This window comes from Schistocerca cancellata, chromosome 3, assembly GCF_023864275.1.
Source record: "Schistocerca cancellata isolate TAMUIC-IGC-003103 chromosome 3, iqSchCanc2.1, whole genome shotgun sequence".
In the NCBI taxonomy this organism is placed as follows: Eukaryota; Metazoa; Arthropoda; class Insecta; order Orthoptera; family Acrididae; genus Schistocerca; species Schistocerca cancellata.
In genome coordinates this window covers 675,980,957-676,269,314 of record NC_064628.1, presented here as the reverse complement: position 1 = coordinate 676,269,314, position 288,358 = coordinate 675,980,957, and the positions used below count along the sequence as shown (strand labels likewise).

The 288,358-nt window shown below is 39.3% G+C and overlaps 1 protein-coding gene across 1 annotated transcript; it reads left to right on the top strand.

Moving 5' to 3' along the window:
- The first annotated feature begins 67,355 nt into the window (after window positions 1-67,355).
- LOC126175650 (phosphatidylinositol 4,5-bisphosphate 3-kinase catalytic subunit delta isoform) lies at window positions 67,356-246,084 on the top strand. Its single transcript, XM_049922542.1, has 18 exons — window positions 67,356-67,434; window positions 68,063-68,285; window positions 77,172-77,400; window positions 78,802-79,031; window positions 81,976-82,222; window positions 110,673-110,851; window positions 113,498-113,725; window positions 133,035-133,234; window positions 171,152-171,449; window positions 180,999-181,129; window positions 182,593-182,736; window positions 186,791-186,890; window positions 194,738-194,907; window positions 219,578-219,766; window positions 223,965-224,107; window positions 227,714-227,865; window positions 227,951-228,241; window positions 242,882-246,084. The coding sequence occupies exons 2-18, from the start codon at window positions 68,139-68,141 to the stop codon at window positions 243,008-243,010; spliced, it is 3,207 nt and encodes a 1,068-aa protein (XP_049778499.1). The 5' UTR covers window positions 67,356-67,434; window positions 68,063-68,138; the 3' UTR covers window positions 243,011-246,084.
- Window positions 246,085-288,358: the final 42,274 nt, after the last annotated feature.

Genomic DNA, 288,358 nt, shown 5'->3' with positions numbered 1-288,358 from the left:
TTTCCCTTCGCGCTCTTAGAAACGTATTAATCTATTGCTGGTTTTCGAGGTGGGGTTTGATGTTAGCGAGCGTTGGTGGACTGTTACCTAAGAGGCAATCTAACAAACCATGGAGCAGCGGGCTAACTGGACACGTTGTCAGACGGACGAAACGAATTTGGCAATGGTGAATGGATATGAGAAGAGAATACACTGTGTTTTGTTTCAATAGAAGTTTGAAGTGTGGAATTCTCGTGTATGCCATTACTCTCTTTGAGTTTAGACTGTTTTCCTGTGTTGTTTACAGAGGAGATGGTAGAAACCGGTTGGTAATGGTACAGAGGCTGACTGCAGTGTTTTGTTGTCCAATCCAGCGGTCGGACTTTCGAGAGTAGTCGGATTGTCGCGAGGTATGGAGTAGTGCTGTAGCAGAAATGACTAATTTAATTATCTCGCCGGTCTAAGCGAGGCTGGCGATTTTTATTTGGCTTTATAGCATAGGTGTAGCAGGGCCTAGAAATTATCCATGCCCACCCACAAGGAAGTTTACGGAGCAATACGTCATGTGATTTGAATCGCGCACCGCTCGGTGTTTTTGACTCTGGTCGCAGCCGCAGGGAACTTTGCCGGACGCTACAGAAGCTCCGACACGACGGACGAGGAGAAACGTTTCACTGGTACCGCCTAGCACCCGATGAAACCGTAGAAATGAGCTTGTATCTCAAAAGAATCAACTCTCTTTGTACTCAGAGACTTTGGCAAGTGTCTCGAACTTCTCTGCGGCTCAGACCTGCTTTATACAGGCTATAAGTTTCGTGCAAATAAGAAAGATCATCGGCAAAAAGCAGTTGCTTGTTATTTTAACTCTACAGAAGGCAAATTGTTTTCAATGAGCTGTGCTCGCATCATTTACGAATGTTGACAAAGGATAAATAAGCACGCATAAATTAAGCATAAATATAAAGTTTAGAAATGTTTACAGCAGAAAATAAAGGTAGACTTGAAGTTAATTCACGTTATTACGCAAGAAGTAAGCAGGAAAGTTCACGAACAAGGGTACGTTAAATATGTCCTCCATCGGACCACAAGGAAGTACAATAGCTGATATTTTCAAAAAACAGATCGGACAGTATTATTAAACGAGTGGAAAAGTAACGCGAAACATGATCAATATTGGTGTAACGAAGGTAATTGCTGTGCTGCATGGTCCATCAGTGTTCCATGGTGGACGTATTGGTTTTGCCATCACTAATATTGCTGTAGATGATGGACAAGCGTTATTGTTTCTGTTGCTATTGTTCGTGTTGATTCAGCTCTTCGTTCTTTGGCAATTAATATAGAGAATTTTCCTCTTCACGATGTTTTTATGGTAACTCAGCCGTATGGGCTACGAGAAGTAATACGTCTGCTAATTTTTGTATTGAATTATCTATGTCTGTAAAGATTGTGCAAGAGACATAACTTATTGATCCTTTAACTGTAGACAAAGCCTTGAACGGAACAAAAAATATATATGTATTATCGCTCGTACAATGAAAACATATCTGCGAAGTTGAAAATCAAGTAATACAGCATTATGCCTGCGCAGCTCTAGTATGCAACAGTCTCACGTTCAATTCCGAATACTGCAACTTTGAAATGCCCATTTCAGTAATGCACAAGACGCATACAAGAAGACAAACTCCGCAGTCGCCGACCACGCGAAGGAAAACGGCATAGGCAAACACGACCGTGCAGAGTCAGAAACAGCGAAACAGGACGAAGTGTGTTTCTCCGCGTCCGCAGGTGAAGCGAAATCGAATGCTAACCGCTTCGTCATGTGACTGTCCGGTAACGTACAGTGCTACTGCAAAAAGCACAGTATGCCGATATGTTACACTATCACTAAACATCCAGAGATGTGAGTCCTCAAGTAGAAGAATACATTGAACAGAAAGTCTTTAAGACATGTTAGTGACTTGCAACTCGCGTTGTGATAAATAAAATGAAAGATATTTTTAACAGACGGCTTTCAAGCCGAACCCGCGGTCTAACGACTATGTCATGGCTAATGAAAATTGGTGTCTACCTGGGACATAAACTGGGAATTCCTACTTTTTAAGTCACGTACAATCCATCGGGGAGAGTAATTCACGGTATTCCACCAAATGTTTTCTCCCACGTGTTGCTATTCCCCCATACCCTATGCGAGAACCTCTTATAGTGATGTTCGGAAATAATTTATGGGAACATCAGTGAAAATGAATACTTAAGTCAGGACTGGAGGAGCTCTCGCATAACTTATGGGTTAAGGAGACTGCTGCTGAGAAGCAGGAAATCTGAATTCGAATCCTGAGCTGTCACAAATTTCTGTTCTTGCGACAGAAGATTTGTAAGGCTTTTCGAGTACCCGTGAAAATTGTATTGGGCAAAAAACGCGTCTGTAGAGAGCTTCAGGAGAGGGCTTTTTGAGGCACTACGTAGTTCGATGTAGCATGAAAAGGCGAGAAATTAATAGATGAGATTCAGGAGGGATTGCAAATAGCACGAAGTTCGATTTACACGAAGAGGCGACGAGCTAACAAGCGACAGGGCCGCGTTTCTGCTTACTGTATCTAACGTATGAAATGGTACAGAAGCACTCAGGCATTGAAGAGTTGTTGGGCCGTTTACACGATTGCCTGAGCAGGCGGTGACTCGGTCTGTTCCCTCTTTCGCTTGTTCGTACGTCGTATAGTTTGGGCTCCTCTCAAGAGCAATCACATCATATCTGTCATCGTGTTTACTGGAATATCGCACCGCGACGTACTGGCGGCTCTCACAAACATGCAAGTCATTAAAGATCTCGCAAAATCGGCAGTTCTTATACGATTATTCTCTCATTTGAGGAAATTAAACACAGAGAATTTGTCTGTTTGCACTAATGAGGATACTACGTACAAGAATAAGCACAAATACAGGGCGTTTCAAAAAAAATTAATCCTATTTCACAGGCATACGAAAGAGTTGTGAAAACCAATACCTCTGATTTTTAAAGCGAAAACTCTTAAAGCTTTTTAAAATAAGATAAGCGTCATTGACATTCTAGATATTTATTCCTCATGTCTACATATCTGCAGCCCTCTCCCACTAGAGGCCTCCGAACTTAGTGTGTATTATGGCGGTGTGGAAGGTAATTACGCTGTCCAGCCACATTAATGCGACCACCTGGCAATAGACTGAATAGCCACCTTTTGCATCGTAGACTGCAGCCGGACATGCGGGAAGAGTCAGTGAGTTTCTGGGAGGTACCGACAGTGATGTGGAGCGATGTCGACTCTAGTACCGTGACCAGCTGTGGATGCATGGTGCGAACAGGCCGATCAAGGTGGTCCCACAAATTCTCAGTTGGGTTTAAAGCTGGGAGAACGGTTAACTCATCGTGGTGCTCTTCGAGCCAAGCACATATACTGCAAGCTGTATGACACGTATATTCACCTACTGGTAGATACCATTGTGCCGAGGAAAAACAAACTGCACGTAGTGGTGGACATGGTCCACAAGGATAGATGCGTACATGTGTTGATACACTGTACCTTCCAGAATGTCGATATCGCCGAGGGAATGCAACGAAAACAGTCCCCATAGCATAATACTCCCTCCTCCGGCCTGGACCCTTCCGACGATTGTTGCAGGGTGTTCGCTTTTCAGTACGATGGCGCATGAAACGTGATTCATCTGAAAATGCCACCTGCCGCCACTTAGTGGAAATTCAGTTGCGGTATTGGCGTGAAAATTCCAGCTTTCGTCGCTAGTGAACAGCAGTGAGAGAGGGTGCATGAACCACGTGCCTCAGGAGACATTATTGGTAGCCCCTAGGTTCATCTGGGCGGTCAGTTGCTCAACAGTTGCGTGTTTATTCCCCCGTACACATCTTCGTAGCAGTTGTTCAGCCCTATCATCAGAGGTCCGTCACGCACCACAGTTACCTTGATATCAGTTTTGGATAGCGCCATTTTGCAATGCACGGTATATTTTAACCACAGTAGCACATGACCAGTTTACAAACTTAGCCAATCTTGACCTGAAAACTAATGATCATACCCTTTCGGACGTCAGATAAATCGCTCCATTTCAGTATTATGACAAGGACTGGCTGTCTCCCTGACACGCTTCATATATTCTCGACTGCTAATCTAAGAGTCCTTCCACACATGGAGCACTCTCTCATGCAGCATGCCGCACCACACACCAGTGTGTGACATCTGCAACAATCCAGCGCCGTGGATTCACTGTCATCGATCATCCTCCATACAGTCCCAACTTGACCCAATCCTATTGTCATCTGTTTCCAAAACTTAAAGAACATTTCTGAGGATTTCATTTTGATAGTGATAAAGCGGTGCAAGCAGAACTGAGTTTGTGGTTCAATCAACAAAGTCAAACATTCTGCAGTCATGGTATCAACAAACTGGTCTCTTGTTGACAGAAATGTGTGCTTCACCAGAGTGACTATGTAGAAAAATGCAGTAAATATGTAGACATAAAGAATAAATGTGTAGAATGTTAATAAAGCTTGCTTTGTTTAAAAAGCTTTAATAGTTTTCAGTTAAAAAATTCGGAGGCATTATTCAGCACGACCTCATACATCTTCTGCGTGAATGGGTACAGAAACTTATGATAACTTTTAATTTAGGCATGGACACTAATTCGTGGTTAATGTGGCTGCCGGTAGGTGTCTCTCTGGTGCCTCTCTGGTGTCGCTCACTCGTTCTTTACCCAGTGTGCATCGTCGCGAGAAGGCGATAACACAGCAACAAAAACTTCATTTTTCTGTAGGACGGAGCACCTTAGCACTAGCACTTGCGTCCATTTCTTTGCAATGTGTTGCCTCAACGATGCCTCCGCCACAAGTGGTGTACATATCCCACATTCCACCATTGGCGCCCAAGGTCGGTTGATTTCATGCTAGCAGAGTTTTCGTTGTGTTGTTATTCCTTGTGAAAGTCTGTGTCTATATGCCTCCCTTTCCAACTGCTTTGGGGGAACTACGGCACCGAATGTGAATGCAGTGATTTCAGATGTTCTCACAAAACTATGAGATGAGTTGGACCATCTTCTGGATATTGATTCTGCGTCTGGTGGAGGACACATTCAACATCTGTTAAATATAAATGGAAACTCTGATCCTAAATGTAATTGTAAAAGGTACCATAACGCTGTATATGCGTGCAAGTAAAATATATACCCTTGTAAATTCGAATGTTCTTTCGGATATAAAAACTGTATGTAAGTTAAAATTTATCCCAAGTTTCTTTCTTCAGTCTTGTACAATATGAGCCAAAACATTATAACCACCCGCTATACATTGTGTTGGCCCACCTTTGGAACGCAAGGCAACAGCGATTCTGTGTGGCATGGATTCGACAGCACCTTAATAGGTTTCCCAGATGTGTGGCACCAGACGTCTACCCACAGGTCAGGAAAAACTCAAATGAATTACAAGCCAGTGGTTTGGCGATGCAGAGCTGGCGCCCCATAGTGGCCCAGAAATATTCCATTGGGTTCAGACGAAGCGAATATGGTGTCTAAGAAATCAAAGTGACGCCACTGTTATGCTCAATTTCGCGTATGTGACACGTGCAGATGTCCAGCTGGAAGATGACATCGCTGTCGGTGAAGACATTAAGCATGCAGGGATGCAGGTGTTCCACAATAAAGTTCTTGTAATCCACAGCCGGCGTGGTGACTTTGATTACTACCGCACGTCCCATGGAAGCCAAGGTGAATGTCTCCCATAGCATAATAATGTCCCCATCAGCCTGCGCCCATGGTACAGCCCTTGTTTCGAGTAGACTTTCACCTGGATGACGGAATATTTCGACACAACAAGAAACAAGAAAAGCAATTCATCTGACCAAGTAACACATTTCCACTGATCCACGGTCCACTCTCAATGGTCACTGCAATCGTAACTGACGATGTCAGTGGTGAAATGGGGCAACTAGCGGGGAGCTGGGAGCGGTAAGGTGTCGGGAAGTAAAACTTGACATTTGCACCCGAAAAGTCATTTATTTGAAAACACCAGTTAAAATTAATTACTACAAAAATTCAGATATTCAACTTTTTTACCACAAAACTCCTGATTACAGCATCAAGATGAATGAATAAAAAAAATGGAAAGTTTGATAATATCAGTTAGAGAGTGACAATAATTTAGCAAATGGATTTCTATATTAAAACAGCATTGAAACCGATGAGAAACAATTTAAAAACATTGAAACATCACTAACATAACTACAGGAGGTTTGTAAAGGTGAAATTTAATTAGTTGTAGTCTTCACTGCCTTTAGTTCAATATATATCAGACAAACGATCCTACACTAAAGCGCCAAAGAAACTGGTACAGGCATGTGTATTCAAATACAGAGATACTTAAACAGGCAGAATACGGCCCTGCGGACGGCAACGCCTCTATACTGGTAAGACAAGTGTCTGGCGCAGTTGTTAGATTGGTTACTGCTGCTATGATGGCAGGTTATCAAGATTTAAGTCAGTTTGAACTTGGTGTTACAGTCGGCGCACGACCGGTGGGACACAGCATCTCCGAGGGAGCGATGAAGTGGGAATTTTCCTGTACGACCGTTTCACGAGTGTACCGTGAATATCAGGAATCCGGTGAAACATCAAACCTCCAATGTCGCTGCGGTCGGGAAAAGATCCTACAAGAACAGGACCAAGGACGACTGAAGAGAATCGTTCAGTGTGACAGAAGTGCAACCATTCCGCAAATTGCTACATTTTTCAGTGCGTGGCCATTAACAAGTGTCAGTGTGCGAATGATTCAACGAAACATCATCGACATGGGCTTTTGGAGCCGGAGGCCCACTCATGTACACTTGATGACTGCACGACACAAAACTTTACGCCTCGCCCACGCCTGTCAACACCAACATTGGACTGTTGATGAGCAGAAACATGTTGCCTGGTCGGACGAGTCTCGTTTCAAATTGTATCGAGCGGATGGATGTGACGGATATGGAGACAACCTCATGAATCCATGGACCCTGCATGTCCACAGAGGACTGTTCAAGTCGGTGGAGCCTCTGTAATAGTGTGGGGTGTGTGCAGTTGTTGTGATATGGGACCCCTGATACATCTAGATACTACTGTGACCGGTGCACATACGTAAGTATCCTGTCTGATCACCTGTCGCCATTCATGTCCATTGTCCATTCCGACGGACTTGGGCAATTCCAGCAGGAGAACGCGACATCTCACATGTTAGAATTGCTACAGAGTGGCTCCAGGAACACTCTTCTGAGTTTAACACTTCCGCTGGCCACCAAACTCCCCAGACATGAATGTTATTGAGCATATCTAGGATGCCTTGCAACGTTCTGTTCAGAAGAGATCTCCACCCCCTCATACTCTTATGGATTTATGGACAGCCCTTCAGGATTCATGATGTCAGTTTCCTCCAGCGCTACTTCAGACATTAGTCGAGACCATGCCACATCGTTTTGCTGCACTTCCGTGTGCTCGCGTGGGCCCTACACGATATTAGGCAGGTGTTCCAGTTTCTTTGGCTCTTCAGTGTAAAACAGAGGAAAAATTCACATTAGCCATATCGATGAGATTTCACATTGATGAGAAGCAGCATTCAAGAAGAGTTAAGAATCGGCCCAGACCAGACAGTGAGCTGTCATAACCAATGACTAATAGGACACGTGTGTGCAATACAACTTAGAAGTATGATTTAGAATGTAGGACCCCTGCTATTGAATGAACGAGTGTGCTCAAGATACTGAACTTCAAACAAAGCTCACGCTACACATTCAAGCATATCTTTTCAATTATCATAAACTTCAAGCAAATACTCACAATACACGAAAAAATTTAAAATGGCAATTATTGGGCAAATAATATTTACACTCAAAAAAGGTTTCTTCATCTTAAACGATATGTCAACAGATTAAAAAAGTAACAGTGACTTAGAGCCTGATAAACATAGCTGGCTCACACATAACAAAACCACTCGATCATTGGCATAAACATTGCCAACACAAACTAGGTCAGTGGGCTAAAAAGAAACATATTAGGAAACTTTTGCTTGCCTGTGCACTGCACACATATGGCAGACACTTGTTAGACATATCCACGTCAAAAGGCAAGTGCTGCAGTTGCATGCCGGCACAAGATCCAAATAACACTGCAACCAGTACACCTTCCTTGGAAGTGGGTGCACTCAACCACTGAGCACAAGCACAATACAGGACCAAGAAATATCCTCTCTAAACAGATCCATATGTGTCCACTGCTCCACTCTATCTGTACAACCATAGACCAAGCACAAAAGAAGAACCAAGATTATATAGGGACTCTAGTTTTGTATTCCTCAGACCAGTGAGCTTAGCAATGCAAGACCTGTTTACAAGACAGCACAATGCTGAGAAATGCTCGTAGGTTTACAGCCCTTCAAAATAGCAACTTGTGGCTGCTAAGGGACTTCCTTCTTCAGTTAGTGGCAAGACGGAACTGACCAAGAGCGAAAGTAGCTCAGTGTTAAGTCATCATGCCTACTCAAGAGAGGCCAGGGAGGAGGTTGCTAAGTGACAGCCAAAGGTGTAGCCTCGCCCTATAGATTTGGAATCGATAGTGCGCACAGCTCAATCAGGTCAATACGGGAATGAAAAGTTGTTCTGCTGAGGCTCCCCATGTTGAACAATGTGTGCTGAATGGTATGCTCCGGAACACCCGTGAGTGCACCAGCATTTTACTGTATACTTATATGGATATATCCATATAAGTATATAGTTTTGGCAATACCGGCCATGACCTTCCTCTTCTGTGCGGATGCACACATATTACCCGAACTCTTACGGGACTTGGTAGGAATGTCTTTCACGAGTAATTAGTATGTTGGGTAGGGACACTACGCACGTCGGCTTTCAGCCGTGATACCGTGCGGACGGTATTTTCTCCCAGAAAATACTGTTCCAGGCGTCACCTTGAGTACTGTTCTATCAACATTTTCCCAAAATTTTTTGATAAACTTGAGAAGCGTAAAGCCATTCCCAGCTTCATACTTTTCATATTTTATATGCAAATCACATCTAACACTGATTAAAGCCATGTGTAGGCCCATCAGCCCATCATTTTTGGTCCTAATGGAAAAGATTACGACAGTTATTGAGTATATCGAGCCATATTTATTAATATTCTTTCCATATGGTAACTGGGAATTGTGGTACGTACGCAGAATATTCATTTGCAAACCGAAACGGTGAACAGAGAGTAAAGGGCAATGACTGACACACCCTGCTCCCAGGGGACCTTTGGTGGTGCTTAAAAGTGAACTCCAGCTGAGGACGGAGGCGCTGCTGGACACTCACAAGACAGTTACGCTGGAAAGCAATCGTTGGCAGTCGACTACCAAGAACTGCATGTGGTCCCAGCGAATACGCTAAAAATTAGCCTGTGGAGACTCGTCTTGCGCATAATGGACAGTTTACAATATGACCCTTCTGGCAGTGCATTTTCCACACAAGGTATTGTGTGTTGACAGGCGAGTTCGTAGAAGGCAGGTTAGGTGACAGAAAACTTTTCATGCCACATATATGAAAGCTGCGACCTGGATGTTCTGAAAAATCAGTCAAGCAATGGAGGTCACTGACAGCTTCCTAAAAATTTTTTTGAGAGAAGACTGCGGATTGGTAGTTAAACATACAAAGCTCTAACGCAGTCCCGATTCCTCGCGATTCTCGGAGCAGTGGAATCGGGAGAATGGACGATTCTCCACAGTGGAGAATTTAACGACTTAAAAAATTATACAATTAGGTGGCGACGAGGGAAAAATGGTTCAAATGGCTCTGAGCACTATGGGACTTAACTTCTGAGGTCATCGGTCCCCTAGAACTTAGAACTACTTAAACCTAACTAACCTAAGGACATCACACACATCCATGCCCGAGGCAGGATTCGAAACTGCAACCGTAGCGGTCGCGCGGTTCTAGACTTTAGTGCCTTGAACCGCTCGGCACCTCGGCCGGCGGCGACGAGGGAACTGTGTGCTCATTTGGGGGGGGGGGGGGGGGGAGACGATGTCTTTTTGTGGGGGTTCTGAGCAAAGCAAGTACAGGAGACATGTGTTCTTAATAATTATATTAGCAGATTTCATTCGAGACGCAGCTTTGCTCTTCGACAGTGGACTTCAAGTCTGGCAGCAGACTGCTCTTGGATGACAGACTTAGAAGTAGAGACACGGAGTTCACTTGCAGAGCAGACTATGGCAAGACATCCATCTGCAACACTCAATCTGCACGTCCATACCCACACAATGGTGAGAATATCTAGCAGCATCAGCTGGTTTCGGCAGACTGAAGTTAAATATTTGCTAACACTTCAGTAAATTCAAGCTGGCTTTTCACGACTAGGTGGACAGGTAAGTTATATGTCATCTCATGTTCTCTTCCTGGCATGACTATGCAATCACTATTCATTTCGTGGCTGTTGTACGGTATTAATATGCCAGGAAGTTCATTTGAATGAATCCAATTTCCATGTCAAATTATCTTTGGAAACCATATTGTATGTGAGTTTCATGTCTCTTTTTTGATGTTTTTGCTGTGTGCTCCATTATAAATCTTGTAGTGGCCTTCATAAATTTGGGGACAATAAGAATTTTAATAAATATTGGAATTTACCTACGTCAAGCTTTCGCGAAGTTCGTTAACAGTAAATTACGGGAATACCAGTGCCTGGAAATCTGATTCTAGGGCCGCTCTATGCCTCTAATTGCGTTAGTCATATCTTTTGCGAAGCTTTTATTGAGCATTGAGTTTCGGGAAGTGACCTGCTGCCCAGCTGGCCCAAACTGATACAGATCAACTCATGGCTCATACTGATATTTCGCAAACTCCTTGTATGAGTGATAGTATCTCCTGCTCTCATTCCCCAAGACAGAGCGCTCCTCCCAGCCCGCTGGTGACGCAACCTGTTTTCCTTCTGTCGTCCCAGTTTTCTGGTAACAATGTGTTTCATCAATATATATAATAAAAGTACGTATGGTGTGTCTGTGCATTCCACCAAAACTTCACAAGCGAATTTGTAGCCTCATGGTGGTTATATGGTCTGGTAACCCTCCATCCCATCTACGAAGAAGGTTTTCCTTTGCAACTGCAAAAGTTAGATACGAAGATGTGGGTGGCCAAAAAGAGCATTTGCTTGCAATGACATAATACACATAAGTGTGGTTTTTCTGTGTACTGCTATAACTCCAACACACATTCCCACAGCCCCGTGGAGGTTTAAAGGTGTGGTAGCCCTCCGTTCTTCATACAAAAAGAGGAAGGTTTGGTTTGGGACTGCAGGGGCTGGCTATGGAGATGTGGGTGTCAAAAGAGGGCATCGAAGCAGTGGACTTCTTATGGGAAGACGGTGAAGCAACATGGAACTTAACGGCAAAGTGGCCAAGATGGATCAGAATGTTTCTTCTAGAAAGTTCGAGAAAGTTGTAGAATGTTCCAAAACGTTATAGAATCTTCCAGAAAATTCTAGAATGTTCTAGATCTGTTGGATAATATGGAATTAATAGGAGGTGCGTTATTTACGCATTTTGCACGTTTTCAACAAACGGTTCGAAATATTTCCATGTTAACTCCAGCAGGTGAAACCAGTGCATGTTTGAAGAAATCTTTTCTTTGGTCTCTAGTAAGGTAAGCTTAATTAAGAACAAATGTGAGAGTTCAACTTTCCAATGATGTAGAAGCGATATATTTTGTCAAAAAACTCTATTAAATTTGTGAAGAAACTCACCCAGTTGATTGTGTAATGGACCAAATCAAACTTATGTAACATTGTCAACAACCCAAACAAATTAATACATAAAGTTTTCTTGAATATTGTCAAAATTACTCGAGTTGGTTATTTGAAAGAGCCTTTTTACCAGAAATGAAGTATTTGGTTGTATTGATTTAAAAATTCAAAACAAGAAATGGTTATGAAGAATTATCAAACAGTATAATTGCAGCAAAAATAATATCAGAATAACACAAAGGAAAAACTGTATTTATACTGAGGACTCAGCTCATATATTCACTTCAAAAGACTATAAATTCCAGCAAGATTACCATTTAGTATCACTATAAATAAGTCATTAAGGTGTTAAGATGTTGTGGTATTAATTTGAAAAAATCAAATTTTGTGCACAATTTTTTGCTCTAGGGATGGGAAACCCAAAGGATTTATCTATTTCATCACTAAATAACAAGATGACAAATGTAGTTCAGAAGCAACTATTGGGATAAATAAGTTACTTGTGAAATATAGTGAAAACAAAGCTAAGTTTTCTTTCACTAGATTAAACACAACTGTACTGAGAATAAGATGATTTAGTTCTTATTTATAATTTATGTATTTACAGGCAGATTCCTTTAATGTATAACCACTTACCATCAATCGCTGGTTTTTGCATCAGGTGCTACCCTTAGTTTTTCTGTTGTGTGCCATAGTGGTTGTTCATTGACAGCTGTTGAATTTCTGGAGGCATGAGTGTTTGAAGCAGTTGCTGGCAATTGTGGTGTCACCAGGTCATCTTCTGTCTCTTTCACATAAATTGTATATTTTAAGGGAAAAAGTTCAAGATTTATTTATGTTGTCGAGCTTTTATGAATATATTTGAATGTTAACGAATGTTTTCGAATGTTCTAAAATATTCCCAAATGATCTGGATTTTAGAACGTTCTAGCAAGTTCCTGAATTTTTTCAGATGTTCTGAAAAGTTTTGGAATGGTGTTCTATAAAGAAGTGATTGTTAAATTACTTTATTTCAAGTCTATTTATAAGAACTAGAGAGTAGTTTTGAACATCTGTGAGTACTTTGTAGTGTGACATACCAACATTTTTACGATTTTTTGACTGCTCATTTTTATTATGTTTTTGAATGTTCTTGAGTGATCTGGAATCTTTGCTGATAACAAATTTAAATAAATGCATGTGGAGTGTGTCCCTACCAACTAGTTGTTTAATAAGAGCGGTAGGGTGTAATATCCTTTTTACAGCAAAGTTGTGGAAAACAGCGGTCCCCATTAACATTTCAACTATTTGTACCTGTTGTTAGCATATGTTTTAATTTTGAATTTAATTCCTTCTCTCCTTTTTCAGCAATGAAATCAGTTCCCCTGTTTGTAAAATCACAGACTTTACACAAAATACGATCTACCTTATCAAACAACTCATTTGTGTTGCTATCAACAAAACTGTGGACAGAGCCTATTTTGACAGATAGCGAAAACTGAATCTGGGTGGTCTTCTTATTTAGTTCAGGAACTGTCTTTTCGCAGTTCTCAGTCTCCTAAACAAAATCAGTTTTCAAGAAATCAATGAACTTCTTGTTCTCATTGATATCTTAGTTGTGTTCAATTAGCAACACATTTTCTGCATCTGATCTACTGGATAATTCATTTGTTACCAATGTTTGTTGATCCATGAAACTATTAATCCTTTAGAGACTTGTATACAAAGTATTAATGTTCAACAATAATATTTATTTAATAGTTTTTTATGAACCAGCTTTTGGCTTCCTAGGTTGTCGTCAGATAATGTAATACTAAACAATAGTCTACGCAACTTGAGCGAGTTCATAACCATACACAGATTGTTGTACTAAGGTATGTATGTCAACACAAAACACAAGCATTGTATAATACACAAAGGGACTCTGAACAAATAAATCTTATTCTATAGTATATTCAAAGATTACAAGTATATGAATATATAAGACAAATATGTTATATACTATTAACATATAAGTCTGTGCCATCACTCACTTGTACGAAATATTAGGCTTATACATTCATATACTTTTAATCTTTGAATATACGGCAATATCATTCAGTCTCTTTGGGAATTGCATTATGCATGTGTTTTGTATCAGTATATTTGTAAAATGTTACATACCTTTGCACAACAATCTTTTTACAGCTATGAACTCTCACTAAAGTTATGTAGACTGTCTAGTATGAAGTTTTCTGATGGTGGTCTAGGGAGCCAAAAGACAGGTCATAACGAACTGTTAAATAAAAATTCTTGTGGAACATTAATGCTGCGTATTCAAAATCTTAATATGCCTATACTCTTCAAGAATCGATGGAATATCCCATAAATAAAATTAATCCTTTCTTTTATTTCTCTAAATTCTTTGTTAGTATCCTTAGCAGATGCCTCAATTTTTTCAATGAGTGCTGCCTTGATTTTGTCAGATTTACTTCTTGTGTCGTTGGTAAAATACTCTGATTTACTGTTAGTATGCCTGCAACTGCTTTTACTTTTTATATCACAGCTGCCTCAGTTTTATTAAATTTAGTGTTAGTCAGCCCCTGATCTACGATATTTCCGAAACAAGGCAAAAACTTGATAATGGCGATCCCCTCACTCACCCTTGAGCGTTTGGCATACGACGTCACAAATTTAAAAAAATCACATTTTCAAAAATAAAAATGTAAGACATATTACTTGGTGTCAAGAGTGCCAATGTGCAGTGCAACCCCCTTCACACAGCATTCTTCTATCGCACGTCACTGTATTCCACTCTATGGAATTCAAACGTGTATTTTTTTATAATGGAAGTCATCAAATGTATACTCTGGACGGTGGAAATTAAAATTTTCTGTGATGCCTCTCCTGCTCCCAGTCGGCCTGTTTGACATGCTACACCCACCCCCTTAAAAAAAAAAAAAAAACAAAAAAAATCTCACAACCAACGCTAGGTGGGATTATTTGTAACTGGGAGAAAAAGAACTCTTCAGAAAATTTGCACTCTTTGTTGCCTATTAATTAATAACTATTTTGTGTGACATAAAATTAATATGAGAAACATAAATGCAGTAAACAAGAGACAACCAAGTCAGTATACATTTCTTCAATCCTTAGGTCCCAGCATTTCTCCTCTCTAATCTTGCTACAGCTTAACACGGCGTGCTTTCCTTTCTGCAAAAGAGTCCATCACCTCGTCAAACTTTGTCAAACGTTTTGCTACAAGAAAAATCAAAATGTCCTTGTGTAATAATGAAACCGTCAAAAATGGAAAAAACTGTTAATACGAATAGTACCCAAGACTGCTGTGGTTCCTCGATTTGATTACGTCTATTTAGTCACTGTCTATTAGATAAAAACGAAACAGGCCTTTCTAATATTGCAGCCATTGTAACACACGCCAAATAAGCGAGACTTGCACGAATAGTCATTCTTGCGTACCTCAATTACATAAATAACATTTCAGAATATAATTCACGAAGTACCAATATCAAATGCCTTTTACGCGAACTACAAGCAAAATGCCTTATGTTAGAAAATAGTTTCACATTTCATTCATACGCTCCAGTTTCTCAAGCATGAGATCGAAAAGTAGTAGTACGAAATTTTTATATAGATTTGGAGTCGTCATACTTTTCCACGTAATTTATGTGATGTCCACATTTGTTCTGCTTCATCACTCTAACTAACAATCTTGCCATCACTAATTCTGTAACTATTCCTGTCACTGTCCAAATGAATTCTCCAGTGAAATTCACTAACCCTGCCTGAATCACCGGTGCAGCTCTCCCTTGTTTTATCTCCGGTTAGGCATTACGTCTTCTTACAACACGTTTTCCGCGCTATTCCGAGGATAGAACTTGAGAAGCTACTAACCGGAGACTGTACAATTGGCCCATAGTACTGTAGCGTTCTGCCAAAAATTTTCTGTCATAATTTAATTTTCTTGGATACACCGAGAAGATAATATGTAATATTTCTTACCTGTTATTCCTATTAGTCGGTTAGTTCCACCCCGGGAACCTGAATCTATGGATTTCGCTAACAATTATAACAACGCTGATCATTCGCACACCCTGCCAACTACATGAACAAACCCTTGAGCGTTTATTGGGCTCAGCTCGTATAGCCCCGTCCTCTTTTGTCTGCGAGAAAGTTTTTTATTCCCCGATGCGACGGGGATTCATCTGGCAGAGACATCACGTACATTATGCAGGCATTCAAAAATCAACTTTTGATTCGTGCAGAAATCAACTTAGAATGTGTCCAAAAACCAACAGGGATGCGTTTCAAAATCATATATCATATGAGTAACTGATAAACTAACGTACGCTTGATGCTAGGCGCTTTGTGTTTTTTACGTCAAGAATATGAATTTGGCGCCCCCAGAAATTGCCGCCCGGGGTAGATAGCCCCCCCCCCCCCCCCCCCGGGCCTGATATCAATATCCTTAGAAGATACTTCTAATTTATAATTACTCTCCCCGGTAGATGCTGATATTTGTTCACTGATATTTGCTTCTAATTTACTCATAAAATCTTGCAATATTTTCTGCATATTACAGTTTCAACTTTTAATTTTGGTGGTTTCATCCACATTAATAACTATCTGAGTATTTGCATCAGTAGTATCATATTCTGAGCGCACAGTTTCTTGAGACATTTCCTGTCCTTCGTTTTTTTCTTAGTAATTCGTTCTATACAGGGTGTTTCAAAACGAATATACAGGTTTTAAGGCTTTGTAGCAATAGACGACTATAAATAATGTATCAAATAAAAGAGCAATTCAAACGGTTTTGTGTGCATACCTGTGCCCAAAGAGAAGAGTATGGAGCGACCAAGAGTGGCTGAAGAACGTGCTGAACGAGTGAGTCTTTCAAGCGTATCCCCAAGAAATCAGTTCGGAAGGCTAGTCATGAATCAGCAGTTCCAGTGACATCTGTGTGGAGGCTGTTAAGGAGATACAACTATTATCGTTTGCAGTTGTTACAAGCTATAAAGCCTGCAGACTATGAAGGCCAACTTTGCAAATGAAATGTTGCTACATGACGAAGATTTTTCTGGATCGTATCGTTTTCAGAGATGAATCGACATTTCACCTAAATGGAAATGTGAACACAGCTAATGTGCGCATCTTGCGGTCAGTGAATCTTAACGAGATGGTACAGTTGCAAAGAGACTCCCTTAAACTGATTTTTTTTGTGCCATACACCGGCCGAAAGTTTACGGGCCTTTCTTTTTCGGCGAAGCAACTGTAACTTGTGTTTCTTATGCTGATGCCCTAGAATTATGACTCTCTCCGCAACTGTTGTACCCGATCGCTGGATTGGCCACAAGGGGCCGGATGACAGAAATTGTTTTGCATTACCTCTAAGTTCACACACGATCTGAGGCCACGCGCTTTTTACCTCTGGGGGTTTATAAAGATTCATGTATATGTTCCTCCACTGCCAGATGATCTACGTGACTTTAGAAACAACATTATTGCAACAATTAATCCAGGCGCAATGGTCAAGCTTTGGGAAGAGCTCTCCCATCGACTCGATGTGTGACAATTGATACTCGCGTTGAACACTTGTAAGAAAACTGTTTTAATTGCTCTTTCATTTGATATACACTGAAGAGCCAAAGAAGCTGATACACGTGCCTAATATCATGTAGGGATTCCACGAGCACGCGGAAATGCTGCATTACGACGTGGCATGGACTCGACTAATATCTGAAGTACTACTGGAGGGAATTGACACCATGAATTCTACAGGGCTGTCCATAAATCCGGAAGAGTACGAGGGGTGAAGATCTCTTCTGAACAGCGCGTTGCAAGGCATCCCAGATATGTTCAATAATGTTCATGCCTGGGGAGTCTGGTGGCCAGCGGAAGTGTTTAAACTTAGAAGAGTGTTCCTGGAGCCGCTTTGTAGCAATTATGGACGTGTTGGGTGTCGCCTTTTCTCGCTGGAATTACCCAAGTCCGTCGGAATGCACAATGGACATGAAGGGAGGCAGGTGATCAGACAGGATGCTTACATACGTGTCAACTGTCAGAGTCGTACCTATACGTATCAGGGGTCCCATATCACTCCAACTGTACACGCCCCACATCATTAAAGAGCCTCCGCCAACTTCAACAGTCCCCTGCTGACATGCAGGGTCCATAGATTCATGAGTTTGCCTCCATACCCGTACACGTCCATCAGCTCGATACAATTTGAAACGGGACTCGTCCGAACAGGCAACATGTTTCCAGTCGTCAACAGTCCAATGTCGGTGTTGACGGGCCGAGGTGAGGCGTAAAGCTTTGTGTCGTGCAGTCATCAAGTGTACGCGAGTGGACCTCCGGCTCCGAAAGCCCATGTCGATGATGTTTCGTTGAATGGTTGGCACGCTGACATTTGTTGATGGTCCAGCATTGAAATCTGCAGCAATTTGAGGAAGGGTTGTATTTCTGTCACGTTGAACGATTCTCTTCAGTCGTCATTGGTCCCGCTCTTGTAGGATTTTTTTCCGGTCGCAGCTACGTAGGAGGTTTGATGTTTTACCGGATTCCTGATATTCACGGTACACTTATGAAATGGTCGTACGGGAAAATCCCCACTTCATCGCTACCTCGGAGATGCTTTGTCCCGTCGCTCCTGCGCCGACTACAACGCCCAGTTCAAACTCACTTAAATCTTGATAATCTCCCATTCTGGCAGCAGCAACCGATGTAACAACTGCGCCAGACACTTGTATTATATAGGCGTTGGCGACCGCAGCGTCTATTCTGGCTATTTACGTATATCTGCCTTTGAATACACATGTGTACACCAGTTCCTTTGGTGCATCAGTGTATTATTTGTAGTTTTAAGGTAAATGTAATAAATGATACAAAGTCTTGAAATCCATGTATTCATTTTGAAACACCCTGTATCCCTCGTTTCTCTTAGGTCTCCTAAGCAATTACTCTGATGGGCCAAAACATTATGACTACTACCCATCGCGTCACTGAACGCCTTTTCGTAGTGTTTCCGTTACATGAAGCGGTAAAGAAAGAATATAAGCGGAACAGAGACGATTGGGTAATCGTTATAGCGAAGAAACTGACTGCAAATGCGGAGATCCAGTGACGTAAGCGACTTTGACAAAGGTCGGTTTGTTATGACCCTGAGCCATTCAGATGCACTGAAACAGCGAAGCTGCTCGGCTGTTCGCGTACTACTGTCGCCAGCATCTGCGGAAAGTGTTGAAGGATGATGAAATAACGAGTACGCCATATTATATTTGAGTCGACGTCTCATCTCAAAGCATGGAGACCGGAGAATTGCCCGCTGTGTAAAGTAGAATAGGTAGCGATCTGTGGCAAAAATGATGGCAGAATACACTACTGGTGCAGGCACATGTGTTTCGGAGTACACCGTTCAAAGGTCACTGTTGAACATGGAGCTGCATGGCACACGACCACTACTTGTTCCTGTGTTGACCCAACGATATCGTCAGTTACGCTTGGAGTATGCACAGCATCACTCAGCTTTCACCGAGGATCAATAGACGGATCGCCTGGTCAAATGAATCGCATTTCTTGTTACACCAGATCAATGGTTTTGTCCTTACACTGCGTCATCCAGGGGAATGGCTGCTTGAAACACGCATTGCGCCACAGATGCAGGCCCGTGAGGGCAGAATTATATGATGGGGTACATTGAATTGGGGTTCCAGGGGTCCTTTGGCAGTAATCGAAGGCACTATGACAACTCTTGACTAGACGGACATTATTGAGGACCATCTGCATCGCTTCATGCTTGATATCTTCTCCTATGGCGATGACGTCTTCCAGCAGGTTAACTCTCGGAGTCACAACATTGGAATCGCGCTGCAGTGGTTTAAGCAGCATTATAGTGATCACGCATTGATACAGCCCTTAATTTACGGGAATTGCCTGAACTGAGCGGTGACATATGGTGTCGCATACTTTCAGAAACATACCGAGGACTTGTGGAATCCATTCCAAGCAGAATCACTGCTGTATTCTGTTTTAAATGTGAACCAAAACACTATTAAACAGTTGGTCATAATGTTTTGGCTCATCAATTTGTATACATCACAATACCTAATTATTAATATTTAATCCCATCTTATACCTAATATGAGCTTCGACTTACTTTCTGTAAGTTCTTGCGTACTCTGGACGACATAGTTGGTTGAAGAATGTTTCGGCACGTCATCCACAAGCAAAACTCGGGACATTTGTGTGGGCGCCTTAAACACACACCTTCGCTGCTCCATTGGTGACTTCATCTGCTCCATGACTACAGCGATTTTTCTTCCGGATACGTGAGTGGCCTAACCATGTCTGCTGCCGCTGCCTCCCCTCTTCTTCCTCGTGGCAAATGTTCATGATATTCCACTCACGAAATGTTCGTAATTCCTGTATGCGAATTTAATTTTTCCCTTTACATCGCTACCCGTAACCCACGTACTACAGTAACTTTTTCCCGTGTGCCAGGGGTGTCCAACCTGCGGCAGTGGGCCGCATGTGACCCAAAGCAAATATTAGTGCAGTTCACGATGCTATTCTCTTACTGGTCCATCACGTTTTATTTCTTTTTTTACCCTCAGTAATTACTGTTAGTAGTGTTCTGTATATTACGTGCAACTCAAAAATGCTCGTCTTCTTCCAGTGTGCCCTAGGTATGCTCAAAGGTTCGGCACTCCTGATCTAGGCCGTTGACCTGATCTAAGTATCCAGCCATCTTTTTCGCGGTCTTCCTACACATCTTGTACCTAAAGGGCTGAAATTTAAGGCATGTTTTGGTAGTCTTGCATCTGGCATTATTTTTAGATATTCTAACCAGCTTTGACGAACAGATTTGATCTTCTTATTTGCAGCATATAATCCCTAGCTCTGCTCTTATGTCTTCATTTGTTACTCTATCTAATCTTGTACAGCCCTTAATTCCTCTTGCAAATTTCAGTTCCACCTCTTGGATTCTACTTTCCTGCTTTTAAGTAATTGTCCTAGTTTCACTTCCACGTAGCAATATAGGGAAAACCATTAATTTTAAAATTTAATTTGCCCCGTGAGCTCGCAGTAGTTCCGCAACACGACGTGGCTTGGACTCGAGTAATGTGTGAAGTAGTGCTGGAGGAAATTGACAATTGACACCGTGAATACTGCAGAGCTGTCCACAAATCCGTAAGAGTACGAGGGGGTGGAGATCTAATTTGAACAGCACGTTGCAAGACATTCCAGTATGCTCAATAACGTTCATGTCTGGCGAGTTTGGTGGCCAGCGGAAGTGTTTAAACTCAGAAGAGTGTTCCTGGAGCCACTCTGTAGCAACTCTGGACGTGTGCGGTGTCGCATTGTTCTGCTGGAATTTCCCGAGCCCGTCGCAATTCACAATGGGCATGAATGGGGAGAGGTGATTAGACAGGATACGTATGTACATGTCACCTGCCACAGTCGTATCCAGAAGTATCAGGGGTCCCATATCACTCCAATTGCACACGACTCACACCATTACAGAGCCTCTACAAGTGTGAACAGTCCCTTTCTGACATGCAGGGTCCTTGGATTCATGAGGCTGCCTCCATACCTGTACAAGTCCATCCGCTCGATACAATTTGAAACGGGACTCATCCGACCAGGCAACAAGTTCCCTTTTTAGTGCATTCCAGGTCCATCAGATGGATTATCTTCATCGTCTGCAAATCCTTCCTCCAGCTTCCTCTTTGTCCTCCTCACTTTTACTATGGTTTGTATTTATGGGCTATTTACACCCGCCGGCCGCGATGGTCTCGCGGTTAAGGCGCTCAGTCCGGAACCGCGCGACTGCTACGGTCGCAGGTTCGAATCCTGCCTCGGGCATGGATGTGTGTGATGTCCTTAGGTTAGTTAGGTTTAAGTAGTTCTAAGTTCTAGGGGACTGATGACCACAGATGTTAAGTCCCATAGTGCTCAGAGCCATTTGAACCATTTGAATTTACACCCGTGTCAGCAGACCGAAGACGTTCCTTGTCTAAAGCAAGCATCGTTCGTACCATGTTGAAACCTATCTTCATTTCCACATTTCGAAATACTTTGCACCTTATAACGTTGGAATCATTGAAAGTAGCAACAGTATCTTACACACCAAAGTGAAGTGTTCCTATTCCAACAAACACAGTCTTGGGGGTTCTTGACCATATAACACTATTTACAGTTTCAATGGGTGTTTGAGTTTTTCCATGAGCAGACTTTTTCAACGGTTCAGGTGCTGCTAAGTCTCTGAAAATAGTTTTTATCACCTCCATTACCGCATCAGATATACTATGTTTATGAATGTACACTTCACCAGTTAGCAATCCCTTGTTGTACTGTTTTCTCCTTTGGGGCACGAGTAATGATGGAGACTTTCCAACGGCTGAAGAACCGAAAAAAAGAGTCCAAACAGCATTCTTCATTTCATCGACACTGTGTGTGTTTTGCCTAACAGCCATTCCATAATGGTTCTGTATCTTGTCAATTACACTATCAGTTACCTTTCACTTCCCATTCAACCCTGGAACCTTCACTGACTTTTTGTTTTTATTGTACGAAGCTTTTATTCGCCGATGTCTTAATCCCATTCGTTTCTATACGTTTTCAGTACACTTAGATTTCTGCACTAAAACATCATCACCATGGAGCTTCAGTTCTTGAATATGTCTGAAACTTTTAGATTCGCCGTCACCAAGGTAATTCACGTGTCGCACTTTATCACGCGCAAAAGAACGCTGAAATATACTAGCGACACCAGCCGCTTCCATTCCTCCACTAATGCCAATGTAGTTACCTGTGCATTTTTTCTTTTTTTTTGTGGACACCTACAATATTTAGATATTACTGCTACATCTAAAACTTCCTCTGTATACATACTGGTAGCAGATAGTACACCACGAACAGACGTGTGTCGCCGTTAATGCCAGGTACCATCGAATGCTGCAGTCAAGTCTCTATTACCACTATTTTCTATTATTGCCTCTTCCTCAACTTTCTTCATAGATTCTATACAGACATCTTCTCTTAGACCTTATAAATCTACTGTAGTTCGTAAACTTGGTTGGGGGATTTGGAAGATTCATCATGCCAAAAAAACTGCATTTGAAATAGCCCCTTTACCAATTGTGCACAAGCCGTAAACAAATCTAATGTTGTGCTCATATATTTTGCTACCAGTTTCTTCATGTGGAGTTACTGCAACACTGTTACATGAGGTGGTCATGTATAACACCACACTTCAGTTGCATTTCAGTGGCAAGTCCTACGTGATTTATTATGTAGAGTTCCATACTGACCTCACTTCACTGAATACATCTTTCACATTTTGCAAAAATTCAGTTGAGAACTGACATACCAAATATTCATCCGCATCCGATTCGCCCATAAAACATTCATACTTTTCACTAACTGAACCAGGCTTCCTCTGCAAAGTACTTTCTTTCTCACTTTCATTGCAATAGACAGCAGGTGTACCAGCAAGGTTAGGTTCACATACTTGGTTATCGTCTTTATTGTTTATGGCAATAACACCTACTATTGGTTTTCCAACGTTTCTCCTTTTCTTAAAAACCTTCAGAGGATTTCTAGTCACTTTAAGTTTACTTGTGATTATCCTTCAATAAAACAGAGACCTCAATGAGCAGAATTCACTATGAATGATTCTAGGATTACAAAAGAGTAAATAAAAGTGAAACACACGACAGTCAAGGGAGGGATAAATATCGAACTATAACAGGTTAGCCACAACACTTATTTTGAAACACTTATTTTCTCTCACATCACTAAAATGTGTATGATGAACACGTAGATACATGGGTGCAACATTTGACAGCAGTTTAACAGCGCCACATTGGGTCACACCCATGCAACATATTTCAAAAATATTTTAAAAATAATTGTAGTCTTCCGTACCGAATAAATTATACATCAATTGAAAGGGAAAAGTCTGAAGATTTTTAAAATGCAAAAAGTAAAAACTGAACATTTCATTATTTTGAATATCTCTGGAGCGCCTTAAAAATCCAATTGCAAGGTCAAAATCCCGACTGATAGCGATCTCCGACATGCAACCATAACAACTACTACTAGAACTACGGATTGGATTGTGGTTTAATTGTCTCGTGTTTAGTGCTTCTCAATAATTCACAGTGGACTCAGTCTTGCAGAGGGGCATTTGTTGTTGTCTGTATCCTATCACGCAGTAGGCTCTTCCTCCGCCTTCTGAATGTATGAGGGAGTACTAAAAAAACCGGAATAACATGGCTGTGGGTGGAGCTTGTATAGTGCGCATTTCTGCTGCTAGGCTTGTATAGCGCAACTCACTGCCAATTCTGTGCTGCCTATGTTGTCGACCTCGCTTGTTCTGTTCATCTGCAGTGATTGTTCTTGCTAACGCTGTTTTCTTCTTGTTTCGTTTTTTATGACGGCAAGTTTACGTGAACAACGTGCAGCTGTGAAATTTTGTTTTCTACTCGGTAAAAGTGCTGCTGAAACTGTTTTAATGTTGAAAACAGCTTACCAAGATGACACTACGAGAAAATTTCAAGTGTACGAGTGGTTTTCTCGATTTAAAAATGATGACATGTCGATCGGTGACAAACCTCGTTCTGGACGTCTATCAACTGCCCATATCGATGAAAATATTGCAAAAATTCGAGAGTTTGTGCTCACAGACCGTCGATAGGCAAATGATCAACATCAGAGATTAGTGGGTTGTCTTGGAGCTCGGTCCAGCGAATTTTAAAGGAAGATTTGGGAACGAAAAGGGCTGCTGTCAAGTTTGTTCCTTGGGTTGTGACTGACAATCAAAAGGAACATCGAGTTGAAAGATTTCGTGCTTAGAAACAACTGATCCAAATTTTCTGTCAAAGATCAGTGCTGGTGATAAGTCATGGTGATTAGGTTACAATCCAGAAACAAAGCAGCATTCAAGCCAGTGGAAGACGTTATCGTCACCTTGTCCAAAAAAATGTCGAGTCAAATCAAACATAAAAGCAATGCTGATTTACTTTTTTGATGCCAAGGGCTTAGTTCATTCAAACTTGTTCCTCCAGGTCGGACTGTCAATCAAACTTTGTATTTGGAAGTTTTAAGAAGATTGCGTATCGTTGTTCGTCAAAAAAGACCCGATTTGTGGCAGACATGTTACTGGTTCTTCCACCACGACAACGAACCTGCACACACAGTCATCTCTGTTAGTTTCTGGCTAAAAATGACATGGTTTCACAACCCCACGCATCTTACTCGCATGACCTGGCTCTGTGCGACTTTCACTTATTTCCAAGCATAGAAAGGGGCATGAAAGGACAATGATTTGACAACATTGAAGAAGTCAAGTAAAAAACGAGGGAGGAGCTATTAGTCATTTCTAAAGGTGACTACAAAAAATGTTTCTAACAGTGGAGGCCCCGGTGGGACAAATGTATTAGTTGTAATGGAGGGTATTTTGAAGGGGGTAAGGTTCTTTTGTAAGCAATTAGAAAATATATAGCTTTAAAAAAATTTTTTTTTTTGGGCACCACCTCATAGCGGAGAGAAGCAGTTTAGGAATTCTGCAGTGCCTTAAAAACCCAATCGCAACATCAAATTCCCAGTTGATCAATTTATTGTTTTCAATAGTGTATTGCGAGCATCCATCTTTCCAGTCCCTCCCACAATTTGTTTAAGGATATAACATGCAACTAAGCTGAAATTTGAAATTTTCAGCTACCTCTAACGTAATGGACTTCCTATCAAATGATCTAACCACGCCACAGGAGGCAAAGGGAAAAAATCTCGTAGTGGTTTGAAAACTGGCGGTAGCAGGATTGAAAACTACCACATATATCAGTTCTAGGATCCACCAATAGGAAGCAAGGAAAAACTTGCTGCACAACAAAGGTGTCGGCGCAATTAATTAGTCAGTCAATTTGATAGAGTGAGGGAATTTTTCCAAGGCAATGAAGGCTGGGGGTTTGCCAGGTATTCCACTACTTAGTTCAGGACAAAGGTGAGTTTTAGTGTTGCACACTGTAGATGCTATCTCCTTCTCCTTGAATGTCTTTGTTTCATCTACTACAAGTATCCATAGCAGTGGAGGTGTCAGAACAAAGGGATGTACCAACGCCAGATCTGCAAGACTGATGAGGTTGGGGGGGGGGGGGGGAGATTGAGGAGAGGAATGGAAGAGAGGAGCGAGGGGGGACATCTTGGTCTGTGCGTGTTTGATGCAAACAGGAAGCATCCATCCGAGAGAAAAAGAGAGGGAGACCATATGTTTCGACAGGAATTTCTCAAGTATCAATAATAAATGGTTGCCGCCACGTGGCACTTTATTCAGGGTTGGTGTGACATCCACTCTGAGCACTGCACAAAACAGACAGCAGTGGTGGGGCCTGAGTGGGCAAAGTGCGAGAATATACACAGCATCTGGCCCTGGTGAATCGGTGGGGGTGTGGGTACACAGTGCAATGCAGTCAGTGTGAAAGATTTTGAACAGTTGAATTACTTGCAGTGAGTTATGTTGACCATATTCCTTTCGTGATCGGGTAAAAAAAGCGATCGATTTAATTACTTCTTTCCCATGTATTTTGTAAGACCTGCATCTCCCCAGACAGCAGAGAATGATGACCAAGAGAGGTCCAACCCTGCAAATTGAATTTTATACATAAACAGTATATCCTTTGCTGCATAATTGAATTTCCTGTCATGAGATCCCTCCTTCCTAGGACAGACCGCCAATTTCAAGGTGGGGAGGGGAAGGGGAGAGCTGGGGGATTTCCCAGAGGGGGATGGGGTAATTAATTTATCAATTTAGTTAGTTAGTCAGTCAAATTGATAGGTTGGGAGGGGGCTATTTGAATAAATCAAGCTTGAAAGTTTACTCGTATCAGCGAGGGGGAGGGGAAGGTTGGAGGTTTCCAGAGGGGTGGGAGGAGGACGAGGGAAAGGGGGAGGGGTTTCTCAGAATGACAGATTATCCACAGGGGGTCATAAAACAGCTCTCATGGGGTCATAAATCAATTAGTAGAACAGTAAGCTAAAGGGAGGGGAGGGGTCAAAAATGAATGGTTTGCCTATGAATGCATGCAACCTGCACTAACAAAATGCGCTAGAACATAGTTTGTCTCCCTACTATTGTTTTGCCATCTGTTATTACCTTCGTCCTTAGTGGTTTTGTCCCTTTGAAAGATATCACTTTTGTTGTTTGAATGAATTTTTTCGTGTGATATTCTTCACAAATCTTGTTCAGTCTATTGAGGGATCTTTGTTGCGATGTCTTGCTATTCTGTGCAATTGCAAGTTCGTCTGCAACAAGAATTGTATTAAAAAATATGTCAGGTGACAATCTCAAGCCCATTTCAATTTGTTGTTTCCGTGTTTCAGTCACATCGTAAATGCATATATTAAAAAGTGTGTGTGATATGTTACACTCTTGTCTTACCCTTGGTTTTACGGCGTCTCCTCTGATGTAGGATGGTTCATCTTTATTCTTATTTCTTGTTCCTCTATATATGATTTTCATCACCTTGATTGTTTTCTCAGGATAGCCATTCTTGCGTAATATGTTTCATAAGATTTTTCCTATCTACATGGCCGAAGGTATTCTCTAAGACTCTAAATGCGACGTGTGTTACCCTATGGATCTCTCTTCGTTTTTCTATAATTTTTTTAAGTGTGAAAATATTAGCAATATGGGATCTTGCTTTTCTGAAATTGCTTTGTACTTCAGATAACAGATTTTCAGCAGTAACTTGTAGATGTTGATTTATTACCTTGGTGTAAATTTTATAGGCTGTGTCCGCTAATGTTATACCACGATGATTATTGCAGTCATTTCTCTTAATTATTTTAAAGACTGATATGATACCTGCACCTGTCCATAGTTTTGGAATTTGGCGTCTTTGTCGATAATAGCTGCTACAGTAAACTTCTAATTCAAAGTTCGCTTCTTGCACAGTTCTAACTTCCCAATATACTATGACACTGTTTTCGTTAGCTTCAGTACATGCATTCCAAAAACTCATCCCAACATTATTTAAAAAAGTAGGTTCCCGCAAGGTGATGTCACATTGCAACAGCCCCTGTAGAACTAAACGTCCATAAACGTTTCTCAATCTAACCCTGAGTCCAAAGAGAGTGATCCATGTGACGTGCAGCACAACTGATCGTTCCTTCCCATTCGAGATTACAAAAGTTAAGGTAGGCTTATAGGACATATTCATACCTGTTTTGTGCAATTGTCTTGCTGGTGTAGCCCCTTGAAGCAGTTCTCACAGCGTACTGGGTTTATTTGGAGATGCAATCCCTCTGCCTGTACTCATATGGCTATGACTGGAAGTGTGGGAAGCTGATCTACTTTAAATAAATTCCAGCATAGCAATATGGTGCCTTTATTAACAAAGGCCTTAAATAGCTCACAATTAAATTGAAAGAGTTTATTTCGAAAAGTTACCGAACATTGGGGGCGTGGTTTGCACAGAGGTCGGACTGGGATTGGATTCCAATGCCTCCTGAAATGCTTGGCACTTAATGGAAATCTCTAGCACACTTCATACAGGGTATCCCAGTAGGAATGGTCAGTACTCAGGGATATGACAGAAATGATCATCTGAAGAAGAAAAAAAAAGTCTAGTAAACACGGGCCCTAAAGGCATAAAGTGCTACGAGCACTTGTTCATCTACGCTACCGCGAAATGCATTTCTTCTATTGAATAAGTGCTCGTAGCTCTTAAGGAATGCATTTTAGAGTCCATTTTTAGTAGAGGTTTGGCTTAGAATGATCGTTGTTTTCATATCCCTGAATATTGACCATTCCTTCTGGGACACCCTGTGTAAAGTAATAATAACTCGTACGTCGTTGACAGAATGATAATCGTCATTTGTATCTTGACGTAAATAGTTCACTATATCGCTGAACTATGGTAGCAAAGTTTTAATGAGACTCACGCTCCTCCTATCATTTAATATGCCAAAAGTGGACTCTAAAAAATAATTTTTGATAAATTAAAGTCTATAGTCTAAATGTTGATGGATCCCCGTCGTGCAGGATCGCCAAGATGAATTCAATCTCAATGCTTATCCACGGTTCCTCAACCAACTGATGTAGTTTCAGCACCATTTGGCGTTGCAGCCTCGCTGCCTGTGTTCCAGTCATGGGAACTGCTTTCCTACTCCTATCGCTGGTTAAGAGAGAAAATTATTCATGTTAACTATAGTGTCCCAATACAATGTTAAAAATAGCAAATAAAATGTTGTCCAAATTAAGAGGAACTTCAAATCTCACTATGCCTCTCAGTTTCTTTGTTTGAAGTTAGACAGTGCTATGTATTATCTTCTTTCCCTTTTCTTCATACTTGCGAATATTTGTGGAAACAGGTACATAGATATCTTTGCGCCTGTTCTACCATATTATCAGTGTGTTTATTATATGTATGTGGCTTAATCTGACTTTATTTGTGAGATGCCAGACCAACCCATATAGTTAAATACTGCATTTAATAAGTGAGGGTTTATTGTGTTCATTATCATGTGTAAAATAATTTTTGAGTTGTGATTTAAATTTTATTTAATATTTTGAAGTTGAAACATTTTTTACTGTCATAGTGTAAATGTTCCGTATGAAAAAATTAATGGTTTTAGAAGTGTGTTTAATCATGGATTCTTATGAATCTTTTAGAAGCAAAAGGACGTTTCAAATTAATATCACTAAACTTCACCCCTTCTCTTCACTGAAGATAATACCTGAATGAAATCCAGCTTCCTATATTACTATTTTTGTTTACCTTTTATTTACACATATCATACAATCATATTGTTTCTAACCAAGACTATCTGCAGTGATACAAGCATCTACATCACATATTTCACAGGTGCCTTATACTATTTCAGTCTAAATTAATTTTTGACGCAATTTTCATTCATTATTCCATTGTGTCGTTGTTCCTCTATAAGAAAATATCCACCTCACTTTAGAGGTCACAGCATGGAAGGTAGGATCTCTTAATTGGATATTTACATTACACAGTTCAAAAAGAGAAATGGATAGGTTTAAGTTAGATATAGTGGAAATTAGTGAAGTGAGAGTGGAAAAGAGAGAGAGAGTGGGGGGGGGGGGGGGGAAGGAAAACAGTAATTATGATTAGGGGAGTGTAGAGCTAACAGGCCTTCTGATTAGATGAGTGCAGAGTTATGATTACAGACTCTGATAGCAGTAACACAGGAATAGGAGTAATAATAAGGAACTAGGATTGAATGTGATATTCTATGAATGGTATAGTCAAAGCATTATTGTAACCAAGGCAGCCACAAAACCAAGAGTGTCTGGAGTGATACAAGCATATATGCCTACCAGCTCCACAAACAATGAAGAACTTGAAATAATGTATGATGAGATGACAGAAATTATTCAGATTGTTAACGGAAACGAAGATTCAACTGTGACTGCGGGCTGGGATTCTATAGTATCCATATTTTAACTATATGGCTAACCAGCCATTGGCCTTCTTGTACGAACGCACACGCTATGCCCCAACTCGTACGGGGCTTGGTAGTTTAATCTGCCACGAGTAATGGATGTGTTGGGCAAACATCTATTAGGCGCACTACAAATGTAGTGGTGTGGACATGCTGGGAATGTGGGTCTCGCGGGGAGCGTGTAAGGGATAAGTCCCTGCAGACGCACTATCGTCTGTGCCCTCAGTGGCTCAGATGGACAGAGTGTGTGCCATGTAAGCAGGAGATCCTGGGTACGAGTCCTGCTGGGGCACACATTGTCAACATGTCCCCAATGACGTATATCAACGCCTGTTTGCAGCTAGGGTGTAGATTTAATTATCATTTCATTCTAGAGAAGCTGGTATCTGTTCTTTCGGCAACCTTCATAAACGATTAACTTCCCATTCTTCCAGATAATGTGTCCTGCCAGTTGTTAGCCTAGCCTGTGTTGTAGTTCCTGTCTGTTAAGTTTCTATAGACCGGCGCCGAAAGACAATAAAATGTGATTGCCTACGCCCTTTTCGTATTTTACTTGACAAGAGCTACGCACTTCTACTACATCAACGCACCTTCTGCCTGGTCGCACAACCGTGGAGTATCTCTGCAGTCCTTTGGCAACAGTTGACCCACAGCGCACCACTGATGTACAAATGGTTCAAATGACTCTGAGTACTATGGGACTTAACTTCTGAGGTCATCAGTCCCCTAGAACTTAGAACTACTTAAACCTAACTAACCTAAGGACATCACACACATCCATGCCCGAGGCAGTATTCGATCCTGCGACCGTAGTGGTCGCGTGGTTCCAGACTGAAGCGCCTAGAACCACTCGGCCCACTGATGTACAGTTTATCCATCCACGCCCTGGTGCGTGCCGCTAATCGCCTCCAAAATGTCTTGCTTGCTATTACCAAGTCCAATCGCAACCTGTTTCCGTTGCCATCTCTCGCCTCGTGCGTCGTTTGTGTTCTCCAGCAGATGTGGATGTTCCTGCTCTCGACTTGCCTCCCCGCCTGCACCCATAACCAGATGGGCCTTTGAGGTTCTGTTCTCTGTAGTCACTTCCATTTACTGTCACTCTTCACTATGATCAGCGCCACACACATCTTAATCCGTTGGCGTCTCATGGTAAACGCTTCACCTTTTCCCTGCATACATACACCCCATGGGCCGCAGAGAAGCAAGGAGCTGCTCTTGGTACCTCCACGAATTCACAAACTGAGTTCGACGTTTTCCTCTCCTGTACCAACCTTTTCATCTCAGAACAATACTACACCCTATGACCTAAGTTATTTCTTGGATATATCCCAATCTCTGTCTTACCTTGCTGTTTTTCGAAGTTATTCTCTGATGCCTCAATACTTGTCCTATCATCCTGCCCATTCTTCTTGTCGGTGTTTCCTATCCTCGCTGATTCTGTGCAGAACCTCCTCATTTCTTATCTTACCCCTCCAGCTAGTTTTCAACATACTTCTGTAGCATCACATCTCAAAGCTTCGATTCTTTTCTTTTCTGGTTCTCCCACAGTCCACGTTACACTTCTATTCAATGCTGTGCTCAAAAAGTATCGGGTGATATAAAAGTCAGTATAAATTTGAAAACTGAATAAATCACGGAATAATGTAGATAGAGAGGTACAAATTGACACACATGCTTGGAATGACATGGGGTTTTATTAGAATCAAAAAAATACAAAAGTTCAAAAAATGTCCGACAGATGGCGCTTCATCTGATCAGAATAGCAATAATTAGCATAACAAAGTAAGACAAAGCAAAGATGATGTTCTTTTCAGGAAATGCTCAATATGGCCACTATCATTCCTCAACAATAGCTGTAGTCGAGGAATAATGCTGTGAACAGCACTGTAAAGCATGTCCGGAATTATGGGTGAGGCATTGGCGTCGGATGTTGTCTTTCAGTATCTCTAGAGATGTCGGTCGATCACGATACAGTTGCGACTTCAGGTAACCCCAAAGCCAATAATCGCACGGACTGAGGTCTGGGGACCTGAGAGGCCAAGCATGACGAAAGTGGCGGCTGAGCACACGATCATCACCAAACGACGCGCGCAAGAGATCATTCGCGCGTCTAGCAATATGGGGTGGTTCTAATAAAACCCCATGTCATTCCAAGCATGTGTGTCAATTTTTACCTCTCTATCTACATTATTCCGTGGTTTACTAAGTTTTCAAATTTATATTGACTTTTTGATCACCCGGTACGTCCCCAGAAACTTCTTCGTATACCTATTTCTCTGAGAATTTCAAATTGTCGAACGGTTTTCCTAGGTGTCTTGATTTTTCTTAAATCTCGATTCCATTTATCAAGCACAACTTTAGAGCTGCCTTTCTGATGCCTTTATTTTTTTTATAAAGCCAAACTGACATCATCTAACAATCCTTAGTTTTATTTTCTATTCTTCTATACATTATTCCTCTCGGCAACTTTCATGAATGAGATGTTAATCTTAATGTACGATAGTTTCCAAACGTGCCGTATTCGGGATTGTGTGGTTGATATTTTTACGAAAGTATGATGCATTTCTCTAGTCTCATTGATTCCAAATTAACTTGAATAGTAATTTGGTTGTCATTTCGTCCAGTGATTTTAGAAACTCTGAGGGAATAATATCTGTGCCTTCTACCTCATTTCATCTCAAGTCTTCAAAATTTCTCTTAAACTCTTACTCTAATACTGCATCCCCTGAACCTTCCATATCAACTTCCATTTCCTCTTCTATCAGGTCATCAGACTGTTTCTCCCTTTCGTAGTGGACTTCAGTGTACTTTTTCCACCTATCTGCTCTTTCCTCTGCATTTAGCAGTTGATTCCTCCTTGGACTGTTAACGTTCATACCTTTGCTTTTAACTTCGCCGCAGGCTGTTTTGCGTTTTCTGTCCGCTGAATCAGCCTTTCCGATAACCATTTCTATTTCGATTCCTTCATATTTTTTCTGCAACCTTTTCCTTTAGCTTCCTTGCACGTCCAATTTATTTCATTCCTAAGTATTTTTCCGAACATTTTTGTACTTCCTTCTTCCGTCGAACGGTTATTGTATTTCTTCTGTTACCCAAGGTTACTTTGTGTTTACCTCCCTTGACCCGATATTTGTCTGTCCAACTTCCATGATTACCGTTTTGGGAGATAGCCATTCCTTTCAACTGCGCAGCTACTGTGGTATTTATTATTGCAATATCTACAGCCATAGAGAGTCTCAAACGCGCACCATCATTCCTCAGCAGTTCAGTATTCTTGCTCTTTCCACACTGATTCCTCCGACCGATTCACTTAACTGAAACCTACTATAATTCATCGTTACTGAATTGTGATCTTAATCTATATCAGCTTCTGGGAGCGCCCTAAAATTCAGTAACTGGTTTCAGAATCTCTGTCTGACCATACTGCAATCCATCTGGAATCTTTTGTCTCCAGGACCTTTCTAAGTAAACCTTCTCTTGTGATTTTTCTACTGTGTATGCAGTATTGCTGGCTGATATTTATGCAGAACTCAGTTACTATTTTTCCTCTCTCATTACTAGTATCGAACACAATTTCTCCCTTAAATTCGTCTTCTATTCTTTTCCCAGCTACAGCGTTCCCATCACCCATTATCATTAGATTTTAATTTCACTTGGTATACTGAATTACATGTTCAACATCCTCATATATTCTCACTCTCTCTCTCTCTCTTCATCTTCTGCTTTTGTTGTTGTTGTTGGCATCGGTTTGCTGTCGATTCTGATGAGAATAATCCTATCACTGAACTGTTCTCAGTAACTCTCTTTCTGCCCCATCTTCTAATTCATGACAAATACTACTCCTGTTATACCATTTTCTGCTGCTCTTGACACTACCCTTTATTTTTCTGAGGGAAATCGTTACCTTCTTTCTATTTCACGTCACTGAGCCCTACTATATCTAGGCTCAGCCTTCGCATTTCCGTTTTCAGATTCTGTAGCTTCTCTACTACATTCAAACTTCTGCAACTCATAGAATGTTACCCTTCCGTTGGTTTTTCAATCTTTTTCTCATGGTTACCTCCCTCTTGATAGCCCCTCCTGAAATTCCAGTGGGAGAATGATCTAGAATCATTTTGCCAATGGAGCAATCATCACTACAATATTTCAACTGCAGGCCACGTGTCTTGTCGGTGCACATTATGTGTCTTCAATGCAGTGGCTTCCATTGCCTTCTATATCTTCATGGCATTGATCAATGGTGATTTTTCCGAGTTTTAGTGCTCACCTCCCCCCCCCCCCAAGAAGGTACCACCAACGTCTGTCTGCCTCTCCGCCGTCTTTGATGAGGTTATTTACAGAACGAAGATGGCTCCTGGAAGTCTTCGGCGGTCATTCTCGCTTTAACGCAGCATGTACTCTTTATAATCAAAACATGATTCTCCACTGTTTTAACACTGACATTGTGTTCATTTTATTTACTTTTTTTTTAATTCCGAGAAACATCTTAAATTATATGCTATGTTCCCATTGATAGAGCGCTACCAAATAAGTCTAGTGCGATATTCGTTTAACGCTAAAACACGAAGAGTAACTATTACTCCAGTAGCGACTGAGTATCGCTGCTGCATGACGGTGGCAGATAGACAGTGCAGCTCAAGTCAGCGCACGAAAAAAAATCTATCGAAAGGAAACATGTGTCAAACTGGCATTACAATGAAACGCCGTAATTATTATATTTTTTTTAAAAAAATCAAAGTTTTAGTATGTTTAGCCCATAAGTAGTGTAATTCAAATATGAGACCTAGTGTAATTTTAAATGTATATTATCATGGAGAAAACCATTTTAATTAACCATTCTAATGAGCAAAGTGAAAACCTTCGGACATTTATTTAGAGAACACATCTCATTATCCTACAAGGCAGGACAGACCAAGGAAAGAAAGGACAAATCTGGTGAGTTCAGTGTCCTGGGTCCTTTTTCTGTAGTCACAGGAAGAAGGGTACAGCTGGGCAGAGGAATTGTGGGCAAAATTAAACGGATTGTAAAACGTGCTGTGGAGAAGTATGTGCCGCATAAGTGGATTACAGACGGAAAAGACCCACAGTGGTTTAATAACAGAATTTGGAAAATGCTGAGGAAGCAGAAACTGTTGCACTCTCGATTCGAAATAAGAACACGCAAATGACGACAGGCCGAAACGTTAGTAGAGGTTCGAATGTGTGTAAAAATATCTCTGTGCGAAGCTTATAACAACTTCCACTCTCGTACCTTAGCAAAATATCGCGCCGAGAAATATTTTGGTTCTTTCTAAAATAAAGATATCGCGAAAGAACTAGCTCCCCTTCTAGCAGTAATTTATTGTAGATCGCTTGAGCACCGAAAGGTACCTAACGACTGGGAAAAAAAGCGCAGGTCGTTCCCGTTCTTAAGAAAGACCGTAAGACAGATCCACACCATTATAGACCTACATCGTTGACGTCAATCTGTTGTAGAATTATGGAACATGTTTTATGCTCAAGAATTATGACGTTCTTGGAAAATGAATATTTCCTCTATAAAAATCAACATGGATTTCGCAAACAGAGATCCCGTGAAACTCAGCTCGCTCCGTTCCTCCATGAGATCCCCAGCGCAGTGGACAACGGCGCCCAGGTTGGTGCCGAGTTCCTTGATTTCAGCAAGGCATTTGGCACCATCCCGCATTTTCTTTAATGAAAAAAAAAAAATACCAGCGTACAGAGTATCGGAGCAGACTTGCGATTGAATTCAAGACTTTCTTGCAGATAGGACTCAATACGTCGCTCTTAACGGATTAAAATCGACAGATGTAAAGGTAATATCCGGAGTACCAAAGGGAAGTGTGAAACAACCGTTACTGTTTACAATATATATAAATGATCTAGTAGAAAGTGTCAGATGCTCTTTAAGGCTATTCGCAGCTGATGCAATTGTTTATACCAAAGTAGCAAAGCCAGAAGATAGTAAAAATTTGCAGAACGACCTGCAGACAATTGATGAATGGTGGCAGTTGACCCTGAACGTAAATAAATGTAACATATTGTGCATACATAGGAAAAGAAATCCAGTATTGTACAGCTACAGTATTGATGACAAACAGCTGAAGACAGCGTCTGCCGTAAAATATCCAGAGCGACCTTAAGTGGAATGACCACATAAAACAGATAGCGGGAAAAGCAGATACCAGACTCAGATTCATCGTAAGAATGTTAAGGAAATGTAAATCATCCAAGAAAGAAGTGGCTTATAAGGCAATTGTTCGCCCGATTCTTGAGTACTGTTCATCTATCTGGGATCCCTATCAGTTAGGACTGATAAAGGAGATAGAGAAGATCCAACGAATAGCGGCGCTTTTCGTCACGGGATGCTAAGCTGGCGAGAGAGCGTTGCGGAGATGCTAAACAAAGTCCACTGGCAGACGTTACAATAGAGGCCATGTGTATCAAGGAGATATTTACTACTGAAATTTCGGGGAGCACTTTTCAGGAGCAATCGGGCAACATATTACTTCCCCCCCCCCCCCCCCCCCCCACACACACACACACACACACATATACATCTCGCGTGTTGACCACGAGGAGAAAATTCGAGAAATTAGAGGCAATACAGCGGCTTACAGACAATCATTCTTCCCACACACTATTCGCGAGTGGCACAGTGTTGGAAGGATCAGATAGTGGTACCGAAAGTACCCTCCGCCATATACCATTAGGTGGCTTGCGGAGTATGAAGCTGAAGTTTTAAATTTCACGTTAAAGAAATCATTCGAGCAGAACGATCGTACAAACATACCATCGTTTGACCGACGCGCAGACAGCCGTATGGACGACACAGCAGTAGGCATCCATGGCGGAGAGGAGCAATTGAAAGAGCTGAAAACAAATAAGTCGCCAAATCTAGATGGAACCTCAATTTGGTTTTACTTCTCGGCACTGGTTCCTTACTTATCTTGCACTTCCGGCGAATCACTCGCGCAGCGCAAGGTCCCAAGCGACTGGGAAAGAGCACAGTTGAATCCTGTGTAAAAGGACGGACCCGCAATATTACAGACCAATATCTATAATATCAATTTGCTGCAGGATTCTTGAACATATTCCCAGATCGAATGTAATAAATTTCCGTGCGACGGAAAAGCTTCGGTCCACATATCAGCACGGATTTTGAGAGCATAACTCATGCGAGACTCAGCTATCCCTTTTCTCTCGCGATATCCTGCGAACCATGGACGGAGGGCAACAGGCAGATTCCATATTCCTAGATTTCCGCAAAGCGTTCTACACGGAACCCGACTGCAGTCTGCTGGCTAAGGGACGGGCATACGGAATAGGTTCACAGATATGTGAGTGCCTTGAAGACTTCTTAAGTAATAGAACCCAGTGTGTTGTCCCCGACGGCGAGTGTTCATCAGAGATAACGTTATCGGAAGGCGTGCCCCACGGAAGTGTGACAGGACGTCACTTATTCTCTGTAAACATAAATGAGCTGACGGACAGGGTGAGCAGCAATCTGTTTGCTGATGACACTGTGATGTACGGGAAAGTGTCGTCGTTGAATGTCTGTAGGTAGGATGACACAAGATGACTCGGACAAAAATTCTATCTGGTGTGATGAATGACAGCTTACTCAAAATGTAGAAAAATGAAGTTAATGCAGATGAGTACTAAAAATAATTACGTGATGTTCGAATACAACATTTGTGGTGTGCTGCTTCACATAGTCACGTCGATTAAATATCTAGGCATAATGTTGCAAACCGCTATGAAATGAAACGAGCATGTAAGGATGGTAGTTGGGAAGGCGAATGGTCATCTTCGGTTTACAGGGAGAATTTTAGGAAAGAGTGGTTCATCTGTAAAGGAGACTACGTATACAGCACTAGTGCGACCCATTCTTGAGTACTGCTGAAGAGTTTTGGATCGCCACCAGGTCGGGTTGAAGGAAGACGTCGAAGCATATCAGAGGAGGGCTGTTAGATTTGTTACAACACGCGAGTATTACGGAGATGCTTTGTGATCTCAAATGAGGAACCCTGGAAGGAAGACGGTGTTCTTTTCACAAAACTCTATTGAGAAAATTTGAAGTTGACTACAGAAAGATTCTACTGCCGCCAACGTGAATTTCGCCTAAGGGCAAGCAAGATAAGAGAAATTAGTGCTCGTGTGGAGGCATGCAGACAGTAGTTTTTGCCCTGCTCTGTTTGCGATTGGAACACAGAAGGAAATGGATAATGGTGGTACATGGTATCCTCTGTCATAACCCACACGGTGGCCTGCGGAGTAAGTATGTGTGAACAGACGTAGATAAATACTGCGTATTTTCCGTACCAGAGAACCCCTGGGAAGATGAGACCACCCTCTGTCTCGAAACAGAGCTATGTGTTTCTCACAATTATAGTATTATCGTCACGCAAAAAGTCATACACAATCTGATCAGAAGTATCCGGACACCCCTGCATAATGGGGAACTGATCACTAGACAACACGGGAGGTGGACTCACCAGTACAAAAGCGATAGCGTTGTATTGTTTTCTCAGTAGAGAAACAGTAACAGCACAGCGGTCTCCTAACCGACTCATTCGAGTCGGCGACCGCTATGACTTCGAACGTGTACTAGTTACTGGATGTCATCTAAGTAACGGACTGATTAAGGACATTTCAACCCATCTAAAACTGATGACGTCTGCTGTTGGTGATGTAATAGTAAAGTGGAGGCATAACGGAAGGACCACAGCGAAACTAGTCCGCGTGGTCTTGCGGTAGCGTTCTCGCTTCCCGCGCACGGGGTCCCATGTTCGATTCCCGGCGGGGTCAGGGATTTTCTCTGCCTCAAGATGACTGGCTGTTGTGTGTCTTTCATTATCATTTCATCCTCATTCACTCGTAAGTCCTGTAGTGGCGTCAAAGAACTTGTGGAGCGGCGGCCTAACCGCCCCGCGAGGGGTCTCCCGGCCACCAATGCCATACGCTCGTTATCATCATTATCATTATAGCTAAACTCAGACCAGACAGTCCTCATGTACTGACGGATAGGGACCGTCGAACATTGCAGAGAATGGCTATAAAAATACGCGTTAAATCACTCGCGAGTTCCAAAATATTACCAGCAGTCCAGCTAGCACGAAGAGTATGCGTAAGGAGTTGAAAAGAATAGGGTAAAATGGCCGTCCAGCTTCTCCTAAGCCGCAGTTTTCTGTAGTAAATACTAAGCGACACTTTAGGTGGTATAAAAAGCAATGCCGCTCGGCAGCGAATAACTAAATCGAGCGATTTGGAAAGATGAATAACGTTATACCGTGTGCCAATCTGATGGAAGGGTTTGGGTTTGGTGATTACCTGGAGAACGTTACCTGCCTTCGTGTGCCACAATAACAGTGAAGTACTGCAGCAAGTGGCGTCACAGTGGTTAAGATGTGGTCCCCTTATGGCTCTTGCGAAAAGTCTAAATGCAGAGGAATATGAAGGCATTTTTCAGCAGTGTGTACTGCCTACAGTAGAGGAACAGTTCGGAAACGGTGATTGTATCAGCATGACAATACACCCTGTCATAAAGCAGTACCTATGATGCAATCGTTTGTGGACAATAACATTCCTAAAATGGATTGGTATGTCCAGAGCCTCGACTTGAACCCAATGGAACACCTCCGGGATGAGCCAGAAGGACGACTTCGCTCTAGATCCCAGAGTCCAACATCACTACCTTCTCCAGTTTCCGCTCTTGAGGAAGAATGGGATGCCATTCCTCCACAGACATTCAGGCACATCACTGAAAGTATCCCCAGCAGAGTTGAAGCTGTCATAAAGCCGAAAAAAGGGTGGACACGCCTAATATTAATGTCCACTAATAGGTGCCCAGGTATTTATGATTACATACTGTACTGCTCGGGCTGTCAAAGATTCCCACCAGTATTGCAAGATTTTAGACACAGTGCGAAATGTTCAAAAACAAAACAGGCACGAATCTGTGCCAAATTACCAGTGCGGATATATACAGGGTGATTATAATTAAACTTTCAAAACGCTGCAGGAATAACACCACTGGTCAGAATGACGTCAAATTGCAACGGAATATTATTGTGGAAGGAGGAAAACGTATGGCAGAAGAAAAAAAAATAGTGTGAAAATTGATCAATACATGGAGCTGTTATGTTTCAGAATACGTAAATTAAACACCTGTCATGCCACGACCAATTGAAGTTGGCATAAACACGCTGGGTACACGGCTTCTCCTCCTTTCACGTCTACAGAATCGCGCTCTGCTTGCAAAGCTGTATTACAAGAATAATGGCAGTGCACACGTCGCTCTGCAGAAGTTCCATACACTGAAGGGTTTGAAAAAAGGTGTTGGTCCGATGACTGCCGTAGGTCTGGAGAAAATATTTCGGAAATTAGAAAAAACGGGTTCTTTTGGTGTGCAACCTGGTAGAGGGAGGAAACGAATTGATTCGACATCAGCGGAAGTAGTGGCCACAGAAATGCAGGAAGAGACCAGTGGTGATGTGCAAACATGTAGTGCACGGAGAATTGCCCAAACATTGGACATACATGTGAACACGGTGCGTAAAATCCTACGAAACATCCTTCTTTGCTATCCATTCAAAATCACCCACGTGCACGAGTTGCTTCCTGTTGACCTGCCAGCAAGAGAAACCTTTGCTTTAGAATTTCTTGCTCGCATGGAAGTGGACAATGATAGGCCGTGGAAGATTTTGTGGACAGACGAAGCCCACTTCCATCTGACAGGATATGTCAATACACAGAATTATCGAATATGGACAACGGAAAATCCACATACAAATCAACCACTACCACTTCATGCTGAAAAGGTCACTGTGTGGTGCGGGTTTATGGCATCATTTATCATAGAGCCATATTTTTTCGAAGAGACAGGTGCTTCGGGTCCTGTTTAGAGATGGGGGATCCGCTCTTGAACTAATTCATAGAGTTCAATCTTTCAAAGGAGTGAACAATCAGTGATTCAGAAAAAAAGAACGGTAGCTCCAAACGTTTCCCACGGCAGAGAGAGAGAGAGAGAGAGAGAGACGGAGCATATCAGCAGCGCCTCTGCTGGTCAGAGCACAGTGCACGCCACACAACACAGCCAGCGCCGGCCTCTGCCCTGCTTCTACCTTGGCTGCCTGCATTGTGCAGTGCCCCATTGGATTTTGTGTTTCACATATGCCGTGCTGTCTCTGTGGGTCGTCTGCCGCTTGCAGTGTCTGGCGCAGCTTAACTTCGCATCGCACTCTGTCGGCGATCGTTTCAGTCGCACGTCCTGCCCTCTGGGCAGTTGATGCGAGCAACAGGACAGAGAGCCACCTAGCGGATAACATAGGAACTACTTGCAACAACCTGCTCGCAAGGGAACGGACGATTTGTCTCGGAGCGGGTGAGTTCACCGCTCCCCCCACCCTCGGAACTCGCCCGCTCAACGCTCACCCCACTGTCTCGACTCTAGCCAGAGCGTTGAGCAAAGCGACTCAGGTGTCACTCTGGTCTCTGCGGTCTCAGCTCACGCAGTAATACAGCTCGCGGCTCGACCTGCTCGATTCAGCGCCTCTGCATCGGAGTTCGTCCCTACTGGATATTGTTCTTCGTAGTAATACCGCTATGTATATTACATTATTATGTTATGTATACATCAATTGTTTTTATTTTATTTTTATTTGTTTAAACTGATTAGATTAGGTTCCTGATGACTCCTCTTACTATAGGATTTTTATTATGAACACTCGAATTTACGCTTTAATTACGAGCGAACCGATAAACGTATCGCAAAATGTGATACACCAATATTTTCCTTGTTTTATTCTGCGTAAGGCTATATGCAGCACTTTCGTTTTACAGTCAAATTTATATTTTTTTTTTCTTATTCTGGTACGGATTTTGCGATTTTAGGCGTCTTCGGAAGGAAACGTTCACTTTAAAAATATATGGCTTGCCATGTATTTGTATGAGGTTAATGAAATTTTAATACATTATAGCCAAATATATTGTTAATGTAAATCTCAAGTTACAACATTTTCCGATCACCCAGAAAACCATGATAGTGCAAAATAAATCAATAATCAAAAACTTTGTCATATCGTGGAAATTTCAATAAACAATACAAAATTCTTACTCATTATCTGTGTTACTTCAAAATAGGATCAAATAAGATCAAAATACAGGTATAGTACTGGAATAAACCAAGTTTAAAGGGCAATGTGCCTTCCATTTATTTTCTATTGTAAATGAGTGGTGAGTCATGAAAAAGAGCTAATTCATTTCAGGGAGTGAACAGTTCTGATCCAATCTCTGAAAAGAACAGTTTTGCCCATCTCTAGTCCTGTTACCTGTACCGTCTCTGGTTAGCGCCTAGAGTGTCTTTTGCGCAAACACGTCATTCCAGCTCACCAACAGCGTGGATGGGATCATTTTTATGCAAGACGGCGCACCTCCGCTCATTGCAAATGCAGTTAAGCAGCTGCTGAAGCGCCATTCCGGAAATGCTAGAATTATGGGCCGTCATTTCCCTACAGCCTGGCCATCCCAATCACTTCATCTAGATCCGTTTCACTTCTTGCTGTGGGGCTATCTGAAAGATGTTGTGTTCAGTGTTCCGACTTCAAACTTAGCTGCATTGATGGCATGCATTGCGCAACACATTCTGAACTTGACCCCAGAAACACTTCGATCAGTTGTGGAATATGCTGTTTCTCGATTTCAACATGTTGCAGAAAACGGTGGACAGAATACTGAACATGTTTTGCACCAGTCACATGCAAATTAATAATCCGATTTTATTTTATTTTATGGAAGGAGTATATAGAGGGTCTATACAAGGGCAATGTACTTGAGGACAATATTATGGAAATGGAATAGGATGTAGATGAAGATGAAATGGGAGGTATGATACTGCGTGAAGAGTGTGACAAAACACTGAAAGACCTAAGTCGAAACAAGGTCCCGAGAGTAGAAAACATTCCATTAGAACTACTGATAGCCTTGGGAGAACCAGTCCTGACAAAACTCTACCATCCGGTGAGCCAGATGTATGAGACAGGCGAAATACCCTCAGACTTCAAGAAGAATGTAATAATTCCAATCCCAAAGAAAGCAGGAGTTGACAGATGTGAAAATTACCGAACTATCAGTTTAATAAGTCGTGGCTGCAAAATACTAACACGAATTCTTTACAGACGAATGGAAAAACTGGTAGAAGCCGACCCTGGGGAAGATCAGTTTGGATTCCGTTGAAATGCTGGAACACGTGAGGCAATACTGACACTACGACTTATCTTAGAAAGATTAAGGAAAGGCAAACCTACGTTTCTAGCATTTGTAGACTTAGAGATAGCTTTTGACAATGTTGACTGGTATACTCTCTTTCAAATTCTTAAGTTGGCAGGCGTGAAATACAGGGAGCGAAAGGCTATTTACAATTTGTACAGAAACCAGATTGCAGTTATAAGAGTCAAGAGGCATGAAAGAGAAGCAGTGGTTGGGAAGGGCGTGAGACAGGTTTGAAGCCTATCTGTGATGCTATTCAATCTGTATATTGAGCAAGCAGTAAAGGAAACAAAAGAAAAGTTCGGAGTAGGTATTAAAATCCATGGAGAAGAAATAAAAAAGGTTGAGGTTCGCCGATGACATTGTAATTCTGTCAGAGACAGCAAAGGACTTGGAAGAGCAGTTGAACGGAATGGATAGTGTCTTGAAGGGAGGATATAAGATGAACATCAACAAAAGCAAAACGAGGATAATGGAATTTAGTCGAATTAAGTCGGGTGATGTTGAGGGTATTAGATTAGGAAATGAGACACTTCAAGTAGTAAAGGAGTTTTGCTATTTGGGGAGCAAAATAACTGATGATGGTCGAAGTAGAGAGGATATAAAATGTGGACTGGCAATGGCAAGGAAGGCGTTTCTGAAGAAGAGAAATTTGTTAACATCGAGTATAGATTTAAGTGTCAGGAAGTCATTTCTGAAAGTATTTGTATGGAGTGTAGCCATGTATGGAAGCGAAACATGGACGGTAAATAGTTTGGACAAGAAGAGAATAGAAGCTTTCGAAATGTGGTGCTACAGAAGAATGCTGAAGATTAGATGGGTAGATCACATAACTAATGAGGACGTATTGAATAGAATTGGGGAGAAGAGAAGTTTGTGGCACAACTTGACTAGAAGAAGGGATCCGTTGGTAGGACATGTCCTGAGGCATCAAGGGATCACCAATTTAGTACTGGAGGGCAGCGTGGAGGGTAAAAATCGTAGAGGGAGACCAAGAGATGAATACACTAAGCAGATTCAGAAGGATGTAGGTTGCAGTAGGTACTGGGAGATGAAGAAGCTTGCACAGGATAGAGTAGCATGGAGAGCTGCATCAAACCAGTCTCTGGACTGAAGACCATAACAATAACAACTTCTTATGCGGTTTTTGACCTCAGGACAGTTAAAAACGGATGTGACTGATGCTTTTTATGCGGTTTTTGGCCCCAGGACAATTAAAAACCGATGTGAGTGATGCTTTTTATGCGGTTTTTGGCCTCACAACAATTTCCCATCCGATGTGATATGACCTTCCATTATGGATGGGCTTACGTAACTGAGTAGTACAGTTTGTTTAACGTCAAACGTACACTTTAGGCATTGTTATATGATTCATTTGTCATTTGTAGTCGACCACTATTAAATTATGATGCCTACAGCGCCAGCTATTGCTACATTTTGTAACTATTTATTTTTCTTCTGCCATACGTTTTCCCCCTTCTCCGATAATATTCCATTGCAATTTGACGTCATTCTGACCAGTGGTGTTATTTCTACAGCGTTTTGAAAGTGTAATTATAATCACCCTGTATATAGGCTTCTAGCCCAAAAGACAGACTGAGAATGGAGCTGAAGGCTGTGGAGTCTCCCATGTCACTTCATCGCTATCGCCTTTCCACGCCGTCCACCCTCAGTGAGCGGGCACTGCTGACCGCTGCAATCTGTCGCAGCTACGGACTTTACTGCAAATATATGAGCAACTGCCTTTGCGATTGTTTTCTGTGACGGTCACGGGTTATATAGTTTCCTAATACTTAACTTTTGGGGAAGATTAAATAAACGAATGATGACAAAGAAGATGAACTTTTCCAGCATTTCTCCGTTCTTTAATAGTTAGTTCTTTGAGCTAATGTTAAGTATTAGGAGACACGATCTCTACTACGATCTTCCGCCGGTGCCAATAAGTCCAGAGGAGTGCGCTGATGGCAGTTCAACATGTAATACAGTTAATACTGCATTTCTTCCAGCAACTGACTGACGCAGCACCACTCTTACAGGTAACTAAGGCTTACCAGAGACCTGTAAGGTGCCAAGGACGTCACAGTGAGGCAGACAAAATGTTTACCAATGGTTGCTGTGTACGATTTTATTGACTGCATTGGAGAGTCATAGCAGCAACATAAAATAGCTGCAGTACTAAACAGTCTAGTACAGTACCGAAACAGGTCTACTGGAATTTGTTATTTGCATTTCTGAAATTTGTACATACTCAGGATGTCTCAAACGAAACGGTAATTCTGAACCGCTTGTTAGACGCATGCAGTCTTTGGTCAGAGTAGCTGTGGCGCTGGAAAATATCCATGTTTTGTCATCGCTGCTTAACAGCGAGGAGCGTGGGAGTTCCATCCATGGAGGTAAAAATAAGAGGAGTTGTCATGACGTCACAAACTTGAAGTCGACCCAAGTGAAGATCCGTCATCTTAGCTACCCCAAAACATTCGCTTCTGGTGGTTTGATTACGTGTAGTCGTGAAGTGTTTGATAAAAAGTGGCGGCTTGCGTCGCTTACGGGTTTTCTAATCGTCCTGATTGTAGTGTAAAGTTTAAACAAATCACATTTCATTCGTAAGTGGACTTATTTAAACGCTATTTTCTTATATATACTTGAAATTCTGATGCACTGTAAAGTTTTACAGTACGGTTTTATTTCTGTGATTTCACTTTAGATTTCCTATCAATCCAACGCGAGGAGCTGTCTGGAGGTGAGCAGTACACTTGGTTTTCATTGTTTGGTTATTCCCAAGTAACTGAAAAGTCCTGGGAAGAAATATCCTGGAAATGGGGACTAATGTTTTAAAATGCAATAATTTAATATATAAGTAATGTAACTACATGTAGTTAATTATATCTTCAGTGAAATGTTTGGAACACCTGTTACAGTGGTTAAATTATAAGTAGTTAAAGGGCAACAATTTGTTAAAGCCAAGTTCCCTATGAAAGTCCAGGTTATTTAGATCATTACATTAATCTCTGTGTTGTCGTGTTACCCTGTACATTGCTGTTATTTGCCACACTGAATGTCACTTGGTAGGTACAATTTAAAAACAAAGCAGTTGTCTAAACTACAATGGGCCTGACAATCTTAAATTCAGTTCTTTTCCTTCGTAATTTAACGAATCTTTCACTTAGTTGACATGACAGCTGACTTGTTTAGATCATCCCTTCATACATCTGTGGAACACCAAAGGAAATAAGGTAAGTTTCTGGCAAACTTGAACATTTAAAATTTGCATTTGACTTGAAAATGCAACGAATACAAATCGTTGCCTCTAAACTATCAATCATTGCTTTTGGAGTTCTGGCTTTATCAATTATCGACACAAACACAATGAAAGTGAATAGAAATGGATTACGAAAGCACCCTTTTCATAGCACATACTTCTCGGTTATTCGAAGTGTATAAACAAATAGGAATTACAGTACTGAGGCCAGAAGGGTCATATTTTCTTGTCATATTACTGTATCGAATGCGGATTTAAGGCCAGAAGAACGTTTCAAGTTTTGTTCCTTATACTGTGTTGTTCACTAAAACAGAGTTACTACATAAAACAAATATCACGTGTACACGACAGAAATAACGAACAAGAAGCAATTGTAAACACTCGTCTGCTAATGTTTTTGGGGATCCAAGATGGCGGCATTCCCCGCGCACTGGCTTCAAAAGAATGTACAGCGTGGTTGTAGCGCCATCTCCCCTTATTCTGCCTCCATGGTTCTATCATTTGAGTGGCAGTGAGAAAGACGCCGAGCAGAGGATTCATGTTAATGTAGACATAAAGTTAAGTGCACCTGTGTCTAAGTAAAACGATATGTGTTTGACTATTGTGAAACAGAGGACAAAGATTTAAATAGCGATTTGGAATAAAAAGAGTATCTCGACTTGACAGGCTTTGGTTAAGCTGCCTATACACAGACGTAAAAATAGCTTATTTTATAGAGTGAATGAGGAGAATAGGCTCCCTAAGCAATGAGCAAGTGAGCGAGCTACCTACACTGGATAAAAACGTGAACCAGCAATTTGCAGATGGCACCAAGGCAAATTGTTAGTTTCGATACGTAAGTTAAATTTAGTCTCAAGTTTCTATCTTTATTTATGTAGGTGGTCTAGCGTCGGCAGAAGGATTTTTGAAACACTTTGCATTGTTGGCATACCTATCTGAAATTGTGGCTTGGTTAAAAAAGATCGCGTCAATCATTTGTTGCACTAATGGCACAGCTCACTTCTGATTTCCCATCGTGCTGTGGCTCTTCCTGTAAATGAAGACTTATTTTCGGTACTCGAATGTCCTGTGTTCTGTGAGCTCACGTATTCCCATAATTGCAATCGTACTTCAACAGAAAAAGAGCATCACAGCATGAACCTCTTGTGTAATACCTGCAGCATTATATATAAAAAATATAATTAACTCGCATTTTTGTGTTCTCTGACAGTGTGCCATTTTAGTAAATTAACTTCACAATTGCTGCATCAATTTATATCATTAAGTGAAGCGTGGATTTTCATTGAATATCGCAGTTGGTCCCTAAACAATAATTTTGAAAAGTCAATACGTAATTCTCTGTGTGGCTAAAATACATTTGTAGAGACTGCCTATCAAGAACTACATCAGACCTTTAAAACATGCATTTGATACAGAAAAACACTTTAAAAATTGTCACTGTTTCTGGAAAAATTTATGTGGCGGAATTTATAGAAATAGTAAGAGTTATATCAATTTAATGAAAATATATCTACCTTTCTTCTGTTCATTTGTTTTACTTTAATATTAATGAGTAGTTAAAGAATGTCACTGATGTCGATCAGAAATAATTAATACTTGTTTAGGTATTGCACCAATGATTTTTGTGGAAGGTGCTTTAATCTCACTGCTCAAAGTGAGGTATCAGTGGCATGCTTACCGGTCTTTCTGGACCATCACCACTGTATTAATAAAAAGGTTATCTTCAATTCTGGTGATGTTCTTCAAAATATTATTCACGAAAAATAAAACTTGGCATTATTTCCATCTTTACCGTTTTTTATTTCTCTTGAGCCCTGTTAGAATAGCGATTTGAAATTGTAGCTGTTGGTCTATAGCTGGAACAATACTAGTAAATCTCGTCAACATAAAGTTGTTATTGTTTAGCCAAATACGAAAATTATTGTTCACACAAGTCACATTTAGTTGGAGAGATAATCACTGAGTTGACAGATCCCACTTATACAGCCAATTCTACTTCACGCCAGTTTCAGATTGCAGTTATTGTAACACTTAGTACTTGATGCGCTGGACAAAAAAAATAAACATTTTTCAAGTCAAGAGCATGTAATTTTTCACTCACAGCATGTCTGGATCAGCCATTTCATAGTACTCGCATTCCGAGTGGCTTCCTATAACACTTTCATTTCAGTACAAAAAGCAGAAATGCTAGTACTGATTTGTATTCCAACTATCCGTTCTTCAGATGAGACAAAAACATACGATTACAGTCCTAATCAAATTTGTAAATTCACCAATATCTGCTCTATATTACACTCCCTTGTCCCTTTGCACACAATTTGAAAACTTTTATACTATTTGTTTCTTGCTTTTTAGAATGTGTCCAGCTCTAATGCAAATCACAAATATCCCATCACTCACGAAGTCCAAAGCCAAACTCACAAAATTACATGTTCCTACTTATGCTCAGGTCCACAATACTCGCCTTACTACAATGGTTTTAATAGTAAAATTAATACGAAAACCGTTGGAATTCGAAACAGCTTCCAGTCGTCTCTGAATGGGTAAGTACAGGTTCTGTCTGGTTTTCAAGGCAAGCTTATACTATTCTTCTAGCAAAATAGTGGCAAGTTCAGGTAACTATGATGATGGAGGCAGATAGCCACCCTGCACCTTCTCTCCAAAGTAGAACATAAAGGCTCAGTACTATTGACATCTAGTGACTGGTTGCCAGGGAACGTGGAAGCACTTCCTACATGTAATGAGCCCCTGACGTGTTCATCTAAATCAAGAAGCCTTCCATCCTATGTCGCAAATCGAGGAATCTGTAGCCTGCACAGTCGTAGAACCATCTGAGCGTCTGATTCAGATCCTTCACTGGGCGGTGTACCAAAGGCTGCAGTTCGCCCTGTTGATGAAGCTACAGATGGTGAGCTCTTCCTTATCTTGTCGCAAGATTGACGATCTTTACCATTTCAGACTGCAATCCGAAAGCAGAGGGAATCCCTTATGATCCAAAGTGAAACACAATGTTAGTACTAACATGAGACACCACATGCAATTGGCTACACTCTGTGCATTTCATGGCATCTAGAAGCACCTGCTCCATGTCTGGGATGACTGTGCATGCACCCAGAGTGCATGCATGTTGGATTGATTTCCCTCCTTCACAGCCATATCCCTAATGGGCCCCATTACACATCTAACATTAGATTTCCCACCTACCACCAATCCCATCCTCTGTGATTGCCGAGATCTTGCAAGCCGAGAGACTTAACCTGAAACAGGGCAAGTGACTGCACCTGGCACAGGATCTTTATCAGACAGAGATAGCTCCTGAAACATGCTCAGCAGATGGAGAGGCCCTTTGATAGACCCTTGAAAAGTCTTTTGCTGCCTGCAACACCTTGGAATGGCGTCCCACTAGACCACTGGTACTGGTAAGGTGTCATCTTCAGTGTGGACAGTAACCGGGGTGGCCATAGTAGTGGACCAATTGGGGGCACAGGGGTCGCGCTTGATGACTGTTGGATCTCCATGTCTGGCTTCCCATAGTATTACGCATTGGTGACAGCCTCAATCTGCATAACTGAACCCAGCATTGCCTGGAACTGTGAGCAAGGGGTCACCTAATTAGCTCACACCTGAAATGAGCGATGACAGTCCCTATCAACACTAATGATGGCAGAAATTTACACCTACACACCTATTAAATCTCAGACTTGTGCTTGATAAATATGCAAACACGAAAGACATTTAAGAATTTAAGATAAAAATCGTACAGGTAAATAAAAATAAACTGTTTCCTATTCCAAGCTGTGTCAACTCACAAACAAAGCAATGTGTCTGCTGTGGCGCTGCAGGTATGGAAGCTGCTGCCTAATTTATTCTCTGCGTGCTAATCTTGTGAGTACTACTCGACAATTGTTGGGTTATGTGAGGTGTGTTAGAAAACTAATGAAACTGATTTTTTGTAACCATGAATTTTATTTTGTTATATATCAAGGCTGTCCCCTCTGGCATTGCAAAGCGATGGAGGTGTTATTTCCAGTCAATGAAATACCTTTCAGCTCGTCAGCTATGCCCTTCTGGATATTATTCCCAGAACCAAAGCGATACCCTTTCAACTGTCTCTTGAGATGGGAGTATAAAGTGAAATCACAGGGATTGATAAAGGCGAATGGACAGTCTGGGGTACCACAAAATAGCTACATTGTGTCAAAAATTCATTAGAGATTATCACATGACAGTATGCATTGTCATGATGCAACCCTCCAAGTGCTTGCAATGCTTGTTGGCTCATGTGTCACCTTTTCTTTTATCTTTCACTTACTTCCCAGTAAAATGTTTGGCACATGATCTTGGAGATACGAATTCATGTGGACAATTCCTTTACTGTAAAATAAGCGTCAGTTTAATTTTGGATTTGCTCATACTCGCTTTCTTGGGACAGTGAAAGTTTGTGATGTACCACTCTCGAATTTGGTGTTGTGTCTTGGGATCACACTTGAAAATCTGCTGTTAGTTATCTGTGATATGATGTCAAAAAATTCTTGCATCCATGGAATTGCTCCACAAGATCATGATACAATTTCTTATGATGGTTCTGCTCAGTTGTGAGGTTCTTTGCAACCATTTTTATGTACATTTTGCTTCTCCAAATTCTGTGTTGAAATTTGATGGACACATAAACCACATCCAAGTATGCCTCACTACTGATTATTCTAATCGAGAAATGAGCTTATGAACTTACAAGAACCTCGTAGTTTCCACACAGCCATCAATTCTTCAAGTTGATGGTCTTCCTACATGACATTTGTCCTCCATTTCTGCTAAAATGGAAGTGCCGTTTGAACATGTGTGTCATGGGTAGGAATGTTTTCCATAAGCTCTTTGTAACTTTGCATTAGACACAGAAGTGGTTTCATCATTCACGCAAGTAATTTGGTGGCACAGCTTTTGTCATACTTTTGTCAGCCCATGTTTCTATTGCACTTGATAAAAAACTTGACTCGGATGCTGTGGACACTTGTATATCAACATATTTGTACTAAGACGACGATTCAACCTAATTGCCGTGAGTAGTTGAGGATTACAGATTTGTCGGTTCACTTGACATTAAATCCTGAGCCTTTTGGGACCATGGCTCATGACGACAGGCCACCAGCTACCTAATACTGCCACTAGATGTCACACTGAACGAGTCGTCGTTTTTCAAACTTATGAAAAATACTTGAATGTATTTGAGCTGTTGTCGGATTAGTTATGCACTGTATAGGTGTTTGCACTCTGGTCAGATATCAGGTTGTACAGATTTTATGCCTGTGAGCGTGTATTTGAGCTTTTACCTGACAAGGGGAACTTATGAACAGGCCCTCTTCGATTTTCTTTACGTATGTATTTATAGGATTTGAAAATTTGTGCCCAGATATCAATTTCCTAAAACAGTGTGACACTGTTTTAAAAAAGAGAAAGTTGAAAAAGTTGTATCTAAAAATGAGATGATATCTGGTCGCTGTTAAGTGGAAAACTTTTCGCAAATGTTATACAAATGCCTGTTGCAGAATGCGTAGCATTGAATCTGTTAATGGAAGGGTCTCTGGTTTTAATCTCCATTACAGCAATTTTTACTTTGATTTAAATTCTATATCTTTATAAAGTGAATATTATGGTAAACAAATATGGAATCATAATTTTCTAATGAAAATAGCATCTTTTTTATTTTCAGTTACAGGTCAATGAAACAAATAAAATTTGATACAGACAGTTGAAATGACTTATATCAATCAATAATAGGCCTACTCCAAAATGAATTTTCACTCTGAAGCAGAATGTGCACTGAAATGAAAGTTCCTTACAGATTTAAACTAGATTAGGGGGGTAGGATGTCAAAAATTTAAAAAAAATTGATTTTTCAAAAAATGCATATTTTGTAGCACACATCTTCCTGAATAGATGAGAACATACATATTTGAGAGATTATAAGGCACGTTAATTGGTCTTAAGTGTACCAAGATGCAGCGGCACACCCATTTGCACAGCATTCTTCTGTCACGTAAGTGTATTTCGCTGTGTAGAATTCGAGTGTATATATTTGCACCAGAGATTGTCATACGTGAGATAAAGGACTATTGATATCGATATTTTCTCTGCTGCTATCGACGTGCATTGTTTTGATCGCTGATTTTCTTTATACTCTGTTTTGAAAGGCTTGCAGTATGGTGATGAGAATTTCGAAACGATTTGCATATGGCTGTGTTGTTCTGTGTTCGTTTGTAGCATATTATCGCACAAGATGCCTAGAGTTCGTTGCTTCAACTGTAAACAATGTCACCAGGGCAACAGGTACACAGTAAAAGGTGCTATAACAAATATTACCCCAGTGGCTCAAGAAATCTGCAAACTCTCAGAGCAGTAAAAAAAAAAAAAAAAAAAAAAAAAAAAAAAAAACCATGAGTGCTTCCAGAAGGATACTTGTTTTTGGTGTTAATGAAAATGGAGACTATGAATCTGAAGGTTTGTGTGTTATTACTGTTGATGTTAACATACTGTCATAGTTAATATTGGACAATGTTATATGCAAGCATTGCTTCGGTGTGCAGTGTGTTTCTGTGGTGAAAGATGAGAGTGCAATGAAAGGCCTTGCTACGAACTTATCTGTGATATGCGGCAAATGCAACGTTGGTACATCTTGCATGACATCTAAAATCGTAAACAAAGGTTATGACATGAATTTGAGGTTAGCACATGGCATGTGCTGTATTGATAGGGGACAGAAGACAGCAAGAAAACTTTGTGCAGTGATGAATCTTCCATCTCCGCCAGCAAAATTTGAGAAATAATATGGCTTACTGGTTGGGGCTGTAAAAGAAGTTGCAGAATTGTCAGTGAAAATTGATGCAGAAGAATCTAGTATCGAAAATGATGGTGACAGGGACATAGTGGCCGATTTTGATGATACCAGGAGCAAATTTTGTGATAGTTGTGCGAAAGGGATCCCAGATCATGAAAGTAATATGAAATATAAAGGCTCAAGTGGAGGTATGGAAGTGCAGGGAGTTGTCAAGCTTGGTTACCAGAACTGTTGCCCCCTGTGGCCTGTGATATGTGAAGTACCTTGGTGATGCTGATAGTAATGCTTTCCTTGAGGTTAAAAAATATGCTCTATTTGGAGCTGAGACTATTACACAGAAGTCAGAATGTGTGGGACATGTAGAGAAAAGACTTGGCACTAGACTTGGAAGGCTGAGACAAGATGTATCAGGAAAAAAATAACCTGCTGGGAAGAGAATAAAAGGGAGAGGGCGACTGATAGCTGTAGAAATTGACAAGCTATAGGCATATTATGGCTTGGCAATAAGAAGGAACACAGGTGACTTGAAAAATATGATGCAAGTAGTTTGGGCATTATACCGCCCACAAAATGTCCACAGAAGATAAGCCTATCCACAACTTGTGCCTGAAAGGAAACGAATCACAGTGTGGCTACCAAAGGTCAATTGCTCATGGTGAAGAATATCATCACAGGAATTTTCTACCAACTGCTGTAATAGAAGCCATCGAACCTATATTCAGGAACTTTGCATATGAAAACTTCAAGGCGGTACCCAAAATTCAAATAGAAGTTTTAACTAATGTGTATGGGAAAGATTGCCAAAAACCATTTTTGTGGGAAGAAATGCACTTGCTATTGGTGTTTGTGATGCAGTTTCATGTTTAAGCAGGAAATATGTTGTAGACAAAATGAGAATTAAGCCTGGAGTGAACTGCATCAAAGCTTTGTGTGCAGTAGACAGAGAGTGTGTAGTGAAAGCAGATAAATCATTTTTGGAGGTGATAAAATCAAGAACGGTGCATCATAGGAATATGAAAAGAAAGAAAACTTTAAGAACCTGCTTATGGTGCCAGGCAGTTTTAAACGAATGCCAAATACAAGCAGAAGCTTTAATGGCCATTTTCTGAAAAACAAATTTCTGTGCTTAGGTATAAGTAACATCCAAAATAAATATCCTATTTTTCAAACTTTGTGTGCTTATTAAACACAAACTCCTTAATGCAAAACTATAGAGTTTTCCAAACCTATTAAAAGCTGTGGTAAAAATTGAGATAATTAACTATAAAATTTGAGTTTTTCTCTGAACATGAAGTTTCAAATGTAACAGATTATTCATTTTTCATAAACTAAATAAATTCTAGAGTTTCATACATCTGTAAGTATGGTTTGCATACTGCACAAAAGTCACTGAAGAGTATCTCTTACTCATGTAGAAAAGTATACCTATAGCAACAAATGCAGACAATAGTAAGTGAAAAAATGATGAAATTTCACATGTACAAAAATTTATTTTGTTATATTTTTGAACTTCCACTGTTATGCGTGTGAATGCTGAATCCTTCCTGGTCATGCTGACAAAGTTTTATGAATTTATTTGTAAAAGTATAGACAATGGAAATTAAAATGTCCTGTGGTGCCTCCCCTGCTCCGAGTCGGCGCGTTTGACGTCCTGCCCCTTAATCTGACAAAATCATCAATAATATTGGTGCATTTGTAAGTGTGTTTCTCCATGGAAGAAATTAGTGGGCGTTGTCAATAAACAGAAAATATGTAGCATTCTGGAGTGTTATTGATGTATGTAAGTCATTTCACATGTCTGTATCAAATTTCGATTTTGTTTCATACAATCCATTACTGAAAATAAAAAGAGTTTATTTTCATTTGAAAGTTATGGGTCAGTTATTGTTTGATATAATTTAAATAAAACTTTAAAAATTGCTGTCATGGCGATTCACACCAGAGATCCTTTCATTGCCAGACTTTGATTCTACACATACAGCTGCAGGAATCTGTATGACATTTGAGAAATATTTTGCATTAAAAAGTGATCAGCAATCATCTAATTTTTAGAGGCAACTCTTCCAATTTTTCCTTTTTTAAAATTGTGTCACACTGCTTTAGGAAACTGATGTCTCTGCACAGACTTTTAAATCCTATAAATATACATAAAGAAAACCGAACAGTACCAGTCCATAAGGTCCACTTCTCAGATAAATGCTGATATATAGACTCAAAGATGTAAAATCTATACAACCTATTGCCTGACCAGAGTGCAAACACACAGGAGAGTGCATAACAAATCCATCAATAACTCAAAAACATTGCAGTTATTTTCACCAGTTTTGAAAACAATGACTCGCTGAGTGTAACATCTAGTGGCAGTGTTAGGCACTTGGTGGCCTGATATCACCCCTGAAAGCCCAGGATTTAGCTTTGAGTCTCAATGTATGCCCAGAGTTGCCACTCTCATTACTTCTTAATACACCTTGTATACATCTTCACATTGGCCAGAATCAGCAGCTTGATCACAAAAGTTTATCACTATACCTTTCGCCACAAAATGACAGAGACTAGGAGTAGCAGTCTCATCCACGACAATAGCATGACCCCGCCATACCATACTGTTTACCTACATGCATATTCCTCAGAGGATTGACAATCAATCCAAACTACATAATTAATTAAGCACTTGCTCAATCTGAAGTACTCAAGCCATATACTGAATTACCAACAAACTAACATCTGAAACACTACCTCTTAAATAAATAATCATGCTACTATTTACAAACAGAGAATCATTTCTCTTTGTTGCAGGCCTATTCAGATTTTATCACTGTGTCAGCACTCAGATAACTAACTGTGTTCATGTCACTTCACACACTGTGTGCAGAAAACATTCATCAAGTAAGTATAAAATTTATTTGCATAGTGTATTTCTGCCTATCTGTTTTCACTAATTTATAACATATTAGGATCAACATATACAACCACTGTAAAGTGATTGTAATTGAGTTATTTATGTTATTATTTCACGTTATGACCAAAAACGGTTGATTTTTCATAAGTAGGTACAAGGACTTTGTCATTGAAAGTATGTGTGACCGTATTACCCCACATTCCCCTACAGAAACCATTGACTGTGCTGCAATAGGTAACTTGTGTGTCTCAACCACACAGATAACCAGGTGCAGCCATATTAGAGTGGCATCAGTATAGAGTACATACTAACAGATAGTTCTTGAAGTGGACCAACAGACTTTCAGTAGTTATGGGATAATTAATTTATTGACTGATCTAGTCTGGTAACATTGGCGAATATTGTTTTCTATACTGGTATGAGAACAGCTGAAAGCAAAGGAAAACTACAGCTACTATATTTAATGAGGACTTGTAACTGTACTATACGGCAACCTCTTGGTTCAGAAAGCAAATCTGTCACTCTGTGGGTTACATTGCAGAATGTTAGATTACTTGTCTGTACACGTAGAAAAGAAAAACTTGAAAAAGGAAAGGGACAGGCTGACATTCAAGAAAGTGAGAATTGTTGAAGAACAGAATTTCTGGTCAAGTAAGTGAAGAGTTATCAGTACGAAATCAAATAGGAATTGATATGTAGCAGCGATCTGCTAACTCACTGGCCACATTCTCTTCCACTACATATACAAGACAGTGGATTAAGATAAGAAATAATTCTGGAAAATAATATTTTTATGTGCTTTATTTTATGTAAAGTTAATTAAGGCAAACCACTTCATAATATTATATTACATTTAAATTTCAATTGAATACTGGCATCAGAAATTATTGAGATACGCACTGGTAGAGTTCGACTATTGTTGCACAGTGGGCAACTGAAGGTCCAGTAACCTACGAGTCACCCAGGTGGGGACTGTGAGCGAGGCATCATAAAGTTTCTGTGGACGTGGCGAAGGGATATGATGGGAAAAAATTAAAAGATAGAAGCAGTTTGTTCCATTTGCAACAATCATATGAACTTAGCTGAAGTCTTGACACGAGGAGAGGAAAGGTAGTACATCTATAAAGATACGTTTTAAGTAGTTAGAGCGGTCAAAAAATTGTTTTAAGGAGTGGTACAAAAGAGATGATACTGGCGGAACCAGTGTAGGAAAATGTATCATCAAAACTGTAACTGTTAGGAATGTGACATGTCTAATATCACAGCCAACAGAAAAGTTATAGATAGGGATGACAGACCATTGTGCAGGCAGAACATGTTGTATGTTACCTGAGGCAGGACCTGTTTCTGATAGCAGTTTAACCTTAGTGCACAATAAGCCTTGTATTTGTTTTGAAAACGAGAAGTCACTTGTGCAGTGTCTAATTGAGAAGCTCATTTACAAATAGTTCCAAACCCAAAAATTTGAAAAATGAGATAACAGATGACAGCACTACTTAGAACCATTACTTGTGTAATAAGAACTTTTATGTATGCCAAAATTCACCTTATCCATTATATATTACGCCTTAAGACTTGCTGTTCATGGTGAAGAGTACCAAATTCAGTCTTATTTCGTTCCCAAGAAGTACTAAATCCTGGCAACTAACCATTGTTCTTCATGGTAATGACGCCAAACACAATGTGGCTGACATTTACTTACATGAGATTGTCTGCTGCAAGCATGTGTCTCGCATTTTTATGTTTATTGCGAGTTTTTAATTAAATTAAGCATCTGATATGTCAGATGAATACTATGAATCATCAACAGAAACTCTAGAACAACATTTAGCAAACTTAACACATTTTTCTGCCAAACAGTAGCAAAACAATTTTTATTTATGCAATAACAATTAAACAAATAAACATTTAACAGAGGTAATATGTCTCAACATCTGTCTGAATGTAACAACAAAGCTACAAAATATATTCTGATACCATTGTGGTTTTTAAATGTTTTATGTCACTCCTATTAAATTAGATTTTATGGATTTGGTACCTTTTGGAAATGAGGTTCCCACTTGGTGTTTTGAAAGTATACTTTTGAATGTAACAATACCTGCAGACTTAGACGTTGGTAGCATAAAGGAACAAAGCTTATAATGGAGATTTATATTATCTCTCACCTTGCTGTTTGTAGGTTGGACAGATCTTATTATCTGATTGACAACTCTCTCACTGTATATTAAATCATCGTGGATGACATTCTGTCAAGACTGTAAAATTAAATTTTTTATCGTCTTGGAAAATATAGTTCAAATGTTGCCAAACAGATTCAGACTTACGCTGACGTTTCGTTTTCTACTCCTTGGTGGCAGCAGGTGTGTTACTGTGATTTTGTATAGGAGTCACTATGCAATTAAAAGTAGAAGTGGTTAATGTCAATTAAAATTTGTGTCTATCGTATAAGCTCCATGAATTCTCATGTGTGCTGATTGTAGCTTCCAGTCAAATCTTTTTTTCCCCTTACTGCATGAGGTAGCACAGTGGTTAGAGAGGTAAGCAGCATATGAAAGTGTAGCCTTATTACTAGCTGCTACCTGTTCGAAAATCATTACTTAGTATCACATATCAACAGTTCCAATAACGTTGACCTGCATTACTTAAATTCATGTGAAAAATATGTGAAACGCTGTCTGATAATTAAAATTCTGTAATATGTTATTGAGAAATTTATTGTAATACATATTTTGATGAGGCTTCGTCTCAGAGCCTTTAATTAATATCGCACTGTCATGAACCCGTGTTATTCATCTGCTTACTGTGCCAGGCAGTTCGTTCTACTGTGCATTGCAGAAGTGATTTTGTGCATATTCCTTCTCCCCATGCAAAATGATGTATGAATTTTCACGACTAAATTTTCTCCAACACCTCCCCCCCCCCCCCCAACCACTCTGGGTACATCCATAGTCATTATGAATGGTTGATCACACAGATACATGTGAAAAGGTAATGAAGTCCCCTGTAGACTGTGTGTATGTCCATAGCTACAGCTTTCTCTGTCTTCATTACTAAATGATCAGCAGAAAAATAATCTGAGATGCCATGTGTGACCTCCTGAGCGTGTTTCATCTTTGTTTCTTTTACTCAATGCACTAAGACCATCTACAAATGTCTTTTGTATATTATCTTTGGAAAACACAGTGCACTAATATATGGTTCTGAGTAGAAAAGAAATGAATGTTCGCACAACTACTTAGATCTGAAGATGATCCAGGGTGATCGAAACATGTAATCTAATTAAATATATGCAACTGAGATGGAACAATAAGTGAGAATATCTTAAATAACAGACGAAGCTTTAATCTCCTCTTGAATGCATAGTTGTTTTGCATAAGATGCAGGTGACAGGGCATTTTGTCCTGCAGTCATGCGGCTGAAATGGACAAGGAGATGGAGATAGATTTAATGGCATACAAAAGTACAGTCAAGACATATCTGACCTGGCATTGCAGTTATGAAATAACGATATAAATTTGACATGTGAACACAGGTATTGAGGAATCAAGTGACTAAAGTCATGTTTCCATGACCCTGAATTACTTACACACATGCCCCCACCACCACTTGCATAAGTCAGCCTATATGTGGAAACACCCTACTTGTACACTGACATGTCAACTTACACATAGGTTAAGAAAGTTTCTTTTATGAATTCCCTTCCCTCACCATTGTACAGGAGCTTCAGCAACTGCTGCTATGTGGATTTGCTCTCATTCTGCCAACATGGATCTTATTACATCGTTTGTTTATGTCACAGAGGTGAAACCAAAAGGTAGTTGTTGTGACATCAAAAACTTGAAGCCTACTTTCGTTATCTTAGTTGGGTGTTTTGATTGTTTTGAGTCATGCAAGTTGTTTGATCGAAAATGTGAGCCATGTTCTGATTGCAGTAAAAAATACTTTGTTGGAAAGTATTTCGTCATATTTATAAAATACAGAATTCCCAGAAGAAAGCAACTGAGCACTGAATGAATAAAATAATAACTGTTTCAGTAATATGTTTCATTGGTTGAAATATTAAGAAGTGGAAGATTCTTTTGATAATCTACAGATTGCTTTCTTAATCACAGATTCTCTGGCCTTCAAATGTTTCGAACTTTCAATCTTGTTAAACTTGTCTGCTTTCCCGTTATGTTCTTCATGTTAAGTAGTTAGATTTTTTAGTTCTGGTTGAAAGTTTGTTTCTTAGTTGCATCTTTCTCGTTGTTTATCTGTAAATCAAAAAACCTCTCCTACATTTGTAACACATTGAACATCTGTCAATTCTGAGGCACCTACAATGTATTTTGTAGTCAGCCACAAAAATCAGTCGAAATTGTTTGTACAGACAGGGTTTGGAGGAATTTCTCTGAATATAACAGGTATAAATTTCGCATATTAAGTACTTTTGGTAAATAAAACTGTTTATTATTACAATTGCTATAATGTGCTTTGTGACCTCTCAGTGACTGTGTTTATTGATCCACTTTTGATATAGTTCCTACTTTAAGTTTGTTTTGTCTAATATTATGTTTTCCTCTGATCTCAACACAAGGTTTACCGGTAATTTTTAGGATTAATGAGAAGTATTTTCGTTATACCATGCAATGCCAAGAACGCTGTATGTGTCAATATATATATATATATATATATATATATATATATATATATATATATATATATATAGGAAAAATCATGACTTGCAGCTTTATCAGGAGTTTTCTGTGGTCTTCTTTGGATGACAGGATTTACACTGATTTGTACAGGTAAGTGAGGTCTGTGTATAATAGGAAACCATTTAGTAACTGAATTACTTCATTATTCTATTCCTTTCTATAAATGGAAAATTCTGAAAACATCTCTATCATAAGCATTTACCGTAATTGTCTGTAACATGACTCATGCCCTATAATCTTTTTACTAACCAGAAATACTGCACTAAACTTTCCTTTTCCTTGTATTTTTATTATGCACATTTCATTCTCCAACATTTATGATACCAAAGTACTGGCAGATGTAAAGCTGTGGGACCGGGCGTGAGTCGTGCTTCGGTAGCTCAGATGGTAGAGCACTTGCCCGCGAAAGGCAAAGGTCTCGAGTTCGAGTCTCGGTCGGGCACACAGTTTTAATCTGCCAGGAAGTTTCATATCAACGCACACTCCGCTGCAGAGTGAAAATCTCATTCTGGATTTATGATACCCTTATTTCAATTAAGAAATAACTTTATACTTGGTAACAGTAGCCCAAAAGTGTTTCTGCTCAAATTACTGAGATAAACTCTTTTCTGTCCTACTGTGTATGCACAATGTGACATTTTTTATATCGACCTTTGTTTTATTTTTTAACGTTGTAAAAGTTCGAACTTTGTTTATAATATTTTTGACATTGGTGACTATTACTGGTAAACAAGTAGCATGAAGCGACTACATTAGAAGATGGAATATAAAAGGAAAAAAATCTCTAAGTAGAAAATGAATCCTGAACATTCTTCCTCAACGCCAAATAGAGTTTGATCGTTTTTTAAGTACATCAAAACTGTAGCACAGACTTTGGACCACCTTGATCGTTTTTACAAAAAACAAACCTTGCTGCATTATAGTCCTTCCAGTTCTCTATAAGGCGGCATTGTGAACTAAATTTTAAACTTTGATGGGCTTTGATCGTTATTACCACGTAACCTTCATCTATACTTAATATTTATTATTATGTGCACTCATGTTCATGATTGTATCTGACAAGTGCATTGTACCAAATTTGATCTCCTATAAGAGTGATGAATGAATAAATGAAAGTAGTAGTGGCAGGGCATCCTATTGTTATTATTAGTTTATCACAAAGCTTGGTGGAGACTTATGTGCTTTGAAAACGTCTAAATGAAATTCAGAAGTAAAATAAAGCAGGTCATTCCTGAATAATGACACAGAGTGTTCCTGGCAAGAAGTATTTTGAAAAGTGAAACAAATAGGCTACTCATAAAAAATTATGATAATTTAGTGTGCAAATTAAGTGGTAAACTACATGCTATTAAGTAAATCTTTATTAAAATATTTGTAAAACACCTGTTTTTAGTGCAGGTGTGTTAAGAGGTATTCTGTCATTAGTAAATAATAATCAGTTACATACTTGTTAGATTAGATTAGATTAGATTTACTTCCATTCCAATTGATCTGTAGTGAGGAGATCCTCCAGGATGTAGAACATGTCAGAAAAACAACAATACATGACAAATATTTGTAACTAAAACAAATAAGCCAATGCACCATTCAACAGGTCCCACATGGAATGATCGTCATTTTTTAATGAACACTGTATGAAAGAGTCATTTTACTTATACTAATGCACTGAATTTAAAATAAAAAAGTTTATTTATTCATTTATAAGGTAATAAACATGTAATACAACTACTATAATACTTATTTACAATGATCACATTACTGCACTGAAATGCCACAGAAGTTTGATTGTACACACACACACACACACACACACAGAGATATATATATAAATATATATATATATATATATATATATATATATATATATATATATATATATATATATATATATATATATATACAATGAACACATTACTGCACTGAAATTGTGCAGAAGTTATATTGTACTTATATATATAAATCAGTTGGTTTTACTCAGAAATTCATCAATGGAATAGAAAGAGTTGGCCACCAATAAATCCTTTAGGCGTCTCTTAAACTGAATTTCATTGGTTCTTAAGCTTTTTATGGCTGCTAGCAAGTTATTGAAAATGTGTATTCCTGAATAATGCACACCTTTTTGTGCAAGACTAAATGACTTTAAATCCTTGTGAAGATTATTCTTATTTCTAATATTCATTCCATAAATTGAGCTGTTGGTTGGAAAAAGTGATATATTTTTAATGACAAATTTCATTAAGGAATAAATAGGAATACATGGGAAGCAGTAGTTTAGTTGAAGTTAAAGATACATTTTACAGGGTCTAGGCTATTTCAGTAGTCTGCATTAATAATGTAGGGGGCATTATTTTAAATGCTCATTTATAGCATCAGAATGGCCTACTGGTGATATTTATCGAATTGCAAACTGCTGGAATATACATTCATAAATGAGTGTATCATTTTTTGCTTCTACTGGGCACACACAGAATGACACTTCAAAGGTAAGATTTCAAACCAAGAAGATATGTAAACTACAATGACATTGACATACTGACAGTTAAATAAAACAAGAACTCAGGTCTGTACAGAGGTATACCTCCAAGCAATAATGTTCCTTCAACATTTCAAGAAACTCTCACTTTTTCGACATCTACAAGTTATGATGGCATGCCTTGCTTATTTCTTTTCTCATTGCACACATGTATGGGCTAGCAAAGTAAATGTAGGAAAGTTTTTTTTTCCAAATATAAACATTAAACATATTGTGCACATGATTTGAAATTTGAAAATGTAACTCGTAAGAATCAGCACCACTAAGCAAACAAGCATTGCTTACTGAGTTGCAGCTTCACAGGTATCGACGCAAATACAGTAAAAGAGGATTTAAAAGGATTGCGAAAGCATCCTGTTTAAATAACATACTTCTGTTCTTGCTTCTCTGATATGATTAAACAAAAAGAAAGTTACATTTACCAGGCCAAATTTGTCATTGAGTCAAATACAAATTTAAGGACAGAAAAAGTTTGAAAATGCTTTCTAGACACTATCTTAATAGTGTAAGCACTGTAATATTTACTGCTTACTGGGGAGAAATTACGAACAAATTTAATGGCGAGCAATCTCCATGTAAACAATAGTTTGCTAATGTTTTGGTGCTTCTAACATGGCTGCACTGGCCTCAAAACAACGTACAGCGTAATCATGCATGGCCATCTCCCCTTTTTTCACCTCTAGGAATTATGTACCTTAAAAGTTAACATAATGACAAACTAATGGTCTTACCCTTCAACTACGAAAATGAATACTTTATGAAGTGACTTTCTTAAACCTTGTGATAAAAATCTCATCATTCGGCAATCCCTTATAATCAGTTATTTGTAATAAAGTAATACAGCATTGTTTGGTGTGATGAAGTGGATTCTGAAAATATTGCAACTGACAGTGTGGACTTGGTGAAGTTCATATTTGCAGAGCTGTCAACATTGTAAAGGTATTTCTTATTTCAGTATAAACAAACTACTTTTTCTGCTTTAGTCGTTGAATGCATTACAGTGAAGTGGAAATGAAAAAAATATTTGTGCAGTTGGAGATTTCAGGCTACTTTTGGCTTTAATTAGAATCCTGCATAAATACAAACTGTTCTTATTAATGAAGTCACGGATTACTGATTGTTCTGCACAGCAGCACGAAGTTAGGATCCAAAGTACTGTACGGGTAAAGGAAACTTTACATTTACACATCTTTGGCCTACAATTCCTGTATCAGCACCTTGACTAAACGTTAAAATGAAAACAAAATTAAACTACTGGGAGAAAAACCTTACTGTCGTATGTGTCTTCAGTCTGTTGTAGATACCAACCAGTAGGCCCACTTCACATAAAAATTTAGAAATAGTGCCATTTGGAATGCGACACATGTGTTGCAGTGATGATAAAGTGTCTTCAGTTGGTAGGTATCACAATGTTAATTGCAAATTAGTGCGAGGTAGCACAGTACCTCACATATGTATATTAGAGTTCTGTGTAGAAATATGACTCAAAAGGAATAAAAAATTGAATTAACTCATTCAAAAATAAGTCTCGAACGAAACAAATCTCTTCAGCTATGTACATGAACTCCCATGTCAATAACAACACTTATCGCCATGTTGAAAGTCGCGTAAACATCGTTCCAACTTCGGCGTGTGGAAATGCTAGCTTCCATGTGACCTCGATGGTACGGGGTGGGAAGGGAATGCACATGTAAGTAATTCGTGCTTGTCAAAACCCCCCTTAAGAAACTGATGAAGTAAGACAATGTGTAAAACTCACACTTTCTGGTCGTTTCCAGCACAAGGAAGGACGTGCTTGATTAAACAAAAGAATATTGTGTACATATTATATAAAGCAAGCGTTCTTAATTGTATTGAGTTGTAGATTTTCATTACTTGAGCCATTTTGAACTGCATCACAGCAGCAAAGATGTGGCAGGACCAAAGACAACTGATTTTTGTTCATTTTGAGGTGGAAACAAGTATGCATGTAGGCAGGAGAGATATTTCCTTCATTCTGCAACAGTTAATTCTTACCAATTTAGATACTCGCCCAAATTCTTTAAATTTTTTATAGGGTAACTGGATACCATTAAGTAGTCTTGGAGAACTGTTTTTGTTAAAGGTCTGCTGATAACCTTTCAGTGTGATACGAGCATAACCTGTGACTTCTTTAAATTTCGTTTAGGACCCAGATTTTATGCCAATCGTGGTACTGAACGAGTGTCGACATTTATATCTGATATGGCAGCAGAAACGATTTTAGAGCTGCCGTTTCGATGCAAATGAATGTTATACGCTGAAAAAGTGGTAGTTACATAATTATGCATGTATCAAACAATTGGGTTTGAGGTATACTTACAAAATGTTTAATATTCATGAGTATGATACAAGGCAAAAGAAAAAGTTTCATGTCCAGTCAATATGGGCATCAGCCTTTAAAACTTCCACTACAAATAGTTCTACACAAATTTACGATCGTCTTCCATATAATGTAGAAATTATCATTCTCACTTTTTGTAAAACTAGGGGATTTTTATTAGATAATTTCTTCCACATAGTAACAGAATTCTTTGAACATGTGAAATACAAGATACCTGAAACTAGGCAAAGCAGCTACTGCAAACAGTACTATCTCTATTATGGATAAAGCAAAAAGATATTTTTTCTGATATACTACTGTTTTTGTACTTTAAATGTGTGTGTGTGTGTGTTGGAAAGTTTTCTTGGATGAATGAATAAATTAATTAATTATCAGGGTAGTTGGCCGAATACTTGTATCTCATTTTCTGTGTAGTTTTATCTATTTAGATATGATTTACACTGGAAGCTTTACGACCATTTGCATATGGTTATTATCACAGTTTAATCTGATACGGTCTACATCCTAGCAATAGATACAATCGCGTGAAGGATCCATAGAAGTCGAAAATAAATAAAATAACTACTGGATTGGAATTTGTTTCGAGTCTGAATTACGGCAAATTGTTCACATGTCACCTATTGTTTGAAAAAATGAACGTATATCGTTTTGTGCACCGACAGACTATATTTATTTTCTCTTAATCATTAATACGCTGTATTGTTGAAGTATGGTCGTGATAATTTGTCAGAAACGCGATCTTGGGCGCGATTTCATAGTTTGTTGAGAGATTGTTTTTGGTCACCTTTCTCAACATCTTTCCTGGTGGATGGGCACTCTTCGACAGACTATATTTTTTCAGCATTTAATCTGTTAGACCGCAATGACTTGCTTTGTCCCAAAAGTCCGCCTAAGATCCAGGCGAATCTTCATCACCTGTTTTCCAGTGTGACAATTGTAGACGTAGACACTGTGCTGTCAGTTGGATCTTCCTATAGCAATCACTAATGAGGATTATGTCCGAATAATAGGAAGAAGATAGTTTGCATTCAGCAAAATGCGACACCCTGATTGTCGCCTATGGAAACAAATCGAAGTGGAAGTTGCGTTAATGTGTCCTTTTTGGACGATAACTGCATCTTTAAGTTAAGCATTTTGTTCTTCAAATAAAAGATATGGCTGTCCTCTGTTTGGGATATACAAAATGCGACAAAACAAAGTAATTAAATATTCTAATAACAAAATCTTAAATACATTATATAAGCTGGACATCTTGCGAAACAAAAGAATAACTAACAGTCGAGTTCAGTGATACTCAATTGGTAAACTCAGTATGAATCAGCTGTGTGTTATGTGTTTTGGTTTGTTTACATAGAAAATTCAGTTAACCTCTTAATTCGGTAATAATTGTGAAACAAATTTCCTTTAAGTGCATGAAGTCTTATTAAAGTGCCGTAAAGAACTTAGGGTCCCTCTATTTCTTTCTTTTTTGCCTTAAAATAATAGTTTGACAAGTCGTTCACTCAACTGCCAGGAGTTTGAAAAATGTTGTTTTGCTGAAGTGTTCAGGTCCACGTATTGTTACCTATTGAAGAAATTGAAAGAGTTCTCTTACGAAATAAATTAATTGTGATGTTCTAATTAATGATGTGTGAATAATCTGATCACATTAATCAAACTACAGCGACTCTGGTTTGACTGCTCAGATTTTTTGTAATGTTTTTTCAGTGCTTACACTGGCTTTAAGAACGTGGGCTCAGTTTATAGTGTGATGTTACTGGCAATATTGTAAACTGAAAGAAGTCAACTTATTTACCAATGTGGGATTGGCTGTTTTGTTTTTGTAAAATCCAAGTACTCAGACTGTAGAATTAAAGAACATGTCAAAGTCATTAATTTCACGTTTGATTTCAAATACCAAGAGCCTTGGTTTGTGGTTTTCGTTCAGGAGTTAAATTTGCTTCTTATCATTTGACTTTTTTGTGCAGTTGAATCTGGAAAGATTAAAAAAAAATTTTAATTTTACAGTAATGGAAATAATGACAATGATAAGGGTAACACATCAAAAGCGCCCTTGATATGGGAATGAATTGATTTGATCGAGATGGTCCATATTCCTAACACATATGCATACGATTTTTGGCTTGAAAACACACCCGATCCAGTTGTTGAGCTGAGTTGTCTTATGCCAAATAGCATATTCATTCCTCTGAAAGTTAACAGAAATGCAACACTACATGAAATCAAGGAGGTATGTAATGTTTTCTTTTCCTGTGATAGTTATACCTGTGATAAAGAAAATTAGTTGTATGTTACGTTTAGTTTGTTTAGTGAAAATAGCTGTGGTGTTGTCTCATGAATCAAATTTTATTTTTAGTTCTACATGGTACACCAGACTGCATTCATAGAGCAGTGTTTTGGTGTACTCTTGAGATAAAGCAATTTTTTTTTACAATCATATTGACCAACGAGGATCACGTTAACAACTTCAGTTCCTATTCTTCCTATGTTGTTGTTTCCCATTTTTCCAGTATTCCCTCATTTTCTTCCCATGAAGTCTCTTCCTTTCTTCTGTCATGTCGTTCCCAATTTTTTATTTCTTCTGCTTTGAAAGCTTTCCAAATTTAGTATTTTATTTTTAAAACTGTTTGTTTCTGCTGTTTCTGATTCTTTGATGTTGTTTCTCTCTAGATCTTTCCTTAATTCTGTAATCCATGCTATTGTTGATTTCTTCTTCCAGAAGTACAGGAGTATTTGTTTTGTTTGTCTATTTCCATTCATTCAGTAGAGGTGTCCGAAAAAGGTTAGTCTTCGTTTGGCCATTACTTCAGATATTTTCTCTATATTTTCGTAGATCTCATCGTTATTTTGTATTTTCCAACTATCTGCAGTTTTTATTGCACCCATTATTTTTCTAATAATCCTTCTATCCAGTACATTTAGTTTGCCCATCTTATAATTCATCATTAGGCATTCAGATCCATATAAACATTTTGGTTACCACTGTGGTATAGTACTTTAGTTTTATTTTTCTAGATATACATTTCTTGTTGTAAATATTTTTGGTCAAACCATATGCTCTTTCTGTTTTGTTAATTCTTAATTTATTGGAGATTTTTCTAGTCCATTCTGTTGTATAGTTTCTCCAAAATATTTAAATTTATTTACTTGATCTATTTTACCTATTCGTGTTTCAATGAGTTTTTGGTGCATTTTTTTATATTTGTCATGAATTTTGTTTTCTCAGCTGAAATTTTGGGACCATTTCTATTTGCTATTTTTTTTCCAGAAGGTTTAGGCCTATTTGAATAACTGCTTCTGTCAGGTTTTCTGGAAGTATTGCAAAATCATCCACAAAAGCCAAGCAGTTTACCTTAATTCCATTTGTTTTCCATTCCTGATTTATTGGTTCAAAAAAATTTTTAGCTCTGATTTCCAGAACCGTACAATTTTTCTAGAAAACAATTAAACAGTAAAGGTGATAAACCATCACCTTGTCTAACTCCAGTTTTTGTTTCAAATGGCTGAGATACTTCTCCCATAAATCTGACTTTAGATATTGTACCTGTTAATGTTTCACGAATTATATTTACTAATTTTGATTTAAGACCAAATTCTCTAAAGAACTTATATATTGTTTTTTGTCTATACAATCAAATGTTTTCTTGAAATCAATAAATGACACTGTTATCGGTTTGCTTTTTAACATTGTATGGCAAATTATTGACTTTAACTTAAAGATTTGTTCTGCACAGGATCTTCCCTTTTGAAAACAACCCTGATAGTCTCCCAGTTGTTTGTTTAAAGTATCTACCATTCTGTTCAGGAGAATTTTTGATAATATTTTGTATGCTACTGGCAAAAGTGACACTCCTCTGTAATTATTGACATTTTGTTTGTCTCTCTTTTTATGTAGCAGGTGGATTAATGCTATTTTCCATTCAACTGGAATCTTTTCAGTTTTCCAAATGTTCTTAAAAAGCAGCTGTAGGCCTAGATCCATTAAGATTTTTGGTTCTGACAATTCAATAATTCTACTGTAATCGAGTCTTCACCACTTGCTTTATCATTTTTGAGTGTTTTGATGCCTTCATGAATTTCTTACTCTGTTGGTGGGAAATCTTCCTCTAGATTGTGAGGTGTCACTGGAAATTCCAATTTATCTGGAACTGGACAGTTTAACAGCTTTTCAAAAAATTTTGCTAAAATTTCACTATTTTCTTTGTTATTTAACCCCATTTTGCCATTTTCATTTTTGAAACAAATACTTGGTGCCTGATATCCTTTAAGTATGTGTTTAAAAGTTTGGTAAAAATTTCTAGTATTATTTCTTGTGAAATTTTCTTCTATTTCAATAACCTTAGAATTTTCAAAGTTTCTTTTGATTTTTCTGGATTATTTTTGATGTTTCTTTTCTTTGTTGTCTGAATTGTTCAAGGTCTTCCTCTGTTTTTGAACATCTCCATTTTTGGGCTCTCTGTATTGGTGCTTCTTCACACTCCTCATTCCACCATGTCTTCTTTTTATTCTTGGCCAAGCCTAAAGTTTTCTCTGCTGCTTGAGTTATTTGCATCTGGAGTTCATGCCAATCACCTTGTTTGCTTGTCTCAATTTCTTCTCTAAATTTTTCTATGTTTTCTTTTGTAATATTAGCTGTAGTGGTGTTGTATCTGATCACTTTCTTGGCTGCCTTTTTTGTTTTAGATGGGAGAAATTTTATTTTAATCTCAGAGAGATAATGATCTGTATCGAGTTCCCCATTTCTGACTATTTTAACATTCATAATTTCAGTGATATACCTTTTAGATGTGGCTCAGTGATCCAGTTGAAGTTCTCTTAGGTTTGGATTGGGATGTCTCCAAGTTTTGGCTTTCTTGGTAGTTTGCGGAAATGTGTGGACGCGAGGTTTAACTGGAACATTTTACACATTTTGATTTCTTGTGTGTGCTGGATATTCACCTACAATAGTCCGAAATTTCTTTTCCCTCACAATCTGCACATTGAAGTCACCGAGTAGTATTTTAACATTCTTTTTAGGTATGATAGAAATTTCATATTCTAAAAGATCCCAGAAATGATTTACTTTCTCCAAATTTCTTCTGTTGTCAGTATTTATAGGTGCATGACAGTTTATGAGGGTGTAACTTTTATTCTTGCACTATTCTTAATATGGATATTCTTTCTGAATTCGATCTAAATTCTGTTACACTGTCTACAATATTTTTGTTTACATAAAATGCTGTTCCAAACATTGGCATGTTTTCCATTATTCTCACTGCTGGTTTCCCTTTATAAATTCTATAATGTTGTGTATCTACTACATTCTCATCTAAGAATAGTGTTTCCTGGACTGCTATAATTTGTATATCATTCTTCCCCAGAAATAATTCTAATTCCTTGTGTTTCCCAATTTTCAGAAGAGAATTTACATTCAATATTCCAAAGTAGTACTTATTCTTGAACTGATACTTGGGAAGGCTTTTCAATATATTCCATCTCTTCTTCACCGCAAATGTTGGGACTCTCCAGAATCATAGGTCCCGTTGCATTACATGATGTAATGGTGAATTCCTCATCAGAGTTACCACCTAGGGTAGAACATCATTTGTGCGAACTTTCCATTTTGCGACTTGAAGCTGTAAATTGTAAAGATTAGGGAATCCATAGTCTTCCCTGAATTCCCAAAGTGAGACCAGGGTGTTAGCCTGGAATATTACTTATTCAGCTGCCACTAACATGTGGAACAGACGCTGTCGGGGTACCGCCACTAACATGTGGAACCATTGTGCCCTCGGTCCATTTTGGCCTTGGACAAGAGGCTGCCTCTTCTTCCAGCTCTGCCGTACTGAGTCCATCTTCTCTGCCCTCGCTGTCGTTGAGGTCTTCACCATATCCCTGGCAAGGGGCCGTCACGAGGTACTATCACCTGGGCCAGGTGAACCAAGGTTTTTTAACGAGGTGTTACTCCTCCCCCTCCTCCTTTCTCAACCGGACTTGGGATCGGCTATGGCGGAGTTACAGCATCATTTTAGATAATCTTTTTTTTATGTGCTTCTCCAATTTTACTGAGCAAGAGGATTTTATATACAGCAAGATTTGCTAATGAATAACTTAATTTTATTGTGGTTACTTAGAGTGTAAATTCTGGTTTGTATTTCCTCTTTCCAACACATCAGCATGTCAGAAAAGCTTTGCGTCTTGGGCTGTCATAGAGTACTGTGCGCCGTTTTGTGATTTTCAAGCTAAACTTTAGTTTATAATTATCAACAGCGTGAAAAATCTGACAGTACTGTGTGTCTACAGTTCATTAAAAAAATTGCTATTTAACTTAAGACTGTTATAATAAAGTAACATCTGTGGTTCTGTAAACAGATAATCTCCATTTACTTACTGTCAACAAACTAAGCTTTTGAAGACTTCTGCTACACATATAATAGAACTACCCACTGACAAACAATAGACTCCAGGCAACTGCAAATGTAGACATGTATGAAAGCTGAGAAAATGTATGTGCCTAAGTATACTCTATTAATTATTATGTATCTTACAGTTTGCCTGAATTACTTCTGTTGAGTGGAATAAAGTCATGGTATTGTCTACATTTTTATGTCTATCCCCCAGAAAATATGTTGATGTTCACTGTCAGATTTATCCTCAAAATAATTCAAACAAAGAGGAACTCACTTGCTTTCCAATAAAAATGTTTCTATTATTGTATTGGTATTTTTTTTTAATTGGTTTACTTTTTTTGTAAAGCTTTTTCCAATAAAGCTGGTCTGTCAGGTGAATTTTTGGGACTTGTTTTCCTATTTCTTTCTTCTCCTGTCATTCTGTGTGACAGAAAAGGTAAAATACATTCTTTTTTGTCAAATTAAAAAACATTGGATGGTTGTTTTTCTTGTCCTATTTTCAGATTTTGTGATGTGCTTGCTGACCAGTATTATTTTGATTGTTTCCGTCGTTTTGTATGTATTAATGTACCTTTCCTCCCATCCTGTCTGATTCCACGCACATTTATTCCCACTTAGACCTCTCGATATGCTCTGCCCAACTCGCTCGACGTCTCGAGTGGTGTGCTCTTTCCGATACTTACTTGAGTGACCACTTCCCTTGTGTGGCTCACCCGTACAATGATACCACGCCACAGCGGCCCGCTCATTGGAAATTCTCTCTTGCTGACTGGAGGCTATATTCCTCCTTGGCAGTCTTTGACGAACGGCCGTTTCCCAGCTGTGATGATCAGGTCGAGCACTTCGTGGATGTTATTCTCTCGGCTGCCAAATCCTCTATCCCTCGTACTACTACTTCTCTCTGTCCGGTCCCAGTCCCTTGGTGGAGTGTGGTAATGCGATTTGTGCCCAACGACGTGCGCTTTGTGTCTTTCACCGACATCCTACGTTAACAAACTGCATCTGCTACACAAGCAACTATGTGCACAGTACCGTCACACTATTAAGGAAAGCTAGAAAGCATGCTGGGTTTCCTTCACCAGCTTGTTCAACAGTTTTACTCCATCCTCTCTCATTTGGGGTGCCTTGCGCTGGCTTTCCGGGACTACCGCCCACTCCCCAATAGCTGGTCTGACTGTGGTGGGAAACGTCATAGTCGACCCTGTCAATGTTTCCAACGCTTTGGGCTGGTACTTTGCGGAGGTTTCAAGCTCCACCCACTACCATCCTGCCTTCCTTCCTCGGAAACGGGGAGGAGGCTCGTGCACTCTCTTTTCTCTCTTACAATACTCCTTTTACTATAAGGGAGCTCGAGCGTGCTTTCTCCTCATCCAGGTCTTCTGCTCCTGGGCCCGATACAATCCACGTCCTGATGCTGCAGAATCTTCCTCCTGCAGGAAAACTCATTCTCCTCAATACCTACAACCGTATTTGGACTGACTGTATTTCCCACGCTTTGGTGTGAAGCTATTATTGTTCCCCTACTTAAGCCTGGTAAAGATGAATCTCTTCCTTTCAGCTATAGTCCAATTTCCCTTACCAGCAGCGTTTGTAAGTTGATGGAATGCGTGATCAATAGTCGATTAGTGTGGTGGCTGGAGTCGTCACACCTTCTTTTCACTAATGCTCAGTGTGGGTTCCGAAAGTGCCGCTCAGCGGTAGATCGTCTCTTCACCCTGTCGACGTTCATCATGAATAATTTTCTGCAGAAGCAACAAACAGTGGCCATATTATTTGATGTGGAGAAAGTCTATGATACCTGTTGGTGGACAGGCATTCTGTGTACTATGCACACAGGGGCCTTCGCGGTCGTCTTCCCACTTTATCCAGGAATTTTTAACGGACTGAGTTTACCGGGTATGTGTGGGTTCCTCCGTATCCCAAACCTTTTCACAGGAGAATGGGTGCCTCAGGGCTCTGTACTGAGTGTTGTCCTCTTTGCTATAGCTGTCAACCCAATTATGGACTGCCTTCCAGCTGGCATTTTCGGCTCTATTTTCGTTGACGACTTTGCTATTTATTGCAGCTCCCAGCGGATGTGTCTCCTGCAATGCTGTCTTCAGCGTTTTCTGGACTGTCTCTATTTGTGGAGTGTCACGAATGGTTTCCGCTTTTCTGCTACCAAATCCGTTTGTGTCAACTTCTGATGGTCCAAGGCATTTCTTCCACCGTCCTTGCAACTGGGCCAAAATGCTCTCCTGTTCGTGGATGCAACGAAGTTCTTAGGGCTTATGTATGATAGGAAACTCAGTTGGTCTCCACCGAGCGAGGTGGCGCAGTGGTTAGCACACTGGACTCGCATTTGGGAGGACGACGGTTCAATCCCGCATCCGGCCATCCTGATTTAGGTTTTCTGTGATTTCCCTAGATCACTTCAGGCAAATGCCGGGGTGGTTCCTTCGAAAGAGCACGGCTGATTTCCTTCCCCATCCTTCCCTAATCCAAGCTTGTGCTCCGTCTCTAATTATCTCGTTGTTGACGGGACGTTAAACACTAATCTCCTCCTCCTCAGTTGGTCTCCCCACGTGTCCTACATGGCTGCACGCTGCACCCGGTCCTCGGTCCCTCACTGTCCTTCGTGTATTGAGTGGTACCTCTTGGGGAGCTGACCGGACTGTCCTCCTCCTGCCTCTATCAATCTCTTGACTGCTCCAAGTTGGATTATGGGTGCATTATCTACTCCTCTGAATGGCCATCTAGCTTACGCCATCTAAATGCAATACACCATTTGGGGATCCGTCTCGCCACTGGTGCCTTCCGTACTAGCCCAGCTGAGAGTCTCTATGCAGAAGCCGGTGAACTACCACTGTCATACCGGCACGACATCCTACTTAGTAGATATGCGTGTTGGCTTTCTTCCATGCCAGGCCACCCAACCTTTGACCTTTTTTAATGACATTCTTGACCGCCAGTACGAGATGTACGTTTCTTCTCTGCGGCCTTCTGGCATCCGCTTTAGGCACCTGCTTCAGCGGCTGCTGTTCACACTCCATGCTACTTTCTGAACGGGTGAGAGCCCTTCACCACCTTGGCTTCAGGCACAGTTTTGTGATCATTTTTACTTCAGCTCCTTCCCGAAGGATTCGACCTTGGAGATGACCTATCGCTGCAGATTTCTCGAACTTTGCTCACAACTTGCCGATAGCAAATTTTTGTACACTGATGGTTTCAAGTCTGCCCACAGTGTTGGCTGTGCTTTTGTCATCAGGGATGATAAGTTTCAATACCGGCTTCTCGACCAGTGCACAATTTTTACCACAGAACTTTTTGCCCTCTATCAGGCTGTTCACTACATCTGGAGGCACCAGCTCACTCGCTGTGTGGTCTGCTCTGACTCCCTCAGCACCCTTCAGAGTCTGGATGATCCATATCCAGTCCACCCCATTGTTCGACGGATCCAGGACTGCCTCCATTTGTTCCTGGGTGGGAGAGCCCAAGTGATGTATGGGTTCCTGGCCATGTTGGTGTGCCTGGGAATGACACCGCTGATGCTGCAGCCAAGGCTGCTGTCCATCTCGGTCGGCCCGTCTCTTACCCTGTTCCCTCGCAAGATATTCGTACTTTTCTCTATCAGCGTATCATGTCACTTTGGCATGACCATTGGTGCTCCCTTCATGGGAGCAAACTTGGAGAAGTCAAACCTGTCCTAACAGCCTGGTCCACTTCCTCCTGGCCATCTCACCGTGAGGAAGTAATGTTAGCTCGGTTGCAAATAGGGCACTGCTGCTTTAGTCACCACCACTTGTTAGTGACCCTGCACCTAGTTGTCCTTTCTATAGTCAGCCATTAACAGCGAGACATTTCCTGATCCTCTGCCCCTATTTTAGCCACTTACATCTCAGGATCGGGCTGCTGCCCGCTTTGCTGGACATTTTAACGGATGACGTGCGACCTGTGGCTCGTGTTTTAAGTTTTTTAAAAAGCAGTAATATGACAAAAGAGATTTGATTTCTACCTGGTGAGTGCGGTGTCTTGTCGACGTCTTTTAGATACTCTTCATTAATGTCTTGACATTTTAGATTTGTTTTTTCTTCCTTCCTGTATTGGGCCTCGAAACGGTTTTTTACCCTCACAGTCCCAGCATTCTATGGTTCTATACTGGGTGCTTATGACCTTAGATGTTTTGCGCCCAAACATAGCCTCCCACATATTATGAAGTTGTTGTTTACTGTCTAATTTGGTAATAGGCAGAAGACAGCTAAATTCACAATAAAAATGTGAGAACCTACAAGTAGCATAAGGTCTTTGCTCTTACAAGGTTTTCTTTGAAGCAGCAATCAACCATGGACAAATTAAAAGAAATTAATACTTTTTGGACATGATTTTTAAGTTTCATTCCATTACTAGAAGCCATATGCAAGTTGTTTAGCATTTTTTGTTCGAAGATGTTGCGACAGTGATCACTGTGAAAACTACTCTTTATTGAGCGGAAATATTAAGTATCTAAAACAAAACAAAAAAAAATCACTATATAGAAAACTTGTCCATTAACAATGTTAGATTCTGTGTGAATGTTACATTATGCAAAAAGAAGTTTACTTTCTTCATTACTTTTGCGATTGATTTATCCATTAAGTCTCCTGGAGATTCTTGATAGCAACTATTTGTATGCATCGTACAGTATTTATATTATGTTTTTTGCTGAATTCATTTTTATAACTACACTTGATGTGTTTTTTTTCCTGCAGGATCTGTGGGAGGAGGCTGCGCGGTATCCCTTGTATGGGATGCTGCACGATGCCTCCTCATACGTATTCGCATGCATCAATTCGATGGCGGAGAACGAAGAACTGGATGACGAGAACAGACGCATATGTGACATACGCCCATTCTGCTCCGTGTTACGAATTATTGAACGTAAAGGAAATAAGGCGGAGAAGTCACTAAATAATCAGATCAGCCATCTTATAGGAAAGGGTAAGTTCTGCATATGTCGTCATAATGATAGTAGATCTAATGTAGCCTGTCAATCAGTCTGCATATGACACAGGTTGATGTGATAACTTCTGAGTTTAAAAGCTAGTTACCTGTCATTGTTTTTTTTATTCTTTATTGTGTTCATTAAAGTTGATACCTAGTTGATTATTTAAGTATGAGAATTTTCCAGAAAGTAATACTTCTTTCTCTCGAAAAACTTAAAAAACAGGTATTTTTGAATAAATAAATTTCCAACTACATATTTTTGTTCTTAGTTACCATCCAAATTCAATAACTTGTTATACTGTGTGATGAATTTCTGTACACTGCTTCAAATAGCGCTGCTCAAGGTTGTTGAGTAAGAGAGTAATTAGTTCTTTAAGGGATTAAAATATGAAAATGTGTACCTCACAATACCTAGTTTAATGTTGTAAAAACATGATACTGCAAAAACTGGCTGTATCCTGGAGAATGCAACTAGCAATTGGAATGCCAGATTATAGATACTTTTTGAGAGTTTCTTGACAGGTTGTAGGTTTTAAGGGGAAGGGGAGAATAAAGCCATCTGAACATTACTGTGATTTGGAACTGAGCTATAACTGAATAAATCGTATATGATTATTACTGATTAAAGTCAGTAAACAATAATACTATACGATTATTGCTGTGGCTCTTCCACCCGTGGTGGATATTAAGTTCTTCCAAAGATGGTGAAAGTTTATAAGAAATTTGTTCATTTATTTTCTATAATTAAGTACTGTAATTATGGGATGTTGTATGGCTGCATGGGAAAATGATGATTGCAGTACAGCAGAAGGCAGGTTGCATAAATTGACATTTAATACTAAGTTATAAAAGGAGATAAACTTCATATTTGAACAAAAAGGCCAAATAAAATAAGAAAAGACTAAAATGCCATACAGGAGAGAGTGAGTTACTCAAGACTTGTTTCTAAAGAAGTGTGAAAGTTAGCAGCATGTAATGTAGTGCAGGCTGTAGAGTAATGTTTTCTGATAAGATATTGATATTTGTAGACCCTACAGGGAATGGAGATCTTATGCTTCTAGACAATTAAGTGAGGTATCACTTAATGCTGGATAGTGTGCGCTGTTCTGTATCTCCTTTGAGATGTAGCATCATATTCTCTAACAGAAAAATATAGCAGCAAAATCTCACTTAAATTTTGAAGATTAATGTTTTTTGTAACATTTCATACTATCTCTGCAGATATACTGAATATTATTCAATTATTAACTAAGAGTTTTGTTTTTAGTGCAGTAATTGTAAAGGTTAAATTTTGCCACTTTTTAATTAGTATACTTTCATTTTATGTATCTACATTGTTGATAAAGTTATTGTATTTTTTAATCTTCCAATAATGTCCATTATGTTTTGTCACAGGACTTCATGAATTTGATTCTTTAAAAAATTCTGAAGTGAATGATTTTCGTTGGAGGATGAAAAATCTTGGAGATGAAATAGCACAAAGTCGACAAAACATGTCATGGTTAGATAAAATGAATTATCAGTACCCTCCAAGGCTTTCAGCATCTCCTGTTCCTCCTCCAAATGTGAGCTGTCGCTTGAGAGAAGGCAACTTTGTGCTTGTAACAAGATTTGAGAATACAGAGGTAAAATTAATGCTAAACACCATAGATGTTGACACAAGTAGTTATATTAATATTTTGCTTCAGGCATAATTATATAAATGCAGTCTGAACAGAACCCGTAGCATTGTGCTTTATATGTAACAGCCAATAAATTGTTCAACTACAATCTGTTTTGATAAAAACCAAGCGGTATTATGACTAATGTTATGAGGAAAATAATATATTTAGAGTTTACAGACAAATTTTAACAAAAAAGTGTATAGATAGCTTCTTGTCTGAAAATGAGTGCTCAAGAAGGGAATACACAAGCTCAATAATATGATGCAAATTGTGGAGAGGCCTGCAGCAACATAAAAATGAAGAAGGAAAATAGGTGTTACGAAGTGGTGAAAAAAAAATGTGCATCATTCAATCCCATTCTTGAAGCAATCTAATGTAGACAGTACAAATTATTATTGATGTTTGTTTTATGGGCAGAAGGCCATGGTCCGAGACATAGTTCTCTGCCCAACCTTTCATCTTCCAATGTAGGTGACATCATCAGAAGATTTAACAACTCAGAAGGCAACTACAGTCTAAACCAGTCTCAGCAAGCCGAATTGTTTATATGTATCAATGCAATAGTTGCTTCGCAATGTCATCAGACCGCCGCCTTAGATCACGGAGGTGCTCTGACATATGCTGTGGAGCTTGTAGTGAGGAAGAGTTGGTGTTGTTTGTTTTATTTAACATGAGCACTAAAGTCCAAAACTCGTCCAATTTCAGTCCTTCTTCTTTTCTGTTAATGTTGTGCCTGTGCTTTCGAATGTCTGTGGCCTCTTAGTAAAGGAATGATTAGATCTTGCTAGAAAAAAAAAAAAAAAAAAATTGGTGGTTCCGTGGCCCCAATGCATGATCTGCTACTTCTGATTTATCTGTCTTGCCCAGGCAACTGTTACTCTTGTGTTCCTTAAGTTGGGTGTTAATGCTTCTTTTTCTAGTTCCCATGTAATTTGACTGCAAGTGCAAGGGATATTATGTACCCCTGCTGTGGCAAGTGGCGGGTATATGTTCTGTGCAGTATTAAAATATTTACTCGCTTTTGTAGTTGGTTGAAACACTGTATACTGTGTTTTCTGAGTATTCTGCTGATGTGATCTTTGACATTTTTTGCAAATGGAAGGAAGCCTGTCTCTTTATATGGTTATTTTTCTTTAGTAGCTATTGACCTGTAGGATTAAAATTATGCAAGTTTTGGGCCTTAGTGGTAAATAAAACAAATATCACCAACTCTTCCCCCCCCTAAAAGCTCCACAACATACGCCAGTGTGACTCCATGATCTTAGGCAGCAGTCTGATGATGTCATGAAGCAGCTGTTGCATGGATACATATAAATAGTGTTGTTTACTGATTTTGTTTGAGACTGTAACTGCTTTCTGAGTGATTTAAGCCTCTTTTGGTGTCCCCAGCATTGGAAGACAAAATGTTGGACAGAGGATTACGTCTTTGACCACGGTTTCAAGCTTAAAACAAATATCATCAATAATGCAAATACTGGCCAGGAAAGCCTGCATTCTATGAGTACAAAGTATGGTGTAAATTTCTGCTAGGTTTCTTGGTGTTCTATTCACACATTCTTTGTTCATCATAATACCAAGTTTGCTGCTACTGCTCCATCTGAAGAAACTTGTGTTCCAGAGTCTTAAGTTTAGGAAATCTCTTATATATATCTAATCATGATTTTTCTTATTGATTTGTGAATAAATTTATTGTCTTAATAACATTCATCTACAGAATGAGTTTTTGTAGTTGATTTGAATTTTTGAAGTTTTTTGGACAGACAGTTTCTCCATCTGCGAATACACAGAAAAATAGATCCTTTATCATTTAGCTACAAAATAGCAGGTCAGCAACTGGAAGCAGTTAATACCATAAATTATCTGGGAGTACGCATTAGGAGTGATTTAAAATGGAATGATCATATAATGTTGATCGTCGGTAAAGCAGATGCCAGACTGAGATTCATTGGAAGAATCCTAAGGAAATGCAAACCGAAAACAAAGGAAGTAGGTTACAGTACGCTTGTTCGCCCACTGCTTGAATACTGCTCAGCAGTGTGGGATCCATACCAGATAGGGTTGATAGAAGATATAGAGAAGATCCAATGGAGAGCAGCGCGCTTCGTTACAGGATCATTTAGTAATCGCGAAAGCGTTACGGAGATGATAGATAAACTCCAGTGGAAGACTCTGCAGGAGAGACACTCAGTAGCTCGGTACGGGCTTTTGTCAAAGTTTCGAGAACATACCTTCACCGAAGAGTCAAGCAGTGTATTGCTCCCTCCTACGTATATCTCGCGAAGAGACCATGAGGATAAAATCAGAGAGATTAGAGCCCACACAGAGGCATACCGACAATCCTTCTTTCCACGAACAATACGAGACTGGAATAGAAGGGAGAACCGATAGAGGTACTCAAGGTACCCTCCGCCACACACCGTCAGGTGGCTTGCGGAGTATGGATGTAGATGTAGATGTAGATCTCAACATAACGTCATACTTTTTGAAGTATTCTGAAAAAATTGGGAAAGATCTTCTTTAATCACCCAGGAATGAAAATTCAATAAATAGGTGGCAGTTTTGTTTAGCTGTTTTCACATAAAATGCTGTATATTGCTTTTATGTAGTTATGGGCTGTTTCTGCTTTATCGGTGAAACCTGCATCACGTAATTTACAAACAATGCTGACCCCAGTTAAGTCACTTCGGTAAGCCAAAGGAAATGAAGGGCCGCAGAGTACAATTGCTTTAGTATCAGAAAGAGAGGAACAGTGAGAGAAATGGGTAGATATCATTGTTTTATAGATTAATTTTGCTTTTCTCACACTGGCTAGTTAGATGTGAACTAGTGCTATGTCCATGTGTTTGATATTTTCATTGTGTGTTATAGGAATATATTTTTTATGTAATGTTGAATAATTTTTCAGACATCTTTTACTTTCAATATTCCATACACTATGACTCCGCACAAGTTGCTGGTGACTGTTCTGAACAAGAAAGCCATCACACTCAATTCACGAGGTGAACACCCATCGGACTTTGTGCTCAAAGTTTGTGGACAGGAGGAGTATTTGGTGGGTGATTATCCAATCATTCAGTTCCTGTATGTTCAAGAGGCATTAGCCGCAGATCTTACACCAACACTTGTTGTGGTTTCAGTCAACAGCGTTCCAGGTAATTGATTCATTTTTAGTAACTATGTTTTACTTACAAGGAGAGGTCCCCAGCAGTGGGATCAATTTTTTGAAACGATCTACACAGTGATGTAGGTTAAGGTCCAAGGAATCATATCCTACACCAAGTGCCCTGGTAGGCACTCGTTAGTGAGTAGTCAGCGGGGTGGGGTGATGGGGGGGAGGTGGGGGGGGGCATTTGTGTTCATGTAGCATAATAATTAAGGTACTGACCTCAAACGCAAAAGATAGTAGGTTTGAATCTTGTGAGGTACTTTTTTTTAAAAATTTTTATCAAAAGTATTTTGATCACTGTTCATTTTAATCAAAGCTTTAACTTCTTCAGTCACTCTTATTTTTTCTTCCTATCATTCTTTCTCCACTTGCAAGCTTTGTGCATGTGAATTTAAGTATTTTTATATATCTGTTAAACATTTGAAAATGCTGATCGGGCGGGTAAAAAACAAAAGGTGACATAATGTATTTATATTGACAGTGGATTGACATTAAGAATGATTTATCATTACAAGATATACGTCATTTTGGGTGGCGATCATCATACAAACATTTGTAACAAATTCTTATTGCACTATGGACAAAATAATGTGGATGAGGATTTAAATGAAATCAAAATTCGAATAAAACAAGGAACAGAAATAATGAATATGAGAACATGGACAAAAATGTAGGCTGATAAAATGGAAGTAATTAAATTGAAGTTACTACATAGCAATAATCAAAGTCATGCAAACAAGGATTCAAAATGGAAAAAGACTGATAGGGAGAAAAATGAAAGCAAGTGATGTATTTCATATAATGACTAATATGATGTGACCAAGGAATAGAAAAAAATTACTCTTAAACCAATTAATTAAATAAGAATAATGATCAAAGTAATTCTGATAAAGATTTAAAAATAAAAAATTTGAAGATTCAAACCCACATCCTTTTGCGTGTGAAGTCAGTACCTTAGCCATTATGCTATGCAACCAGTCTGTGGATTCTTACTATTTTTAAAGCTATAGAGGATGATGTGAATTTTGGTATTTTTTTGTTAATTACTTGCAAATGAGGGCTCACCAGGGTGACTGCTGCAGTGTGCAATTTCTTGGACCTTAATCTACGTTAGGATGCAAATTGTTTCAAAAAGTCACTCCCACCACTGGGAACCTCTCGTTGTTAGATTGTTATGCTGTACGTACTGAGCAATATTAGGTAATATATTTAAAAACACAAGTTATTGTAATGGTTTGGAGAGGCTCAGTGGAGTTACCCATATTGTTGTGGTGTGGAAGCCATCACATATAACTTTAGGTCATATGGTGCCATTTTCCGACAAGACGAAGGATATAATGGCTTTGTGAAACCCTTTTCAGCCTAACCAGTGCAAGCATCCAGTCAAGACGGGAGTTCAGTGTCATAGTGATAAGTGGACTCATTCTGCCAAGTTCTTTGTAAATTTGGATCAGTATTGTAATCGCTGAAATAACATCACAAGAGACCTGAAAATTTTTTATTTGTTCTAAATGCAAATATAGATGCAGCTTCTGTCTCAAAATGTGAAATTACCTATTAATTGCTATTTCATAGAGAATTGTCTCCATCTGAACTGTTTTATCAGAGGTGGTTTAAAATAACTTTATTTTCTCCATGTGGCCTTGAATCTTAGGACAAAGAAAAGCATTCATTTGTCTTCTAACTAAAGTTGAAAAGTTGGACACTTTTTATGTGGCAATTTTAGGTGACAGATGTTTTGAACTACTGGTATGGGTTGAGCCTGAACTACCTCGTTAACAACTTCAGCAAGCACTTGCACAGTAGCCATTACTGAATGCTTTGCATTGTGGATTGCTCATTGCTTTCATTTCTTATTTTTGAGTGAGTGGAGTTACTTTTCTTTTTCATCACGGAGTTCGGTTATGACTCATGCAACAATAGAAGGGGTTGGAAATCCATACGACCATATGTCAGTTCTGCTTTCACAGAATCTCAGTACATGGGTGTAGGCTGGCTGCCCTGTGAGAGAGAGGCGGGGCTTGTTCCCCCCATTTCTCCTCACCCATCTGGTGGTCATAATTCTAGTTTGATTATGCTCATGGCTGACTATCAATGTATAATGTCCACGTTCTGTACTGTAGTGACTGGAAACAAAACCTGTCAACATATTTCGACTGTGCTGAAAGTCTACACCTAACATGTGACTAGAGTTGTTTTTGATTTTATTTCTATGCTGTGTGCCTTATTCGTCTAGCTATAGTGTCGTCAAGTGAAGGTTACATTACTATGAAAGCCCACGAAAAGTTGAAATCAATATTCTGCATGTTTTGTAATTATAAAAGATTGTGGGAAAAGAAAAATAGCATCGAGAAACGCCTTAAGTCAGAGCAGCACTCTTTTAACTGGTGGGAAAATGCTGCTGATTCTCAGCGATATGATTTGTTGAAAGTTTAAATAGATCCAAAAGAAGTAAGTAAACAAAGATCATTTTGGATAGAATTGTTGAAGTTTTTGGAAATGCTAACATTCCTACGTATTTCAAAAGACTCGTAATTCATCTTCAGGCACGTTGAATTACAACTTTTAAATTTATATGTCAAATCATTTACAAATACAAAAATTTTGATTCAAATATTGCCAAAAGTAGGTGCTTCATTTTCAGGTCCCTGAATGTCACATACTCTTCAACACACGAAGTTTCATTTCTTTTCCTCCTTCCCTTCTGTATGCTTCACTGTTTTTGTCAGGCATAGAGCAGATGGCAATAACTAGACCTGACATCTGTGGGGATGTCCATACTGAAACTTTTGTCAGTGACTATGAGGCAGTTGTAGCAACAACGGTTGCTAAAGTACAAAAGGCATCCATTACAAGTACGAAGAGTTATATATTTAGTAAGTTTGATCAAGAGGCAATTGTAAATCTGAAAGAGGAACTGAAAACAAGTACTTTTGGACAGGAGCATGTAGAAGTACTGTGGCTCAAGTTTAAAAGAATGGTTGACCATACACTGGGTAGATATTTCCCTGGCAGAACAGTTCATGATGACAAGGACACTCCATGGTATACAGTCACCGTAAAAAAAGACTTGTAAGGAGTTAGCAATTTCTGCTTTATAGGAATAAAACAAAACATAGGTCACAGGTAGAGGAATGGTGAATGAAACACTTTTGTTCATCAAGAGGGTACTGAGGGATGTCTTCAGTGACTGCTGTAGCAGAAACTTACCAAAAGATTGCTCAGAAAACAAGAAATGTGGTCAAATGTAAAGATGTGGCACCAAAGAATGTGTTCAGACTCTTCTGAATGACACTGGAATTGAAACTGAGGATGACAAAGCAAAAACAGAAATCTGAACTCTGTTTTCTAGTGTTCCTTTACTAAGGGTACTTCATGCACCATTGCAAAAGAGAGTAAGTAATGTGGATATTAATGCTAGTGGTGTTGAGGAACAGCTAAAATCACACAGCTGATGGTATCCCTGTCAGCTCCTATACAGAATTGGCAGCTCAGTTTGCTACTGTTTTACCAAAATCATACTGCAGATCCCTTAAATAAAAAACTGTGGCCAATGATTGGAAAACAAGCACAAGTCACACCTGTCTACAAGAAGCAAAATGGAAGTGATCCACAGAACTACCATCCAATCTCAGCGACATCCACCTATCTTAAAATCCTACAGTATATTCCAAGCTCAGACATAATGAGATATTTCAAACAGAAATACCTCATCTATGCAAACCAGCATTAATCCCAGAAACATCAATCATGTGAAATACAGCTTGTGCTTTTCTCACTTGACATCCTAAAAGTTGTAGAGCAAGAAAATCAAGCAGATGCAATATTTTTTACCTTTTGAAAAGCATTTAACACAGGGCTACAAAGATGTTTATTGACCAAAGTATGATTTGTGACTGGGATGGGGATTTCTTGGTAGCTAGAACACAGAATGTTATCTTGGCTGCAGAGTTTCTGAGAGAAGTGGAAGTAATCTTGGTGTGCCCCAGGGAAATGTGTTGGGACAGGACCCATGCTGTTCACAATATATATGAATGGCTCTTCAGATGTGGTAGTGATGTTATCTGTAGTCAATTATTGCCTGAAGAAAGCTACAGAAATAGTTGGTAAAATCATGATAAGGTTTCAAAGTGGAGCAGAGATTGGCAATTTGCTTCACAAAACAAACAAATGTTGTACCCTGTGACTACAATATCAGTGATTCACAATTGGAATCACTCATCTCGTACAAAAACCTTGGTATACCAGTTTGTAGGGATATAAAAGGGAATGACCACATATACCCAGTTGGGGTAGTTGATATAGTACTGAATCAGCAGCATTTTAGAGATTAGTAATTATTGAGTCCATCTTATTACCATGATCCATAGCTTGCAAGATGTCATGGGAGAAAAGCACAAGCTGGGTTTTGCATAACGGGTGTTTTTGTAATCTGTGCTGGTTGGTGTGGAGGTGGTCATTCTATTTGAGACACCTCATTACCTTTAAACTTAGAACATGTTCCAAGATCCTGCAACAAATGTTGGATAGTAGTTTTGTGGATTATTTCTGCTGCTCTTCTTGTAAAGGGATGTGAACTGTGCTTTCTTCCAATCACAGAGTGGAGTTTTTTGTCCAAGGGAATAACAGTGTATTATGGTTAAGAGAGGTTGATTCAGTTGAAAATTTTGTGTACATTCTGTCAGTGATTCCATATGAAACTTTATTCAATTTTAGCGATTTCAGCTGTTTCTAAATGCCACTTACATTTATATCTATACTGCTCAACTTTGCAGAAGCACCAGAGGTGGTAGTCTGTGGTACTCTGTGATCTTCCTTTGTAAAGAAACATTTGAAAAGAGAGTTCAGCATTTCTGCTTTTGAATTGCTGTCCTCAATTTCAGTTCTACGTCTACATCTGCATCTACATCCATTCTGTGCAAGTCAATGTTAAAGAACAAGGTTAGAGGTACTTTCTACTGTACCAGCTGTTAGGGCTTCTCCCTGTTCTATTCACATATGGAGTGTGGGAAGAATGACAGTTTAGACACTTCCGAGCACACTGTAATTAATCTGACATTGTTCTCATGATCCCTATAGGAGTGACACAGGAGGTTGTGATATATACCTAGAGTTAACATTTAAAAGTTGTTCTTTAATCTCTGTAAGAAGGCTGTGATCATCTTTTAGGATGGGTCACATGAGTGATTTGTGAGCAATCTCCTTTGTGAGACTAAATGCATTTGCCTAGTATTGTATCAATAATCCCAAGTCTGCCATGAGCCTTACCTATGACTGGGTCTATGTGATCCTTCCGTTTCATATACCTACAAATAGTTAAACCAGGCTTTCATGAGTTGACTGGTTCCAGCTGTGACTCATTGACACTGTGGTCATAGGATATTACTTTTTTTTTTTATTGCGGCATGCATAATTTTACATTTTTGAGTATTTAAAGCAAGCTACCAGTTGTTACACCACTTTGCAATCCTACCAAAATCCGACTAATTGTTGTGCAGCTTATTTCAAACAATACTTTGTTATAGATAACTGAATCATCTGTGAAAAGTCAGAGGTTATTGTTAATATTATCTGTGGGTCATTAATATGCAATAGGAAGAGCAAAGATAGCAACACACTTTTGTGGGGTATGCCTGAAGTAACTTCTACTTCTATCGATGAATCTCCAACCAAGATAACATGCTGTGTCTTCCCTACCAAAAAATCCTTAATCCAGTCACAAATTCCACTCGATATGCCATTTGATTGTACTTCTGATAATAAGCGAAGATGTGGTACTGAGTCAAATGCTTTTCGGAAATCGAGAAATACTGCATCTACCTAACTGCCTTTATCCATGAGTTTCAGGATGTCATGTGAGAAAAGTGCGAGTTGGGTTTCACATGATCGATGTTTTTGGAATTCATGCTGGTTGGCATGGAGGAAGTAATTTTTGTTTGAGATACTTCATTACATTTGAACTCAGAATATTTTCTAAGAATCCACAACAAATGGACGTTGAAGATATTGGATGGTGGTTTTGTGGATCGCTCGTGCTACCCTTCTTGTAAAAGGGTGTAATGTGAGGATTTTTTCCAGCTACTGGACTTGGTTTTTTTTGTTTGAGGGATCTATGGTAAGCTGTAGTTAAAAGAGGAGAGTTCTTGCATCATCTACAAGTGTCGGTGCACTGACTTTGGTGCCACTGTCAGCCTCATCTGTTCGATGCACTTCTTTGGGTGGTATACTAATAGGTCACATTCTACGACAGCTATCATTATTCAGAGTGAATGGAGAATCACCAATGCAAGTATGATGATGTCAAGACCAGGCGAGGGACAGCATTCATTCCAGTAATGAGTTAATTCAGGTATTGCAATATTGGATATATATTAGCAATATTGCAATATTGAAATAATGCAGTTTGTTTTGCCTATGATAAGTGGCTCATAAAAATCATTATGATTGCGAGAAAAGCAGCTAATATATAACAAGTTGATGGGAAGACTGAAAGATATAGTCTGCTGTCAGGCTTTAATGTTGCAAAAAAAATTGACAATATTAGTAGTTGCCATCAGAAGCTTTTGAGTCTTTTGATTGATCAAGATGTTCTGAAATACTTACGTTTGAGTATTGAAAGTGGTGGTGAGATTTTGCAACTGGAACTAAGGGAAGTAAAATTCTTCAGAGTAGGTAACAAGTGGTTGCATGCTCATTGGTCTGTGCTCCCCTCCCCCTGCCTCCCTCCCTGCGCCCCTAATCCCCCAAACATACCCCCCCCCCCCCCCCCACACACACACACAAACACACATTTAGCTTGTCAGAGCATTGTTAGTGCATCATGTGTAGTCACAATGAACCAATAAATTGCTGGATTACCTGAATTGTGCGTGTGCACGGCAAGCATCAGGTTGACCTAACCTTTAAACTACTAAAGGCTCTCCTGTATCTAATTACACATTTGTTGTCAGCTCTCATCAATTAGCTCTGAAGGAGGACATTGTTTGGGAGCTTGCTATGAGTTCAAGTCAGTGTATGTGCCTATTTACTCTTCAACATACCAACTATACTGTGAGATGTAAAAGCGAGATTATTAGCCTAAAAGTGAATCAGAGACTAATACGAAGATCGAAGCTGGTGAGATCTGATCTTCTTCCAGCTCGTGTACTGGCTCAGCCAACTTGTTTCGGGAAATTTGCTATTTTAATGTGAATTTTGAACTGTGATCCAATTTTGCATTTTTTATTCCAACATAGCTGTGCCAAAGGTAAATATTACACTCAGAAATGTGCAAAGATTTAAGCAAAACAAAAAAAAGGAAGTTTGTCTGTCATATCTAGTATCTGTCAGTAATGTCTGGTTTCAAGCTTATAATTTCAAAATCTTTCTGTACAGCCACTAAAATAGGCTGTTCCAGCTGAAATAAGCACCCACAGGCAGGTGGCAGTAGGGGTGACACTCACATGAGTGTAGTCAGGGAACCATGCAGTATGGTGCAAAGTCTTACTGCCACTGCTGGGGACTCTTGGTCATGAGTGGCCAAGTGGTTTGCTCTTGCATCACCTGGAAAGTAACCTACACTACCTGTGTGTGCCTATGAGTGAGCTGTCAGGTGTTTGTGGATGTCCATGGCCATGAGACAACATTGGAGCAGCCTGATTTAAAAGTTATTTGAACATGACGTTAATATTCATGAAAAATATTGCATTTTTCTTCATAGACCATTACGTGAACCGACTCTGGTTAGACTCTTTGATCCCAGGATAAAAAGTTAAATCATAAATACAACTTTAACTCAACTCATGTGTACAATAGCAAGTTAATCCTTGTCTCACCAGCAGTGCCAATGGCCTTGCCATGGTGATAACAATGGTTCCCGTCAGATCACTGATGTACACACTGGCCTTGGCTAGCAATTTGGTGAGGATGACATGACACTTGTTGGGCGTTCAAGGCCTGTTTGGATGGAGTTTGAGTTTCGACAGCAATAGTGGCGGAATATTTGAAGATAAATTTGGAGAATATTTTGTGTAAATTTCCTGGTCATATTGTAGTTTTAAATGGAGATTTCAACTTATGAGTCACAGACTGGGAGACTCGGTGATTAGGGTGATAGTAGGAACAGGAAATTGTGTGCAATTGTTCTACATGCCTTATCCAAAAATTACTTTGAGCGTTCAATCATAGAACAGACTCATAAAGGTGACATCTTAGATTTGCCAGAGACAAACCAATGTGAATTGACTCAGTTAACATAGAAAAAGGAATAAGGCCATTACATCATCATTAAATACAATTGTGATTTGGAATAGAAAGCAAGATAACAAGATCTTTCTGTTTAGCAAGAGTGACCAGAAACAGTTTCAGATTACCTGAGCAGTCACTATAAAAATTTCATTTCCAGTGCTAGCAATGTTGAGTACTGAGGGACAAAGTTTAAGAGTGTTGTATAATATGTTTTAGAGTGGTATGTGCTGAGCAAAGTTGTGGTTTGACAACCATGTTAAAAAGCTGCTATGAAAGCAAAAAGTGCTTTTCTGCAAATTTGTACAAACAAAAACTAAATGAACCCAAAATTAATGTAAGGAGAGCCCTGCATGTAGCATTCAGTGGATTCAAAAGTAAAATTCTAGCTACTGACTTGACAGAAAATCCAGGCACTGAAGTGGAGGATGACTTAGAAAAGACCAAGGTTCTAAACATCTTTTTCCAAAACTGTTTCACGGAGGGAGATCATATTGTAGTTCTTCCATTAAATTGTCACACAAATGACAAAAGACAGATTTTGAGACAAGTAACCACGGTATGGAAAAACAACAGTCTAATTGGATGCCAACAAGATTTTACACAAAATATGTCCCTCTTCTAGCAGCAGTGTTCTGTAAGTCTCTGGAGAAGTGGAGTGTTCCTGATGATTGTGAAAAATCACAGGTCTGTATTGAACAGACACAAAAAACTACAGGCCTATATCTCTGATGGTTTGTTATTAAATTTTGGAACATGTTTTATGCTCATGTATTATAACATTTGTGGAAACCAAAAATCACTCTTCAGGAATCAACAACAGCTCCAAAAATGATGACAGTGTGAAATCCAGCTCGCTCCGTTCATCCACGGTTCTCAGAAAGCAGTCAATACGGGCACCCAGGTAGATGCTGTATCACTTGACTTCTGGAAGGCATTCAATACAGTTCTGAATTGGTACCTAATATTAGGTCAACTGGATTAGATCAATTGTGTGATTGGATCAAAGAGTGTGTAGCAGACAAAACACAGCATGTCATTCACAGTGGAGAGAAGTCTTCAGATATAAAAGCAACTACAGTCGTAGCCCAATGGAGTGTTATAGGACCATTACTTTTCAGAATATATATAAGTGACTTAGGAGATAATGTCGGAATTTCCATCAGGCATTTTGCAAATGATGGTGTTATGCACAGAAGTGTTGCAGTGCTAGAAAATGTGGTGAAATGCTGGAGTACCTGCAGGGGATCGATGTTTGGTGAAGCGAGTGGCAATTGACCCTCATTGTAAACAAATGTAATGTATTATCTACACATAGAAAGAGCCATTATTGTGTGATTGCAGAACAATTGCTGGAGTCAATTACTTCCATAAAATATCTAGGTGTATGGGTACAGAGTGATTTAAAGTGGTACAAACACACAAAATTAAATCAGGAAAGAAAGTAACTTACAAAACCCAAGTTTGACCAATAATTGAATATTACACACAAGTCTTTAATCCATACAAGATAGGATTGATACTGGAAATGCAAAGAAGACCAACTTGTTTTGATACAGGCAGTGCCACCTCCTCTCTCCCCCCCCCCCCCCCCCCCTCCGCCCTCTCTCCCTCTTCCCAGGGGGCTCACAACTCTTTTGTGAATATGTGTTTGGCTACCATGGGGTCCTCGCCTTTGCAGCATTTCTTCCTTTCCATGCTGCATGCTTATACTTCCTCTCTCTCTCTCTCTCTCTCTCTCTCTCTCTCTCTCTCTCTCTCTCCCCCCCCCCCCCCCCCCCCTCCATTGGATGGTTTACTTGATACCGACTCTGCTTGGACGTGGTTTATGATTGGGTCTTGAGTTTCCAGTCCAGCATATTCTACAACTTTTCATCAAATAAACACTTGGTCCCCATTGTTGCGTTTGACCTGCTACCAATTTTCATAGTTCCTCAGAAGTGTGGATCATGCAGAGGAGGTCGCCCAATGTGGTGTGTGCTCCACCATTTTCCCTTTCCATCTGTTTACTCATCCCTTTCATACAGCAATACACCGAAAACCCAACATGGTAGCCATCCTGTTGTGGGGGAGATGATGTCAGGTACCTGCACAATGGTAGCCCCCTGACCATGCGGAGATTTCTGTGTTGATGCCCGAGCTGAAAACTCCCCATGCATATCAAGGAGTATATGCTCATAGTGATTCGGGCACAGGGACTCTGAGTAAGGGATTACTGGCCAGGTAGCCATTGCTGAGGCTGGGTGGTGCCTATGGGGAGAGCCCCTGTTCAGAGTGGGTGACAAGTTTGGGGAAATGGCAGCTATCTCTAAAATGAAAAGTGGGTCAGTTCTGATTGAAATAGCATCCCTTGCCTAGTCACGGGCACTGCTCACTCATAATGAGCTGGGTGACGTACTGGTGACTGTCATTCCCCATAACAGTCTGAATTTAGTTCAGTGCATCATTTTCTACAGAGACCTGCTCTTACAGTGTGATGATGAGTGCACCAACTTGGAGCGATGTGGTGTACACTTTGTCTGTTGTGTACATAGGGGGCCAAAGGACAATAGAGTTGCTACTCGTGCCTTCATCTTGGCATTTGAGGGTGATTCATTACCTGAAAAGATCAAGGTGATAGTATACTGATGCAATGTCAAACTGTATGTCCCCACCCCTGTGTGGTGCTGAAAATGCTTGAAATTTGGGCACATGTATTTGTGTTGCGATGCTAGCCCTATCTCTAGAGATTGGGGATGAGCGCTGCATGCGAAAGCTCCCTGTCCACCTCCTCCCATCGGTGTCAGCTGTGAAAGCACCACTCTCTTTGCTTACAAGATTGCGCTGTTTATCAGAGAGAAAAGAAAATTCAAGAATACAAGACTCTAGACAAACTCAGTTACCAAGAGTCCAAGAAGAAGTCGAGAAGTTGCATCCAGCAGGCCAAATAATGTCATATGCTACAGCTATAATGATGCCGCCCCTTTGGCAATGGTACTCCTGCCCATTACACCTCCTACAGTATGCCCTCAGAGCCGCTCAACCATGCATGCCCCCCTGATACTTGGGGGCTCTCCTCTTGCTGCGTCCCCCACACTTACTTTGGGATCAGTAGCTTCTCACCCACCAGGGACACTGGTCCCCCACCTCTTAACCAGAGATAAATCCCCCTCTTCCAGCTTCTCTCTCCGGGAAGGGGTCCATTGGGACACATCATTTGATGTTTCCACCAGTCTATAACCGAACACCAGCCATTAGCTGAAGAAGCCACAGGTTTCAGGTTTTACCTGAAACTAATTCAGAGAAGCCCTCACATTCATCAGAATCCTCCAATGAGAGGAAAGACAAGAAAAAGTCCTCCAAGAAGAAGGATATTCTGGTGGACCCCACGCCACCATATCCAGCCGGTTGCCCTCCTATCTCTGAGGCAGAGAGTCCAGCGGGCCCTGAGACCCAACCTAAGGCATAACCTGCCTCCATTGGTCCCTTCATGGCTTCGCTGTACATCAATGACGTTATTCTCCACTGGAATTTGTTGCAGTTTTTTCCACCACCTGGCTGGGTTATGACATCTTTAAAGCATATTACCTGCCTTCTGCATTGCCCTTCATAGATACCAGCAATACAAACCTGAGCCCTTCATGGATTATTATAAGAATTGTGTTACCTATGACAGAGTGTCCGGCGGAGTTTGCACTTATGTGCTAGACACTCCATAGCAAACTCATGCCTCTTCCTATCCCTTAGGAGTCTGTGGCTGTTTGGGTAAGGGCATTTCAGGATATTACAATCTGCAATGTTTACCTCCCTCCCAATGATGAGGTGTCTCAGAACACACTTTGCATTTGTTTGTTTGCTGTCCCCACCTTTCCTAATCGTGGGTGATTTCAAAGTCCATAACCCTTTGTGGGATTGAAAGATGACCGCTGGCTGTGGCAAAGGCCTCAAAAATTTACTGGCACAACTTGACCGCTGCCTCTCGAATAGTTGTACCCCAGTACACTTCAGTGTAGCATACAGAATCTTCTCGGCCATAGACCTTTCCATTTGTACCCCTTGTCTTCTCCCATCCATCCACTGGAGAGTCCGTGATGGCCAGTGTGGTAGTGACTGCTTCCCGATCTTCCTGTCCCTCCCTTAGTGTTACTGCCTTAGATGGCTGCCCAGATGGGCTCTCAACAGTGCTGAGTGGAATGCTTTCACCTCTGTTGTTGGCCTCGGCCCCCTGCCCACACAGAGATATCGATGACGCAGTCCACCGTACAAATACAGCCATTCTTTCAGGAGCTGATGTAGTAACCCCCTTTCCCTCAGGTCTGCCCTAAAGGAAGACAGTACCTTGGTGGTCCTTGGAAATCACAGAGGCCACTCGAGATCATTAGCGGGCACTCCAGCACCATAAGCGGCACCCACCATTGGAGCACCTCATTGCCTTTAAGCGGGTATGTGCCCGGGTCTGCCACTTAATAGAAAGCCAGAAGGGAGAAGGGAGAATGCTGGGAACGGTACATGTCTACCATCGGACCATGTATCTCTCCTTCGCAGGTTTAGGCAAAGATCACAGGTGTCTATGGATACCAGACAGCTACATGTGTACCTGGTATTACCTTGAATGGCACCGTCTACACAGGCCCAGGCACTGTCGCCAAACATTTTGCTCTGCACTATGCGCAAGTGTCAGTGTGTGAGAATTATCAACATGCATTTCATTTCCTAGAAAAGCAGTTGTAGCGAAAGCAGTTTACTACATGCCACCTGGAGCTATATAATGCTCCATTCAGTGAGTGGGAATTCATCAATGTCCTCGTCAACTGCCCTGATACAGTCCCAGGGCCAGACCACATCCACAACCAAATGATCAAGCACATGCCAGTGGATTGTCAATGTCATGTGCTTGCCATCTTTAACTGCATCTGGAGGGAGAGCCAATTCTCATCGGAATGATGAGAAAGCATCATTGTCCCACTACTGAAACAGGGTAAGCACCCTCTAGAGACCCGGGTTCGATTCCCGGCGGGGTCAGGGATTTTCACCTGCCTCGAGATGACTGGGTGTTTGTGTTGTCCTCATCATTTCATCATCATCCAGGAAAGTGGCGAAATTGGACTGAGCAAAGATTGGGTAATTGTACGGGCGCTGATAACCACGCAGTTGAGCGCCCCACAAACCAAACATCATCATCATCATCACCCTCTAGAGACAGACAGTTATCACCAAATAAGTCTCACCTGTGTCCTCTGTAAGTTGCTTAAATGCATGATGAGCTGGCAGCTGTGTTAGCTCCTTGAGTCTCAGGGTCTTCTGGCTCCTTCCCAGGGTGGTTTTTATCAAGACCGTATCACTACTGATAATCAGGTTTACCTGGAGCCTGCCATCTGAACAGCTTTTAACCTACATCAGCTCCATATAGCTGTCTTCTTCAGCCTGCAAAAGGCTTATGGCACTACATCCTTGCTGATGTATGTGAGTGGGGTCTCTGTGGTTTATACAGATGTATAGAAGTATCTGATACATAACATACTACAGAAAACATAAGAAAAATATCTACTATACAAGTCATAGTTTATACATATATCAGGACATGGCATTCAGATTTTCAGATCTGTGGAACATTGTGTCACAAGACAATTGATACAAAGTCAAAACCACAGCATTACACCACTAAACTATAGAAATAAGTGCAGAGACAATGTAAATTACTAGAATTACAAATTGCAAATATAATCTATAAAGTAACACCTTTAAATTCTTCAAAAGAGAAGAGAAAAAATTCAGAACCTAAGTGTACGACGAGTGAGCTGACTTGAAAAACTCCAGATGACAGGTACAGACCAGAAGAATATACTCAGTCATGAGTAGAAATATAACACAAAATCAATCAGCCACATAAACCAGAGTATTTAAGGATATGTTGACTCCTGAGAGGACAAAATAATGAAACAATATTAGGGCCTAAGCATACAATGTGGGGACCGACCCATGAGTCCAAACCGCACCAGGTACACACCAGCAAAAAATGTTTCAACACAACAAAATGAATAAAGTTTATAAACATAGTTAAGCATGAGTTTGCCCACAACTCATGTTCCAGTGAGATACAATATTGTTCACGTGACTGTTGTCTCTAAACAAGTGCCGCGTCAGTGCTCCAGGAAGAGAGCTGCGGCAGTGACATGGCTCCGTTATTGTTCCCACATAGTGATTTGCAAAGGTGGAAAAAAATCGAGATTTGAGCAGTGATTAAGTACTTTGTGAAGAAAGGTATGAAAGCAAAGGACATTCATTCTGATTTCCAGAATACACTGGGGGCTCTGCTCCTTAATATTCAACTGTTGTAAGTGGACAAATGAACCTAAATTTGGTTGGGAGAGCTTAGCTGATGATCCACGCAGTGGTCGGCCAAGATGTGTCACTACTCCAGAAATCATTGCAAAAGTGCCAAAATGGTCTTGGAGGATCACCGATTGAAAGTGTGTGAAATTGCTCACGCTTGCCAGATGTCGTCTGAAAGGGTATATCACATTTTAACTGAAGAATTTGAAATGGAAAAATTATCTTCAAGATGGGTGCCCTGACTCTTGATGTTGGATCAACAACACATGCCGTAGCAAAATTACACAAACTAAGGTATGAACTGTTGCCACACCCACCTTATTCACCTGATATGGCTCCGTCAGACTTCCATCTCTTCCCAAAACTTGGGCGAAGATTTACTTCAAACGAAGAATTGATAGCCAGAATTGGCAACTATTTTGCGGGCCTGGGGGAAACTCATTTTCAAGATGGGGTCAAGGCACTGTAACATCGTTGGACCAAGTGCATTAATCTACAAGGAGACTAAATTGAAAAATAAAAAAAGTTTCAGCGATATAAGTACCTTTTTCTATTCTATTCCAAGAACTTTTCAAACCACCCTCATAGTAAATGCCTTCCACACTATTTGATAATTGTTCATATAAACTATTTACGTACATAGAGGTCTTGAAGATCAGTAGGGTACAGCCATACAGCAGTGTGGAAGTGGATCCACCCACATCTTTCAGTTTCCTCCTTAGATTTCTCATCACATGCTTCAACAGACAGCTTAATTCTGTTCTAGCATTCACATCAAATCCTGCAGCATTATTTTGTGTACTAAATATGCTGTTCAGTACCTTCCTCACACTACACGGCATATGCTCTGCCTATTTATATTGCAAAAGTAAGTATATAGGGCTTACGTCATAATGGATTAAAAAGTGTTCGCATTTGAATCTTTAATAAAAAGAGCTAAATGCAATGAAAAAATGAACTAGTAAGGTGATAAAGCAGAAATCTATTACAAAACATAATTATATAGTTGTATGGACCTGCAAATATAGTGTATCATAAATTTAAACTTGTTGTTGTTGTGGTCTTCAGTCCTGAGACTGGTTTGATGCAGCTCTCCATGCTACTCTATTCAGTGCAGGCTTCTTCATCTCCCAGTACCTACTGCAACCTACATCCTTCTGAATCTGCTTAGTGTATTCATCTCTTGGTCTCCCTCTACGATTTTTACTCTCCACGCTGCCCTCCAATACTAAATTGGTGATCCCTTGATGCCTCAAAACATGTCCTACCAAACGATCCCTTCTTCTGGTCAAGTTGTGCCACAAACTCCTCTTCTCCCCAATTCTATTCAATAGCTCCTCATTAGTTATTTAATCTACCAATCTAATCTTCAGCATTCTTCTGTAGCACCACATTTCGAAAGCTTCTATTCTCTTCTTGTCCAAACTATTTATCGTCCATGTTTCACTTCCATACATGGCTACACTCCATACAAATACTTTCAGAAATGACTTCCTGACACTTAAATCTATACTCGATGTTGACAAATTTCTCTTCTTCAGAAACGCTTTCCTTGCCATTGCCAGCCTACATTTTATATACTCTCTACTTCGACCATCATCAGTTATTTTGCTCTCTAAATAGCAAAACTCCTTTACTACTTTAAGTGTCTCATTTCCTAATCTAATTCCCTCAGCATCACCCGACTTAATTCGACTACATTCCATTATCCTCGTTTTGTTTTTGTTGATGTTCATCTTATATCCTCCTTTCAAGACGCTATCCATTCCATTCAACTGCTCTTCCAAGTCCTTTGCTGTCTCTGACAGAATTACAATGCCATCGGCGAACCTCAAAAGTTTTTATTTCTTCTCCATGGATTTTAATACCTACTCCATATTTTTCTTTTGTTTCCTTTACTGCTTGCTCAATATACAGATTGAATAACATTGGGGAGAGACTACAACCCTGTCTCACTCCCTTCCCAACCACTGCTTCCCTTTCATGTCCCTCGACTCTTATAACTGCCATCTGGTTTCTGTACAAATTATAAATAGCCTTTCGCTCCCTGTATTTTACCCCTACCACCTTTAGAATTTGAAAGAGAGTATTCCAGTCAACATTGTCAAAAGCTTTCTCTAAGTCTACAAATGCTAGAAACGTAGGTTTACCTTTCCTTAATCTTTCTTCTAAGATAAGTCGTAAGGTCAGTATTGCCTAACGTGTTCCAGTATTTCTACGGAATCCAAACTGATCTTCCCCGAGGTCGGCTTTTACTAGTTTTTCCATTCGTCTGTAAAGAATTCGTGTTAGTATTTTGCAGCTGTGGCTTATTAAACTGATTGTTCGGTAATTTTCACATCTGTCAACACCTGCTTTCTTTGGGATTGGAATTATTATATTCTTCTTGAAGTCTGAGGGTATTTCGCCTGTTTCATACATCTTGCTCACCAGATGGTAGAGTTTTGTCAAGACTGGCTCTCCCAAGGCCGTCAGTAGTTCCAATGGAATGTTGTCTACTCCGGGGGCCTTGTTTCGACTCAGGTCTTTCAGTGCTCTGTCAAACTCTTCACGCAGTATCGTATCTCCCATTTCATCTTCATCTACATCCTCTTCCATTCCATAATATTGTCCTCAAGTACATCGCCCTTGTATAGACCCTCTATATACTCCTTCCACCTTTCTGCTTTCCCTTCTTTGCTTAGAACTGGGTTTCCATCTGTGCTCTTGATGTTCATACAAGTGGTTCTCTTATCTCCGAAGGTCTCTTTAATTTTCCTGTAGGAAGTATCTATCTTAGCCCTAGAGAGATAAGCCTCTACATCCTCACATTTGTCCTCTAGCCATCCCTGCTTAGCCATTTTGCGCTTCCTGTCGATCTCATTTTTGAGACGTTTGTATTCCTTTTTGCCTGCTTCATTTACTGCATTTTTATATTTTCTCCTTTCATCAATTAAATTCAATATTTCTTCTGTTACCCAAGGATTTCTACTAGCCCTTGTCTTTTTACCTACTTGGTCCTCTGCTGCCTTCACTACTTCATCCCTCAGAGCTACCCACTCGTCTTCTACTGTATTTCTTTCCTCCTTTCCTGTCAATTGTTCCCTTATGCTCACCCTCAAACTCTGTACAACCCCTGGTTCTTTCAGTTTATCCAGGTCTTAAACTTAGTCAATAGATAAGACAGAATTTTAGAAATCATATTGTACATACTACATTCCTGACAAGCAAAACACAACTATATAGTCATATGAATCTGCAAACATAGTGTATATCTTCTTCTAGACTATGGGTCAATATGCATTCATGTTCAAAGGTCTTGTCCTCTATACTAAAAGTTAATAGTACCTGAGATTTTACTAGTTTTCTTTTCTTACTCTTACTCCTCTTTACACTTCAATGGACATTTCCACAAAATTCTTACTATACTTGACCTTGACTCTAGATTGTTCAGATATACCACAAAGTGGGCTATCTGTATCAATCAGAATCATCTTCTATATTGTCAGACACGTCATGTAAAAGATCGATTTCAATTTCATCAAGTGCTACATCCATCCTGTCTTCACAGGGTTTTATCTGCTTTACTGTTATCGTAGCATTACTTTGCTTACTTGTGTTGTCAGGTCAAGATTGAAGACAATGAATGGATTCCATGGCATAACTAACATCACATATTACAGAAGAACACAAAATATATTACTGTCAAAATTGCACCTCCTTCTTAGGTCTTCTTTCACTTCGTACCACCAATTTGGATACAAATTTTGACTAACCACAGCTAGCTTATTCTAGAGTGCCCATTTATCTATCGTATCATCAATCTGGTTCCAAACAAACTTCAGAAAGTTTTCACCTTTATTCTCTAGGCTCACAAATAACTTATCTTTACTGTTTGATCATTAATCTCCATGACATTAATGAAAAACTGATTTGACTGGACTGGTATTCCATGACTCTCACTTACGTACATCACTTACCTGACCTCTATTGTCAGCATCATTCACAGGCAACTCTGACACTTCATTATTCTTAAACTCCACAAATACCCGATAATCATCATCATCATCATCATCATCTTTCTCCAAAATTACCTCATCAGCATAATTAATAACACAAGTCTCATCTCCATCAAAGTCACTTCCCTTACCGACATTCATTTGACATAAGCTACCAGTTTCATACTTACCGACCTCAGTTATTTCATAGCTCTCATTCACATCTACATCGAAAATACCACCTATTTCAGATCCAATACAGTCATCACCTGATTTACGTACATAACGCTGTTTTTTGACCAAGAGTTCATTATACATACTATATATAAATTCTCACTACTCTCACATTCTGGTTTGTGATTGGCACCTACATCACCATAGTTAAACATAATATCCCAAAACTTTTGATCAAAACATAAATGAGAAATCTGATATTACTTCTGTTCAACTTCAGGTACCTGTGTCGTACCATTAACATTGTTATTGCTGTCTAATTGCAAGTGCAACTTAGGGTTCCCGTGCTTGTTGTGTTTCCTCACCTTCATTGAGGCGAACTGCCATTTCCCGAGTAGTTACTTCTATGATTGTTTCTTCTATTAAAATGCTCATGGTTATGCCCATTATTCCTCTCTTGCGGATGTTCAAAATTTCTCTTATTGACACTTTGATCCTGATAGAAGTTACCATTATCCCTGTTTCTGCAATTATTCCCATTGCAATTTCTATCATTCCAATTATTAATGGGTGGTTTATGGTCGACACTTCCTTATATTCTCACAAACATTTAAAATGTTTCGAACAGCCAACAAACTAAAACGTCCCACTACATTAATTAAAAAAAGCGCTTCAGATTTCAGGTAATTGATGGGGAAACAGAACTTTCAGGCACTTTTGAGGCATTCAGAAAATTTGTAATATCTTTGTGGCTGTTTGGCGTATACATTAAAGTCATACATTCTTTCTACTGCCCTATCCAGCCTGTCAACATATCGTAAAAATTGTTAAAGACAGTCGTTGGGTCCATGTACTAAATCCCACTGCAACATTTCTGGTAATGTCCTTTGCATGAAATAATGAGTAGGCCACATGGTATAGGACGTTCTTTATAAAAAGAAATTATGTTCACGTCTCATCACAAAGCGTGGAGACCAGAGGATCGTCCACTGTGACAATAGTATACAAAGTACACTCTGCCACACTCCATAAACTGGCTTGCGGAGTTTTTCAGAAATGTGCAGACATGAAGACTTGTGGCATTTTTTGGAGAGGCCTATAGAAAATTGACCAGACTTTGGTGGAATTTCATTGATAACTTTAAGAAAGTTACACATACACAAATTAGTGAATTAGTAAGTCATTTAGTACAGATGTAGTGCGCACATATAGTGTCCTATAATGTAGCACGAATTATTAAGATGACTATTACTGCATTCAGTAAGCTTTCTGGTTTTAATTGTGAACTTCCATGTTATGTTTTCACTAAAAAAAAAACCGCCACCCACACTCTTGTCAAAAATAATGAAGCTGGAATGGAAAGCTTAAAAATTCCTTTTAACAGATACTTAGCTGTGGTACTCAACATTAAGAAGATAAAGAGAATCATCTGTTCATTATTAAATAAAGGTAAAAATACTGACTTAGATTAAATGGTAACAGCTTTTGAATAAACATTTCTTTTCTGACTTCAAGGCAATTTCAGAATTTTACATCACATTTACTGTCTGTGACAAAACTACTGTGTATATTCTTTGTTACAGAATTGCCATAGTAATAAGGAAAGAGAAACAACATTAAGTGAAATTTATATTAGTGTGGGTGGTTGAATGAGGAACTTATGAAAAATTGAAGTGTCATTCTGTGACTTCAGGAAGACAATAATTGATTCTCCCATCCCTTGTAAAGATGAAGGAAACCTGTGTTGCGTAAATTGTATCCTTTGTTCCTTACACAGATTTCTGAGTATGAAATGAGACAACAGTCAGATTGACACATTGTTTTTTCTTTTGAAACAATTAATATAGAGAAATCATCCCAGTACTGTTTACAAAAAATGGGACCAAAGTTGTTGTTTGGTCTTCAGTCCAAAGGCTGGTTTGATACAGCTCTCCATGCTACTCTATCCTGTGTAAGTCTTTTCATCTCCGAGTAACTACTGCAACCTACATCCTTCTGATCTGCTTACTATATTCATCTCTTGGTTTCCCTCTACGATTTTTGCCCTCCACGCTTCCCTCCAATACTAAATTTGTGATCCGTTGTTGCCTCGGAATGTGTCCTTCCAACTGTCTTATAGTCAAGTTATGCCACAAACTCCTTTTCTCCCCAATTCTATTCAGTACCTCCTCATTACTTACATATCTACCCATCTAATCTTCAACATTCTATTGCAGCACCACATTTCAAAAGATTCTGTTGTCTTCTTGTCTAAACTGTTTATAATCCATGTTTCACTCCCAAACATAGCTACACTCCATACAAATACTTTCAGAAAAGACCTCCAGACACTTAAATCTATACTCTATGTTAACAAATTTCTTCAGAAGCTCTTTCCTTACCATTGCCAGTCCATGTTTTATATCCTTCCTACTACGACCATCATCAGCGATTTTGCTGCCCAAAAAGCAAAACTCATCTACTACTTTAAGTGTCTGATTTGATAATCTAATTCCCTCAGTATCACCTGGTTTAATTCAACTAGATTCCATTATCCTTGTTTCGCTTTTATTGATGTTAATCTTACAACCTCCTATCAAGACACTGTCTATTCCATTCAACTGTTCTTCCAAATCCATTGCTATCTGACAGAATTACAGTGTCATCAGCAAACCTCAAAGTTTTTATTTCTTCTCCCTGGATTTTAATTCCTACTCCAAGTTTTTCTTTAGTTTCCTTTACTGCTTGCTCAGTATACAGATTGAATAACATTGCGGATAGGCTACAACGTGTCTCATTCCCTTCTCAACCACTGCTTCCCTCTGGTGCCCCTCGACTTTTATAACTGACATGTGGTTTTTGTACGAACTGTAAATAGCCTTTCACTCCCTGTATTTTACCCCTGCCATCTTCAGAATTTGAAAGAGAGTATTCCAGTCAACATTGTCAAAAGGTTTCTCTAAGTCTACAAATGCTATAACATAAAGTTTCCCATTCCTTGACATATCTCTGTAAATGTAACTACATTTCTATAGAATCCAAACTGATCTTCCCCAAGGTCGGCTTCTACCACTTTTTCCATCCATCTGCAAAGAATTTGTATTTATATTTTGCAGCTGTGATTTATTAAACTGACAGTTCAGTAATTTTTACACCTGTCAGCACCTGCTTTCTTTGGAATTGGATTTATTGTATTCTTCTTGAAGTCTGAGGGTACTTTGCCTGTTTCCCCACAACTTGCTCATTAGGCAGAAGAATTTTGTCATGGCTGGCTCTCCCAAGGCTATCAGCAGTTCTAATGGAATGTTGTCTACTCCTGAGGCCTTGTTTCAACTTAGGTCTTTCAGTGCTCTGTCAAATTCGTCACACAGTATTATATTCCCCATCTCATCTTCATCTATGTCCTCTTCCATTTCCATAATACTGCCCTCAAGTACATCGCCCTTGTATAGACCCTCTACAAATTCCGGCCTATTTGCTTTCCCTTCTTTGCTCAGGACTGGTTTTCCATCTGAGCTCTTGACATTCATACAGGTGGTTCTCTTTTCTCCAAAGGTCTCTTTACTTTTCCGTAGGCGGCATCTGTCTTATCCCTAGCGATATATGTTTCTACATTCTTATATTAGTTCTCTAGCCAGTCTCACTTAGCCATTTTGCACTTCATGTTGATTTTATTTTTGAGACATTTTTATTACTTTATGGCTGTTTCATTTACTACAATTGTATGTTTTATCCTTTCATCAATTAAATTCAATATCTCTTGTGTTATCCAAGAATTTCTGCTAGCCCTTGTCTCTTTACCTACTTGATCCTCTGCTGGCTTTGCTATTTCATCTGTCAAAGCTACCCATTCTTCTTCTACTGTAATACTTTCCCCTGTTCTTGACAATCATTCCTTAATGCTACCAGTAAAACTCTCTAAAACTTCTGATTCTTTCAGTTTATCCAGGTCCCATCTCCTTTAATTTGTACCTTTATTGCAGATTCTTCAGTTTTAAGCTAAAGTTCATAACCAGTAAATTGTGGGCAGAGCCAACATCTAAATCTGTCTAACCATTATATAATCAATCTGAAACCTTCCGATGTCTCCAGGTCTCTTCCATATATACAGCTTTCTTTCGTGATTCTTAAACCAATTGTTAATGATGATTAAGTTATGCTCTGTGCATAATTCTATCAGGCTGCTTCCTCTTTCATTCCTTAGCCCCAGTCCATATCACCTACTACTTTTCCTTCTCTTCCTTTTCCTACTATCAAATTCCAGTCCCCTATGACTTTTAAATTTTCATCTCCCTTAACTATCTGAATAATTTCTTTTATCTCATCATCTATGGTGCTAGTTGGCATATAAGCTTGTACTACTGTGGTAGGCATGGGCTTTATGCCTATCTTGCCTTCTATAGTGTGTTCACAATGTTGTTCATAGTAGCTTTTTATTCAATATTAAACCTACTCCTCCATTACCCCTATTTGATTTAGTATTTTTAACACTCTATTCACCTGACCAGAAGTCCTGTTCCTCCTGCCACCAAAATTTATTAATTCCCACTATATGTAACTTTAACATATCCTTTTCCCTTTGTAAATTTTCTAACCTATGTGCTTGATTAAGGGAGCTGTCATTCCAGGCTCTGATCCGTAGAATGCTAGTTTTGTTTCTCCTGATAACGATGTCATCCAGAGAAGTCCCCACCAGGAGATCTGAATAGAGGACTATCTTACCTCCAGAATATGTTACCCAAGAGGGCACCATCATCATTTAACAATCCAGTAAAGCTGCATGACCTTAGGAAAAATTACAGCTATAGTTTCCCCTTGCTTTCATCCGTTCACAGTACAGACACAGCAATGCCGTTTTGGTTGACGTTACAAGGCTACTTCACTCAATAACCCAGACTGTTGCCCCTTCAGCTACTGAAAAGGCTGGTGCCTCTCTTCAGGAACCACTCATTTGCCTGGCCTCTCAACAGAATTAAGAGGAACAAGGAAAAAACCTTCTGAAAACCCATGTTGGATGAAATACTGCAAAAGCAAATTGAAGAAATTTGTAATGTGGAAGCCATACCCAAAGAGTGGTGAATAGCGTAGATCTGTCCATTGTGCAAGTGAGGCAGCATGAAAAGTGACAGCAATTACATATGATTTACACAATTTTATCATTTGCCACTCTGGAGTGATCAAAAGGTAATCAGTAAAGAACTTCAGGAAAAAATGCTCAGTAGCCAAATACATCCACAACCTCAAAACATTCAAAAGTATTGTCTGCTTAGCTCTAAACAGTGTGTGTCAGCCTTTGACATTAACAGTTTGACTCTTTATATTATGAGGCCAATGTAAATTTGGGGTTGACCTGAAACAGCATACCATAATTACAGCCACCCTGGTAGACACAAAATACAAGATGAGTTTCTAAGGGTGTCGCTTTTATTCCTTTGAGGTCAGAATAGTAGTGCAGCAAGAGGATGACTTGTCTGTGCTGCTTTTCATCCAAACCTGATAAATAAAAATAGCATAAGACAGCTGCATCCCCTTAAAATGGAAATGAAATATACCATTTTGTGTCTTATCCTCTCAAATAATGTAGAAATTGCTAGAATCCAAATCAACCTGCTAAAGGAATTTGTGGAATGAACTGGCACACACACATTCTTAAAAAGACAATCATCAAAGATCCCCTTTAAAATTCCATGCATAATGCAGGTACATCAATATATAACGCCCCTTATAATAGTAAGTTTGTTAGAGGTACCCTTTCACGGGATTTATGACTATGATTGTGTAATTAATTGAGTATAAGCAATCAGACTATTACTTTTATCTTCAAAACACAACATGCAGGGTGACAATTATTGAACTATATGAAATAAAATTGTAATAACTTCTGAACGGTTTGTGTTGGGTTGTTCAAATTCCGCAGTTGGCCACGGTGCATGATGGGAAATAGTATGCGCATGTGCCTTGTGGCTGTCGGCCATTTGCACATGAAAATGTCACAGTACAACTTGCCTGAGTTTATAGTGCCGGTGAAGGCTTACTAAGTGAGCAGTAACAGCCCAACTGTGGCTCAAAGAAAGTTTGTAACTGAGTTCAAGATGAAGACAGCAGGTCCAAGTGTGCTAACTATCAAGAATTTGATTTGGAAGTTTGAGAGAATGGATAGTGCTCGTGATGACGGTGTTGGCAATGTCGGTCATTCAAAAAGGGTGAAAAGTCTGAAAACATCAAGAAGACATGTGCTGTGTGTCAAACCTGCCCCAGGAAATCTATCAGACAAGTGGGAAATAACTGGGAGACACTGCAACAAATTATTGTTAAAGATCTGCATCTCCTCACACACAAAATTCAAACCCATCAGCCATTAAGCCCCAGGACCATGAACAGTGGTTGTGTTCTGTCAACACTATTGTCCAGAGAACTGCCGAACAGGACTTTGATGTGAATATGTTTTGGTTTAGTGACGAAGCCCACTTTCATTTGGAGGGATTCATCAGTAATCAAAATTGGTGCATTTGGGGGACCGAGAATCTGCATTTCACGATCAAGAAGTCTCTTCACCCTCAACGGGTGACTGTGTGGTATGCAATATCCAGTCACGGAATAATCGGTGTGATATTCCTTGATGGCACGGTGACTACCAAACAGTACGTGAAGGTTTTGGAAGATGATTTCGTCTTCATTATCCAAAGTGACCCTGATCTCAACAAGATGTGGTTCATGCAAGATTGAGCTCAATCCCATAAAAGCAGGAGAGTGTTTGATGTCCTGGAGCAGCACTTTGGGGGTCACATTTAGGCTTTGGGGTACCCAGAGGCTACTGACATGGGCGTCAATTGGCCACCATATTCTCGGAATCTGCAAATATGAAACTACTTTTTATGGGCTATATTAAAGAGAAGATGTACAGCAATAAGACCAGAACCTTGCTGAACTGAAAACAGCTATTCAGGAGGTCATCGACAGTATCGATGTTTGGACACTTCAGCGAGTCAAGGAGAACTTCGTTATTCATCTGTACCTGATGATGGCAGGCATATCGAACATGTCTCAACCTAAATCCTGTAGTGATGTTTACATGTTGAGTAAAGTGTGTGCAAGCCTTAGTTTGTAACTAATTTATATTTTTCATATAGTTCAATAATTGTCACCTGATGTTTTCTAAATGAGAGTAGAGATTAGAGTACAGTATGTGAACATTCGTTTAGCTGGTGTTATTATTTGTAAAGAGGTGAAAAAAATGACTGCCAGTCTAAGTTGGACATATAATTTTGAAATAAGTGTTAATAATTTTAAGCTTCAGAGATTCATTAGATAAAATGAAACCTTCTAACATTTATCTCTTGGAAAGAGTTTTGCAAAATCAGTCATTAACAAGAGCTTCTATATAGCACTCTACTATGAGGTATTAACAGACTAGCAAAACTCTCCCTCACAATAAGGTTTACCAACTGAACAGTCTAACTTTGAAAGAATGTTTCTCTTACAGTATCTATTCAGGCAATGATCAAATGTGTTTCTAGAATAAGGAGGCCCTCTCAGTAGGTACACTTACTTGAAATGCTCTTAAAGCAAAATTACTTTACTCAAAATTCAGCTTTTTATCAATTCTTTGTTTAAGACTGGTTTCATAACAGAGTGGAATAATATGTTAGTTATTTTTTCAACAAGTAAATTTTCAGTTCAGATTGTGAAATCTAAGAAAGCAATCTTTCTTAAATTTGACTAGTGATTTTATTCCTGTTTTAAGCACTTCAGCTATTACATCATCTTAATCATCATCATCATTATTAACAAAACCAAAATGCCCTTTAAAACTAAATTCAGTATTGTGGACACTCAGCATAACATTAGGAATTGGGAATAGGATCTGAGCACAGGTTAAATGCCTAAGGTCAATGACTGTTTGGTAACACATGAAATTTGAATTTCACAAATATATTAGTTCACAATAAAGGAGATAATGATTCATGTATGGCATGTATTAGTATTGCGCAAGTGTGATTCATCACGTAAGTTGCTCTAATGTAATTCTTCTTTCTGGAGCTTGCACAAACATTCCATGTTGTAGTAAGCTGGTAATGCATTCATTTGAGGCTCATTTTCAGTAGATTTGCAGATAATTACCCCTGCTTCTGCACCAAGATGTTGACAGTCTAAAGGCTAGTGACTGGCTGGTGGCTATTCTGCTCTTGGTGCACTGTCCACTTCCTACATGCCTAGGGTCTTCCCTCCAGCTTTTCCTTCCTTAACAATACATTACTACCTATCAATCCCTGTGTACGAATCATTAATAACACCAAAATTTTTTCATACATAAATTAAACAAAAAATATTCATTGCTACAAATAGTGAAAAATATATACATTTATGAACACACAATAATGATGCAGCAGTTACATTAATGGCATAAAGTATTGGTGCTACAGACATAGTAGAAAAAATTAAGTATATTGGTAATATAGTTATAAAAACAGCTTGACCATGAATATGCGAAGTTGCGATGACCTCTGTCACCAGAATATGTAATTATACAACAGTTCTGAAACCATTAGTTTTGTAAGTAGGTGAAACCTTGTTCTTGGGTGGCAGTAAAGGACAAGAAAGTGTACAGTATCATTAGAAGAAAACTGGGATCCAATAACAAGAATGGCATTCATGAAAAAAATTGACAAAGGAATTTACAATAAAGTATATAAACTCATAGGGATGATACGCAAAAGATAAGCATGATGTTCTGGTCAGCTGAAATGAGTGGACAGAATTAGGAAGACTATAAAGATGTTTAGACTGTTTCAGTATAAAACCCTAAACCACAATGACCCAGTTTACAAGCACCGAAGGAGGCATCCTATAAATCTAGCATGAAGATGCTTTTGACAGATATGTCTTCCACAAAAAGATAGTGAGAAACAGGCTGAATTGAAACTAATGACCAAAAACAAGATGTGAAGTGTGAACAAACCATCTCATGAACATTGCAGGAATTGTGTGTTAAGAAGGAAGCAAAGCTCACTGCTTGTGAAAACATTATGTAATCTCATGAACTCAGTTCTGCCAAACCAGAAAAATTACCCTGTTGGTATTTTCAGTGATATTTCCATAACCTATGATTGTTGATTTATTTTGCAGAAGTACCAGCAGCAGATGCTTTTTCCCTGTTAATGTGCATCTTTACTCATCCTACATCATTGAAGGCTCTCCTTGATGATGGAATTTACAAAATATGATGTGTGAATGAATGAGTGCTGTATGCAGAAAGGATAGTGTGGTCCAAGAGGCCCTCAACAAATAAATAATAAATTTGAATATGTCTGTAACAGATAAATAAAGTATTAATGTAACAACATCATAAGAGGCAAAACACAGATAATACTGTTCCTACCATGTCATGAAATGGTTGTACATGATGGAATGACATCAGAGACACTGCTAGAATGTAATGGTACCTGCTAGCCCAGAACCAAGTGAAACCAAAGAGGCCACTTTTCACCATTGGAAGGACGATGGTTGAAATTGCTGACCTATTTACTTGTTTCTCTTTTTTCTGCACTTTTTTGTGTAGATATCTACAAAGAGGTCTACTTTTAAGTCTAAGCTCTTTTTCATTCTAACCAACAAGTCTTGGTCACTAAAAATTAAATCTTTTTAAACTAATTCTGCACCTGGCATTTCTAGTCTTGTGTGAAGGAAGTTCATGTTTTGTGATAAATTGTACAAGATACTATAGCGTTTCTATTTGTAAAACTATGTTATGGACAAACCCATTATTTTCAGTTGATATTGACAATGTGTATGAGGATGCTGAAGATGTAGAAAGGAAACCAAGGTCATCGTCGTCAACTTTAACTTGGAAAAAGAAGGGGAAGCATTTGTCATCGTGGTCCATAGATGTGAAATTTGCATTCCGCATAAGTGCCATATGCCGCCTGAACTGCGATGTAACACGAACAGAGGTAATGTATGTGCATTAGTATTTTGCATTATTGAAATTCCTTTTTATTGGTAAGGATTTGCACTATTGACACACCATCTCTATTAAGAATGGTTGACTGTTGCACGTTTGAAGTTTTATTTACTGTTTTAAGTTTGGATGAATGAATGAACAAACTTTTGAACTTCTTGAAATATACTGTTCGTTAGCACAAGCTATAACTTGTCAAAATTCAATAGAAAAGCAGTGCCCACCATTTTAAAATCTTTGTGTGATAAGTGTAATCTAGCAGTACATACTCTTATGTAATAGCACAGCAATGGAAATTACAGAATGAAAACAAACTAACAAAAATTACAAAAGGCAACTGCTGACCTGTAGATGAATGAAACATGACACATATCTATGCTCTTTATCAGAAAATTGCAACAGTTACGTGGTTCATTCCTTTTCTAATGGTCTCCCTCCTACACCTCTCCTCCCCCACCCCTGCCCCCCTTCCTCATCTCCCTCCTTTTCCTGTATTGTAGTGTTGGACACAAGATTCTCATCTCATCAGTTTAATATTCTTGCCTTTGAAATGATTCCCCAATCTCTTTTTTGAGTTAGATGTTAATGATGACTGCATGTCTGTGGCTTTGCAATATGAGAGAGAAAAATATTGTAGCAGCAGTACAAGGGTGACAGCAGTAATTGACTTCTTCCTCAATGTTGCCATTAATTAACTTAAAACTCAGCCTCTGATCAGCACAAAATGTATTGAAATGTCTTCTGAAAAGTCTCAATCATATTAAAATCTTCCTCTAAAATAAAAAAAAAATATGTCATGATACTCCAGCAAAAGTCACCTGTAGTTGAAGAATTCCACAGGCCTCATCTAGCTTAGAAGTCAGCAAAAATAAATGAGAAAACCATTGCTAATTATTACAAGGTAAGCTTTAAAAAAGTGCTCTGAAATGAGAACCACTTACTTGTGATCAGTATGGATGTTTATTGTCTACATCATGACTCTGATAACATTAAAAATGTCACACCAATGAATTAATAGCAAAATTATACAACACTAGTTTATTTTAACAATTCTAAGAATGTCCCAGGACAGTGAGTGTATGCTTCTCATTGAGTGATGGAAATTAGTGGGGCATGCAGTTAGTGACCAATTGATTGTTGTGGCTCAGTCAGTGGAGGCATCACATATTCTCCCAGTACTCAGGAGTAACTGAAATACAGGACACAATCTTTTTTTTGTAGTAACAGAAAAGTACAATACTCCTACTTTAAAATACATTAAATAATGATGAAACCTTTGGCATGTACATTCGGTTGGCAGCTCCTGAAAAACAGGTGCCACAAATGAATTTGCTACACTACACTTTGCATTGACGTACCCTAAAAATATATTGCCTGTTCTCCATTAGAGAACATGGTTTTCTTTCTCCAGTTTATATCCATCCAGCTGATGTGCTTTTCAGCAGTTGAAGACAGTATATAGGTACCAGAATATCCAATTGCAGCAAAAAATCTAGCCTTTGTGAAAGTGTCTCATTTGATAACTGACTACATAAGGCAATGCTTACACTATCTGCTTGTGCATTTTTGTGGGGTCAAAATGATCCAAATTTCATACTGAAAAGCTTTTGTAAAATGATTGAACCTCCAATGGAAAAATTTGGTCAACTTAGTCAACTCTACTTTCTTTTGTTATATGCATTCGTAGTACTTTCAAGATGTATTCATACATATCATGATGTAATTCCTCATGTTCAGACAGTTATGTAGCAGCCCTTCTTTCCTACCAGTTGTTAATGATTACTGGTGCTAGACAACTGCAGGTATACCAGCAAGTCAAGAGTTAGGAAAATATTACGTGAGGTCAAATAACTGATTTGGAGCCACACACATTAAAACAAGAAATGGCATTTTAATTCTTTAGTTTCAATTAAATGAAGATGTAAGTTAATTGCCCTGTACAGCTCAGAGTGCCTGGTGTGGTTGAAATGTTAGTTGTGAAGATAATAGCTGATAGTGATTCTTTGATTTCAGGTGACAACTGCCTCTGATTCTGGTGTGCGCTTCTCGCCATTGAATAAATTGTTAAATGCATTAGACACACAAGATTATGATAAGCACCTGCCTTTCTGAAAAAATGAAATATGTTTATAATGTATATAAATTTAAGTGCTAGAAAAAAATGGCTGGAGTGTAGTCTTATAAGAAGGTGATATCTGAACAATAAACAGTGTAGATGAGAATTGATTCAAAGGTTTTGAAATGTCGTGTACAGAAGAGTGTTGAAGACTTGATGGGTAGATTGCATAACTAATGTAGAAATAACTGAATTTGGAAGGAAAGAATTTTTGGCGTATCTTGACTAAAAGAAAGATGTAGGTTGATGAGACATATCCTATACAGTAAATAAGTTTAAATGGGTGTGGATTGCAGAAGTTATTTAGAGATGACGAGACTTGCACAGGATAGTTTAGTGTGGAGCACTTTGCAAAACAAATCGTGCTACTGAGAACCACAGCAAAACAACAACAACTCACTTAACAACAGATTCACAGATTGTTGTAACACTTGACACTCACAGTTGCTTCTGTTATGAATTTTTATGAATCCTGCTACTTATTCTCTCTCTCGTAAATTGAACACGTTCATACTATTTCAGGTGGGAGTGCAAGCAGGCCTCTTTCATGGAGGTAAGTCACTTGCTGAGCCGCAGAAGACAAGTGAGAAGCAAGTGTCGAAGGATGGGGAGTGTGAGTGGGAGGAGGATTTGCAGTTTGACATACAAGTCTGTAACATCCCACGAATGGCACGTCTCTGCCTTGTTGTTTATGAGATCTCAAAGACTGCCAAAGGTTCCAAATTTCGCAGACTAAAGGATTCAAAGCAGGTAGGTCTCAAGTATTTTTTATTTGATAACAGGTATTACAGTTTGTTGAACTTTTTTAATAATCTATGAAGTACATGTGTCATAATGAGTTACACAGCTTATCTTCCTAATGGAAATAAAAATCATACATTACACTGGTTGCATGTAAACTTGTATTGCTCCTTCCTTTGTTATGCTTTAATTTCATTTTTGACAAAAATGTTACTTACTGAAAACCCTGGATTTACTATTTTTTTAAAAAAGTTTACCACACAAAAATGAATTCTAATTACAGTAAAACGAAGACAGAAGAAAGCTTTCATTATGAACATCAGCGAATTATTCTATACTTACAGATTGTAAGAATGAGTGTTGAGTAAGAGTATAATAGATCAAAGTCCCTGCTAATTGAAAGAGGGCTATATAAAGGATGAGGAGACCAGTGTAACAAATATTAGAAAAAGAGTAAATAAAAATGTAGTTAAAACATCAATCTTCGTTCTAATGTTCCATATATTTATACCTTCAGAGCTCGCAACAGCAAGATTCATATGCCTAAAGTCAGGCTGTACGCAGAAAACTCAACATACCATTTTAACGGTTTGACCACACCATACTGGTCTCTATACTTCAGTTAAAATAACTTTATGACCTATATTTCAATGAGTAAATTGGTAGGGGCTGGTATCAGACAATCACAGACGTTTCTCAGCTCCACATGCTCATTGTGATACTTGTTTTGCAGTTACAAGCAGTACAGCCACACCAGGTGATAGCAGCTGCATAAGTTATTGAGAGTGTGAGCATATGGTATGTTGTGTCTGAGCCAGAAACTTCACTCCCCACTATTAATGAGTGTCAGTGCCAAAAATGGTTTTAGTTGAAGTATAGAAGGCAAGTTATTCAAGTTTGTTCTTTATGATATTTTAAAGGAAGTGAAAAAAAGCAGAAAAACCAAAATAATGAGGGGATAATCTATATGAAAGCAAAATAATCCTATAAGGCCAGGAAAAGGATAACATCTTATTTATTATCTTTCAAACAGTGAAATAGTGTCTGATATTTGCTATGTAAGTATTTTGGCCCTTTCATGTTTTATATTAATGATAGAGACCGGATTATAATCATTTGCATGTTGTATGTGTATTTTGCATATTTACATCCTTCTCACCAGTCATTGTTGGCTAAAAATTGGTCATGATGCATATTTTTGCTCTATGTTTACGATATTTTAAAAATCTAGATGGGCAAGCTCTAGCTCAGTCATGTTTCTATGTCTCACAGAGTGACCGCAACCTATAACTGCAGGTGATTGCTAACCAAGAGACTACTGGCTAGTGGGCTGATTACTGAACAGAAACACACAGGCAGAGTTCTTTCTTAATGCCCTCCTCTGTCATACTGCACATGTCATGCATGTGCATTGTTTCAGTTTAGTTTTCTTTTTATTTGTTCAGATTTTAATGTGCCTACATGTACCGTGTAATGTCTTGTGCATCATGCCACCTGGAAAAAGAAATCTTGATTTGTGGATAGCTGACCATTCTGTAACATTTACACATGACAGAAATGTTTTATATTGTTGAGTTCGTGAGAAAAACGTTTTGTGCAAAAAAAAAAAAAAAAAAAAAAGGTTTCAAATAAACCAGCATGTCAAGACAAGTCTTCATCACTGGATGCAAAAGACAGTGGCAAGTAGCAGTAGCAGGGATTTAACCTCCAAAGGTAAACAAAAAAATCGCTTAAAAATGGATTTATGTGAAGTACTCATTGCAAGTAATATTCATCTTTGCACAAACTTACAAACCCTATTGTGAAATATTTCCTGCACAAATATTGCTTAAATCAAAATATACCAAATGAATCAATGTTACATAAACATTATATAGTGACATTTTACCAACATGTTCTGGAAGAAATATGCAAAGAACTTGAGGACAACTTTATTTGGCTTTCAGTTGACTAAACTACTGACACTTGTGAAACTTCCTGGCAGATTAAAACTGTGTGCCCGACGGAGACTTGAACTACTGACACTACTGACACTTGTGGTCGTTACATTGGAAATTTAACTGTTGGTGCACACCAGATTTGTGAATGAGAATATTAGAATATTATTTCCAGAATCTTCTGCAGGTGAAAGGGTGTTTCTCTTAGATGCTGCTTCCTATATGATCAAAGCAGCAAAAACACTCTAAGCATTTTATCCCAATTTCATTCATGTGATGTACTTCGAGCACAGAGTAAATCGCCTTGCTGAAGAACTACGATCCATGTTTGTGAATGTAAATAAACTGATTTCATCCACAAATAAAGTGTTTCTTAAGGCACCTGCTTGCATAAAGACCTAGGAAGGAAAACTACCAAATGTGCCTTTACATGCAGAACCAGTGGTAACTGATTGGAGTATGTGGGTCAAAGCTGTGTTGTTCTACAATGAATGTTTTGAGGCCATCAGAGGTGTAGTATATGACTTTGATAGAGCAGAGGCTTTGGCAGTTTGCCAGTGCAAGGAAGCATTTAATTATTGCTTCCAGTACTAAAAAAAAAAGTGTTGAATGAATCCTTTCATTTAACCAATAAAATTAGCCTAGTGAACTCCTCATTGCTGGAGGTATTCCTGAGAAAACTTAAAGAATAGTTTGAAAACATTTTGAACAATAACTCAAGCTTTGAATCCTTGTCTCATATTGATAGTTTTATTAATGGAATGGGTAAACTTGTGCCAGAAACAAGTGCCGTAGAATGGTCTTTTTCTGCTTATAAAAATGTTTTAAGTGTTTTACAACACAATCTTACTGCTGAACATTTTGAACAGTACCCAACTGTTTATGGGTACGGTAGTAACAAAATGTAAAATTTGTGAACAGTACTTCAGTGGGTAATATTAAACATTAATGTTGTTCAAAAAAATTCCTGATTGTATGTTGTTTTTGAAATAAAATGTTACTGAGTTATTGTATGTGCCCCTCAGGGTGTGACATATCTCGAAGTTGGACCTGTGCATACCGATTGTTTTGCAACAACTGAATGTATGCAGCATGGCCACAGGTCTGTTTGACCCATGGAAGAGTGTCACAGAGATGGCAAAGAAACTGAACTGGTAGACTCCTGCACATAGACATAAACTGTTCTGAGAATGTCTGCTGTTGAAGTCAAGAACCGGCTTTAAAAGATGACTTTAGGAATATACCACAATACACTACATATCACTCACATAGTGATCGTGAGGACAAGATCAGAATAATTGCAGCATGCACAGAGGCATTCAATCAACCATTCTTCCTGCACTCCATAAGTGAATGGAATCATGGGAAACTCTGTTAACTGGCACAATGAGACGTACCCTCTGCCATACATTTCACAGTGGTTTACGGAGTATAGATGTAGATATTAGAAAACTCAAGTTTTAGCTGTCTCTAACTTTTACTTGTTCTCACATCTGAGACCCATCCATCACCACTTATAAAAGAATGAATTATAAAATATTTTGTATCCAGTGAAGATCTCATGGTAGTCATAGATGGTTATTTTGTATGGAATATTCTCAGTGGAATGATGTTGGACAGAATACATTGACCTAAAAAAGAATATGTAAAAAAAGTACTTTTTTACTTAACTGACATTGGTTCACTGCCAGGCTGAGAAATTTTCTCCTTGCCTTCAGAATAGGCCATGGTGCTCTGTTACCATTTTCTACAGAGCTTAAGCTCTTATGGTGGCCACTTATTGTCAGAATAAATATATATTCTCAGTGTGAAGTAGCATACATACATCACAACTGCTGTAAGGCCATTCCCAACCATTAAACTTGTAACATGCTCAGGGGAAGACATTTGATGACTTGCGCTCTACTGAGTGCACCAAACTGAACAGACCCTGAAATGAAACTGACAAAACAGTTGCTCAGCATGCTGAACTACACATGACATTACCTGATCAAAATTATCAAGACACCTATTACTGAACATTAATAGGGCAGCATCTACCTTTTGCCTTTGTGACAGATTGAACGCTGCTATACTTTAAATGCAGTGCCTGAATATCTATGGGGAAATGGCAGCTTATCCTCCTCAAAAGCCCAAACCAGAGAAGGTAGTGATGTTGGACACTGGGCAAAATTGATTTACTAACTTATCCCAAAGGTGTTCATTGGGTTCAGTTCAGGATGCTGGGCAGACCATCCCATTTCAGGAATATTATTATCCACAAGCCATTGCTCCACAGATGATGCTGAATGACAGGATACAACATGAAACTTCCTGGCAGATTAAAAGTGTGTGCTGGACTGTTACTCTGGTCTTGAGTTCGAGTCTTGGTCCGGCACATAGTTTTAATCTGCAGGAGGTTTCATATCAGCACACAGTCAACTGCAGAGTGAAGATTCATTCAGGACACAACATGTTGATACAAGTAATCACCTTCAAATTGTTCATCTAATGTATGCAGTACACAATACTGTACAATGTGTTCATATCCGTCCACATTTATTGTTTTCTTAAGTGCGATAAGAGGACCACATCATAACCGTGAAGCTCACTCTCATGCCATAACACTACCTCCTCTGTACATCACTTTTAGCATTACACCTGATGGTGGGTAACTTCCTCCACGCATTCACAAAATCCCTTCCATCAGATTTCCACAGGGTATAGTGTGATATATTGCACCAAACCACTCATTTTCGATCATCCACTGTCTAGTGGCATTTTTCTGTACATGAACTCAAGCATCGCTTAGCATTGGCCACAGAAATGTTTGGCCTATGAGGAGCTACACAATCATTGTACTCCACTTTTTTTTAAAATCAATAAATGCAATCATGTTGCTAATTGGAGTGCTGGTAGCACTCTGGAACTCATGAATGACTACTTTTGGTGTTTTTTTGTAACCACTCTTTGCAACTGTGAACAACAATTAAAAAAGCACTCCACTCAATAACCATTTACATTTTCATAAAAATTACAATAATTAAAAAAGGCAAGAATGATGAGCCATTTCTAAAAGCCGCATAGCTGTATGAAGGGTCTTTATTTGCAACTGCCAGTTTCATGGCAGTATAGACACATCTTCAGGTTTATAATGGTTGTATTTTCATAATGCAGATGGACATTACAGCATCCTACCATTCAGGAAGTTACCGATGTTAAGAATCAAACCACAGAGGTGGGTTGTCATAGTAAAATTAAGTACACCCAAAAGATGTTTGTTGAAAGTGTGCAAAGCATGGCTGCTGAATGAGCCAGGCGAGATAACACCTCATAGGATATATTACAGGATTGGTAGACACCAGCTGTATAAAACGGATAGCAACATGGCATATATATGCATATCATACCCACCATTGTGGTGTGATTCTTGACATGGGTAACTTGCTGAATGCCGGGACTCCGTAATTGTCCATCTACATTATGAAAATATAACCCTTATAAACTTGTAGATGTATCTATACCGATGTTAATCTGCTAGTTGCAAATAAAGCAGGTTTGTGCAGCTATGCGGGTTTTGGAGACACCTGAGCATTCTTCACTTTTTTAATTGTTATAATTTTTATGATAATTTGAATGGTTATTGAGTTGAGCATTTTTTAATTGTCGTCCCCCGTGTCTCCGAGCTGTGCTTCCCCTCTCTTGAAAGTTATTTTTAAAAGTGGTTTACTCTTTGCAATGCCCAGTGGTCCCTGTATGGTCCCTATCCATTAGTGCATGAGGTCTACCTGTTCTTGGTTCAGCTTTTATTCTTCCTAGGCATTTTCCACTTCACAGTCACATCACCATCAGTCATCTTGGGTAGATTTGAAAGGTTTGAAATGAAATGTCCCTGGTAGATTTGTTACAAAGATGCTCCTAAAGCTTCCATCACACCATTGTCAGAATGACTTAGGGACAACCTGTCCATTAAGATGCAATGGTGAGTGTCTGCTTTGTGAGAGTTAGGCATGGATGACTCTGGAAAGATGCATATGCAGTCATATTATTGAGAACATTACAACATGTTGGCTAGTTAGGACAAACACAATCATATGATAAAACAGATAAAGGAGTAGTTGTGGCAGGACCACCCTCACCACTAAATGATCACTGATGAGCAATGATACTTTACCAAGTCATGACCAAAGCCATTTAGTGTGTAGCTTCACCATGCAGTAAATGCTAAGGAAGGTTTCATCATGTTATGTAAGTAAATGAAGGTGACCTGAAAATGTCCCAGGTTGTGGCTAGAAGCTGTTTCAATTTCCATATTAAACAAGGGAAGAACTGTACCCACCCAGTGTAATGCTAACACCAAGGGATTTTCAGGAAAGCCTTTGGAACATACGGTTAACTACTTCTGCGGTAGGTTCCTAGAATTCATCAGGTCCTCACTTGCCACTATTATGGGTTTGGTAATGTCATTCTACCATTGTTAACCTGGCTCTGCTGTTGGGAGCAGTATAACAAGTGTTTTTGTGCAGGCATCACCTAATACCTAATATCTTGTTTCTTCAGTCTAAAGGGGACGTGAATTAACAATACTAAGTGAAGACAGATCCATGCATGAATTTTTATGAGAAAGTTTGCTGTCCTTGTATCGACTTCTCTATTCCACACTGAGTGGGTAAAGTGCAAGTTCATTTTCAACAGAAGAATGGTAGCCCTCGAAGATGTACAACAGTTTCTCATTCACTGACAATAATAGATCATCCACAGTAATAATTCCATGCAGTGCTTCTTATTTGTGGATGACATTTGATTTTCTGCCGTTCATGTAAGAATTACAAGGTAGCTGCATCTAGCAGTTATGGGGCTAAAGTCATCAGAAAAACCCAGTTTTAAGTTTTTGACTGAAAAAAAGTAATGAATTCTTTACAGAAGAATGGAAAATGTGATAGCTCACATTGGGGAAGATCGGTGTGGATACTGAAGAAATGTAGGAACATGCGAGGCAATATTGACCCTGTGACTTATCTTAGAAGACAATTTAAGGAAAGGCAAATCTACTTTTATAGCATTTGTAGATGTAGAGAAAACTTTTGACAGTATTGACTGGAATACTCTCTTTGTAATTGTGATGCTAGCAGATGTAAAATATGGGGAGCAAAAAGCCATTTACAACTTGTACAGAAACCAGATGACAGGTATAACGAGTCGATGGCTGTGAAAAGGAAGCAGTGGTTGAGAAGGGAGTGAGACAGTGTTGTACCCGACCCACAATGATATTTAATCTGTACATTGAGCAAGCAGTAAAGGAAACCAAAGAAAAATTTGGAGTAGCAATTTCAGGGAGAAGAAATAAAAAACTTTGAGGTTTGCTGATGACATTGTAATTCTATCAGAGACAGCAAAGGACTTGGAAGACCAGGGAAGGAGTATGGACAGTGTCTTGAAAGGAGGATATAAGATGAACACCAACAAAAGTAAAACAAAGATAATGGAATGTAGTGTAATTAAATCAGGTGATGCTGAGGGGATTAGATTAGGAAACAAGACAGTGAAAGAAGTAGACGAGTTTTGTTGTTTGGGCAGTAAAATAACTGATGATGACTGTGACATGTTATTTACTGATATTAAGGAAAATGTGGAAGGGAGGACCCACCAGTGTAACTTCCTTTTAACACAACCAGTTTTTTTAACGTTATATAATAGTAAATTTGTTTTCTTTACAAATTAACAAATGTGTGAAATGAATAAGCTTTTACAAGAGAAATCCAAACAAGAACAACATGGCAGTAATTACAAGGCCCCGGTCCTGAAGACAGCCCAGTATGGGGTGAAACAGTGGTGTTTACTATCGTGCTGTACACAGCTTCTCTTATTAAATGCCCTTTTGCAACACATGGAAACATATAAGTAATATTGATAACATATTATTTGGAAACAGTATGTGCAAAGGTTCGGGGTTAAGATGTGCACCTATGCTTAAAGGTTAAACAAATAAGGAAACAGTTATGAAAATGATAAGGCTTGCTTCAAAGCGAGCAACCTTTTCATTTCAATCAGGAACAAGGTGCGACTGGATCCCAAGCCCTCCCTTTTGACATCCTTATTCTGACTAAAGTCCTGGTGACAATTGGCCATTAATATGTCAATAGTTAGACTGCTTTTCAGTTACGAAGGCCGCTCTGAAGGAACATTTTAAAACGTTACGTATGAGCACTTTTTACAAGAGACTCACTTGGTGGAACCACAAGATCCAGTTAAAAATACAGCAATAATGACCTGGTTTTTCAAAGGCAGGAATGCACAGCTTAGTACAACAGGTAGTTCAGATTATCTCAAATACAGTTACAATCAAGGAATTGAACTGGTTAGCATCTAAATCTAACGGCAAGACCCTGTTTGTTTAATGGCAACCTGTGCCTTGGTACAATTGTTCAGAGTGTGTTTCCAACCAGGAGCTGATTCATTAAAACATTAATGATTGGGTATGAACTAGAAAGGAAGGGGAATATAATATCAGAACAAATTTTCAAACTACAACTAGTGTCTAGTACAATACTCCGGTCTATATTTACGACCAAAGAGATGCCTGAGTAAAACTCTGAGGGCAGGTACAAACCAGAAAATAATTAGGAGGTCAGGTAGACAATGACACCAATCACCACAAGGATTACAGAAAGTTACTCCCCTTTATCAGCAAGCAGCTCCATGGATCCACAGTGCGTCGTGGCGTTTACTGATTGGTGCTGTTGACAGCCAGGTAGAAGGGGGCAGCCAGGCCACGAGCAGTCATCCGACACAAATGTTGCCAGTCAACTGATGGGACGTCGGCCTGCTGCTTGTTGTCGACACAGAATCCGGTGAAGTACTCCAGGATCCTTCCCCTGTGCAGGCCCTCCTTGTGTAGCTCATGGCTTCAGCCGCTCAGACCTCATGACCGCCTCTTGTCGCGATGCTGCCACCAAACTTGGTGCCTCCCTTCTCGGGTCAGCAAACCTGTGTGTGTGTGTGTGTGTGTGTGTGTGTGTGTGTGTGTGTGTGTGTGTATCTAAAAACAAAGATTATGTGACTTACCAAACGAAAGCGCTGGCACGTCGATAGACACACAAACAAACACAAACATACACACAAAATTCTAGCTTTCGCAACCAACGGTTGCCTCGTCAGGAAAGGGGGAAGGAGAGGGAAAGACGAAAGGATTTGGGTTTTAAGGGGGAGGGTAAGGAGTCATTCCAATCCCGGGAGCGGAAAGACTTACCTTAGGGGGGAAAAAAGGACGGGTATACACACACACACACACACACACACACACACACACACACACACACACATGTACAGACACAAGCAGACATATACAGAGGCAAAGAGTTTTGACAGGTGAGGTATGAGTGGCGGCAACTTGAAATTAGCAGATATTGAGGCCTGGAGGATAACGGGAAGAGAGGATATATTGAAGAGCAAGTTCCCATCTCTGGAGTTCGGATAGGTTGGTGTTTGTGGGAAGTATCCAGATAACCCGGACGGTGTAACACTGTGCCAAGATGTGCTGGCCGTGCACCAAGGCATGTTTAGCCACAGGGTGATCCTCATTACCAACAAACACTGTCTGCCTGTGTCCATTCATGCGAATGGACAGTTTGTTGCTGGTCATTCCCACATAGAATGCGTCACAGTGCAGGCAGGTCAGTTGGTAGATCACGTGGGTGCTTTCACACGTGGCTCTGCCTTTGATCGTGTACACCCTCCGGGTTACAGGACTGGAGTTGGTGGTGGTGGGAGGGTGCATGGGACAGGTTTTACACCGGGGGCGGTTACAAGGGTAGGAGCCAGAGGGTAGGGAAGGTGGTTTGGGGATTTCTTAGGGATGAACTAAGAGGTTACGTAGGTTAGGTGGACGGCGGAAAGACGCTCTTGGTGGAGTGGGGAGGATTTCATGAAGGATGGATCTCATTTCAGGGCAGGATTTGAGGAAGTCGTATCCCTGCTGGAGAGCCACATTCAGAGTCTGATCCAGTCCCGGAAAGTATCCTGTCACAAGTGGGGCACTTTTGTGGTTCTTCTGTGGGAGGTTCTGGGTTTGAGAGGATGAGGAAGTGGCTCTGGTTATTTGCTTCTGTACCAGGTCGGGAGGGTAGTTGTGGGATGCGAAAGCTGTTGTCAGGTTGTTGGTGTAATGGTTCAGGGATTCCGAACTGGAGCAGATTCGTTTGCCACGAAGACATAGGCTGTAGGGAAGGGACCGTTTGATGTGGAATGGGTGGCAGCTGTCATAATGGAGGTACTGTTGCTTGTTGGTGGGTTTGATGTGGACGGACGTGTGAAGCTGGCCATTGGACAGGTGGAGGTCAACATCAAGGAAAGTGGCATGGGATTTGGAGTAGGACCAGGTGAATCTGATGGAACCAAAGGAGTTGAGGTTGGAGAGGAAATTCTGGAGTTCTTCTTCACTGTGAGTCCAGATCATGAAGATGTCATCAATAAATCTGTACCAAACTTTGGGTTGGCAGGCCTGGGTAACCAAGAAGGCTTCCTCTAAGTGACCCATGAATAGGTTGGCGTACGAGGGGGCCATCCTGGTACCCATGGCTGTTCCCTTTAATTGTTGGTATGTCTGGTCTTCAAAAGTGAAGAAGTTATGGGTCAGGATGAAGCTGGCTAAGGTAATGAGGAAAGAGGTTTTAGGTAGGGTGGCAGGTGATCGGCGTGAAAGGAAGTGCTCCATCGCAGCGAGGCCCTGGATGTGCGGGGTATTTGTGTATAAGGAAGTGGCATCAATGGTTACAAGGATGGTTTCCGGGGGTAACGGATTGGGTAAGGATTCTTCCAGGTGTTCGAGAAAGTGGTTGGTGTCTTTGATGAAGGATGGGAGACTGCATGTAATGGGTTGAAGGTGTTGATCTACGTAGGCAGAGATATGTTCTGTGGGGGCTTGGTAACCAGCTACAATGGGGCGGCCGGGATGATTGGGTTTGTGAATTTTAGGAAGAAGGTAGAAGGTAGGGGTGCGGGGTGTTGGTGGGTTCAGGAGGTTGATGGAGTCAGGTGAAAGGTTTTGTAGGGGGCCTAAGGTTCTGAGGATTCCTTGAAGCTCCACCTGGACATCAGGAATGGGATTACCTTGGCAAACTTTGTATGTGGTGTTGTCTGAAAGCTGACGCAGTCCCTCAGTCACATACTCCCGACGATCAAGTACCATGGTCGTGGAACCCTTGTCCGCCGGAAGAATGACGATGGACCGGTCAGCCTTCAGATCACGGATGGCCTGGGCTTCAGCAGTGGTGATGTTGGGAGTAGGATTAAGGTTTTTTAAGAAGGATTGAGAGGCAAGGCTGGAAGTCAGAAATTCCTGGAAGGTTTGGAGAGGGTGACTTTGAGGAAGAGGAGGTGGGTCCCGCTGTGACGGAGGACAGAACTGTTCCAGGCAGGGTTCAATTTGGATAGTGTCTTGGGGAGTTGGATCATTAGGGGTAAGATTAGGATCATTTTTCTTCGTGGCAAAGTGATACTTCCAGCAGAGAGTACGAGTGTAGGACAGTAAATCTTTGACGAGGGCTGTTTGGTTGAATCTGGGAATGGGGCTGAAGGTGAGGCCTTTGGATAGGACAGAGGTTTCGGATTGGAAGAGAGGTTTGGAGGAAAGGTTAACTACTGAATTAGGGTGTTGTGGTACCGGATTGTGTTGATTGGAATTTTGAGGTTTTGGAGGGAGTGGAGCTGTAAGTGGGAGATTGAGTAGATGGGAGAGACTGGGTTTGTGTGCAATGAGAGGAGGTTGAGGTTTGCTGGAAAGGTTGTGAAGGGTGAGTGAGTTGCCTTTCCGGAGGTGGGAAACCAGGAGATTGGATAGTTTTTTGAGGTGAAGGGTGGCATGCTGTTCTAATTTGCGGTTGGCCTGTAAGGAGGATGCTCTGAACAGCCGGTGTGGATGTGGGAGAGGAAAGATTGAGGACTTTTATTAAGGATAGGAGTTGACGGGTGTGTTCATTGGCTGAGTTGATGTGTAGGTGAAGGATTAGGTGGGTGAGGGCAATGGATTGTTCAGTTTGGAACTGGTATAGGGACTGATTGAAAGAAGGGTTGCAGCCAGAGATGGGAACTTTAAGTGTGGGGCCTTTAGGGGTGATGCCAAATGTTAGACAAGCCTGAGAAAATAAAATATGCGAGCGTAATCTGGCTAGGGTGAAGGCATGTTTGCGGAGGGAATGTAAATAAAACTTAATGGGGTCGTTGTGGGGGTGTTGTGAGGGTGACATGGTATTAGAAGGTGGAAAGTGTAACATGAGGTTGAAATGAAAATGAAAATAACTGGAGAAAGTAACTGGAGATCTGTTGTGAAAAAAGGCGAAAAAGTGTTGGTTAAAGCTGGGCTATGTTGATCCTGTGGTGAACTTGGGTTGGTAGACAACGATGTGCACAAAGGTTAGGTGGTTGTGTTGCCGCCAAAACACGTTAAAGGATGGAGAAATTCGGGAAAGACTTACCTTAGGGGGAAAAAAGGACAGGTATACACTCGCACGCACACCCATATCCAACCGCACATACACAGACATCGTGTCTGTGTATGTGCGGTTGAATATGGGTGTGTGTGCGAGTATACCTGTCCTTTTTTTCCCTAAGGTAAGTCTTTCCGCTCCCGGGATTGGAATGACTCCTTACCCTCTCCCTTAAAACCCACATCCTTTCATCTTTCCCTCTCCTTCCCTCTTTCCTGACGAAGCAACCGTGGGTTGCGAAAGCTTGAATTTTGTGCGTATGTTTGTGTTTGTTTGTGTGTCTATCGACCTGCCAGCACTTTCGTTTGGTAAGTCACATCATCTTTGTTTTTAGATATACTTTTCCCACGTGGAAAGCAAAGAACTTCTGAGGACACAACCTACAGATACCAACTCATCCTCATAGATATTGGGAATGGGACCGCAAGCTGGTGCTGCTACACAGTACAGTCTACTAATTTAGTGGCGCCACTTGATGACCAAAGTAGAGAGGATATAAAGTGTAGGCTAGCAATGGCAAGAAAAGCATTTCTGAAGAAGAGAAATTTGTATTGAATCAAGTGTTAGGAAGTCTTTTTTAAAGATATGTGTGTGGAGTGAAGCCATGTGTGGAAGTGAAACATTGACAATAAATAGTTTGGACAAAAAATTGAACAGAAGCTTTTGAAATGTGGTGCTCCAGAAGAATGTTGAACATTAGATTGGTAGATCATGTACCTAATGAGAAGGTACTGAATGGTATTGGGCAGACAAGAAATTTGTGGCACAACCATACCAAAAGAAAGGATTGGTCGATAGGACACATTCTGAGACATCAAGGAATCACCAATTTAGTATTGTAGGGAAGAGTGAGTGAGTGAGTGAGTGAGTGTGTGTGTGTGTGTGTGTGTGTGTGTGTGTGTGTGTTTTGGGGAGGGGGGGGGGTGAAAATTGTAGAGAGAGACCAACAGATACAGTAAGCAGATTCAGAAGGATGTAGGTTGCCGTAGTTATTTGGAGATGAAGAAGCTCGCACAGGATACAGTAGCATGGAGAGCTGCATCAAACTAGTTTTTGGACTGAAGACCACAACTACTAATGACACTGAAACCTTGTTTTTTTTAAAGTTAACTGATTAAGAGTAAATGAAACTCTTCTAAATTGTAAAGAAATAGTGATGTTTTGAGGCCTCGAATTTGTTGATGTTGTTACTAAACCTAAGGAATACATTGTCAAAATCCCTTTAGGTGTTAAAACACATTAGCCACAAAACAAGAGTAATAGACAAACCTCACTGAGAGCCTTTGTACAATTGTGACTTGATTATAGACCTACCAAACTATTATATCCAAAAGTATTAGACCAAGCGAGGTGGCGCAGTGGTTAGCACACTGGACTCGCATTCGGGAGGACGACGGTTCAATCCCGTCTCCAGCCATCCTGATTTAGGTTTTCCGTGATTTCCCTAAATCGTTTCAGGCAAATGCCGGGATGGTTCCTTTGAAAGTGCACGGCCGATTTCCTTCCCCATCCTTCCCTAACCCGAGCTTGCGCTCCGTCCCTAATGACCTCTTTGTCAACGTGTCGTTAAAAAAAAAAGGAAAAAACGAAAACCAAAAGTATTAGATACAGTCCACAATGAGGGTATTAGGCTACCCACTGTACTAGGACAAAGCCTGTGTCCAACCTGTAACACCCAAACCTCCTGATGTCAGTCACTCAAATTGGTACCAAACATTGTATGTCTATAGAATATCAACCAAAACACTGATTTAGTTCATGCTGCGCGCTGTCATGTAGTAGAACATGCGTAAATGATGATTAAAAGTAACAGCAGAACTACGCAGCATAGTAAAAGCACGTCTGTGAGCAAATGACACAAAGATCTTGTGTAGGTGAGTCGTTTGAACGTTGGATCATTGATCGAAAGGCCCTGTGTTCAAGCCCCACTGACTACGATTGTTTTTAACTGTTTATGCATGAAACTGTTATAAATGGAGAACATTTTCCTGACATGTAAAAAGACTTCTGGGAGTTTGCAGCAATGTTCTTTTGGCAGTCTGCTTTTGCTTCGTTAGTTGAAAGTAGCAAACCTAGCTATACAAATGTAATCGATAAGCTTGCTACTTTCAACTAATGAAACGAAAGCAGACTGCCAAAAGAACATTGCTACAAACTCCGAGAAGTCTTTTTACATATCAGGGAAATATCTTCCCTTATAACAGTTTCATGCATAAACAACTTTTAAAAAAGTTTTTAACTGGTGGGATTTGAGCACAGAACGTTTGGCTTGACAATCTGACGTTCTACAGACTCAGCTATGCAAGATCTTTGTGTCATTTGCTCAAGACACACTCTTACTGGGCTCTATAGTTCTGTTACTTTTAATTACTGTTTATGCATGTTCTAGAGGATGACAGCATACACCATGAACTAAATTGGTGTTTTGGTTGATACTCTATCGACATACAGTGTTTAGTACCGTTCCGAGTGTCTGACATCTGGAGGTTTGGGTGTAAGTGAAGGCTGGTGAGCTGTGACAATTTGTTATAGTGTATAAAACATCCATGGACTTCTTGCCACTTCAGTTCAGTGTAAAACCATGAGAGTTCGACGATTACCTCCATCGTCTTCATCAGGAGAAACTGACTGTCAAAGTTGCCACTGTGTTTACTGACCAATCAGAAACCATCTTTGGCCTTATAAGGCCACCACAGCAGCAATTTTGACAGTGTGTTGTTCCTGATGAAGATGATGGAGGTAATCATCAAAAGCTCGAAGTTTTACCCTGAACTGATGCAGTAAGAAGTCCGAGAATGTTTTATACAACAGTGTTATTGTGAAATACTTCGTTTTCAAAAAACTTCTTATAGTGTTTAAAGTTGCCAAAATATACACCACACCACCTGCTTATCATACTGTGGAATGAGTTTTGAGTAATTGTTCTAGACACTGTAGTGACCTGGTGTGCTAAGACCAGGAGGGGTGGAAGAGTCATCCTTCAGGTTTTCAGGGTGTCATCCAGCTCTTCCACTGGGCATTGTCGACTGATGTCACAGGGATCCTTTGGAGGATTAAGGTAGTTGCAGCTTGACAGGCAATGTTCATGGAAACTCCACAGGCATGGACATTGGCAGTGAAGCATTGCTGTGAATATGTCAGTAGCTGCCACACTCAGTTTGGCTTTTACACAGTGCAACCTCAGGTCGTAAACTTTCCTGGCAGTGCTATGTCAAATCTCGGCATGGTGGTATTGAATTGACATTCTGTTAGAGGGGTGGCCAGGGCCTGCCTACCAGTGGTGAGGGACAGAGCTCGGATGTCTGACGAGTGAACTCTGGTATGGCAACTGGCTGGCGGCACCTGTGTCTGGCAAGCATCCCTGTGGCTTGGTGACTAGGAGGGCCTCAGTTCAACTCTCAGGCTATCTGGCAGTGGCTGGTCCCCCTGGCAGGTAGTCCTGTCAGGATGATGGTGGAGAAGTAGTGACCTCACGGTGGAGGCCGCCACTCTGACTGCTGCTGATGTGCTAATTTGATGACCTGCCTGGCCAGGTGGCCAGCATTTACATGTGCCAAAGCAGGTTTGTTGTGGTGCTGCTGCCACAGATGTCACATAAGCTGAGTGCCAAAGTCTTCCTAATTTCAGTAATTAGCCTGACACTGACCAGCAGGTAGATGGCAGCATCCAGCAGGTGTTGTAGCATAATGCTGCATCAGCATATTGCTGCAAATGTCATTTTTACGGCTTTGACCTCTCGTGTGAACAAACACCAGGCTCATGCTTTGAATTTTGTCCGCACCAAGTATGCATAAGGTAACTTGTATGTAATTCACTTATGCTTCCTGTAGCACTCTTCCTGAGGAGTACATAACATACTTACAGTCTGTGTCTCTGAGTTTTCAGTTTGGTAGCAGTGCCAAACAAACTCATAGGGATAGGGTTTTAGGATTCTGGAAGGTGTGCAACAACATTACTCCCACTTGATTTGTCTAACCTTACTGAACTACATACTCACTCATTTCCAGAAATCGTCCTCTCCAACTGTGTTCCTAGCTTCATCAACATAGTCATCTTATGTCCCACTTTACTTATTATCTTAATAGCCTATTACATCTTCCTCTACACCGTGAATTCCAACAAGAAGAACTTAACATTACTTTAAAAAATCTTAAAACTTCATCCCTCGTTCCTGAGAGACCTGTTCAACGTATTGTGCTTTGTGAGCTCTGTGGTACCACTGACATATTTATTTAACCACAAGCCTCTCTACCAGCTGTGACTGGTGCCCCTTAACTCAACTCCTATTACTTGGTAACCTGTTTTTCTCGTTATATTTCCCTGAAAGCCAATACACACTTCCATTACTCCCTATTCCTCACACTGATTCCAACAGTTATCCTGCGTAGATTCTCTGCTATCATATCAACTGACCTTTGAGGGACCAGGAGCGGTATAACAGTTGCATCATGGCCAATGACCGATTCGCATTAATGTGGATTCTTAGTGCCTTGCTACGCTGCTTTGAGTCAGCATTGCATTATGAGAAGACAAAGAATCCAATCAAAGACATTATTGTGACACTGATCTATTTTTATTCCATGAGCACTAGACTATGGCTTACAACTATTTCACTAAAAAAAATTGGATCACAGGAGCAGAAGCATTATGATATAGAAGCAGAAAGAAAGAGAGAAGTTCCACGCACTTCTCAGACACTTGGCAGTCATCAAAGCACATATCAGCTGGTATAGTCCTCTGGAGAATTCTTAAATTTATGCTTACATAACAACCATAAATTATGCTGCACTGTCTCCTACTTACGCTTGTCTATCCCTCCTCCACATCCATTCATCCCTAACATATTCTGTGCAGAAAAGGTAAAAGGGGATGGACACGAACAGAGGAACAATAAATCGAAGGAACCACAGGGGGGTTACAGAAAACACATGCTGCTACTTACGACAGCATTAATGACGGCGGTATCACCTCCAATGATCCCACTTCTGACGCCAAACTGTAGTGGCCTGATGTGTTATGACTGCTGCAGAGGGCTGGAAGAACAGTTCTTCAGATTGTCTAGTGTTAGACTCTCCTACCTTGGTATCGTAGGTTTGATGGGTTGGTGAGGATGATTGGAGTCTGTTGGATGAGTAATGTGGCTGCAGCAAGACAGCTGGCATTCATGAAAAATATTTATTCTTCTAACAAGCTTAGAGCAGCTAGAGTTGTGTGCTCTCAGCATGTGGCACAGGCTAGCATTGATGCAGTGAGTCCATGTACTGCTGGTGTGGTCAGGTGTCTTGCAACACTCAGTTTGGCCCAAGTGCGGAGTGACCTTGCATGGTAAATATTTCTGGTAGCACTGCTTCAGTTGCTGGAGTGGTGGTCTTGAGCTGCTAAGCCATTATCGAGGGTGCTGGGACCTGCCCAGGTGTGTTGATGTCCAGGGAATAAACCCTAGTCCAGCATCTTGCTGGCAGCGAATGGTGGGGCTATGAAAGCTTCAGTTTGACACTCAGCCCATCCAACTGTTATTTGACACCTGGCTGGTGGTCCTGTCAGGATGACGATCGAGCGGTAGCAACCTCACGACAGAGGCCAACACTATGACTGTTGCTATCTCGATGACTTGCAGTTCAGTGACCTGCGTGGACAGGTGGCCATTATTTATTTGCATCAAAGTGTGTATGTTACGGTGTTGCTGCTGCAGAAACCATGTGCTGATGTGTCCTTGGTTTCGGTAACTAACCAGGCACTGACTAGCATGTGTGCTGTGGTATCCAGCAGGTCCTGTGGCATTGGTGTGCCAGTGTATTGTTGCAGATGTCCTTTTTATGGCATTGAACCCTCTTGCCTAGGCTTGTGCCATTACTGTACCAAAGTGATTCATCATTCCTTTGCTTTTTCGAATGTCCATTATTTATTTAGATTTGATCTGAAAAATATGCACACACGGTGTAGTTTTTACATCTTCCTTTCACAACAATGTAAATGAGCATCAAAGTTTATTAATGCATACATGATGCATCAAAGTGAAGCACTTCTTTGTGTGTTCAACTGTTCATTTCTCAAGTCTTCAAGATTCACAATCCAGATAATTTGTCTGTATGGAATGTAGAGACATTAGCAGTCATGAGGGTAATGGTAAAATTGTGTGACTTTAGGAAGAAGTTTCTCATCTGCTCTAAGTCCCATAAGAACAGCAGAAGAAAGCAGAGGAGTAAAAACTAGAAGCAATTGTAATGTTAAGTAGCAGAAGTGTCTTACAAATTAGATGGTCCCATCAAGGGTGAGATGATGAGCCAATGGAAAGACTAGGAGAGGAAATAAGTATGGAGGGAGACACTTTTTGCGAAAAAAGGTATAGTTTGGTTGGACTGTTGCTAAGCCATTCACTAACAATTATCTTGGTATTGGAAGGAACAGAATTTTGTAACAATATTATTTTGTGTAATTGTTATAGGCCATTTGGCTTTTATCTTTCAGTTATAATATTGCGTATGTAACTACGTTATTTTTTGAAATAGAGTCCAGATCACATTTCATGTAACTTATTATTGGTTTTGGCCAAATCAGTCTGTCTTCAAATTTAAAACTAAGCTATTTTTTAAAAATCTGTTACAAAACTACTTTTAAATTTCTAGATTATTTAAGTAGGCTGAAGAGTCACATAAAATACACTGTAGATATTTTGCCTTAAACTAATAAAATAAGAATACTGACATCTCTTATGACACAGTGTAGCTTTACTATAATTATGTAATTGTTCATTTATTAAGTATTGTAGAACATTTTTATCACAAATGAGGGCAACATCTTATAGTTGCCAAGAAAGTGAATACCAAGAAATGTCTTCTGATAGATCCTTATCACATTTTAATAGAGTACCTTATATTTACTTCATGTTCTAATGTCATATGACTTTATTATCTACAGGAGATGTTCATCAATCCTTTGGCTTGGGTAAATACAACTGTATACGATTTTAAAAATCAATTGAAGATTGGAGCAATGACACTGTACATGTGGACATATGCAGAAGACACACAGACTGATGACATCCTACATCCATTAGGAACAGTTGTATCAAATCCTAACGTTGAACATGCTACTGCCTTAACCATCACTTTCCATAGGTAAGTATGTGACACACATTGCATGTTACTGGGCTGACAATATTTTCAAGTAGTATTTATCTAAATGCAATTTGTGTGTTGTTTGTAATTATGGCTGTGATATTGTTTTAAGTTTAGTTTTTTTTTCTTTCTCCGTATTTAGTGATGCAGACTTCAGATCAGAATCCTAAACATCCCATATTAATTTCCTTAATATTTTTAATGCTGGCAGGCTATATAACAATATTCTGCATAATAACAATGTGAAACTTAAACAAAAGTGTCAGTGAGCACTGTGGGGTGTATTTTATTGAGAACATTATACACCTTATCATCTTTGCGTTTTGGACAGGTCCATGGCATTAGTTGGAGGTTTTGATAATATGAAAAGTTAATTCCACAGCTTATGTTAGACCCTGGACAGGCAGCGAGGTCAGATCTGAGACATTTGAGTCTCCTTTTTTCCTACACCTGAGAAAGCAGTAAGTATCTGTGTAGATTAGTATTGTTGTTTACCATCTGCATATTAGATGTCTTTTAGTCATGTCCAGTTATACCTGTCAGGATACAAATAAAAGTTTGGCTAGATATGCCCAGAGGTAAAAACTTCCTCCAGTGGTGTAAATCCTTACTTAATGTGTTTGTCTGCCTGGACTGCACTCCAGTATTATGATATAAGAACAACAGATATGTATTTGACAGCTTTGAAATACTCTAAAGTAAGATGCTGAGTGAAGGAAAGAAGTTAGATGGGTCATTAGAGATGGGGCACAAGCTTGCAACAGACAAAATAATGTTCCTGGCATAAGCTTTAAATGATTTAGAGAAACACAGGTAACCAAAATTTGAATGGCCAGCCAGAGATTAGAGCACTGTTCATTTTGAGTGTGGGTCCAGTTACTTAATCACTGTATCTCATGGTTAGTATAGAGCCTAAAGTCAAGGAGAAACTATTTAGTTCTACAGTCATAGCAATAAAGCAAAGCACAATTGGGAAAACAACAATTTCCCTCAATTTTCACAATTTTGTACAAACTACAGAACAGATGTTGTTCATCTATTCCTTACATATGTGTGATCTAGTTGAGCAAGAGCATTGCAAAAACTACATAGTTTACTCTGTTAGCCCTCTCCACATCCACTAATTTCATGACATTATTGCAAACCCATATATCCTAATGCTAAACTCAGACTTCCAATCTATCCAATCCACAATGGATATTTTGTAGCATTTGCTGGTTGTAAACTAACCTTTTATTACATACATACAGCATTTATTATGAAGAAGGAGAAGAACAAGGAGGAGGAGGAGAAGAAGAAGAAGATACATACTATTTAATGCTGTAAATGCCTTTTTCATCAGGTAGTCTTTGGGAAATTAATTACATTTTTAGATGAACTTTTTCGTAATTTGGTACCCAATTACTTAGGTGCTTTTTCAAGGATTGTCAGTCAGTGAGTATGCTTCATATCTCATTCTTCTTCTGTGTGTTGTGGGTGGGTTGTTGTAGTCTTCAGTCTGGTTTGATGCAGCTCTCCATGCTACTCTGTCATGTGCCAGCCTCTTCATCTCTGAATAACTACTGCAACCTACACCCTTCTTAATTCACATGATGTATTCATCTCTTAGTCTTCGTTTATGACTTTTACCCCTTGCACTTCCCTTCAGTACTAAATTGGTGATCCATTGATGTCTCAGACTGTGTCCTATCAATTGATCCCTTTAGTCAAGTTGTGCCACAGATTTCTTGTCTCCCCAGTTTGTTCAGTACCTCCTCATTAGTTACCCAGTCCACCCATCTAATCTTTAGCATTCTTCTGCAATACCACAGTTCAAAAGCCTCTACCCTCTTCTTGCGTAAACTGTTGATCATCCATGTTTCACTTCCATACATGGCTACACTCCAGACAAATACCTTGAGAAAAGACTTTGCAACACTTAAATCTACAGCACGATTATAATTAAATGTAAACTTTCAAAATGCTGTAGAAATAACACCACTGCTCAGAATGTCATCAAATTGCAACGGAATATTATTGGAGAAGAGGGAAAACGTATGACAGAAGGAAAAAAAAATAGTATGAAAATTGATCAATAGATAGTGCTGTATTTGTCAGAACATGTAAATGAAAACACCTGTCATGCACATGACCCATTGAAGTTGGTATAAACATGCCGGGTACACGGCTTTTCCTCCTTCCATGTCTGCGATGTTCGCCATGACTGTCTCAATGCAGGATCACACTCTGCTTGTAAAGCTGTATTACAAGAATGATGACTGTGTGCAGGTAGCTCTGCAGAAGTTCCGGACACAGAAGAGTTTGAAAAAATGCGTTGGTCTGATGATTGCCGTGGGTCTGGAGAAAATGATTTGGAAATCCGAAAGATGGGTTCTTTTGGTGTGCAACCTGGTAAAGAGAGGAAACGAATTGATTCGATGTCAGTGGAAGCAGTGGCTACAGAAATGCAGGAAGAGACTAGTAATGGTTTGCAAACGTGTAGTGCACAGAGAATTGCCTGAACATTGGACATACCCGTGAGCACGATGTGTAAAATCCTACGAAACATCCTTCTTTGCTATCCATTCAGAATTATACATGTGCACGAGTTGCTTCCTGTTGACGTGCCAGCAAAAGAGACCTTTGCTTTAGAATTTCTTGCTTGCAGGGAAGTGGGCGATGGTTGGTCATGGAAGATTTTGTGAACAGATGAGGCCCACTTCCATCCGACATGATCTGTCAATACACATAATTGTTGAATATGGACAACGGAAAGCCCACATACAAATCAGCCAGTACCACTTCATCCTGAAAAGGTCACTGTTTGGTGCAGGTTTACAGCATCATTTATAATAGGGCCATATTTTTTCGAAGAGACAGGTGCTTCCAGTCCTGCTACCTGTACCGTCACTTGTAAGCGCTATCAACAGAATGGATGCGTGGATGGGATCATTTTTATGCAAGATGGCGTAACTGCGCACGTACAAATTCAGTTAAGCAGTTGCTGAAGCACCATTTCGGAAATGCTAGAATTATCAGCCACCATTTCCCATCAGCAGGGCCGTCCTGATCACCTGATCTTAATCCATGTGACTTATGGCTGTGGGGTATCTGAAAGATGTTGTGTTCCAGTTGCAAACTTAGCTGCAATGAAGGCACACATTGTGCAACACATTCTGAACATGACCCCAGAAACACTTCAATTAGTTGTGGGGACATGCTGTTTCTCGATTTCAACTTGTTGCAGAAAATGGTTGACAACATATTGAACATGTTTTGCGCCAGTCACACGGAAATTAATAATTCGATTTGAGTTTGATTGAAGCTTTTCATGCTGTTTTAGGCCTCAGGACAGTTAAAAACTGATTTGTTTGATGCTTTTTATGCAGTTTTTGGCCTCGGGACAATTAAAAACCAATATTTCCCAGCCGATGTGATATGACCTTGCCGTGATGGATGTGCTTACAGTATCAAACCTGTACAACCCATGCACACTGAGTTGTGAAGTTTGTTTAACGTCAAACATACACCTTAGGCATTGTTGTATGATTCATTTGTCATTTGTAGTCGACCACTATTAAATTATGTTGCATACAGTGCCATCTATTGATACATTTTGTAACTATTTATTTTTCTTCTGCCATATGTTTTTCCCCTTCTCTGATAATATTCTGTGCCAATTTGACATCAATCTGACCCGTTGTGTTATTTCTACAGCAGTTTGAAAGTTTAATTATAGTCACCCTGTACATTTGATGTCAACACATTTCTCTTTTTCAGAAATACTTTTCTTGCCATTGCCAGTGCACATTTTATACCTTCTCTACTTCGGCCATCATGAGTTATTTTGCTGCTCAAATAGCAAAACTCAGCAACTACTGTAAGTGTCTATTTTCTTAATCTGATTCCCTCATCACCACCTGATTTAATATGACTACATACCATTTTTCTTGTTTTGCTTTTTGATGTTCATTTTATATTCTCACTTCATGACACTGTCCACTTCGCTCAGCTGGTCTTCCAAGTTAGTTACTTTCTTTGACTGAAATACATTGTCATCAGCAAAACTAAAAGTTTTTATTTTTTCTCCCTGAACTTTTAATTCCTACTCCAAATTTTCCTTTGGTTTTCTTTATTACTTGAACAATGTGCAGATTGAATGAATAACATCATGGATAATGTACAACCCTGTTCAGGCCCTTCTCAACTGCTCATGCCTCTCGCCTCTTATAACTGCTGTCTGGTTTCTGTACAAGTTGTAAATAGCCTTTTAGTCACTGTATTTTACATCTGCTCTCTTCAGAATTTCAAAGTGTGTGTTCTAGTGGATATTGTCAAAAGCTGTCTCTAAGTTTACAAATGCAGTTTGAAAGTAGATTTAATTATCCAACCTAGTGTACACTAGCATTTGTAATAATTTATCCCAAACTATCTTTTGTGATGTACAAGGGTGAGTCAAATGAAAACCTTAAACATTTTTTAAAAATATTATTTATTGTCCAGAAGTGGTACAAAGTTGTATCACTTTTCAACATAATCTCCCCCACGCTCAATGCAAGTCCTCCAGTGCTTACAAAGTACACAAATTCCTTTAGAAAAAATTCTTTTGGTAGTTCACGCAACCACTCATGCACTGCGTGGCGTACCTCTTCATCAGAACGGAACTTCTTTCTTCCCATTGCGTCTTTGAGTGGTCCAACATATGGAAATCACTTGGGGCAAGGTCTGGTGAGTATGGTGGAGTGGGTGAGGAATACACTCAAAATGCAGGTCTGCGATTGTTGCAACTGTTGTACAGGCAGTGTGGGGCCTTGCATTGTCATGTTACCTGCTGACAGCAATCCACTTCCCTTTGATTTGATTGTAGGCTGCAGATGATTTTTTAGGAGATCTGTGTATGATGCACTGGTGACAGTGGTCCCTCTAGGCATGTAATTCTCCAAAATGACACCTTTTTCGCCCCAAAAGAGTGTCAGCATAACCTTCCCTGCTGATGGTTCACTTCGAAGCTTCTTTGGTTTTTGTGATGAGGAATGGCGCCATTCCTTGCTCACTCTCTTCATTTCTGGTTGGTGGAAGTGAACCCAGGTTTCATCCCCAGTAACGATTCTTGCAAGGAAGCCATCACTTTCTTGTTCAAAGTGCCGAAGAAGTTCTTCGCAACCATCAACATGTCGTTCTCTCATTTCAGGAGTCAGCTACCGTGGCACCCATCTTGCAGACACTTTGTGAAACTGGAGCACATCATGCACAATGTGGTGTGCTGACCCATGACTAATCTGTACACGTGCTGCAATGTCATTCAGTGTCACTTGGCAGTTTTCCTTCACTATGGCTTCAACTGCTGCAATGACCTGGACCACTAGCATCTTCCACTGAAGTCACACCATTTGCGAATTTCCTACTCCATTCGCAGACTTGCTGCTGTGACAAACATGCATCAGTGTACTGAACCTTCATTCGTCGATGAATTTCAGTAGGTTTCACACCTTCACTACGCAAAAACCGAATAACGGAACTCTGTTCTTCCCTGATGCAAGTCACAAGTGGTGCGGCCATCTTTAACTGATACTGCGATGGTATGTGTGCATCTGCACTATGCTGCCACCTACAGGCCATTCTGCATGCTGTTTGTAGCACGCTTACCAACTTGCAGGATAATGGCTCGAAATTTCGATTTGTTATTACAAATTTAAGGTTTTCATTTGACTCACCCTCATATTTCATCATTCTATATGTATGTAAAAAGATGTGAAAGTTAAGAGGTATAGATTTTTAAGCAGTTTCTGCGTGTTTTAGAAGTCATCGTAAAATTTGATTGCCCCCCTCGTTTTTATGTGGATTTTTTTTTTTTTTTTTTTTCTAAATGTTTGAATTTTTTCACATTGTCACTCCGTACATAGGCTGAGAGGGTTCTTGGAGACAAAATTGGGAAAAATTATTCATGAAATATATTCTGTTGCAACAAGTTAGCTAGTTTCTTTTTTCTTCTAACTGCTTCCAGTGAATTTTCACTGAACTGTATAACAGTTTCCATTTATTGCATCAAAATGTAAATGTGCACGCTCAATGTGGATATTTGTGTAAGACTAAAACAAAACAGGCAGCTTCTCGTTTTTATTGGTGTATTTTTTAATATGCAATCCCCCATGGTGGTTCTCACTGTTGTCTTCTCTGAGGGGCCTCTTCAGCATCTGTGTGTTATTGGAAACCCCATGATGTACTTGCTATGACATAAAAGCTTCTGCTGGTGAACTCCAACTGCCGCACACCACCCAGTGAATACCTCAAACAAATAACTACACTAAACATGGCATATCCTATGCAAAAAATGTGGAACTGTTTGTTATTTGAAATCTATTTTTTAGTGTGACATTAGCAAATGATACAATTACTTGTTTATATATGACAGTGAAGATACATCTCGAACTTATGAGGGAAGTGTCTTAACTTTAACTGTGCAGAAATTCTGTAACCTCATATATGCAGCCCCATATAAATGAGTAAGTATGTTACTATTCCTTAAATAATTCTAACTCAAACAATAGAAACTCCAGGCTGGAATATCAACTTATTGTGAAGATGATACATTAAATTGCAGACAGGCACAGTTAAGACACTTACACATTAGCTTTCAACCAGCTTTCATCAGTAATAGAAAACACACACACACACACACACACACACACACACACACACACACACACACAAAACGGCCATCTCTTGCAGTTTGGACCAGAAAACTAACTCAAACGTTCATATATGTTAGTAAACCCCTCCCCCCCCCCTCACACAGACACACACTGTGGCATGAAAAAACACATATAAAAGATATGGAAATGCACAAATTTTTGGAGCCAGTGGCTCTTCTTCCTGGCAGAAAGGTTGAAGGGAAATGGAGAGGAGTGAATAAAAAGGATTGGTGAGGCTTAGAAGTTGCAGAAAAGTCACTCAGAACCGCAGGTCAGGGAAGACTCGTAGAATGGAATGGGAAGGAGAGACTGATTGTTGGTGCCTATACCAGAATAGATTTTAAAACCTGAGAACTGGCAGAGATTACTGCAGAAATGTTATGCAAGAGTTACTAAGAGCAGAAAGCTAAGTGCATCACACATGATGTGCTGTTGAGGGGGTGGAAAAAATAGACAGGTTGGAAAATAAAAGGTATAAAAAAATAAAATGGCTTGACGAAAGGGATAGTTACTGAAAATAAATAATCAGACCACACAAACAAATGTAAATTAGGCCAGGTTGGTGACAAGAACCCAGTACATGTTGTAACGTCTATGGAGTCCTGAGAAACTGGTGTCAGGAGAGAGAATCCAGATGGCACTTTTGGTCAGACAGATGCAAAAGTCATGACTGTTATGTTGTAGAATATGCTCTGCAACCAGATATTGATTGTTACCAGTATAGTCTTCTGTCTATGCCTATTCATCTTAACTGATAACTTAATAGTAGTAATTCCAAAGTAGAAAGCCAAACAGTGTTCACATAACAGTGGTGTGTCGTTTTACTGGTGGCTCCCTCTTTAGTAGTATATGTTTTATCAGTTAAAGGGTTGGTATGTGTTGTGGTAGAAGGGTGCATTGGGCAAGTCTTACAGCAGGGATGGTCATAGGGCTAGGAGCCACAGGTAGGGAAATGGATGCAGAAGGAATATGGGGTCTGACCAGGATATTGTGGAGATTGAAGTGGCAGGAGGGGGTCGTGAAAAGCAACTCTAGGCGTGGTGGCCACAGTATGGACATCATTTCAGGTCATAAGTTTAGGAAGTCATAGCCTTGTTGAAATTTAAAGTATTGAAGATTAATGTATTGAAGGCTAGGATAATACTGAGTGATAAGAGGTGTATTCCTAAGTTTTTTTTTTTGGAGAGATCAGCAGTATCAGGTTTGGATGCAATGGCCTGGGAAATCTGACATTGCACAAGGCTTGTGCATAATTACAAAGAGGGATAAAAAATAAAAACAAAAAGATAACTAATTACTTAGAGGGTAGGTTTAGGTGAGGATGGTGGTTTGTTGCTGTAAAGTACCTGCATCTGAAGAAATACATTTGCATCAAATTTTGAGGTTGTATGGGAGGGAATTTTTGACATGAAAAGGATGATGACTGTCAGAATGTAAGTATTGTAGTTTGTTTGTAGTTTTAATGTGAACAGAAGTGTGTAGCTGACCTTCAGTGACAATGAGGTGGTCAACATCAAAGAAAAAGGCATGAGTTTCAGAATAGAACCACATGAAATTTAAGTGGGAGAATGTATTCAGAGATTACAAATATTTCAACAGGACAGCCTCACCGTAAGTCAATATGCCGACAAGTGTTATCAATGTAGCTAAACCAGATCACGGGCTGAAGGCTTATGGATTGTAGGAAAGTCCCCTCCAAGCAAACCATGAAAATGGTAGCGTAGAAAGGAGCCATGTTGGGTCCCTGGCTGTTCTGTTGCTCTGTTTCTATGTCTGCCACTCAGAGATAATGTAGCCATTCGTAAGTTTAAGTCAGTTAAAGTGAGCAGGAAGTATGTCACAGCTTTGGAATCGGGTAGGTACGTGGTGAGCTAATGTTCAGCAGCAGACCGGCCACATACATGAGGAATGTAGGTATAGAGGAAGTTTGGTATCAGTGGTGACGAGCAAGATGTGTGATGGCAGTGGGATGGCACAGATTTCTGATGACCAAGGAACTGGTTAGTGTCTTTAATGCAGTAGGGGAATCTTTGTACTATAGATTGCAGGCACTGATCAACCAAGGCAGACATACATTCAGTGTGTGCTTTGAAGCCGGCAACTATAGGACAGCAAGGGGTGATTGGGATTGTGGATCATAGTAAGAGGGTAAAAGGTGGTGAGAGTGAATGATTTGAGTGGAGCGGGAAATTTATGGATTGAATTGTTAGTCCTAGTGGGGGACTGATGTTTTAAGGAGGAATCTAGGTCATTTTGTACCACAGAGGTGGGATCTTGATGGCAGATTCTGTATGTAGAAGTGTCAGAAAGCTGGCATAGACCCTCACTTACATACTCCAATCTTTCATGTACCACAGTGATAAATCCCTTGTCCACTGGGAGGTTAATGATGGAGTCATTAGTTTTTATGGAATGAATTGCCTGGAATTCTGCAGAGGGCAGCTTAGGATCATGTTGTTGGGAGCTGAGAATGGGTAGTGAAGCAACAATGGATGTTAGGAATTCTTGTTAAGTTTGTAAAAGGTGATTTTTGAGTCAGTGGTGGTGGTTCAATCTGAGATCTTGGTGGAGCTGTTAAAGGCAGGTTTCAGTGTCAGGTTTTCTGTTGGAAAGGTTTTGAGGTTCAGTTGCAAAGTTCTATTTCCTGTTGAAAAGACGCATGAGGGAAACAGATCAAGAGTACTGCCATTGAACTGTGATGGAACCTTTATATGCTAAACTTTTCATGGGTCGCTTGGAGGGGCTTTGCTAGGATTTGTAAGCCTTCAGCCCCTTGCTTGTTTTAAATAAGACCTGCCGAGACAGTTCTCCATGAACACTCCAGCTGCGCTCCTGTCTACCACTGTAAGAACAGCAGCGAGTGGCACTGAGGGACTGAGGGTTAAAGAGGAACAGGAAGAGAAAGGCTGAGCCAGACACCGCTAGAGCAAAGCTATTGCCATGTCAGACACGAAGCAGTTTGCTGACAATACTGCTTGTGTTATATTTATATACTGCATTAGGAGTACTATGGTGTCTATGCACATGTCCGAAAAAGAAAAAGTGGAGAAACCACATTGGTCAGTGCTGAAAAGGAATTTCCTTTGTGTATCATGCAAAGGCCCTGTAAAGTGCTTAATATGCTAATGCATTTTTATGTTCTGTAAACACACTTATTGAAACATCATTACAACACTAGCCACAAAGGTGATATGCCGCACTTTTTTCTGCTGAGTGACAGAGTGTGCTGTCTGAGCTGAAGATGGCCATTAGGGACAAAACTAAGTTAAGGGTAAGTAGAGCAGTGACAAAATCTAATCTTTTATGGTTGACATCACCAATTATTTGAATTCATTAAGTGTCTTAATGCATGGGGAAGACTCATTTGATAACAGGTATAGCAGACAAGATTGGTGCTATCAAGCAAAAAGTAATCCTGTGGGAAAATCAGCTTCGAGATTATGAGATTATGGTACAGAACATTTTCTGTAGCTCAAGACAATCATTTGTGGGCAAGATATGACTAATTATATTTGGCTAACTGAAACATTTCATCATGAGTTCTCAAAGATATTCCAAAACATTGCATGACTGAAGACAAATTTCAGTTTATTTGTTAGACCATTCTTGCTTTTGACTGCTAATGTGCCTCATTACTTCCAACTTGACCTGATAGACATACAGTGTAGCACCCAGCTCAACAACCTGTTTGTCTAATCCAGTAATTTACAGGATTTTTATAAAATGTTACCCCAAGAGCACAGAAAAGCCACTAAAGCTATTGGCTGTGAACATGTAATAGACACTAAAATCCCTGACACAGCAATATTGCTCTCCTTTGATGTAGAAAGTATGTACATTTTCATCCCTGTTAATGAAACCATAAAAATAATTGAAGAAAACCTGAAAACTCACAACCAGCTACCTCATGAACACACAGATGAAACCACAAAATCATTACAGTTAATAACACAACAAAATTACTTAGAATTCAATCAAGAATACTACATACAAGAAGAAGGTTTACCCATAGGTTCACCTATCTCAGGAACATTAGCCAACATGTTCATGAATCACATACAAAAATTAAATATTTGAAGACATAATAACAAAGAAAAGCTACAACGTCATCTACTGGTACAGATACATGGATGACATAATATACATGGTAGATGAACCTAAAAACAGAATACAGCAACTACACAAAGACATAAATACTGTACACAAAAACATAAAATTCACAGTAGAAGATGAACAAGAAAACACACTCAACTTTTTAGACATATCCATAAGAAAAGACAATAATAAACACACATCTGACATATACAGAAAACCCACAGCAAATGACATTATCTTAAATGAAACTTCAAACCACCGACAGAACCACAAACAAGCAGCAATCAGATACATGTTAAACAGGATGAACAGGATCCCTCTAAACGCTTCTAATTACCAGAAAGGTTAGCCATTATAGAAAAATAACATTAAAAAATGGACACAAAGAAACAATGGTAGACAAACTAAACAAAAAATACAGAGACAAATAATGAAAAAAACTAACCGAACCACACTAACTAGTACAACTTGCACTGCAACAAAAAAATGGCATACAATGACCTACCACAACAAATTCACTCATAGAATAGAAAACATATTCAAAAAACAAGGCATAAACATTGCTTACAAAACCAACAATTCCATACAAAGCACATCCCAAAACTAAAATCAAAACCAGACAGATACCAACAATACGGTATCTATCAGCTCAGTTGCAGAGATTGTGGGAATATATACACTGGAATGACTGGCATGAGATTTGACACAATATATAAAGAACACATCAGAGCATTCAAATATGATACAACTCATTCAACATTTGCGGGTCATCTAAAAGAAGAACACTGTAGACCAAGCAATATTGAAAATGATATGAACATCATAAAAATCAGTGAAGACAGACACCACCTCCCTTTACAAGAAAATTTCCACATACATAAAGCATTAACACAAAATAAACAGTTGCTCAATGACCAGATAAATATTAGAAACCAGACTCGATGAAATTATATGAAAAAGAAAAGAGTCTTTCCCATCCTTCACCCCCTCCCACTCTCCCACAACCCCCCCTCCCCCTCTCTCAGTTTCAGTTCACTTCTCACTCCTCCCCTTCTCCTCTAACTCATACTCCATCACACTTCCATATACTTATGTCCACTCATCATAGTTTTCTCCTCCCCTAAAAAAATATAGATAAATAAATAAAAAATAAAATTTAAAAAAAAGTCTCTACTTTGCTATTGTTTCACTACTCTTACACAGTACATAAATATACAGATACATAATTAAATAGAATTACACACATACAACATTCTAATTTAAATAAAAAAATGTTGTAGGTCAAAGACAAAGTAGTGGAAAGGTTATGTTGGCGACAATACAAAACACAAACAACAACACATACTTGAAGTACAAACAGAAACTGAATACAGTGGTGTGCATAAAAGTGGTGTGAGAATTGCGTAGTGGTGCAGAACATTTGAAAATTAGATGAAAATTATCAGTGTCAAAAACAGAAAAACGTCAATGTGCTAGCAGACCGCATTTCGCGATGTAAGCAAGAAATCAGCTGAAAAATCACCGTAAGTAAAATTAACCTATTCTTAACGAACTGTTTTTCGATCTAAAAAGCGAATCAAAATGTAAATAACTTTATTACAGACCACTGATGATGCTTTACCTCAATAAAGTGAAACATACCTGCAAAAAAAATCACACATTTTTATAGTTGCAATAACGGATCAAAAATATTCTTATGAATTATAAAGCAACTATGGACGCTATGGCCACACAAATGAAGAATGTATCTTAACAGACTCCATGTGTTGTGGTAGAAGCTCTTCCGTAATTGTCCACGTTAGCCTCACTGCTGGTGAAGTACAAGTCCCACTATGCGGCGAATGACAGATGCCAAAAGGAGGTGTGAGATGATGCTTCAGCAACTGCGCTAGTGCCTGAGACTGAGCTAGTGACCGAGACTCCTGGCAACCTGAATACTTCTGGTTGACAGGGCATTGGCAGTATGTTGCTTTCGAGTCTGTCTATGGGTCTATGGCTCTCTCCTGAGAGGTGCATTTGATCCTGTACCTACTGTCGATCTTCTTGCTTTATCTATGCCGACTGGTGTGCTGGTGACAGTTCATGTACCAGACATTTCCCCCCCCCCCCCCCCCCACCCCACCCCCCCACCCCTGCTGCACTATGTTTTGTAGAGAGGATGTGAACAAGAACGGGGAGGGAAGCAGGATGCTGGATGTAGAGATGAGTGAGGAGCTGTGCCTGTGAAGGACATGTACTCCCAACCATACTGCGTCATCTGGCTTGTGAGGTGACAGAAACATCCTCCGGAAAACTGCTGCCAGGGCACATATCCAGGCCTGAGGGCAAGTGCTGAAGTGATGAGTGCGATAGCGACAAAGATGGTGGCTCCAGGTCTATCAGGTTGGGGAGTGGTGTGGCGGGGGCTAGGGTGCATCGTCCATCCGCTCCTCCTGAGGTGCTCTGGTGGCACTAGTGGGCGGCTGCAAAGGCCACATGGTCCTGCGAGGCCTTGAATCTGGGGAAAGAAAAAAAGCAGAGTCACAGGAAAAATGACACGCCTGAATTTGGTTCTGGTGGCAGCGCTGCAAACCATCGGGACCTGCAATCAAATACATAAAAGAGCCAATGCATTCCTGGATCATGCCTCTTTCCCAGCGCCCACAGTTGCCATAAGCCCTGAAAATAAAAAGATTGCATGGTGCAAAGCAATACTTACAGACCACTGGCAACACCGGATGTCGCAATGGGTGTTACATGTGTAGCAGAGTCCGATGGTGGCGGCCATGCAGAGGTTCCGCCAGTGATAGTCCATTTCATGGATGGGAGCGATATGAGGTGAGAAAGAGTTGCAGTTCCTGTTCCGGTGTGTGGGTTGTGCGAAGCTTGGCCATCTATTGTTTGAAAGTGCGTAGGAAGTGTTCTGCTTCTCCGTTGGACGGGGTCAAAGGGAACATTTGTTAGATGATGAATGCCATTGCATTCACAAAACTGTTCAAAATCACATGAAGTGAATTGTGGTCCATTGTCCGACACAAGTACTTCTGGCATACTTTCTATGTAAAATATGGAGGACAATGCTTGAATGGTGCTACGTGATGTGGTAGAAGCCATGGGCACCGCAAATGCGAACTTGCTAAAAGAGTCTACAACTATGAGCCAACAAGTGTTGGAAAATGCTCCTTTAAAGCCAGTGTGCACTTGTTGCCATGGTGATTGGGTCTTAGACTAAGCTGAGAATGTCTTTGGCGGAGCGGATTGGTTTGCCGCGCATGCGTGACACTGTGATGTCATCTGTTCAATGTGGGCATCCATGCCCTGACCATTACAGTGCTGTCACGCTAACTGTTTGGTGCGAACAATTCCCAAATGTCCTTGGTGGAGCAATCACAACACATTCCTTTGCCATACTTTGGGAATAAGCACACGCAATTGTTCACTGTCATTTTGAACTAGAATCACAATCTGTTGAACTGAAATGTTATGCATACGTGCAAAATATCAGTGCACAACTGAGTTCTGAATACTGTCCAATTAATGAGGCCAAGATGTGTGAATGTAATGCAACAAAATCTGAAGATGTGGGTATGCTTCCATGGTTTGTGCAATTTTTCTGTAGTGCAAGGGAAAAGATTCCAGCAATTCAGAGTCCTGCGTATGAATTTAGCAACAAGATGCGGCAGATGCATCAAAATTATAGTCTAGGCCAATAGGAAAGCAAGTTAAGGTGTCTGCTTTGCCATGCTTTGCTGCAGGTCTGCACACAATTTCATACTGATACTGCAAAAGCAACAAAGCCCATCATTGCAATTTTTGAGCAGTGCGCGTAGGAACAGGCTTAGACTGATGAAACAGAGACTGTAAAGGCTTGTGATCTGCCACTAATTAAAACTTGCGACCATACAAGTAGTGATGGAATTTGGTCACAGCATGCCTAATAGCGAGAGCCTATTTTTCTATTTGATAATAATTGCACTGAGTGTGAGTTGACAGCTTTGGAGCAAAAGCAATAGGTCAGTGTTGTGCACCAATTCTGTGTGAAGCACAGCACCTATTCTGTAGGAAGAAGTGAGTTCATGCAAAACAACTGGCTTTTCTGTAGTGCAAGGGAAAAGATTCCAGTAATTGAGAGTCCTGGGTTGACTGTAGACTTGAAGTCACTACACACACAAATAGCACATTTTTGCGACGCAGGTGATGCAATGAAGCCGCAATCTGAGTAGCATTTGGTATGAACCAAATGTAGTATGTCTTCTTGCCTAGTACTGTCTGCAGTTCAGAGACATTGTGAGGAACAGGCAGGTCACAGATTGCAAGCAAATGAGATTAGAGGGGGTGCACACCCTGACTTTATCAGATCACATAAGTACTGTAGTTCAGTTTGAAAAAAATGTTACAGTTTATTAGATGACACTGGGCTCCTGCTTCTGACAACACTTGAAAAAGAGTACGCAAATTGCCATTGTGTTACTCTGGTGTACGACCTGAGACGACAATATCATCAAGGTAGCTTGAAAGAAAATGGCACTTTTGCAGTCAGCTGTTCCAAGTAATGTTGAAAAATGGCAGGTATGGAAGCACTGCCAAAGGGCAAATGCAAATACTTGAACAGTCCTAAGTGGTATTTACAACAAACACTTTATGGTGTTCATCATCCAATGAATTCTGCAAGTAGGCAACATGCAAAAAAAATTAGGAAGGTTACGTCCTGCACCAAGCCTATCCATGAGTTCCTCAGGATGAGGTAATGGATAAGTGTCAACTACTGTCTGTGGGTTGACTGTAGGCTTGAAGTCACTACAAATGCGAATGTGACCAGAAGGCTTAGGCAACAAAACAAGAGGATTTGCCCCTTGACTATCTTGAGTGTGAGCAATTGCACCATTATCTTGCAATTCTTTCAATTCACTGGCTACTTTGTTCGTAAAGCAATTGAAACCAGGTGGGCCCGATAAAACTTAGGCTGTGCATTGTCTTTCAATGTAATGTGCACTACAAAGTTCTTAGCTTTTGCCATTGTTGTTGTTGTTGTTGTTGTGGTCTTCAGTCGTGAGACTGGTTTGATGCAGCTCTCCATGCTACTCTATCCTGTGCAAGCTCCTTCATCTCCCAATACCTACTGCAGCCTACATCCTTCTGAATCTGCTTAGTGTATTCATCTCTTGGTCTCCCTCTACGATTTTTACTCTCCACACTGCCCTCCAATACTAAATTTGTGATCCCTCGATGTCTCAGAACATGTCCTACCAACCGATCCCTTCTTCTAGTCAAGTTGTGCCACATTCTTCTATTCTCCCCAATTTTATTCAATACCTCCTCATTAGTTATGTGATGTACCCATCTAATCTTCAGCATTCTTCTGTAGCACCACATTTCGAAAGCTTCTATTCTCTTCTTGTCTAAACTATTTATCGTCCACATTTCACTTCCATACATGGCTACACTCCATACAAATACTTTCAGAAACGACTTCCTGACATTTAAATCTATACTCGATGTTAACAAATTTTTCTTCTTCACAAACGCTTTTCTTGCCATTACTTCTGAAAATAGTTCAGAAAATTCTTTAAGCAAGGTAGCAACACTGTCTTTTTGGTGCAAAAGCCAATACTGAAAGTGTGTTGTCTTGGATGCTAAGTTCAAATAAATTAAAGGCATCTAAACCAAATATGTCCTCACTGTCTCTTGATTTCAACACAGTAAAATTCACTGTCCTAATGTGAGATTGTAAGTGACAGGCAAACTACACTGTCCAAGCACTGGAATTTTCTGTTCATTTTAAGCAGTTTAGGTGCTTGCTACATTTAGAAAGGTGTGGTGAGCCTAACTGTTCATATGTGGCATGATTAAGCAAAGTTACTGAGGTACCTGTGTTTAACTGTAAGTTCACACTATGGCCAGCAGTTAGTAATGAGACAAATAGTTTGTTAGAACATCATTGCACAGCACAAGGCAAGAAGGAGGCACAACCTTAATCTTACTTTCATCAGAATTTGTTGTAGGTTTTGAAAACACAGCACTCACTGCATGTGAATGAGCCTGTTTTTTCTGGGAACGGGCAAAATTCCCGTTTTTGTGCCATTACAAACAAACTGCTTGGACGTGGCCTTTTTTTCCACAAGTGTAACATGTTGTGCAACATGATGGGCAGTACTGTTCTTTATAATGCGCAAAACATCTATGGCAAGACTTCACTAAATTCACAGGCCTGTTTACATGTCTAAGTGGCTGTCCATGCAGCTGTGTATGCACTCGTTGTTGTGGCTGCTTGGGGTAGTCACGAATGGGGGGTGACTCGAGCCTACAGGTTGGGGCCAGGTCAAACTTGTCGGCCACTATGGCACTGGAATAATATTGCTCTAAGATTTGCAATACTTAGGGAAGTGATGGATAAGAGTACTTTAGAATCTGTTCCCGTGGTCTACTATCTGGGACATTTAATTTTATTGCATCCCTTATCATTAAATCACTGTAAAAGTTGCCACACCTACACTTAAATTTTTCGAGCCATTCCTCTTCTATGTCATTAAATTGCCGGATCAGTGGTATGCTGGTTGGCGGCACTTGTTGGGCTGGTTGGTTGGTCTGTTGTGCAGCTGACACAACGTGTGCAGCCAGCAGTTGTTGTTCCGTCATCAGTAATGTTGCAATTTGTTGGTTCGGAAATTGAAAAACTTGTGTTAGATCCATCACATTGACCATCTGCGGCTGAGCTGCGGGGTCAGGGAATGGAGGTGGTGGGGTAGCCGTGCTTTGCACCAATACGTTATAGCAAAAAAGCAAGCAAAGCCTCCGAAAAGAGAAATTTGTTTAGTTCTGTGGTTCCCTCCTGGAATAAATGCAGGAACACGACAATTGAGCAAATAAAAATGAGCACCTCTGCAAGCTAAAACACAAGAGAAACAAGCAACATCTTCGGCCATGTTGATTATCTTTGATCTGCAGTGAATTATCCCCATCGCCACTGTTGTATCCTTATTGCCACTGTAGTGTCATCATCGCCACTGTTGAATCTTGTACCTTAGGAATCAATGGAGAGGATGTCGTTTGGTGGCTGGTAAAGTCTTCCGACAACACAACTGCACATATGTATTGACAGGGTTCTTTAGGTACAAGAACAGGAAGCTACTTATCTTAACAGAGTCTATGTGTTGGTATACAAGCTCTTGTGTAGTCCATGTTAGTCTCACTGCTTGTGAAGTACAAGTCTTGCTATGTGATGAATGACAGATGCCAAATGGGAGTGTGAATTGGTGCATCAGTGACTGAACTAGTGCCTGAGCGACTGTGCTAGTGACTGAGACTGGAACTGACTGACTGACTGACTGAGACTCCTGGTCCGTGGTGGCAATCTAAATACTTGTGGTCGAGAGGGTGTTGGTGGTGTGTTGCTTGCGAGTATATCTTTGGCCTCTCTCCTGATAGGTGCACTTGATCCAGCACCTGCTATCGATCTTCTTGCTACATCTCTGCCGACCGGTGCACTGGTGGCAGCTTACATCAGCACAATTCCTTTCCTCATTCCCTTTTATGTTTCTGTATCTCATATTTTCTGACTGTCTATTTATTCCCCATCTCTCCCTCACCATTGTCATGTATAATACACTTAGCTTTCTGCTCCTATTGATTCTTGCATGAGACTTTTGCAGTAATCTCTGACAATTCTTAGATTTTCCAATCTCTTCCAATCAGTCTTTCCTTCTCATCCTGTCTGGTAAGTTTCCACAGGTCCAAAGTTCTGTGTGACTTTTCTGTAACTCTCCCCATTTCATAAACATCACCAGTCCATTCATCTTTGTTTTCCTTCAACCCTTCTGCTAGAAGAAAAAACCCCTGGCTCCAAAAGCTTGCACATTTCTGTGTCTTTTTATTTGTCTGTTCTCATACCACCACTTTGTGAGTAGATTTTTTTTTATCTATTCAAATTATGTTTTCAAATGTGATTATTCAGAAAATTGTTAATTGCTATTTTAGAATGGTGCTTTATACAAAAGTTACTTAGGTTCTCTATGTACTCATTTGTATGATCACTTCTCAGATTCTTTGATTATGGCAAAACATAAAATATTTTTAACTGTAAGACTATTTGCACATTGTTTGAATTCATCCACACATGTGAACTGTACTAAAAAGAGTACCTTTAGCTTAATCTTAAGTCCTTTCAGTGAGTTAGGGTAAGCAAGTCTTTTTATTGTCTATAGTAATTTAAGCTAACCTCCCATTACAAAAAATTTATAAACCAAACCATAGTGTTAGTAAATTCAAAACAGTATAAAATTCCTTTGTGCAAACCCATAGCAGTTAATAATACCATTACTCAGTATAAAATAACGTAAAATCTACACAGAATTTTTTCATATAGTTAATTAAATCCACAGAATCCATTATAATAATAAGCTATCTAATGTTCCATAAGATCATCAGATTGCCTTGGTTTGGCAATCGTTAATTTAGGTAATAATCATAATTCAAACTTGTTAGGGAATTGAAATCATTAGTTATAGCATTTCTCATAGTGGCAAACTTAGAGGATGTTTTGTTTCCTCAAACATTTAAACAATTGTACGAAGACCGTGATAATCAATACATAAAAATGTCACATGTATCTGTGATTTCACTTTGTAGCCAAAACTATTCATTGCAGACCGATGGCATTTATGCATGGGAGTAGCCTTAATAAAGTCTTGCATTGTGCACTATGGTGTTTTGGTTGCAGTGGATGGTTGTGGGAGGCAAAAATTTAATAATTTACTCATAATGTAATTAAGACTTAATGCTGCCAACACGAATTGGGTGATGTAATCTCTGCCTAGTGTGTCTCAGTATTATTTTTAATAATCACAGGAAAAAAATAACAAAGGTAAAACTGTGCACAAAAACTTGAACAATGTCAATGCAGTTGCTTCAACTATCACGTACACACCAATATGCAGAACAGTTGTGTCTGTATATTTCACATTGTAGCAAAAACTGTTCATTGCAGACCAGTGGAGTTTATGCGTGGGAGTAGCCTTAAGGCCACGTTTTCATTCAAATGATCAAAAAATAAGCAAAATTTGGAAATTTTTGAGACAATGAAAAGACATACAAATAATCTGTTTGGGGATTATGATTGATCATATTTTCAATTTTACTCTAGATTTAAAAAAAAAGGGGGTGCTCATATTTATGGTTTCATCGGGGGCCTAAGAGTTTTGAAGTATGCAGACTGCATGCAGTGTAGCCTCTCAGGAGTAGTCTTAAATCAAAAATGGGTAACACAAGTTGATACTACATTAAATTTGTGGGAGAGTATAGCTAACCAAAATGCAATAACCAAAAATTTAATGATATGCTGCTAACTCAAACTTTGATTTCAGTTTTTTTTCCTCCACTCTTTGTGGCTTAACACAAAACATTAATAGTAACAAATTTCAACTGTTATAGTTATAAGCTCCCAAGAAAAATGTTTACTTTTTGGGGGTCAAAGGTAGAAGTTAATAGCATTAACCATTTTATTTTATGCTGCAAGCAGTTTTCAAACATCATTTCTTGAAAAAGACCTATTTAAAGTTTAGGGAAAACTTCTATATATATTATCAGTTCAATTTGCATGAAAACTACAAAGGGCATTCAAAAAGTTTTGCACAGTCATCTCTAAATTTTTTATTTTTTGCAGGAGGAGAATGAAATTTTAAGTGAACATACTTGGAACATTTAACTATATGTTGAGCCTATTCAATGTAGCCTCCATCAGCTGTGACACATCTGGCCCAAGTTTTTTCCATTATGTAAATGCACTTTGGTAAAATTCTGGGGATTGACTTTTTCACCACCGCTTGACACAGGAAATAAGGTCTTTCTCACTATCAAATGTTTTACTGCGCAGGTGGGCCTTCAGACGACCAAAGAGGTAAAAATCAGATGGAGCAAAGTCCGGACTGTAGGGAGCATGAGGAACAATTTTCCAACCCATTGTCCTGATTTCCTCCTGCGTCATAAGGACTGTTGAGGTTTGGCTTTGTCATGGTGTGGTCTGATGAACTGACCCTGAAGCTGTGATCTGTGGGTTTTGATGGCATGTCGCAGATTGTCCAATGACAAACAGGAGCGATCCCAGTTAATTGTGGAGGCAGGTTCCAAAAAGTCAGTGAAAATGACACCACACTGATCCCAGAAGAAGGAGGCCATCACCTTTCAGTGTGCCGTTCATGAAAGTCTTGGTTTCTTCTTCTGAGGGGAACCTGAGTGTTGCCACACTATGGATTGGGTTTTGCTCTCAGGTTCGGACAAAAACAACCATGTTTCATCCTGGATAATGACGCCATCAAAACACAGTTTCCAGTCTTCAGTAAAGGTCTTCATGAGACCCTCGCACATATTCTTTCTCATCATTTTCATTTCTCTTGTCAATAATCTAGGCACCCAACATGCACAGATTTTTCTGTACCCTAGTGACTGTGCCAGTGATACCACACTACCCAATGACAAATGAGTCATTTGAGCAAGCTGTTCTGTCTTCAAACATCTGTCATGTTGGATGATTTGATCATTGGTCTCCTTTTTCACATCACTCACTACCGCTGATGGTCTACCGCATCATGGATTGTCGAGCAGAGAGAAATGACTGTCTTTAAACCTCTGCAACCACTGCTGGATACTGCTGCGATCCACTGTGTCCTCCCCATAAACAGGGAACACTTCCTGCGAATCGATGTGGCAGAGTCATAGCTGGTCTTGAAGAGGAAATCCGTCACTGATAGTTGTCGCAACTTGACGTCTACTTCACAGTCCATTATGGTTCACCTGTAAATAAAAGAAAATACTTTTATATACCAACTTATAGCTAAATGTATGTTCACAAAAATTTCATTTTCCTTCTGCAAAAAATAAAAAAATAAATAAATTTAGAGACGACTGTGCAAAACTTTTTAAACCCCCTTTGTACATGTTGTTATATACCCTTGATGTCATTGAACACAAATCAGAAGTTAGATTTCCAAAATTCAAAATAGCTAATCGAATATGGTTTACCAAAAATTATGTCTTAAAAAAATTTGACCAAAATTAGACTGAATAAAAGTTTTGCCATTACTTACATTTAGCCTGCAATTCCAGGACTGTATATCAAACCTTCCTCTAACTGGTGTTGTTCCTGTATAACAGTTTCCTCGTTGTTCTTGGCGAGAAAATCTGAACTGGATATGATGTGTTTGGCAGTCTGCACACATTGTTTGTCAGCCGTTTTGGCGAATATGTTGGCATGCATAACACAATAAAAATAATTTTGTGAACTGTGTTGACGAGTTGTCCACCTGAGCGGGGCATCTCCAACTGAGAGTGTCACACAGCTGCCATGACACTGCTTCGAACAATGGGCTGCAGAAACTTTGTAATGTATGGATTAAAACAATTTTTCTCCTCAACATTCTAGACACTTACACATTTCAAAAAGTGCTATAAAAATTGAATTTTCCAACATTTTGAATGAGAACCTGCCCTTAAGTCTCACAATGTGCACTATGGTGTTTTGGTCATTGTGGGTGGAAGTTGGTGGTTGTGGGTAGCAAAAATTGTAATGCTCATGTAATTAGGACTTGGCGCTGCCAACACAAATGGTGTGATGTAATCTCTGCCTAGCGTGTCTCAGTATTATAATAATTGGAGGAAAAAAATAACAAAGGAAAAACTGCTCACAAAATCTGTGATTTAGTTCCAATTCAACATTTAAAGGAGGAGTAATTAATATTTATGTGTAATAATAAAGAACATGAAAATACATAGGAGAAAAATCCCCAAACATAAAAGCAACTTTTTGCAGTCCCGTATAGTGTCGAAAACACAAAAGATGGTGCGGAACAATAAAACCAATCAAGAAAGAGAAGCGTGTCTAGCAGTGTTACAACAAAATTCTCAACGGAAAAAAAAATCTAACAGAAGAGCAATATGAAAATATTAGGGAGACAGATTGGAGAAGAAAGCAGTCCTACAGAAAAACAGGAAAAAGATAGGATAGCAACAAAAATAATGAAGAGAATACAGAAGTAATAAATAATCTTCAGTTAGGAAAACAGGGTGTGGTACAATCATTGAAGACATCTTCAAATGCTGGATGCACAAGGAGGCAAGGATGTCACTGTCTTAAAAATGAGGTATTTCATTACAATCCAACTATAAAATGCAATGAACGTCCAAGTATAGCAATTGGGAGAATGGATAAACTATGTGAATAATGTAAGGTGAAAAAATTTGAAGGAGAAACACCAAGTATATGCTGCTTGAATGGTAAAATTACATTGGCACCAATAAAATTACTTCCACCTGAATTCTTTGAACATATGATAGGTGAAACAGTGATATTGAAGGACTTTTTGGGGGAAAAAAAAGAAAATGTTATAATGCATTCTTCCAAATGACATCATTTGGAGCAACAGCAATAACTGAGGAGTAAGGATTTACTCTTGTATAGAATCCAAGGACAAGTGTATCATAAAATTGAGTCATTTTTACCATTTCCAAATGAAAAATGCTGAAGTTTTTACAGGTTTACTTTGTAGGAAACGGAGATGATGAAGCTGGTCAATGCTCTTTGAACATTATTACTATATTGCATTGAGATATAATTCTGGATCTATAATGTTTCCCAGATAAAAATAATGAATTGGTATGAATGTTTAAAAATCAAATAAAAATGGTCACAGATAATTACAAAATATTAATTTGAGCTGATAAGAGACCTACAGGCGAGTATGAAAGACAGCTCAATGCATCTCAGTCAAATGAAGTGGTCGTAGTAATTGTGGACAGTGAAATTAGTTCTCATGATATTGTGATACAGGGAAAAAAACTGTAGTTTTTTTGTCCATTATTACATTTGTAAAATTGCTGACAGAAAACTAAAACTCCAATTAAGTGGGTTGTTATTAGGTAGTTGCCAATAGACTGGTATTTCCCTGTACCAAGGAAAGAAAGGGTTCTTCCTTGCCCAGAGAACAAATGATCCTAAGGTCCTAAGACTGATATACTCTCCATGAGTCCCCACTCCTGCATTAATAGTCATCACATAGGAGCTCACCCGTTAAAGGGTAAAAGAAAATTGGTCCTTGGACCACACATCAGTTAATGCTACGATTTATCATGAATCGTCACATTATTTAATCTATCACAATATACCCTATTAGGTGCTGCCCCCTAGCCATGGCACAAAACATCATCAGATCACCACACAATAAGTTTCATTCAAATGTATCATTTCATGTACACATAAAAATACTTCCACTTCTCACCATGATTATTTAATTAGCTTTTCCTGTTCCGTATCAATCCCCCAAAGATAAATAAAACTTATTATTATTTGTAACCCTCTAAAAATATTTTCTTAAATAGTTGCCATGCCATTTTTTTTTCTCCCCAGATGTCCAACCAGAGTATGAAGATCTTAGAAATACTTAAGTATCCTAGATTTTTAAAAGCAGCACATTAGTTGCTTGGTAGGGTTTTCTTAGTTATTAATTTATAATTTACAGGCATTAATAGTTAATTAATTGCATAATCTGTAATATTTTTGTAAGTATTTTTTTCATATTCATTAATATCTGCTGTCGATATCGGTGTGTCATATACTGCAATAATTTGCATCACTGTGTGTGTACTACACAAATGCATGACGTTAGTGGGAATGCATGCCATTCTCCTCAGCAGTGAGGCAATGGCCCCTGTTGGTCCACAACTCTCTTGGTTTTTTTAAAATCTCAAATTTCTCCTGGTGTCACTTGATACAAAATGTTTATGCACCTGTAATAAATATACTAACACTCATCTGCATTTTCATTGCGATGCTAAACATAATCTTAAAGTAATATTACTTCATCATGTGGAGCACACATTTCTTGCACCCAAAATATAAATCATGTTTGCTTACCTTGCATATAATGTATTCAAAGTTGTGTAAGTATTAACATCTTTATCCTGGTTAGTAACATTCAGGCTTCTATAATTAAGTAATGAGTCACCAACCTCAAATACTCCCGGAGTATCAGTAACACATCATTCATAGTATCAGGTAATTTTCATTAGTAATCTCTTAGCAGTAAAAGAGCATAACTAAATTAATTTAACCAGTAAATTATTAGAACAACTGACAATGATAAACTGTCGGTAATACTTGCAGACAGTATATTATTAGTAGTAGCTAATGGTTGTAAAATCTCTGTACATCCAGCATTTGGTAAAAGTCTTAGTAGTAACAATAGCTAGCAAGTGTCTCAGAATTAACTGATGACATAAAGCCCTCATGGGTTTAGCATTCGTTCACTGGGTACGAGCTTGGTGATGCCAGGTTTTGTGAGCTGAGGACTGGTAAAATCTGTCTGTCCTCTTTCACCGTAAGCCCTGGTCATGCTTCAGTGACCACTGTATGGCGCAGTGATGGAAAGTTGTGTGCTACAGGGAATGGGGATCTTGGCTTGACTGCTCAAAAACACCTCTATCTTAAGGTGTGCTGCGTGCTGACGAGATGCCTGGCTGTTGAGGTGGAGTAACTGTTAGTGGGCAACCTGTGGGAAACTGGTCACACCTCAGTTGTGGAAGGCTTACCTAGGCATATGGCGCTCTGCCGAGATGGACCTCTATTTCCCTAGCTGCTCTTGGGACTGAGATAAGTGTCATCGAAATTCTGCTCTTCTCCTCCCAGCAGAGGGGGTGGGCCACTGGTAGGTACCAACATCCAGTCAAACAATAGGGCTCATGTGGCCAGTCCTCCTGACTCAGAGATATTTCAAAGAACTTGTGGAAATAGTAACAGAATGCATGCTGGTAAGCAGAATGTGTTTATAATAGTTGAGAGGAAAGAAGGCAACTTTGAAGAAGCTTCCCCATTTATTTCAAAAGGGTTAGGAGGGGATTACTGGACATTTAAAATGTCAAGCAATTGCCCAATAGGATGCTGTTGGTAGAAATGTCTAGTTCCCAATGAGTAAAGAACCTGCATAAAGCTCATTCCTTTGGGAAGTATGCAATAGAAACTGAACTGCACAACACCTTGAACTAAAACAATGGTGTCATGACTTTCTGGGCTCTGGTTGACATTCGCAGAGAAGAACTGAAATCTGAGGGGATCCAGGAAGACATTGTTGATGTGCAAAACATAATGAAAAGAACGGATGGTGATCTAGTGAAATAAAAGTTGTTGGTACTGATTTTTTCAATAATGTGAAACTCCCAGAGCACATCAAGGCAGGTTTTCTTCACCTAAGGTTAAAGCCTTATGTCCTCAATCCAGTGTGCCATTTTAAATGCCAATGCTTTTGCCACCCTATTCTTGGTTGCAAGTGGGGAGCTACCTGTGGCAAAAGTGGTCAGGCCGCCCACTATGGAGTCGGCTGTTCGTCTCCTCCAAAGTGTGTAAATTCCCCTGGGAATCACCCTGTCTGGAGTAGGGATTGCAGTGTATTGATTGAAGAAAGGAAGACAATGGAGATTAATGAACTTCCTCAATCCGAACAGGCCTCTGAAGACCCACCTGTACAAACTGACCACGTCATTGGGTAAGGATATGGAGGGGCATGTGGTCAACACACCAGACTCCTGGCCGTTGTCAATTTTTCTGATCAGAACTGCAATTTCTCAGTCAAGCAGCTCCTCAATTGGTCTCATAGGGGCTGAGAGCACCCCGCTTGCCAACAGTGCTTGGCAGATATGGACAGCCACTGATCCAACTGCTAGCCAAGCCAGGCACGATATGACTGGAACCAGTGTTGCCACTGCGACGAGGCTGTTGGCATGCGTCCGCTATGATGTGGCAGAAAATTCTGTTATGCCATGTAGCACCCACATTTGCTACCTCCTTCGCTTCTATTCATAAACAGTCAGTTCAGAAGAATGATGCTACTACCCAAATAGAGGTTGCTAGTGTCAGCACTATTGCTTGTGGTTTTCAATGCACTTGTGCTGCTGCAGGTACTTCAAAGCCCATACCTCCTCCCAGAACATCAGAAAATGCCGGGGTGGCTGCTGATCTGGAGCTCTATGTTCCTCCAAATGTTCAGTCTGGTACACTGTCCAGCACAGCCACTACCCCCCTTGCCTGGGGGGGGGGGGGGGGGGGTTAAAAAAAAATTGAGGTCCAAAGTCAAGAACCAGCAGCCGATCGAGATAAGAAGTAACCAGCCTGACGAATGTCGATGTCGCTCACTCTGACATCTCTCAATATTCGTCTTCAGAGCCAGTTGATCTTGTTTCTGTCTAGGGCACACATCTCAACCCAAATCTGAGCCTCCACACACTATGGGCTCCCCACCCCAGTGGAATGACAGAGTGAAAGTGCAACCCTTGTGATACATGGCTAATGTACTACAATGGAACATTAATGGGTTCAGGACTCATGTAGAGGGACTGAAACTCCTACCACAGGAGTGCACCCTGTGCTTGTGTTTGCGGGAAACACATTTTAAGCACCTGATGCTCATGTACTATCTGCTCACTGTACTTACCTCTGCAGGATGCTGTAGACACTGCAGCTCTCACGGACCTTATAGAACACCTCCCCCATTCATTTCTCCTACTGGGCAATTTCAGTGCCCATAATGTATTATGGGTCTCAAACTATACCTGCCCTAGGAGTCGAATCTTGGAGAACATCATGATGTCTCAGGATGCGTGCATCCACAACACAGGTGGTCCCACCCATTTCTCACCTGCTATTGGATCATTCTCTGCCATGAACCTCTCTTTCTACTCTCCAGCCCTTGCAGATTCTACTCAGTGGGAAGCAATTGTTGATGTTCATTCTGGTGACCATTTCCCAATGTGGGTTGTGGGTCTACCTACTGGATAGAGCCCTAAGTGAACAGAAGCCACCAAAATTGATGGTCAGCAGGGCTAACTGGACATTGTTTGAACACCATGACATTGTCCAGGTATGAGTGGACCACGTCTCATGAGTCATCCATGGTGCTGTTGACTTATGCATCCCAAAGTCCTCAGGTTAGCTTAGGAGGCAATCTGTACCTCAGTGGACGATTGAGTGCTGCTGATCAGTGAGAGACAGATGTGCTGCTCTTCAATGGTTTAAATACTGCCAAACAGCAGACAACCTCACAGACTTTAGAGTTGCAAGAACCAGGCCTCAACATGTAATTAAAGAGAGTAAGAAAAGGTCATGGCAAGCATCCCTGAACTCTATCAATTATTCCATTTGTTCTACAAAAGTATCGGAAACCATCAGGAAGATTTATAGTAAATATAGTCATTTATCAATAGCAGCAGTGCTGAAACAGGGATGTTTCCAAACAACACCTGGAGACATTGCTTATACGATGGCAGCTGTCAGTGCCAGTGAGGATCTGGCATTTTGCTTCTTCCGTGCAACTGTAGAAAGGGGCAAGTTGGACTTCAGATCCACCAGTTCTGAATCCTACAACTCTCCTTTCTTCATGTGGGAGCTGGAATTGGCACTGTCAGAGACTCGTGATACTGCAGCCATTCATGGCCAAATCCAATACTGCATGCTTTGACATTTGTCAACAGCCAAAGGAAATCCTTCCCAAATGTTTTACTTTGATAAGACAGGCAGGTTAGTTTCCCAGCTCATGGCGAGCCGCAATTTTGATGCCTCTTCTCAAACTAGGAAAGGAGTGCACATGTCTCACCAGTTACGGGAGTGCCGCCTCAATGAGCTGTGTAGGAAATACCCTGGAGCAAATGATTAACTGTCATCTGGCCTGGTTATTAGAGACCAGCCAACTTCTTAGCCTCTATCAGTGTTGATTGTGGAGTTTCGATCCACTGTCAACAGCCTGACCCTACTAGAGGTGGCCGTTCAGCAGGCTCTTCAATGTAAGCTTCACTGTCTCAGTATTTTCTTTGGCATCAGTAAGGTATACAACACTACTTGGAGACACAGTATTCTAGAACTACTCCAGCAGGGGGCGTTTTTGGCCACATCCACATCTTTATACAATCCTTTCTGTCTAAGCAGTTTTTTAGGTCCTGAGTTTGTTGTGGGCTGCTTGAGCAGGAGAATGATGTTCCTCAGGGCAATGTTTTAAGTTTTACCTTCTTTGCCATAGCCATAAACTGTATCACATCCATGGTAAGTAGTCCTTTACAGTGCTCCTTATTTGTGGGCAATTTTTCCAGTTTTGTCCTCCAGTGTTGCAACAGCAACTCGTCAGTTGCAGCTTACAGTAAAGAGGCTGGATGAGTGAAGTGCAAAGACTGATTTTATATTTTCTGCAGGGAAGTGTATGTGTACACTTTAATCATTCTTGTTCTATTTTTAATTTGCCTGAATTGCAGTTGTGGAACACCGTTCTCCCTTTTAAAGACCTGAAGGCAACAGCCCAGAAGGCACTGAACATTTTGAAGTATATTAGCCACAGGTCCTGGGGAGCAGACAGTTCTATAGGGCTTTCGTGCCCTCACGGCTGGACTATGAGTGCACAGCGTACAGGTCAGCGAAACCATCTTTCTTGAAGATCATTGATGCTGTAGCCCGTGAGGGAATCGAGATGGAGACAGGCACTTGTAGGACGAGTCTTGTACCTATTCTCTGTTTCTAGGCTGGTGGACTGCCACTTACTATCCAATGGAAACTCCTCATGGTGCATCAGGCGTGTATATCCCTCATTACTCCCAGTTCACCAGCATACCACGCCACTGCTCATCCAGCTGTGAAACACCTCTTTACCAATCACCTGTAGATAAAGACGCCATTTGTGATCTGGCTGAAGTGTGTGCCGAAGTCTCTTCTTGTGGAGCACGTACAGGCTCAAATCCAGGGTTTTAACCACTACCACTCTAGTTATTGCAGAGGCCCCGACTAATTTTAGATTTGATTGCACTCTTGCTTCTAATACAACATTTACTGACATTTTAAATTAACACCACAACTATGTAGCTGTATTCATGGATTGGTCTAAATAAGGGGATTCAGTCGGCCGATCTGTTCTTTTCCTGGATCATGTCCTCAAGATTCAGTTGCCTCCAGAGTTCACTATATTTGATGCTGAATCATTTGTGATCTTGAGGGCTCCAGAACAGATGAGATGTGCCATGCCTGCTAAATTTCTCATTTGGTGTGACTCCTTAAGTGCCCTCGAGGCTCTTCTATGTATGTATCGAGCTGAAAAAATAGTTCAGAATTTCCAGGACACCGTTCTCCACTTACAAAGGCTGGGGATGAAGGGGTCCTTCTGCTGGGTGCCAGGACACATGGGTATTGTGGGAAACAAAAATGGGGGTGTAGCAGCCAAGGAGACGTGTCGTGATCCTCAGTCAGTTCAGTGTGCCCTTCTCCTGAATGCTATCGTCTCACTGTCATGGTATGGTCATGCATCTATGGCTATATGAGTGGCTGGAAGTGACAGACCATAAGCTCCATTTAGTAAATCCCACACTGCGGCCATGGTGTACCTCCTCCTAGCCGTGCAGAAGGGACGAGGTTCTCTGTACTCATTTTCTCATAGGCCACAGCCGTATGACGCATGGCTTCTTGCTCTGGTGAGAGGACCCTCCGGTGAGTGGTGCTTGTGCTGTACAGACCACTGTGCATCACATTTTATTGGACTCTGTTTTGTTTTCAGACCAGGGGGCAGCAACAGATTTGCTGACAGATCTGCCCTCTATTTTAAGTAATGTTCGAGGGAATGTGGTGAGATTTTTAAGGTTTTGTGATTTGTCCTACTTGTTTCCTAAAATTTTAGTGAGGTATTCTTAATGTTTTAACAGGGTTTTATGTTTTCATCCCTGGTGTAGCATCTTTCACTCTTTCTCCATTGTCTTAAGACGTGTGATCTGGTGATTGTATGGGCAATGAGTGAGGTGGTAGTGTGAAAAAAGTGTCATTTTGCAGGTTTCCTCATCACTGTGTGACAACAATTTTAGTCATTTTATCCACTTTTTTTAAGTAAGTGTAAAGACACTGAGAACCCCCCCCCCCTCTCTCTCTCTCTCTCTCTCTCTCTCTCTCTCTCACACACACACACACACACACACACACACACACACACACACACACACACACACACGTGACCATAAAAATCTCAATGGTGAGAGGAGGGACACTCTCTTAATAATTAATTACAGTAAGTTCTGTGAAACAGTAGAAGTTAACAATTTGTCAATAGTAACTGATGATTGCAACTTATTGGCGTTAATAGAAAAAGTGGTTTATCTATTAAATGTTCATTATCTAGTTCCTCTAATTGAGGTTCCCTTTTATTTGGTATCACTATAATAATTTCTACATTCTTAGCTGTACTATATTTTAAAGTACTTTCCTTGTCTATTGTTTGTGCGTCTTTTATTGTTTCCTATACTCAGCTAACTGTATGTGAATGCTCAATGTCATTGTCCATCTTATTTGCCACTAAAATAAACCTTCATCAAAATCTTGTATATTATTTTTTCATCAGTGTACAGTCTATCTATCCTTTCCTTTAATTGAGAACTTATCTCGACTAGTGTTTTTATGTTAGTTAAATTTTAATTTTGAAGTCTTAATCATGTTTCAGTGCTTTATAAATGAACTAGCTGACAAACCTGACATTGCCTGGGTATTCATTTTGCCTATTTTGTATTAGAAATGAAACTTCATATGCTGTCAGAACAAAAATTAGTGCACTTGGAAATACATCAATTTTGGTTTGGTAAGGCATATGGCATGTGGAGGATAGAAGACAGTGATAATGGTTTCAACATTGTCTGCCAACAGATAGCATTAGTGGAATAGCTACCAGTGTCTCACCTGTTCCTAACCTTTAATAGGGAATGTTTACAGCCAGAAGGCCCAGTGTGGTGCAAATGTGTGAACCAAACAGGCACCCATGCCACACAAATGCACTCATGCTTCCTACAGCCAACTTAGTCTGAAAGGGGTCAAATTGTGGCTTTCTGAGTAGTGAGATGGTCTTTTCAAAGAATAGACATGCTTTCAGTTGTGCAACAATGCTGATATCAGTGGTCACGGGAACATCACCAAACCTGTAGACAAGGTTCTGGATATCCGCACAACACAGATTCACATGGGGCTGATTGTATTGTAAGGGCAGCAGTGGCAGATCGTAAAGCTACCACAGCACTGATAAGAGGGCTTGAGAGCCAAGACATGTCAACATGAACTGTTACAAACCAGTTATTAGCAATGGGATTATGAGCACACACACCTGTAGCCCGTCTTCCACTCACTCTAAAACATTTATATGCACAGCTCGACTTGTGCGATCAGAAGATCACTTGGAAGGGGGAATGACACATCATGATTTTCAACAACGTTGTTTGCACGCATGATATAGACCTGGTATCCACGTCTCCGAGTACATTCATCCAAGACACACTGTCCCCACCCCCAGGCCTTTGGGTCTTATGATCGGGGGGGGGGGGGGGGGGGGGGGGCGTGAAAAGCTACAACTCTTGTTCACTCTTGGTGTTTATGGAGGGGATGCGAACCAGCACTTGGCACGTGCAGATTGTTGTCAGACATATTCTTTTGCTGTTCTTTGAATAGGAATGTGATGTGTTGTTCAAACAGGGTAATGCTACACCACACACTGCCCGTGAAACTAGCATGCTGTATAAGACGTGGAGCAACTTCCTTGACCAACACAATCTTCGAACTTGTCTCCAGTCGAACATGGAGTGGGACGAGAAGTGACTCATGTGAGTCATTAAGCAACAACTCTTACAGAACTATGTGAACAGATTGAGTAGGCATGGCATAAAATATCCCATGACAGAGTATTCGACACGTGTATGATTGACTGGATGCCAGAGTCAGCGCCTGCATTGCCACCTGTGGTGGCTATACTGTGTACTAATTTGAAAGTTTCAGCATGGCTCGATACCTGGTACCTCAGAACCCCTTGTGCAACTGATCTGTAAACGTAAATATTTCATGTACTCAATATGCACTATTGCAACAATAAATTTTGAGTGAATTGGAAACCTATAAAAGGGTGTACTATTTTTTTTTTCTGGCAATGTATGCACTCGTGCAGTAGATTCAGTCTGAGAAGATCCTAGACAGTTTCTGTGCACTGGTTACAGCTGCTTCTTGTGTCTGCAATATGATTTTGTTACTCTTCTCTGTGGCAACATCTCTTCATAGCTCTACAGACACCTATTGTTTTCGCCTTTTGCTTTGCAGTTGAAAGCTGTCAAAAGTGACTCCAGGTGTCAGGGCTTTCTTTAAGTTGACTCAACTTTAGGAGTGTCTTAGTAGTAAAGAATAAATGTATTAAAACTTCATACATGATGAGGCATTTTTTCATGCATCTCATTGTTTATGACATATTTCTTGAACTGTGTGTCATACAACAATAAATTTGTGTGTAGGTACATTCAGTGCCATATTTGAAATATGTTGGCAGTATAGGTAGTAGCAAATAATTAATAAATTTAGTCATCAGGCACAATGTGGCAGTTTTTCATGTATCTCAGTGTTTATGAAGTCATATCTCTTGAACTTGTGTGGCATCATGATACACTGTTCAAAAGAATTAGGGGAACAGATGACTCAGTGTCTGGTATGTTAAATCTCTGTTTATACAGGTAGTACGTGTTGCCTTATTGCATGGCTTGAGATCTTTGCTTTCAGTGTATGCAACAATTAAAATCAGTCAGCATCTAATGACCATGTCATGCATTACAGTGTTGGGTGATCCCTCAGAAGGAAGTGAGTACCCATGTCCCATTGTTTTCTAGTGAGATACACAAATGCCAGTTGTCATTTGTGGATGTTGTATTCAACTAACCACATGCAATGCGACATCGTAATGCAATGCAAGTTTCAAGGCCACCAAAAAGGAGAGACTTCCAGTCGTGTTGTCAATGTCTTTCTGTGTGTCATCCCTGGTTATGGACACAGTGCAGGGAGACAGGTCAGTACACAAGGCGAGTTGGACAAGGTTGCCGACACATTAAAGCCCAATGTGGAGACCGATACGTGGCTATCTCTACATTACGACATCACACTGATGCCATCAGAGCACTGCAATATGATTTCACAAGGGCCACTGTGCCCAGTCATACTTCATGAGCAGGTTGCACAAGAAAGGACCATATGATCCAGATATCCTGGTTGAGTACTACACTTGACACGTCATCATGTTGCAGCTTGCCTTCAGTTCTGCTGTTCTCATCACTACTGGCAAGCTCATCACTGGCAAAATGTGTTGTTGTACTGGGTTTGACCATATGTTGCTCCAGAAGTGTTCCATATCTGTTATGTTTGGTGGATTGTCTATTTTAATGTGTGTGTTATCTATTGTCTGGTAAAATTCCTTTTGGTTTGTGTTGAATGTTTGGTTTTGTTTCCTTCTATTATCACTTTTTTTTGTATCTTCTAAGTCATTTGGCCAATGCTTGTAATTTCTGCTTCTTTTCATCTAATTGCTCTATTGCTTCTTGTTGTGAGATTTTACCTAACCTTTTTCGTTTTTTGTCTGATATTTCATTTCTTATAAATTGTGTTAGCTGCCCAATGTCTCTTCTCAGTTTTTCTATTCTGATCTGTAGCCTGTGTTGCCATGCTGGTTTTGTGGATTTCTTCTGTGTGTTGTTTGGTTCTGATCTCTGCCTAGTGTGTATATTTAGTGTAGTGAGTGCTCCTATATAAATCAGTAGTTGTAACTCTTCCATAGTTGTATTTTCATTTATTTTGTTGTGTATGATTGTGTTGATAGTTGTTATTGTTGTTTCGACTTGTGGGTTATTTGGTGGTCTATGCAAGAATGGTCTAATGTCTGTATTTGTGTCTTTGTATTCTATATATGTCAGCTGAAATTTTTCTTCTATATCTAACATGTGTGTCAATTCGTGTTCTATTTGTGCTTCTTCTGGTGGCTGTCTTAAGATTTCGTTTTCCTCTGATTGTTTAATTGATGCATATTGTTCTTTGTTTGTTTGCTCTGGGATGTTTGAGTCCATTACTGTATTTTCTTCTTCTTCTTCTTCTGATTGCACATTATTTTGTTCCAGTATTGTTGTACTTGTTGTTTGATGTTTTCTAATTCTGACTGGGGTATCCTGTTATTTTTTTTTTATTACATGGATCTGATCAGCTAGTCGTTGTTCTGTTGAAAATTTTAATTCTGGGTATCTGGTAATAAATGTTGTGTATACTTGTGATCTGTATCCAGTTGTGTTGGTTCCTAAGTTTGTTGCTTGGTAATAACAGAACATGAGGTGTAAGTTAACTTCATCTGATCATCTCATCCTCTGTCTTTGTTTTCCTTCTAGAGTGGTTACAGGAAGCATATCCTGCAAAACACCTCTATTTGGATTTAAATCATTTTCCGTGTGGCTAGCAGTGTCGTTGCCATTGTGGACGGGCATAGGGTTCAAAGGTTGTCCCTGAGCATGACAGCGCTTGTCCAAGGCTTCATTAGTTCTGTCCTGAACCAACTAATCACACCAAAAGGGGGGTTAGCCCTATTAGTGGTTTATTCTTTTCGTCGCCTTCTACGACTGGCAGAATATACCGGAGGCCTATTCTTTTCCCGGGCCTCCACGGGTTTTATTATTATTATTACTACTATTATTATTATTGAAGAAAAATCATTGCAAAGAACAAAATTAAGAAAAAAATAAATGTTTGGGTAATGAAATGGATCAGATTAAAAACATTTTGAGAATGTCACCAGCTAGTTTTGAGCGTCTCTTGTCTGTAGTAAAATCAGATATACAGAAACAGTAGACAAAAATGCAGCAAGCTATACCTCCAAGAGATGACCTTTTAATTACTCATTGATGTTTGCAAACAGTTCTGATATTTATTAATTTTATTACAGATGTAATTCATTTATGTTTATGATACATTTAAAGAATCTACTAAAATTGAAAGGCATATGTGCTGCTGTTCTAGTTCCCCTTCTGGTGAAACAAAATAATCTGTAAATTAATTTTAAACGTCCTTGGCTGTGGTGGTCAATTTTGTGGGTTTAGGAGTTCCAGTGGTATACAACCTCTGACAATAAAGTTTGGTGGAATAGACCTGTAACATTAATGTAGATGAACTATAAACTACAGTTACCTTACTGTCCTTCGAAAGAGTCACCTCTCCTTACTATGCACTGCTGAGCTCTGCGATACGTGTCCTGGAAACTTTGCACGAAGTCGTCTTTTGGGATGGTGTTCAAAAGCTGCATCACGTTTCGTTGGATGTCAGGAATATCGTCAAATTTCTTTCCTTTCAAAGCGAGTTTTAGTCGAGGGAATAGGAAGAAGTCGGGAGGATTTAGATCTGGCGAGTATGGTGGATGTTCAAGTTGCACCACTCCCTTTTTTGTCGGGAACTGTTTGATGATATTGGCTGTGTGTGGGTGAGCAGTTTCATGAACAAAAAACCAGGAACCTTGTTGTGTGTACTGGGTTTGTACCCTCCATAGACATTGCATGAAAAGGGTCAAATTTTCAACATACCGTGCAACATTCAACATCTTTCCCTCAGTTAGAAATACCTTGTGGATAATGCCTTGACTATCAAAAAAGGTGATGAGCATCATTTTGATGCTTGGTGTTTCGGCTTTGACCTTTTTCCGACAAGGTGATGTCAGAGAATTCCATTCGATGCTTTGCCGTTTCATTTCAGTGCCATACTGGAGACACCAGGTTTCATCCTCAGTGACAATACGGTTCAAGAAATCGGATATTGCATCCACCATTTTGATAAAATCCTGTGAAGCCTCTAAACGTGTCTGGGTTCTGATCATCAGTCAAATGATGTGACACAAGACAACAACATTATTTTGCTCTTCCCTAACTCCTGAGTAAGGATTCGTTGCACAGTTTCACGTTTCATCTGCAGTTCATGCACACAGTTCATTGATGATTGTGTGTCCTCACTTTCTCAATGTTTTCATCACTGATGGCGGATGCCGGTTGTCTGGTACAGGGATTGAACCACTTGTACACATACTTCATGGACAGTGCTTGATCTCCATAAACATGTACCAGCATTGCATGTGTTTCTTTCGGTGTCTTGCCAAGCTTAAAACAAAACTTTAAATTGATCCTTTGCTCATTCATTGTCCTGTTCTCAGTTCAGAACCAATGCACTAATCAAGCAGTTCGTCCAACAGGTCTGACACGAAACACACATGATGCTCAACTGAACTATGGTGAGGGCAGGTTATTAACTCAGGCTGTTACGCAGGGCCCACTTGCCTTTGTGCCTCTCCTTTCCAATACTGATATTTTGGTACCAATATTGCAAACACAGATTTTTTGCAAATTTGAGAAAAACTTTCAGCAACTGGCAAGTTCTCCAAGTACTTGCATTGAGATGCCAGGAACTGTTTCCACTAACTTGTGGATGCTACTTCTGCAAATTGATGAAACTTGTGAAAGTTGACTTGCTGGGAGTGTTTCCACATCAAATAACTTGCAGAATTAGCTTCTGCAAGCAACTTTTGGAAGCTTCCTTGCTTGTGGACAAGCACTTTAAACTTCCTTCCATCTTAAAGTGCCACAGTTTTCCAGTTTTTGTATCAGTATTTCATGGGAAGTGGTGTCGCATCCTTAAGAGCGAACCAGAAACATTGCAGATACAACCTTTATTCTTTATTTTATTTATTTATTTAATCTGTTGACTATATAATATATTCTGTCATAGTGGCAGTTGCTGATTCTGTAGATTTACCCTTTCTGAAACAGTGCCCGTGATGTTACAAGAATGTTATATTTGTCTAGATAAACAACTAATCTGTTATACATGTAGAGTTGCCAGTTATCTTCCAGTGACATGGTGGAATAATTTGTGACAGTTGCTCAGTTTTGGTCGTCCTGTGCCACAACAGCATTTACTATTGCTATATCACCCTTGTCTCATTTTTATCTTTTCATGCTTGAACAGTTAGTAGCTTCTCTGGCATGTCTTATATAGTATGTCACATTTCTATTCTTTTGTGATAATGCCATTTTCTTCCACACCCCAAATCACAATACTATTCTGATATCAATGAAAAGATTGTATATCGTTGCCATTAGTGTTCATAGTTGCTGTTGTCAAAAATGTTGGCCAGTTTGTAAGCTGAAATCAGATGTGCAAGCACACTTCCATGACATTAATTATGTGAATAATCCTCAGTTGTAAATCACACAACTATAAATTATTCTCACATCAGTTCATAATTTTTTATTATTTCTCTCTTAATTTTAAAATCCGTATAACAGTCTTACCCATTTTTGATATCAGGTATGATGCAGAACGAACTGTCATGTACCCATCACCTGAAAAAGTATTGGAGTTTGCTAGTAGCCAGGAGACCCCAAGCGGCACAGAAGGGGAGAACATGGCTAGTGCCGAAATACCAGGCATGCAACCAATGGTGTTCCTGGAACAACTAAGACAGGCTGCTGAGAGAGATCCATTGCATGAATTGCATGAACAGGAGCGCAAAATAATTTGGAGTCTTCGATACGACTGTCTTGCACATTTTCCACAGCTGCTCCCAAAATTACTTGACTGCGTCGAATGGAATGATCACAGAGAGGTGAGTAATTCCTTTACTTAGGTAATTCTTTATTCTAATAAGTTAGCCACATTGGTAGCTGCTCCAAATGGAAGACTTGCTTTGTTGTTGTCCTACAATTTTTGCTGTTTTGAGTGTGGTAAACTGACACTACTATTTGATACACGAATACAGATTATGTTACTAATTCATCTTACCTATGAACAGAATCCCTGCATTTTACATATTTATTTACATATATAAGACGATTTGCAGCTTTTCCTTTGTGAGAAATTATGTCTCAGATATTTACCTATTTATTCATTCTAGTCCACACTCTTGATAACTGCAATGGACAGTTACATATCACATTACATTTATGTGACTCATTATGACAGTCTTCTTCTTCTTCTCTCTCTCTCTCTCTCTCTCTCTCTCTCTCTCTCTCTCTCTCTCTCTCTCTCTCTGTCTCCTGCATGTTGAATCGAATTTGTAATGTCTATCATATTACCTTTCCTTGTTTCTTTTTGTTTCTGCTACTATTCCTCTTCTAACATTTAGATAGCTACCAATATGCTGCTCCGAATGCACTTATCCAATGGCATCTTTTTCCACTCTCTGTCAGATGTTCCTATAGTGTCGCAGAAAAAGACCGTAAGTTTTTAGTATACAATTTGTTTCATCTTCTGGTATAACTGTTATTACAGTGACTAACACAAGAAGTCTGTAAACAACAGCAACAATAACAACAACAGCTATTATGAATTTTAGTAGGCCCTACTGCCACCTCCACAACCACCACCTCAGTTTTATAACAGCAACTGATAGCTGTAGAAGACCCCAAATTATTAGCGTAAGACCCAAAAATATGCAACCAGTTAAAATTTTAGGATTAGCTGGTGAAAAATTTGCAATAAAGTCCTAGAGTTGCACACATTCCTAAAAACAGTGTAACTGATGGTCAAAAATGTTGGAGTTGGTGGTTGTGAGGTGATGTCTGCCTGCTTGCTTGCTCTTTTTTTTTCTTTTCTTTTTTTTTCTTTTCTTTTCTTTTTTTTTTTTTTTTTTCTTTGAGTGTGTGCGCGTGCGTGTGCGCGTGCGCGTGTAGTAAGTAGCAATCTGTCTTTTTCCTACATTGTTGATATTCCTACCTGGAGTTTCCATTGTTTGAATAATACTAAATGTAGAAAGCTGGCTAAAACCTGAGATTGAGAGCAGTGAGACTTGTTGGGCAAAAGTAAATATATATTGAAAAGATAGGCTAATTGGAAATGGAGGTGTTGTATTAATCACAATGGACAAGAAACTCAAATCCAGAGAGATAAAAATTGAAGCTGAATGCCAGATTGTTTCAGCAAAGTACACTTTAGCATGTTACCACTATCACAGTCATACTATCAGTATTATGAGAAGGAAAGTTGCTACTCACCATATAGCGGAGATGCTGATTCACAGATAGGCACAACAAAAAGACTTTCACACTTAAAGCTTTTGGCCAGTGGCCTTCGAAGTGTGGTTTCAGTTGCCTGAGACTACAGTCATGTGTGCGAGTTGCTTTTGTGTGTGTGTGTGTGTGTGTGTGTGTGTGTGTGTGTGTGTGTGTGTGCGTGCGTGTGTGTGCGTGTGCGCGCGCGTGCGCGCGCGTGTGCGTGCGCGCGTGCGCATGCGCATATTTGTCTAATGTAGACGAAGGCCACTGGCCGAAAGCTCTAAGTGTGAGAGTCTTTTTGTTGTGCCTATCTGTGACTCAGCATCTCCACTACATGGTGAGTAGCAACTTTCATTGTCATAATATTGTTACATTCCAGCCTGGATTTTTCCATTGGTTGACAGTCATACTATCATCATTGGAGAAGAGTTTAATCATCCAGCAACCAATTGGGGTGATAACAGTTTTGTGAGTAGTGGTTGTGACAAGACATCCTGTGAAGCAATACTGAAAGCTTTCTCTGGAAACTACTTAGAACAGATAGTTAGGAAGCCCACTGATGACAAAGAGAACAAATAGACATGATTTCTTTGAGAAAGTTCACATAGAAACTGGTATCAGTGACCAGGAGTCATTTATAGCTACAATGATTACTATAATACACTGGCCAACTATAAGAATTTGAAAGATAAAAGGGGGCAGTCATAAAGTTGTAACTTTTTCCCAGTGATGGACGATGTGGAGACCTTGGTTGTAGAAGTGTGCATTTTTAGCTGCTCAGGAAATTCCTGTCATTCTGGAAATGCCTGCCAGGCAATTGTTTCTTTGTGTGAGGAAAGAAGTGGTAGTCACTGGTTGCCATGACAGTAGAGTATGGGTAGTGAGATAAAATTTCATAGCCCAAAGAAGCAGCATGTGACTGTCTTGGCTAAATGAACTTGGGTGTTCTCTAGGAGCTATAACACCTGAATTTAAATACAATGACATATCTTTAACAGAATAACCTTCTCCATGCCAGCCACCATTTTTTCTGAAAACATTAGTCATGCTAAACTCAACTAATGCGTTTCTCACATCATACCCTAAAAATCATGAATGAAGGAAATCAGATTTATGCTGATTTTCTAGATTTCCAGAAACCACTTGACTCAATTGTAAACCATTGCTTATTATCAAAAGAACAACAATATGACATGCCAAATAAATTTTGCTTGTTAAGGATGTTAACATATATCTTATTAGTACTAAGCAGACATTCTAAGTAGTAGTAATAGTAGTAGTAGTAGTAGTAGTAGTAGTAGTAGTAGTAATAATAATAATACTTACCAAATATCATTAGCTGCCACAGTAATCTGGTTTGCATAATTATTCCTCAGTGTCTTCAGAAGTAAATATAAGAGATAATATTGGAACAATTCATTGCTACTCGTATTTTCAAGTTAATGTCGAAAGAAATGAATTTTCTTTTACTTTGTTATTTCAATTTGTTTCATCTGCTGTTGTCCATTTATTATTCAATTTCATTGTTGTTGGTACAGGATCTCCAATGGTATGACCCTGTTTCTATAACAGATGTAGAGGTTTTCAGTTTCATAATATGCATTATTGAATGATAGATTGCTACTCAACATATAGCGGAGGTGGTGAGTCACAGACAGTAAGTGTTTTGCCAGAAGAGCTTCTTCCAAAATAGACAACATACACACACACGTTCACGCAAATGCAGCTCACACACATGACTACTGTTTCTGGCTGCCGCAGCCAGGTCCAAAGTCTTTTTGTTGTGCCTGTCTATGACAGCGATTCCACTATGTGGTGAGTAGCAATCTATCCTTTTCATAACATTCTCATTATTCCATTGTGGATTTACCGTTGTTTGAATTATTAAATGAAATATTACAAGCTGTTCACTGCATTTTTCGACATTTTATTAGAAAACTTTTCACACATTCCAAAACACAACACCATACACCATCATGATCTACACACTAAAACTTCAGAAACATGTGTCTATCACCGTTCACTTTCTCTCTCCAGGAGCACAACTTCAGAGGTAACACAGTTCATAGATATCAATCACATCGCAAACAAAAGCAACTTATACATCTTTCACTTACATCTTATTTTTTTAGTACTTCAGATTGTTTCAATACTGATAATAATAATCACAATAATAATACCTAATGTACCAAGTTACATAAATATGCAAAATATGTATGACAATTTTGAAATTATGTTATTTGAGCAAAATATCTTACATACTAGGGCTATTCACAAAGTACATTACGTTTTCGTTTGTGTCCATTAGGGGCGGGGCTAGTGCGGCCATCTTAGTGTCATGGCATTCCGCCGCTCAGTCGGCATCCTGCCTTGCTAGTGAGAGGTTCGTGCTGTACTCCGTTGAGTTACTGTGACAGTTTGAAATGTCAGTGTTAATTGAAAATGCAGCGAAGTGTGAAGTGCGTGCTGTAATAAGGTTTCTGACTGCAAAAAACTGTACACCGATAGAAATCTATCGGCAGCTTTGTGAAGTGTATGGGGACAACATAATCACTGAAGGTGGACTGCGTCAATGGGTCATAAAATTTAAAAATGGCCGAACTAACATTCACGGTGAAGAGCGAAGTGGAAGACCCAGCATAGTGACTACCGAACTTGTTGAAAAAGTCGATGCCACGGTCCATGAAAACCGTAATTTCACAATAACGGAACTCTCTATGAGTTTTCCACAAATTTCACAAAGTTTGTTGCACAAAATCATTACCGAAAAGCTTGGATACCACAAGTTTTGTGCAAGATGGATACCAGAAATCTTGACAGAGATTCACAAAAATCATCGAATGGCTGCAGCGTTAACATTTTTGGACGCTTACAAGAAAGATGGCGACTCATTATTCGATCGCATTGTTACTGGTGACGAAACATGGGTTAAGCATGTGAACTGCGAGACAAAATTGCAGTCAATGCAGTGGGGGCACATAAATTCCCCCCAAAAACCCAAGAAATGCATGCAGACAATGTCGGCAAGGAAGGTGATGGCGACTGTCTTTTGGGACAGAAAAGGTGTGATTTTTGTGGATTTGCTCGAAAAAGGCACTACAATAAACTCTCAAAGGTATTGCCAAACTCTGCACAACTTCAGAAGAGCAATACAAAACAAGCGCAGGGGAAAGTTGGGCTCAAAGATCTTGCTGATTCACGACAACGCCCAGGCCCAAATGGCAAATGCCACTCGTGAAGTTCTCAAATCTTTTAAGTGGGAATTGTTTCCTCATCCGTCGTACAGTCCCGACATGGCACCGAGCGACTTCCACTTACTCCCAGCAATGAAGAAGTGGTTGGCTATGTAGCGTTTTGATGACGACGCACAACTTCAAGAAGAGGTAACAACGTGGTTGAAGGCACAGGCGGCCGAATTTTACGATGAAGGAATTTCCAAGCTTGTCCATCGCTACGATAAGTGCCTTAATTTAAATGGCAATTATGTAGAAAAGTAGTATTTAAGTGTGGCTTTCATCTGTATATAATTAAAAAAAAATTTTCAATACTTTACTTATTTTTAATTCCAAAACGTAATGTACTTTGTGGATAGCCCTCGTACATATATATATTTGTATTGATACATATGCAAATGTTATGATGATAATATTTGCGTTACAAAATTAATAGAAATGTAAAAATGTTATTGTATGAAAAGTTTTATTGAATTGTGATGTGAGTTAAGTAAGTGTATCATGTTCCTTAGAAAATAATGATAGTGTCCCAATGATGAGTTTTGTTACAAGATGGACACAGCATATTTCCCTGCTCACCACCACCACCACCACCACCACCACCACCACCACTACCACCACCACAGTCAGACATACGCACACGGCAACGTGGCTTGCTTGCTTTGTGTCTTAAGCAGTATCTCTGTTAAGACATCATTTGCGGCAAAACTTCTCAAGCAAAGACTGAACAGAGAGAAAGATGTAAGGGTTGCGTTAGACATTTTTCTTCATTTATTGATTGACTGATTTGTTTGTTGTTCAGCACTCTCTTAAGTCTAACCAGGTATTCTACATTTTTCACATTACATTCATTACAATACGCATGTTATAAGTTATATCGTATTTACAGTATCGTACAGCATTTAGAAATTACAATCGTCCAGAAAGAAATGAAAGCCCAGTTTACATTAGTAGAAGTGCAACAATAAAGGCAAATTACATTATGGTGTATGTTGCTTTTTCGAAATTGTGCCTGTCATTGGTGGTACACTAAGTGGCTATTCCCTCAGTTTTTCTTGCACCTTATAATACATTTATAGAAAGAAAATCATGCAATGAATAATGGTGCTGCAGTAAAACTAAGCTATCACACAGCTCTTAAAATAGCAGTAGCAGTGCATCCTTTCACCAATGGAGAATTTGTTAAAAATACTTTGTAAATATGAGAACAATTTTGAAACAGTTCCTCTTTCAAAGTTTGCAAATGTAGTGAAGAAATGGTGAACAATGAAGGAGCGCATTCGAAATACGGGGAAAAGGTTTAGTGTTTTCGTCTTTGGCTTGGACAGAACCATAGATGTAACTGGTGTTGCTCAACTTGATGCATTTGTGAGAGGTATTGATGCCGAGTTTGCAGGTGACCACTCCAACTGGAACAGCGTACTCTACTGTGTTGCACTGAGTGATGTGGCTCAATGGTAAGGCACTGGACTCACTTTTGGGACGAAGGCAATTCAAATCCCTGTTCAGCCACTGAGATTTGAGTGTTCTGTTGTTTTGCTAAATCACATAAGGCAAATGCTGGGATGATTTCTTTCAAAAGGATGCCGACAGTTTTCTTCCCGAACCCAAGGTTGTGCTGCACCTCTAACACTTGTCACTGACAGGACAATAAATTATAATCTTTTTTTTCTGTAATAATGAATAATTTCCAGTGCCATTAATTTTAAATGTTGTTTTGATGCAAAGGGAAAGGACGTGTGTGTTTGTGGATAATCCTCATCTTTAGAAAAAGGGCTCTTGTAATGGTGCAGTGTTACACGACATCTCAAAAATGCTATGTTAATTCTTACCCAGAAATAGATAAGTTGCCATATTTCATTACTTGTCTAAAAGAAGCTTGCATTCCATGATGTCTTAGATTGGGCACATTTCTTTGTGAATGTCTATCGTCGCACTGGCGCATTTATTTGTGAAATTCTATCATCTCACTGAAACTTTGTAACACACTGTAAATTCCAGTGTGGAATACAAATAATGGAAAAATTAATTGTAATCACTCCTTTTATAGTTGAGCACTTGAGAGGCACCTAAATAAGATTTAAAGCTGAATTTTTGAATAATTTACTGTTTTAAAGATAAGTAACTAAAGTGTGTGCGCGCGCGCGCGCGCGCGCACACACACACACACACACACACACACACACACACTCTCTCTCTCTCTCTCTCTCTCTCTCTTCTACTACTACTACTACTACTTTGCCCCAACCCTCTACATTTTACCAGTGCTACAGGATGACTGCAGTGAGTGGTGTAGGTGAAAGGAGCAAGGAAGTGAGAAGAGGAAGTAGAGGTTGAGGGGAGGAGGTGGGAGCCTGATGGCTGGAAGGCAGCGAGACATCAAGGAATGTGACACAATTGAGCCTACTGTGGCGCACATAGGGGAAGATTCATGTGGTACAAATGAAGAGAAATAATTGATTGTCAGTAGTTGTGCAGAAAAGTGAAGGGGTGTAAAACAGAGGAAGAAAACATGTAAGTGTAGGTTATTGGCACATGTAAGTGTAGGTTAGGGGGGTGAAGTGGGAGGTGTGCGGATAGGTTTGGCAGTGGATGTCATTTAATGATGGCCTAAGATATGAGGAATATTGGGAAGACTGTGGAGTTCCATTTTGGGAGAGGTGGGAGTTATTTTGGGAAAGATGTTCATTATTTCAGGGCATAACGAAAGGTAGTTGAAGCCTTGGCAGAGGGTGTTGTAAAATTGTTCCAGTCTCAGGTGATACTGGCTAATGAATGGGATGCTTCCTTGCAGCTGGTTTGCACGTGTAATGAAACTGTACTTTTTACTGGTGGGGTGAGAGACTGAGGTGGTTGCAAAAATTGCAACATTAAAAGAGATTATTTGATTTAGACAAGAAATCTCAAAAGTTTGTCTTTACAATTGTCTTCCATAGACATCAAGACTGCGTGATCATAGGAGAATCTTTTGATCACTTTGGCCTCCACCACTTGAAGATAACTTCGAGACAAATGCTAATGTTTACTGCTATAACAGTTTCCAAACATTACACATTAGTAATTTGTTATGCAGTGGCACAAACATGGTTCACTTCATTGTTCACACGTATCTTAGTTCGGTGTAACTCGGAGTAATCTGGTTCCTGCTGCTGCTGCTGCTGGACCTGTCGTCATCCAGGTCCATTTCATCTGCTAACTGAATCAAGTTATGTGAATTCCATGAGACAATCCAGGTACCAAGTCATTTTATAGTGGTTCATTTATGACAAAATGCACCACTTCTTAGTGGGAGCCCACTTCAATAACAGGCTACATAGCCACAATACTGTATTACAACAATTAGATTATTGCACAGACGTGCGATACAGTGGTTTTGGCTCAAAACTGTCTCCAACTGACCTCCTCTGAGCCTTGTGCTCCTATGAAGACAACAAAACTACAGTCCAAGTTTATAAATTTAACAATTAAAAGTTTAACATTAATATGAGTTCCTATCCACAGAACCTTGCTTAATTTTATGCTGAAACTGGTGCGTGCAGTAAAGATTTTTACGTAGGATATACATCATGTTTTATAAAATAATGAAAAACAACAATGCCAACCTAATTTTTCTTAATTATGGCTTCATTACTGAAAGCAAAATACTGCTAACATATATTTGACAAACATTACACCCAAGTAAACAAATGAAATAATAAATTTTATGAGAGATTATGTATTAGGTGAAATCACTTATTAGATACAATTGTAATTACAGAACTTTCAGTGAATTGTTTCTTCGGAGAGTATATCGTTAGGGCATTGAAACAGGAATGTAAACATGGGGTTGTTTTATTTCACAGGGACAGTTGAAGAATTAGAGATCTGTTTGTGGTCTAGGTTTGGAATGAATTGTCAGTCTGTGATGGCCTTAGTAAGATCTACAGTGTACTAGACAAAGAATTACTTATGACTGCAGATGCATTGTCCACATGTGGCCAGACTGTATGGGGGAGATGAAAATGTAATGAAAAGTAATAAGTTTGATAATATCAGATGAGCAATAGTAAACAAGAAGTAGTAACCCCCTTGCCACATAGGTCGTATTCCTGTGGAAGACCTAGTTGCAAGACCTGTCCAATACACCCTTTGCATCCTACTCCACTTCAATCACAGGCTTATATTGTCAGATGCCGGGCCATGTATGAAAGCAGTTATGTTACATACCAGCTCTGCTGCAATGTATGCTCCGGATTTTATGTGGATATGATCATCAATGAGTTGTACATCCATATGAATGGCCACCATGAACAGTTGCCAATAGCAGATAGAAGTGGTAGAAGACATTCCTGAACGTAAAACGCTCAATTTCAATGGATGATTCATTACCTGAGCCAACTGCATCTCTTCACCAACACCAGCTTGTTGTAATTATGTAAATGAGAAATGTCTTTGCAAGAAATCCTTTAATATTATAATTCTCGTGGCCTTAATCTCTCCCTGCCCCACACCCATCTCCAACACTGCTCCATGACATTAACTTTACTCTTCTTATACTCACAACATCTTCCCTGCAGTCTCTCTTTCCTCTTCTTTGTCTCCCCCTGCCAATCCTGTCCTTCAGGTCATGTCTGAAGTCACCAGTGTAATCTTCCCACCTCTCCCCTCCTCTTCCCCTCCCTCTTTCTCTTTCACTCTCCTGCTCTCTTTCCCTCTCCTTCTCTCCCTCTCTCCCTTTCTGTTTACCTCTTCCTCCCACCCTACCGCCCCTTCTCCACTCTCACCCCCACCCCCATCCCCACATGATCACCCCTTTCTGTTATAAACGTGACGTGGGTGTATAGGTAATATGAATGGTTATGAGTATTCTCATAATTATATCCCAGTGAAATATTCAAGAGTTTTTGTCGTGTAAAAACCCGTATAAATAATTTGTTCACTTATTTTCAGGTTTCAGAAGTGACTGCACTTTTGAGAAGGTGGCCGAAACTACCAGTGGAAAAAGCACTTGAGCTGCTTGACTATGCATATGCGGATCAAGCAGTTCGTAGTTTTGCTGTACAGTGTCTTAAAAGTGTTAGGTAATGTATAACTTCATTTACATTGGCTTTATGTCTCTTACTGCATGAGGAAGGCTATTGCATGTGTAGAAACAAAGGAAAAAAAGAGAACCAAAAGTAAAGGAAATAAATAACACACACCTTAGATAGAAAACATTGAATGGATACAAAGTTTCCATTATTGTTCAAATTCCTTCTAGTATACTTGAAATTGGATTTCACCTCCAGAATTCCACAATGTGGTTGAGAGGTTCTGGTATCTCTTGTCAACACAGTATATGGTATCTTGTGGAGTTCTTTCGACTTTTGCTCCAAGAGGCTTCCTTGACTTTTTACGCAGATCTTTATTAGTCTTGTACCAGTGTTGGGCCATATGGCACTTAATTATTGCCTGTAATGGGTTATCTGGCATGGTAAGGTCTGGGTTTTTTTAGCGGCCATTCCAAAATGGGCTGGTGATGCTGAATCACACCCAATTCAGTGGCCTTGAAATTATTTATCAAGGAACTGACAAACATAAATAGAAAAACTGTGCTGGAGTTTTGTCCATGACTTCCTTGTCTTTGAGCCGACACATGATCCATGATTTCCTTTTCTTTGAACCGAGGTTTAACCACATTTGCAACATGGCCAAATAAGAATTTCTGTTCACGTACCCTTCAAAAAAATGTGGTTCCAAAAGATACTGTGATGTCATCCTGGTCTGTATTATTACATGGGAAGGGTTCCTTTCCAATTCTACCATGTAATAGGGATGTTCCTTAAACAAGAAAACCACATTCCACCTGTGTGAACTGCGATATATTGCACATTCATCAGAAAATACTCTAGAGCAAGAAGCACAGCAATCTTGCAATGCTGAAACAAAACAATAAAAAGCACCACATTATTCAACAAACCTTTGCTGTGAAGACAGCTTTGTTAGCCTGACACAGCACTGTTCTGACCTGTTGATCATAAACTGCAAATATATTGACATGCATTCTGATCATGTTCTGATGTTGACAAGGTGGTTTTCTTTATAATGTTGATCCACAAGCTCTCTGGTTTGAAACTGTCAGTAGGATAATTTTATGACCACTATTTCACATCAACCCAGGCTGAAGTATTACTTAATACCTGAAGTGTTGAGAGAATGCTCTTCTGTTGCAGTTATAGGTTTATTGCTCATAAAAAACATGTTGATAATGAAATTATAGGTCTTACCTTACCAGTTCATGGCATTAATTGAAACTGGTAGTGATGGCCAACAAGTCTTTTTCCATCACTATGATCCCTACACTGCCTGAGCAGTGTTCCCTCAGAATGAGAAGTTACCTCTGCTACTGACTGTAGTTAACTTTCAGGGTCTTTAAAGTTTTGTGATTTGCCCTAGTGATTTTTTAAAGTTATTCCGTGCCCTTTTTGTTCCATAAATATAAAGTTAGTATAGTTTTCATAATTATTATACATAAAAATTTATCGTAATTTTTTATTTGTTTCAGTGATGAAGACCTCTCATTGTACCTGCTTCAACTTGTCCAGGCACTGAAACATGAAGCTTATTTGTACTGTGATCTTGTAGAGTTCCTGTTACGCCGTGCTCTGATGAACCAGAAAATAGGTCACTATCTTTTCTGGCATCTCAGGTAACGATGAGACTATTTTTAGTGTGACACTGAAGTTACACTTATTTGTGATAAACTAGTTGCTAGATGTTTCATTTTGGCAGACATATCATTTATAATTTGTGCAAGTTTGCAGCGTTGCTTTTTGTATCTTGTGTGTGTGTTAGGATCGCTAATTGTTTGAGTTTGTGGAGGTAATATTGTGTCTGAAAAGAAAAAAATGTGATGAGTGTGTTACCAGTTTTGATTTATGCCATTAAATGTGAAAGATTTCCAAAACTGTAGATTCATTAGTGAACAATGAAGATAGCATGTTGAGAATTGTTAGGATAGACCACAAAACAAACAAATGGATCATGTGCAAACTGGCATGAATTACATAATTATTACAGTAGTGAAAATGAAATGGAGGTAGTCAGGACATGGAAGTTGGGTGGATAGATGGCAGTTCATTGCTGGATTCCAGTAGGTAAGAAAATATTGAGATGAAAACCTAATGAAAGATGGGTAGATGCCCTTAGCAAACATGCAGGAACAACATGAAGGTATGTAGCTGGAGGTCATAATCCATGGAGAAGTCTGGAGGAGACCTTCATCCAGCAATATATCTCAAATGGCTGATGATACATATTTGCTCATTTGTTTGCAGCTTGTGTTGAAGAAAACTTGATCTATAAAACTACTCCATCTAGTCCGATTTTTGTGATAAAGCTTTTTGTATATTACTGCAATTACACCATCTCATTTCAGATAGTGAACATCTAGAACCTTAGTCATTAGCATTATTATTTTTTAGTGTACTTTTCCTCTGACATTCAACTGTGAACAAATTTTGTACTCTCATACTGATTTAAAGACCTTACCACCACCAGTGCACTTCGTATTTTGCTATGAAACAAATATTATAATACCATATGTAGTAATTACATGCTCCTTAATGGGGAATTTGATACTACCGTCCATATGTCATTCATTGAGTGAGTTATGAATGTATTTGTATATAATTGAACTGATAGACATTTGCTAAAATGTATTTGAAAGATGAGGGGAGAATATTCAGTTCAGATCTGATGAACAGGGCAATTGTGGTTAAAGTACAAATACACCATGAATTTGAGTCTAGACAAATACACATGAAATAAGACAGTGAAGATGCACCTGTGTTTAATGGTACCATTTGAAGAATGTTGCAGAAAAAGATATTATTACATTCTTTCTACAAACGTGTGCTGGGAAACTGGTAGAGAAAACTTAATGGCAGTTCAGTCATGCATGAAGCCTGCAATGACTGCAAGTGACACTGGTGGAAAGTCTATCAGAAAATTCTAGGAAAGGCAATGTATGGATCCAAACCCTCCATCAGTCTGCTGTGAATTACTCTGGTTTTGAAGATGAAAAGAGTAAACAGGAAGCTGGAACGTTAAATTCTGCATTTAAAAATCATTTCGTGCTTGAGAGTATGATCATATCAATGTTGGGTCACCACACAAGCTCACATATGAGAGAGGGACCGATATAAGAACCCACAGGAATGAAAAACAATTGTGACTGCTCAAAGCTGACAAGACATCAGGCCATGGCAGAATTCTGTATACATTTTACACTGAATACGCTGAAAAATTAGCCTCTTTCCTACTTCATACATATTGGAAATCTCTTGAAGAGTTGAAAGTTCTATGCAATTGGAAATGAGCCCGTGTCATTCCTATTTGCAAATAATAATAATAATAATAATAATAATAATAATAATAATAATTTGAATGCATAGAATTACAGACTAATATGTTAACATTCATCTTTTGCTGAATCCTTGAGTGTATTCATACATTATGATGTTGCTGGGGGACAAGAAGCTTCTCTGAAAAAGTCAGAACAAAATCAAGAAAAATCACTGCTTGGAACATAGCCTGCTTTATTCACATAAATCTTGCGCACAATTTCAGAAGAAAAGCTAACAACTCACCAGATATTACGGGAATAGGATCGTGAAAAGTCACACAGACTAGACTGACAACTGTGTTGCCTTTCAGACAAATCTGTTTCTGAGTTGTAGTAGACACATGCAACATACATATGTGCGCATGCACACACACACACACACACACACACACACACACAAATATACATGTATGACTACATTGTGCTGGATGAGTTACATAATGCAGGTTGTCTGGGGTGAGAGGTCACGTTGCGTGTAGTGGACGAGGGGAGAAAGGAGGTGGGGAACAAGAGGGAAGGTTGGGGGAGGTGGTTGACAGCTGAGAGCAATTGGCAGCAGGTGCACAGAATAGGACTGTAGCACTAGTGAGCTTATTCTGGTTGCAGGTGTGGGATGTTGTGTACATTGCACAATGGCCTGGAAGAATTGATTGGGAGGAGCAGGTAGCACAGATGGGTTGGAAGGGTGTGTCACATAGGTGATGTGTCAGCTGTCTTTAAATGTGCATAAATGTAATATAATGCCTGTAACATAGAAAGTTTACAAGTTTAGCAGTGGACATGTTGAACATGTCACATTGATATAATATTTAGTGGTGAACTCATAAGTTATGTACTCTTAATAGGAAAGGTGAATGGAAGACTTAAATATGTTGGAGGAATTTTGGGAAAGTACAGTGTATCTGTCTGTATAGGTAATTGCATACAAGGTGTTAGTGCAACCAGTTGTAGATTATTGTTTTTCTTTTGGAGTCTTTATGAAGTAAGAATGAGAGCAGTCATCAAACAAATTTTGAAGTATGCTGCTAGGATTGTAGCAGGTTGATTTAGCCCATTTGAAAGTGTAACAAACATTCTCTGACAACTTCAAATGGGAATCTTTGGAAGAAAACTACTGATGTTCTGATTAAATCTTGTTGAACAAATTCAGAGAACTGGTGTCAGAAGAATACTGTCCAACAATCTGCTGCCATCATTATATTATCGCATAAGGATCATGAAAATCGAATATATTGCTTCCCCCTACTTATACCTCCTGAGGAGATCATGAATGTAAAATTAGAGGAATTCTAGCGGGCACGGAGGCTTTTCGGCAGTCGTTCTTCCCATGAACCATATGCGAGTGCAACAGGAAAGGGAGGCAATGACAGTGGCACGTAACGTGCCCTCTGCCACACACCGTTGGGTGGCTTGCGGAGTATAAATGTAGATGTAGATGTAGAAAATAAGAGAGAGTATGGCATTTACAGATGCATGTAGGCAGTTCTTTTGATTCTTTGTTCAATATTTGAATGAAATAGGACAAAACTTTTCTTATATTGATACATGTGTACAGTGACTTGCACAGTATATATGTAGATTTGGCCAAACGCAAAAATTATTTTTCTCCTAATTTAACTCTCTCTCTCTCTGTCTCTGTCTCCTCTCTCCTCTCCTCTCCTCTCTCTACTCCCGCTCTGCCATTGTACTGTCGCTCCTCCCTCTTTGCCTATCATCTTTCTCTCCCCTTCCATTCTCTCTACCTTCACTTCTTCCACCTGTGTTTTCTCCCTGTTTCACTCTCATTCCTTCCTTCATACACCATCATGTGAATCTCTCACCAGCTTCTTTTGCTATGATCTACCCTTCTCCTCTTCTTTACTTTACCATTCTCATTCTCCCCCTCCTCCTCCTCCTCCTCCTCTGGAGGATTTCTTGCGTTTTGAAATATATTTGTACACACTATCATGATAGATTATTAAAAAAGCACTATGATATTTTTCACTGGAAACACTTGATTCCAGAAGGACAGCTGACGACTGTGGAGGGGAATCATATTTTGAAACTAAATTGATACAAGAATGTGTTGTGCCAACACTTCATGCTGTGTCTCAGCGTTCTGTTAAATTGAAACTCGCATGCAGCATATGAAAACCTGAAAGGATTTTATAAATTCTCTTAGGATGCTGTGTTGATGCACCATAAAGTCTTTGCTTTTGTTTGTACATGTTGCACACCATTTTATTTTCTAATTATTATTCCTAATGTCATGGAAAAGCTGACTATGTAAAAACTCAGTATGTAGTATTCGTAAATTAAAATTTAATCAGTTTTGCAGTGCTGCTACAAAAATGTAATTCAGAACCTTCTGACGCAGGTCTGAGATGCAGGTGCCCTCAGTTTCAGTGAGATTTGGGCTGATACTGGAAGCATACTGCCGGGGAAGCAAAGAACACATGAGGGTCCTGGCACGACAGGTATTGTGTGACTTCTCATACTTTAATGCTGAGCATGAGAATTTTTATTTATAAGATAACAGTAAATCTGAAATGCTGTAGAAGTTTTTCCCCATTATCATTATTAACTGGGGTATAAATTCCAGTGGAAGATGTGTACTTGTCTATAAGAATGCAAATGTGTTGGCTGGCAGTTTGTGTAATTAAAATTTTTGTTAAAGCTTCATTTCTTATCTGTGATACTTGAGCACTGTAATTAATAGTAACTGGCAATGTCCAAAAAGAACTACATTTAGATTTAAAAGCAAGTGGTATTTTCAGTCATTGGTAAATAAAAGAGAATAAACCTGGCACATTACATGAAACATTTGCAACTATTTGAATTTCAGGTAAAATGAAACACTGGAAAATCTGGGACGGAATATCACCAATATGAAAAGGATAGTTTGCTATTCACCACATAGAGGAGGCATTGATTGGCATACTGGCACATTGAAAAAAAGACTGCTAGATATTACTAGCTATTGAACTAAGTTGTTTGTGAGATGCAGAAAAAAACAACACACACACACACACACACACACACACACACACACACACACACACAGACAGACAGACAGACAGACAGACAGAGAGAGAGAGAGAGCGAGAGATAGAGAGAGCCATCCACTGTCATCTCCAGGCACAGACCAACTGTGATTGCATCTGATGTGAACAGTGATCTTTGTCTGCAGTGGGTAGTCAAGGGTACAGAAGAAGCATGGGGTGGGAGGTATAGCAGGCTAGTGTGGGGCTAGATACTAGAGTTGCCTTTGGGATAGTGCATCGATGACATGTAGACAGGGCAGTGGGCTGCTAGGTGCAATATTGGGAAATTGTACTTCTTCAAAGTGGGGAGGGGAATGGTGGGGTGGGGGAACAAAATTAGAGGAGTGGAACGGACTATGCAGGTGTGCTGACTGGAGAATAGATGCCATGTGTAGGACTAGGAGTGGGGAAGAGGATAGGTAGGTGAAGGACAGAAACTAGCAAAGGTTGAGGTCAGGGGGATTACAAGAATGAAGGATATGTTGCAGGGAGAATTCTCACTTGCACAGTTCAGGAAAGCTGATGTTAATGGGAAGAAACCATATGGCACATGACATGAAGCAGTCATTGAAGTCAAGCAAATTATGTTATGGGGGCATGCTATGCAATTTGGTGATCCAGCTGTCTCTAGGGCACAGTTTGGCAGTGGCCAGTCATGCAGACAGATAGTCTGTCAGTGGTCATTCTCTTGTGGCATGGGATACAGTAGTATTCCGCCACCTATGCAACATGCTCCACAGCCTCTGCCATCTGGATTCTTCCTACCAACTTCAGCATTGTTGAATTGTATAGATGGAACTCTCCTTGCAGAATATCTTTCATTTCTGTAACCCCGCTGGCCTCAGCTTTCACTATTCCCTGTCCTCAACCTGCCTGTCCTCTTCCCTGCTCCCACTTCAGCCCTACACAAACCTTCTATCCCACCCATGCACTTGAATAGTCCTTTCAGCTTCTCTACTTATCTCCTCTCCTCTTTGCCCTCTCCCCACCTCTTAGAAGAGCCTCCCGATGCTGTGTCTAGTAGCTCGCTACCCTGTTCCCACATCCCTGCCTGCTCCCACAGCCAGCAGTAAATCTTCCCACACCCTACTCTGCTGTCCCTCCTCCCTTCCCACCCCCCACCTCTTCTATATCTCCCACTACCCATGCCATAAAAAATAATAGCTGCTCGCATCAGATGCAGTTACAGTTGAGCCACACGCATGTTTAAAGTTTAAATGTGTGTGTGTGTGTGTGTGTGTGTGTGTGTGTGTGTGTGTGTGTGTGTGTGTGTGTGTTTGTTTGTTATTTGTATGTGTGATGGAGGGCTTAGTTCCAATAGCTTATATATCTAAAAGTCTTCTTTCAATGTGCCTGTCTGGATTTCAGGTAAATTACATACAGAGAGAACTTCAGGTTTCTTAATTGCCACACATTGTCAAGACGTGGCAAGTAAAGGCTAGTAGTGTGTATAGTGTCCAGATTTTTCCTTGTCCATTTTAGATTGACCACATCTTTACACAGAAAGAAGACAATGAGATAAAATCTTCTTGCACCCAAAATGTGCCAAGTGATTCCTTGAGACATGTCAGTGCAAATTGCTTGGCTGCAGGTGGCTAAATAGTAAGAACTCTCTTATCTGTGAAGTACTGGTGGTAATGGTACATTCAGTATGACAGAACTATCAGTGGAGGAGTTTCAATGTCATAGAAAATGGCTGTCATCAGAAGGCAACCAAATGACACAGACAGGAGGAAAGGCATTAAATCCAGAAGGAGTGAGGAACATAGGTTTTACTCGTGTATTCACATCACAGTTTGTCAGTGAATCTTAATCATCCCTGCGGATGAGCACCTCCAACTTAATGCCGAGGTGTAGCCTTCCGTATTAAGGTAACCAGCCATTTCTTTCATGTTTCCACAGTTGTCCCATTACCACAAGGCATGCTCTTTGTCTGTGTGGGTTCCAGCTCCTTATGAACCAACATCTTCCATGATCATCCATTTCTGACCTTCATGTGTCATGAAACTCCTCTTTGCCTGTTTTGTTGCTGTCTTTAAACACTTCTGCACCCAATTCCATGGGGACTCCAAATCTACCACATCATGCCATATAAACAAACTCCTCTCACACGATTAGTTTTCTTTCAAAGTCAAGATCTATAAACAAATAAATAGTGTAGTCTATGCTAAGATGTTTCTGAATCATTCAGAAGAATTTCTTTGGAACAGTAAAAAATTTTAAATTTTTCAGTTGGTTTACATCCAATAGCAACATCTTTATGGATGGGCATGTGACTGAACTACCTTATTCTAATTCCTCCAAAAACTCAATGTACAAAAAAAATGGCTCTGAGCACTATGGGACTCAACTGCTGTGGTCATAAGTCCCCTAGAACTTAGAACTACTTAAACCTAACTAACCTAAGGACATCACACACATCCATGCCCGAGGCAGGATTCGAACCTGCGACCGTAGCGGTCGTGCGGTTCCAGACTGTAGCGCCTTTAACCGCTCGGCCAAACTTAATGTACACACTCTAGTTTGTCACACTATGTTTACTTATTTGTTTGTGAGATCCATGGTCTAATGCAAGCCTATCTAGTTATAATTTTGGCAGCTTGTAAGCCAGATGTAACTTTTGACTTTTTGGTGATGTAACTTTTGACTTTTTGGTGTAGACGACTGTAAGAAGTATGAATTTGTGTAGTTTAGCATTTCTGTTGTTGTTGACAATTACAGCTACTTTCCTGGATGTTGACTTGCATCCTTCTGATGGCTTTATAAAAAGTTCTGTCTAATTTCAATCCACCTATTCTCAGCTTGCCAACATTTACGGCTGCCAACCCTTACATATGAAACACCTGTTTCATACTCTGTAGCAATACACGAATGTTGAATCTGCAGTGATAAACAGTCCTTCTCCTAATTTGCCTCTCCATCTATTAACAGAATCTTCCGTCGGTTCTTGGTAGAACAACATTATAATAATAAATGAAAAGCACCAGTTTGCTTTTGTTCTACAATATTACTTTTATTGCTAACCTGTTTTCTGCTTACAAGGTCATCTTCAGACATTTACTGAGTCATTCTAGTTTACAAACAGATCTCCTGTGCTAAATATTCCATGATCATTATGCCTTGCCCCTATTCTCTGAGCAGGCTGGTGCAGTGGTGAGATTCTAAATGTGTATTCAAGAGGATGTTGGCTCAAATCCCTGTTTGCCCGTCCAAATTTTAGTGTTCTATAATTTGCCTAAATCTCTAGGAAAATGCCAGGCTTGTTTTATTCAAAAGAGCATGGATGACTTCCTACCCCATCCTTCCCCAAACTCTCTGTATTGAGCCTGTCATCGACTCCTCAAAGTGGTTCGCAGCTTGTGATTCAACCCACATAGATTTTTAGTCTGTCCTCATACCATTCCAGTAAATGCCTCCCTTACTTCGGTCCCCCACAATGTGTTCCAGTCCTGTCTCTGAAATGTGCTGTAATATTAGAGACAGGCTTCTCAAGAAAGTATCTGTGCTGTGTATCATTATAGCTGCATCTGCTTCCCTGTTACATATGGTGTAGGCTAATGCTCTAGCATAACAGTGAAGCACTGTGTTTCAAAAGGCATAGGCATCAGTATTTAGCAAGAAATGATTTTTTGGAGATTGATTTCATTACTGCTGTGCTCATGATCTACATTTCTGGTTTTTTTTTTTTTAAATTTGCTTTGGAGAAATTTAACATATTTTTGCTGTTTAGCTTCTGGGTTGGAAGCACTAATAGTGTATGTGCCCAGTGCCTCAGTAGCAGTGCTTGGAGCTTAGCTATGTTGTGTGCCAGCCTGCGACTTGAACCAGACTCTCGCCTTTTCATGGACAGTGCTCCTATTAGAGACTGAAATATTCAGGCATATCTCGTGGTCCAGCTCAGTTATTTAGTATGCCCATATCTTTTTTTCCTGCTGTAAAATCTGGTAGTTGCCACGAGGCACCCATAAATAGTTCAGGCAACAAAAGCATTGTATTCAAAAGCAAGTGCCTGGGGGTAGCATACAAGGGTAATCCCAAAAAGTAAGGTCTCCTACTTTTTTATAAGTACATAGACCTGTTTATTTCTACAATGGTTTACATCAGTTTACAGCTTGAACATTTAGCTATTTTTCGACATAATCACCATTTCTGTCGATGCATTTTTGTAGATGCTGTGGCAGTTTTTGTATGCCCATGTCATACCAGCTTGCCGTCATGCTGTTCAAAAAGTTATGAACCTCTTCTTTCACCTCATTGTCGGAGCTGAATCGCTTTCCGGCCAAATGTTCTTTTAACTTAGGGAATAGGTGATAGTCACTGGGTGCTAAGTCAGGACTATAGGGTGGGTGGGTGATTGTGTTTCACTGAAACTGTTGCAGGAGAGCAACGGTTTGCCGAGCGATGTGTGGGCGAGCATTGTCATGGAGAATGTGTACGCCCTTGCTCAACATTTCAGTGGTGGCTGGTTATCCTGCACTAATGTTCTACAGCATGCGTCAAGATCACACTGAATTGCCCGTTTCAGTTTTTTTTCAGAGTCTCACAGTACCTGTCAGCATTAATTGTGGTCCTAGTGGGCATAAAGTTGACCAACAATACTCCTTTCTCAAAAAACAGTTGTCATGACTTTACTAGCAGACTGTGTTTGTTTGAATTTCCATGGCTTTGGCGAAGAAGGATGCCGTCACTGGCGTGATTGTTGCTTGGTCTCGGGTGTAAACTGGTATACCCAGGTTTTGTTACCCGTGACAATTTAGTCCAGAAAGTTGTCTTGTTCGGCTGCAAGGCAGTGAAGAAATGCGCGGGAAGATTCAACTCGTTGCCGCATGTGGTCCTCAGTCAGCATGAATGGTACCCATCTTGTGCACACCTTCCAGTAATTCAATGTTTCAGTTAAAATTTTGTGAGCGGTGCTTCGGGAAACATCAGGGACCAACATGCAGAGATCATCCAGGGTGATCCGCTGATCTTCACGCATGCTTTGCTCAACCTTCAACACTGTCTCCTCAGAAATTGACAGTCTCCTGCTCCTTTGTTCGTTGTGAATTTCGGTCCAACCAGCTGCAAACTCTCTACACCACTTACGAACATTTTTGACATCCATGCACGACTCACCATACACTTCCGTCAGTTGGTTATGGATTTCAAAGTTTCAGTGGTGGCTGGTTATCCTGCACTAATGTTCTACAGCATGCGTTAAGATCACACTAAAACTGATACCATTTCACTTTGAATAGGAGCCAGAAATTGCACTAAAATTACACCATTTCTCTTTGAATGCAAGCCAGAAATTGCACTAAAATTACACTGTTTCTCTTCAAATGTGTGCTGGTATGCAGATGAAATGGATGAAAACATGTTTTGTAGCACTCTGTCTGTGATAATTAGAAACAAGTGTCAAGTGCTAAAATGGTATTCAGCTGCCCTATGATCAACGCAGAGAAGAGGTGCAGCTGTCTGTTTTCAACTGCTTATGCTGTGATGTGACGTTCTCTCTTCCAGCACTGTGGGTGTGATGTTGCTCACAGCAACATGTGCAAGTGGAGATTAGGAGGGACTTTTGAGGAGCTATTGTTATAGCAACATAGTGGTTGAGTTGTCTAAGGAATGGAGTGGCAATTCATGGACCCGGGTTCAATTCCCACTGGTACCACCTTCTTCTTCTTTTCTGTCTGTCTTCCTTTCTTTCATTTTCTTTTGTTTTAAATTCCTCAGAATGTTAAACTGTTAACTGTGAAACGTAAATATATTTAAAAAGTTCAGTTTATATGCATAAAATTAATATACGCAATTCAGTTATGATTACAACCCCTCTAAGCCAAAAAGATTATTGGTCAGCACGTTGGCATAATTTTGCACAAGCCATCACTGGTAAGCTTTGAGCACGTAAATTTTTTTCATTGAAACTCTTTAGTTAAATCAGTGAGAACTCATTTGATTAAAAAAAATTAGTATGGAATTGGCATTCCTGATTGTTTATTGTAATCCTTTCATGAAATCCCATTGTCCTGTACCAAAGTTGAAACCCTTGATATCCAACAGTTGAAACAATATTTCAGACACCATCTCAAAGAGCTGTCTGATCTACCATCTTCCTACTCACATCACAGAATACAACTACATAAAAAGACCTGACCTATTATACCCTCAAACTCCCCCAAGTTTGTAGCCCCTCATGACATCACAACTCTGACCTGCCGATCTCTTCCATCTGCCACACCTTCCAAAACTTTCTTCCATCATGCCATAAAACACAGAAAAACTCTGAACACTGTTTGTAACCTGGCCACTAAGAACCTCAATCCATAGAAATTTAATACTGTCCAGAGTTCCGACCTTAAGTCCCGCACTCAGTCTCAGTCATGTACAACATGTCCGAGACCTAGTTTCTTCATTCCAGTCCCCACAGTGGAAACACTTTTTTTGTCACCAGCCTCTCTAACCAAACCTGAATGAACCCCCACTTCATCTCTCTATTCAACCATGGCCGTCTCTGATTCCCAACCTCCCACCTCCTGGCTACCTTCAGGAATTACATACCTCAAACCTATCCTCACCTTTCTTTCTTAGGTCTCTTCCCAAGAACACAGACCACAGAGGAGAGAAAAGAGTAGCTAATCACAATATTAAAATGGACCCCAGTTTACTTACCCTCATTGCAGTCAAACTGTTGCAGACAGTATCATTTGGCGACTGTAATTCATCAGCAGTTTCCTTTATGGGGCAATGTAATGGAGCTGTTGTAACTGCAGCAAGTGTGTATATTTTCATACCATAAAGAGTTTCACATACTTGTCTTAATGCTTGCCAATGTTTTTATATTGTTAGTAAAGTCTCATAACACTTCCCTTTAAGAAATTTTTTCATATTTGGGACAGAAAGTAATTTCTAGGGACAGAGGTAGATCTGTAGTCTAATTGAAAAGATTTTATTGGAATTAATGCTAGAATACTACAGAGATTTCTTGTGATGTTGACTTGATGGACACTGCAGAACTTGAACATTTTTCAGAATTTGAAAATGATCAGATGATGAAAATGCTAATGTCAGCAAAAAGCTTTAATCAAGATTAGGATGATTCTAGCTTCCAGCTATTGTGAGTAACTATGTCATTGTTTAAGATGATATCGAAAATGCGTGTTAATTGAAGACTGCTAATGGGAGTGTATTGTTCTGAAGATTTAAACACACAATGACCAGAAGGAGAAAGAGAACTAAATTTTAATTGTAATAAAATGGAATTTCCTGTACTGTAAGTGAAATTTTTGTTTTGGTTGCAGGTAGAGTTTCTGGAGCGAATGAGGGAAGTCAGTGAACTTGTGCGACAGCGACGTGACAAAGATAAGGCACGAGCTTGTCTTCAAGAAAATTTGGAACAGCCACACATTGGTGATGCAGTTTCACGTGTTTTGTCTCCTCTTGACCCAAGTTACCGGTGTAAACATGTCAAGTGAGTTTTTTTTATTTTAATGTAAAATGTTTAGTTTCACTCCGACAAGCTTTTACTCAGTCTGTTCAATATCTCTTCCTGTTTAAGCCCTCTGATTTCAGAATTTTTAGAAATGGTGCTAGGCAGTTGTAAATGATCTGTAAGGAACCACAGATGTGCTCTGACAAATGTCTTTAATACCACACACTGAATTAAAATGAAAGGTGGGCAGCAAGAAATCTCCATAGAAATTTCTGTGTCAATATTGTGCCATTTCATTGAATTTTTACGAGTTGTGGTTTTCTTGAATGTCACAAGAAACTGCTTGTGTCTTCTGGGAAATATGTGTAGTTTTCTTTCTTGCCTCTATATCCAATATTTATTTTGTCTGTGTCTCCTTCACATTTTTTTAATGTAATGGTAAAAATTTTAATTTACTTTACTAATAGTTAATAGGGTTGCCCCTCATTCAGAATCTGATGGAGGTAGAGGAAATTCAGTATAAAAAACCACAGCAGTATGTGATCATGTGCTATTTTTATTCACCTGGCACATTGCAGCTGAATGTGTGTGTGTGTGTGTGTGTGTGTGTGTGTGTGTGTGTGTGTGTGTGTGTGTTTTTCACTGCATGCAGTGAGTTGTTTCCTTTATTCCTAAAGTATTTAAAATTTACTATTTTTTAAATTGGCATTTGGGTACAAAGTGCAAAATTGCAACTTTTCAAGGAAATGTATTCGATTGGCCAGTATTATTTACAAAATTGTAGAGTGAGTATTTTTTTAATTTCAAACCTTTATTAAAGAAATTTTGTGCATTATTCAGATGCAAGGTCACTGTCATTGTCAAAAGTTTACAATGAATTTCTAAAGAAAGAACAGAATTTGCAACTGTAAAAACTATGTTTAACAATTGAGGCTAACAAATAATATACACATGATTAATGGAAAATCTCATATAAAGATGTGAAACAAAGAGACTGGCCAGTACTTACCTCAGCTCAGTACAGCCGATAGATACACAAAAAAACAGAATCGAAAATTTATGTTCCTAGCTTTCAGAATAAATGTTCCTTCATCAGGGAGGAGAGAGGGGAAAGAAAGGGAAGAAGGGAAAGTGGATTCAGTTACTCACAACCCAGGTTATGAAGCAACAGGGAAAGGAAAACAGGGAGGGTAGCAAGGATGGAGGCATGGTTGTCAGAGGGAAGCCAAAGATATTCCGAAAGCTAGGAACGTAAATTTTCGGTTCTGTTTTTTGTGTATCTATCGGCTGTACTGAGCTGAGGTAAGTACTGGCCAGCCCCTCTCTCTCTTTATTAGTATAAATAATATAAACAACAACACATTAATGACTAGGAGAAACAAAAAATTCATCCAAATATATGTATGTACAGCATATTCAGCAGTATAACAATGTTATGAAAAAGGAAGTTGTTACCATATAGCAGAGATGTTGAGTCACAGATAGACACAACAAAAAGACTATCAGAAATAACTTTTTATTGTGCCTATCTGCGACTCAGCATCCCCGCTATATGGTGAGTAGCAACTTTCGTCCCGGCGGAGGTTCGAGTCCTCCCTCGGACATGGGTGTGTGTGTTTGTCCTTAGGATAATTTTGGTTAAGTTGTGTGTAAGCTTAGGGACTGATGACCTTAGCAGTTAAGTCCCATAAGATTTCACACACACACACACACACACACACACACACACACACACACACACACACAAGCAACTTTCGTTTTCATAATATTGTTTCATTCCATCCTGGATTTTCCTCCATTGTTTTATATTCAGAAGTGTGGTTTGTTTGCATGTTAATTTCCTTGAAAATTCAGCTGTCAAGAAAAGGTCAACAGAACCCTCATCATCAAATACACACACACAAGTTTAGAGGAGTAGTTGGCAATGCAGTGCATATGTACCCAGTGGAACAGTTCCTAATGGGAGGGACCATTCATGGTGTACAGTCTCTGTAAAGAAAGTTCTAAAGAAATAGACATTACTGCATAGTAGATGTGAAACAAAGCAGAAGACTATAGATAGAGAGATGCTGAATGAAATGTGTGTGGCTGTCAAGAGAGCAGCGCTTGAAGTCTTCAGTGACTACTGTAGCAGAATATTGTCAATTGATCTTTCACAAAATCCAAAGAAATTCTGGTTGTATGTAAAGGCTGTTAGTGGCACCAAAGTTAAGTGTCCAGTCACTCATGGATGAGACAGGAACTGAAATTGAGGAAAGCCAAACAAAAGCTGAAATACTTAACTTAATAATTGACCCAATGTAATCCTCGTACCACTCAAAAGATGAGCGGAATAAGTGTTAGTATCACTGGTGTTGAGAAAAAGCTGAAATTGTTAAAATTGAACAAAGCTCCAGGGCCCAAGGGAATCCCTGTCAGATTCTATATTTGATTTGTGCCTGAGTTAGCCCCCCCTTTTAACTATAATCTGTCATAGACCCTGCAAAGAAAACACCATGCCCAGTAGTTGGTAGAAAGCACAGGTCACACCCATTTAAAGAAGGGTAGTGGAAGTGATCCACAAAACTGCTGCCCAATATTCTTGACACTGATATGTTGTACAATCTTAGAACATGTTTTGAGCTGCAACATAATGAGGTGTCTTGAACAGAATGACCTCAATGCCAACCAGCATGGATTCTGAAAACATCGAGCATGTGAAACCCAGCTTACTCTTTTCTTACATAATATAATAAAAACTTTGCATCAAGGCAGTCAGGTAGATGCAGTATTTTTTGATTTCTGAAAAACATTTGACTCATGACCACATCTACACTTATTGTCAAAAGTACAATCATATGGGATATCAAGTGAAATTTATGACAGGATTGAGGATCTCTTGGTAAGGAGGACACAGCTTGTTATCTTGGATGGAGAGTCGTCGTCAGATGCAGAAGTAACCTGGGGTGTGCTCCAGGAAAGTATGTTGGGACCTTTGCTATTCATATTGTATATTAATGAGGGTACAGACAATATTAATAGTAAAATCAGGCTTTCTGCAGATGATGCAATCATCTATAATGAAGTACTGTCCAAAAGATGCTGGATAAATATTCAGTCGGATCTTGATAAGATTTCAAAGTGGTGCAAAGATTAGCATCTTGCTTCAAATGTAATGTAAAAGAAATGTAAAAGTGTGCACTTCATAAAACAAAAAAACTTAGTACCTTACGACTACAATATCAATGAATCAAAGTTGAGATCAGCCAACTAATACGAATATCTGGGTATAACACTTTGTAGGGATGTGAAATGGAATGAACACTTAGGCTGTAGATGTTGATTGACTCATAAGGGGGTGGTCCATTGCAACATGTCGAAACCTACTCTGAAATTTTTCACACAGGAAGAGTATACTGAAAGAAATGGACTGCCAAAACTTTAGCTGATAAGGCACATTGCAAGTATTTTTAAAAAATTGTAAAGTTACTTGTATTTGCTGCACAAAGAACTGCTTATAGCAGTGGTTTGTACAGCTCTTCCAGCCGAGCTTGCAAATCGGCAAATAAACAGATGCAGCTGTGGCAAGAGAATGTAGCACCTTGTATTGGAAGTCCAAAGTGCTCACACGTGAATTGTAAGCATTCAAATGACACCTAAAATCATTAATTTTTTGAATAACTCACAGTTCATATTGACAGCTGAACTGTTGCAGATGTAATTGTTAGACAAGAAAAGAAAATCAAGCCAATTTTTGGTGTTACATTACAGATGACTTCCATCAACCGGAATTTTAATTTTTAGCCATGAAATATTTTATAACAATTCCTGTAGCACTGTTCTTATGATACTTTTGAAATAATGTGTATTTTACTAACAATGAAACAGTTCCTTGTTTATTTCCTGTAGTTGTCACAAAAATGTGAAGTGTCTATTGGATGACAAAAGTAAACATTTTCCTTAAACCAGACGCAAGTAAAAGAAAAGTTAATGCATTCAGACATTTCACTGTAATTATTTGTTTCATTTAATGCATAAATGTCTGAAGTTTAACAGTACAGATCTACTGGTAAACATGAAATGACAAAGAGGTATTGGAAATTATATTGGCTGACATTTTTCTGAAAAATGCTGTACACTGTAGAAAAAGTTTTTTTATTGAGAAGACGAATCACAGTATTAGTTCGGGTGGAATCTGGATTATATGAACAATCCTCTCATTGCCCTCCTAAAACAGATGTTTTGTTACATCCAGGCCAAGAGTCCAACAAAAGCAATTAATTATTTTCTGCAGTTGATAAGGAGAGGTATTGGATTTAATACTGAAACGTATTCCCTCCCATTGTTGCAGATTTTGCTACATTGATTACAAGATTTTTGCAACTAAACAGTCATTCTTTTAAATTTTTGGTCCTGGTTTGCCTTGAGGTTCCTGGAGAAAGATAATAGCTTCAGAAACTGATACTTACGACTGACATAGTCGTATATGATTGTGTCATAGTATTCATCAGCTGCAAAGGAATTCTGTCTTTTTTCACTCAAAATGATAAAGTGTGGTTTGCACACAGTTCTTTCATGGAACCTGAGTGACTGGCTGTATACCCAGTATTTTAGGAGGTTTCATCTTACGTCAGCTACAAATTCCTCTGTATGCCTATTATGACATCTCCTCTACATGTTTGTTTGAAGTAAATTTCGTAATTTTACAACTTCCTTGTCTGCATTATTTTATGAATCTGTTTAACAAGATCAAAGAAGCCTGGAAATCAGTAATACTCATCTCACTTGCAATTGAGAAGGCCCAGTCTTGTACATCTCGGTGCATTGACTCACATGAGCAGTTCTAAATCTGTTAGTTTTTCTTTCACACTTTTGTGAGTTTCATTTTGCCACATAGTTAATATAAATCTTTCTTCCATTTACACAATTCACATTGATTTTACAAAATAAAATATGCTCTGCACACTGCTTGACTATAAGCATTTTCTCCCATATTTGTTTAGCCAAAAATTATACAGCCTTTTTTTTCTCCACTGAAAACTATTACTGTAATGTTTTCTTTGGGCTAGGGAAGTACTGTAGTTTTGTTCAGGATTTTTACTAGCACTCATTGTTCAAACCACAATTCATGGAATTGTCAGTTATTTCCCATTTCTTCTATTGTTTCCACAATTTCTAACAAAATATCGACATCATTCAAATTAATGTCCCAGAAATTAAGTACTAAATAATACATATGTAGGTCTTCAGGAGAATTAGGTGATTTCAATAGTTTACTACATTCTTTTCTCCATATTTCACCTGAGCAGGTTGAAATTGTTAATTGGATTCCACATTACTGTAAAGCAATGGAACGTACATGAAGACAGATACTTTTAGTAAGCATATATGTAGAAAACACAAAGAAAATTAATTCAGTTTTATCTCCATTGTTAACAGTTAGTGATAACACAGAGGCAGCTGCTAATTATTATTGATATAAAATGAGTTGGGAATTCGGGCAAATATTAACTGTGAACAATTGTATCAGAGAAACTATCAACAGTAACTGAAATTTGCTTACAAATTATGATCATGTAGTGCTGTGTTATCTGTTTATTGATGCACTCTCAACCAAGGCTATGCACCAGCCATGTTGTGCGTGCACTGTCTGCTACAGCTAAAGTAGGGGTGTACATTTCTCCAGTCCAGCGAACTACAAATTCGGCAATTTTCAACTTCTTTAAAAAAAATACTTGGAGTGTGTCTTAGCAGCTAAAATTTTGATATAATGTTTCTTTCGGTGATTCTTTATACATAAAATAAATTCGGAGGAGGTTTTGACTAGTTGGATTGGACTGTTCCTTTGTCAGTCATTGGTAAAGCAAGTGTATTGGTAAAATACTGGGGGAAATGTAGTCACCTACAAAGGAGATTACTTGTAAATCACTTGTGTGACCTATTATAGAATATTGCTCAAGTGTGTGGGACCCATACCAAATTGTACTAATAAGGGATATTGAATGTATACAGAGAATGGCAACATGGCCATAGGTTTGTTTGACCCATGGGAGACTGTCACAGAGATTCTTGAAGGTAGGTGTAAACTATCCTGAGAAAGCTTACTTGCAAAGTTTCAAGAACCAGCTTTAATTGATAACTCTACAAATATACTATAACCTCTATACATTGCTCACATAGGGATTGCGAAGACAAGATTGATTTAATAATAGCATGCATAGAGGCATTTAAACAATCATTCTTCCTGCACTCCAATGTGAATGGAACGGGACGAAACTCTAATAACTGGTAGAATGGGACATACTCTCTGCCATGTACTTCAAAGTTGTTTACAGAGTATAGATGTAGATGTAGACAACTATTGTAGAATATTCTGGGATGTTGGAAAATGGAGTTAATTTATTAACTACCACTGACTCAGATCAGTTACATTTGGACTGCTAGGGTGCAGCTTTGTTACTGACACATTTCTTTTCCTCAAGTATAGTACCACAGCATTGTCCCCCCCCCCCCTTTTATGGTAGAAATACTGATACTGTACATCCAAGTTCTTATTTGGTTATAATAGAAGGAAACAATCCATGAAGGAAAAATATACCTAAAAACAAAGATGATGTGACTTACCAAATGAAAGTGCTGGCAGGTCGACAGACACACAAACGAACACAAACATACACACAAAATTCAAGCTTTCGCAACAAACTGTTGCCTCATCAGGAAAGAGGGAAGGAGAGGGAAAGACGAAAGGATGTGGGTTTTAAGGGAGAGGGTAAGGAGTCATTCCAGTCTCGGGAGCGGAAAGACTTACCTTATGGGGAAAAAAGGACGGGTTACACTCGCACACACACACATATCCAGCCACACATATACAGACACAAGCAGACATATTTAAAGACAAAGAGTTTGGGCAGAGATGTCAGTTGAGGCAGAAGTGCAGAGGCAAAGATGTTGTTGAATGACAGGTGAGGTATGAGTGGCGGCAACTTGAAATTAGTGGAGATTGAGGCCTGGTGGATAACGGGAAGAGAGGATATATTGAAGAGCAAGTTCCCATCTCCGGAGTTAGGATAGGTTGGTGTTAGTAGGAAGTATCCAGATAACCCGGACGGTGTAACACTGCGCCAAGATGTGCTGGTCGTGCACCAAGGCATGTTTAGCCACAGGGTGATCCTCATTACCAACAAACACTGTCTGCCTGTGTCCATAAGTTCTTATTTGTTACTATTTGGTTTCCTTAGCTTTGTGTAGTTTTGGAAATTACTGGGATTTGTTCTCTGTGTTGTTAATACCCTGGATATTACTTTGTAATACTGTACTCTTGCTTCTCTGTGAGGATGTGGACAATGTGTCTCAGCTTTCATTATTTTGAAAGAGTCCCATATAAACAAATTTGCTATTACCATTGGATCATTGTTGCACACTTGTATGTTGCTTGGTTAATCACTCTAGAATATTGATTAGCTAAAGTATTGAACAGATGAAACTTGTGATAAGGCTTGTCTAAAACTTACATTTTGGACATGTATAATGTTACTTGGGACAGTTCTACTGTTATGATAATGTGGCTCATGTTGTGGGCTTTATGGTTTCTTCAAATTATCCATGGTGAGTAGTGAGATATCCTTCAGTAATGACATGTCAGCTCTTGATTAAGTTCACTTTGCTGTACTCATATTCTTGACTCAAGCTCTTTCTTGCCACTTACAGTACCTGCAGACACACATGAAGACACCAGCAAATCCATTTGCAGCTTCTTCTCAGATAAACTCAATTATTATACTATTAACTCTCCAGTTTGCACACAGCTATCATTATGAGGTCCAAACCTGCATTCTAACTGTGTGGCAAGCTTACTACAAAAATTGAAAGCACTACTGCTGTCTGTAAATTATACCAGTAGTAGTTAAAGTACTCCAAAATGAATAGTTATGTAAAGTGCCTGGCATTTATAAGATGGGACAAATGCCTAGGCATTCATAAATGTTGGCACATTTACACATTTTAAAGATTAATTGATAAGAGGTGCTAGTAAAAAACTTTAAGGCTGATGTTTTGTATTGGAAAACATGTTTTGCAAAACTGCTTCTTTAGTGGTTGGGTAACCAAGTTGAAAAAGGTGCTGAAGAGTTAGGGGAGAGTTATTAGGGTAAATAAATCATTCTGTAAACATAATTATTTACATTTTTAGTTAGTTCAATTCTTGGGGCAGTACATAAAAAAAAACACCTTTCCAGTTTAAAACTAATTTTTGAAATAAAGTATAGTTTATATTAAGTAGCTAGCCTGTAGCTAGCATTTTCACTTACATTATACTACTGCAAAAAAGGTAAAAAATTGTACTCATTCAGTTTCTTGATGTTCATAAGCTGAAGAACAGTCATGTTCCAACTCTGCCTCAGATTCTCTGAATCTGATTCCTCACTGACTGCTGGGTTCCTTTCCATTTTGTCATTTCATGGACTGTTCAGTATGGGGTTTTCCTTGGAATCAACAGGCTTAGGTCATGTTCCATTCATTGACTTCCAGTTATTGGAAAGAGAGGTTAGTTTTACGACTCTGTCTGATGTGAGTCTCTTTCTTTCTCACTGTGCTGAAGGAATGCTTCATAGCAGCGGATGTAACTGGTGCGCCCAGAATTTTTGGCATCTTTTGCCAGTTCACAAGTTTCTCTTAAACCTTGGCACCACAGTAAAGGATCTACACAATGATTTTTGTCATCCTGAGGGTGTGGGCCCACTCCTTCCCACACAAATTGTCTGGAACAAATTCCTTGTTTGTCCCTATAATCAGCCAGGTTCTCTCAAACCTGAATAACATTTAGTCCATTGTCCTTTTCTGTGCCAAAGCAAAGCTTATTGCATCAAGAATCTCGATAGGCTTCAGGTAACTACCTTGTACTTCTGAATCAAGATGATTAGCTGCAAGGTGGACAGAAGACTCACTGAATTCCTCCCTAGCTTGACATTCAGATAAGATTGACTTTTCTTCTGCAGATAGCAGTGGAGAGGATGGTAGTTTCTCGATAAGAACTTCGTCCAACTTAATGAACTTTGTTAATATCTTGTGAACTTGAGGCTCATTTAACTCTAAAGTTGCGATCAAATGATTGATTGTGTTTGTGAGTTCTATCATTTTCTCAGCTCTCACCCAGAAAACATCATCATCCAGCACACTCTTCTGTATTTCAGACTACAGATATGACTGCACCTTTTTGTTTACAGCTAAGGTTTGTAATACAATTTTGTTTGACTGCAAACTTTCAAGACAAAAAAGTGGCTCCTCCATCTTGTCTTTCCTGGAAACGTCACTGAAATCCTATCTTTGAAATTTTTTTCAGCTGATATTTCATCGGACACTGCTTGTTAAATGTGGCTGTATTTCACTGTTTTTACAGCCTTTGCTGCATTTGCCATGAAAAGTTTTGATTGTTTGACAGCCTAAAATATCTGAGCACAACAAGTTTAACAGGTGAGCTAGGCACCCAATATACGATGTGAAGGAATTTATCCTGTAACAGATTCAATGTAGCTTTCATGTTTGCAGCATTGTTATCTGTCACCACTAGAAACTTCTCCGATCCATGCTTCTCCAAAACATTTGCAATAAGCTAGACAAAGTACTCAGCATTGCGGCTGTTGCTTTTACTCGTTACAAACTCAACAGAAAGTGGTTCAGGCTTTGAAACTGTGATGTTAATAATGGACTCATTTTTGAAATTGCTCCAGCCATCACTCTACAGATGATATCTGTAGAACTTCAAATAAGACAAAGATGAGCTTAATTTGCTTCTCACTCAACCTCATAGACTTGAATGGCTGTCAGTCCGTCAGACCAGTGTTGCCCATTCCAGTTAAGTAAATAACTAACAGAGTTGCAAGAATTACCTGAAATCACCAGCCACTCACTCAAAATTCAGGTACTGTTTGCAATAATAGCAATAGCACTAATATTTACTTAGAATAACTGGAATTATGGTAAAAATAATTTATCCATAATTATTTTAATTAGGGATGTGTCATGTACTGACTCCAGTTCCACAATACCAAGAATTGACAATTCCCTAGGAATCAACTAGTATAGCAATTATCTAGAGCATTGATTCTTTGTTATTAACCCTTTGTTTCCTGACATAAGAAAAAATTTACTTTTTAACATTTTCTTTGCAGAATTTATGCTATTGTGGCCTCAAATGACGGTAGGATTTTTTGTAAAATTTTATTTTATTTTTCACAACTTTTTTCTCTCCTGGTACTTAGAAGTACCGTCAGACTCCATGTACAGAATCACAACATGCGCAGAAAAATGCTCCAATTTTTATAACTTGTACTTTATTCCACATAAATATTAAATATTTTTACATTAGAAAATTAATTAACCGAAATATGATATTTCTGAATTTTTTTTTTAAATTTCGCATAAATTTATTCTAGAGCAGCTTCACAATACATAGTAACTTAGCTATACATTGTTGACAGTATATACATATCACATATTTAGTGTTAGTAATACCTCATGAAATTGTAGGAAACAGTTCTTTTTCTCATTGTAGCACAAATACACTTTACATGTACTACATTGTGAATGTGGTCGCGACTGAATTTTATTTTTCGCACACATTTCGCATCGTCCTCTTTTACAAATGAACACTACAAAATGGTTTCCTCGGTTGCCAAGACGTACATCCTTCGGAACAGAAAAGTTATCCTTCCTTCTCTTTGGGAGAGTTATTTCTTCTTTACCACCGAGCGAGGTGGCGCAGTGGTTAGCACACTGGACTCGCATTCGGGAGGACGACGGTTCAATCCCGTCTCCGGCCATCCTGATTTAGGTTTTCCGTGATTTCCCTAAATCGCTTCAGGCAAATGCCGGGATGGTTCCTTTGAAAGGGCACGGCCGATTTCCTTCCCCATCCTTCCCTCACCCGAGCTTGCGCTCCGTCTCTAATGACCTCGTTGTCGACGGGACGTTAAACACTAATTTCCTCCTCCTCCTCTTCTTTACGAGAGTTTCTCTTTTTGAGATTTGGCACTTGCTGTTCATTCATTAGCCCTAGTGCCACAGCACACCTGAATTCCAGCAGTGGCAGTGCCACATGAAGATAACTGAAAATGACGTAAGGATTGACAAAAGCAATATCTATTGCTCCCCAGAAGAGACGGTGCCACCATTTCTTTGATCGCTTGTCAAGACCATAAGTTGAATGTAATCTGTCTGCATGATCCACACCACCCACGTTTTTATTGTAATCACATACAATAACTGGACATGGTATAGTCCTACTAGTTCCATCTTTCTGTTTTCTTGTCACTACGCTCTGTTCAATGCCATGGAAGTTTGACGCAAAATATACTACTTTATTTTCCTTCCATTGAAATACTGTTAGGTCTAAAGATGACTCTCTGTGATTTGATTTAGACATTTTTCTTTAGGTAAATTCCCTGGCAAACCTTTCCTGTTTGTTCTAATTGTTCCACAGGCAAATGTATTTACCGATTTCTGTGTGAGAAAAAGTGGACAGAACAACTAGTGAGAGGTAACGCATTGTTGCTACAATAGTGTTCGCACAACCTGACGGTACTAATAAGTCCGCTTTATATTTTCCACTTTATCTCATTCACTTGTAACGTAATGCTTCAAACTATTATAAAAAACAAAGAAGGTAAGTACATACAATGGAAAACTCAACGGAAGTTTCAATAAATTGCGCACAAATTCAGGCAACACCATGGAAACAAGCACATACAATCTTCTGTTTTCACAGCAGCGCGCGAAAAACAAGTTCAAGCTCTGACCACCAGAGAGGTCTATGTATTGCACAATAACATCTATGAAACAGTAGAGCAGAGTTACTGTTACGTACCGACAGGCTCTCAGATCACGAAACTTCACCACGAGAAAATAATTAGAGTCAAAACTTACTGGTACTTTTAAGTACCGTCAGGCAACAAAGGGTTAAATCTTTTTTACATTACTCTTCTCATTTTATCTTCACAGCAGTGTAGCCATACAAAAGTAGGCAAAGAAAGGAGCAGAATAGAAAAGTGTAGTCTGTCTGAAGTGTTGTTACATCTAACAATAAAGCATTTTTTCCCCCACTGAAAACATTTTAACATTTAAGAATACATTTATCATCAATAAACACATGTCACTTGTTTAATACATTCAGTAATAATTATGTTTTCAAAAAAAACTTTAAAAAGCATTTTCTTTCTATAAATTTTCAAAGTTTGGGCACGTAAAACTGCTTTGGGCAATTCTCAAGCAAACACCCATTTATTAGTTCCTGCCCGCTGGGAATTTTCCCAGTCCTCATCACTAAAAATGACACATGTGATAATGTCATTTGCCTCCGAGAGCTTCTAGTAATTATTCGTTAGAATGGAACCCTTTTCTTATCTGCTTACACTCTAAAATTACATCTCCTTTTTATTGTTTAGTTATTCTATTGTCTTTTGTGAAATTTTCATCACAGGTTACAAGAAAAAGTAGCTTCTGATAATGAAAATATAATACGTAGTTCTTCCAATGGATGCAAGTAGTTTGAGGAAGTTGTGGGTAACCATTTTATTTATTTATATGTTTAACCTGATGTGAATAGGGCCATCAGGCCACCTCTTGCTTTGGACCAGGGTTTCACTCATACAGTACCATTTTTACATCATAATTATCTAAGAAATAACAATTTTAATAAGACAAATATTATTAAAATGATTTGAATGTCTATAGAGACACAATGTGGTTAAAAAATACTAACTAAAAACTAATAAAGTTAATAATAGCAGTACTTCTGCTACTGCTGCTGCTGTCACTAATAATGACAACAGTGATGATGAAGATGATGATGGTGATAGTAATAGATACAAAGTGAATTTAAGTGTTTCTGATTAGCAAATTCTGGGGAAATGAAATTTACGGAGATTGCACCAGCTAAGAATATTGGGAAATGAAGAAGACATGGTTGGAAAGAAGGATTTTTAGGGGTAATGAGTGCGTGCAGGGACAATTTTATTCATTATTGTTGGTTAGGTTGGTATGTAATTAACTGTCTTCTGAAGTTGGGAGATGGTATTCAGCTCTGTAATATAATGTGAGAGGTTATTCTGGAGTCTGTTTCATGCTGCTGAAAAGGACTTTGAGAAAGCCTATAGATGCATACAAGAAGGCATGTTGTTGTTGTTGTTGTGGTCGTCTTCAATCCAGAGACTGCTTTGATGCAGCTCTCCATGCTGCTCTATCCTGTAGAAGCTTCTTTATCTCCAGGTAACTATTGCACCCTACATCCTTCTGAATCCGCTTAGTGTATTCATCTGTTGGTATCCCTCTACGATTTTTACCCTCCACACTGCCCTCCAATACTAAATTGGTGATCCCTTGATGCCTCAGAACGTGTCTTGCCAACCAATCCCTTCTTCTAGTCAAGTTGTGCCACAAATTCCTCTTCTGTTCAGTACCTCCTCATTAGTTACGTGATCTACCCATCTAATCTTCAGCACTCTTCTGTAGCACCACATTTCGAAAGCTTCTATCTTCTCCTTATCTAAACTATTTATCATCCATGTTTCACTTCCAAATATGGCTACACTCCATACAAATACTTTCAGAAAAGACTTCCTGACACTTAAATCTATATTCGTTGTTAACAAATTTCTCTTCTTCAGAAACACTTTTCTTGTCATTGCCAGACTACATTTATACCCTCTCTACTCCGACCATTATCAGTTATTGTGCTCCCCAAATAGCAAAACTAATTTACTACTTTAAGTGTCTCATTTCCTAATCTAATTCCCCTCAACATCACTTTATTTAATTAGACTACGTTCCATTATCCTTATTTTGCTTTTGTTGATGTTCATGTTATAGCCCTGCAGCCAGGTGACTAGCGCGAGTTTTGGTGTTCTCGTAAAGATAAGTTATTTTAGATTATAAAACATATAGATTAGTACTGATTACGTGGTAAATAAGTGTATTAATGTGCCGTTTAAGTGTACCATTAAAGGTTTCATTTTTATTTACGTAATATAGCAGAAAACGCGGAAAGACCGTACAGTCGTATTTTCTGTTTACGTTCTGCTGCAGCAAATCTATAGAATTTCGTTTAGTTGTTCCTTGGTCTCTCCAGCAATTTAACTTAGCGTACCTCTTCATTATTTAACTAGCATTTCCGGAAAGTAGCGTAAAGTTTAACTTGTTGTTTCAGAAACTTTGCACTTTTGTTTTTGTTTACACGCAGTTGCGTGTAGTCCAAATTTGTGTAACCATATTTTCGTGTTTATCTGTAATTTAACTGACTTATTCTTAATAAACTATTACGTTTATCATGAGTGAAAAGTGCTTGACTTGCCGTAGAATTGTTAGGTCGGGGCTTTGGTGTGATGGGTGCTGTAGTTTTTTCCATGTGGGTGACTGTAGTGGCGTGGGAATAGGGGAAGTAAATGAGACTCATCAGTGGTTTTGTAGGATTTGTAGTAGAGATAGGAAGATACTAGAACAGGAGGGGAAAATTGCCGCCCTTCAGGCTGAGTTACACAAGGCCAGGGGAGATCTTGACAGGTTAAGGAGGGAGAAGGGCAAAGAGAGGTGGGAAGTGGCAACAGGCAACAGGAGGAACAGGCGTAGAACTTTGTCTGACAGCTTTATGGTGAATGTGGAAAATAGATTTGATCTGTTGCTTCAGTCAGAAGCTGGTGAGCCTCAAGCAGTTGCAGGTGTAGACAGGGCACAACAAACTTTCAGCAGCAAATTGAAAAGTAAGAATGTAGGGAAATCAGTAAAGAGAAAGAAAGTGTTGTTGTTAGGTAGTTCCCATGGAAGAGGTGTCGGCCAACTTTTGCAGGATGAACTAGGATCAGAATACCAGGCCACCAATTTTTTTAAACCTAGTGCTGGTCTGGAGCAGGTGACAGAGGATTTAGGATCACTTTGCAAAGATTTCACTAAGGAAGACACCGTGGTTATAGTGGGTGGGGCAGGTAACAGTATTGACAGAGATCCTGGGTACAGTATAGAGTGTGACCTGGCAAAGATTGCATCAGCATCGAAGCATACTAGTGTTGAGTTTGTATCTGTTCTTGGGCGCCATGACCGACCTCATTTGAACTCTTCTGTCAAGAGAGTTAATTTGGAGCTGGAACGGCTGCTCATGTTGGGTGCGGGGTCACACATTGGTGTGGTTCATGTTGATTCTCTCAGTAGGTGGGATTATACTAGGCATGGCCTTCACCTCAACAGGAAGGGGAAGGGTAAATTGGCTGGGGAAATAGCAGGAAAGTTAAAGGGGGGAGGCACTGTCATGAGTGGTAAAATACCAGTGGTTATAGGATTCAGAAAAGACCCTTTTTTAGGGTGGGGAGGACAGAAAGAAAGCAAATTTTAAGAGAGGTTAGAACTGAGACAAACCTTCAGTTTGAGAAAGAAATCAAAAAACATAATTCCAGCTTATTACATCAGCATAAACAGCCATTGGTTAAGAATTTTCAACTGTCAGCAGATATTTTAACTCCACCCAATTTTAACTCAGTCAATGTGAAATGTCAGCTATCTTTATTGCATCAAAATATTCAAGGACTGAGAAATAAAATTAATGAATTAACTATCTGCATAGATAAATTAGAGTCTTCAAACCCAGCTGACATAATCTGCCTCTCTGAACATCATGTGACCACTGGTATAGAACTTTTAAGTGTTACAGGGTTTAGGTTAGCATCTCACTTTTGTAGATCAGAAATGGAGAAAGGAGGAGTTGCCACATTTATCAGGAACTGTCATAAATTTAAGAACATAGACATTCATAAATTTTGCTTAGAACAGCATATGGAAGCATGTGCAACAGAATTAGATTTTCACAAAAAATCTTTCATAATATTAAGTGTATATCGAGCACCTGCAGGTAACTTTAATCTGTTTGTAAACCACCTTGAAGCTGTACTGGCCCATTTAACAACCAAAAACAAAGAAATAGTGGTTGCTGGTGATTTCAATGTGGATTTCCTTAAAGACTCTCCCAATAAGAACTTATTTGAGTTAGTAACACTATCATTCAACCTAATTCCCACAGTAAAGTTCCCCACTAGGATAACCACTTGCTCACAAACAGCCATTGATAATATCTTTATAGAAAAGTCAAATGAACAAAATTATATTACAAAAGCAATAGTCAGTGGCCTCTCAGACCATGACATGCAGTTCCTTCTGTTAAATGTTAATACTGAACAGGATATAAAATCTGTTAAATCTGAGCTCAAGAGGGTAATCAGTAAGCCAAAAATTGATTATTTTAGGACACTCCTCAGAGACATTCACTGGACTGATGTTTACAGTGCTCATGGCATGAATGAAAAATATAACATTTTTGCTAATAAAGTGCTTACCTTATTCGAACACTGCTTTCCCCCAAAACTTACCAAGGTTAGAGCAAAGTCTACAAAGAAGCCATGGATTACTCGAGGAATAGGGGTATCTTGTAAAACAAAAAGAAAACTGTATCTGTCAATCCGAAACATTTCCAATGTTGATGCTATAGCACATTATAAGAAATACTGCAAAATATTAAAGACTGTAATATGGATGTCAAAGCAAATATATTAAAAGGAAAAGATAGTCATATCAGATAACAAAATAAAGACAATATGGGATATAGTGAAGGAGGAGACTGGTAGAACCAGACATGAAGAGGAACAAATAGCATTAAGAGTAAATGATACATTGGGGACAGATGTGTGTAGTGTTGCAGAACTTTTTAACAAACATTTTATAACTGTTACTGAAAAGATGGGGTTGTCAGGTTCGGTAGATGCTGCTATGGATTACCTTAGACCAGACATTTCAAGTAACTTCCATAATATGAATTTGACCCTCACTACCCCAACAGAAATAATGTCCATCATAAAATCTTTAAAATCAAAAACATCTAGTGGGTATGATGAAATATCAACAAAGTTAATTAAAGAATGTGATTCTGAGCTAAGTAACATATTAAGCTGTCTGTGTAACCAGTCGTTATCAGTGGAATATTTCCTGAATGGCTGAAATATGCTGAAGTTAAGCCACTGTGTAAGAAGGGAGATAAAGAAATAGCATCAAATTTCCGTCCAATTTCACTGTTGCCAGCATTCTCAAAAATTTTCGAAAAAGTAATGTACAATCAGCTTTATAACCGTCTTATCTAAAATAACACACTGTCAAAGTCACAGTTCAGATTTCTAAAGGGTTCTGGTATTGAGAAGGCTATCTACACTTACAGTGAAAATGTGCTTAATTCATCAGATAAAAAATTGCAGACAACTGGTATATTTTGTGATCTGTTAAAGGCATTTGACTGTGTAAATCACAATATCCTTTTAAGTAAACTAGAATATTTAGTGTAACAGGAAATGCTGCAAAATGGTTCAAATCTTATATCTCTGTCAGGAAACGAAGGGTGTTATTAGGAAAGAGACATGTATCAAGCTATCAGGCATCATCCAACTGGGAACTAATTACATGTGGGGTCCCACAAAGTTCCATTTTAGGGCCCTTACTTTTTCTTGTGTATATCAATGACCTTTCATCAGTAACATTACCAAATGCCAAGTTTGTTTTGTTTGCTGATGATACAAACATTGCAATAAATAGCAAATCAAGTGTAGTCTTAGAAAGATCAGCCAATAAAATATTTGTGGACATTAATCACTGGTTCCTAGCCAATTCTTTGTCACTAAACTTTGAAAAAACACACTACATGCAGTTCAGAACTTGTAAGGGGTGTCCCAAGAGTATATGTCTAACATACGATGACAAGAAGATAGAAGAAGTGGACAGTGTTAAATTCTTGGGATTACAGCTTGATAATAAATTCAACTGGGAGGAGCACACCACAGAACTGCTGAAGCGTCTTAACAAATCTCTGTTTGCAATGCGAATTTTGTCAGACATAGGGGATATAAAAATGAAAAAGCTGGCATACTATGCTTACTTTCATTCCATAATGTCATATGGGATTATTTTTTGGGGTAATTCATCAAGCCAAGCTAAAGTTTTCTGGGCACAAAAACGTGCAGTAAGAATTATATGTGGTGTGAACTCAAGAACATCCTGCAGAAGCCTGTTTAGGGAACTAGGGATACTAACTACAGCTTCCCAATATATTTATTCCTTAATTAAATTTGTCATTAAAAATATATCACTTTTTCAAACCAACAGCTCAATTCATGGAATCAATACTAGAAATAAGAATAATCTTCACAAGGATTTAAAGTCATTTAGTCTTGTACAAAAAGGTGTGCATTATTCAGGAACACACATTTTCAATAACTTGCCAGCAGCCATAAAAAGCTTAACAACCAATGAAATTCAGTTTAAGAGAAGCCTAAAGGATTTATTGGTGGCCAACTCCTTCTACTCCATTGATGAATTTCTCAGTAAAACCAACTGATTTGTATATAAGTACAACATAACTTCTGCACAATTTCAGTGCAGTAATGTGTTCATTGGAAATAAGTATTACAGTAGTTGTATTACATGTTTATTACCTTATAAATAAATAAAAAACTTTTTTATTTTAAATTCAGTGCATTAGTATTTGTAAAATGACTCTTAGTGTTCATTAAAAAATGACGATCATTCCACTTGGGACCTGTGGAATGGTACATTAGCTTATTTGTTTTAGTTGTAAATATTTGTCATGTATTGTTGTTTTTCTGACATGTTCCACATCCTGGAGGACCTCCTCACTACGGATCAATTGGAATGAAAGTAAATCTAATCTAATCTAATCTAATCTTCAAGACATTGTCCATTCCATTCAACTGCTCTTCCAGATCCTTTTCTGTCTCTGACAGAATTAAAATGTCGTCGGCATACCTCAAAGTTTTTATGTCTTCTCTATGGATTTTAGTTCCTACTCAAATTTTTCTTTTGTTTCATTTACTGATTGCTCAATATACAGATTGAATAACATCGGGGATAGGCTGCAACCATGTCTCACTCCCTTCTCAACCACTGCTTCCCTTGCATACCCCTCGACTCTTATAACTGATATCTGGTTGCTGTTCAAATTGTAAATAGCCTTTCGCTTCCTGTTTTTGACCCCTGCCGCCTTCAAAATGTGAAAGGTAGCATTCCGGTCAAGATTGTCAAAAGCTTTCTCTAAATCTACAAATGCTAGAAATGAAGGTTTGCCTTTCCTTAATATATCTTCTAAGATAAGTCAAAGGGTCAGTATTGGCTCACATGTTCTAACATTTCTATGGAACCCGAACTGATCTTCCCCAAGGTCAGCTTCTACCAGTTTTTCCATTCGTCTGTAAAGAATTCGTGCCAGTATTTTGTAGCCGTGACTTATTAAGCTGATAGTTCGGTAGTTTTCACATCTGTCAACACCTGCTTTGTTTGGGACTGGAATTATTATATTCTTCTTGAAGTCCGAGGGTATTTCAATTGTCTCGTACATCTTGCTCACCAGATGGTAGAGTTTTGTCAGGGCTGGCTCTCCCAAGGCTATCAGTAGTACTAATGGAATGTTGTCTATTCCTGGGGCCTATCTTTGACTTTTCAGTGCTCTGTCAAACTCTTCACGCAGTATCGTATCTCCCATTTCATCTTCATCTACATATGCATCCTCTTCCATTTCCATATTATTGTCCTCAAGTACATCACCCTTGTATAGACCCTCTATATACTCCTTCCACCTTTCTGCTTTCCTTTCTTTGCTTAGAACTGGTTTTCCATCTGAGCTCTTGATAGTCATACAAATGGTTCTCTTTTCTCCAAAGGTCTCTTTAATTTTCCTGTAGGCAGTATCTATCTTACCCCTAGTGAGATGAGCCTCTATATCCTTACATTTGTCCTTTAGCCCTACCTGCTTAGCCATTTTGCACCTCCTGTCAATCTCATTTTGGAGACATTCCTTTTTGCCTGCTTCATTTACTACATTTTTATATTTTCTCCTTTCATCAATTAAATTCAATATCTCTTCTGTTACAATTTCAAATATGGTTCCTAAATCTCTGTCTTACCATTATATAATGTATCTGAAACCTTCCAGTGTCTCCAGGCCTCTTCCACATATACAGCCGTCTTTTATGATTCTTAAACCAAGTGTTAGCTATGATTAAGTTATGCTCTGTGCAAAATTCTACGAGGCAGCTTTCTCTTTCATTCCTTACCCCCATTCCATATTCACCTACTACTTTTCCTTCTCTTCCTTTTCCTACTGCCGAATTCCAGTCTACCATCACAATTAAATTTTCATCTCCCTTCACTATCTGAATAATTTGTTTTATCTCATCATACATTTCTTCAGTCTCTTCGTAATCTGCAGAGCCAGTTGGCATATAAACTTGGATTACTGTGTTAGGGTAGGCTCCACGTCTATCTTGGCTACAATAATGCATTCACTATGCATACAGTGTGTCATATATACTAATTATAATAGGCATGTTATTGGCTATGTTTGAGGTCTGAATTATATAAAACATTGTCTCTCTAGTAGATTGGTTGGTTTAAAAGAGGAGAGAAGGGACCAAACTGCTAAATCATCAGTCCCTCTCTCTAGTATTTGAAAGGCATAGTGACTAAGGCATTGAACATGTATTTGGCGGAACCAGTGTTTAACTGTCTATGTGAGAATTATTATTTCAGTTTCTTGGAATTTTTCTGAAGCACTTCAGGCATGTATTTAAATCATACAATGAAGGATTTCACTGCCAGTGTTTGCATACTAGGTGATTTTTGTTTTTGTTTATGAGGCCATATTTCATGCCATGTTTCTGTGGCTAATGTGTCATCTCATAATGCTGGGGATGTCATCATAGGCCATGAAGACTGAGAGAGAAGCGAAACTGAATATATAAATCCATGCAACAATGGGTCATGATATATATAAAATGTTGGTACGGCTTTTGAATTTCTGTTTGAATACTGCAAAGGACCTTCTCGCACCACTTACCACAGCAGAGGTGTAAAATATCCTTTGCACATGCAGGCACTTGTTCAGAGGAACTACAAAACGAAGTGTTAACACCTGGCTTATAGAACGCAAGAGCAACTGTCATCAAGGCAACACGGGTAGGGTAAATTGGCAGTAGTAGATTGTGACCCGGGACCAGGGAACACCAAATTAGTTTCTGTGATACTGTGGTTTTTTAAAGGTCCAGACATTACTATGCTATTGCTGTACATAGAGGCCATAGAAATTCTCTTCCTCAACTACAAGCTGCATAACACAAGCCAGTGCAACTCCACAATTTTAGGCAGCAGTCTTATGATGTCATGACACAGGTGTTGGGTAGATACATGTAAACAGTTTGACTTGCTGAGCTAGTTTAAGTTTGAAACTACTATTTGAGTCTTTATAGCTTCTGTTGATGTTTCCAGCATTAGAAGACAAAACAATGAGCAGAGAAACATGCTGTGCACTACAGTCTAATACCCGTGAAATGAAATTGCCAAAAATGTTTGTATATTTTCCATGAAAAGGCTGTAGCTCCATTTTTTGCTGCTTGGTTTTGGTGATCTCGGGATTAACAAAACATTAAAACTGACTATGCTACCTAAGTTTTTATTCCTAAAATACAGAAAAAAGTAAGAGTTTTGGGTGCTAAAATAGCAATTCTGTGCAGAGGAATCTACTTTATTTGTGTATATTACATGTTATGAGACAGAAATCCAGAAACTCTGTAGAAACACACAGGTGTTCTAGTTGCAGAACATATAAGAATTTGTAAAATGTAATGAGGCTTTATTGCTACACTACCAGTAGTCTTAAGAAACAAGTATATACCTGAACAGTTGTTGCATAGCATCTACAGTGTACTCCCAATTATTTGAGAGAGAGAGAGAGAGAGAGAGAGAGAGAGAGAGAGAGAGAGAGAGAGAGAGGAGGAGGGAGGGAGGGAGGGGGAATGTAATTTTTTTAGTGATAAAGAGCAATAAACAACCAGTTGCTTGACAATAAGTGACATTTCCATTGTTTAAATGACAGCTGTGTGACAATGGAGTATCATTTCCATTGTTATTGGCCAGCATGTTCCTTGTAAATCAAAAACAAACTCAGTTTTCTGACGTTAATTGGTGTTTAAGTGTCAAAAAAACAATTTTTAAAAAGATTATAGAAGAGATATCGGATAAATTAAAGAAGTTTGGGTTGACTTTAAAACAAAAGTTAGAATTTATTGAAAGATTTCAGACGGAGGAAGCTGCTGCAAAACTAAATGCTGATTGTGGTACTGGAATGCAGACTATTTGAGATATAAAAAGGAGTAAGCAAGAAATACAGGATTTTGTCAAGAATTGTGGTTCCAGTTCTGGGCTATCTGCACCAAAAAACATGAAGACACTTTATTATTTAATAAAATTGCAGCCAAATAGACATATACAGTTACTTTGCTTAAAAATGTTAAGGCAAAACATGAAGAAATCTACATTTTATAAATCTGGCTTTGGGTTTAAATTGTTTTGAAGATGTCGAAGAAGAAAATTTGAATAAGTGGTTGAAGATCGATGCATCTGAACTCAATTTCCAGTACATGAGTGTCGCCAAAATTATGACTGCTGCTTCACAACAAAACAAAGAAGAGGGCAGTGAATGTGAAAGTGGGGATGAAGATAATGACATTATCGCTGCAAGAAAAATTCACAATCCTGCGCAAAAAAATGTCATCACAGAATATTTTAAGTAATAAACAGACCTACAGTACCTATGCACAGAATTTGGACAAAATATCAAACAAATAATACATGTTTGAAAATATCTCAATTGTCTGTGGTTTTTATTATTTGTGCATCTTCTCCCCCACATTATCCCAACTAACTGGGATTATACTACACTTGTGGAGCACTACACCCAGAGTGTTTTTGATAATTAATCTCTTCTCCTCTCCTCTTATTTTAATTCTACTCACAAATAAGGAATAGTTGATTGCAGACGCAAATAGTATCAGGTATAAAAAATTATTTTTGCTGTTCCAGGTTTTACTTACACTCGGTACAAGAACAGGTCCTTCAATGTCCCTGCTAAATGAATCATGGCACTGTGCTTCCCTCATCATCAAACGTGCATTTTGACTAGTTGAGGTATACAGTAAATCTTTTCAAACTTCTTTTCACTGTGTGAAATAAGTGTAATTACTGGTAATCTCGAAAAGGGATATGTGAAAGATTTATACTGGGTGAGCGAAATAAAACTGGCCTGACTGTGTGCGCTTTTGCTCCATCTGTACATGTTTTCCACAGCCATTCAACTTCTGTGAATATGGCCTAATAATCTTCACGAGCTACATAGCATTAATAGTTTGGTGCAATAATCATTGTGATTCAGACATGATACATTGCATATGAAACACCAGTCATGAGATTATGCAGCATAATTTCAGAGTTTGATGGGGATGTTCTGATCAATAACGTTGCTTGTTTGGTGACTTGACATACACTGGCAAGCTGAACCAGACGTCATCTGAAGGATCCATCTGAGGATCCAAAAGTCATGATTCCACTTCAGTCAGAAACCATCGACAGAACTCAGTATGGAAAATGAAATTACAATGAAATCCAGATCGTTAGCTGCTGATGGGTGTTGATAAATATCAACAGCGACAGTTGAAAATGCGTGCCCCGACTGTGGCAGACGCTCCATCTGACTGAGCCACTGAGGACACAGAGTATAGTGCAACTACAGGGACTTATCCCTGGCATGCTCCCCATGAGACCCACACTTTCCAATTTTCTGTCCAAACACTACATTTGTAGTGCCCCTGCCCACCATACTCATTACTCGCGTCAATCACTCTATCCATTTCCGTAAGAGTTTGGGCAATGTGAGTGCATCCGCACTGAAGATGATACCATCTTCATACGATATGGAAAAGTTCATTTGGTCCCTTTAAGTCATGCATGTTGCACATAGATTAGCACAGTGTACACATATGTTTTGTAAGAAATATATACCACTTTTGCTACAAATGGATTTAAATTTGTACATAGATAGTAGTCAAACTGGTATTTATTACTGATAAGTATAACATATGGTTGGCTGTTTGGTCATGAAACCAAAGGCCAATAAAAATAAATAAATCTCATGCACAACTGCAAGTTTGTAAGAATACAGACGCAGGTCTTCTTTGTCACTCAAGCAATGTTGTGTGGTGTTCAAAATCTTTTCCAGTAGTTACGGATTTTATTAGCTACAAAGCCTGTATTGCGCCATTTTGCCACTAAGTTTTGCATTCCAGACTTTGCGAGAGGTTTCATCAGGACACTTGCTGTCTTAAACTCTTCCGTAAACTTTTCTGCACACATTTTTCATGAATTGTGGGTTGCATAAAACTCGAAAATGAAGATACATTGTTCTATCATGAGCACTTTCTTGTGTCACACTCAGTTGCTCATTAAGCATGCCTGCTCCTCTAATGTAATGACACAGCAGAGTACTCGGAACAGAGCATGTGGGGGATGCACATGCACAAACATGTGACAGCGATCGATTGGTGCATCGAAATCAGTTTCCGACATTTTCTGTGATGGTTAGTTCCCCTGTTCATCAACAAGGATCAATTCAGTTCCTATCATCTGTTTCGTCTTCTTCTTTGTTTTTTAAGTAGTTTTTCATTTTGCCTCATCTTGATTACTGTAAAAGAAATTTTTTCCTGCAGTGATTTCCATATTCCATACTTTAATGTGAACTTCCGTTGCAGCTAGTCTTGGTACTTTTTTTTTCCCCTCTGATGACAGAAATTCTTCATTTTAACAATAATTTCAGGATTGAAAAATGCAGAGTCATGGATAGCAAAATGAGGCCTTTGTGGATTGTGTTTGAAAACGATGATCCATATGGTGATGACATATTTATCATTTTTAAAAATGGTGATGACTTGAGACAAGATATGTTAACACTGCAAATGCTGAGAATAATGGACAAATTGTGGAAAAACGAGGGTCTGGACTTGAGGTAAGTGATTTCAACAGCAGCAGTTAAGTTTGATATAGTCCTTTATGAATGTTTTGGGACATTCATTGCCTCTTTTTCAGCTCTATGTTTCGTACTGAATCATAAAACATACAGTATTAATAACATGTACATTATTTGTAATTTATGGTACCAGGATTTTGAAATATCATTCATTTTAAATCTCTCTCCCCTGCATGGCAACAGGTCAAACTTGCTGCATGCCTATATATAAGAAAAATCTTAACTGACTTAACACAGAAAACAATGGACCTAGATAATCTAGGAAATTAATAGAAGTGAGAGTATAATTTGTCAGATGTCATCAGGAGAATGATTTGAAGAATTGTAAGAAATTTAATGAAAAGGGAGGAGGACTGTTCTGCAGTATTAAAAAAATTTATGAAATATGGGAGCTGCCTTAAAGTAATGATAATCATTTGTCTCCAGTCCGGCTAGCACTAATTTGAGCAGCCAGTGCAATCAGTGCTATTTTTTAATGATATTTTGGGATATTTTCTGCTTAGTGGAATGTGACAAGGCAACGTGATGATTTCAAGCTCTATTTCCAACCAGGGAATAGAGCAGCAGAAATTGACACGAGTCTCTTATTTTCCTGTCATGATGATGATCAAAATCTAACACCACAAATAAGCTTGTGAGTGGAACATAAGTTAGAGCAGCAAGCAGTAGTCTTTGGAGGCATAATTTTACTTCTGCCCACATTTATATTTCACCCACCAACAATCGCCATTGTATGGATGTAGTCAAAGGATACACAGGAAACAATTTTTGTATAACTTGTACAAAATGCATGGTCCTTCTGATACAGCTGCTCATCAGCATGAATAGTTTATGACTATCTGCACATACACCTCTTTCAATATTATTGACAAAATGCTAACAACCCGGATGTTGGCACTGAATTGTGTTTGTTCAGAGAGTGGCATATGACTAAACCTAAAGAAATGTGTAATTGTACACTTCATCTGATGTGTTACACTTTCTCTTCTTACAGAGACTGAAAGTATAACTTCCTCAAACTATTTTATCAAGAACAGACTTTCCAGTATACTTCTTCATACATGATTTCATGAGATTATTAAGGTTTGAAAGAGGAATAATATAGGTGAAACATGCCATCATTGTGTCGTGAAAAAATTTCTACTTTTTTTTAAGTTGAAGAAACCAGTGGCTGACCAAATAAACTGCTGTCGCATGGTCACATGGTGGCAGTTTATTGGTCAGCCACTGGTCTCTGGTGTGCTGTGCTCTTCTATATGCTGCCAATCACTGAACTTTTAGGGCTGTAACACACAAGGCAGTCAGGCCGTAGCAGCAGCCAAGAAAACAATGACAGTGAATTTTAGACCGTACACTGGGCAACTAGGATTTCCTTGCTGCAGAAGCCATTAGAACACATCAGACTGCATGACAGCCAGATGGCTCCACACATTTATATTCATATCTTTCAGGCAAATAATTTTGTAAAACACAGAATGGTTTTATGATGGCAATTGCAAATTCTTCTCAGACATCATTTGGACATTGAAAAATTCTCCATTTATTTGCCAGAATGCCAAATGTGCAGTCTGTAAACCACCTAGTCTGAGACAGTCAGTAGTTAAAGATTCTTTTGTTGTGTGTTAAATTTCTTCCTCCAAAGGAGGCATTAAATTTTTAGATTTTTCCAAATGCCTTGTCGTCTACAATTATGACCATAATCTGTACTCCATCGTTTGATATGGGGCTTTTCTCTGATATTCATAAATTTTTATTAATGAGTTTTTCATGTGAAATTGATAGCTTGAAAATAGATGGCTCACTACATTTTCCATGTACTCCAATATATATATATATATATATATATATATATATATATATATATATATATATATATATATATATATGTAAGAGAACGCTGTGTAAAGCAAGTAAAATGATGGAAAATAATTTTTATACTTATATTAAAGCGAGCCTGGATAACGTGACACTGTTCTGAAGCACAATTTCATACATTTCATACGTAAAGCTGAGAGACAATATACAAAAAGAAGCTCTCACATAAAATTTGCAACTGAATTAGCCCCCTTTCTTAACATTATAATCTATTGTAAAACCCTCAAGAAGAGAGAGAGAGAGAGAGAGAGAGAGAGAGAGAGAGAGAAACATGCCCATTAGTGAGAAGAAAGAAAATTCAGACCCGTTTATAACGGGGTACTAGAAGTGATTCACAAAGCTACCCTCCAATAACCATGACATCGATATGTTGTTGAATCTTGGAACATATTCTGAGCTTGAACATAGTGAGGTATCTCGAACAGAATGGCCTCCTCCATGCCAAGTAGCATGGATTCCGAAAACGTGGATCATTTGAAACCCAATTTGCACTTTTTTCACATGACATAATGAAAGCTTTGGATAAAGACAGTTAAGTGATGCCCTGTTTCTTGATTTCCGAAAAGCATATGATCCAGTACCACATTTACGCTTGTTATCAAAAGTAGAACTGTATTGGGTATCAATAGAAATTTGTGCCTGGATTAAAGATTTTTTGGTAGGGAGGGTGCAGTAAGTTATCTTGGATGCACAGTCATTACCAGATGTTGAAGTAACTTTGGGTGTGCCCCAGGGAAGTATTGGGGCTCTTGCTGTACATGTTGTTTATTAATGACCTTGCAGACAATATTAATAGTAACCTCAGATGTTGTGGTTATCTTTAATGGCATACTGTCTGAAAGAAGCTACATAAATATTCAGTCATATCTTGATAAGATTTCAAAGTGATGCAAAGATTGGCAACTTGTTTTAAATGTTCACAAATGTTAAATTGTGCAGTTCACCAAACAAAATAACTTTTTATCCTATGACTATAATATCAATGAATCATAGTTGGAAATCTGTGACCACATAGGATCAGTTGTGATTACAGCAGGTTGTAGACTTCATTTTGGTGGTAGAATATTGGGGAAATGCAATTGGACTACAAAGGACATTGCTTACAAATAACTCATGCAAACCCATCCTAGAATATTGCTCAAGTGTATTGTACCCTTACCAGAGAGGAGTTACACGGGATATTGAATGTATACAGAGAAGGGCAGCAGAATAGTCACAGGTTTATTTGATCCATGGGAGATAGTTATAGAGATGGTGAAGAAATTAACTGACAGACTCTTGAAGATAGAACTACCCTGAGAAAGTCCACTTACAACATTTCAAGGACAGCCTCTAAATGACGACTCTAGGAATATGCTACAACTTCCAACATATCACTCCCATTGGCATCTTGATGAAAAGATTAGATCAATTACAGCACACACACAGAGGCATTTAAACAATCATTCTTCCCAAGCTTCATATGTGAATGGGATGGGGAAAAGTCCTAATAACTGGGACAATGGGACAAACTGTCCACCATGCACTTCACAATGGTTTGTGCAGTGTAGATGTAGATGTAGAAATTAAATTAAATTTAGGAACAAAACCTGTTAAAAATCAAATGATAACAGTCTCGTTCACATTTTCAGTTTTTTATTCATTAGCAGCCAGTTTCAACCCTTTCCTCAGACCGTCTTCAGGCTTTTCCCTCCCATTATGACTGCTGGTGGTGGCAGATGGAGCGAGATCCATAGAAGTAAGGATGTGACAGATCTTGCTCCATACGCCACAACTTGCAGCCATAATGGCAAGGAAAAACCTGAAGATGGTCTGAGGAAAGGACTAAAAGCAGTTGCTTACAAATAAAAATCTGAAAATGCAAATGAGACTGTTTTTATTTCATTTTTAGCATTTTATACTAATCACTGCTTTGCTCCAATTACAAATGCTTTCTAAAATTTTAGATAGAATCTGCATTAAATATAACTCAATTATTTATTATAATGTTGTCATTATTGGAAACTAGAAGTGGATTCCATTATGTTCCCAATGTAGTTTTTTAATATCTTTATCATTATTGGGTGATGCCCTTTTTTAATCTGTGATTTTATGAAATTGTTTCTCTTGCAACTGGAGAAAAAAGGAAGCAGTTAGAAAGAAGGAAAAGGGGAGAAAAGCTTTATTTGAACATCAGAGCTACAATACTATCCCATTTTTCATGCATGAGAGCATCTTTTTCATTTAATCATTTGTTATTTCTTTATGTGTACTTTATTTGATTTGGAATCATTAACTCTATGTCACCATTGAATATCAATAGGATGAATCCCTATGGATGCATATCAACTGACAATCGTGTTGGTCTCATTGAAGTAGTTTTAAATGCTGAAACAATAGCAAATATTCAGAAGGAGAAAGGAATGTTTTCTGCTACATCAGCATTTAAGAAGGGTTCACTTTTAGGTAAGTACAGTTTTTTGTGAAGAGATGTAAAGTAGTTGTTCATCATTTGATGAAGTGGAAAATGCTGCTAGTGCCTGTAAATAATTAATCAAACGTTACATTGATGTGTGTTCGTATTTGGTGCATAGTGTGTCCATGCAGGAATCCAGTCTTATGCCAAATTATAAAAGTCAACGGTTTTCATCAGTTTTTGTCTTATAAGCAGTCATTGTGTAAAAGAATGACTCTGGAGACTTGAGATTTCCTGGATTGCTGTTAATTATTTCATTTCCAAGTAAGATGGCCAGTAATGGAACCCACTGTTGGATCAAACCACAGTAGAAGACATAATATGACTGTAACAAAAATTGAATATAGGTAGAGTGTACATGTAGCCAAGCAAATTGATGGTAAATAAAGCAATGAAGTTCTTTGCTGGATTCCAAAAGATGAGGTGATGACCTAATGGCAGATGGATAGATTACATAAGGAAATATGCAGGGGAAACGTGGGCGTGTTTAGCTGAAGGCTGGAAAAGTCTAGCCGAGGACTTCATCCAGGAGTGGATGTCAGTTGGATGGATGGATGGATGGTGGTGGTGGTGGTGGTGGAGGAGGAGGAGGAGGAGGAGGAGGATCTTCTAAACATTACTGTCTTTGTGTTTAAACACCAACTTAGTATTCGACATTTTCAAGAAAACCTATTCACTTTGCAGGTAATTTAATTTGGAATATTAAACCAATACATATCATCAGGTGTCAGTATTTGATCAGATAATAAAATAAAATAATGTTAATACTTAACTTTGATGTTCAGTAAGGAGGTTGTAGGTTACTTGGAAATTAATAGCCTGATAACTTTTCTGTATATGACTCTTCCATTTATTTTCTTCAAGTGCAGTGGATGCATTCACAGAATTTTAACAGACTTTAATTCAGACTATACCAGTTTCTCGGGTCTTGATTTTACAAGTAGACTGGTACAATTATTGTAAAAATCCAGTTTCAACAACCAATCACTGACTGTATGGAACCTGAACTGAACAGAACAGAACAATTTGTGTGGACACAACCACTGTTGACTATATACGGGCGTAACAGTAGCAGATTACACGTGTGTTATAACAGTTACTTTAGTTATCTTACAATGAAAAAGTACATATTCACAAATATTCATGTGCGGCGTTATGCTTTGCCAAAAGGAAGAAAATGTCCAACACAAACTGTATTTAAGCAAGATTTGATTTTTTATGTAAAATTTTGTAAAATAAATCTCTTTAACAGTTCCTATACAAAAATGCGAATTATAATTAAAATTCTTAATTATTTAATTACTACCATTTATTTTATGAACAATGTTAAATTTCATAATTTACCGCATAATTTACATCTTCAGTAGTCAGGCTCGATGTTACTAACTGTTTTTCCACAACTTTCTGTTCATTAAATTTATGTAAAAATAGCTGCACCATAAATAAATCCTATTTGTACTCCTCTAATGTTGACACTTCTCTCCAATCAGGAACCTGGAAATATATTAAATTGTTAAAATTTTATGATATTAGCAACAATATATTGCACATATTATCATCAGTGAACACACAATTCTTGTTTATTTCATACAGTATTAAATAATGAAAAATAAGTTTGAAATGTTGTCACATAATAATAATAATAATAATAATAATAATAATAATAATCACTGTATCATGTTCATCATTAATTGGATGTATCAGTAGTACAATAACAGTGTATCCGTTTATGACGTTATGATCTACTTTCTGACTTCTTGCCTGATCAGTCTTTTATTTCTTTGGCCTCTTCAAATACTAAAGTGGTTTCGAACCTCATGCCATTCAATTTCTGTATCTTTACATAAAATGTTTTTACCTAGTATTTATGTTTCATTTTTTCTGTTTACAAAGAATTTGTTAAGGATAAAAATGTTTGTCTAAAGGCAAATTTCGTTAATATATGATCCCTGTCATAAAGTTTTCCACTGAAGGTTATTTCTGTTCTATTTTCGCATTAATCTCTGCACATACCACCCCCCCACCCCCCCCCCCACCCACCCACCCTCCATCCATCCTATTCTGCATAAGATTTATTCAACATCTGCAAATGACTTTTTATTTTTTAACTTTATGATAAAGGCTACTTTTAAAAATCAAATCCTCAAATAAGGACCAATCTTCATCACACAAACCCCTCAGCAGACCAAGAGGTAGTAATTGCGCTCAAAGAACTGCATAATTACAAGACATGTGTAGAAGACCAAATTTTCAGAGAAATGTGAAAATATACCAGTAACAGGTTTCCACCCATGGTTTTGTCAAAAAATTTTATTAAAAAAAATTCCCTGAATGTTGGACTGTGGCTATAGTCCACTCACTCTACAATGAAAGAAGTAAGAATAATCCAGGTAATTACAAATACTTATTTTGGATTGTGCATACAAGATTTTCTCCAGAATTTCAAATGGGATTATTAAACAGCAACAGGAGGAAGACATAGGTGAATGCCAGGGAAGCTTACATGCTGGAGAAGCTGCGCAGGACAAATCACAATTGTACAAATAATTCTTGGCATGTTACAGGAAACAAAACAAATCTCTTGCAGTGATAATCATTGTAGATTTTAAGATGGCATATCATTGCTTCCAAGACCATCAATATTGAAAAGCTTGAGAAATGTCAGACTCCATTCAAAATTAGTCAGATTGATAGAACACGTTTTAACTAAAAGGAAATGTGATGTCAGGTTGAGTGGAGAATTTTCCAAGCCATTTTAAGACATGGAGACAGCTTGTCAACACTGCTGCTCCAACTTTATGTTGGAATACATAATTAGAGAATCAATATTGTAAGGCGCAAACATAATATAAATTTAAACTGCCTGGGATTCACTAATGACCTTTCTCTCCTGCCCAACAATTTTTAGGAAACTTGACAAGAAGTCAATCACTACAGGATATAGTGCAGAAAATTGACTTCAGAATATCCCTTGAAAAGAAAGAAAGGAAAAAAAATAAATAATGTTAATCATTGACAACAGAAAACAAAATCATAGAGAAATTTAAATATAGAAACCCTGTATGGCATAATATAACAAATAAACCGACAAAAGACAATATACCACTGAGAATACATAAAACAAAAAAGACCTCTTAGTAGCCACCAAATTAGAACATTACGAAACAGTGTACAGCCAACAATAACATACGGAAGTGAAACCATTTTCAAAACAGCCAAGGCTTTAGAAATAGATGTAATGCTCAAGATAGAAAGAAGCATAAACAGAACCTGCATAAACAAACAAACAAAAAAACAAGAAAACTGTCACTTGAGAACAGCTTATAATGAAACAGTATACAAGTAAATGGAACCTGGAAATGAGCTTGATCCAGAAGTCATCCAGTAACTTGTAATTTCTATCTAGGTAGTACGAGAAACAAATTCGGAAGCTTGTTTTGTGTGTGTGTGTGTGTGTGTGTGTGTGTGTGTGTGTGTGTGTGTGTCTGACTAGAATGCATGCTGTACCTGCATATGGTTGCTTTGGAGTATTGTATGGGAAAATTAAAAAGCTTATATTTTTTACCTCATTTTATGGTATTTATTGTATTTTTAAGCTTGGCTGAAAGACAACAACCCAACTGATGTTCAACTAAATAAAGCAATAGAGGAATTCACATTATCCTGTGCTGGCTACTGTGTAGCTACCTATGTGTTGGGTGTCGGAGACAGACACTCTGATAATATTATGGTGAAGAAATCAGGACAGGTAGGTGATATTAGGTGTAATTAAATTCATTAAAAATATTGTCAATGACATTTATTTTATGTTATTTGTGTTTGTATGTTTGCAGCTGTTCCATATTGATTTTGGCCATATATTAGGTCATTTTAAAGAGAAGTTTGGTTTCCGGCGTGAACGAGTCCCCTTTGTGTTGACACATGATTTTGTTCATGTAATCAATAAGGGACAAACAAAAAAAGAAGCGTTGGAGTTTCAGATTTTTCAGAGGCATTGTGAACAGGCATTCCGAATTTTGAGACGACACGGAAGTCTCATCCTTTCATTGTTTGCAATGATGATCTCCACAGGACTACCTGAGCTTAGCTCAGAAAAGGATCTCAATTACCTAAGGGACACTCTTGTAAGTAATTTATTTTGAAAATAGTGATTGATTTTTTTTTAGAAGCATTAAGATTATTTATAGTACAATTTTTGTAATGATAGGACAGTCATCTTTGCTTGGAATGACTGATAACTGAGGGGAAAAAATGGGCTTTTTAATTTGTGAATTATACTGTTCTAAAAATTTAATGGGGTTCACATTGCAGCGTGTATTATTTGCATAATGGATTTTAATAGTTAAATATCACTCATCCGTAGTCTGGGTACCCCAGAACAAAATCTTCATCTATTAATGTTACAAAACATTAAAAATTGTGGTATCAAATGACTGCCCACACCACTTCACGCATGAAAATACTACAAATAATTTCCTTGTAAAGTTTGCCTCCCTATCTATGATTTAGACTGCGGTTCTGTAATCTTGGTCAAAGCTCTTCAGTAAGTTCCCATCCGACACACATCAGGAAATTGTGAAGATTTATGCATCTGAAAGAAAGGTAAAAACATATCAGCCACTTCTCGTACAAAGTGTCTGATCATCTCTATACAGTGACTGAAAATTCATACTGACAGCACTGAGATTTTCTTGTACCTGTCTTCATAGGAGAAAAATCCACTGCTGCCATCCACATACTCCAGGCAATGTGGGAATTCATATGAGTCTGTTATGAAAGATAATTACAGCACCACCAGTGGATGAAACAATAATTTGCATACCCACATCAACTTCCTATTCTCATCAAATTGCTTTCAGAAGTATTACCAAAATCACTTTTATCTACGACGCAAAACTCATATTTCACTGATGTGAATCGTGCAGCACTCAGATTACTACTCAGAAAACTTCATATTTCTGACTACTGGACTGTAAGATAAAATGCTGCTTGTCACGTCTCAACTGCCTGTTGGTGTCCCATACAAAAGGGATCTCTCCACAGAATAGTCGTTGTATAATGCAGAGTGATCTGATTGAGATGTCAGAAAAGCATAACATATTTATTAAGTTAATGAATATATCTCTGAGCATTTTTCTGTAATACGTGTGAAAATGATGCGAGTTGACAATGATCCATGAGGAAAGTCAAAGCGTGTAGTTCACAGTGCAAACACCATATACCGAGTGAGATGGCACAGTTGTTAGCAAACTGGACTCGAAATTCAGGAGGACGATGGTTCAAACCTGAGTCTGGCCGTCTTGATTTAGGTTTCCCATGATTTCCCTGAATTGTTTCAGCCAAGTACTGGTATTGTTCCTTTCAAAGAGCACGGCTGATTTCCTCGCCTATCCCTCCCTAATCCTATGGGAACAATGACCTCGCTGTTTGATCCCCTCCCCCAAACCAACCAATTAACCAACTGAACAGCCAGCAAGCTTTCAGACATCGGTACGGTGTTAGGTATGTCCAGTCACATCAAGACATTGTTAAATGGCACAATGTGTTCTTGGAAAATGGATTGCAGGTGCCTCACACAGGCAGAAGGAAGTGTCATAAAAACAAGGTGGAAGATGCTCGACAAGCCATGACACAGAGCCCACGAGAGTTACCCCCCTGCTGAACACGCCATACGCAACATGTTAGAGCATTATTAAGTAGTATCTTAACATGTATCCATACCATACTCAGCATAAGCAAGCACTGACACAGTTGAATTATGGACCTCAACTTACATTTAATGTGAGTGGCCAAGTCAATACGCATAACTGTATCACATATCTCATATAGACAATCACCTTAAAGTGAATGTGTGGTGTGGATTGACTCATGAGAAAGTCTTTGGCCCATTCTTCTTGCAGAGGAGACTGTTCATGTCATCATTTACCTTGAAATGATTGAGCAGTGTGTGGTCCCTCACTTACTAAACCAGATATTCAAAGACTGCTGGTGCATCCATGGAGGGACCTATCCCATAGCCTCCTAAGAGCCCTGATCTAATGCTTACAAGGTTTCCCCAGGTGAGGGGCTAGGGGCTATGTCAAGTAAACAGTGCGAGCGCAAAGACCACAGCATCTAACCAACCCACAGAAGCAGATTACAGTGAAATTTCAGCACATCATCCCAGGAAACCTGCGCATCACATGGCGCAACGTGGATGTGAGGTATGATATGAGCCGCATTCAAAGTGGCAAATATCTTGAGCACTAAAGTGCTGTGACGCAGACTTCACACACAAACTCCAGACTCTCTACACATGTGTGTACTTTTAAAAAGCAATAAAGTTGCATTGTTTCTTGTATATGCTACTTTATGTTTCTGACATCTCAAACAGATCACCCTGTAGGTACAAGATATTGTTGTTTGGACTACTGTAGGAGTCAGGACGTTCACGAGACACAGAAGGAGAGAAGTTGTGATGGTCGGTGGCAGGAATCCAAAATCTTCTGTACAAAACACTTTCAAATTAATGGGAAACTTTATTTTTTTAAGGGAAGAGACAATACATAACTTCCTATGCTTTCTGGGCCTCCAACATGCAATTACATTGACACTCTATTACTACTTGCAGAACAAAGGTTAAGCAACGTCTTCCTATTACTCAGCACTGGTGCTCTTGAAGTCTGCGACCAAACTGGAATGACCAGTGATGGTTGACTGGTTAAATCAGCATTGAAAGGGAGTGCTGTACTCTGTCTTCCTGGAGATGTGGCGCCACCTGCTCTTTCCACTGGTGTGCGGGTTAGCGCCTTCTTGATGCCAGTTTCCAGTGCTGTAGTGCCCCTAAAGCAGTCAATGCTTTCGGACTGCACATTACTCCCCACAACCCCGCCACACCATTGGGGGGAGGGGGCGCGACAGGAAGCTGGGTGGCGTGAAGGGCCAGGAGCTGCAACTGGGACTAACGCTGGTCCCCGACCGTACCCCGACATCCATCCTGTGTTTGGAGGGGAATATTAGTCAGAAGACCCTTGAAAGGGTGCCCACCTTCTTCCTGAGCTGGTCCCACAGAAAATGGAGAGAGTGGCGATGTCAATGTCTGGGAAATTGAGTTTCTGCGGCGGTGAAGGCGATGGGTCCAGCTCCATCGATTCTGCATGTGGTGCCGAACAGGCACTCGGGGTGGCTGCTCTGGCCGCAAGATCCCTGTAGAATGCTAATCTGGGGACAGAAAATCTGCGGAATAATCTTACAATTGACAAGCAGCAATCGGGTTCTGATGGCGGTGCAGCAACCCAACAGGAACTTGAGTTAAATACGTGCAAGCACCCAAATTTTGAAGAATCGTTCCTCTCTCTCCCGTCACCTGGTGTGACCAAAAACTCTGAAAAAACAAAATCATTAGATGCAAAGTGATACTTGCAGAGTGCAGGAGGTGCCGTGCTCTGTGGTGGGTGCATCAACTGGAGCAGCATGCCCTGGTGCCAGCCATGTAGACGCTCCACTGGCGGTGGACTGTCATGGAGCTGGGAGTGTTACGTTGCGAGGAAGAGCAGCAGTATTTGTTCCCGTGAGTGGGAGGCACATGATTTGTTCATGTGTTGGAAGATCAGACGTACAAATCACTTAGCTTCTCCATTCGACTGAGAATGAAATGGAGCACTGGTAAGGTGACAGTGTGTGAATGGTACTATGCAATGTATTCGAGTTTATGTGCACTGCAAATGGATATTTGCTAAAAGAGTCTACAGCGATAAGCCAACAAGTGTTCCAGAAGGGACCAACAAAAACAACATGCACTCATTGCCAGGGCGATTGAGACTTTGGCCAAGCTGAAAACATTTGTGGTAGGACTGACAGATTCACAGCACAAGTGTAACACTGTGACATCGTCTGTTCGGTGTGGGCGTCCATGCCTGGCCGAGCATAATGCTGACGTGCTGACTGTTTTGTACATACAATTCCCCCATGTCCTTGGCGGAGCAATTGCAACACATCTTCTTGCAACATGTTTGGAATAAGCACATGCGATTGTCCAGGGGCATTTTGCAATGAAATGACATCATGTTGGATGGGAAATCTATGCCAACAAGCAAAACACCGGTGCTCAGAAGAATTATTAACGTTTTTCACTGAATGAGGCCAGGCAGTATGGATGCAGTGCAACGAAAGGTTCAAATCAGGGTCTGCTTCTGTGTCTCGTTCAGTGCAAAAGTCTGCAGAAGTTTGGTGTCCTGCTCATAAAACTGGCAACATAATGTGGCAGTTGCATCAGATTTAGAATTGGGACCACCAGGAAGGTGAGAAAAGGCATCAGCACTTGTATGCTTCAACGTGAGCCGGTACTGTGACAAAGTCCAACATTGCAACTTCTGAGCTGTGCCTGGTGGAACAGGTTTGGTCATATGATACAAAGATTGAAGTGGCTTATGGTTTGTCACTAGCTAAAACTTCCAACCAGACAGATAACTGTGTAACTTTTTCGTGTCATAGATAATTTTAAGCACATCCTTTTTGATTTGGAAATAGTTACATTGAGTTTTGGTCAATAACTTTGAAGTGAAAGCAATGAGACTACCCTACGAACCAAATCTGTGCAAGAGCATAGTTCTGATTTCACGTGAAGAAGCATCCACTGTCACAACCATAAGCTTAGCGGGATGAAAATGGATGAGGCATCTGTCACTCAACAAGGCATTTTTTAGCTTCTGGAATGCCTCCTGACACTCTTTGGTCCAAACAAAAGGCACATTCTTCCAGTGCAAATGATGCAATGGAGCCATGATCTGGATATAAAATATGTCAACACCCCCAGAACTGGCAGCAATTCTGTTACATTTTGCAGAGCGGGCAGGTTCTGGATGGCCAGCAAATGAGATTGGAGGCAATGAATACCCTGGTTATTAAGAACATGGCCTAAGTACTGAATTTAACTGAAAAAAGGCACATTTGTCCAGGCAACACTTAAATCCTGCAAATGAAAGTACTTGAAAAAGCATACGAAGGTTACTGATATGTTCCTCCTCAGTACGTCCTGACACCACAAAGCATTGCACTTTCTGAGACTCCTCATCTACCGGAATTTGCAAATATGCATTGCATAAGTCAATTTTTGAAAAACAGTGGCCTGCACCAACCCTGTCCATTAATTCCTCAGGGTGAGGCAATGGATAAGTATCAGTTATTGTTTGTGGATTCACAATGGATTTAAAGTCAACACAAAGAGGAAGTCATCCAGAAGGCTTTGGTAAGATTATTAAGGGAGAAGCCCGTTGACTAACCTGGATAGGAGCAATAACATGATTGTCTCCATTCTTTAAATCCAATTGCAACTCTGTCTCTAACTGCATGAGGGATGGGACAGACCCAAAAAAAACTTAGGTTGCACATTTTCCTTCATTGTTATGTATGCCGCAATATTATTTGCTCTGTCTTTTCGGTTGAAAGCATAAACAGAAAATGCATTGCCTTGAATAAGAAGATGAAACAAATCAAATGAATCTAACCCAAAAATATTTTCACAGTCTTGCGAATGCAAAATTATAAATGTCACAATTCTGGTGTGAGACTGGAATGTTGCAGGTAAACTATGTACCAATCACTGGAATGTCCTGACACTTTATACGTAGTAAGTTACATGCAAGATTTTGACAACTGTGGCAAGACCAACTGTTCGTAAGTGGCATGATTAGGCAATGTAATGGAAACACCAATGTCAAACTTAGTTAACACACAGTGTCCGGCAACGACTAAGTTCATAATAAGTTCACAAACAGTTTGACTGTCGTTGCACAACACTTGGGTGGGATGAAGGCACATCCTGAATTCAGTCATTGCTAGTACCCGTAGTCAGTTTAGGGAAAACTACTTTCACTGAGTGAGAAGGTGCTCCACACTTACGAAAACAGAAGTGGGTGGAGTTCCTTTTCTTTTGCTAGCACACAGACTGTACATGACCTGGCTTCCCACAAGCAAACCAATTCGCAATCCACAAAGGGCAGTTTTGTCGGTTATATGTGGAAAAGCAACAGGGAGATGATTTCACAGCAGACGCACATGTTGACACTTCTTTACTGTGACCATGGCGCAGTGGCCTTTTTGTGTGTGGCAATCAGTCGCAAGGCCTCACTTTGTGTTCCAATGCAAATGGGAGCTACTACGAAATTTTCCACAGTAATAATAATCATGATGTTCAATAATTTGCAACACTTTTTTTGAAGTAGGATCAGACTGTTTGAGAATTTGTTCACAAATCCTACTGTCTGATACATTGTACGTAATTGGATCCTGAACCCTCACGTCACAATAGTACTGTCCACAGCAACATTGAAAGCAACAATGTTGTGTCAAACCCAGAAGGTCAGTGACCCTACTGACTGTTTGGCTTTTCTACATCTACAACTACATCCATACTCCGTAAGCCACCTGACAGTGTATGACAGAGGGTACTTTGAGTACCTCTATCAGTTCTCCCTTCTATCCCAGTCTTGTATTGTTCATGGAAAGAAAGATTGTCAGTATGCCTCTGTGTGGGCTCTAATCTCTCTGATTTTATCCTCATGGTCTCTTCGCGAGATATTCGTAGGAGGGAGCAATATACTGCTTGACTCCTCGGTGAAGGTATGTTCTCGAAACTTTAACACAAGCCCGTACCGAGCTACTGAGCGTCTCTCCTGCAGAGTTTTCCACTGGAGTTTATCTATCATCTCCGTAACACTTTCGCGATTACTAAGTGATCCTGTAACGAAGCACACTGCTCTCCGTTGGATCTTCTCTATCTCTTCTATCAACCATATCTCGTACGGATCACACACTGGTGAGCAATATTCAAGCAGTGGGTGAACAAGTGTACTGTAACCTACTTCCTTTGTTTTCGGATTGCATTTCCTTAGGATTCTTCCAATGAATCTCAGTCTGGCATCCGCTTTACTGACGATCAATTTTATATGATCATTCCATTTTAAATCACTCCTAATACCTACTCCCAGATAATTCACAGAATTAACTGCTTCCAGTTGCTGACCTGCTATATTGTAGCTAAATGATAAAGAATCTTTCTTTCTGTGTATTGGGAGCACATTAGACTTGTCTACATTGAGATTCAGTTGCCATTCCCTGCACCATGCGTCAATTCGTTGCAGATCCCCCTGCATTTCCGTACAATTTTCCATTGTTACAACCTCTCGATATACCACAGCATCATCTGCATAAAGCCTCAGTGAACTTCCGGTGTTATCCACAAGGTCATTTAAGTATAATGTGAATAGCAACGGTCCTATGACACTCCCCTGCGGTACACCTGAAATCACTCTTACTTCAGAAGACTTCTCTCCATGGAGAATGGCATTTCCACAATTGAAAGAATTTGTAATGAGCTGCAACAAATTGTACCTGATCCTTATAATCTTTAGTGAGGGCGGAAACTAAATCCTAAAAAACTAGCAACTCCAGCCTGCTAGTGAGACAGTAAACTGCTGTGCCAGCCATTGACAAGAAATGAGAAGGTTTCACAGTACCTTGCTCCTGATGTGTAATGCAATGAGTGCCAAACTGAAGTACTCATTCCTCTCCTTGTACTCGTCATTGAAAGCTCAGAACGGTGGAATACACAACGGCGGTGCCCTAGATGTGGCTAGCTGTTGTGGCAGAGTTGATGTAGCAATAGCTTCTGCATTAATGACTGCTGAACTGCTGTCATCAACTGCGGTATTTGGTCTTTCTGAAACTGAATAAACTACATTAGATCAAAGCCAGCAGCAACCGGAGGCATAGGCGCAGGTGGTGTAGGAGGCAGGTAGAGGCCATTTTATGAGAGGAGTTCCACAGCAAAGTAATTATACACAAATAGTGAAAGCATTGCAGCTTGTCTGCAATAAAGAACACCATTAGTAGTAATGCGCCTCTGAACGAAAAAAGAGAAATTAGTGACAGAGCGGCATAGAGCGAAGACAGTGCTGGTTCTGGAATCCTCATAACCAGATGTTGTGTCAGCTACTGTGGGATTCAGCATGGACACAAATAAGGAAGGAGAGAAATTGTGATGGTTGATAGCAGGAATCCAAAATCTTCTGTACAAAACATTTTCAAATTAATTAAAAACTTTATTTCTATTTAAGGAAGAAATAACACTTAACTTACTAACAGGAATCCAAAATCTTCTGTACAAAACATTTTCAAATTAATTAAAAACTTCATTTCTATTTAAGGAAGAAGTAATACTTCCTGTGTTTCATGGGCCTTCTACATGCAATTACATTGACAATCTAGTACACAGGCTAAGTAATGGCTTACTCAGTATTGACACTCTCAAAGTCTGCGACTGAACTGTGGTCACCAGTGATGGGCCGCTAGTTACATCAGTGTTGACAGGTGGGACTGTACTCTGTCTTCTGGAGGTGTGGTGCTGCCCGATCTTTCCATTGGCATATGGGTCAGCACCTTCTTGATGCTGTTCCACGGTGCACGCTGGTCAGTGTGCAGTTGATGCTTTAGGACTGCACAGATATGATAGTCAAACTGCCATATCTAATAAAATATTTTGGATTCCATAGGAATACCCACAGTCAGTGCTGCGTAGTTTATTTTTGTGCGCTCATAGAATTTTTTGTAGATGTTTTTGCAGATGTTACTTTTATTTTTAGTTGGTTTCCAGCACATCTTCCTAGTGTTATGGATGAGGCAACGTGCGTACAATACAGGCATCTCATCCAATGGTCTTCCACCAAAATGTCCTCTGCATTGTCCTTGATGTAAGAACAACTCCATCTCCAAACTAAAATTAGTAATATCTCTTACAGTAAATAGCTGTCTGTATTTTCACAAATGTAAATGACTATTTTTGTCTGATAAATTTCATTGTAGTCATGTAGAAATTAAAGCAGGCAATAAACGTAAGCAATTTGAGATAATTAAGGGAAAAAAAAGAGCTTACTATATTAAATGTAGCTTGAGTAAGCACAAATAGTTCGTAGCAGTTTAGTGGCAGTTATTTATTCTTTCACTTTCTAACTGTTGCTAATTTTTGTCAGTGTATGTATTGATGTGTTTTACATTCATGAAGCATCTGCTTTATGGAGCCTAGTGAATGAATGAATGGATGAATGAACAACAGATAGAATGAGCTCATCCATTTGTGTTTTGCTGTATTTATTTCATACTATCTTAAAAAAGAGATCGTGACAATGTTGTACATTAATGAGTCAAAGGAGGATAGCTATCTTTGCAAAAATATCACTCTTATTCTGCTTTCTATTTACCAACATAAAATGTGATACTTGTTTAAGATCTTCTGCCATCTCCTGAGACTGGTTTACTAATTTACAAATTTTCGATGACCACTTGTGTGTGTGTGTGTGTGTGTGTGTGTGTGTGTGTGTGTGTGAGAGAGAGAGAGAGAGAGAGAGAGAGATTTGCTGTGCTGTCATTTTTTCTGTCTTTTAAAAATATTTTATTTCATTTTATACGTTTGAACGAATTCACATTATTGTATGCATAGATGCTGGTAAGTAGATTTTTAGTCCCAAAGTGCCAACATAGATAGGTGATGCAGCAGATGAAGATTGTCATTTCTTTGCATGGGTCTTTCCAATCATTGATGTAACTTTTCACTCCAATGAAACCTTGTGTGTATAAAGAATAATACACACAGTATGCTTTGCTATCTTTCTGAAACTACCTTATGCAAAATTTGGAGAGGAAACTGAAAAAGTTAGATGAAGGTAACAGCATACCATATTTTAATTGCATCAATTCCCAGCAGTGAGGTGTTTAAAATGAAACAGTTGCCCTAGGCAGCAAGTTATTTGAAACAAACAGATGTCACCAAAGGCATGAATACATACATCAGCATGTAAAATACAATTACAAAGCCAAAAATGGCAGTCTGTAAACCAGTTCATAACAAATCATAGCGTGGTCACAGTCAGTCCGATTAACATACATAAAAATGTCCAGGTTGTGCAGGGATCATTGTCCACAGGGCAATCTGGTGGATAGCTTGAGTAAGCATTGGGATGAGCAGTGGACACCATGTGACATGCTCAGGCTCTGACTGCAGCTCTTAACTGTTGCATGATGAGTGTACTGCAGGGCATACTTCTCTGCTGCTAATGTCCTGGTGTATAAGTGGAACATAATGTCCTAATCTTAGTTTTCTGTAAATGATTCAAATGCTTTTCTCACATCTCTCACCGTACAAATGCAACTCCATTGTGGTGTACCAAGTGTAAGGGATGTATTATGTAGGCAGTTTTTGGAATAAATTTGTCTTCATAATTTATTTTACCCAAAAAAGCCATTAGCTCTGTTACGGCCTCCCAACACAGCAGTATATTGCTTTCAGCTATGTGCTTTTCTGTGGGTTTCATGTCCATTCCTCTAAAAGTGTAACCCAAGTACTCTTCTTCTTCTTCTTCTTCTTCTTCTTCTTTAAAAGACTTGTGATGTTGCAGGTTCCATTTCACTATGTCACACTTCAGTCAGCTGAATACTGCATGCAAGTCCTTTCAGTGTTCTGCTTTTGATGTTCCTGTGAAAATGTAATTGAATAAGTAATTCATATGGCAAGGAATGTTCACTGTGAGCTGCTCCAATTGTTTTTGGAAAATAGCTGGCACACTCACTAGTCCAGACGGAAGTTGTAAATATCAGTGAGGCTAAAAGACATGCTTGTCATCAAGATGTTTTGTGATTCAATGTTCAGTGGTTATTGCAAATAGAGATCTGCTAAATATTAGAAAAGTGGGTTCTCACTAGCTATTTTTTCATGTAATTCCTCTGACTAAGGAATAGAATAACACACTACTAGGAACTGTGAATTGGCTGTAACTTTAAAGTGTTTACAGTCACAGTGCTGTATTTGGTTTTTTGATGCATTCTATAGTTGTTTATATTTATAAGTGAAATATCACTAAGATTCTGGTGTCACTCTAATTCCTCCTCGATTACCACTTTAACCAAAATTGCTACTGGACATCCCCTGCAAAGCTTAGGTGTTGCTGCTGGTTTCAAGGTAGTATTGGCTTTGAAAGTTTTCATATACACGATATTGTGTTCAAATAACTCTTTAAATTCTTCTCATATGTTTTCTAACTCAATGGAAGGAAAATTTTGTTCCACCATCTCAGTTGCATCTTGTGCAGTGAACCAGAGAATACTGAATGCATTGAGACCATGCCTTCGTGCGATCACTAGAATGAGATTGTTTGGGACCACTTTGTTGTAACTTACTTGTATTCTGAACATACCAGTAATTGGTTTCTTCATATGCTGTTTAATGTCAACTTATGACCATCATATCGTGGACCTATTATATACAATATTTCCATGTTGACTGAAATTACTGATGCACTGGTATTTGTTCGGAAAGAAACCAAGTGATTAGTCATACAAAAGTCTCCTGACATCTGATGATGTATATTGTCTCTGTGGTGAAATCAGGCTTCTACTGTGTTTACTTCCAATGTAGCAGCTTGAGTACAGCCATGCTGTCTTTTGGTTACAAACATGTATTAAGTGATGCAATATTCTGCAGTACTGGCAGGCTTTGTTAGGAAAATGGCACTGCTTACATTTGTACCCAGTAAAGCACTGTGGCCAGGAAGGAATCTGCTGTACAGAGCAGTTTATTGGCTGCAGTGCTCACTGTTTGGATGTGGAATTACTGTTCAATTCTGAAGTGGTCCTACCATGTAACGGAAATGTTCCTGTTGCGAGTCAGCTGCTGTCTAATGTGCTGGATGACTGTGACATGCTATGCACTCAGTGCACCAGTGTTATTTCCAGTTTATATTACATCTGAACATTGGCTCCCTGGGTGAGTTCAATTGTTTAGTCAATTTGGAATTTGTGATCTAGTGAAGGGTGGTGTAACTTTAAGTTCTCACATTGAACCTTCTTATGTCCTGCACATTCTACAATTATCTTATGAATAAGAGAGTCTGTGTACAGTGTCTAACATTGTCGATTTGTAAAGACACATTTATGCCCAGATTCCCTGCAAGTCTGTTACTCAAACCTCATAAGAGTGATTATCGCTTTTGCACAGTCAGTGAAAACATAGCCTTACTACCATAGTCTGTGTTTGCTGACGAAAGTACATTGCTAGTAAATCACATATTTCCACAAATGACAAAATGTCTGATTCTTTTGTGGGAACCAGCTTACATTGTTCTGGTTCAGACCATGACAAGAAAAAGAAACAAGGCTGTTGGATAGAGCTTGTTCCCCCCTCCCCCGTCTTCCAACTGATTTGATGCAGCCCACCACAAATGCCTCTCCTGGGCCAACCACTTCATCTCAGAGTAGCACTTGCAACCTGTGTCCTCAGCTATATACTGATTGTATTCCAATCTCTGTCTTCCTCTACAGTTTTTACCCTCTACAGCTCCCTTTAGTACCGTGGAAGTTATTCTGTGGTGTCTTGACAGATTCCCTGTCTTCCAGTCCCTTCTTCTTGTCAGTGTTTTCCATATATTCCCTTCCTCACTGATTCACCGGAAAACCACCTCATTCCTTACCTTATTAGGCCACCTAATTTCCAACATTCTTCTGTGTCACCACATCTCAAATGCTTCAATTCTCTTCTTTTCTAGTTTTCACACAGTCTGTGTTTCTCTACCATACAGTGCTGTGCTTCAGTCATACATTCTCAGATATTTCTTCCTCAAATTAAGACCTTTGTTTGATATTAGTAGACTTATCTTGGCTTGAAATGCTCTTTTCGCCAGTGCTAGTCTGCCTTATATGTCATCCTTACTTCATTCGTCCGTCATAGGTTATTTTGCTGCCTAGGTAGCAGAATTCCTTCACTTCATCTACTTCTTGATCACCAATCCTGGTGTTAAGTTTCTCGCTTTTCTCATTTCAGCTATTTCTCATTACTTTTGTCTTTCTTCAGTTTACTCTCGATCCATATTCTGTACTCACTGAGCTCTTCATTCCATTCAGCAATCCTGTAATTTTTCTTCACTTTCACAGAGGATAGCAATATCATCAGTGAATTTTTTCATTGATGTCCTTTCACTTTGAGTTTTAAATACACTCCTGAACCTTTCTTTTATTTCCATCATTGCTTCTTCAATGTATAGATTGAACAGTAGGAACGAAAGATTGCATTGCTGTCTTACGCCCATTTTAATCCAAGCATTTTGTGCTTGGTCTTCCACTCTTATTGTTACCTCTTGGCTCTTGCACATATTGTATATTTCCCAGCTTTTTGTAAAACATACCCCCAATTTTCTCAGAATTTCGAACACTTTGCACCATTTTACATTGTCAAATGCTCTTTTCAGGTCAAGAAATCCTATAAACCTGTCTTTATTTTTCTTTAATCTTGCTTCCATTATTAACCACAATGACAGAATTGCTTCTCTGGTGCCTTTACCATTCATATTTATTTCATTCCTAAGTGACTTATGTTTCTGAATTTCCCTGGACATTTTTGTATTTCCTTCTTTCCTTGATCAACTGAAGAATTTCTTCTGTTGCCCATGATTTCATCGCAGTTACCTTCTTTGTACCGATTTTCTTCTTTCCAACTTCTGTAATTGCCCTTTTTAGAGATGTCCATTCCTTTTCAACTGAACTGCCTACTGAGCTATTGCTTATTGCAGTATCTATAGCCTCAGTGAACTTCAAGCGTATCTCCTCATTCCATAGTACTTCTTTGATCTTTGATTCTTCCTAACTATTCTCTTAAACTTCAGTGTATTCTTCATCATTACTAAATTGTGATCTGAGTTTATATCACTCCTGGGTACACCTAACAATCCAGTATCTGATTTCGGAATCTCTGCCTTACCATGATGTAACCTAACTGAAATCTTCCTGTATCTTCTGGCCTTTTCCAAGTATACCTCATCTTGCTATGGTTCTTGAACAGGATATTCTCTATTAATTCTCCATTAATAGCTGAAATTCATTGCAGAACTCAATTAGTCTTTCTTCTCTCTCATTCCTGCAACCAAGCCCATAATTCCCATAACCCTCTCTTCTACTCTTTCCCCCACAAGCACATTCCAGTCCTCCTTGACTACTATATTTTCATCTCCCTTTATGTACTGAATTACCCGTTCAATGTCCTCATATACTTTCCCTGTCTGTCTATCTTTGGCTTGTGATGGCATGCATATCCGAACTATCGTTGTCGGTGTTGGTTTGCTGTCGGTGAAAATACCCCTGTCACTGAACTGTTCACGGTAACTCACTCTCCATTCTACCTTCCTATTGATAACAAATCCTACTCGTAGAACATTATCCTTCCATTGGTTAGTCAGTCTTTTTCTCTTAGTCACCTCCCCCTTGGCAGTGCCCTCCTGGAGATCCGAATGCAATACTAGTGTGGAATCTTTTCGATTACAGCCCTCATGTCCTGTGGATACACATTGTGTGTGTTCAGTAGTGCTTTCCATTGACGTCTGCATCCTCATGTCGTTGATTGTAGCTGATTCTTCTGCCTCTAGGGCCTGTTTTCCACCCCAAGGGCAAAAGAGTGTTCTGAACCTCTGCCCTCTTTGACAAGGCCATTGGCAGACTGAAGATGACTTATGCTGGAAGTCTTGAGCCACCATTGCTGAAGACTCTTATTCAAAGAGACCTTCCCCAGCAGCATGCCAATCTCTGGCATGATATCAGTATCACTATAAATTCACCATAAAAAAGCTTCAGTGATGTGTAAATTAACATTTGATGTTTTATTTATTACCTTATATTTTTCGTATCGCATTTCGCTTAGGACTTGAAAAAAAAAGAAAGAAAGAAAAGAAAAAAAAACTCTGTTTTTACAGGTATTAGAGATGTCCGAGTCTGATGCTCTCACACACTTCCGTTCCAAGTTTGATGAGGCACTGTGTAATTCGTGGAAGACATCACTGAACTGGGCAACACATAATATGTCAAAAAACAATACCCAGTGAGCTGCTGAACTGAAAGTTGCTGAGTCTCCATAATGTCTCTTCACAGATGGTTCTTTGTGATATTCTTCCAGGGCTCAAGCAGTTAACAGAACTTAAGAATTTTATTTCTGCAATAACTAGAAAAATGTGTGTGTGTGTGTGTGTGTGTGTGTGTGTGTGTGTGTGAAGGGATGGAAGGAGACTGGGAATGGAGACAGAAATACTCAATGATTTTTAGAGGGTTTCAAGTTCACTATTTAGTCTAAGTGTGGAGTGGCTTCCAGTACACCAAATAGGAATCATCATGTATTGTTTGTTTGTTTTTAAAAATTGCTTGAAATATGTGTGTCATCTGTTATCAGTGCACAGACCCAGACTAGTGTTTTCAGTATGCTTCTACTCAGTATTTATTAAACAGCACTCATATCTTGAGCATGTTATATTTTAGTTCTTAATTATGCGCTGTGCCTGATAATTTTCTAGTTCACCACATTTTGGTATTTGTTCTGCAATACAAATGTGAGTACAATGTTGTAAATATTTGGATGTGTATATTGAAAGTTGTATGTATATAGAGTACTCATGAATGTCTGAGTAGGCTTGTTAAAAGTAAGTTTTATGTATGTATACGAAGCAGAGTAATATTTTGTTACACCTGAAACCTATCTATTTTATTAAGTTGTTGATGTTGCTCCATAAGTTTTAGTCAGGAAATTGAATAGGCCCTTGAACATTATGAAATTATTTCTTACATTTTTGCATTTGTTTTATTTGCATCAGGAGATCATGCGCCTGAGCTGTTTTCATCTTGTTCATTGATTATTGAAGAAGTTTGTTGACGAGTGTTTTAAAAGTCACAAACCATTGTTCACGAAAGTGAGAGTGACATAATGCAGTATGTATGAATCATTATGATGAAGCAAAGTCCTACGCAATGAACTACATTCTGTTACTTTTCCCTTATTCAAAAGAAGTGATAAAAAAAGAGACCTGACACAGTTCTCGTGCTAAAGAACTCAGTACCAAGAAAAATGGTTTATGGTCTGTAACTACCACCACCACCACCACCACCATCACTACTACTCCTACTCCTACTCCTACTCCTACTCCTACTTCTTCTTCTTCTTCTTCTTTATGTTTCATATTCTGTATTTATTTGTTTTCATTAATTTGTTTTGGTTGATTTGTTGTTTCGTTAAAACTTTTTACATCCTGTGAAACATGAAAAGACATAGCAATGCCTCTTACATATGTTGCGAAAAAGATGTAGGGCATTATTTGTGATATCTTTGTAGCCTGTCACATTGGTGTTGCTCAATAATTCCCATAAAGAAACAATTAATTCCTGTTTTATCTAACAAACAATGTAAAATCTAGAATGGAATGTAACAATATTATGGAAAGGAAAGTTGTTACGCACCATATAGTGGCGATGCTGAGTCGCAGGTAGGCACAACAAGAAGACTGTCACAATATAAGCTTTCTGCCAACAAGGCCTTTGTCGAAAATAGATGACACAAACACACAAACAATGTGTGTGTGTGTGTGTGTGTGTGTGTGTGTGTGTTTGTGTGTGTGTAGTCTATTTTCGACAAAGGTCTTGTTGGCCGAAAGCTTATATTGTGACAGAGTTTTTGTTGTGCCTTTTTGCGACTCAGCATCTATGCTATATGGTGAGTAGCAGCTTTCTTTTCCATAATACTGTTTTTATCTATTCTATTTAAGGGTTATGTAACTTATGCAGCATCACAGAAAAAAAAAAAACAGTTTCTTCATTGATAGCAAGTATTGTGTAATTGGGTTGCAAGTGGACAGATGACTTTTATGCCAGCACACAGTGTTGCTAACAGGCGCTGCAAGTTGATTCTACTAACTATCCTGATGTACTTATCTTACTGTGCCCTGAACTGCAATTGCGTGCTGTATCCATCTATATTAACTCTAATTCATGTTACCCTGCGAGCATTGGATTTAATAATGCCGTCAGTTGCCTGGAAATCATATCTATTTTTTTCCCTTTCATGTTATAATAGTTGTTATTTAAAGATACATAACTTTTTCAAAAATGTCACTGCAGTGGTCATTATGATGAAGCATTGTTTAATGTGGGTATAGCAGTGTACCTTATTAATCAATGCCAATTTATGTAATTAAAAAAATAATTCTGCTGTTTATCCCATGCATGTAAGTTGATTATTTATGAAGTAAATCACTGAATGATGTTCATCTGAACACACATTTCATTCAGAATATATTCCACAGAAGAGGAAAAGGATTCTTTTAGGATTCTTTTCTTGACTGCAGATGAGCTAATCTCAAAACACCTTGCACCCTGTGTTACAACAGTTATTAAATGTACCTGTCTTTACACTTTGTCATAATAATACCTAGTGAACTTGTTCAGAATTAGAAAATAAGCCATAAAATGCATGTCAATGCATAATTGAAGCATGACAACTGTGTAAACAAATCAGTTTTAAACTGTTAAGCAGTGTTTGCCAGTTTTTGTCTTTAAAAATTTTAATTTAAGAAGCTAAATCTGAAAGTAGCTTCTTTTTTTATTTATGTTTTTTGTAGAACTGTGATATATCATTGATTATCTTGTTTTATGTGTGTTTTTCATAGCTCATCATTCAAAAATTTTATATATTACTAAAATTTTTATTTTGTGTTTAAGGGTTTTACCATCTCATTTACATGTGGCAAAATTTATAAATCATATCTGTGATTTTGAGTTCTGTTTCATAGTTTTATAATTATTACTGCCATTAAAAAATATGTAAGGAAAGGTATATTCATAAGAAGAAGATCAGATTTTGGCTATTTCATAATTTGCCAGGAAATGATTTCTTTTAAAGATAGAGACTTTTCCTTAGTGCACAAAAGTGAAATACGCAGTATGGTTCTGAAATAGAGTTCTGATGGAAGAGTTTTTTTTTTTTTTTAAGTCATGTTTACTAGTTTATAGTTGGACAGGAGGACATTTGTAGAAAGTTTGTGCTCACTTTTGCTCCCTTGACACTTAATTACCTTTTTTTAAAGTATGGAGGTGGAAATGTCTTATTGTACAAAGAGAGAGAGAGAGAGAGAGAGAGAGAGAGAGAGAGAGGGAGGGAGGGAGGGAGGGAGGGAGGGAGGGAGGGAGGGAGAGATGGAGAGAGGGGATGATGATGATGATGATGATGATCTTTGATGTAAATAAATCTTGTTAATGCAATTTCATTTTGAAGAACTGTTGGTATGTTTAATGCATTGTAGTACGTACAGACGTAATAAAAGTCTACTCTTATGGTTGCAATTTCATGATGCATTCAACAGTTATAACTTGCTCAGATCATTCACTGTTACACATTATTATATCAGTAACAAAGTACCTGCCCACCATGTGGGTTCAGAAAAGTGTCTTGGTAGCCTAGGCAGTCTCAATTTTTAAACTAGAAGTAATGTATTGTTTAAAAGCAAATTCTCCCATTACGGAGCGACAGTTAGTGCAACTTCACATCAAATTCAGATTGTATACCAATAAAAAAAATATTTTGTATACTATGTATATGAATGACATGACCCATATTTTACATGAGACCTAGAAAGTAAACTTTCAAGCTATGGTCTATCACAACCTGAATGAGAGGAAATAACAATACAAACTTCTTAAGTCATCTGTTGTGTGCTTTGGCCCAATTATCGCCCACAGTGTGTATGATAATTTGGGAATATGTCTTTTATTTCTTGGTTATCTGAAGCTACATATTTGCTGTATGACAAATGGAATACTGTAATTTTTTAAAATATACTTTGTATGATGACTGTAATTGGTTTAGTTTTCAGATCTCATGTTTCACAGTTCATCTTCTTGTTGAAACTGTACAGGAGGTTATCGTGATCTTATAGTAATGTCTTTTCAGTTTCTCATACTCTTACCCCCCCCCCCCCCCCCCCCCACACACACACACACAACTTTTAAACATTTCTCCCACTGTAGGTGTGGTGGTGTGGCAGTCAGCTACTAACTTTGCTCTCTTGCTTTCTGGACATCTCAACTCATTTAACATTTCCTATAGCATGGCATTGTTCACCCAGATTAATTTCAGCATTCTTTTCCTGACCAGGTAAATTGCCACTCTCTTAAGACTTTAAATTATTTTAATGGATAAACTTGTTATGGCTGTGACTGTTCCCACCTCTGCATCCTATGTGGCTGTGCCCTCAACCCATCCCCCACTTCCTTTAATTATCCTATTTGCTTTTTGTGTTTTATACTACTATTTTTAATTAATGCTTGTGGAAAAAATCTGCTATAATTTTTTGTCCTGGAAAGGCACTTTCTGGAAATAATTACTCAATAAATTGCACAGAATTAAGAGAGATCCACCATGTATGAAAATGATGAAATGAAATGCTTTATGGCAAGGGCTGAAATGAAATGCTTTATGGCAAGGGCCTCCCATCAAGTAGAACGGTCACCTGGTGGAATTCTGTTCAGTTGATACCACTTTGGCGACTTGTGTATCAATAAGGATGGCATAATGTTGAAGACAACACAACAATCGGTCCCCGAGCGGAGAAAAGTTCTGACCCAACTGGGAATCAAACTTGGGCATCTCATATGGCATTATGCCGTGCTGACCACTCAGCTATGGAGATGGACCTTGTTAATGATGAAACACTCAGATTTCAAGCCAGATTGTTAAGATACTGCAACCTGTTGAGAGTATCATTCTCATCATCTTGTGGCAAAGACAATGAGTATGACATTCGTCAGAATGTCAAAGTATCCTAACACTGCTACCGGCCTGGAAACCCAAGAACTTTTCATCAGGAGTATAAACAATGAAAGTGTACATTCTTGCTAATGTTCTACCTGCACTGAATGTTTCCTCACACACTCATTTCAGATTTCTATATTATAAAATTATTTATCTCATATTTCGTTTTTGTTGCAGCTGTTCATTTCCTTTGCTTTTGGCTCTTCATAAATTGTTATCTGCTAAGTGGATCTCAGTTTGTCTAGCTGCAGACCTTTTTTATCTTTTTCATTCTGCAAGCCAATATTGATAATTGGCCTCTAATTCCTTAACAATTCACCCCTTTCAAATCCTTTCAAATCATGCTGTTATCAGCCATTGTTCCACATTGATAAGGCTGTCTTTCAGGTATTCGTATTAATTTCTGTGAGTTGAATTGATGCTTCCCTTCATCACATATTGGTTGTCTTAAAGACAAAAGTAATACTGTGTTATACGCTGATGAATTAGAATGATCACTTGCTTTAAAGAGAATTGTTGTTCGAGGCAAATTCTTATTCTGTTGTGGTATGTTCGTGGACTATGAATTAGTAGTAAGTTATTACCTACATGAAAACAATCATTCATTAAGAATTTGCAGGGTAATTTTTATTTAGTTTTGGACACGTACATCAGAAAGTCCACCTGTCTATATGAAATTACTGAAAACACATCATCATAAAAAACAGCAAAAAAAAGAAGGCTTCAAGCCAGAGTGATTAAAAATAACAGAACTTCAGAAAAAATCAGGGTATAGTGATTCACTGTTGCTCATTGCACGCCTAAATTGGTTGGTTTTTTATCTGACATTAAACAAAAGTTAATTGTATGATACATTCAATAGCTCAGAAATAGTGTTCGCACTGTACTGCTTATGAGTGACTTACAGCATATTTCATAATGCTGCGAGGGACTGATTTTCGTCTCTGTTGTTGTCTATGAAAGTCTGGGTGATTTACATCCTTATTGAAATATCTGGAGGGAATTAAGGACGACACCCTTGTTTTGTCTTCATTTTTGACCAGTACCTGTGATATAAGATGAAAAGTGTTTGGTGATCACACCATCACGCATTTGATAGATGATCAGGAAGTTGAACCAGATGGTTGTAACAGACACCAATCTTTTGAACAGCTTTTAAGTTTTCTCCCCTGTTACCAATTCTCAATCCTTTAGTTTTGTGCTGTTTCACATTTCGTGTTTTTATATTTCTCGATATAGAAAAATATTTTTTTACTACTTTGTGAAGAGCTCATTCTTTCTGTTTACAGTTTTCATTAGTAAATTTCACATCATCACTCTGAACTTTCACACAGTAGTCTTGTGAAGGCATGCGAACAATGTTTGTGACTTGCTTCAGAGATAATTGAGTTAATCATTTTTAGATCTCTTCTGGCTTTCAGAGGGACCTTGCTGTGAAGGAGTACTGTGTTTTTTCTTTTAGATAATATATTGCACTTGAGTGCATATTTGATACTTCATTTTAAATATGTAAGCTTGCTGGTGTGCTGTGATACATTGTGCAGAACTTGTCTAAAATGTATTTAATTTGTTGTTTAAAAATACTAGTGTAAAATGTGTTATCAGTCATTGTCTTTGTGCTATACTGAATTAAGAGGAAATAGTCCAATTATATCATGTAACTTTAATAATACTGCTAGTTATTCTGTATATTCATTTATTGAACAAATCATTGTTATAATTTGAGTGCTTTGTCAACAGTGTTACATTCATATGTGAATTACATGGTGCTATTGTATTGAAGTATTTTAGAATGTAATGAGCATGAATGAATTCATAGTGAATATAAAAATGCCACACTTTTCTCGTGAAGTGTGAAATATTTTTGCAAATAACAATTTCTAAGAAAGGACACTGCATCTCACATAGTAGTGTTGTATGCTGTTATGGGAGGTAATAGTTAAATGTTAACAGCTCCCATAATGATGATTATACCTTTAAATATTTTTTTATTTGTCACAGAGATTATTATATTAAAGTGCATATAAAACCATATGTCAGTGTGAAGAATGTTACATAGATGACTTTCATTTTGTTTACAGTATGAGGCATAGTGTAAACTGTTAACATGATCTCTTAGGCTCTTTAATGTTTGTATATTGCTGAGTGTGTTTTGTACAGACTAATCATCATGTCATAGGTATTTCGTGATATACTTTGAGTAATGTGGGCATAAGCATCTTGTCAAAATATGGATCATCACTGAGTTCAATATGACAATCTTTATATTTACAGTAAAATTTGTAATATACATACATTATTACCATTGTTGTTTATACTACTACTGATTTGTGTGCCAATTTGAAGTGTGTTGTTTTGTATTTTAAAAGAAACTGTTGGAGTCTTGAGTGTCTTAAAAATTTGTAAAATATCTCTTTGGATATATGCTGCGTAATAAGTGTATTTGTCATGGCTGTAAGGTATAAGAACAAACAAAGGCTTTGAATCTGTCTTATGCTTAAGTTTGATTGAAACTCTTTATAATGGGTCCACTTCTTTCATGACTCACCAGTGCCATTTTGTCACTCTGTTGCTGTTTAGCTTTGTTGCCACATTTTTAACTACCTGTTGTTTTAAATGGTATATTTTGTAGTGTGCCTGTGTAAAGATTATTTATTTATAGCCGCATTCCAGAAGATTAATTAAAGTGCTAGTAAACATTACAGAACAAAATTGAGAACATAGTACCCAATGTATGGCATCCATGCATGTACTGTTCAGATATGTTAAAAATTATGTTTCAGTGAATGTTTTAAATAGTGTGTTTTCATGTTTTTAATTTTTCTCTGGCAAATAAAGAAGCTGACACATTGCCAGAGTTCTTGCACAAACAGTATTAACTTGCAGATGTGCAGAGAAGACTGGAAACTAATAATTTTATGTTTAGGAAGGAGACAGCCCTGAACTCTGATAAAAAAGAAAAAATGTTGATGAATTTCTCCAGCCAGCAGTTACTAAATTAACACATTTGTCACTTTTTGTGACTACATTATTTCTGTATTATGATGAACAAATATCAGGGCTCTGTTTTATATGAAATAAAGTTATCAGTTTCACAATGGACTGCTGGAGTCATTTTCTGATATCATTTTTTGGTGTCCCTTTTTAAAACAGTTACAGTTATTTGGAAAGAAATAATTGCTTGTAGAACCTTCACAAAAAATCAGAACAAATACAGCGAACCATAGTAGCATAAACTGTGTATGTCTGTTGTAAAACAACCCTCTTCTCATCGCTCATGGGTCTGTTCCTGGTTTTAGTGAAATATTAGTTATAGATATTGGGCAGTTTATTATTATTGAAATTACTGACCCCAAATTGTATGTATGGGTTAGCATAGTTATGAGAACACACATTTGTTGCATAAAAGTATGCAGGGATAAGACGTGTAGTATATTCCAATTTTGATCATTATGAATTGTCAATTTCATTTACATTGCTTACAAAGACATTACAGGAAAGCAAATTCTGAGTGTCATTGTGTAATCTGGTTTTGTTTACAGTCCATGGGATGAAGTGTATCCTCATATGTTACTAACAAAATTGTAATCTGTGAAAAGGTTCTCGAACATCATAGCATTTTATTAATTTAATATTCCAACTCGAGGATGCACTCGCCTATCCTGATCTGGAGGACCTATAATTTAATGTGAAACCTGAACCACATTTAAACTTGATAGTAGCTTTGTGAAACCAAAATCAGTCTCAAGTGTAAATAATGGAAGCTGTATTGTTTTATCAGTATTGGTGTAAAGTCGTTGAATAATTTGTCCATGTCTCTTATTGTGCTGAATGGAAATCTGTCATTTTAGTTTGAAAGTATGCATATAATGAGTATTTGGAGGCTGATGGTTTACTTCCCTGTTCACCACATAGTTGACAAGTACATGAGAAGAATGAAGTTGTTGTTGAAGCATGAAAAACCAACAAGCAAAATAGTCTACAAAAAGTGATCTCTGTCTTACCTAGTTTCTTGAAACTTCAGTCTAAGCGTATTGAGTTTGAAGATGTGGTTAAATGCAGCTATAGCAAAAATCGTATAAAAAATTTAACATTCTGGGAAACCAGAATGAGATTTTCACTCTGCAGCGGAGTGTGCGCTGATATGAAACTTCCTGGCAGATTAAAACTGTGTGCCCGACCGAGACTCGAACTCGGGACCTTTGCCTTTCGCTGGCAAGTGCTCTACCATCTGAGCTACCGAAGCATGACTCACACCCAGCCCTCACAGCTTTACTTCTGCCAGTATCTCGTCTCGTACCTTCCAAACTTTACAGAAGCTCTCCTGCAAAGTTTCATATCAGCGCACACTCCGCTGCAGAGTGAAAATCTCATTCTGGAATCATCCCTCAGGCTGTGGCTAAGCCATGTCTCCGCAGTATCCTTTCTTTCAGGAGTGCTAGTTCTGCAAGGTTCGCAGGAGAGCTTCTGTAAAGTTTGGAAGGTAGGAGACGAGATACTGGCAGAAGTAAAGCTGTGAGGGCCGGGCATGAGTCGTGCTTCGGTAGCTCAGATGGTAGAGCACTTGCCAGCGAAAGGCAAAGGTCCCGAGTTCGAGTCTCGGTCGGGCACACAGTTTTAATCTGCCAGGAAGTTTCATTCTGGGAAACACTTCAAGTTATCCAAGAAAGTATCAGTTGGTCAGTTAATACATACTGTGTACAGAACATCAACACCACATTGCATATCAAGATATGGACAAAGCAGTTGCTGAATGGCACCTCACAGTCAAGCATGCACTTGTGTTTTACAAGACAAAAACCCACTGTCTGTGCATTGTCCTATTAGGATTCTATATCAAGATCATAGTATGCCCCAAAAACTTCAATTGCTTCATCAGTCATGCCTTCATGGACTCTGAAAGTGGGTGCTTGAGCGGAGAGACTTTCCAGTTTGATCAGGGTCACTACCAGCATTCTTCTAGCATCGTAATCTCTAGAAGCGTGTCTAAATTCCTTGGCCTTTGTTTGATGTCACCATGACTTAATTTGGTGGACTCTCACATACAAAATACCAGCACAGCATAAGTTATAACAGTTGACTCCTAATGGTGACAGTGGAACAAATTCATCGAAGAATGCCACAATGAAAAATTTTTCCCTGTATTGTGCAACTGTGGGATTCTGTGGCCATTGTCATCTTCAGTAAAACATTTCTGGGAATGTGAGCCTGTTGTCAAGTTTTATAAACCATTCTTTTGGCCACAGTTGCAAACGACATTCATCAAGGTGAAATATTTACTATGAAGCTAGCACTGCATTTATATCTTACATAGGGTAGTTTCATCATGCTCATAGAATCAGTTTGTCGAGATCATAATTAACTGTTTTTGATACAGTGGCAGAAATGTGAAAATGGGGACTCCCAACGTTTATTGACGCAGTCACATACCCAGAATCTCTCTTTGAAGTTTCTTCCCAAATTATTTTCCTTGATGAACCTGAGACACTGCCTTTGAAATTCTCACGTCTGATGATTGCTTTGGAATTACTGTCATATTATGAAGGCTTTTTGTATGTATTTTCTGTAGTCAGACAAAATGTAAGAAGTTCTGGAGTAAACATGATTTTATATAATACTAGCCTAAGTTTGCAATTGCTACTCTGAAGTGAAAAGGTTTATAGGAAAGGAATTTGTGGTGGACAACATCAAACCAGTCAGAAGACCGTTGAAAAAAGCTTATGTTTATTGAAAGAAGGATACTGCATATTCTGTACAAACTTAACTTTGAAGCCCACATTCTATATACGGTACTTGCCATCTCTCTTAATCTGCAGCTCCCTGACCCTATCAGCTGTTAATGAGTTGATATGACCAAGACATCCCATTACAGAGTAATGATGATGAAGGAATCATTTCTGCTTCTGCACCAAACAGATGTTTCAGTTCCACTTCTACATCACTTCCACATCTATCATGGATATCATCATTGGACTGGAACAGGCTATGTGGCATCTCTCACAGGACATCACTGATGGCATCAGCCTTGATACAAGTCACATAGTAACAACGGACAAATGTCCCAACTTGGAAATCAATACGACAATGAGAGTAAGGCTCCTTGTCTTGCATAAAGATGAAGGTATAGTTGTGCTACAGGAGCTGACAAGGGAAAGACCCCATTGTTACAGAGTATTGTAGTTTCATTTCAACCTATCATCAGCACTGTTGGTTCTCCCACCTATGAGCCAGCCAAATATCTACCCAATCATTGCCACCCACAGTAAATCACTGTGAAGATTAAAAATTATCAAATATTGAGACATTAAATTAATTGTCTCTAAGCAACAAAACCATATAATGGAAAATACCGAATAGAATAAAAAGAATATGGAAAGGATAGATCGCTAATCATCCAAAGAGGAGGCACTGAGCAGCAAGCAGGCAGAATGATAAGGACTGCTAAATATTATTTAGCTATCAGAATAAATCCATCAGACATAGAAGAAAACAAAACTCGCACACAAATGAAACATACATGGCCTCTATCACCTCCAGGTGCTGAGGCCCAACTATGGCTGCATGCGAGGTGAGTAGCAATCTTTGCTGAGGTGAGTAACAGGGGCACAGAAGAAGCAGGGAGGGGGTGGGATTGTGGGGTATGGAGAGGTGAATATGCTAGAGCTGCCTGGGAGTGTGAAGAGACATATTGGAAACTGGATAGTGAGCTGCTAGATACAACATTGAATGGCTGTGCTCAAGGCAAGTGGACCCAAAAAGGGAGAGGAAAGAAAGTTCGAGTTTTGAAAGTCTGGAAAGTTAACAGAGGATGATTGGGGGGGGGGGGGGGGGGCAATAGGGTTGAATCACAGTTAAATAAAGGAGTAAATTGCAACAGGCATGGCTCAGTATTCGTGTGGGTTGAGTTTGATTGTTAGGGTTAGCTTAGAAAAAATGTTTCCACTGTAGGTACCAGGAGAAGAAGAGAGAATTTTTAACAAGCCCAGTGTGATTGAATTTGGGAGACAGGCAAAAAGCAAAGCTTTAGGATAGAAGTAATACTTCTGTGGAACTGAGGCTTCTGGAGGGATGGTTCATGACTGTGTTGCAGATCTGTTTAGGCTCTGGGTTCAGTAGGGTGGCAGGCACGTGTTTCTGAGGGTGTGGTAAATGTATGTCTCCAAGGTAGGGTTTAGTCATTATAAGGGGCTGAGGGCCTGGTTGTTTGGTAGCTTTTGCAGTATGGTGGATAGTGGTAGTCCAAGATGAGAATATGAAGTGAACAGATTAGACAATTTTTTGAGATGGCATTGTGCATGTTGCTCTAGTTCACGAAGGCAAGGGTTTCAGCCTGAGAGATAGGATATAGAAATTTGGGATAACGGAGCAGAAGGATTTTACAGATGGAGTCAGTACCACCCCGGACTGGAGCAACTGAATCGAGTTCACCAGGATTTTGACTACCACTAACCTGAAATGAGAAATATCCTTCTATCGTCCTCCCCATACCTCCCACAGTGACATTCTGTTGCCCACCCAACCTGTGCAATATCCTTGTCTGTCTCTGTTCCACACTTGCACCCAACCTCTTGCCCCATAGGTCACATCAATGCAGTAGACCTAAATACAAGCCCTGTCTCATATATCCTCCCACTACCAACCATTCTGGTCCTGTCACAGGCATCTCTTAATCTGTCAAAGGCAAGGTCACATGTGAAAGCAACCATGTGATCTATCAACTTATCTGCAACCATCATGCTGCATTCTATGTGGGAGTGACAACTAACAAGTTATCTGGCCATGTGAATGACCACCACCAAACTGTGGCCAAGGGGTAACTGGACTACCCAGTTGCTGAACATGCCACCCAACACAGTATGCTTGACTTCAATGACTGCTTCACAGCCTCTTCCATCTGGATTCATCTCAACAACACCAGGCGTTCTGAACTGCACAGGTGGGAACTTTCCCTGCAATATATCCTCTGTTCCCATACCATATTTGCTCGAATCTAAGCCGCACTCGAATCTAAGCCGCACCTGAAATTTGAGACTCGAAATTCAAGGGGAGAGAAAAGTTTTAGGCCGCACCTCCAAATCGAAACAAAGTTGGTCCATTGTAATATGAGACACAATTTAGGTCGAATGAATGACGATACAGCTACAGTAGTTTGGTTCGAGTCGAAAGCTTAGCAGTTAAGCTTTACCAGGTAGCCATTGCTATGCGTCAGGCGCTCCGTCCGTATTTATACGGATACCCTTCCTTTTTCACGTGCTTCCTCTGGTTTGAATCGATTGCTTATTTTGCTTTGATCTGATAAGTGCCGTTTTCTATGTTATAGGTGTTTACGTCAGTCACTCGAAGCTGAAAATGCATTACTATACTGTGTCATGCATTGTTTGTCGCATTCTGATAGTGCGTGTTTACGGCCTGTCGCTGCTCACGGCATGGCTCGCTTTTGTCCGCGCTACCGCCGCCTACAATTTAAAAAAGAGAGGAATCGTCTCATTAGCGAAACAATGGCAAGAGACTGCTATTTGTCGTTACTTACACTGCTGCTTTCTTTGATAATGTTCAACAAGAACCAAATAATAGACTGTGTATGATAGAACACGTTCTGAACGAGAGTTTGGCGAAAATTTTTCTCCGTTTGAAAATCTTTGCGGCCGCTTCTTTAGTACATCAAATTCTGCACAGAAATTAGTCATCTTAGATTTAAAAATCTAGTCAGTTGCCGTGCTTCATTTCTGACTGTATCACTATTAGGCATAAGAGTAATACGAATATAAACATGACACGATACGTATATTCTTCCGCGTTTGCTGTTGTCTCACTCTAGTTTCGTAGTTTATTTGGCAGACAGGATTTAAATGAGATAGAAGCAAACGTGAAAGAATACATGGCAAAATGTTTATATTCGTATTATTCTTATGGTGAAGAGAATACTGCATGTGATTCACATTTCATCAGGTTCCTATTAGCAACCATCTCTTCTCACAGATAGGAAAAAATTCAGAACGTAGAGTTGGCCATATTGACAAAAATCCCAGTATTACCAGTCGGATTTTCGTAGTACATTGAAATTCTGCTACATTCGAAGATGAACAATACGGAATTTGTACTTACTTCGTTGGATAATGTACGAAAATGCAGTGGTCGAAACTCGGGGCGGAGGAAAAAAGCTCGTCTTCCACCTTTTTTTAAAAAAAAAAAAATTTATTTACTGACACGCAGAGGTTTTGGCGCCAGTATTTATCTTTGTGCTTACATAGCTTGCCTGTGTAGCGCTACATATATTTGACGGCAGAAGTTAGTTGTGGCGGCACCTATCAACATTTTTCAGAACTTCCGCTTGATTTGCACTCGATTCTAAGCCGCAGGCGGTTTTTTGGATTACAAAAACTGGAAAAAAAGTGCGGCTTAGATTCGAGTAAATACGGTAACCCTCCTAGCGTCAACTTTTGCTAGTCCGTGTCCTCCATCATCTGCCTCTCCCCTTCCCTGTTCCCACTCCAGCTCTACACATGCCTTGTATCCCACCAGTGCATCTGCATAGTCCTTTCCCTTCTCTTCTTCTATCCTCTGCTGTTTGCTCCACCCCCCTCCCATCATCACCTTCAGCACAGCCTCCCAATGCAACACCTAGCAGCCCACTATCTTGTCTCCACCATGTTCCTTCATGCTCCGAGACAGTGCTGGCATATTCCCCTACCCCCCACCCAGCTATCCTTTCTGTACCCACTCCTCCCCCCCCCCCCCTTCTGTCATTTCTGTACCCCTTCTATCCACACCAGCAAAGATTACTGCTCACCTCAGTTGTAGTCATAGCAGGCCTCAACGTACAGAAACAACAGTGGCAGCGTGCGTGTGAGCTGTGCTAGTGTGAACTTACGTGTGTGTTTTGTTTTTGTTAATGTCTGATAAGGTACTTAGCCAAGTAGCTGAATAAAATCTAGCAGTTTTTAGCATTGTGCCTACTTGCCAGCGAGTGCCCCCTGTGTGCGATAAGTAGCATTCTGTCCTCTTCATGTTGTTAGTGAAACCACACATGCATGTTCAAATGGCTCTGAGCACTATGGGACTTAACTGATGTGGTCATCAGTGCCCTAGAACTTAGAACTACTTAAACCTAACTAACCTAAGGACATCACACACATCCATGCCCGAGGCAGGATTCGAACCTGCGACTGTAGCAGTCCGGACTGAGCGCCTAGAACTGCGAGACCACCACGGCCGGCACACATGCATGTTCTTCCATCACAACTGACCTTCCTACTGCCCTCCTTCCATTCTGCAAGGCTATATCCAATCAAATAAGCAGTGTTTTGATGATACAATGTAGTAAACATCTGTCCAATCACCCAATAATATAAACTGTGCTATTCCCAACAGAGGTGTTGTAGAAATGTATTAAATTCCTTGTGAGTTCAACAGAGTCAGTGAATTTAATTTCAGTATGTTTTGCAGTTACATATTCCAAATTAAATATAAGAAGTTAACCATTATCAACAGTGGTTACGTGTAGCACTGAGCCCCTTATAAGATGATATAAAACCAAGGAATGTCCAGTATGGAAAACAATAATATGACACCCTTCTGTTTCAGGAGAAGGCCTTTTCGACGAAATCTGTCTTTGTTGTGCCTGCCTGCCTGTGACTCACTGTCTCCTCTATATGGTTAGCAGCAGTCTATCCTGTTTATAATACTATTGCTTGATGCTAATTACGAAAAGTATCTAGTCCGACAAGGCAATATCCATCCTATTCTTTGAAAGTGCTCTTTAGGCCTTCAGGGCAAATTCATCTCCAAAGACTAAAGTGCGATAAAATATGTTTACAGTTGAAACAACAAGAATTTTGGCTAAAGCCATAAATGTTCACAAAAATTTATTTACGGTATTCTATCACAGCAACAGGAATCGTTTTAAACAGGGTGAGCTACTAGTAGCCTATCCACATTGGGATGTCAGCAATTTGTTGTGGACTTAAGACCAGCAAATGAAAATTTAAACAACAGATTAATCTTAATTAGACTTGCAACGAATCTGCTGCTATTACTCGGTATTCGGCTACTTTTAGCCTATTCGGCCTAATACCGAATATTTAAAGTAAGATGTTTTGTTGTAGTCAGGCAATTGGTAAAATGAAACATTGATTTATTTTATAAAACTAATGTGTTTCTTGTAATCGTTAAAGTAGTAATGGGTACATAATCAACTTCCGTATTATAAAATTAACAAAAAGTTAGGTATCATAAAATAACATATATACCAAATTAAACTTTAGGAGTGGAAGATTATGGTGCGAAAAGACTATTTGTTTCTGCATTTTTAGGCAGTGCCTTACTCCTTTTCTTCACGTAGGCATGCTCAGCTGCACACAAAAGCCGTGAAGCTCTTTTCTCAACAATCCCCGCAAAAGTGACGTCACGCACAATATCGACGACGGCATTATCGGCTGCCGACTTTATGATAAGGAAGAATTTGAATATTATTGCTCCTCGATTCACTCGCAGCAGTTTAAGCTGTCCTCTTAGGTTCACGCCTAACCACAACATCGGAAAACGCCACTCATTCGAAAAATAGCGAAATATTTGTAACAAGGATGAATATGAATGTTAATGCTCCTCGTTTCACTTGCAGCAATTAAACCGGTCTCTTACGTTCCTTCCTAACCACAAACATGAAAGGGTAGTAAATTCAAATTAAAGTAACATATTGTTAACAACGCTAATATGAAAAAATTGCATGTCACGGGATGAGAAACAACAACTTTCCACTCCAGAAACCACGACGTTATTCATTACGCATTTTTTTTACAACATATCCATTATTTATAACAAATTTCCAGTTTTAAGTCACAAAAAAGTACAATTTCGTAATTTTTCAAAGTTGTAAAAGTATACAGCATTATTGTCATTTCTCTCTAAATATGATTTTGTTTGTGGACTATTCCTAGATTATATTAGATTAATACTAGTTCCATGGATCATGAATACGATATTTCGTAATGATGTGGAACGAGTCAAATTTTCCAATACATGACATAATTAAGTTAATTTAACAACATACTTAAGTTAATATAACAACTTTTTCATTTTTTTGTTTTTTATTTAATTTTTTTAAATTTTTTTTGTTTTTTTAATTTATATCTAAAAATTCCTCTATGGAGTAGAAGGAGTTGTCATTCAGAAATTCTTTTAATTTCTTCTTAAATACTTGTTGGTTATCTGTCAGACTTTTGATACTATTTGGTAAGTGACCAAAGACTTTAGTGCCAGTATAATTCACCCCTTTCTGTGCCAAAGTTAGATTTAATCTTGAATAGTGAAGTTCATCCTTTCTCCTAGTATTGTAGTCATGCACACTGCTATTACTTTTGAATTGGGTTTGGTTGTTAATAACAAATTTCATAAGAGAGTATATATACTGAGAAGCTACTGTGAATATCCCTAGATCCTTAAATAAACGTCTGCAGGATGATCTTGGGTGGACTCCAGCTATTATTCTGATTACACGCTTTTGTGCAATAAATACTTTATTCCTCAGTGATGAATTACCCCAAAATATGATGCCATATGAAATCAACGAGTGAAAATAGGCGTAGTAAGCTAATTTACTAAGATGTTTATCACCAAAATTTGCAATGACCCTTATTGCATAAGTAGCTGAACTCAAACGTTTCAGCAGATCATCAATGTGTTTCTTCCAATTTAATCTCTCATCAATGGACACACCTAAAAATTTGGAATAATCTACCTTAGCTATATGCTTCTGATTAAGGTCTACATTTATTAATGGCGTCATACCATTCACTGTACGAAACTGTATGTACTGTGTCTTATCAAAATTCAGTGAGAGTCCGTTTACAAGGAACCACTTAGTAATTTTCTGAAAGACAGTATTGACAATTTCATCAGTTAATTCTTGTTTGTTTCCTCTCAAAACCAGAACCACCACCTCCTAGGGTCAAGTTATTAAGTAATTCGTGGCATTTTAGAAGAAGGCTTGTAGCCTATCGTTGATGCCTTATTGACATTTAATGATGATGTGTTTGTGATAAATTTTCAATACCCCGTTCCATTGAAATGGCATACTGCAAACTACAAAAAGAGGGGGTTTCATTCTTAATCAGTAAATTATTGACGATAATAACTCCTAAGAGAGCACTCTTACACAAGGACATTAACCGTCGCTAAATCATTACGTGGGATTTTACTGTATCCATAATTATAATAAATCATTCAAAGAATTACATGTATTTTCTAAATCTCCACAATGGGCACACGAAATCTCGTGTGAGGCCCATTTCGAGTGCTAACAAAAGTCGATAGCCGATCACGCAGTCGTCGATAGTGTGTGTGAAGTCAAAAAGGAGGTCACGTTTGCTGGAATTATTGTGAAACGATCGACCCCAGAGGAAAGACGCTCTGAATAAACTTTATTTCCTGGCGCCGACAAATATTTTGCAACAAGATTTACGAAACACGTAATTTTATCTTTTCTTGCTTGCATCATGTGTACTGATTGTCATGCCGTGAAGTGTCCTTAATATTTAAATAAAGGTCTACTTCAGTAGCAACAGCATTTTTTTTTCTTTCGATTTTCCGGTATGAGCTGTGTTTTTTTTGCGACGACCTCTTCGAAGCTATTCAAAAGATGAGTGAATAGTCTTTCTTAGAATCTAGCCTTTGGTTCTCATCCTCTTGGCCCAAATATTGCTATGGTCGTTGCTCTTTTCACAGTTCATCTTTGGACTAGCGATCAAAATCATGTAGATCAAAATATTCTGCCTTACTTTTACTCTTTGCAGTTGACTAGCGAAAAATTGTAAAGCGTGGGTCTAAAGCGGTAGCCACCATGTAATTTTTACTTGCTGTGATCTCTTTTACATAGTTCTTACAACCCTTGCTTTATGACAAGCCTGACCTGGCTTCATTTGGACTTGAGCCCTGATGTGCAGATTTGACATAATATCGCGTTAATATAGCAACATAAGGAATAATTTCAGAAATTGTAATTTCTGTTGCTTTCTTAAATGCTTGTAATAATTTCAAAAGTTGCTCTAAACGCTCCCATTGTGCAGCAGTCAGATTGGCAATGTCACAGTCCTTGAGGAACAGTGAAATGGCCCATTTGTGTTATATTAGCCTTGCAAACATATAATCGATGGAATTCAATCGTGTACTGGTATCTTGTACCAATTCATGCTGAGGAAGATCCAAATGTTTTAGGATACGCCAACTCTGCATTACATACAGTTTTTTGCATTATCATGAATAACTGCAAGAATTTTTGACTGCTGGATGACCCATAAACTTGCATTTTCCTGTAAACTAATCTCTGTGGTTTCTGCTGAGTGCTTTCCCTCAAAATTCTTCATGCTCAATGCTACATATTTGGCATTGAACACACGGTCAATAAAATGCGCAGTAAAACCAAAAAAACTGTTTTCATTATGCAAGCACGTCCATATGTGGCATGTCACAGAGATATAATCAGTCACTCAAATTAATCTTTTAATTGCCTGAAGCACCTTATGGTATACACTCCTGGAAATTGAAATAAGAACACCGTGAATTCATTGTCCCAGGAAGGGGAAACTTTATTGACACATTCCTGGGGTCAGATACATCACATGATCACACTGACAGAACCACAGGCACATAGACACAGGCAACAGAGCATGCACAATGTCGGCACTAGTACAGTGTATATCCACATTTTGCAGCAATGCAGGCTGCTATTCTCCCATGGAGACGATCGTAGAGATGCTGGATGTAGTCCTGTGGAACGGCTTGCCATGCCATTTCCACCTGGCGCCTCAGTTGGACCAGCGTTCGTGCTGGACGTGCAGACCGCGTGAGACGACGCTTCATCCAATCCCAAACATGCTCAATGGGGGACAGATCCGGAGATCTTGCTGGCCAGGGTAGTTGACTTACACCTTCTAGAGCACGTTGGGTGGCACGGGATACATCTACATCTACATCTACATTTATACTCCGCAAGCCACCCAACGGTGTGTGGCGGAGGGCACTTTACGTGCCACTGTCATTATCTCCCTTTCCTGTTCCAGTCGCGTATGGTTCGCGGGAAGAACGACTGTCTGAAAGCCTCTGTGCGCGCTCGAATCTCTCTAATTTTACATTCGTGATCTCCTCGGGAGGTATAAGTAGGGGGAAGCAATATATTCGATACCTCATCCAGAAACGCACCCTCTCGAAACCTGGCGAGCAAGCTACACCGCGATGCAGAGCGCCTCTCTTGCAGGGTCTGCCACTTGAGTTTGTTAAACATCTCCGTAACGCTATCACGGTTACCAAATAACCCTGTGACGAAACGCGCCGCTCTTCTTTGGATCTTCTCTATCTCCTCCGTCAACCCGATCTGGTACGGATCCCACACTGATGAGCAATACTCAAGTATAGGTCGAACGAGTGTTTTGTAAGCCACATCCTTTGTTGATGGACTACATTTTCTAAGGACTCTCCCAATGAATCTCAACCTGGTACCCGCCTTACCAACAATTAATTTTATATGATCATTCCACTTCAAATCGTTCCGCACGCATACTCCCAGATATTTTACAGAAGTAACTGCTACCAGTGTTTGTTCCGCTATCATATAATCATACAATAAAGGATCCTTCTTTCTATGTATTCGCAATACATTACATTTGTCTATGTTAAGGGTCAGTTGCCACTCCCTGCACCAAGTGCCTATCCGCTGCAGATCTTCCTGCATTTCGCTACAATTTTCTAATGCTGCAACTTCTCTGTATACTACAGCATCATCCGCGAAAAGCCGCATGGAACTTCCGACACTATCTACTAGGTCATTTATATATATTGTGAAAAGCAATGGTCCCATAACACTCCCCTGTGGCACGCCAGAGGTTACTTTAACGTCTGTAGATGTCTCTCCATTGAGAACAACATGCTGTGTTCTGTTTGCTAAAAACTCTTCAATCCAGCCACACAGCTGGTCTGATATTCCGTAGGCTCTTACTTTGTTTATCAGGCGACAGTGCGGAACTGTATCGAACGCCTTCCGGAAGTCAAGGAAAATGGCATCTACCTGGGAGCCTGTATCTAATATTTTCTGGGTCTCATGAACAAATAAAGCGAGTTGGGTTTCACACGATCGCTGTTTCCGGAATCCATGTTGATTCCTACATAGTAGATTCTGAGATTCCAAAAACGACATGATACTCGAGCAAAAGACATGTTCTAAAATTCTACAACAGATCGACGTCAGAGAGATAGGTCTATAGTTTTGCGCATCTGCTCGACGACCCTTCTTGAAGACTGGGACTACCTGTGCTCTTTTCCAATCATTTGGAACCTTCTGTTCCTCTAGAGACTTGCGGTACACGGCTGTTAGAAGGGGGGCAAGTTCTTTCGCGTACTCTGTGTAGAATCGAATTGGTATCCCGTCAGGTCCAGTGGACTTTCCTCTGTTGAGTGATTCCAGTTGCTTTTCTATTCCTTGGACACTTATTTCAATGCGGACGTGCATTGTCCTGTTGGAACAGCAAGTTCCCTTGCCGGTCTAGGAATGGTAGAATGATGGGTTCGATGACGGTTTGGATGTACCGTGCACTATTCAGTATCCCCTCGGCGATCACCAGTGGTGTACGGCCAGTGTAGGAGATCGCTCCCCACACCATGATGCCGGGTGTTGGCCCTGTGTGCCTCGGTCGTATGCAGTCCTGATTGTGGCGCTCACCTGCACGGCGCCAAACACGCATACGACCATCATTGGCACCAAGGCAGAAGCGACTCTCATCGCTGAAGACGACACATCTCCATTCGTCCCTCCATTCACGCCTGTCGCGTCACCACTGGAGGCGGGCTGCACGATGTTGGGGCGTGAGCGGAAGACGGCCTAACGGTGTGCGGGACCGTAGCCCAGCTTCATGGAGACGGTTGCGAATGGTCCTCGCCAATACCCCAGGAGCAACAGTGTCCCTAATTTGCTGGGAAGTGGCGGTGCGGTCCCCTACGGCACTGCGTAGGATCCTACGGTCTTGGCGTGCATCTGTGCGTCGCTGCGGTCCGGTCCCAGGTCGACGGGCACGTGCACCTTCCGCCGACCACTGGCGACAACATCGATGTACTGTGGAGACCTCACGCCCCACGTGTTGAGCAATTCGGCGGTACGTCCACCCGGCCTCCCGCATGCCCACTATACGCCCTCGCTCAAAGTCCGTCAACTGCACATACGGTTCACGTCCACGTCCAGTGTTAAAGACTGCGATGGAGCTCCGTATGCCACGGCAAACTGGCTGACACTGACGGCGGCGGTGCACAAATGCTGCGCAGCTAGCGCCATTCGACGGCCAACACCGCGGTTCCTGGTGTGTCCGCTGTGCCGTGCGTGTGATCATTGCTTGTACAGCCCTCTCGTAGTGTCCGGAGCAAGTATGGTGGGTCTGACACACCGGTGTCAATGTGTTCTTTTTTCCATTTCCAGGAGTGTATTTCTGGAATTATCTTGTCTGAAAAGTAAGGGCGGCTTAGCATTTTATATTGCCCCAAAGTGCTATTACTCAGTCTTCTAAAACTAACCCTTTCTGCTATATTAACTGCCTCATTGTCAAGTATGGTATTTCTTTATCCCCAATATCCCACGGTTTACATATTTCAGCACATTCTTCAAGGCCCAGTTGCTTTTTTAATGTCGAAGGTTTACTTATCTGTATCTTGACCTGTAATTTCTTGCCCCTTAGTGACGATGTTCGTCGCTGTTTATAGTTTACTAATGATTTATCATTCCTGATGTAGTCGCCTTTTTCCCAACGCCACCAAAAGAAACTCATATTTCGCACAGATTACACTCAACATTTTTCGGATTATTCTCATTGCTCTCGAGGTACCGTACGTCCATTAAGGTGATTTTTTGTGAAAGCTTAATTAAGAAGAATGGGTAGCTTTGAGAGATGAAGTAGTGAAGGCAGCAGAGGATCAAGTAGGTAAAAAGACGAGGGCTAGAAGAAATCCTTGGGTAACATAAGAAATATTGAATTTAATTGATGAAAGGAGAAAATATAAAAATGCAGTAAATGAAGCAGGCAAAAAGGAATACAAACGTCTCAAAAATGAGATCGACAGGAAGTGCAAAATGGCCAAGCAGGCATGGCTAGAGGACAAATGTAAGGATGTAGAGGCTTATCTCACTAGGGGCAAAATAGATACTGCCTACAGGAAAATTAAAGAGACCTTTGGAGAAAAGAGAGCTATTTGTATGAATATCACGAGCTCAGATGGAAACCCAGTTCTAAGCAAAGAAGGGAAAGCAGAAAGGTGGAAGGAGTATATAGAGGGTCTATGCAAGGGCAATGTACTTGAGGACAATATTATAGACATGGAAGAGGATGTAGATGAAGATGAAATGGGAGATATGATACTGCATGAAGAGTTTGACAGAGCACTGAAAGACCTGAGTCGAAACAAGGACCCGGGATTAGACACCATTCCATTAGAACTACTGACGGTCTTGGGAGAGCCAGTTCTGACAAAACTCTACCATCTGGTGAGCAAGATGTATGAGACAGGCGAAATACCCTCAGACTTCAAAAAGAATATAATAATTCCAATCCCAAAGAAAGCAGGTGTAGACAGATGCGAAAATTATCGAACTATCAGTTTAATAAGCCACAGCTGCAAAATACTAACGCGAATTCTTTACAGACGAATGGAAAAACTGGTAGAAGTCGACCTCGGGGAAGATCAGTTTGGATTCCGTAGAAATATTGGAACACGTGAGGCAATACTGACCTTCCGACGTATCTTAGAAGAAAGATTAAGGAAAGGCAAACATACGTTTCTAGCATTTGTAGACTTAGAGAAAGCTTTTGACAATGTTGACTGGGATACTCTCTTTCAAATTCTAAAGGTGGCAGGGGTAAAATACAGGGAGCAAAAGGCTATTTACAAAAAAATGGTTCAAATGGCTCTTAGCACTATGGGACTCAACATCTTAGGTCATAAGTCCCCTAGAACTTACAACTACTTAAACCTAACTAACCTAAGGACATCACACACACCCATGCCCGAGGCAGGATTCGAACCTGCGACCGGAGCAGTCCCGCAGTTCCGGACTGCAGCGCCAGAACCGCTAGACCACCGCGGCCGGCGGCTATTTACAATTTGTACAGAAACCAGATGGCAGTTATAAGAGTCGAGGGGCATGAAAGGGAAGCAATGGTTGGGAAGGGAGTGAGGCAGGGTTGTAGCCTCTCCTCGATGTTATTCAACCTGTATATTGAGCAAGCAGTAAAGGAAACAAAAGAAAAGTTCGGAGTAGGCTTTAAAATCCATGGAGAAGAAATAAAGAGGTTTGCCAATGACATTGTAATTCTGTCAGAGACAGCAAAGGACTTGGAAGAGCAGTTGAATGGAATGGACAGTGTCTTGAAAGGAGGGTATAAGATGAACATCAACAAAATCAAAACGAGGATAATGGAATGTAGTCGAATTAAGTCGGGTGGTGCTGAGGGAATTAGATTAGGATATGAGACACTTAAAGTAGTAAAAGAGTTTTGCTATTTGGGGAGCAAAATAACTGATGATGGTCGAAGTAGAGAGTATATAAAATGTAGGCTGGCAATGGCAAGGAAAGCGTTTCTGAAGAAGAGAAATTTGTTAACATCGAGTATAGATTTAAGTGTCAGGAAGTCGTTTCTGAAAGTATTTGTGTGGTGTGTGGACATGTATGGAAGTGAAACATGGACGATAACTAGTTTGGACAAGAAGAGAATAGAAGCTTTCGAAATGTGGTGGTACAGAGGAATGCTGAAGATTAGATGGGTAGATCATATAACTAATGAGGAGGTATTGAATAGGACTGGGGAGAAGACAAGATTGTGGCACAACTTGATTAGAAGAAGGGATCGGTTTGTAGGACATGTTCTGAGGCATCAAGGGATCACCAATTTAGTATTGGAGGGCAGCATGGAGGGTAAAAATCGTAGAGGGAGACCAAGAGATGAATACACTAAGCAGATTCAGAAGGATGTAGGCTGCAGTAGGTACTGCGAGATGAAGGAGCTTGCACAGGATAGAGTAGCATGGAGAGCTGCATAAAACCAGTCTCAGGACTGAAGACCACAACAACAACAACAATCAATTATTATTAGTTAGAATTTACACAATTTCACTTTCAAACAAATCGAAACGTAGAGATTACGATAAATTGTGCTCATTTATTTATTTATTTGAAATACCATGAATCCATGTAATGATGAATCATAAGGTCGTGGAAGGAGTCAGGTTTATATCATTGTAGATTTATAACAATCACTAGTAAAACGACAAGAACGTAGCAATCTGGTGATATAAGTTAAAAGGTGAACTAAAATCAAATAAATTCAGTTCAAACAAACATGATGTAAACTACTGTAAATAGCTTTTGGTACAGAAAAAAGAAAATTCGTACACTGATCATCCTAGGCAGCAAAGACGAATTACAGCTGACATAATACAAACAGAGACTGGGATACAAATAGGAAATACAATAAAAAGTTACAAAGTCACTGATTAGCCTTACTCTGCAGGTACTCACCCAGAGAGTAGAAGGATTTGTCCCTAAGGTATTTTCTTAATTTAAATTTAAATGTAGGTGGGGAATTGATGTGGGCTTTGATATCTGATGGAAGAGAATTGGAGAGTTTTGTGACAGAATAATGAACGACTTTTTGTATGATACTTAGCTGTTTTAGATCTCTGTGTAAATCATTTTTGACGCATTGTGATCATGGTATGCAGTAATGGATGTAAAGATAGAATTGTTATTCAAGATAAAAATCAACAAAGAAAATAATTACTGACATGCAATGGTTAATATTTGAAGCTTACAGAACAGGTTTCTGCAAGAATATCTTGACTGAACACCACTCATGATTCTGATTTCTCTCTCATGTCCAGTAAAGATCTTTCTGGCTACAAGTTGATTACCCCAAAAAATTATACCACATTACATGATGGAGTGAAAATAGGCAAAGTAGGCTACTTTGATAGCATTCATGTCACCAACATGGGCAATTACATGCAGGGCACAAGTTGCTACACTTAATTTTTTTATCAAGATCTAGAATATGACCAGACCAATTTAACTTGTCATCAACTATAATGCCCAAATGACAGTCAAATATATTACACTGTGACACCTATAAGTTGATTGCTTCATTTTCGTGTGATGATGTATGAAATTCAATATGTTGTGTTTTTTCAATATTCAGTGTTAATCCATTAGACGTAAACCAATGTAGGATATCTACAAGTACAGCATGACATTTATTTACTACTTCATTGGTTGATTGACTTTCAAGCAGAATAGTAGTGTCATCAGCAAAAAGAGTGAATTTGTTCTCAGTGTTTGTACAGAGTGGGATATCATTGGCGAAGATAAGAAACAGTAAAGGCCCCAAAATGAATCCTTGTGGCTCTCCACACTTTAATGTTCCCCAGTCAGATGGGACAGGAAGTCATCAATACCATTTGGTATCACCTTCTGCTTCCTATTGTGTTGATATGATTCAATCCATCTACCAGTATTGCCATTCAAACCATAAAAATTGGCCTTCTTTAAGAGAATGTTGTGGTCAATGCAGTCAAAGACCATTGTCACAGAAAATTCCAATAGTTGACATTTAATGACTCAAGAATTTCATTTGTGAGAGAGAAAATGGCCTGCTCTGTTGACCTGTTCTTTAGGAAGCCAAACTGATTTTTGTTGAGGTTGCTGTGGATGGTGAGGTACTCTACAATTCTTTTGTACGTTACTTTCTGTAGCATTTTTGAGAAGCAATTTAACAAAGATACTGGATGGTAATTGGTTAAATTAGTTTTGTCACCCTTCTTAAAAACTGATTCCACAATAACAATTTTTAATCTCTCTGCAACAATACCATGCTCAAAAATTCATTAAAAATATTGCACAGGACTTGACATATATAAACAATACCGTGTGTTACAACTTTTGATGAAATGTTGTCAATAGCTGCGGAATTTTTGTTTTTTAAGGATTTGATTATATTTTTGACTTCACTAGTGCTGACTGGAGCTATACAAATTGGGTCATATATTTTGTGGTAAGCTCTTTGTAATAAATTCATGGCTATATTTAATGAACCCTTACAACCAACATGATCTGGTGCAGTTAAGAAATGATTGTTAAATATCTTAGAAATTCCTGCAGGTTTATGTGCTACCTTGTCATTATGGTTTATCTCTAAGGTGTTATCTTTCTTTTTTTTTCAGACTCTCGCTTTCTGACATTCCAAATGGTTTTAATTTTGTTTTTATGAGTTTCAGATTCAATATATAAGCTTTTGGATATGTTTATCACCCTTTTTAAAACTTAACAGTACATTTTATAATAAGATCTTTCAAGGGGATCATTTGACAGTCTTAATGAGGCATGTAATTCCCTCTTACTCATACAAGAAATTTTAATTCCTTCTGTAATCCATGGTTTACTAGAAGAAGCTCCAGCATTCTTCATGACAGCTCTTTTCAGAAAAGATATTTCAAACTAGGAAATAAATTCATTTAATAAAATGTTAAATTAATCATCTACAACATTTATCCTATAAACTGGATCCCAATGTATTTGTGATAGATGGTAATTTAAGCTGGAAAGGGTTTCAGTGTTTATACATCTAAAGGACTGGTAGGTGTAGGAGACTTAGCTGCACAAACTGACATTAATAACCTTAAGCAGTTGTTCATTGTGATCAGAAAGGCCGTTTATGACTTGGCTCATGCTTGCATTATTGATTCCATTCTTGTCAATGAAAATTTTGTCTACCAGACTTTTGCAATTTTCTGTAACTCTAGTGGGGAAGTAAACTACAGCATGAAGTGTTAAATGTACCAGGTGAGTCCTATTGTTACTATGAGTTGAGAAGTTGACATTAAAGTCTCCAGCAACTATTAAATTTCTGGATTTGGAATTCAGAAAAATACAAAATTTCCCTCCTGAAACTCTGTAAATTGTAAGCACTGTAACTGACAGGTTCTTTGCACTTATTACAGTCCCACAGACTTCAAAATGTTGATCTGCAGAATATTTGTTCAAATCTAAAGGTTTATAAATAATTTTACTGTCAATATAAATTACAGCACCACCTGTCTCTCTACTTGTTCTACAAGTACAAGTAGCTAAATTATACTCCTCAAATTGCAGCCCTTCAGTTCAATTTATCATATGGAACTCAGTAAGACATAAAACATGTGCATGATTAACAAAATATGCAAATAGAAAGTCTGATTTTTTTTTAGACCTCTGGTATTTTGATGAAAAATAATACAATTGTTAGAGCTACCTTCACTGTCCTGTTGTGAGTCCCTTTGTTTGTTCACACCATACTTCAGTTTTTCTCTTAGAATTGAATTTTCCCTGTTATGACCTATGTCGCAGTGAGCAGTTTGTCCATTCATTGATATCTCTGTGGTTGTGAGAGTTCCAGCCATAAAAAATCAGCGCTTCTCTTCGGCACTCTTCTAACTCTTGTTGAGACTTGTGGTGCAGTTTTTTCACTGCTGTATAAAGCAGCAGAAAAATGCTTCCAAGCTCTTTAGGCCCTTTGGATGAAGCATCAGATGACATTTATTTTTCCGTGGATGAAGTATGTGAGGAACTATTGTTGATGTTTGCCCATGAAGAAGGCTTTACCATGTGTAGAGGAAGCAAGCTATTATCTCTAAATTTAGCAATGTTAGGCTGAGATGCATGTTTTTGTGTGTTCCCTGCACTCTTATTTACTTCCTTGATAGACCGGTATGGAGTATCCTCTGCAGAAGAGAAGGTTGAAAGAGTTTTTAGTACTGCAGTCCCATTCCGTGGTTTTGTTATTATTGATGCGATGTTTTTGCATAGTTTGAACTTCCCAGTGCTGTTTAGGTGTAGCCCATGGTTAGTGTGTAGTCACTTATTTGCAAAAACGGATTACTTATTGACGATGTGTATCAAACTGAACTTGCGAACAAAACATGCATGGCTGTAACAACTGAGCGCACGGAACGGCGGGAGATAAGAACGTTGAACAAACGAGCGAGAAACCAACACGTCGATACGAGTATTCCCGCCCACTCACCGAATACCTTTGCCTAATATGCGGCAGGGAAGCCCGCAAAATATTCAGTATTCGACGTGTGGCCAAATGTACTATTCGTTGCAAGTCTGCTCTATTTGGATTCAAGGTAACATCATACTACAGTAGAAGCAAGTAAAAAAGAAATGGTGCGACCGAACGAGGTGGCGCAGTGGCTAGCACATTGGACTCGAATTCGGGAGGACGACGATTTAAACCCGCATCCGGCCATTCTGATTTAGGTTTCCCGTGATTTCCCTAAATCGCTTTTGGCAAATTCCAGAATTTGTACATTGAAAGAGCACGGCCAACTTCCTTCCCCAAGTGATGGAACTGATGACCTCACTGGTTGGTCCTCTCGCCCAAACCAACCAACCGACCAAAAAAGGAGGGGGTGGCCTTATTTGTGAATTTCTGGTTGACAGTACATAGAGTAGGCCTACGATGCGTCCAGGATTAGTCTGGACAGCCCTGGTTCTTTATTGCTGTACAGGGTAATGTCCAAGTAACAAAAATATCTGGGGTTTAAGAATTTTATGATTGCTGGGGAATTTTTTTAAATTTTAGACATATACGTTCAACATTGCGTTTGAAAACATTCTCTTATGACTGTACCTCCCTCAGTTGACGTTGGAGAAAGCGCCAACTAATAATGCCACACGATCATTTCATTTTGTCTACACGTTTTTAATCATTTTATACCTATTCGTTTTTTGCCTCATTGTTTAGCAATGGGCAAAAGAAAGTGTGTGTTTAATGTTAATCTCCAATAGGAACACAAATTTCTGAAATTGTATAATGACAGCGACAAGGAACGTGTTTATTTCATGCTATGGACAGGAGAGTTTTCTGTTGCACACTAAGACCATATTTTTTTAAAACAGCTAAACATAGTAGTGCTATGAACGCTAGTGTTTCACCAAACATAAGAGATTTTTTAAAGCCAAAGATGGAAATAACAGTGATATGTAGCAAGCTGCTTAATAGGCTACACTTTCAAACCACACTGGTCAACATGAACTCAGTTTCAAAGCCTCAGACTGTTTATCTTAACTGGTTAAAATTTACGTCGGCTAGAGCCAATACAGAGGCAGTTGTTGTTAAAGCATTATTTCGCCATTTATATTTCCTGACATGTTGAATCATTTGGTAAACATTAATTATGTAACAGTAATGGTGCACAATTTAGAAACAAGTGAGTAAAACTTGTTCTGATTGTTATGGCATATAACAGTATGGAGGAGAGAATTGATGTTAAATGGAACTTTTAAATTTAGATTAAGACAGTTTAACTTATCTTTTCAAACATAATTAAAACTGACCATAAGAAAGGAAAAGCAAAGGAAGACTTTTAGGGATTATAGTATATCATGATAGGAAGAGACAGCTCTACTTAATTCAGAGCCAAGAGTTCAGACTTCATTACCAACAATGTTGCAAAATCCTCCATTCCGTTCTTAAAACAGCGAAAAACAAATATTATGTTAAAAAAAAGAAAATAATTTTGAATGTTATTGAACAAGAGACAAACAAAACTAGTGAGTCAAATAGAATTGAACCTCCAGCAAATCTGCCAGAACTTCCAAATAACTGAACACCAAATTGAATGATTATTTTCTCACAATGATAGCAAAATGCATTAGAGTTACTTGTACAAACATGGTGTACACTCTTTGGCATAAAACTCGACCGGCGGCCGGCCGCTTCAGAGGCTAAGTCCGCGCCGATCGCGACATGGGACTAAAAAACTGGCCAACTCGCTAATTCTCTAAGTCCGGTTATCTGCACAATCTGGCAACACTGTAGACTGCGGCACTTCCTGGAGGAAAACTTGTCCCAAGATAGAGAGACTGTAGGCTGATTACGCCTGTGGTCTAGCGGTAGCGTGCGTTGTTTCTGTTCATAATGGCAGTGGATCGAGAGCAGCTGGCATAAAATATTTTTATAGCCTCTTCTGTCTGAATGCTGAAGACGTGAATGTAATGGTAGCGCAGATTCAATCTATTTCGCTTTGTGACACACCGATATCAAAATTTTATCTAGTAACGATTTTGCGGCAGATTTCCTGCAGACTGTCCTCCTCTGGACGCCGTATGCGGCAAAGCTCCGGGATCCATTTGCTGGCTACTGGCAGCGGCCGTGGCGACAGCAGCGGCGCTGCACTCCCCCGTTCTTTATCGAAAGCGCCTGCTACCGCTCATCGCTTTTGATGATTTAAAACGCTTTATTATTAAATGTTGCTCCACAGAAAATTTCTACAATTTCCATTCACGCTCAAAAGCAACGGAGACAGACGCCCTGATTAGTAGGCGGGTAATCGGCAAGAGCTGAGTATGGCCCGAAATTAATTTTATAGACTGGGACGAAATTAAACCACCTCACTACATTCGATGAATTTATAAATGCTTCATACCTCGTTTCTTTTCCTTTCAAACTAAATTATTTGTGCAACTTTTGGTCAATGTTTGGATGTTTTCGTCAAGCCAGAGTGAGCGTCTGTGGTGTAAAGTGTATTACAGTTCTTGTTTCATTCCTTATGGTAAGTCTATGCGATAAACTGTGTGAATACCTTGCAATGCATGCTCTGTAGCAGTGCAGGCACACTGCACATTTGGAGTTCCATGTATGGGTTCATGAAGTATTTATTGTTGCTCGGAAGTGATAGTTAAGGTCATCAGATTTAAACCAGAAAAATTTGTCGTTTTGAAGGTTTCAGAGAACGGAAAGGAATTGCTAACGCCGGTGTTAGAAAACGTCTACAGTTAAATGCTATTGCAAAAATTTTGAAGATGGGAACTATATTAATGAACATGTGCACTTCATAAACAACCTTCTGACATGTTAGACCTATATGACGAACAAAGCTCGAATTTATATCGTTGACAGTCGGTTTGAATCTTTTCAGGACCTATTTTACAGTGAAGCACCTTGGAATTTGCAAAGCAGAAATCCATGATATTAACTTAATTTACTAAGTCGAAATCGGACGAAGATTGATGTTTAAAGGCATTCTTCAGATTTCGCATAAGAAATTTTTACTAGCAGTTTGCAACTCCATTAATTAAAATGGAAAATAAAAGGTTGTAGTCAGCGGCTTCTACCGTGATTCGAACTTATAGTACAAGCACTGCAACGTACAAGGGAACCTCTGAGCTAACGACACACTGGCGGCCAGAGGCGGACTATAGTCACTGCGATGTTGCCTGAGCCTCAAAACGCTACCTTAAACACACAAACAGAGGAGGTGGAGATTACTATTTTAACGTCCCGTCGACAACGATGTCATTAGAGACGGAGCACAAGCTCGGATTAGGGAAGGATGGGGAAGGAAATCGGCCGTGCCCTTCCTAAGGAACCATCCCGGCATTTGCCTGTGAAGTGTGAAGTTGCCGGATAATTCGATTATTACTGTTATTATTAATATCATTTTATTCATACTGCTTCTGTAACACAAGTGCTTGAACATCATTTAGTGCCTTTTGGTCACTATAGAAGTAGTTTCCCAAGAACAGGTTCTTTCCCTGTCTACGGAATCCTTTTCATGTTAATATCAAACACCAGCAATTACTCGTAGATTACATTAAAACTAAAGTAATTGACGAAGACGTTACTTGGTAACAAGAACGCACTGCCTTTCTTCATTTACTTTCGCCTAGAAATGGCTATCGAGTACTGACAAACCAAAAGGCAAGAGATCTTACTGCCTTCCGATATACGTTGCTGTTAGTTCTTCCACATGATTTGGTCGACATGACCTGTTTCAAGTAGTGTATGACAGACAGTGTTTTAGAAAATCTATTGTTTCCCTTTGCAATAAACAGAAGTATTTTCATTCTAAGCTGTCCAAGTACAAAATTTCCGCAATATTAGTGCAAATTTAATATTCGCTTCTATAATGTATAAAAGTATTTCACAGTCTCAAAACTCGCATCCGAAACGCTGACCTTACACTTAGTCGCTGACCATAAATTCTAGCTCAGAGCGACACCAGTTTAAATAACCTAATGTAGCGAAGACTGTTTGCCAGTGCTCTTTCTCACCGGAAAATACGCAATTGACTCATTTGGCTCCATAAGTATACTGTAACAGTAATTTCTGTGTGAAATTTGTCAGTAAGCTTTCGCCTTCCAACCGGCAAAATATGGAAGAGTACGGCCGGTAAACAATTCACAAACCACGATTTAGTGCCGATAAGACGATTTCTTTAAACATTGTCGAAGCTGAGGGAATTTAGTTTCTGCTTAAATCGTCTTAAGCAGCAACGTTCACAGATATCTCAAATAGGAAAAAGCTGAATATCCAGGTACGAAGGTTGTAAAACAAACTTCCCACAGTTTGTGTCAGGTTGATCTTTTCGTCTGATAACACTGCTTAAGTATTTTGTCTAAGAGGTATCACAAGTAGTATCCCTGTAGCTGTGGGAATCATTGGTTGAACACGAGTTTAACACCAATGGGTACAGTGCTGCTATATTTTCAAAATTATTATCAACCTAAGTCTGAGTTCATCCACAAACTGAGGCGTATTTATAATATTGAAGCTAGACTGTGTATCCTTGTCTTTATTGAGTGGTCATTGGAAGGCGTTTACATACACGTATACAATACTATGAATACTTTGAACGCTATGGTTAAGGTTGCTCTCATAAACTACTTTTTTTTTAAAATTCTTCTGGGTCTTACGCGTGCAATATGTGTTGTAGATACAGTCTCAGACCAAAAAATTGACCGCCGAGTCGTTCACGTAAGGTGGACAATACAGTCATGCTCCTCTCAGAATTCTATGTCTGGCAATATGCTCGATCTAGCAACATGTAGACTGCGGCACTTCCCAGAGGAAGTCTTGACTCCAGTCTTAGTACATTACTCTTGACTACGACTGTAGTCTTGAGGTTAAACGCGAGACCAGCTAATATGATATTGTAGATTCGCTTGAATTACCGTACTGTCATAGCTTCAGCACCGAGAGGAAAGGGGCGATAAAAATGTTGTCGATATGTGCTTTCGTTCGCCAGACGTCATATTAGCTGGTCTCGCGTTTTACCTCAAGACTACGGTCGTGTTCCATCAGCGGCATGAATAAAATGATATTAATAATAACAGTAATAATCGAATTATCCGGAAACTTCACACTTCACAGTGGATTTTCTCGAACTAAGGAATTTGCTGAATTTGTGAAAAATCAAAATGGCTTCACATCCAGCCTATGATGCCTAGAAGAGTCTTTACATCCTGCTGACATGAGAATAGCATAATCTCTGCGTCAGAAGCTTGCTTCTACTTGACCATTTAATAGACTCGCATTTTTTCCACCGTGACTAATTTTGTAAGCTAAGCACATCATCCGTTACAGCACACTCCTGGGGCTGGGTAATGTGGCCACAATGGTCTGGTGGAACGAGCTATCACAGGTGCAATGCGTGGGTTCAGGCATTTACTTTTAAGAGGCACAAACAGATTTATTTTACCTCTGGTAACCTCAAGAGAAAGACGTTATAATCCAGAATCCGCATTAAACATCACGTTCCTTCATTACCAACTGGGCAGAGCCGGTTTACGTTGGGAAATGACACAGCGGAAGTCATGGTAAAAAGAAATACAGTCGCCAGTAAGCTTACTTACATTAGAAAATTTTATTTTATTTGATGAACCGATAGCCATTTAAAGGGACAAGGCTCTTGTTTTATTTGTACTTGATTGAGCTAGAGACGTTTAAAAATTTGGTGCTGGACTGTGATTCGAATTCGTATCTCCTCTTTCGAGGATCTGAATCTCTCGGAACAGTATAGTTCAGTCATTTCGTTCCTTTTCCCAAGACTGCAATCTTCTCTAGGTCTCCTTCAAAGGTAAATATGTGGGTCTGAAACCTGATCCAGTACAAAAATATTCATAATTTCATTTCTAGCTTTATCAAGTGCACACCCACCTGCTAGTGAAAATTAACGCGCAATTTCAATGTCTGTTCATGTGTTGCCAACAATCGCAACAGGTGTCGTTATTTCTGGTCAAACACGCACACATCTTACTGTTCATGAGTAAGCAACTGATACTTAAGCTATATTCGTGGATGCACGGTAGGTGTGCAGTTCGATTGTCGCTTAGGCACAAAAGTTTGTATCCTTATTTTAGATTCAGACACCTAGCGGCTTGTAAGAAAAACCGATACGTAACATTTGATTTTTCTTAGTTAACAATCGGATTACGTGTTGGGTTCGTATCTCCGTCACAGAACTTCACATCATGCACTTCATCTTTAAATGCATGCACACTTTGTTACTTCAGTATGGAGGTATATCAGACATCTTTCGTGGTTAGATAACAGGGATGAAAGGGTCTTGATAGGAGTCACGGTTTATTACAAAAATTGTCGTCTTTTATTTTCAAGTTTAGATTTGGTTACTGGTATTGGCAAAACTTTCGGTAATTCATGACTCTTCATGGCTAATCATCAATATGATGTGATTAGATTAGATTAGATTACATTAGATTAACTCTTGTTCCATAGATCATGAATACGACATTTCGTAATGATGTGGAATGTGTCATTTTAATGAAGGAATCTTTAAATACCATGATTCAATTTCTTTACAACAATTTTTTACACTCTCTCTCATTGCCTTTTATTTCTCTCTCTCTCTCTCTCTCTCTCTCTCTCTCTCTCTCTCTCTCTCTCTCTCACACACACACACACACACACACACATTCTTTTTTATTTTTATTTGTATGTTGTGCTCGACTATCGGCGAGGCACGAAAACGCCTGTGATTGACTTTCTTAGTTTTGAATGCACTTACGAAAGAAATATAAAAACAACAATGAGAGTTACTGATTTATGATGCTCAGTTTGCAGTCAGTTCTGAGTATTATTAGTAACTACGCTCCAGTCCCTAAACCTAGTTACAGAAAGCGAATCAGACGCATTACGTATTCCAGGCCGTAGCAGCCGCGACTTGGAGATACCAGCTATGGTCACTTCCCAGACCGCTGTAGGGTCACATCGGTTCGTCTTCTTCCTGCTGGTACTGTAACTGAGATTTGGCAACAAGGCAACGTATGTTTGGCAACTCTGTGGTCGACGAGTTACTTCCTGGTGTGCACGGAATTAAGCCTCAAAGTTCACTTGATTTTACCTGTCATTTCCATTGAATAATCTGAGTTATTATAGCTTGAAGGGTAACAAAAGATTGAAAATTTACGGTTTTCAGCCCAGGAAAGTCGTTGCAGGTGGAAATCGCAACTAATCTCGACCTTTAAATAGCGGTTTACGAGTTCTAGTTACTATTGCCGTCGTAATAGGAAGCCAGCTCTGTGGTAACGTGCTGACCTGTGAAACAGCGTCTGTTACGGTTCGCAGTTCCGGTCTCACTGACTGAAACGTTTTTATCCCTTCTGTGAAAGAGCTACAAGCAGTCAGATCAAACATCAATAAGGAAATCGCAAGAAAATGCTTTCAGCTCATAGTGCAATGTTGAAAAACTTACAATGCTGCACAACAGGTAACGCCTCTTTCCGCTGCTGACAAGCGAATTTTGGGTTTCTAGGAATACGTAACTATATGTATGAAATGCCACATTTGCATACCTCTTGAGTATGACAGAGCATACCAATTAAACACAGACCCAATCAAAATCTAAGTGAGTAGTATTTTACTAATTCGTGTCGATAGAGGCATGCTTGTGTACAGATACTTTCGTCGTAAGGTTATCATGGTTAGTTTTATTTCATTTCTTATAATACAGTGCACAATTTTCGTAAGGTTTCCTTTAGTGTTGTTAAAACAATAGTAAACATGAGAGAGAAATTAATCATCAACGATATATGCGAATTCTCTGATGTTACCTATGACAGTCTGACAATGCACATGCAGTTTATTGATTACATGCATGTAGAAAATTTGTTCTGAGTTAAAGCTGTCAATCAAAGTTTGAAGAAGAATAAAATATCACTACCACACGACGGCTAATGTAGAAAATACTTTTCTGACATATTATGGCACGATGCGCTCTCCCTGCACATCTTCGAGACGCATCTGCTGCCTGCTGTCAATTAAACCTGAATAGAACAAAATGTCACAGTAGTTAGTCCTTTTTCCACATGCGACTACTTTGGGTTGAGAAGTGAAGGGAATTATGTTCAAAGTTCCATTAGATTGATAACTTCAGCAGAGAGCAGAATTGCGTTTTAAAAAATGTAGCACTGAATGTATTCGAACTCGCGACATCTTATCTATGCTACAAGCTGACACGTAGCTACAACAGCTCCAGAGCTCGGCAACTATTCCTCCAGAACTTTTGGATTCCACAGCACTGTGAGATTATGCATATGGCCAGGTCTTGACTTCCGAGAGACAAACAGTTACAGCTTTTCTTTTGGACTGAACGACGTTTTCTAGTAACAGATAGCGCAATAGAATAGCTCAAGTGGAAAGGAACACTTCCTATTTAAACTTCTGCATCCTACAATGTTGGCAGTTGTGTGTAGGTGGCAGTAGCGTGATTTTATTTCTGCGATTACAAAATAGTCGAATGTATGCACTGGGTAGCCGAGGCAGCTAGTTCATGGTGATTTGGTCAACCAAGTAAATGAATTTACTGAACATGCTGCAAATTACTACAGGGAGCCTGTGTGTCAGAATTCTCATCCAGTGTGGCGCAACTGCGTTACGATAGAAAAATGACTCGCACAGAAGAGGATTTCGTGGTCTGTTGGACGGATGGTAGGTTGTTATACCTATGGTCTGGGTTCGATTCCCACTTCTGTCAATGGTTTTAGATAGGGAGAGACAGATTCCATTCTCTCCTGGCTACACCAAGTGAAGGAGATATAATGGCTGCGTGGTCTGAAAATTCACATTAAAGATGATATTCCTTCTTTACCAAGTAGACGGTAGGTTGAACCACAATAAAGTCTGGAGTGGCGACATGTAGAAACTCTATCACCAGTAACCTTTCTTATACTAGTTATTTATTTCAAGTGACGACACAAACGCTATGTATGGTCACAGGACACTTATTCCATCTTTTATTTGAGCTTCTGTATGTCGATAAAATTGGTTCTGAACTGGGAATGCAACTCAGACCGCCCTTAACGCGGAATTTGATCCCTTCGTGGCAATACAGCTTGTTGCTTTGTTCAAAACTGCAGATTCCTCAACACCTTCACATATTATGCGTGAATGGGATCGAATCCTGGCCCGGCACTAAAGATTTAATTATGTATTATCAAGCTCTAGCATGAGAACACCTATCTGATGGTGGATAATAATTTTGATTTTTAATGTATTTTCATTCGCTTTCAACACTAACGATATCCGACGTTTGTAACTCCCAGTGAGACACAGAACTATTTGCGAGATGACTGTAAGTTCAAGATGCTATTCTGAGCAGCTGGTGGAGAAAAATTCGGTATCTGACGTCTCTTTGTGTGTAGTCAACAACGATATGTGTGGGGCTCTATTCCCAGTGAGCGCTGAACTCTTCGTCATATTATTTCAGTTCAAACATGCTCACATGTCACTGCTGGTGCAACAAACCCATATTTAACGTTAGTTTTCTCTAGAATATAACAGCGATAGGTGCCGGGTTGGAGTCCTGGGAAGGAAAAAATTAATGTTTCGTCTCGTCATTTCAGTTAAAACATCTAGTTACTGCCGCGAAATTCCGATATGTCACATTTGACTGTGCTTCGATAGCAATCCGATTAGGTTCCGGGTTCGAATCCGTGTCCAACACACAGCTTTACCTCACGGCATTTCAAGTAAGTTACTTGTGAAGAAGCAATATTTAACATCTCTCGTAGTTCGTTAACAGGGACAATAGATGCTGGGTAGGAATTCGCGTCTGTTAAAAATGTTTTCGTTATGCAATTTAAAGTTGATATTTGCTAACTGATACTGTCTAAAATCGAGGTATATCACTCTCTGTATGCCTAATCAGGAATGACTGTTAGTTTCCGTCAGTCACGAAATCTTTGCTTAGTCTGCATGAGCTGGGTTTGAATCCATATGCAGAACAAGACGGTTCGTCGTGTCATTTAATGTTCACACATATTCTCAACTAGCTGCTCGTGAATAACTTAAATTTTTAATGTCATTTTGTGTTAAATAGTTCAAATGGTTCAAATGGCTCTGAGCACTATGAGACTTAACTTCTAAGGTCATCACTCCCCTAGAACTTAGAACTACTTAAACCTAACTAACCTAAGGACATCACACACATCCATGCCCGAGGCAGGATTCGAACCTGCGACCGTAGCGGTCACGCGGTTCCAGACTGAAGCACCTAGAACCGCACGGCCACATCGGCCGGCCCCCACCATCTGGTATCAATGCATTACCTTATAATCCATTATATATAATCATTTTCATAGTACACTTGATATTATAGATGAGTAGGACACAAGACAGGACATAGATAATGTCCGTTTGACGTCAACAGTGTGTAACATTTTACTTTTTTTTTAATAGGACAATGTTCCTCTCCAATAATTTTTAGATTAGTTACAATAAGCTTACGCTGCAAGAGAATTCGCTTGTATTTTTCAATATGTGGTCTGTTGTCGGTTTGAAGGCCTTCCATAACATCGGCAACGTAGTGCAACTCCACCGAGAGCTGTCTGGAGTAGGGTGGAGATAGCAATGTGAAAGTTGCGAGCTGTCGAAGACGATCTTCATATTCCTAATGCGATTAGGACATCGTATACTCTTGACGACGTTTAGCACCTGTGCGGTCAGTCGCCCAATTTCAGAATTCATTTTGAGTAATCCTGCTAAATTCCCAAAATATTGTCTTTTTATATTGATGAGTAATATGGATAGTCGTCACGTTCATGTGCCGTCTACAACGCAAATTTAATGTTACTATCCTAGGAACTAACCTGCAATACGTTTTGTATTTCATAATCGGAACTATCTGCATTAACCGTCATCAGAGCAATGTCAGGGAACAGAATGCAGCAGTGCATACTTGAGGACCTGCTTGAGTCGTGTTCTAAGGAAAGGGTAGTTGCTGGTTCACATTATATTACACTAGCGAGAAGTACCGACTTTTCCTTTTCTCTGCAAACATCCAGAACTAAATTCAGTAACTAAATGCTAAGAATATATTTGCATTGTGCCAACTCAAAGATCAATAGATATGGATATAGATATAGATTTTTATATTTAAAGCCATTCTCGTTCTGCGTTGGAATAAACATCATTCATTATTTGCTTGTTCTTGTTACGATTGTTATTGTCATTCTCTCACTCGCAAGAGTCTTATGCTGATGCTGTATGAATAAATTATGCCATTGGATACAAAGCGGTTTAGTTTTGAGACCTAACCCACGAGGGGGGAAGGCACAGTGGTCTGCTTCAGGAATTCCAAGCAATAAAACACAAAAAACAACCCAGGAAGGGTTCGAACAGCTACTTTCACGCAGAGACATGCATTTGGAATCTGTTCATCGTTACGGGGTCAAACAAGAGGGTAACATTACTGAAACAATGATCGGACTACTTAGTATATAATAGAGCATACAGATTTCAAGGAGGAAACGTATGAAGACGCAGACTTCCTCGTTATCAATACGTGCGGCATATCTTTCGTGTTAACGAAAGTAAATTCCCGCTTTACCTCTTCTTACGTGTCAAATGAAATGAATGCCATGAGGAATAGAATATTGGTTGACTGCGTCTCTTCTTGTTTCCATCCTTACCAACATATTTCTTCATTCTCGTGGTAATCATGACATTCTATGTGCATGCTGCAAACGATTGCAAGTGGACAAATTCGACATCGAGGTGCAAAGCGTTTGGTATCTTACATTATATTCAATTCGAATAAGCTTCCGGTGTATTTTTACTTCGTTTGTATTTTTAGATGATTATGAACGTTACGGAAATTTATCTCACATGCTTTATGTTGAATGAGAAACATTGAATGATCCGTTTTGCTTTCCCTACGTTGAAATGATATAATGTCGGCGTCAACAGCCTTCTTCCACGCCGGAAGCTGAAACTTGTATCATTCTGGATTAATGATAATTGAATGTCTCATATGTATACATAGCCCACAAGGCGACGTCAGAAACCATCAGGGGAGAACGTCGCATAAAAACCAAACGTGCGCGCGCGTCTCCACTCTGAAGAACCGTATCGGAGAATCACGGCAAGCATTTCGCTGAAGAGCTGCCTCGTCAGAGAGCCGAGAAATGGCAGCGTCGTAGCAAGTATTTGTCAGCACTCTGATAGTGCATTTACTTCCGGGTGTAGGTCGGCGTTACCTCGCTAAATTCACTTGACATTCGTTTTCCACATCGAAGACTCGTACGATATAATCCACTGCAAGATGACACAATTAGAAAGTATATTTAATTTCTGGACTCCAAGAACGGCGTTCTTCACATAAGTAACACCTGTTTGTGTGTGCATTCGGGAGGACGACGGTGCAATCCCGCGCCCGGCCATCCTGATTTAGGTTTTCAATGATTTCCCTAAATCGCTTCAGGCAAATGCCGGGATGGTTCCTTAGGAAGGGCACGGCCGATTTCCTTCCCCATCCTTCCCTAATCCGAGCTTGTGCTCCGTCTCTAATGACATCGTTGTCGACGGGACGTTAAAATAGTAATCTCCACCTCCTCTGTTTGCGTGTTTAAGGTAGCGTTTTGAGGCTCAGGCAACATCGCAGTGACTATAGTCCGCCTCTGGCCGCCAGTGTGTCGTTAGCTCAGAGGTTCCCTTGTGCGTTGCAGTGCTTGTACTATAAGTTCGAATCCGGTAGAAGCCGCTGACTACAACCTTTTATTTTCCATTTTAATTAATGGAGTTGCAAACTGCTAGTAAAAATTTCTTATGCGAAATCTGAAGAATGCCTTTAAACATCAATCTTCGTCCGATTTCGACTTAGTAAATTAAGTTAATATCATGGATTTCTGCTTTGCAAATTCCAAGGTGCTTCACTGTAAAATAGATCCTGAAAAGATTCAAACCGACTGTCAACGATATAAATTCGAGCTTTGTTCGTCATATAGGTCTAACATGTCAGAAGGTTGTTTATGAAGTGCACATGTTCATTAATATAGTTCCCACCTTCTAAATTTTTGCAATAGCATTTAACTGTAGACGTTTTCTAACACCGGCGTTAGCAATTCCTTTCCGTTCTCTGAAACCTTCAAAACGACAAATTTTTCTGGTTTAAATCTGATGACCTTAACTATCACTTCCGATCAACAATAAATACTTCATGAACCCATACATGGAACTCCAAATGTGCAGTGTGCCTGCACTGCTACAGAGCATGCATTGCAAGGTATTCACACAGTCTATCGCATAGACTTACCATAAGGAATGAAACAAGAACTGTAATACACTTTACACCACAGACGCTCACTCTGGCTTGACGAAAACATCCAAACATTGACCAAAAGTTGCACAAATAATTAAGTTTGAAAGGAAAAGAAACGAGGTATGAAGCATTTATAAATTCATCGAATGTAGTGAGGTGGTTTAATTTCGTCCCAGTCTATAAAATTAATTTCGGGCCATACTCAGCTCTTGCCGATTACCCGCCTACTAATCAGGGCGTCTGTCTCCGTTGCTTTTGAGCGTGAATGGAAATTGTAGAAATTTTCTGTGGAGCAACATTTAATAATAAAGCGTTTTAAATCATCAAAAGCGATGAGCGGTAGCAGGCGCTTTCGATAAAGAACGGGGGAGTGCAGCGCCGCTGCTGTCGCCACGGCCGCTGCCAGTAGCCAGCAAATGGATCCCGGAGCTTTGCCGCATACGGCGTCCAGAGGAGGACAGTCTGCAGGAAATCTGCCGCAAATTCGTTACTAGATAAAATTTTGATATCGGTGTGTCACAAAGCGAAATAGATTGAATCTGCGCTACCATTACATTCACGTCTTCAGCATTCAGACAGAAGAGGCTATAAAAATATTTTATGCCAGCTGCTCTCGATCCACTGCCATTATGAACAGAAACAACGCACGCTACCGCTAGACCACAGGCGTAATCAGCCTACAGTCTCTCTATCTTGGGACAAGTTTTCCTCCAGGAAGTGCCGCAGTCTACAGTGTTGCCAGATTGTGCAGATAACCGGACTTAGAGAATTAGCGAGTTGGCCAGTTTTTTTGTCCCATGTCGCGATCGGCGCGGACTTAGCCTCTGAAGCGGCCGGCCGCCGGTCGAGTTTTATGTCAAAGAGTGTACATTACCAGTAGATGTTAATTTCAAAAATAGCACCACTGAACAGATTACAAAATCCATTGGCAGTAAAAAGCAGTACTCCTGCTGGCTATAATACTACAAATAAAAAATATTAAAAGCATGTCCCAGCTTGATAAAATTACCCTTTGCCTGTGTAATCAGTCAATTGTTTTGGGGCATATTTCCTGACAATCTTAATTATACGATACTAACACCCATCTATAAAACTGATATAAGCATACCACCTCTAATTTCACACCCACTTCACTGCTTCCAGTCTTTTCAAAAGTGTATCATAAAATAATGTACAACAGAATACTGTTGCCTATAACTGAGAAGAACCTGTTAACTTCCTGCCAGACTGGCTTTCACCAAGGATTCTCCACAGAGAAAGCAATACAATGTCTCACAATTGAAGTGCTGGTAGAACTAAACAAGAAAAATTATCATGTTGGCATATTCTGTAACATTGCCGAATCCTATGATTCTATGGATCATGAACTTCCACTTGTCAGACTAAAGTTTTAAGACGTAAATGGCATCCCTCTTGCATGTATAGAATTCAACCCTCACAGCATGAAACAGAGGGTCTTGTTGATACACTGCAGTACTGGCAAGAAACTAGCCTCAGAATGAAGGAACATGAACATGTGGGGTTCCAAAAAAATTGGTACTGCTTTTATTCTTGTTTTTAACCTACATAAGAATCCAAAAGATGCTTCATGATCAAATGAATATAATTTTGCAGAACATTAGGAATTGTTTCCTATTTAATACTGAACTTCCAATGACTTGAAATGGCGATTCACAAACTGTCATACATGCCAATGACACAAACTACGCCTTCATCTTACATAGCTGAACAAGTCTACAAGTGATTCACAGATAACAGGTTCAATCTTAATCTCACAAACACCTTTTATGCTATTTTAAACAAGCAGTACTGAGCTGTTAGCACCAGAAGTAGACAGTAATGGTCCCATGTAATTGCTAAGCGGGTCTAGGCCTTCCATTCGCTCCCTTGTTGATCAGTCTGGTGTGGCATTTGAAGAGAGTAAAATGGAAGCCTAAGTTTTAAATTTCACGTTCTAGAAATCGTTCACACAGAAGAATCTACAAACATCTGACCATTGGGCAGACTCCTGTATGGACAACTTAGTAATAAGTGTCCCTGGCGTAGAGAAACAACTGAAAGATTTGAAAGCAAATAAGTCACCAAGTCCAGATGGACTCCCAATTCAATTTTACAAAGAGTTCTCTATGGCATGAGCCCCTTACCTAGCTTGCATTTATCGTGAACCTCTCGCCTAGCACAAAGGCCCAAGCGACTGGAAAAAATAGCAGGTGACTCCAGTATAAAAGAAGGCTCAAAGAACGGACCCGCAAACTTCGATTTGCTGCAGACTTCTTGAATATATTCTCAGTGCGAATATAATAAACTTTCTTGAGACTTAGAAGCTTATGTTCACGAATTAGCATGGTTTTAGAAAGCATTGCTCGTGCAAAACTCAACTTGGTTTTCTCACATGATATACTGCGAACTATGGATGAAGGGCAACAGGCAGATTCCATATTTCCCGTAGATTTCCGGAAAGCAGAAAACCATAAAAACAAAAAATTAGAATGATATGAAGTTAAATAAACAGAATCTCTAATGACATGGTGCCCCATTGCAGCCTGTTAACGAAGGTACAACCATATGGAATAAGTTCACAGATACGTGAGAGGTTCAAAGACTTCTTAAGTAACAGAACACAGTATGTTGTCCTTGCTGGCGAATGATCATCAGACAAGGCTATCGTCTGGAGTGCCCCAGGGAACTGTGATAGGATCGCTGTTGTTCTCTATTGTTGAGCGGTACTTAAGTAAATAAATTAGTGAAATCAAAGTGAAGTAGAAATTAGAATATAAATTAAAAACTTGGTTTAGTTTAGAGAGTTACATACTGGCAAACACCGGGCAGAACAGCAGAGCAGAAGAGACAATGACCATGAAGTCAGCAAGTTCCACATAAGTGGACGCTGTCGATTCAGCCATCAGGGCATCGCCCAACCAGCTCACGTGTTTCTCAGTTGTCACATGTGAGCAAAGGCCCTCGCCAACATTCCTAGAACCAATGACCGACGTTAAGAAGACTCTGCGAGAAGCTTTTCAACGTGACAGAAGAGGCAATGACTGGCTCTCGTGTTTCTCAGGTGTCACATGTGATCAAAGGCCCTCGCCTACATTCCAAGAGCCAATGAACGACGTTAAGAAGATTCTTCGAGAAGCTTTTCAACGTGACAGACGAGGCAATGACCGTGAAGTCGTTCACTTCCAGTGAACTGAAGTGAATA

Bases quoted from the DNA above. Each gene is read 5' to 3' on its own strand.
- LOC126175650 (XM_049922542.1), top strand. From the start codon at position 68,139: ATGGTCCATATTCCTAACACATATGCATACGATTTTTGGCTTGAAAAC. The intron at 224,108-227,713 runs GTAAGTACAGTT...TGTATTTTTAAG, and splicing joins TAAGAAGGGTTCACTTTTAG to CTTGGCTGAAAGACAACAAC. The intron at 228,242-242,881 runs GTAAGTAATTTA...CTGTTTTTACAG, and splicing joins ATTACCTAAGGGACACTCTT to GTATTAGAGATGTCCGAGTC.